At 44.9% G+C, this 243793-nt stretch overlaps 3 protein-coding genes across 5 annotated transcripts in view; 1 reads left to right on the plus strand and 2 right to left on the minus strand.

Annotated features, from left to right (window-relative positions):
- Positions 1 to 42315, minus strand: part of cux2b (cut-like homeobox 2b) — a 328835-nt gene extending 286520 nt beyond the window's left edge. The window contains exon 1 of one of the 2 annotated variants that reach the window (XM_085961568.1): positions 42148 to 42315. In XM_085961568.1, coding sequence (XP_085817694.1) covers positions 42148 to 42210 — 63 coding nt within the window. In that variant the 5' untranslated portion in view covers positions 42211 to 42315. The remainder of the gene's footprint in view (positions 1 to 42147) is intronic. The other variant, XM_085961567.1, reaches the window with a different exon arrangement.
- LOC147104327 (myosin regulatory light chain 2, ventricular/cardiac muscle isoform) lies at positions 41481 to 98824 on the plus strand. 2 transcript variants are annotated; one of them, XM_085961570.1, is made up of 7 exons: positions 41481 to 41564; positions 85730 to 85819; positions 90157 to 90232; positions 90312 to 90416; positions 97082 to 97160; positions 97736 to 97784; positions 98639 to 98824. In XM_085961570.1, the coding sequence occupies exons 2-7, from the start codon at positions 85784 to 85786 to the stop codon at positions 98741 to 98743; spliced, it is 450 nt and encodes a 149-aa protein (XP_085817696.1). In that variant the 5' UTR covers positions 41481 to 41564; positions 85730 to 85783; the 3' UTR covers positions 98744 to 98824. The 2 variants fall into 2 exon arrangements, with proteins under 2 accessions (XP_085817696.1, XP_085817695.1); XM_085961569.1 differs by lacking the exon at positions 41481 to 41564 and adding an exon at positions 82724 to 82794.
- Positions 98825 to 125767: 26943 nt separating this feature from the next.
- Positions 125768 to 242229, minus strand: LOC147104328 (coiled-coil domain-containing protein 63-like). The gene is made up of 11 exons (XM_085961571.1): positions 242133 to 242229; positions 236068 to 236232; positions 217798 to 217987; positions 216067 to 216189; positions 204774 to 204955; positions 201945 to 202102; positions 199775 to 199998; positions 190628 to 190702; positions 167373 to 167565; positions 126062 to 126292; positions 125768 to 125967 (listed from the first exon to the last, which is right to left on the minus strand). Exons 2-11 carry the CDS (start codon positions 236220 to 236222, stop codon positions 125891 to 125893), a joined length of 1608 nt encoding a protein of 535 aa, XP_085817697.1. The 5' UTR covers positions 236223 to 236232; positions 242133 to 242229; the 3' UTR covers positions 125768 to 125890.
- Between the last annotated feature and the right edge of the window lie 1564 nt (positions 242230 to 243793).

Raw genomic sequence — 243793 nt, forward strand, 5'->3', positions numbered from 1 at the left:
GAAGTTCAGATCCACTCTAGGGCCTTTGGCAAAGTGGGGGGACTTAAGGTGAAATCCTTCCCCTGAATTGTGAATGGGTGGCATGGCTTCAGGCACTATTAGGCTGGTCGGGAAGGATCTGGGTGAGGGAATTGCGTATCCTTGTTAGTTTAAAATTCCTCTGCTCAGTATTTAACTAATTTAATTTAAACTGGCTAATGACTTAATTCAAATAACGAATACAGAAATTTGACACAAATGTACTAAAGCTAGCACAAAGAGGAATTTCAAACCTTAGTGAATAGACAGTTCTTACAGCCGAATCAGTTGCGGGGGCTGGGGGGGGAGATCAGCAGTTCCTCATTTAGAGTGGACAGGAGTTCTGAGGTTGTCAAATTGTATGGCCAAATCCCAGAGACTCCCAGAGTTTGTCAGAAGGGAGAGAGAGAGAGAGAGGTTTAGCGAGTTCTTTTGAGATCATGGGGTCTCTTATTAGCAGTACTCCAGGGAGGGAAGCGATGTTCTTAAGTACAGTGCCTGTTTAGCTAGAGGCATTACACAATTCTATCACTGATCACTTTGTTAACATTGCCTGGCACCAAAGTACTGGAATAGATTAATGGGCAGCGTAAAGTAGGAGGTCAATTAATCGGGCCTAGGCTGAGAGGTACTGCCCATGGGTGTCCCAGGAGGCAATTCAGTGGTTTCACCTAAAAGCGATGTTTTTGATTCCCCTTGTAATTAAGGCCCAGTTCGGCTGGACTTTCAGACATTTCCAGAACATATGGAATTAGTGTCACATTTCTCTGCAAACACTCTCCTTCCCCCCCCCCGCACTTCTGTGCAGTACTAAGAGATTCCAACAGTGGAGCCACGTTGAGATCTGGTATATGTGATGCAGGATTTTCCATTTTTTATTCATCTACATGCTGCCCCTCGGGGACATCATCCAAAAGCACGTCAGCTTTCACATGTACGCTGATGCCACCCAGCTCGATCTTACCACCATCGCTCCCAACCCCTCAACTGTCTCCAATTTGTCACGCTGCTTGTCCGACATCCAGTCCTCGATGAGCAGAAATTTCTTCCAACTAAATATTGGGAAGAATACAATCAAAGCTATTTTTTTTGGTCCTCACCGCAAACTCGGTTCTCTAGTCACCAAATCCATCCCTCTCCCTGAGCTGAACCAGACTGTTTGCAACCATGGCATCCTATCTGACCATGAGATGAGCTTCTGACCGCATATCTGCTCCATCACCAAGGTTGACTCCGCCCTGTCTCAACTCATCCGCTGCTGAAACCCTCATCCATGCCTTTGTTACCTCTAGACTTGACTATTCCATCACACTCCTGGCCGGCCTTCCGTCTTCCACCCTCCGTAAACTTGAGCTCATCCAAAACTCCGCTGCCTGTATCCTAACTCGAACCAAGTCCCGTTCACCCATCACCCCTGTGCTCGCTTTTACCTACATTGGCTCCCAGTCCGGCAACGCCTCGATTTAAAAATTCTCATCTTTGTTTTCAAATCCCTCCCTATCTCTGTAACCTCCTCCAGCTCTACAAAGCCTCGGAGATCTCTGTGCTCCTCCAATTCTGACCTCTTGCACATCCCCGATTTTAATCACTCCACCACTGGCAGCCGTGCTTTCAGCTGTCTAGGCCCTAAGCTCTGGAATTCCCTCCCTAAGCCTCTCTGCCTCCCTCTCCTCCAGACACTCCTTAAAACCTACCTTGTCACCTGTCTTAATATCTCCTTATGTGGCTCAGTGTCAAATTTTGTTTAATAACGCTCCTGTGAAGCACCGTGGGATGTTTTACTACATTAAAGGCGTGGTATAAATACAAGTTGGTTTTTATCCCTCCTTGGCCTCCTCAACCTCGGTTGTCTGTCACGGTCAACCACATTATCCTCCTCCAGTGCCTCTCCTCCGCTGTAGACCTCAGCAGGGCTGCTCTCGGCTGATTTCACTCTTAACTATCCAATCGTAGTGAGAGCAACTTCAGCAATGGCTTCTCTTCCTGCCCCCGCACCGTTATCTCTGGGGTCTCTAAAAAGGATCTGTCCTTGGCCTTCTCCTGTTCCTCATCTACAGGCTGCCCCTTGGTGACATCATCCGCAGACACGGGGTCAGCTTCCACATGTATGCCGACATCACAGTTTGACCTTTCCACCACCTCTCTCTGTCTTTGTGTTATCAGTCTGCTTGTCCAAAATACACAATCTTCGATGAGCCACAATTTCTTCCAGTTAAACACTGGGAAGACTGAAGCCATCATCTTTAGACCCCATCACTAACTCCAAACCAGTGCAATCAATTCCATCCCTTCCCTGCACTGCACCCACCCCACCCCCCACCCACTGTCTCGGGTTGAACAAGACCTTTTACAACCTCAGCATCCTATTCAACCCTGAGCTATGTTTCCAACCCCATATCCTCTCCATCACACAAACTGCCCACTTCCACCTTCCCAACATTGCCCACCTCCGCCCCTACCTCAGTCCATCTGCCACTGAAACCCTCATTCATAGCTCTGTCAGCTCCAGACTTGGCTATTCCAATGATCTCCTGGCCAGCCTCAAATTCTCCACCCTCCACAAACTTCAGCTCATCCAAAACTCCACTGCCCGTATCCTACCTCGCACCCTCCCACTTGCCTATCATTCCTGTCTTCACTGACCTACAGTGGATCTAGGCCCACACAGCACCTCAAGTTCAAAATTCTCATCCTCGGGCTCAAATCCCTTCATGGCCTCGCCCTTCCCTATCTCTAACCTCCCAACACCTTCCCCTCACCAAATTCTCTGTTCCTCGGACTGGTCTCGTGCATTGTCCCTCCTTTTGCCCCATCATCGGTAGCTGTGCCTTCAGCCGCTCAGGCCCCACACTGTAGAATTCCCTCCCTAAACCCCTCCAACCTCTTCCACTTTCTCCTCCTTAAAACCAACCTATTGGTCACCCCTGCTAATATCTCTTTATTTGGCTCAGCGTCCATTTGTAGATTTCCTCTGTGAAGCACGTTGGGATGTTTTTCTACATTAAAAGGTGCTATATAAATGCAAGTTGTTGATGATTAATATTGTCTCCTAGTATTCACCCAATATCCCTTAGGTTTATCTCCTCTGATTCTTTTATGTGAACTCCCATGACATTGCACACAGGTAGCCTGGGTCTGGTGCAAGACTGTGATGTTCAGCTGCTAAAATGGAGCAGTGTTTTAACCGACCAGTTCCTTCAAGTTCAATGCTTGCACACTTGCTGGGGAAGGTGATCTAAATAGGTATACTGTGACATAAGAAAACTACTAGGCACTTGGTCTAAGCGTTAAACAAAGCTTTAATCAACTGTTTTACAACATGGAGGTCTAGTTGTGTCCCTCACTAGCTCCTGTTGAGAAAGTCCTGCACAAGCTGGGCCCGTGCCCGAGTATTTATACTCTCCCTGGACAGCGCCACCCGTAGGCCGCTCAGTATTATTTCATGTCTTTCTTTCATGAATGACTGATTCATGTCATACTGTGAGGTCAATTAGGAGCCAACAGTTGGGGAAAGTTCCTGCAGATTATGGCTGCTTGCAAACCCTGACATCTGCCCTTGAGGAGAGGCCAGATTGTCAAATTCAGAAAAATCAGCAGGAAGTCATTCACTTTCTTTTAATACCCTGGAGCCTTTGAAGTGTGACATCTGATGTTAGACAGATGCGCGCTAATATAAGACAATTTATATGTGACAGGAGGTACTAGCAGCCATCTCCCTCCCTGCCGGGGTCTGCTGCAGTGATCCACATCTTCTGACTGATTGTCCAGCATTTGGGAACAGCATCAAGGCCGCTGTTACATCAACTGAGGAATCTATGACTCATGTTGACGATAGTGTGGGGGGGGGAGGGGCGGAGACATGAGGAGAAGACATGGCTGCTCCATAGGACGAGATAGTAAATGAACTTAGTAGGATTTTGAGCAACAAAGGCATCCCTCCTGTCAGCAGGCAAGACCATAGCTCCGTAGGTCATCAAGCTGCATCTGATGTGGAGAGTGGCAATGGATAGCATGTGCCACATTCCTGTTCCATTCCTACCAATCTTTGGTTTACCAGCTTATGCATTCCAGCATGGAGAAGACCTACAGCCAGGCTATTTTAAAGATAACCCCACCACCCACGCCTGTGTATTACATGTGAAACACTTAAATGACAGACAGGGCTACATAAGGAAGCAGTCAAAATAATTTACAGTCAGGTTTTAGAGGTGCAAACTATTCATATACAGAACGCAAGCCATCAGTGGTTACGAAGGTATTGCAGACTGTTTCCATATGTCACTAACTCTGACATGCCGCGCTCATTTAATGCATAATTTAACAAAATCTAGGCCGACACTCCAGTGCAGTACTGAGGGAGTGCTGCACTGTCAGAGGTGCTATCTATCAGATGAGATGTTAAACCGAGGCCCCGTCTGTGCTCTCAGGTGGACGTAATAGATTCCGTAGCACTGTTTCGAAGAAGAGCAGGGGAGTTCACCCCGGTGTCCTGTCCAATCTTGATCCCTTAACCAACACCACTCAAACAGATTATCTGGTCATTATCTCATTGCTGTGCTCAAATTGACTGCTGTGATTCTTACATTGTAACAATGACTACACCTCAAAAGTACTTCATTGGCTGTAAAGCGCTTTGGGACATCCGCGGTCGTGAAAGGCACGATATAAATGCAAGTCTTTCTTTCTTTATCATTGAGTTTATTAACCCATCTAGAGTAAAGTGGTCCATGTATAAAAAAAATTGAAGCAAATCGATTCTCATACATGACGTACCCAATGTTCATACAGCAATTTGCGCCTATGGTTTTCTTACACAGTAAAACTTGTACAACTAAAGTAAAAGTCCAGCCTGGGTTTGCAACTCTCTCTTATTGATGAGTAAGATGTTCTGCTGATTAAAAATTGATCCTCCTCAAATTCTAATCAACAGAATAGGATTCATTCATATGTTATCAAGTCAGCAGCTGACAGTGAAAACCAAACCTGTTATTAACCCCTGAACCCCACTGACCTTGGTCAGGAAGACGAGAAAACTGTAAATTATTCAGCAGTCCAAGCACAATATCACTAGTCTGATGGATTTATGCTGGGCCCGGAGCACAGTGGGTTACAGCCAATATCACGATCCTACGTGTCTCCAGAGGAAAAGGGGTTCACGACATCCCGACAGTCTGCACTGTGACTCGGAATATGTTAGTGTCTGCTCTCATTAAGCTACAGAATCACGTATTCCATTTACTGGCAGGAATTTAATTCAAAGCTAGTGTTTGTTTTAAGGCAAAATCTCCCTGTTTATTTAAAAAAAAAATCATTCTAGCACCAACATCAGTAGCATTTCCTCTCGATATTAGCGAGTTTAACTGCCCTTTCAATTTGGCTTGTGTAAAATGTTGCTGGCAGTTACTGTCAGTAAATGAAAGTCACACAAAAATACGAGCACAATAAAATTAAAGATGCAAGAATTGGAATGTCCATAGAGAAGCGATTAAACACCCTTCCGTTCTGCTATTTTGAAATGGATGCACTAATGGAATTTAAAACTGCCTTCAAACCGTTCACAGTTAGCACTTCAATAGTTTTTACCAACTGCAAGACCACTGCCTACAGAGCACGAGCAACAAAACAAAGTGCCATAAATCTGTCCCAATCTTTTACACGACAGGAATGCAGCTGACTGCAGAGAGAGAAAGAAAATATCTGCAAAGTCCTGGAAAGGAAGAATATTTCAAAGGCGTGGAAATGAATGGGGTAGGAAACACAAGTCAAAAGAATGCTTAGATCAGTAGCACAATCATGGGCAAGGGTAGCCCAGCACAAGCCCATCCCATCAGGGCAGCAGGAGGCAGAAAAAGGGCAACAAAAAAAAACACAAATTAGCCAGAGCATATACAAGCACGGCGTGCAGGTGGCTATCCGGACACATCCTGTGGCAAGTGGTTTGGTTTAGTGACAGATTTTTAAAAGTTTTTAAAGCCTGCTAAGTTTGCCGCAGAAACAAAGCAAATCAGTATCTTTCACATGGATACTGCAGAGCAACAGCACATTGGGTACAGTTGCTAATTCGCTACAAAAGCACAATTGTCAGATACATGAGTAAAAGGGGCACAGTGTCAACCTGTATCGGACCTTGGTTAGACCGCACTTGGCGTACAGTGTACAGTTCTGGTCTCCATATTATAAAAAGGATATAGAGGCACTGGAGAAGGTGCAAAAAGAATTCACAAGGCTGATACCAGAACTGAGAGGTTATACCTATCAGGAATTATTGAAGAGGCCGGGGCTCTTTTCTCTAGAAAAGGGAAGACAGAGGGGCGGCCTGATGGAGGTTATGAAAGGGTTTGATAAGGTAGATATAGAGAGGATGGTTCCACTTGTGGGGGAGCGGGGGGGGGGGGGGGGGGTGGAGAATAAAACTGGAGGTCATGAATATAAGATAGTCACTAATAAATCCAATAGGGAATTCAGGAGCAACGTCTTGACCCAGAGAGTGGTGAGAATGTGGAACTCGCTACCACAAGGAGTAGTTGAGGCAAATAGCATAGAGAATGCTAGATAAACACGGGGGAGAAAGGAATAGAAGGTTATGTTGATCGGGTTAGATGAAGAAGGATGGGAGGAGGCTCCTGCGGAGCATAAACACCGGCACCGCCCAGTTCGCCCGAATAGCTCGTTTCTGTGCTGTCTGATCTATGTAATTCTATGCAACTGTCAAAATAGGGTAAAAATATACAGACAACATTTTTTTATTGCTAAAGGATAGCAAGTAGTTAATAGTTATTGGACTTGATCCGCCAGTCATGGCATTAAACCATCACCCACTGTTTTCTCCCCTTCTGTGCTCAGATGGTTCAGACTCGTGCTGGGTACAGTTCCACACACACTACACGGGAGTGCATCATGGGTGCTGTGGATCGGAATTCCAGTATTCAAGTTACGTTCAGCTTTGTAACCAGAGCCGAACGATTCAGTGCCTGCAGTTAGTCCTGACCAGAATCGCTCAGGTTACCTCATACAAAAAGCCTTTCCCCGCCACTTATGAAGTCTCTATCTGTGATCCACTTCAGCTCCACCAGCAGTCATTCATAAAGCCCAAATCCCCACAGAGCTGGACAATCTGCCCACCTCAAGAGAATCAAACGCAAAATACAATCCCAGCAGAATTCTCTTAATCAAAACAACCAATTCCATCAGACCTGCAGTAACTAACCAAGCCCCTGAAGAGCAATTAAATGCATCTCTTTGTATTTATAAAACATTCAGTGATAGATCTTGGGGGATGGAGAAGAACAGACACATACGCAGACACAATGCTCACTGTACCTTTCGAAAGGTCAAGATGGGAAAAGAATGGGGAACAATACAAGCTTTGCTCGAGATATTCCGTCCTATTTAAAATCAGACTGTCAGAACTAATCACAAAGGAACGGTGAAAATTTCCTAATGGCGTTACATTATAATGTAATCAAGCAATCACCTGGTTGCTATGAAAATTGCATATATTTAATTAAAGAAAAGAGAGTTCACAGTCACCCTGCAATTGCAGATGCAGCAGCGCCCGAGAGACCGTGGAGTGTTCTGCAGCACAGTTCAGAGGCTACTATGCGCGTTTCTAACTAAAGAAAATCCCACCAGGCCACTATAGGTTGATGACATCAGATGCCGGTCATTACCAGAGTTGGTGGTGGAAAGAGACTGCTCCTGTAACTCCATGTCCAGTTTCACCCCCCACCCCACCCGATGATAAGAGGGAGAATTAAAGAAGGATGCTAATTAGCTGCCGATTGTGGAATGAGCTGGTTAGATCATCCATTGTTCTACATAACTCGCTTCTCCATAATCTTCTTATCCCAGCGACAAAATAGAATATACAGCAGCTGTTCTGCATATTGAAAAACCAAGATATTCCAAATATTTACTCAGGATATGAAACTCCTAATACATCATTGGCTTTATTTTAAATCTAAAATGTCCCATTTGTTACGTCGGCGCCAAAAAATATAGTTCTGTCTCTAATTAAAGGCAAGTCATCAATTTAAATGTTTAATATGTAATTTGCACATACCGTACCATCACCATTTCCCAAAAGGTAAGAGCAAAAATAACAGATCAATTCTTCAATGGTCCCTCTGGTGGGATATCCTTTATCAAGTTGTGCTTTCCTTCTTAAAACCATTCATTCATTCAGTCAATTAATCTGTACCAAAATCATCGCAGAAAGATGGACTGGAACTGCAGTCATTATTCCAGTCAGCGAGTAGTTCCAAATGATCTACCCAGTGTATTTCATAGTGTGTACATATTATGCAATATGGATCCCAATCCTTATAAGGGAATACCTTACAATTGCGGATGCTAAAAAAGTAATTTCACTTGTAACAATGACATTGTTCTAAAGAAAATGCAAAGGAAAAGTTAATTTCACAGCATATATGGAAAAAGCTTGTAATTTTTGTACTTATGGGCTTTGTATAGTACAACAATGGAATAAAAGGCCTGACCTGCTGAGTTTTTCCAGCATTTTCTGTTGTTATTTCAAACTATAGCACAGGCAAAAAAAATTAACTTTTTACATTACAGATATAAATCCAGGTTTCCTCAAGTAAACACACACCATGCCAATGGTTTAAGTAATGCAATCAGATGCAACTCTGAGATAAGACACCCGCCTTCAATACACAAGTTTAAAACCAACATCAGAAACAAACCTGTTCAATCAGACTGCTGTAATGATCACCACAGGTCAGATATACACACTCTCTCTATAAAGCTCAGAGGAACACTGATAGAAGAGGCAACAATGCTCAATTCAGACTGAAACCCAACTTTCACCAAACGAACCATGTACCATAGCTCCAATTAGCCTGTAGCCCTGGACAAACTGATACATCTAGGTTGTAGAGCAAAGTGTGCTCAAGTCAGGAAGACTGTCACTGTGGCTGTTGTTGCCTCACATAGGTACTGTCAACTCTGAGGCAATGTAACAGAGACAGGCTGTTTACAGGAAACTCTCGTTTAAACGGCACCTAAATATCTGGAATTCTCAATTAACCGGCAAAATTCTCACTCCGAAAACAGCACCTCAATAACCGGCAATGTTGCCGAGTCCGAGTCTCCCCCGGTGGCCGAGTTAGTCAGTGGGGGTAGTTCTCCAAACTGCCAGTACTCAGCTTCTTGGCGCTGTCGGAAGTCGGAACACCTCAATACCCCTGCAACAGGAGCCTGACTCTCCCGCGCTGCCGGTAGTCTCTTCTGATCCGCCATTTTACAGGGGTACTGTGTGTCTCCCACGCTGCTGGTAGTCATTGCATTGCATTAGCCTCAACTGGCAGTACTGTACTTAATCAAGCATCTTCCACCATCCATTTAACACAACATTCTGCAGGTGAGTACCCAATTAATGTATCCTCGCATTTCTTGATTTTTTTATTTTTCTTTGTTTAAAAATAGCCTCGGTAGATAACCCTCTCCGTCATCTGGGATTTTTGATCAACCGGCAACACGCTGGTCCGTTGGTGCCGGATACCAAAGAGTTTCCTGTATAAGAATCTTGAAATATTTAGAAAATGACTGTCTTCCCGATAGGGTTTTGCTTTTAAAATAATCGATAAAAAAAAAAAATCTTGACTCATGAATACTGAATATACCATATGCAAATGTCAAGGTCTCCCTCCCCCTCACTCACATACACAAAATAAGGATGCTATCCCACAGTGTGAATACTTGGGTAAAGAGATCTCAAACTGAATACAATCTGAATTGAATTCAATTCCCAATATCCATTTTTGCGTGTAGATTGCGATAAGGAAGCCTGCACAAAATTGAAACACACCAGAGAACAATGACAGTGAGACTGAAATCCAACATGAACGACACCATCCAGACAGAAGCAAACACCCACTTTTCAGTGACGTTGCAGTGAGAGTGCACGCAACAAAATTAGCCAAGGTTATCAACCAATCTTTAAAAAAAAAACTTCATTTGGTTGAAACAACTACAAACTAAAATGGAGGCTATGTTTACTGATAGCAAAACATATTCCTTACAATTGTATTAATACAGTTCTTCATCACATCCCTTAGAAACATCCCATAGCACTTCACATATAATGAATTACTTTTCAAGTGCAGAACTGTTATGTATGCAAATGCACAGCCAACTTGCACACAAACAGCAAATGCTGACCACTCCAATTTAACTCTTTATACCAGTTCAGAGATAAAAATACTTTTAATGACATCTGTACAGATCACCCACAACACATAGAAACATAGAAGATTGGAGCAGGAGTAGGCCATTCGCCCCCTCGAGCCTGCTCCTCCATTTAATGCGATCATGGCTGATCATCCAAATTCAGTACCCTGTCCCTGCCTTCTCCCCATACCCCTTGATCCCTTTAGCCTTAAGAAATATATCCAACTCCTTCTTGAATATATTTAATGAAGGGCAGCACGGTGGCATAGTGGTTAGCACTGTTGCCTCACAGCGCCAGGGACCCGGGTTCGAATCTGGCCTCGGGTGACTGTCTGTGTGGAGTTTGCACATTCTCCCCGTGTTTGCGTGGGTTTTCTCCGGGTGCTCCGGTTTCCTCCCACAGTCCAAAGATGTGCGGGTTAGGTTGATTGGCTATGATAAATTGACCCTTAGTGTTAGGGGGATTAAATACGTGGGGTTACGGGGATAGAGTGGGATATGTGTTGGTGTCGGGGTTACGGGGATCGGGTGGGATATGTGTCGGTGCAGGCTCGATGGGCCGAAATGGCCTCTATCTGCACTGTGGGGTTTCTGTGTGATTCTGTGTGAATTGGCCTCAACTGCCTTCTGTGGTAGAGAATTCCACAGGTTCACCACTCTCTGGGTGAAGAAATTCCTCCTCATTTCTGTCCTAAATGGCTTACCCCTTATCTTTAGACTGTGACCCCCGGTTCTGGGCTCTCCCGCCATCGGGAACATCCTTCCTGCATCTAGTCTGTCCAGTCCTGTCAGAATTTTATAAGTTTCAATGAGATCCCCTCTCATTCTTCTAAACTCCAGCGAGTATAAGCCCAATCGACCCAATCTCTGCTCATACGTCATTCCTGCCATCCCAGGTATCAGTCTGGTGAATCTTCGCTGCACTCCCTCCATGGCAAGAACATCCTTCCTCAGATAAGGCGACCAAAACTGCACACAATACTCAAGGTGTGGTCTCACCAAGGCCCTGTACAACTGCAGCAAGACATCCTTGTTCCTGTACTCAAAGCCTCTCGCTACGAAGGCCAACATACCATTTGCCTTCTTAACCGCCTGCTGCACCTGCATGCTTACCTTCAGCGACTGGTGCACAAGGACACCCAGGTCTCGTTGCACTTCCCCTTCTCCCAATCTATTGCCATTCAGATAATAATCTGCCTTCCTGTTTTTGACACCAAAGTGGATAACCTCGCATTTATCCACGTTATATTGCATCTGCCATGCTTCTGCCCAATCACCCAACCTGTCCAAATCATCCTGGAGTTTCTCGGCATCCTCCCCACAGCACACACGCCCACCCAGCTTTGTGTCGTCTGCAAACTTGGAGATATTACATCTAGTTCCATTGTCTAGTTCATTAATATATATTGTGAATAGCTGGGGTCCAAGGACCGATCCCTGCGGTACCCCACTAGTCACTGCCTGCCACTCGGAAAAAGACCCGTTTATTCCAACTCTTTGCTTTCTGTCTGCCAACCAGTTCTCTATCCAAGTCAATATCTTGCCCCCAATCCCATGTGCCTTAACTTTACATGCTAATCTCTTATGCGGGACCTTATCGAAAGCCTTTTGAAAGTCCAAATACACCACATCCACTGGTTCTCCCTTATCTATTTTACCAGTTACATCCTCAAAAAATTCCAGTAGATTAGTCAAGCACGATTTACCTTTTGTAAATCCATGTTGACTTTGTCCGATCCTGTCACTGTTTTCCAAGTGCTCTGCTATTACATCTTTTATAATGAACTCTAGCATTTTCCCCACTACCGGTGTCAGGCTTACCGGTCTGTAATTCCCCGTTTTCTCTCTACCACCTTTTTTGAATAGTGGGGTAACATTAGCTACCCTCCAATCCATGGGTACTGTTCCAGATTCCATCGAATGTTGGAAGATGATCAGCAATGCATCTACTATTTCTAGGGCCACTTCCTTAAGTACCCTAGGATGTAGATTATCAGGCCCTGGGGATTTATCGGCCTTCAATCCCATCAATTTCCCTAACACCATTTCCCTACAAATACTGATTTCTTTCAGTTCCTCCCTTTCATCAGACCCTATGTTCCCCGACATCTCTGGGAGAACACACTGCACAACAAAGTAATAATGTCATACATGTTGTCCTATAATATATTCTAGAGTGCAGTTAAGCTGCAACCAAAGTAGACCAACATTGTAACATTAATACAAAAGCAAAATACTGCGGATACTGGAAATCTGAAATAAAAACAGAAAACGCTGGACATACTCAACAGGTCAGGCAGCATCTGTGGAGAGAGAAACAGAGTTAACGTTTCAGGTCAATGACCTTTCGTCAGAACATTGTAACATGTTTGTTCTGCTGTTGGTCAGTTTGGGATGAAATATGATGAGCATGCTGGATTTTATGGACCCAGATTGTAACCTATTTCAACGTATTTCCGTTTGATTTTATTTGGATTACAGAGCGGGAAAAAATTAACTCGCCCACAAACAGGAATCTTAAAAAAAAAACAGCTATGCACACAAATAGCAAGGTTTCAAGTACGAATGGACTGTCTTGCTCTAGAATACAATAATAGGTTATAGGAATGGATATATTATGGAATGGGCATTCTGCATAGTTTATGAACTGAGGAGCTCTAGAAACAACAGGTTACATCACAGATTGTAGTGAATCCAAAAGGGTTAAGATAAGGAGCTGCTATGGATCTGTGTTTGGATGGACTATAAACATAAAAAATGAGAGCTTGCCCATTTAGCATTGTTCCAATACAAAGTTATACCACATTTATATTAAAATGCTGCAACCAATGGCAGCCATATTAGGGAGTCTGCAGCATGGACCATCCCACTCAAAAACAGGACAATAAAAGCAAGGAGGAGGGAAGGCAGTAAAAAGACAACAAAAAGATTCCTACAAAATTTTAGCTGGAGAAATTATTCCAAAAATCAGCAAAAACATGATGAACAAAAAAGGTTCACACAAGCATGCAGACATCGCTGAAGCACATGATGAGAACACAAAAAATCTACTGGGCACACTGGCAAAGAAGAGATTCGAACAAGACAGTCTACAGTCCCCTTTGAAGTGAGTGAACCAGTTCCTGTTTCAAATTGTAGATTTGATTTCAATTTTCTTGCCCTTTCATCAAGTTGACTCACTGCTGAGTCATTATGTTAGATTCAACCCAACATTTAATACCCTATTTATAGTACCAAATAGAGGTCAGATCCATCTTTAAATCTGATCATTTGCAGTTTAAAAATGTTATAACTTGGAATTTTGATAAAGATACCCATATAGAAAAGGCAATGAACTCATCATGCAAATTTTCATCATGCATACCTCCCCATACCAGTTGCCATATCTCCCCCATTTCTTCCCTCTGTGCCATTGTTTCTGCCTTGTCTAAAGTCCTTCAGGGAAGAGAGCCTGCCACCCTTACCCAGTCTGTCCTATAAATGAGTCCAGGCCCACACTCAATGCCCTCAGGGCAACAAATGCTGCCTTGCCAGTGTCACCCACATGCCAAGACCTGCATTATACTGGTTGATATTTTCGGGAGAAAGAGTTGCCTGCAGTTAATATACAGCCTGTACTTGCACCTATTATGTCTGGTATATGCAGAGTTTATATATAGAAAGTTAAAAATAGTAAAAGAACTATCAGAACGACTGTTTAACCAATTGCTTAACCCAATTGATGCCATGTCGTAAACATGGCACCAAGTGGGCTAAAAGCAAAATAGTCCAACACCCTTGTAGTATTACACTTCTAGGAGCTGTGCTGTGATGTTACTTTCGTAAAACTACTCTACACCAAGTACAGCTGAGTTCCAAATCCACCTTAAAAACTCAGGTCTGTATGCAGCATGAGAAAGTGCATCAAGTTGCCTTCTGCTTTTCAAGACTACTGCGTTTGGGGTACACACACATCAAGACTCTAAACATGTCTACGGTTTTATGGACTATTAACTACCAGTCAACTGCTGAAGAACATGCTGTCCAAAAGTCTCCCCAGTTCCTGGAAATTGAACACAAGAGCAATACCTAACCTGCCTCTTTCTGGAAGAAGCCCAATGAGACAAAGTCCTTTATTAAAATATAATGTAAGTATTTTTACAGAAACACTTATTTATAAGGAACCCAGTTCATTTAAGATCAACTCTGTCAAGATCAAAACTAATTACGAGCATTCCGCATCCACTGTCATATTCACTATTGTGTAAAATATCACCATCTATCTATTGGCTGATCTCCATGGCGATGTACGCAGGGAGTCAAGACCTAGTCCAGTATTCTGGTCAAGCAGGTTAGGAAGCAGTGGGATAACTAGATGGGGGGAAATGTGGTAAGGGGAGGGGGGAGAGAGAGGGCGAAAGGAGGGGGGGGAAGAGAGAGGGCGAAAGGAGGGGGGAGAGAGAGGGCGAAAGGAGTGGGGAGAGAGAGGGCGAAAGGAGGGGGGGAAGAGAGAGGGTGAAAGGAGGGGGGGAGAGGGCAAAAGGAGGGGGGAGAGAGGGCAAAAGGAGGGAGGTGAGAGAGGGCAAAAGGAGGGAGGAGAGTGCGTAAGGAGGGAGAAAGAGGGAGAGGAGGAGAGTCTGGGGAATGTGGATGGAGAAGAAAATGGGGAGGGAGAAAGGAGGGGATAGTGCAGGAATGAGAGCTACAGAAGTCAATAAAGGGGTGCGTGGCACTGGGCCAGGAGGAGGAGGAAAGGGAATCCAGGGATGGGGAAAAACATGGACGGGGAAGGGTTGGGGAAGAAGAGGGATGAAAGAAAGAAAGACTTGCATTTATATAGCACCTTTCACGACCACCAGATGTCCCAAAGTACTTTACAGCCAATGAAGTACTCTTTGAAGTGTATTCACTGTTGTAATGTAGGAAACGCGGCAGCCAATTTTGCGCACAGCAAGGTCCCACAAATAGCAATGTGATAATGACCAGATAATCTGTTTTTCGATGTTCATTGAGGGATAAATATTGGCCAGGACACCGGGGACAACTCCTTCAAAATAGTGCCATGGGATCTTTTCAGTCCACCTGAGGGAACAGACGGGGTCTCAGTTTAACATCTCACCCGAAAGGTGGCACCTCCGACAGTGCAGCACTCCCTCAGCACTGCACTGGAGTGTCAGCCTAGATTCTTTGTGCTTAAGTCTCTGGAGTGGGACTTGAACCCACAACCTTCTGACTCCGAGGCGAGGCTGCTACCCACTGAGCCAGGGCTGACATGGTGTAGGAGAAAAGGCAACAATGGATGAGGAAGACCCTGGATCACGGCCATAGCTGCACTGATCCAAGGCCCAAACCCATCTCTATGGTGGTGGGGGGGGGGGGGGAAGAGCATTGTTTTCTTTGGGGAGAAGGGATGTTACAGTGGGTAAGTTTTTGTGGCTCAGGGTGGGGGATCGTGCTGATTGAGAAGCTGGAAGTGCCACGAGTTGGTTCTGAGTTCAGCTCAGTGGGGGTGGGGTTGGGGTTAGTGCTCATTGGGGGTCGACCACAGTCTCGCACAAACGTTTGAGAGTTGAATCTTGAAGAGAACTCCTTCAATAATCTACACCCGCTTGTTGGTGCGCTTGCTTGTGAATCGGTTTCCCGCTTGACAGTGCAACCGGTTCCTTGTCGCTGTAGAAGGCCATTCATTCCTTCCTTTAGGTCAGGTGTGTTGCTGAACTACTAGAGACTGCCGTGCTCCCATCCTCTCGCGCTTCCTTTATTAGTGTGTGAATACCCCCACCACCCTGCGCCGCTTCTTCCATCGGGTGCCAATATAAGTTTATTCAAAACAAATACTTCACTTATAGTCTGCTAATACTATTGAGCTTAGCTACTTTTGCGTTAATTTCGACTTTCAACTGCAGAGATGCGCTTCCATTCCATTATTTAGGTCGGTAACTGCTATCCAATATTTATTTATTTTAAAACTTGGGTGCTTCTACTTGCCATGGACGCCCGGGGCCTCTGCTTTTCCCTGAAAGGTGTAAATTGCCAATTCTTATATCTCAGTCACGGGCTGTCACAGGACATTAGGCGCAGCCCATTCCGCTCAGGTTCTATCCGCAGCACTACCTTTAGAATCTCCAGACCACTCGCCTCTGCAATATATTACTGATGCTGTACTGCATTTGGATTGTGGGGCAGATGTTTTGTTGTAGACTCGTTGTAGTGTCATTGGTAGCACACTTGCCTCTGAGTCAGAAGGTTGTGGGTTCAAGTCCCACTCCAGGGACTTGAGCACATAAAATCTAGGCTGACACTCCAGTGCAGTGCTGAGGGAGTGTGGCACTGTCAGAGGTGCAGTCTTTTGGATAAGACGTTAAACCGAGGCCCCGTCTGCTCTCTCAGGTGGACGTAAAAGATCCCATGGCACTATTTCGAAGAAGAGCAGGGGAGTTATCCCCGGTGCCTGGCCAATATTTATTCCTCAACATAACAAAAACAGATTATCTTGTCATTATCACATTGCTGTTTGTGGGACCTTGCTGTGCGCGAATTGGCTGCCGCGCTTCCCACATTACAACAGTGACTCCACTTCAAAAGTACTTCATTGGCTGTAAAGTGCTTTGGGACATCCGGTGGTCGTGAAAGGCGCTATATAAATGCAAGTCTTTCTTTCATTGCAAATACCTCCAGGTTACTCCTGCAATAGCTATTTTCAATGTTCAAGGTGTGACACTGCATGGCACACAATAGCTGCTATTTTATGGTGAGAATATTTTTCTCAGTAACTGAAATGTGTAAAGTACAAAATAAAGGTTTAAACAAAACTTTTTTAAAATTGCAAAAAAATACATATTTCACAATAACATGATGAGATTTATCCATTAATTGGTCTTATGTATCTTTTGGTGCCTTTGTTAAAGTTTTAACTTGAAGGCATCCACCTCTCCCAAATGCCTGGGCTTGGACTTGCTGCTTTTGCTAATTGCTCAGAGCTGTGACCCCGAGCTGAATTTGGATTGTGCAGTCTGAGCAGAAGCAGTACACCTAATTTTGCAAGATGAATCAGTGCTGTTCAGTCAGTCAGCTCTATTGATGTAATTTTCTTTACCTCCAAGCACTTTCTGCTCAGTAGATTTTGTTCAAATATTTTGAAAAACAAGGACAAATTTCAAAGGCTTATTTTGAGTGGTTTTTTTTAACAAGTGTGTGAGTGAGTGAGAGAAAGAGGTTTAATAAAAAAAACACACCAGTTGAATTTGAAGCAAACCATTTGTATTTTGTTGCTAGAAAAGGTCAATGCTAACCATGTACACCAAAGAGACAGAGATTCTACTGTCTAACACCTATGGGACAGATGGCGAGGGAGACAAATAGAGAGAACGGCATATTCTTTCAATTTAATCTCTTTTTTTTAAACTAAGTTGAATTTTGAAAGTAAACAATGCCCCCTTAAGGGAAACAGATAAGGATAGGAGAAGGAGGGAGAAGTGGTTAAGGGTGGCAGTCACTCTTGGAGAAGGAGGGTTCAGGGTGTGGTGAGAGACAGTGAAGGAAAGGGACAGGAAGGATACAGGGGTTGAGTGGTAGTTCAAAGGGGAAGAGGTAGGGTTAATGATAGGAAGGGGATGAAGTAGTGGGAAGGTGAAAGGGTAGGCACGAGTGATCAAGAGACGCAAACTCCACTGCAAATGCAGCCTGCAGCCATTCCTTTTCCCACCATACTACACACCATCTCCTACCAGACAGGAAAAGAAAAGAGAAGCAAGAAGAATAATTAAGAAGAGATAGACAGATGCAGAAGAGGCGAGACAGAAAGAAACAGCAGCACAAAGACATCAGAGACAGGTAAGTGAGTAACCATAGTCTTCAACTTACTGTGTGTAATGCCATGGGAGATTGACTAGTTAAGATAAAAACTGGGATCATAATTTAGAACAGAGCATTTTGGGCCATCAAGAAATGAAGGCATTGGGTTCCATTGTGTGTAGTGACTTTTGCAAGTGAAAGGTTCATCCTTCCCATACCTATCTCCAGTAATGTAAGCAGTCTGCAGTTATCTGATTGTCCTATGGTATGGGAGAAGCTTGCAAATTGTATAAAACCATCTGAATTGGACAAACTCCTTTAGCACATTGGTCATTTACCAAGTCTCAAGTCACATTTTGTGCATCAGTACAATTTGCTTCAATTGCTATCTGTCCAAAATAAGTGTGCTTACCATGATTGCAATAGTTTGACTTTCGGCATTTTAAAATGTCATGTTAATGATGCCTTTTCAGTTCTGACTAAATGCTGTAGTCAAGCCTCTACGCTGTTACCATATTTATGCCGTCAGTCGAACGTCAGAATGAAGCCACCAACTGTGTGTTCTCTGTGGTTACAAATCATGCACTCCAATCAGGGCCAGGCTTCATGCTGGAGTTTGGAAGCACTGTAATGTAATGATCTCAGTCCCAGTGTCTCAGTATCATCTGGTGGTTATGGGATCACTGGTTCCCTCTCAAGAGGGATGATTCAAGCCACAGTTCATAGTGTTCTTCTGAAATTAGGTTTTAAAAAAAATTAAACTATGCAATATTCAAGTTTACATTGGATAGGTGGATCAAGGAAAACTGGTTGAAGGAATATGGGAACAGGGTGTGTAAATATGATTATAACTATTTGCTCGTATGAGGGTAAACATGGTCTGGTTAGGCCAAATGCTCTGTAACTTCTATGTATTTCTAAATTAAACTGATAATTGGATACATGCATCTCACATTGCTTTCTTGATTAAAAATAGCAACTGGATCATAAAGAACCAAAGTTTAGTTGCTCAGCCAGTTATTAATAACTGCATATACTTTCAACCCCTCCTCCCCCCAACATTCTTTCTGCTTGACTCAAGCAGGCACCCTGCATGTCCTGCACACCACGTACACTAACCAAAGCTGTTTGAAGACTCCTTACAGAACATTTGCAACAATAAAGCCTTTTCACCAAATCAAGAATACCAAGTCCAAATTTGGAAATTTAACCCGATACCTAGTCAGACTTCTGCCTTCTACGGTTGCCTTTAACCTGTTGCGCATTAATTGATACTAATTGCAAAAGAGAAGAGGCCGAGTGTTACAGTCTTAACACTCAGCCATGCAGTAAGCAACAAAGAGAAGTTCGATCCCTGCTCTGTTCGGCTTCTGTTCTCATTAATGCCAATTGGAGCCATGCCAGGCTAAGGTCTTGGTGGCATGTAGCTAGCCCAAAGATGGAGGGATAGCGAAGAAGAGGAAAATTACATTAAAATAACAATTACATTTGTTGCTGTGTTTTGTACTAATGGGATGCTGAATGGGTTGTGATTGGGTCAGTACTTTATAGTGCAGGAGAACATAGCCCTGGAAACGCTGTGGAAAAAGTGACTGCAGGTGTGTGTCTGTGTCTGTGTGTGTGTGTGTGTGTGTGTGTGTGTGTGTGTGTGTGTACTGTGTAACTGTTCAGATAAAGCCCTGCTCTGTTGCCATAAGCATGCATAGATATAAGAAATGAAAACTTCTGACACGAGAGGCCACTGTATAAACACAAACTTACTGGTAGTTAATTGGATTGCCCACCTCTTTAAAATCTTTGCCCTATCTCATTAACATTTTTCTGCAACAACTGGACGTTGAATAATTGCACTACAATCGCACTGAACAAGTTGGAGTTGAGAGACTCCCAGCTAGGAATATGCATTGTGAAAAATGGTCACTTTGTTGAAGCTCAGCTTCAGACACCAAATTAGGCAGCCAACAACTATAATCAGGATATGTTGGCTTCCCGGCTCCTCAGCATTTACTGACACAGGTATCTACAGCATTTTACATGAAGGATTAATAATATGCTTCTATCCATACAAGCAAGGTTAGTCATCTAATGTCATCCACTCTTCCACTGCAATGTTTCCACTGCACCATGCTTTTTTTTAAACCCTACCCAACACACATTATCACATTCAATATGTTGTTTTAAAACTTGACCCTTTTAAAGCTTCCAGATGGTAAACAAAAGTAGCCTGGGCTTCACTCCAGGGTGCAGTCAGGACTGAGACAGGTACTAAACAATCAGCATCACATTTTAATACTTTTACCTGTTCTCAACTTTGCCTCTTAATCAGTGTCCCTGAGTCTAATTCTTAGAGCTTTGTGAAAATATTTATTTTAATGTGTACACGACATTGCATCCGTGAAGTTAAAGTTATGGAAATAGACATGAAAAGTTAGAGCTTTCTTCACCAGAACCATTAAGGGATAACCTCAAAGAGGTCTCAAGATTATATAAGCAATCTTGTTTCCACTTGTCGACAAGATTGTAAAGGGAAGACACAACCTTAAGATAATCACAAAAACAATTAAAGCAAGGCTAGCAAAAAATGTCTATATACAGAAAGTGTTTAAAATATGTAATGCTCTGCCACAAACAATTACTGAAGAAGAGTCCATAAGTTCTTTTATAAGGGAGCTAGACAATTGCTTGGAAACAGAAATGTTAAAGGCTATGGGAAGCAAGTAGGGGTATTGGATTAGATTAAGTGGCTCCTGTGGAGAAAAACACCAGTGCAGGCTTGATTGGCTGGATGGCCTGTTTCTGTTCTATGAATCCAGGTAAACGAATAGTTCATTTCACATTACTGCTACAGGTAACAGACAATTTCTGCATGGGATTGTGCAGTGACGTGCCTGAGGAAAAAGTTGAATCCGACTAGTTTTACTGAACTGCAAGTTTTGCGGTTGTTGCTCAGACTTGGCTTAAGGGGAATTCTGGTCCACTTAGCTTGCCTGAGGGACAGTAAAGCATAAATTTGCCCGGCAATGTCTCCTCCAGTAACCCCTTAAATCTTGACCCAGATATTGCATTGAGCATAATTGTGAGGCTAACAGCGCTCACCATTATTATGGAATAAATCGGACGCAAATTTCCGGAATCTGCACATGCGCAGTTAAACGCGGAAATCCGGAAGTTGCAATCCGAGTTACCCAGCTCCTCCACAGGCTGCGCTATAACAGTATCTCAGCAATAGACTCGGCACTGAAATCAATGTAAGGACGTGAAGTTGCAGTACTTATCCACTAAACACGGCAAAAAAAGTTAGGGCTGGTGCATTCAGGTTTAAGTGATTTTTAATGGTGTGATCAGTCATAATTACTGCCAAACAACCTCTCTGGCACTGAAAATTTAATTTTACAATTGTGAAGTCTAATTCCTTCAGAATTTAATTAGTGTTGGAGATTTTTTTTTTTAATATATATTTTTTAACTTTTTCTGTCTGTCTCTTTTATCATGCTCTCTTAATCCCATCTTTTTTTCTCACTCTATATTTTGCTTTCTGTACAAGATTTAAATCTATTTTATAATTCCTGGTTTATACTTCCTGGTTTAGACTGCATGTCTTAGTGAGGATTCTTCAATCTGATTGGTTGAAGAGCCTTGCTGTTGCTTTGCCTCCTCACACATGCCACAGATCCCCTGTAGAGGGCACCGCGCTGGCTCAGATGCCCGATGACACCAAGTCTACACTCAAAAGCCCGCAAAAAACTCTATGGGCAGCTGCAGCGTAGTGAACGGCAAGCCCCGTTCCTTCGCCGCTGACCACAAAACCTCAGGCATTTACTCAAAAGTACCACGTCATTCCGAACAAGTGTCTGTACTAAATATGTTTATGGTGTTTGTACAATTGCAAAGGAGTCATTAGCCCAGCCCCGAAAAGCAGTACTTGTCAACCCAGAATTGCAGGTTCTACAGGTGCATGTGAAACTAACCAGACCTCTCCCCCCAATAAACTTTTCAGGCAGATTAATAATTATATTGTTCTTGACAAAAAGAAAATACTGCAGATGCTGGAAATCTGAAATAAAAACAGAAAATGCTGGAGATATTCAGCAGGTCAGGCAGCATCTGTGAAGAGAGAAACAGAGTTAACGTTTCAGGTCGATGACCTTTCGTCAGAACTGGAAAAAAGCAGGAAATGGAACAGATTTTTAAGCAAGTGTTGGGGCTGGGAAAGGGGGGAGGGGATGAAAGAACAAAAGGGAAGGTCTGTGATAGGATAGAAGGCAGGAGAGGTTAAGAGACAGAGGCAGGAGAGGTTAAGAGACATTAAGATGTATTCAAGGCAAAAGGAGATGGTAATGGGACAGGTTAAGAAACAAAGGATGGCTCTAGATGAAGTGTGAATTGCGCTGGCAGAATGAAAGACAGCTGCCATGTGGGAGAGAAAAAAAAAAGACACAAACAAAAAGTGTGGATAAAAGATATATATATGATAGGGGCCGAGGTTATGATCTGAAATTGTTGAACTCTATGTTGAGTCCAGAAGGCTGTAAAGTGCCTAATCGAAAGAGGAGGGGCTGTTCCTCGAGCTTACGCTGAGCTTCGGTGGAACAATGCAAGAGGCCGAGGACGGTGAGGTCTGAGTGGGAGTGGAGCGGAGACAGGCAACCGGAAGCTCGGGGTCTCCCATACGGACTGAACGGAGGTGTTCTGCAAAGCAGTCACCCAATCTGTGTTTGGTCTCCCCATTGCTCTTGACCTTGCTTTCAAACCAGTGTTGAAAAAAAGACATTCCATCAAGTGTGAAAAAGATCAGAGGAATTTGCAGACATGAGGGGACAGTAAGCATGCCAAGGAGGTAAAGAGGAGAAATACTGCAGTAGTAACTGAGTGCGTGGACCAAAAGAATGAAACTGGGAAAGGTATAGATTGTAATTCTCTATAAAGATTTTCTAAAGTGTGAAGTGGTGTGTTATGTTCAGAGCAACTGCAACTTCAGTCTTTAAACACTTCCAACCATGTCACATTCAACATTTAATATTACAATGATAATCGGAAAATTGTTTTCACAAAGACAGAGGGGTGCTTGGTACCTTCAAGGTACAGTCATAATTAAATGGAATGTGATGTTATTCTGGTCACTGGCGATTTTAGCAATGTCCCTCTCCACAACAACAAATAGCCACTGTGGCTCATAAGAGCATTTAATGGAGTGCTTCCTTTCAAAATGCTGTTCATGTTAAATTTGAGATTGCTCAATGACTACTGGTTTCACCACTCCCTCACCTGGCCTGCCAGCCCTCCCAAAAACTAAACCATGACAGAAAAGAAATAAGGTCAAGAATGAAGAAATTAAGATTAGAGATCATCTTTCTCTTCCCTCACTTCAAAAATAAATGAAATCTTTAAATGCTGTAAATACACTGGGAGACTGTGCCCACCTCAGAGATTTCATCAGTCTAGCACAATGACACGTTAACTTAACTATTTTTCAGCTGGCTAAAGCAGGTGGGCTTCACATCCCACCATTATTAAAAGAGTTCTAAATCTATTGACTGTTGGCTCCCTTCAAGTCATGTTTTAATCACATTATGGGACAGTCACTGTAGCTTGTAACCTTGTGAGGAAAAAAGACAAAGCGAAGTAGGAGCTGTTAATTTTATTGCAGTTCCCCCATTTGGCTGTATCCAAATGATCACAAGGTTTAGTCCACAGCAGAGGCTTTCAAGTTTTGTTTCAAACTCTAGAATCCTTAAGATGAATTCCCACAATCTACCACCTAGGGGACAATTTGCAATCTTCCCGGAAAACCATATTCCAGATTGAAACAGACTGTTTGCGAGTGTTCATTTCACCATTGCAATCATGACTATTTGACCAACTGATGCATCAAAAATTCACAGGATCTATTCGAAGTATTGTGCTCACTTCTGATGACCACATTCGGAAAAAAAATACATCCAGGTACTGAAAATGATTCAAAGAAGGGCAACAAGACTGATCCCAAGAGCTATGAGAAAACTTTAGAGAATATCAAGTTTAAAATTCAGAAAGAAGGTGGTTAAGAAGGGAACTCATCAAGATACATATAAAGTATTAAATGGTACAGATGATATTAAATGGTGTAGATAATATTAATGGTATAGATAATATTAACGATATAGATAATATTAATGGTATAGATAATATTAATGGTATAGATAACCCCTCCTAATATCTCCTTCTTTGGCTCAGTGTCTATTCTTTTTTCTGATTACATCTCTGAAACACCTTGGAACGTTTTTTCTATGTTAAAGACGCTATATAAATGCAAGTTGTTGTTGTAGCAGATATCGTAAAGCCAAATATTAAGCAAGGAATTTAAATTAGTGAAAAGGTAAATTTATAAATAATGTCTTTATTAAAAGAGTAACAAATGTTTGGACAGGCTAAAGACATAAACTATAGGGTCATTCAAACTATAGTTGGATATTAAGATGAGAACGCTGTTAAAGAGATGAGCTTTGATGGGCTGAAAGATCTTTTTTCATCTTTGTTTTTTCTCATATGTTCTTGTATGTATCTTTGACAATAAAACGACAATGCTACTTATGATGACGATGATCACAGTGACTCTAAAGTAAGGGGGTCTGTACCAGCTACACAAAATAGTGAATTTGGGGCATATTCCAATCCCATCTGTCAATTTGAATCAGGTTCAGGTATGAAGTCCAATGCTCCAAGCTGCTCAACCACCCAAGGCTTCACATCTCAAACCTCAGTCATATGCAGTGCTGCAAAATACTTTTCTGCCACTGATCAAAGGTCAACATTATACAATATAAATAATTTAGATTTTTCTAACCTTATGAAAACGAAAGCTTGCTGATGCAACGCATTGCTTAGCAATACAATCAATCGAGTAATATTGGATAATTTTGTACCATTTTTCATTGCTTCTTCCATAATACACCTCTTTTCAAACAACAATCCCATGGCACATCACTTGTCAAGGTCCATAAGTATCATTATTTTTAAATGAAAAAGATACAAATGTACCAATACGAATACCGTGCTTTTGAGTATCCTCAAGTGTGAAATCCAGGCGAGAAGATTACTGATGCCATTTACCAAGCATTTTGATTGCAATTCTTTCTATACTCAAGATAGACTTACAAAGTTATTTCTTCATTAAAGCAGGTAATGATAAAAATATCAGAACTTAATATTTACCAATCCACAAAATGGATAAAAAAGACAATTAAAATGAAATTTATGGGGGGGGGGGAAACTGAATACACAAAGCATTTGGAAGACTAGAGGGGGGAACTTTGGGATCAGTATATAAAAAGAATATACAGAAACAGATTTAAAAAGACATCAGAAGTGGAAAAAGGGGCCTGGAAATGAGAATAGCTGAGAAAGCAAGTGTGACAATGAGCATCTTCCAGTGCAATAACAAATGAGTAAGTAGAAGGAAAATTAGAACTCTAGAAGATAAAAGTGGTGGTGAAGTCAAGTTGTAAAAAAAAGTAGTTAAAATACAAAATATTTTCTAGAGATATTCACTAGAGGATAACATGATGTCTGGTATAGATATCATAGAAGATTTTAAGATCAGTGTGGCAGAGCTTCTAGACAAGTTATAAAAAAATGAGGAAAACAAATATGTACCCAAAGTCAAAAAAAAGGAAGTGTGATAAAAAGCCAAGGTGGCTGACTGGTTATGTACAAAGACAAATAAGATGCAAACAGAATATATGTTTCTATAAATTAAAGACATTTAATACTCAACTAAACAGAGTTGAGTACAAGGAACAACTAAAGAAAACGAAGGCTGCTATTAGATCAGCAAAAAGGCTAATGGAAAAAAGGACCGTAGACAACTGTGGAAGTAATGGGGGAAAGCTTTTTCAGTTATGTGAAGAGTCAGAGAACTGTCAAAGACTGTACTGGGACATTGAAGAATGTTCAAGGACAGGTTACAAAGGACTCATTGGGAATGGCGGAAATATTAAATGAGTACTTTGCATCGGTCTTCACCCTTAAAAATAATGCTGAACTTTTAGAATTTAATAATGTTACTAACAAAACTAGTGATGTTGACATAGATGAACAAATTGTGTTAGGAAGAATTAAGAACTTGAAAATAGTGAGAGCAGCCAGGCCAGACACTGGGGTGAAAGGTTATCAGGGGTACCAGGGGTACGCGGGAATGTGTAGTAATCAGATCAGCCATGATCTTATTCAATGGCGGAGCAGGCTCGAGGGGCCGAGTGGCCTACTCCTGCTCCTAATTCATATGTACGTATGTATATCCACCCGAGGGTCCTCAGGGAGATGGGGCATGTGCTGTGTGATATACCTATCAATTCGTCCAATAAAAAGCGACGAGTTAGGAACGTAACTAAAGGTTTTTATTGACTAAATAACAGAGCCCACCCTCGTGGGTGATCGGGTCCAACAAGGAGGAATACCAGCCAGTCGACTACCTTTATACCTGGGCAGGTAGGTGGAGCCATGGGCGGAGTCGGAGGTGGTCAGCCCAGGTATAACAGCGCGACAAGAGGCGACCTCGTATAGTGATACAACAGTGAGAACAGTGATAACAATACAACAGTGATAACTATAGTGTAACGATAGTGAACGATAAAAGTCCGGCGGGGTGAAGTGTACTACCAGTTCTGGTATGTCAGTCTGTCCGGAGGCCTCGTAAGCCTCGCCGATCGTCGCAGCGGCAGTGCTGCATTATCCGGTGTTAATGCTGGTGTCTGCGTGGTCGGCGAAAGCTCGTGGGGTTCCGGCATGCCGTCTACCTGGGCTGGAATTGGGGGGGTGGTGGGGGGGGGTAAAGGTGGTGTCTCCGGAGTGCCCGAGGGTGCGAGGTCTCGTAAGGAGACAGTGTCCTCCCGCCCGTCTGGGTAAGCCACGTAGGCGTACTGGGGGTTGGCGTGCAGGAGGTTCACCCTCTCGACCAGGGGGTCCGTTTTATGGGCCCTCACGTGCTTTCGCAGCAAGACGGGCCCCGGAGAGGTCAGCCAGGTTGGTAGTGGTTCCCGTAGTCGACTTCCTGGGGAAAACAAACATTCGTTCATGGGGGGTGGCGTTAACGGCAGTGCAAAGTAGTGACCGGATGGAGTGCAGCGCTGTCGGGAGGACTTCCTGCCAGCGGGAGGTTGGGAGGCCCTTAGACTTTAAGGCTAAGAGGACGGCCTTCCATACCGTCGCGTTCTCTCTTTCCACCTGGCCGTTCCCTCGGGGGTTGTAGCTGGTGGTCCTACTTGCTGCAATACCTCTCGCTAGTAGGAACTGACGGAGTTCCTTGCTCATGAAGGAGGAGCCCCGGTCACTATGTATATAGTTCGGGAACCCGAACAAGGCGAAGAGGTCGTTCAGGCACTTGATGACCGTGGTACTGGTCATGTCTGGGCAGGGGAAGGCAAAAGGGAAACGGGAGTACTCATCAACGATGTTGAGGAAGTACACATTGCGGTCAGATGACGGTAGAGGCCCCTTAAAGTCGATGCTCAGGCGCTCGAAGGGGCGGGTGGCCTTGATCAGGCTTGCTCTGTCCGGCCTATAGAAGTGCGGTTTGCACTCGGCGCAGGTCTGGCAGTTCCTGGTCATGGTCCTGACCTCCTCGATGGAGTAGGTCAGGTTGCGGGCCTTAATGAAATGGTAAAGTCTGGTGACCCGGGGTGGCAGAGGTCGTTGTGGAGGGTCTGAAGTCTATCAATATGCGCGCTGGCGCATGTAATTCGTGAAAGAGCATCAGGGGGTTTGTTCAGCTTACCTGGCCGGTACAAGATATCATAATCGTAGGTGGATAGCTCGATTCTCCACCTCAAGATCTTGTCATTCTTGATTTTGCCCCTCAGCTTGTTATTAAACATGAAAGCAACCGAACGTTGGTCGGTGAGGAGGGTAAATCGTTTGCCTGCCAGGTAATGCCTCCAGCGCCGTACCGCCTCCACAATTGCCTGGGCTTCCTTCTCGACCGACGAGTGTCGGATCTCGGGGCCCTGTAGGGTCCTTGAGAAGGCGGCCACCGGCCTCCCCTCCTGGTTAAGGGTAGCGGCTAGGGCGAAGTCGGATGCATCGCTCTCCACTTGGAAGGGGATGGACTCATCCACTGCGTGCATTGTGGCCTTGGCTATGTCTCCCTTGATGAGGGAGAAGGCCGCGCACGCTTCCTCCGTGAGGGGGAAGGATGTGGACTTCATGAGGGGTCTGGCTTTGTCCGCATAATTGGGCACCCATTGGGCATAGTAGGCGAAGAGCCCCAGGGTTCTCTTAAGTGCCTTAGGGCAGTGGGGGAGGGGTAGCTCCATGAGGGGGCGCATTCTTTCGGGGTCGGGGCTGATGAGTCCGTTCTCTACTACACAGCCAAGGATGGCAAGGCGCGAGGTGTTAAACACACATTTCTCCTTATTGTAGGTGAGGTTCAGCCGTTGGGCCGTACGGAGGAATTTCTCCAGATTCACGTCATGGTCCTGCCGGTCGCGGCCGCAGATGGTGACGTTATCTAGATAGGGGAATATGGCCTGCAGTCCGTTCTGGTCAACCATCCGGTCCATCTCCCTTTGGAAGACCGAGACCCCGTTGGTGACACCGAAGGGGACCCTAAGGAAGTGGTATAGGCGCCCATTCGCCTCGAAGGCGGTGTACTGGCGGTCCTCGGGGTGGATAGGGAGTTGGTGGTAGGCCGACTTAAGGTCGATGGTCGAGAATACGCGGTATTGTGCAATCTGATTGACCATGTCAGATATGCGGGGAAGGGGGTATGCATCCAGCTGGGTGTATCTGTTTATGGTCTGGCTGTAGTCGATGACCAGGCGATTTTTATCGCCGGTCTTAACGACCACGACCTGGGCACGCCAGGGGCTGTTGCTCCCCTCGATAATGCCCTCTTTCAGGAGGCGCCGCACCTCAGAGCTAATGAAGGCTCTGTCCCCAGCGCTGTACCGCCTGCTCTTGGTAGCGACGGGTTTGCAGTCGGGGGTGAGGTTAGCGAACAGGGAAGGTGGCGGCACCTTGAGGGTGGATAGGCTGCAGGTGTTACGCGGTGGGCGGTTTAACATTCGCTGGTTGTCGACTGTGAGTGGGGGGAGGGGTCCACCGTATGCTAGGGTTACACTTTGGAGGTGGGATTGGAAGTCCAGCCCTAGTAGGACGGCAGCGCAGAGCTGGGGGAGGACGAGGAGTTTAAAATTTTTATACTCCGTACCCTTAACCGACAAGGTCACAACACAGTAGCCGCTAATGTCCGTGGCGTGGGACCTCGATGCCATCGAGATTCGGTTGCGCGTTGGCAGGACAGGGAGGGAGTAGTGGCTCACCGTGTCTGGGTGGATGAAGCTCTCCGTGCTTCCGCTGTCGAACAGGCAGGTCGTGGCGTGGCCGTTTACTTTGATGTCCATCAGCGACTTGGACAGGTGGTGTGGGCGGGCTTGATCCAGAGTGACGGAGGCTAGTGTGTAGGTAAGCGAGTCGTTGTCGTCTGCGGGCGAGGCGGTCGTCGGGTCCGGGGGCCCGGTGGCAGTCGGGCGTGGTGGGTAAAATGGCGTCTCCCACGAGGTAGGACAAAATGGCGGAGAAGATGGCTGCCCCCATAACTCACATGAGGCACTATTGGGGTCGGTTGCCTTGATCAAAGATGGCCGCCCCCATGACTCACGTGTGGGGATGCTGGCCTCAGTTGCCTTGAAAGAAGATGGCCGCCCCCACAGTTCGCATGAGGCACTGCTGGCCTCTGAAGATCCGCTCCTGCAGGCCTTAGAGAAGTGGCCTTTCTTCCTGCAGGTTGAGCAGGTAGAGTTCCTGGCTGGGCAGCGCGACCTCGGGTGCTTCTCCTGGCCGCAAAAGAAGCAGCCGGCGGCCCGATCGCGGGTGCCCGATGTCGGAGCCGGTACCGGGGGTGGCGGTCCCGGTCGGGTCCGGGACGCCGACGCTGAGGTAGGTCCCGGGGGCGGCGCTGCGAAGGGTATTGCGGTAGGGGTCGGGCCCGAGTCCCAGGGTCGCGAGCAGTACCTGGAAAACGCCTCCTGGTCCTGATGGGCCACCTCTAGGGAGAGAGCGAGGGCTTCAGCTTTGTCCAGGTCGAGGTCTTTAGCTTCAAGCAGTCTTTGCCGTGAGTAGTCGGACCGTAGGCCTTTCACAAAGGCATCGCGGATATTATCTTCCGTATTTTCAACAGCCGTCACCGCTTTAAAGTCACAGTTCCTGCCGAGTGCTCTTAGCGCCCGTAAAAATTCAGCTACAGACTCTCCTGGCTGTTGCGGGCGGGATCTTAGGAGGTGCCTGGTGTACATGTAATTTACCGGGCTCCGGTACTGCTGTTTCAGTAGGTTGATAGCGGCCTCGTATGTAGTCCTGTCCTGGATGAGTGCGTATACTCTCGGGCTCGCTTGGGCGTTCAGAACTCTTAGTTTGGATCTCTGAGGGACGCCGGATTCTTCCAGGTAGGATTCGAAGCAGTCCAGCCAGTGTTTGAAGTTGAGGGCTGAGTTTGCTGCCTGTGGGTTTAGATCCAGGTACGGTGGTTTGAGGGCTTGCAGCCAAGCCGGCTGGTGTGGCTGGCGTAGCCCGGTGTCTGAAAGCTGCTGTGGCTGTGCTTCTGGGAGGGCTTCTGGCTGGCCAGTAGTAGACATCTTTAAAATTTAGTCAATAAAATTGATATACCTATCAATTCGTCCAATAAAAAGCGACGAGTTAGGAACGTAACTAAAGGTTTTTATTGACTAAATAACAGAGCCCACCCTCGTGGGTGATCGGGTCCAACAAGGAGGAATACCAGCCAGTCGACTACCTTTATACCTGGGCAGGTAGGTGGAGCCATGGGCGGAGTCGGAGGTGGTCAGCCCAGGTATAACAGCGCGACAAGAGGCGACCTCGTATAGTGATACAACAGTGAGAACAGTGAGAACAATACAACAGTGATAACTATAGTGTAACGATAGTGAACGATAAAAGTGGTTTACCACACTGTGCAAGCCCCTAGCCTGTATTTTTAATAGCTCACTACACTCTGAAATAGTTCCTATGGACTGGAAGGCTAATGTAGTCCCCATCTTTAAAAAAGGTGATAAGACAGACCCAGGTAACTATAGGCCCATTAGTTTAACATCAGTAATATGTAAGATGCTTGAAGGAATCATTCGGGATGCAATATATGAATGCTTGGATAGAGTGGGACATATTAGGGACACCATCATGGCTTCATAAAAAGCTCATGTCTTACAAATGTAATTGTATTTTTTGAAGAAGTTACAAAGTTGGTGGATGAGGGAAGTCCAGTAGACATTGTCTACTTAGACTTCCAAAAAGCTTTTGCTAAGGCATTGCACAACAGGCTTCTCTATAAGATCGAAGCCTCTGGTATTAGTGGCAATATATTGAGCTGGATTGAGAACTGGCAGGACGTAGGCAAAAAGTAGTTATAGATGGATTTGGATCTTTTTGGAGACCGATCACCAGTGGTGTCCCACAGGGATCAGTACTGGGATCGTTGCTCTTTACTATTTTTATTAATGATCTGGATGTAGGTATTGGGGGCACAATCTGCAAATTTGCAGATGATACCAAGGTCTGTGCGAGTTAAGACTGTAGACAATGCTCATCTGCTTCAGGCAGATCTTCATGTGTTGGGGGATTGGGCTCAAGACTGGAAAATGATGTATAACTTAGATAAGTGCAATGTTCTGCACGTGGGCAGGGCAAATGCTCAACATTCAGTTTTATGACTCTTCACTGCACTGCCTTCAGTACCTGCATGTTTCCCTGGTGTCTCAATGACTAGAACACAATGCTCGAAGGTCTGGCCTGACCAGAACACTGTTTGGCCTCAGGCTTCCTAAAAAATGTTGAACAATGGAGAGGAGTGGAGTGGAGTTGAGTTTCACCTTGATCACTGCCTGGACCTCTGTTGTTTCTGGTTTCCATAAATGACTTGGATACTGAAACAGAACCTAAGACTACCAAACAAGCAGTTGACAATATACAGTAATAGGGATCATTTATGCAAACAAGCAGACAGTTGGCAGCTAAAATGTAATACTGACCATGGCATTGCACAAAGGGAGTCAAGACCTGGCGTGGCCTTCAGGTGAAGCAGAGTTTGAGGGCAGAGAATAATTGAGCAGGGCATGCAAACATAATTTAATCTCCATCTGAAGGTCTTAGAATGAGTTCTTATCTATAACTAGCTGGGGGGGCCCGGCGTTGCCAGGGCAGTTTAGAGGGCCGCGCGGTTGACGGCCGCCCGCTGCCGCTCCCCCGCTCTGTGTCTCGGGCCGAGCGGTTGTGAGGCCTGGCCCAAGTGACTCTAACTCACCTCCCGCTCCAGCGGGCCGACGCAGCTGCCCCGCTCACTGTTGAGGAAAAGCAGGGGAAAAAATGGCGGTGAGGTTGCGGGAGGCTGCAGGATTAGGTCCCGCCCGTGATGCACCATTTGGTCAACCATCAGGTCACTGAACTGTAGGATTGGTCAACCATCACGTCACTCAACGCTAATGAGCGGTAGGATTGGTCAACCGCTAATGAGCGGATTTTTGAACGTTTTTTGTATACTGTCCGAACAATTTTTGTCTGACCAAAAAATACGCCTACGACACTCCCCTGATCATCAGCTTTCTTTTGATATAACATGTGTAGGTACGCTCTATAACTTTTGAGTGTATAGCAGACAGACAGACAGACACAGACTGCTTTATATATATAAATAATAATAGATAGATAGATATATATTAAAACCTAATGTCTGCATGCATTTCCTGTTAACTTTTTTTCTATTATAAATTCCTATATACATATTCGTAATCACAAATGCCCATATAAAATTCTCTAGATTGCAGTGTCTCCACTGGTGGGACCGTATAATTCCAACACGACAGGTTTACATACAGCTTCCACTAACAATGTGGACGTAGGAACTTAGTGCACAGACATTAAGATTTTTAATATAATGTAGATAAATACAAAGGATCACATGCTAGGCCATTGCCTAGCATGTGATACTTTGTATTTATCTATAAATGACACAAGTACAAAATGAATGAAACAGAATTAGCCACACGTGAGGCAATTAAGAATCTAATAAAATGCTGTGTTAAGTAGCAGCAATAGTGGAATACGAGTCCCCTTAGACTATACATGCACTGGTTGGACAAACTGTGTTCAATTTTGGTCACCAATCACAAAAGGGATGTGCAAACATTATAAGGACAGACAGCAACAAGAATTATTCCAAGTGTAAAAGGGGGAACTATGGCATAGTCCCTGGGGCAAATCACACTTCAGTTTGAATCATGCCTCCACTCAGTCACAGACACCAGCAAATTAAAATACCGTATTTGTGTGTCTATACCAGCCACTTATGGGGATTTTCCTCCTCTCTCCTACTTCCTCTTTTTCTCCTCCTCTCCTGAAGGCATTAAATCATGTTGGTGTACATTGCCATCAGCATTCACAACTCCCTGATACCTCACAATGTGTCCATCCTTCATGCATGTGTAACTAACCCTGTCATAGAATCATAGAAAAATTACAACACAGAAGGAGGCCATTCGGTCCATCGTGTCCATGCCAGTCGGAAAAGAGCTATCCAGCCTAATCCCACCTTCCAGCACTAGGTCCGTAGCCCTGTAGGTTACGGCTCTTCAAGTGAATATCCAAGTACTTTTTAAATGTGATGAGCGTTTCTGCCTCTACCACCCTTTCAGGCAGTGAGTTCCAGATCCCCACCACCCTTTGGGTGAATTTTTTTTCCCTCATCTCCCCTTCTAATCCTTCTACCAACTACTTTAAATCTATGCCCTCTGGTTCTTGACCTCTCTGCTAAGGGAAATAGATCCTTCCTATCCACTCTATCTAGGCCCCTCATAATTTTATACATCAATTAAATCTCCCTTCAGGCTCCTCTGTGCCAAGGAAAACAACCCAGCCTATCCAATATTTCCTCATAGCTAAAGTTTTCCAGTCCTGGCAACATCCTTGTAAATCTCCTCTGCACCCTCTCCAGTGCAATCACATCCTTCTTGTAATGTTGTGGCCAGAACTGCACGCAGTCCTCAAGCTGTGGCCTAACCAGTGTTGTATACAGTTCTAGCATAACTTCCCTGCTCTTATATTCTATGCCTCAGCTAATAAAGGAAAGCATTCCATATGCCTTTTTAACTAAAATAACAACAGAAAATGCTGGTAAAACTCAGCAGCCCAGTCAACATATGTGGAGAGAAAATAGAGTCAACGTTTCGGGTGAAAACCCTTTGTCAAGACTAAAGAGGCACAGGAAATGAAATAGATTAAGAGGCCAGGCTGGGAGAGAACAAAAGAGAAGACGAGACATTAAGAGGTATTCAAAACAAGACGAGATGGTGATAGGACTAGTGGAGACAAAAGACAGCTCTAGATTAGGTGTGAAATGCGCTGGCAGAATGGGAGACAGCTGCCATGTGGGAGAGAGAAAAAAAAGGGGAGGGGGTGGAAGGCCAAAACAAATGTGTGGATAAAAAATAGAAGTAAAAATGTAATGGGGGCCGAGGTTATGATCTGAAATTGTTGAACTCGATATTCAGTCCGGAAGGCTGTAAAGTGCCTAATCGGAAGATGAGGTGCTGTTCCTCGAGTTTACGGTGCCTTTTTAACTACTTTATCGACCTGTCCTGCTACCTTTAAGGATCTGTGGACATACACTCCACGGTCCCCTCTGTTCCTCCACACCTCACAGTATCCTCCCATTTATAGTGTATTCCCTTGCCTTGTTAGCCCTCCCCCAAATGCATTACCTCACACTTTTCCGGATTGAATTCCATTAGCCACTTTTCTGCCCAACTAACCAGTTCATCGATATCTTCCTGCAGTCTAAAGTTTTCCTCCTCACTGTCTACCACACGGCCAATGTTTGCATCTGTCCACACCCAACGTTCTCTCACACACACACACACATCCTCCAGCAGGGGGACATTAGAAAAACCGAAGCAGCAGGAAAATTTCTGCTTATGCACCAATTTGGGGATCCCAAGACACATGTAGCACCCATACCACTGCCCTGGCTTAGATCAGCATACAATGGGATACTCCTGGTTTCTAACTCTCTGAACCATCAGGGGAGCTCTCTCATGATAATTCTCAACTTGGTGTCTAACTGTAAACGACTGAAGTCATGGCTTTTTATCTCTACAAATTGGGTTTGAATCCAGTCTAAGCCAGTGTTGTCCAATAGCCACAAGTCACATGTGGCTAATTGGGAGTCCAGATGTAGCGAATCGCATTTCTGATTAGTAAATAAAAAGTGAGCAATAGATAACACTGTTGAGCATGTGATCTCAATACTCATATTCACACAGCCTATGAATGTGTACTTTTAACCGTTTTGGTGCTTATGTTGGTAAAATGAAAATCAGAGTGTGCAAGTGTTTTTTGATTGTTGAGTGCTTTACTTCCTTGGTTACTAAATGGTGGTAAATGTTTGCTAATTATATACACACACGTGAAGTACCTTTACCTGTATTGTGAGTGTATGCAAGGCGTGTTCTACTAAAATTATTGCATGCGGCTAAAACTGTGTCGCCGTAGCCACTCCTGTGGCTAGTCAGCAATTTCTATTGGACAACACTGGTCTAAGTGAATGATCCAAAAGTGTCCTTTCTTAGCTGAAAGGGTCTCAAGTAACAGGAGCGGGATCAGTCTCAATTCAGCACTTAGGGGCTACAAATGCACAACACAAAACTACCCAAAATTAGGCACTAGACTGGCAGTCTTACTTACAGGTGGATAGTGTGGGAAACAGAAATGTCAGACAAATGCCATAAAAGTGGAAATTCAGTTCTTCAGGTGATGAAGTGAAGTTACACTGTTTGAGCAGTGCAAGGGAACAGTATTCTGAATCATACTGTACTTTACCTGACCTTACAAAGTGATGTGGACACTGGATAAAATGAGAAAATATTAATTCCCAGTAATAACCTCACTCACCTTCATATACTCAACATTTGCAAAAAGAGACACAAATTAACAAACAACTGAAAGGAGTAGCAGGAAACAGTTTGTTACTTTTTATTAAATGGTTTTCAGCACATGGCATAAACAGAATATACTTTTAATAAATGGCTGGAATGCAGTTTTGTTTTTAATTCTACTTGTAAGTTATTATAGGTAGGGGATGTAGCTCAGTGGTAGAGCATATGCTTTGCATATATGAGGCCCCAGGTTCAATCCCTGGCATCTATTATTTGAGGCCAATTTATTAAATATATTCAAGAAGGAGTTAGATATATTTCTTAAGGCTAAAGGGATCAAGGGATATGGGGAGAAAGCAGGGACAGGGTACCGAGTTTGGATGATCAGCCATGATCTCATTGAATGGCGGAGCAGGCTCGAGGGGCCGAATGGCCTACTCCTGCTCCTATCTTCTATGTTTCAGTCCACTTTTCTCACGAGATGAAAACAGCATCCCCTGGTAGCACAGTGCATCAATGCAAGAGAATGATATTTAGAATTAAACACGCAGCCAGTTCTCAGTCTGGCCCATGCCATCATGGGAACATGCCACGTGAAGAAAAATAAATACGGTATTGTAGTTATTCTTGGAATAAATTCCAATTATACCTCAAGTGCTATCCTTCTACCCCATCCGTCTTAAAGTTATCACATTCCAGAGTGATATAAAAGATCGCGCTATGAAGACATCACAATATTTCTTCAGAATAGTTGGCAAATCCGTCCCTAAGACAACGAGGCAATATTGTGCTTCTCTGTGCCCATCACCTCAGTCCAGCCGCCCATATAGAACATTACACATTAATATTTAGAAATCCCACCAGCAGCATATATTACTAAACTAATTCACATCAGATACATGTTTTAACATCAATACATGGGATCTACTGCTAGAATTTCAAGATGAACACAAAGACCCAGACAGCCACTCACTGGTGACTCTGTGAGTTTATCCAATGTGGAGCTCAAATTATACAGGCCAGGAAGATCCCAAGTTTGATCCCTAATCTGTACTGTTAGCTGATCTCAGCTAGGGAGGCAGTAGGGATGATAAATTTTGCCTAGGTTAGGAAAGGGGATGATGTGAAAATATATGGGGTGGGGTTCCTGCTCCTGTTTGATACCCAGTGACCATGCTGGAAGGACATGTGTGGATATCAGGTGATGACAGGATTGAGCTGCGATTCCCCCTTCACCCCCATGAAAAGCCTGCCAAGACACAATGAGAAAGTTAAGCATAAATAAGAGCCACTTGGGCTTCCCTATGAAACTTTACCCCAGCAAGGAGTCAACAACTACAGGAGAAAGGACAGGGAGAAAATAGGTGAGAAAAGAGAGAAACATTCAAGCAAAAAAAAAGGTACAAAAATTCACAGACCACCTTCTAGGTGTCAGCCTTGGCTCAGTGATACCACGCTCACCCCGGAGTCAGAAAGTTGTGGGTTCAAGTACCACTTCAGAGACCTGAGCACATGATCTAGGCTGACACTTCAGTGAAGTACTGAGGGAGTGCAGAACGGTCATGGGTGTGCCATCTTTCGGCTGAGACGTTAAACCGAAGCGCCGTCTGCCCTCTCAGGTGGACATTAAAGATCCCATGGCACTATTCGAAGAGCAGGGGAGTTCTTCCCGTGTCCTGGCCAACATTTATCCCTCAATCAACACCTAAAACAGATGATCTGGTGGTTTATTTCACTGTTGTTTGTGGAACCTGCGTTTCCTACATTACATTTCAAAAGTACTTCATTGGCTGTAAAGCCCTTTGGGACGTCCTTGAAAAAGTGCTATATAAATGCAAGTTATTTCTTTCTTTCCCCAACACCCCAACAATGCAAAACACTACAAAACCCTGACACACGCATACAATCACATTATCTTACACAACTGCACAACAGAGTCCAGTAAAGTAACTACAAACTTCTTTTTACAAGATTACTCGACATTCAACTAAACAAAAAAAAACGGCACCCATTTTAAAAACAGCTATTGTGTACACAATATACTTGATGGCAATGCGGTGAGGTGTACGCTTTTTATTACACCCTGCAGCAGGCTTAGAATTTATTACATCCAGCTTAATCATCTAATAAACACCATTATTACCCCTCATTCCCAATGTGCATATTTAGTTAACATAAATAACATTCAAGTCAAAAGACTTCTTTTGAAATGGTGTCCCTTCATTTCACAGATTAATAAATAGAAAAATATTGACATCAAATTAACAAATCCTCTGGCTGCTTTCTGTGCAAGACCATCAAATTATTTTTAGGCAGTGGAGGGGATGACCTTTGGTGGCGGGGGTGGCACACCTTTCCACTCTGGAGACCCAGTGATAGCATTAAGCACTTTCAGATCAGCTAAAGCACTTTCTGATGCAGAGTAAAGCTCCTTCAATCCTGTCCTAAACACGTGTCTTAATCACAATTTCCAGTCATTCATTGTGTGAAATGCTTTTGAGACATTTTGACTGTATTTTTTTTTTTTTTTTATAAAGAGTGCCACTGCCATAGCAATATGACATTTTTATTTCCCACATCATTCGTATGGGCTCTCTGACTGTCAGTTTAGTACCAAATAATGGGAAGTTATGGGCTGTGGTCCATGTCCACTGGAACTGGGCTGCAACTGCCGTAAGTTATTTCAGATAGAACCCTTATAAAAGTGGCCAGATCTCAGAAGTAAAGGACAATTTTCTAATGCACTGCACCACCCAACGTTGCCCTTGTTTTTTTTCTAATAAATTGACATTTTAAATTTGAAGAGGTTAATGGGTACATTCACTCCAGAATTTAGGAGTTCACCCCAAAGCAAAGTTAATTAATAAAAATACATGAAAAAGTTTGTTACTTTCAAAAGGCGATGAATCCCATTTACATGCATTAGTAGATCTGGGGTTAGGCAGGGAGGGAGGAGAACTAACCCTCTCTCTAGAGGACAGTAATCTGTCTTTTAGTAATGTTGCAATTTCTCTTGTCAAATTGATCCCATCAATCTCTTCAGGTAAAGCCATTTCTTCTCTGTACTCAACTTTGTCATCATTTATGTGGTAAACCATCAATCACTAGTAAAGGGAGTTACAGAAAAGTTGGATACAAAAAACTTTTTTTCCAATTCACATCTCTATCTTACACTTCATTTCTCACTGTCTTGCCTGATGAATAAATTTGATCTGTTTAATTAACACTGATGTGTTTTTAGTCAAATAATGTTTCTCTACTCATTAAAAAAAATACCTAAAGTATTCTCAGCTCTATTGAGCTACAAACTTTAGAAATCACAGTATATCCATAAATGCAGATCTGCTCAATGGTTAATGCCTCATCAGTGTGTGTCATTGACAATGATACTTCAGTAACCAGTTACAACAGTTATTTTAAAGCTCTACAAGTAAAATACTGAAAGCCAAAGGAACCCCCTGCGATTCAACGTGATCACCAGATGGCAATGTCTGTGTACGGGGATGGGAGACAGAGACCACCATTGTCCTGATCCATCCTATAAATCCTGGCGCAATTCAGAAAATAAACACGTCAGATACACTTCTGCTGTTCAATGCTGGCCCACGTTCGCCATACAAAATCTGTTGCCCTTCATGATTGAGTTGATTAGACAACATTTCAGGCAAAACCATCAATAATTCCAATACATCTTGGTTAACGTATTTTAAAAAAATATCTTAGGTCTGCATCAGTTGCTCAGTTGGTAAATGTACCACCAGAATAAAACAGAGTCAAGTAGATCGAGGATATTCCAGGTTGACCCCCTGGGCTGTGCAACATTGCTGAATTTAGCTAGAGCAAAAGTAGGTCCACTACAATTGGCTCAATGTCTCTTGGTTAAGGAGAGGTTAAAAAAAGAGACAGCCAGGGCTCCCAGTCCTGCTCATTATCCAGCAACTCCTGCTAGAAGACGTGTGTGTGTCTGGACACCAGGTGAAGACAGGCTCCGACCTGACTGTGGTGCCCCACATGGTCAAAATGCCTGTTGTCACTCACTTCTGGGCTGATGCATGAAGAATGAGTGAAGTACCAGTGGCTGCCTGAAAGCCATAGAACCATATCCCAGAAATGACCAGCACCTTCAGGGAAAGGCAGGAGAAAGCCGGGGGGGGGGGGAGAGGAAAGGAAAGATAAAAACCTTACAAATAAATAATTAGTAAATGATCAAAACTGACACTTATTAAAAAAAAACTGATCATCAGAAAAATGTGACCAGTAATTTAAAAGCCCTACAGAGTTGTGCATTTTGCTTTTGAATTATTTTGATGTTTTTGACTTTTGGAATCTATATTCCCCCACCAAATAAGAAATAATTCCCCGCCTTCAAAGTACGAGAAAATGCTACAGTATACCCCGGAAACCAAAACTTACTGAAATAACTTTGCTTGTGACACAACCGTGGTGAGAAAAATCTAAAAATACTTTTCTGAAAAAAGATTCTAAAATAGTTACTTGCAAATTATAAATCAATCTGTGAAAGAGACATTAAATTCTGTGATTCTCACTTCTCAAATATCCTCAGTCTCCACTTACTAATTTGACTCGCACAGATTTAGTAAGACGGGAGGGTGGGGAGGAGAGAAACCAACTGATTCGACAGCAACTGTTAACACAGATTCAAACCCATTACTCCCGAATGGATGACGGTCGGACTGATCGTGTCACTTCACCTGCTGTCTGGGTAAACAATTGTCTCCCAACTCGACAGACATATAAGCTCGGACAAATAAAAGAATTGTTGGGAGCTCGCAGGCTGGCTTTTCAGAGAGGGCAGCAGATTGGCAAGGTCACCTTCTAGCCCCAATCGAGGGGCGGCGCCATCAGATCTGGCCTGGCCAAGGCGACAGTGCTGTTCACTTCCCAGCTCAACACATCCATAACATCCCCAATAAAACAACACAGCAGCACAACAGCTGGGGACGAATCAGCCACACACACAAAAAAAAGCCATTAAACACCACACATCTACATCCAGCAGCTCAGTCCGAAAAGTCGTGGGACCATCCCATGTCCAGGGCTCCAGCTAGCCCAGGGCAATTTTCCCTCCTCCCCCCTTTCATTTCTTTGAAATGTTCTTGTCATTTCCTATGTTACAGAACATCAATCATACAGAGCGCTGGTGTCTCCGAGTGCTGGAGTCTGATTTACACATTAGGAAGCGAATACAATTACACCGCTAAGATGAACTATCCAATTCCGCAGATATTTACCAAATACCAGGAGCAGTGCAGGCAATTGCCTGTTAAGTTAACGTTCAGTGGAACCGGGACGCTCAAGATCTCAAATTAGTCGAAAGACGTTAGTTAACACGGCCGTCCTTTGTACTGTATCTCAGCAAACATATTCCAGCAAATACAAGTGTTACATTAAATACCATTAGCTGCATTAACAACAAAAATCACGAATTGCATTTTCGGGTCAATTTCCTCATCTCTCTTGGCGGTTACAGTCCAACCCGAAAAATTACTGTTTAGTAATAGTAATTTTTTTTTTTTTTTAAAGACAAAGTTATCTAATTAATCCGCCACAGAAGTTATATTAAAGCCATTGGGATGCTGCTGCTTGACCTCACTGTCTAGAAATAAAAGTCCGCTCCAACATTAGTCGCTAACGCATCACCAAATCGTAAGTATCTGGTACAGGAGGAGGGGGGGAAGTTAATAAACATTTAAAGGAATACAGTTAAAAACCGATGATCTTAAGCCAAGAGCTTACAGTCAAAATAAAACAAGGCTATGCCGAGCAAGCCAAGCGATGTGGCGAGGCTAATTTCCAGAATCCAACGTATCTCATTGAATGATCACCCTTTCCTTATTTGTTTGTTTGTTTTTTAATTATTTGGGGTTTTTTTTTAAAGAAAGCTATTTCCCGAAATATAATAAACTCACGACATCCGCTAAAACTGCATGAATCACTTGTACTTTCTGTGTGTGTGTGTGTGGTGTGTGGTAGGCAGCCTCTTGCGAAGTGGCCGGCAGGAGCGGGGACGGCGGCGGTGCGCAGCCCGAGTGCAGCACCATGTTGGCTGCGCTGCTGATCGATGATTGAACTGAACAAAGGCAGGGATCAATTTCTAATACGTATCAATCGGAAGCCGTGAATTTCCTCTCGCCAAGTGCCGCTAAAAAAGCCCGATTCGGCTCCTGGCCCGTGCGGGAGCCACTTTCACAATTCATATCGGGCGGAAAGGTGGAGGTTTGTCACTAACCTGCAGCCGCCGTAGATCAAATTTCTTCCAATATTGAAACATCGATCCCACATTGGCGGCCATCTTGGGGGGATATTGAAGCGATATTTTCTCTTTATTTTCCTTCGGCTCCACTAAATATCCGGGCTGGATTCCCGCCTCAACTGGCCACTTAAAAGAATACACAGAAAAAAAAAATGCAACTAAAAACAAAGCGAAGAACTCCGGGGCTGGAGCCACGCCGCCGATCCCGGCTCCTAGGTGATTTGTTTAAAGAAAAAGTCTTCCTGTGTTTTTTTTTTGTGTGTTGAACTTCACTTCAATTTTTCCGCCGAGCGGAGAATGCACTTGATTTTGATCAGATTATCACACCGGCAAAGTGAACAATTATCAGGGTGGGCGGGTCATGTAAAGTCTGAGCAAATTACAGCATCTTCCCCAATATTGCACAGGGGGCTACATATATATCACATTTATATTTTATATATATATATCAAATGCAATTTTCTGATAGTGAACTTTTCAATCTTAATTGCCTTGTACAGAAAATGCACGGACTGCAGAATCTCGCTTTATTAAATTATAATGATACAACTTTGGAGATTTACTTCCTTTTTATCCAGTCCTGTGTCACTTTCCCGCTGTCCTACGCGCGAGTTTGAGAATTTTTCTTCCAAACGGCCAAAGCCCCCACTATTTTTATGTAAGATTTAAATAAGTGACTGGGTTTGCACGGACCCGCATGATGTGGGCAAATTACACGAGTGGAAAATGATTTTATTGTAACGGGGGTAACTTTTATCACAACTGATCGGTGCCCAAGTAAAGGGCTGAGACAGTGAGTGGGAGCTGCGGCCCCGACCCTCAGGATCTAAAGTGCCATGTGGCTTCAGCAACTTTCAGCCTCTCTCTCTCCCCGGGGGGAAGTGACTTCCCAAGTTTTATTAAGTTTGTTTTCTGTTTTATTAACACATTTACTAAGAGACGCGACGCAGTTTTTAAAATAAAAAATCAATAGGAAAATAAAGACACATCCTGGACATGACTGATGGGTGCAATTCCCTTGGTGTCACTTTCATGCTATTGCGGCGACATGAAAGGTTGTAAATTCCAGCTACACACACACACAGCCTTCCGTTGCGCAACCGACTTTTATCTGTCGACGGTGTTCTAACATGGACCACCCACACACTCAGGCTCGCAGTATGTTGAAGAGTCAGTTTGACTGCAGTTATTTGGTTGTAAATTCACGGTGCCAGCCAAGGAGTTCCGGTTGCCTGAGCCGGATTTGGGTGCAGAGCTGCACCAGCACTGAACTGAACTGATGGGAAGCAGCGACAATGTTCGTTTTTAAGGTGTATCGACTTTTCATGCGCGGGGAACTTAACTGTTTCGTCATCATACTTTATAAATGAACAGTTTAACTTTCTTCGTAGCGATTAGTCTGTTGAATAAGTATGTGCAGGGAGGGTATCGGCACCAATGTAATGTCCCGTTTCCTCCTCCCGCCCACACAGGTATTTAAGGGAGGGTCAGGGAACGTGCTTCGCTGCAACATTTTTCAACTTATATTTGGCGTGTCCTGCTTAATTTCAGAACACTACTCGACTTTATAAGCGATACAATTTTTTTAAGGTAGCGAAAAACATTTTGATCATTTTTTCCTGAGTCTGGGCACTGGTGTCTTAACAGAGGTATTCCGGTTTCACCACTTTACACCGAGACTCCATCATGTTTTTACTTGAGTTTTTACTATCATTTTAATGAACAATTCCATCAATATTCTGTTGCTATCCTCAGTGTTACTGTACATTTTTGACCAGTTGCAGCGAACCTTATACATAAAAAAAAACTCACTCCATACAATGTTAAACATGTAAAGTAAGCAAATTAAATTCCCATCTCTTCCCCGGGCTGATACCCACTGCATTCAAATATTCTTGCTGCACAGCTCTCTTCACGTGTGCAAATACTGAAAGTGACGTGTCTGCAGTTGCAAGCGTGTAGTGGCTGATGCATTGTGACTGGTGCTTATGTTAGCAAATAAAGCCATGCCATATAATCACCCCAGTAACAGATCTGTTCCTGGTGAATCTATCAAAGTACAGTCTATCCCCACCCCCCCAAAGTGAACTCTCCCTTCAATAAAATAAGCTTTCTGTCCCTCCCCAAAAACCAGCCTAATTTTTAAGTCTATATATAAACTTAACTGTGGCTCAGTGGGTAGCAGAGTCACAAAGGTTGCGGGTTCAAGTCCCACTCCAGGGACTTGAGCACATAAATCTAGGCTGACACTCCAGTGCAGTGCTGACTGAGAGCTGCACTGTCGGAGGTGCTGTCTTTTGGATGAGATGTTAAACCGAGGCCCCGTCTGCCCTCTCAGGTGGACGTAAAAGATCCCATGGCACTATTTCAAAGAGGAGCAGGGGAGTTATCCCCGGTGTCCTGGCCAATATTTATCCCTCAACCAACATAACAAGAAAACAGATTATCTGGTCACCTTTCACATTGCTGTTTGTGGGGAAACATAGAAACATAGAAGATAGGAGCAGGAGTAGGCCATTCAATCCTTCGAGCCTGCTCCGCCATTCAATGCGATCATGGCTGATCATCCAAATTCAGTACCCTGTCCCTGTCTTCTCTCCATATCCCTTGATCCCTTTAGCCTTAAGAAATATATCTAACTCCTTCTTGAATATATTTAATGAATTGGCCTCCACTGCCTTCTGTGGTAGAGAGTTCCACAGGTTCACCACTCTCTGGGTGAAGAAATTCCTCCTCATCTCTGTCCTAAATGGCTTACCCCTTATCTTTAGACTGTGACCCCTGGTTCTGGACTCCCCGGCCATCGGGAACACCCTTCCTGCATCTAGTCTGTCTAGTCCTGTTAGAATTTTATAAGTTTCAATGAGATCCCCTCTCATTCTTCTAAACTCCAGCGAGTATAAGCCCAATCGACCCAATCTCTCCTCATACGTCATTCCTGCCATCCCAGGAATCTTCACTGCATTCCCTCCATGGCAAGAACATCCTTCCTCAGATAAGGCGACCAAAACTGCACACAATACTCAAGATGTGGTCTCACCAAGGCCCTGTACAACTGCAGCAAGACATCCTTGTTCCTGTACTCGAACCCTCTCGCTACGAAGGCCAACATACCATTTGCCTTCTTAACCGCCTGCTTGCACCTGCATGCTTACCTTCAGCGACTGGTGCACAAGGACACCCAGGTCTCGTTGCACTTCCCCTTCTCCCAATCTATTGCCGTTCAGATCTGCCTTCCTGTTTTGCCACCAAAGTGGATAACCTCGCATTTATCCACATTATACTGCATCTGCCATGCATCTGCCCAATCATCCAACCTGTCCAAATCATACTGGAGTTTCTCGGCATCCTCCTCACATCACACACGCTTGCTGTGCGCAAATTGGTTGCCACATTTCCCACATTACAACAGTGACTCCACTTCAAAAAGTACTGCATTGGCTGTAAAGCACTTTGAGACGTCCGGTGGTCGTGAAAGGCGCTATATAAATGCAAGTCTTTCTTTCTTTCTAAATCTAACCCCAGTCCTTTTTTTTAGGATTCACAGTGCATATTTTATCCAATCGGGGCCCAAATGCCACACAGGTTAGGTTCCAAAGTCAATCTCATGCACATGTACATTTCTCAGCTGGCATTTTTGCTCAGTTTCAGAATTGCCAACCACTGACTGTGCCAGCAGCAACTTACACCATTACATGCGCCTAATCACGAGGGTACAGAACAAAAATCAGCTCAACGGACGACACATTGGAAAAAAGTTCTTGGAGTAGATCTTCAACATTGAGGATTAGCCACCCATTTTAGAAACTGGTCGATTTTCATCTCCAGCGATTTCAATGGAAATAACATTTGTCTGGTTTCTATAACAGCCGGCCAATCTGTAACACCCAAAGGGGCAAGTGGAAAATCTACCCTCCTTGTTTGCTGCAGGGGGAGATGGTGATTTCATCAATCCATGCTCTCGTCCTTATAATCAAAGAACTCGAGTCAGAGAGTTAATATTGCCCACCCGAGAAATCCGGAGATAGATTTAACATTACAATTTAGGCTGTTTTAACAGCTGTGCTGACGCTTCTACATTTTCCCCTTTGTTACATTCCTTGGGGTTGAATTTCCTCTCTGGTTACACCGTTCTCCGCCCCGTTTAGCATCAGCCAAGAATTCTGCTTGTGGCAGGGTGTGGTGCGTAATATGTGCCCTAGCAACACTGGCTGTACTCTTTTGGGTACGAACAAATAAACTGTAAATTAACAAAAATACACAAAATGAAACTTAACAAATTAAATTAAAATTTGGTTGCCGGGGGTGATGATGCACTCCAGTCCCTGCGGTGTCCACCGGTCACGGAAGACCTCGAGCGTGCCGGTGGACACCGCCTGCTCCATCTCCAGCGCCACCCGGGCGCTAACGTGGCCGCGGAAGAGAGGCAGGCAGTCGGGCCGAACAACTGGCCGCTGCCTGCACCAGTTGATGGCCACTTTGGCCAGGCCCAGAAGCAGTTCCATGAGCAGGTCCCCTGACCTGCCCGCTCTCCCCCCCCACACCGGGTGACCAAAGATCAGGAGCGTGGGACTGAAGTGCAGCCAGAAATCGAGGAGCAGCCCACTTCAAACAATGGAAGAGGGGCTGCAACCTCTCACACTCCATGTAAACGTGGAACACGGACTCCTCCAGGCCACAGAAACGGCAGGTGGCCTGGGAGTCCGTGATCCTACTTAAAACCTTATTGCACGGGCCTGCTCCGTGCAACACCCTCCAGGCCAAGTCCCCAATACAACACTGGGTGTAAGGGATATTTGTGTGTCAAGTGTTGCTAAGGATTTAAATTTTAACAGGCAGCAGCGTGATCAATCATATTACCGGCATTCAACATTTTGGGGCACTTCATTAAAAATGAATGGTTGGGGAGGGACTGCAGACCCACTTTTGCTGTGACAAGAAGCCACGGCACTATTCCTCCCCAGCTCAGATGGGTGGCCCAGCTGCAAATGTTTAAGTGCCCCAGACCCTGAAAAACGAGCCACGAGCAGGCGGAGGTTTGGACTCTGCCTACTCCGCAAGTACAATTTGACAGGGAGAAAGGATGGTAACTGTCATTGCTTTCCCTTCCCCATATTTTGGATGTCCAGAGGCTTGTAGACATCACAATGGGCATTTATCACATTCCAGCATTAGTAATGGTTATAAATGCCTTTTGAAACTTCAGGTGTGGTACATGTAGCGCCAGTTAAAATTGGAAATTAGAGCCAGGAACCAAAATACATTCCATGCACAGAATGTCAGAGTCCGCTCTCATCGTGGGATACAATCTGGAAACTTGTCAAGACTTGTCATTTGTTACAGTAAGAAGTTGCTTTATTTAATTGTACTATTTGGGAGGGATAATTCAGCTCTTTTTCCCCTGAAGGGAGATAACGTTAAAACATTTTTTAGAGGGTGGGGTCCCATGAAGTTTATGAATCAAGGTATTTTGTTCTAACAAAATGCTCATCCGAATTATTATAGCATATATAAATTAACATGCTACATATCAGCACGCCACTCCAACATCTCCAGTTCCAACATTTTATTAACTCTCCCTCCTGAATTAATCAACTAATATGTGCTCATATATAATGAGCCACAAGCTGTCCCACGCTGTACTCTGTCATTAGGTACCAGTTTTACATTTAAACATAACAGCAATAGGGATTGAGATAGGGTGATATGGCCCATGAAAGTTCCTTCATACAGTACATTCTCTTTCCCATCATGGCCTGTATAATATAAACTCTGCCACTTTCACCGTTACTACTTTACTCACTACAGCTGTGCTATCATTTCTTTCTGTCAGTACAGGGCTTTTTACACATATCTTATTAACTGCTTGAGAAACATTGAAAGGTCAATATTGCAAATGTGCCATGATTGGCTTTGTTTTGTTACCATGAATGAAATGGCATGCTGAGAAATCACACAAAACTGCACATTCCCACAAGTGTGTGTGCAGGTTGTAAATTACAATTAAAACTTTGGTATTTCTCCCTTCCCCCCCCCCCCAAAAAGGAAAATGTGGCCCATTGTTACATCACTTATTACCCTCAATTGAACATTTATGTTGAGTCTCAGCGCTGGCACTGGTTGTAAAACAATGAAACAAAAAGTCTCCATGGACATCCTCACCTTGGCTACAAAAATGTGTAAAAGTAACTATTATGCTCATATGGGTTCCAAGCTTTTTTTGGTAACATCTGCGTAAACTAAATCAATTCTACAAGACATATTGCTGGTTATATCTGAAGCCCTAGGACAGCGAAATAAATTACATTTATTGGCGGCACTACAGGTCTCAAAGTCATCAGTTTAATTTGTCTGTTAAGAGCAAAGATGACAGATGTTATTTTAACAAGGAGAAATATATCTGGGTTTCTCAAGAAGTGACAATCAGTAACAAATTCTGTAAGTGAATGGAGGTAATTGCAAGGCTCACTGCACTTGTACAACATACAGTGGTTTGAATTTTGGCATATAATTTGTACCATGCTTCCAGATGTGGTGTATGGCTGCCTGTACAACATGGTCCCTATCTCAATCAGGCCATCAGTGAGAAGTGACAAGAGTTAAAGCCAAGCCATTCCTCAGAGTGAGAAAACTGTTTCCTCTTCAGAAATGTGCAAGTCAATGAGCCTACGCCTGTTTCACACAATTAGAATCTTAGCAACCAGTTTCAGAGTTGCATGTGGGAGCAGGCTGCTTGTATAGCCTCTCATCCAGGGGATGATGCTTAGGAAAGGGAGAATTTAAAAAAAAATTGCTTTTTGAATGAAGCATTTTAATTAGGCAGCCAACTTTGCACATAATCATTGGTATTACTGTATAAAATCAAATTTATGCAATAAATCTATAGGAGTGTAACCCAGATATATTTCTCCTTGTTAAAATAACAATAGTTAAAAATCTGTGATACATTGAGGAGTGAGGTCATAGCTTGTTCCAGTGTTCGAGCATGAAGGGTAGAAAAACAATGAATGGAGTAATGATTAATGAAAAGTGGGGGACATGGAGTCCCAGCACATTGGAGCTGTAGTGCACTATACTACAGAATGGTCGGGTACGGGTTTGTACCCGTGATTCTGTGCGCAGCAAGATTCATCAATGTTGTCAGGAGTAGATAACGTACAGAAACCAAGTGCTCCCAGCAAAGCGGGAGAAATTGAAGACAAGACTCGCCCCAAGACGCTTCATGCACCTTCGAACACCTGCTTTCAGAATAGTATCAGGAGGGAACAGGCCATTTGGACAGGGTTTGGTGCATGGCATAGGGAAATTTAAAGACAAGAAACAATAAAATAACTAGAGAAAATCCAGAACAAATTGCCAGGAAAGTGAGGTTATGATGTCGTTCTTAAACATAGATCAATAGGGACAGACATATTTATTTCTCTCCAGCTGTGCTGCAGTGACATCATAGGCCATTGAGTTACTGGTCTATTGCCTGTCAACATCATTAATGGTAGACTATTGCTCACTGTTGTCAATTAGTGAGCAATAAAACTATTGTCCTCACACAGCACAGTTCCTCAGCCAATCACCTGTACTATTTCAGTCCATATGACACTGAGTAAAGTCCGATAAAGTGTAGCGCATTATTTCTTCCCTGAAAATCCTCCTTTTCTATTACATCAGCTTGATATAAAAGAGTAATTCCATCACAACAAGGGCACTTATTTTAAAACAAATCTGTCATCTAGTTGCTTTCCAACTATACTGGTCCCTTTCTGATCCCAAATCATAAACTTGTTGTTCTTTATTACCAATATTAACCCCACACACACACACACCACCTCTGTATTGTTAACCAAGAAAGGGCAATAACCTAAGTCAGTCTTCAGAAAGTGAAAAAGGAAAAACAAAAATTATTTATCTATCAATATCTTATTAAAAAATCTTTTATCTGTGCACACTTGATTTCCTTTTGTCACTTTCTGTGTCAGCTTTTTCCTATTATAAATTCCAATCTCTATACTTAAGATGTGTTTTGCTCATGTAAAATTGTCACTCTGCTTGTGAAATCTGACCACCAGGTTCCTACAAATTGCTCAAAATGCTTCTGAAATGTTTTTTCATCCACCATCTTTCTCTCAATATGTGACGTCCAAAATAACAAAATACATTTTTTTTTAAATTACAAATTTCAAGTAATGTGTTTAAATTTATCCAACAACAACAACTTGTATTTAAATAGCGCCTTTAACGTAGTAAAACGTCCTGAGGCGCTGCACAGGAGTATTTTAAGACAAAAAATTTGACACCGAGCCGCATAAGGATAAATTAGGGTGGGTGAGCAAAAGCTTGGTCAAAGAGGTAGGTTTTAAGGCGCATCTTAAAGGAGGAAAGAGAGGTACAGGAAACTTTAGTTTAACCGGAGGTTAAATGTCCGGAAAGCTCTATCTACCGGCAAAATTCAGGAGCCGTTTCCTATAAGTTTTTTACTTCTCGTTGCTTTTTTTTTTCCAGTCAGGCTCTGTAAGGTCTAGCTGAAGCTGTTGCTTAGCTACAGAGATGCTTTTAAGCTGCGGCCGACTGTTTTGAAGCTGTTGCTAAGCAACAGGGTTTGTTGATTCACACGGAGCTCAAAAGCTCCGTATGTTTTAACATTAGCGCTGGTTTCTACGGCAGTTTTGATGGTACGGCACCAGCTCGGTCCCGTCAGTGCTGGATACCAGAAAGTTTCCTGTAACCATTGAATTATCCTTTGTGTCTTTTAAGTCATGTCTTCATTAAAGTTTTTACTCGGCCTCTCCCAAAAGCATGGGCTTGAAGGTAATATTTCTGGCTAGACCTATGACTCTGAGCTGAATTTGGACTGCGCAGTCGAAGCATGTGTCGTGCACCTCATTTCCCAGGATGCATCAGTACCATTCAATTAACTGTACTGAAGCAATATATTTCTTCAGCTTCTAACATTTTCTGCCCTGTATCCTTTCTTCAAATAATTTTGAAAAACAAGAAGATACATTGCAAAAGCTATACCGAGTTAAAATTACACAGTTGCCAAATGTCTGCATTCAGAGCTTTTTCCACTACTGTTTTCTCCATACGCATAGAGGCTCCTCAAACAGAGTTTCTGGTTCTTGGCCCCATAAAATTTGTAATTTGCCCCTTCTGCGCACATGTGACGTCCGCATGTAAGAACATAAGAAATAGGAGCAGGAGTAGGCCATACGGCCATTCAATAAGATCATGGCTGATCTTCTACCCCAACTCCACTTTCCCGCCCTATCCCCATATCCCTTGATTCCCTCAGTGTCCAAAAATATATCTATCTCAGTCTTCAATATATCCAATGACTGAGTATCCACAGCCATCTGGGGTAGATCATTCCAAAGGTTCACAACCCTCAGTGAAGAAATTTCTCCACATCTCAGTCCTAAATGGCTGACCCATTACCGTGAGACTATGACCCCTAGTTCTAGACTCTCCAGTCAGTGGAACAGCCTCTCAGCATCTACCTTGTCAAGCCCTCTATGAATTTTATATATTTATTACTTTTAGACCCTTGGTTCCCCACTATTTCCAGTATTTTTTTTGTCTCCTGCTGTGAAGACAGATACAAAATATTTGTTTAATGTCTGCCATTTCCTTATTCCCCATTATAATTTATCCTGTCTCTGTCTCTAAGGGACCCACATTTACTTTCACTAATCTCTTCCTTTTTACATACTTGTAGAGGCTTTTACAACCTGTTTTTATATTTCTTGCTAGTTTACACTCATATTCTATTTTCTCCATCTTTATCAATTTCTTGGTCATGCTTTGCTGATTTCTAAAACAATCCTCTGGCTTACTACTCTTTTGGCAACATTGTAAGCCTCTTCTGTTAAGCTAATACTATCCTTACTATGCAGAAGAAGCAAATTACAAACTTTTTGACATGGAAGTCAGCCAAGAACCAGAAATGCTGGTTGAAGAGTCATTCTCCGAAAGCTTGTGATTTCAAATAAAGCTGTTGGACTATAACCTGGTGTTGTGTGATCTCTTACATTTGTCCACCCCAGTCCAACTCCGGCATCTCCACACCCTGAATGGAGTGTACAGGGGTGCGTAAGTGTGGCTATGACTAAAATAATTCCTTGGGGATGTAACGTGCCCACACAACATTTTAATTTACTGTACACTAAAAGTAGAGATGAAAGGGGCGACTTTGTTTTCTCCATTTACTATCACTAGTTAAACAATTTAGATCGTGTATATAAAATATCGTGTCAGACGTCTTTCAGGTGTCCTTGTGGCGCAGGAGGTTGCTTCCTTGAAACTGGCCCTCATTGTGCCAGTTTTACAAGATTTTGAAGCAGAAATGAGAGGGCTGTTAAAGGGTGAGGGGCTCAAAGGAGAAGTAGTAAAGGGACAGGTCAAGGAGGGACCCGATGATGTCCACCACAACAGTTAGGGCGAATGATCTGATGGAGTAAATAAAAGAGGCATCCTCTGTAAGGTGGAAAGAGTTACCATTGGTGAACCAAGTTTTGGTAAGGCCCTGGATATTGATGAGGTGCTGAGTGATGTTAGCTTTATTTGTAAGGGAGCAGATATTTTGAAAAACAATTGGTAGTAGAAGATCTGGGAAGATGGTCGAAAGGAGGTACAATCGAAGAGAGAAACAGCAAAGGGATTGGATTAGTTTATTTCCAGAGAGAGAAATAGACAGGCTTTATACCAAAATAAGGGAATGAGCTGGTGTGGATGGCTGCTTTACGAGAGCCATGATGGCTGAGGCAGAGGATGCCAAGAGCAAAATTAAGAGAAGCCATCGGCCTGTCCAGGGCCATGATAGTAGAGGAGATTAGCAAAGAAATAGCAGTGAGTAGATTGCGGCATGAAGCAGTAGGGTGAAAAATAAGAAATAATTAATGACAAGGATCAAGAAAATAGGCAGTGGGACAAGAGGAGGAGAGGAGGCCAGAATGGGACAGGGGGTTGGTGGGGTGGGGGGGTGTAGGAAAACTCAGTTTTGGGGCAGCAGCCACAGTAGCTGTTTGTTACCTATGTAAACAAAGTGCTTTATGCACGAGTGTGCAAGTCTGCACTAAAGTACATCATGGATGCGGAACAAGATCCAACGCCTGTTGGTGATCAAAAGAATCCAAAACCAGTGGTTGTTGAGGAAATCCAGCTTGGAGATGGAGAGAGGGCGTGGTGATGAGTCCAAGCTAGCAAGCGATGTGAGGAGAGTCCATGGCCCGATGGAGAGCAAAGAAATTCCAGGGTCTGGTGGCCCCGGGAAACAGTACCTTGTCCATAACAGCTGCCAGTACTGTGCAGATAGGTGTGACATGAAGACCACATGAAGCTTTCCTTGCTCAGGGCATCAGTTGACTATCTCACCTTTCATCATCATCCTGTGCGTTGAATGGACCAGGGAGTTCTAGAGGTAGATAAATGAAAAGAACAGAAAGTAATCCTATGCCTGTTCTCAATGACCCAATTGCAACCAGAAAGTCAGCACGAAGGAGCAATATATTACACGTACCATCTCATTCTGTGCTCTAACCATTTTTTACTGTATATACTAATATGCCATGGTAGAGTATGTTACTAATTAAACTAATTTAAGTTTACCAGAAATAGATGGCATGCTGGAGATTTTTTTTATATTGAGTAACTAAGGTGACCAGCCAAGGCCCATAGTTAATGCAGAACACGGTCTTGAAAGGAATAAAGGAGAAGATGAGGTAAATCCAGAAGTAGATAATAGATGATACCAACCTGGGATTTTAAAAGTCTGAACATTGTAGGAGGAAGAAAAGATTACATTAGGCGAAGAGTTCCACAGTTTTGAGGTCCTGGGAAAAATTATTTAAAGATATGTGAAGAATTTTAAGTTCAGTTTTAGGGAGGAGGAAGAGCACGTGGACAGTGCAACACACTGGAGCACTCATATGATGCCACAAAGTGTTAAGACGGAGGCTCGATCCCTTCTTCTTTGTAGAATTGCTGATCTCAGCCAAGCTGCTGCAGGGAATGGAAACCAATCACCTCCACACAGAGGGTAAGAAAGGAGACTCACCACTGGGATGCCAACACAAACCACCTGGCATCTAGTTTGGAGCAATGTTGACAGAAGTCTGGGTGTAGGATGCCCATCTTCTGTAGTGCAGGTCATCCATGGCCTGCGATACCTCCCCTAAAAAGAAAAAATGTTTCGCAGAAATGACAAACAACATGAATGAGGATAGTTACACAGATGATTGACTACAATAGATATGGAAATTTTACAAAGCAAAACATCAGTGATTACAGTGAAATACCCAGTACATTCACAGGACATCACAGCATTGAACTTACACAGTAATTCTAGAAACACAACAGAAACAAGAAATGACAGCATTGAACATGAGTGATGGCAAGAATAAAAATATATAGTGTATTTAGTCTTAGGATGTGAAATGCACCGTGGACTGCGCAGTCATCCACTGTAACCAGGCAGTCGACAATTACAAGAAGCCAGCCAGAAACCAATAACAGAAGAGGAATCTACATGATAACTCTACATGAAATAAGACAATGGAAAGATATTTCACATGGTGAATAAATACAATACTTGCAAAGCTTTTCCCTCTACTCAGAACAAAGGGCAGTGCAGATATGCGCCTAGCATTCTCACAGGAATATTCACAGACACGACAGGCATTTCAAACAAACAGACTACCCCATTGTTACTGACAATGTATCTGGCAGAGCTAAAAGTTACACAGAAAATGAAGTGAGAAATAATTAGCTCAAGGCAGGAAAAAGGAAACAAAATAGAGCAACTGATGAATTAACTGAAAATATCAATTACAAATTGCTTGTGATTTAAGATAGCTTGGCTATTGCTAGTTCTCCATACAATTTGTCAAACAACACAGCTCCACTCTTCAGGGAGCATGGGAGCAACAGAGCAATGTTATCCAAAATGGAAACATAACTGAAGAAGCCCAAGAAAGGTATATGGTGGCAAATAATGGCAGAAGCAATTCCCGAGATATATGATAATTCAAACCAATGCTATACAGAAGCAAAAGACACAGTCATCACAGAACTAATATCAAAACATCCAAACACCAATAGCTGATGATGATATTCTGCTGCACAAATAGTGCATATATCGGGACACCAAACTAGACTCAGCAACACACACAAACACATCAGGCATCATCCCCACTTCAGGAAACCAAGCTACAACCAAGTGCACCTCTAATGAAAACCAATTCTACCAATAAGAGTACTTACAATCTTCTGTTTTAATCATTTCTACAGTTACAAGATTAATAAATAAATTGAACTTGAGTCCTGGAGTTATACAAACTACTGTAACCAAACAAATCAAGGTAAAAGACTCACTTCCTGGACTCACAACATCACAGGTTAATTACAGATGAAGGTGGCCATTCAGCTCATCATAATTAATCCATTCAGAAAGATCCCACCATCCGCTTTGTGTAGCATTCAATTATTGGTAAATGATTCCACAGTCTTTATATTCAAGAAGGAGTTAGATATATTTCTTAAGGCTAAAGGGATCAAGGGATGTGGGGAGAAAGCAGGGACAGGGTACTGAATTTGAATGATCAGCCATGATCTCATTGAATGGCGGAGCAGGCTCACGGGGCCAAATGGCCTACTCCTGCTCCTATCTTCTATGTTTCTATGTTTACTTCCACTACTCTTTACTGAAGTTTATTCCACATGTTGATCACTCTCGGTGCGAAAAAGAATTTCTTGGTATCAGTCCTAAAATTATCTTATTATTTTGAATCTATGTCCTCTAGTTCTCTTCCTACAGTTTAATTTGAAGTAATATTCTGGGTTATCGATTTCTATACCCTTAACAATCTTATATACTTCTATATGATCACTTCTTAGATGCTTCATGGCTGAAAAGCCCAAGTTTCTCCAGTCTTTCCTCATAATTCAGAGGCAAGTGATACTAGGCATCAGCTCTGAGGCTCTTCTCTGCACTACCTGCAGTGCTTGAATGCCACACTTGTTTCTTGGAAACCAGAAGTGGATGTAGTATTAAAATGCAGTCTGACCAGAGCACTAAAAAGTTTGATCACTCCCTCCCCTGCCACTATTCTACCACTTTGTAGTTCAACATTCTATTGGCTTTGTTGATTGTTGCTTTGCATTAGCTGGACATGTTTAGACTTGGGTCTGCTCGATCTCTTTCTGCTTCATCCCGCGTTATTTCAACACCATTCATGGAGTACATGCCATCCATTTTTCCTTTTTAGCACTTTAGAGTTGTCTGCCTCTGTTCTGCCCACTTACATATCTTGTCCAACTCATTCTGTAATTTCTGAGCAGCCTCTTCCAATTTCGCTGCCCCTCCTAGTTTTGTATTATCTGCGACTCTGACCACTTTTCACTGAGTTTCTGAATCCAGGTTATTTATGTAAATTAGAAACTGTCATGCTCCCAACACCAAACTCTGAAGCCCCCCACTCAGTACTTCCCCCCCTCCCCACTCTGACATAATTCCTCTAATGAGTCATTTCCTACTCTTCAGATAGTTTTTTTTTATCCATTCCCAACGTTTACTCTGATCCCCACAACTTTGGGTTTATTAATAGCCTTTCATGTGAAACTTTATCAAAAGCCATTTTGAAGTCAAGGTACACTATGTCATAGGGCTCAGAACCTTTCTGCAGGATGTATGAGGTGGGGTGGGGGAGGAGAAATTGGAGGACAGATTGTAAACATAGCACGAAGTGCCCCTCCGATTGCACTTTTTAGAAAAATAATGAACATCTTCTTTTAGACGCTCTCTCCCTCAATTGCCAAAAACCTAATCATGCTTTAATTATCGCGGATTGATTTGTCGAATGCTCTCCTCACCCCTCCTCTACCTTTCATGAACTCCAGTTAATCAGAAGTCTGTTAAAAGAAAAAGAAAGACTTGCATTTTTATAGCTCCTTTCACATCCTCCGGATGTCCCAAAGTGCTTTACAGCCAATGAAGTATAGTCACTGTTGTAATGTAGGAAACGCGCCAGCCAATTTGCATACATCAAGCTCCCACAAACAGCAATGTGATAATGACCAGATAATCTGTTTTTGTTATGTTGGTTGAGGGATAAATATTGGCCAGGACACCAGGGATAACTCCCTGCTCCTCTTCGAAATAGTGCCATGGGATCTTTTACGTCCACCTGAGAGAGCAGACAGGGCCTCAGTTTAACGTCTCATCTGAAAGACGGCACCTCTAACAGTGCAGCGCTCCCTCAGCACTGCAGTGTCAGCCTAGCTTTATGTGCTCAAGCTGCTGGAGTGGGACTTGAACCCACAACCTTCTGACAGAGGCAAGTGTGCTTTCCAACTGAGCCACAGCTGACACAATTAAGTCCTACATTCCCATCGCTCTTGTTCTTACAAAGCTCCACTGGCCCCCATACCCCAGCATATCAAGGATCTTATCCTGGTTTTCAAATCCCTCCATTGTCTCGCTCCACCGTACCACAGTAATCTTCTCCAGCTGTATGCATCAGGCAGCAGATCCTGCTCCTCTGACTCCAAATTACTTCTCATCCCCCATTCCCTCTGTTCCTCTATCAGGAGGCAATCTTTCTGCCACTACACTCTGCTCTTTGCAACTCTCTCCCAAAATCAAAATCTTCCCGTCAGTCTCTCTTTTTTCAAAAGTCTCCTTGAAACATATCACTTTGACTATGTTTTCCGTCCATCCCCTATTAATCCCTTCCTGTCCCTTGTAGGGTCTGCCTCCCTCGCTTGTTAAAGGTATTCGTCTACATGAGGGAGGTAAATAAGTTGTTCTATGATTTTGATGGAAATAGTGACAAAGGCAATCTCCTTGCTATGCTAAGATGTCACTAACAAATAGTGACCAAAGGAAATCTCCCCAAAGGGAAATTGCATATGCAAAGCTACTTCCTATGACAACATATTAGTGCTCCAAGGCACTATGCCATTGCGTGACGCCTGATATTTTTAAGGTTAATGAAGTATCTACAAAAGTAGGTTTGTGGTATACATTGTAAGATGTTAAAAACATGCCACACAAAAGAAACACAGCACCCCATGGTGTACCGTGAAGTTTGGGGATTATCTCAATTACAGGAAAGATGTGGATGTTTTATTCATACCTATGAGTTATGTGATCTCCCCCAATGAATCCAAGGATTTCACTTTTTTTTCTCTGGGCCACTCTATAGCTTTGTAATATTCATAACCAATCAGCCTTTGATGTTCTTCCTACTTCATCAAAAGCAGAGATAAATATAAAGGAGAAGTATTATTAATTACTTGCACTCACCAGTTTGAGTCAGCTTCACACACACTGCTCTGCTTGGAGTTAAAAAAAAATAAAGCAGTGAGGGCAAAGATTTAATGAGGGTTTTTTTATACATTAGATTTTGTAAACGTTACCTCATTGAAATGAGGCAGTAGTAAGTGAATCTACCAGTCACAGCTCCTTCCTCGCACTCCTCACGTTCCAGCAAACAGCTAAATTCTTCAACTGATTCCGAGCACCATGAAGGATTGTTTCCGTTAATACAAGTTGAAGGCTGGGAATATATGCTTAAGGCAACATCCACTCCTTTTAATAATTTAATGGCACAATGCTACCTCAAATAAAACTGACAGCAGTTTCCCGTGACAGATTCTAAATTATTTCGTCTTTTTTTTCCCCCTGTTGCTTTATTGTGTTTTCCTCCCTTTCTATCCTGAAAGGGCGACGGTTTGAATCCACAGGAGCCCTCGGGTACCTCATCCAGCTGATCAGTCTTTATGTGCACGTCAAGTGTTGGCAAATTATTCAAGCATAGAGGTCAAAGTCGAGCTTAATCATATCCTCGCCTAACATTCATCACCAAACTTTTGGGGGCCCACTGGATAGTGGTCAAGATAAGAATCCTAACTGATTGTTCCCTCTTTAGCTCAGGGCCAATTGCGATTCCCTCTTTAGCTCAGGGCCAATTGCGATTCTCTCTTTAGCTGAGGGCCAATTGCGATTCTCTCTTTAGCTCAGGGCCAATTGCGGTGCCTTTACAATTAAGCTGATCAAGACCAGCAAAGTCAACATAGAAAGGGGACCAAAACTAGCATCTTCTTGGTGTTTATGACCCAGTGCATTTACCAACATGGCCATCGAGCTTGCTGCTTTATTTTTGTAATTTCTTTTACTCCTCAGTTTTTTTGCTTTGATTGAGAGGGAACAGTCCAGCCTTTGGGCATCTCTGCAGTTTAATTCCATGGCACTTCCCAGTTATCCTACCAGGAAGCACGCCCGAACTGGGCAACTTCCTCCCTCTCAACTAAGGACTGGAAGAAACAACCTTCTAGGAGAAGTGTCAATGTTATTGCAATTCCAATCCAAGGCTCCAAGCCAAGAACCAGTACTTGTTGTATGATGTCGTAACTACTGGATTATCTTACAATTCCTGACTAAAACGAAGAGAAAAATTCTGAGCACAAATCTACAAATCCCAATATTAGACATCATTTCGGTCTTTCTTTGTAGCTATTTCACAATCACAAATTTTCCTCCAGCTGAAAAAATGTGTCGCTCCAGGGCGAGGTTACATGTTTCTCTTGACAGCTGCCAAAGCAACTCTGACCACCCAGTGGGAGTTACTATTCAAGTGGGGCTTTCAAATCAGAATACCTTATTTTCACCTGGTGGCCCATCTCTTTTTTTAAAGCCTCAAAAAACAGCTTTATGGTCAACAATATAAATACAATAATAAATTTTTACAGGTAAATCAATAATGTTTACAGTACAAACTGCCACTATTTAATAAACCAAGAAAAGAAAGAACCCGTATACGCCAGTCCTACTGGCATCGCTCAATCATTCGGTCATTCATTCCTCCGTTGGTTCGTTTGTTCCATTGTCTGGTGGCCCATCTTGCTAATCTTGAGAGCTGAGAAACTAAGGCCAATTTGGATGAATAGATTTGAGTGACAGGCAATGCTGGAACACAAACCATAACCCTCTAGGCGGGAGGTAGACAATGTGTCGGTGTTCCACTGGTCCAGCTGATGGTATGTATTTCCTAAGTAATGGGCAATCACAAAAAAACAGGGCGCCGAGAACTCGGTTTTGAACTTTGACCAACATATAAATCGTAGCACTGGTTTCCATTACATAACAGCTGCTTGCTGGCTACAGATTTTTCCAGGAGCCACATTTACAGATTGCGCACTGCCCATCAGTCAGAACATTCTCTTTCATTGACAGTTTATTACATTAATCGGTCCCGCCACTCAGCAAAGGATCAAGTAGAAATGCAACAGCCTCGGGGCAGCGCAATACAAAATTCAGCAGGGAAAGAAAGAAGAAAAAACAAAAGAAGAAAACATTACCACAGAAATACATTGGAAAAATCAGTACGGCAATTATAAATCCAAACCACAGAGCACAACACACATTGGTAATTTAGACATACAAGGAGAATTTACATTGACATGTTTTTGCAATATGTCAATTATTATGGAGAAGCTTTTGCTGTTCTTTTAATAAGGATATTGTAATAATAAGGATACTCCAACCTTCAAATTAATTAAACTTTGACCACTTACAAAAACTGTTGCATGCAAAAAAACCTCTCAGCGTTCCTTTTAGTCATAATCCTGTGTAAGGACAACAGTCTTGGCAATTGCCCGTCACACTCCAGAAAGGTGGGTTACAAGGACTTTTTTTTTAACATAAAACAGAGGCACTCCTGAATATAGTTGTTGAATTTAAACGTATCTGCTCCTTCCTGCACAGCAGTCAAGCACAAAACTCCAGCATGGCTGCAAAGAATCATTATAAAATGTCAAATTACACAATTGCATGAGCAGAACATTCAAGACAGCTCGGGATGGAGAAAGTCACGGTGTAGGGGCTGCAGTCTGATTATAAGCCCACACTACAACACCGAGCATTTCATTTTGGGGTAAAGGCCCATGTTATATGAATGCGGCATATTAAGATTGAAGTGGTTTTCTTTTCCAGAATTATTTTTTGTGGCATTGAGGAAAATTTGCAGAGTGAGACAAACTGTGAATTGTTTTAATAAATAGAACAATAGGGGGTGAAAATTAACTTTAGTGGGGACGCAAAACAGTCGATAGCGGATCGGCTACTCATTATGCACCCCGCCTGGTTTTCCTTTCCATGAAGTCAATGGTGAGGAAACAAACGGGGTGTACAATGGGCACCCCATCCGCTACCACCCGTTTTGTTGCCCCACCAACATTGACTTCCACCCCCCAGAGAATTTTGTTACCATTTTACAAAATTAAATTTAAACACACGGGATAGACTGCATTTGTTCAGTCAGTAAATGTAATAAAATATGGAACATTTGCCATGACTTACCACAACTAAGTATTTAGGATATGTCAATAATGGTTAGAAAAATGTACTGTAGTGTCAGCTTGGCTTAGTTGGTAACAATCTTGCCTCTGACCTAGAAGGCTATGAGCTCACATCCCACTCTAGAACCTGTGTCTATAATCTAGGCAGACACTCCAGTACAGCACTGAAGGAAAGTGTAGTCTTGCCCGGCTTTACATTAGCCAGGGCCACTCTTCCTTCCTCCTCTTCTTCTGCAGACAAAGTTTCAGGCTCGCCTTCCAGCCTTCTGGCTGCAAAGGTCCCTCTTTTCTAATGGCCAAGTTATACAGAACACGACAGACACAAACACCTGGAAGGGGTGTTTGGGGCCCTGGACAGTGGGAAGGGGGGAGGTATAAGGGCAGGTGTTGCATCTCCTGCGCTTGTACGAGAAGGTGCCGGGCAAAGGGGAAGGGGTGCTGGGGGTGATAGAGGAGTGGTCTAGAGCTGTCTTTTGTCTCTCCACTAGTCCTATCACCATCTCGTCTCATTTTGAATACCTCTTAATGTCCCTTCACTTCTCTTTTGTTCTCTCATCCCCATTTCCCAGCCCCCAAACTGGCCTTTTAATCGGTTTCATTTCCTGTGTTTTCTCTCAGTCCTGACGAAGGGTTTCGACCTGAAACGTTGACCATTTCTCTCTCCACAGATGTTGCCTGGCCTGCTGAGTTTTTCCAGCATTTTCTGTTGTTATTTCGGATTTCCATCATCCACAGTATTTTGCTATCAGACACAAACGATCGATTGAGACGTTCTCGAGGTTGTGAAGTACAATCCGCCTGATCTGTCCAGACATCAGTAGTGCTGCTTCAACATCCAATGCTCTGTTCTACAAAAATTGAGATGGAGGCATGCTATTGGCACCAGTCCAGAACTCTCATACCAATGCTGAAAAAATACAATGATGCTCCTGCCCACGTCTCCCCCATATACCCTCTCAGAATGTTTATTGTTTTCATGGCAACCAATGCCCAACTTGCACCAGATGATGCAGTGGTGCTTTAGAAACTTTAGATTGGCATAGGGAACTTGTGATCTCCCAGGATGATGGTAGCAGTTTTCATTTCCCAGCCAAGCTGGCCAAAAGTACAACTAAACTGTGCACAATGCTGAATGAGGCTATGTGGTGACAAAAATAAATTCAGCCCAATCCAGGGCTAAAGCAATGTGGAGAAACCATTTTCCATTTGTCTATTCAGTCCTGACCTTTAAATGCTCAAAGGAGGGAGGAAATACATAGGTAGCGTGGTATCACTGGTTTTGATTGGCGTAGTAAATATAAAGTAGTAAATATAAAGAGAACTTCTGATTTTTGGATTACTATAGGCAAAACATTTTGGCCCAGATTTTGTGGCGGGGATGACGGCGCATTTTCAGAATACGCTGTCATACCACCTTTGAAATCCACTGCAAGTTCATGCGCTAAACCCCGAACTTGTGGTTTGTCAACATTTCTGCTCCGCCACCGAAAACCTAATTGCTGGCGCAGAGTTGAGCTATTTGCCCACCAACTGGCCAGCAGTTACGTGCGGAAATTTTATGGCTGGTGCAAACAGGCACAGGGCCTGTTTCCACAGCGCAAGGGGATACCCAAAATGAAAAAAATGCTCTTTTTATTATTCAATGACATCCAGGAACATTAAAAGCTTTAATGAGAAGCAATCCTAGTGTACGTTAAAGCTGCAGGTTTTTTAAAAATAACATTTACATTTCATAACTTTCTGCACAGTGCACAGTATTTGTTTAGAAGTGGGAATTATGAGCAATGAATTGGATTCCCACAATAAAAGCTAAATCTGTAATGAATTTTAAAGGCTGCAGTAATGAAGTACTGTAGTAATTTAAATAAAAGAAAGACAATCTGTTTTCTGATTGGATGACCAGGCCCATGTGATCCCAGGTACGCTTCCGCACGGGCTGCATCCCTGGGATCTGTGGGGCATTCCGCTGCCCTCCGCCTCGCAGCGTCAGAGCACAAGATTTTGTAGGAGGGCTGCCATCGGGTAGGTTAATATTCTTTTCGCAGTTCGGCGACATAGTCCGAAAGTACGCCGCTGACCGCAATTTCTGGCCCAATATGATAAGCGTTCCCCTTTTCTTTATGGGATGTTATTTTCGTATCTTCACACTCTTCCCTTGGAGAATAGTGTGAAATAGTGGAAAGATATGCAGGCTGATTTACAGTCTGACTGGTGATGAAGAGAGAGTTCTTTCAACATCTTTATACTAGCCGACAGTGTGATTAGTCCTATATGACGGTAGAGTTTTAGGGGCTCCGACAGCCCTTATTATGAGGGTGGGGTGGGGGGGGGGTGTCCACCCACACACAACGGACATGAGAATCCTGCTGGATGTCAACGCAGAATTCAGAGCCGGAACTCGCCGGGACTATCTTGAGCAGGGTTTAAACCCTGCCTCTTCTGACTCCTCAACAACAAACAACTTGCATTTATATAGTGCCTTTAACATAGTAAAACGTCCCAAAGAGCTTAGAGGCAGGAATGCTACCACTAAGCCAAAGGCTCACATCCCAACTTTATGGGATACAATTGACATATTGAAAATGTTTGTGATCTCTAGTACTTATTAATTATGTTCAGTTTTTTGATCTCACTAGTCTGTAGATAGACTCATTGTTCCATCGCTTCTTCAGAAAAAACAAGCCTAGAATTGCCATTGCTCAGCTATGGAGATCGAGTAAAGGAAAGCAGGAGGTTAAGAAAAATACAGACAACCAGCTTTGATCTTTGCATTCTCCTCGGGTTACTTTTGTGACCAGTTGTCTGAGAATGGAATCCGACTCATTTTTAAGCACGACTACATTTCAGGGCAAAGGGAGGTCTTGGGTTAATCGCATCCTCAAATTTGGGATGAAGGGTCTTCAGAACAACTGACTAAAGTGGAACTTGCCATATTTCCTTATTTGGTCAAAGGCTGTTATCCAGTTAACTAGAAATACAAACTGACAGGAAGTCTGCAGGCACTGGATGTGTGATATGTACATGGGAGGACTTTGAACAGTTTCCCAGTGCCATCCTTGAATAAATAATGTCCCACCTACAGGGGATATCTGAATTGTTCTGCAAAAGTGTCTCAGTGTGGTAAATAGTGGATCAGCTTAATAATATAACCACTTAATCAGCACCTCCACCACCTTAAACATTCAGTCCCTCCACCACCGGTGTACTGTGGCTGCAGCGTGCACCATCTACAAGATGCACTGCAGCAACTCGCCAAGACTTCTTCGACAGTACCTCCCAAACCCGCGACCTCTTCCACCTAGAAGAACAAGGGCAGCAGGCACATGGGAACAACATCACCTCCAAATTCCCCTCCAAGTCACACACCATCCTGACTTGGAAATATAGCGCTGATCCTTCATCGTCGCTGGGTCGAAATCCTGGAACTTCCTCCCTAACAGCACTGTGGGAGTACCTTCACCACACGGACTGCAGTGGTTCAAGAAGGCGGCTCACCACCACCTTCTCAAGGACCAGGGATGGGCAATAAATGCTGGCCTTGCCAACAACGCCCACATCCTATGAATGAATAAATATTTTTTTTTAAATACCAGACGTTAAGTGCAGTTTGTTTGACAGTATTTTTGTAGTGGATTTTTAAAAATTCATTCCTAAATATAGCAAAATGGCCCTATTATGTTATATCATCTCCTCTAACTTATAATGCTGGGAGATATTGGTGTGAACTATAATTGACTGGATGTTCACTTATTTGAATGGAGTATGATTGATAATAATGCTAATTGGGTTAATGCAGGGTAAAAGCTGCAAACTAATAAAATATTTCTACCAAAGAAAGTGCGATTAAAGAGTCAAATATTTTATGTCTAACACTATAAACCCAACCATGCTTTTCCAGCCTATAGTTGAAAATTTTGTTCAAAGCACCATCTAGTGGTGAAGTAATGTTTTTAATATGTTTCCACAAAGACAACAAAAACCACATTTTGAGAAAATATGTAAATACTGAATGCTAAGCAATTATGCAATAAAAATATAAAACTGATTTTCTCCTCTTGAAAATATTGGCTCAGTTCAGTGTGGTTCAGTTGCATGGGTGCCGACTGCTATTTGATGCATATACTAAATAGACATTCTTCACGTGCGAGCCTAGTACGTGAGCATCAGCAGGCTATTCAACCGTGGGGTGGGGCGGGGGAAAGAGAAGGAACCACGTGACATCCTCGGTTCCAAGGGACTGCCTAAGAGAGACATCCTGGTCCTGTCTGTATCCAACTGACACACATAAGTACTTTCGAGCAGGAGTCACTGTACAGGGGTCAAAGGCAAGAGTCCTGGATGTGTTTTCCTCCTCTTTAACCCAAGCCAATTGCAGCAGCAGTTCAGATCACCTAATTAGTCACAGACCAGGATTTGAAACCATGGCCTACTTGGTCCTAGGGCTCTGTAAAGCTTGGTCTGATAAAGCTCACTATTAGACCAGGTGATGCCTTTATCCATTTGGCTATTGGGAAAGCTAATCATGATGCTTGCTGGTACTGGGGAGAGACCAATCATGTTATTTAATGTCATTTGCAGCAATTGCACACAATGATGGTTGGATGGACATTCAACGCTTCCAGAATGGACCAATTGAAATTATTTTCCAAAAATAGCAACAATCTCCCCTTAAGCAGAGTTGATTATTCCCCAGACGCTCACTGAGGAGATCTACAAAAAACAGGAAAAAAATCTACCCCAGCCGAGCTCTCTGGCATCCTCCTACCAATCATCAGTAAAGTGATGGAAGGAGTCATCAACAGCGCCATAAAGTGACTCCGACTCAGTGATAATCTACTCAACGATACTCAGTTCAGGTTCCTCCAGAACCATTTGGCTCCAGACCTCATCACAGTCTTGATCCAGACATGAAAGCAAGAGCTAAATTCTAGAGAAGTGAGAGTAGCTACCCTCGACATCAAGACATCATTCAACTGAGTATAATCTCTCAAAGCCGCTCCACAATCTACAAAGCTCATCAGGAGTGTGAGGGAATACGCAACACTCACCTGGATGGGTCCAGCTGCAATAGCACTCAAGAAGCTTGATACCATCCAGGACAGAGTCGTTTGCATGAAAGTCATCCCTGCTATTGAACTCAATATCCATCCCCTCCATCACTAGCTCACTGTGGCTACAGTATATACAACTTAAAGGCTGCACTGCAGCAACTCACCAAGATTACATCAACAGCACTTTTATCTCCCACCAGACATGGTGGACAATTAAGCAACTGACAGGAGGAGGCGGCTCCATAAATATTCCCATCCTCAACGATGGCGGAGCTCAGAACCTGAGTGCAAAAGACAAGGCTGGACCGTCTTCAGCCAGAACTGCTGAGCAGATGACCCTACTCGGCCTCCTCCTGAGGTCCCCACCAATGTTCCCTCTAATTTTTTTTTGGCTTGCACGGCCCCCTTAAAGGGCTGCGTGGGCCATTCAAAATTCCGGTTTTTCTATTCAAAAGCCAAATCACCGGCTGCGCGGGTCCTGCAGAGAGCCGTGCGGCTGCGTGGCTAATGGGGAACATTGGTCCCCACAATTACAGGTGCCGGTCTTCAGCCAATTCGATTCACTTCACGTGACCTCAAGAAATGGTTGAGTGCACTGGACACAGCAAAGGGTGCGGGCCCTGACAACATCCCAGCTGTAGTACTGTGCACCAGAATCAGCTGTGCCCCTGGCTAAGTTGTTCCAGTACAGCTATAACACTGGCATCTACCCAACAAGTGGAAAAGTGCTCAACTATGTCCTGTCTACAAAAAGCAGAACCAACCAGTCTACTCCCAATCATAAGCAGTGATGGAACAAGTCATCAATACTGCTATTAAGCGGCACTTATTTACCAATAACCTGCTCACCGATGCTCAGTTTGAGTTCCGGCAGGACCACTTGCCTCCAGACCTCATTTGAGCCTTGGTCCAAATAGGAGCACCAAGGAGCCCTAGTAAAACTGAAGTCAATGGGGAACAAGGGGAAAACTCTTCAGTAACTGGAGTGATAGCTGGCACAAAGGAAGATGGTTGTGGTTGTTGGAGGTAAATTATTTCAACCCCAGAGCATCGCTGCAGGAGTTCCTCAGTGCAGCACCCTAGGCCAAACTGTTTTCATCTGATTCATCAATGACCTTCCCTCCATCATGAGGTTAGAAGTCGGGCTGTTCACTGATGATTGCACAGTGTTCAGCTACGTTCTCAATTTATCAGATAATAAAATAGTCCATGCCCACATTCAGAAAGACCTGGGCAACATTCAGGCTTGCGCCGATAAGTGGAAAATACCATTCACAGCAGACAAGTGTCAGGCAATGACCATCTGCAACAAAGGAGAATCTACCGACCTCTCCGTGACATTACCATCACTGGCTCCCTCACCATTAACGTTCTGGGGGTCTAAACTAAACATGGTTATGAGAGCAGGTCAGAGGCTGGGTATTTTGTATTATAAGTGGCTTAGCTCCTGACTCCTCAAAGCCTGTCCACCACCTACAAGGCACAACTCAGGGGTGTGATAGAATACTCTCCATTTGCCTGCAAAGGGTGCAGGTGCAACAACATTCAAGAAGCTGGACACCACTCAAGACAAAGCAGTCCGTTTGATCGGCACCTCATCCACTAGCCTAAACAGCCACTCCCTCCACCACCGATGTACCATGTCTGCAGTGTGTACCATCTACAGGATCGCCAAGGCTTCTTTATCAACACCTGACAAACCTGCGACCGTCACCACCTAGAAATACAAGAGCAGCATGGGAACACCACCATCACCAAGTTCCCCATCAAGTGACACGCCATCTTGACTTGGACATATATTGCCATTCCTTCATCATTACTAGGTCAAAATCCTGTAACTCCCTAACAAACAGCATTGTGAGAGCACATTCACCACACGGACTGCAGTGGTACAAGAAGAAGGCACATCACCACCTTCTCAAGGGCCACTAGGGATGGGCAATAAATGTTGGCCTTGCCAATGACACCTACACCCCGAGAATGAGTGTAAGTAAAATGCTGCCTGACGTAGGCAAACTAAAGGTGAGGAGGGAAATTTAAAATGAGGCAGTCAAAAAGTAAAATAATCAAGTGTAATTGGTCTTGGGTGTTCTTCAGGGCCTTGTCAAAGTGGCCATTCTTCAAGCATCAGTCCAGACAGTGACCGTCAGCGGGTTATTTGTCATAGGACATAAGAACATAGGAATTGCTAGATGCAAAAAGAGCAAGATTCAACTAGTTTGACTTATACCATCCTGATAGTTGCATGATACAATGATAATGGAGTTGTTGACTAATCATAGCAACGAATCTCAACAATTAGTCTACAACAGACCCAGAGATGAAACAAGGAAAACCTCAGTTATGGAGAGCTTTGGGAACCAAAGGTCCAAAGTCACCTTGTTCCTCCCAAGCATGCTACACTTACCACATGTCATGTCTCAAATTACTCACATACTGTATCCACAAAGTGTTATCGGTTGTCCATGGGGGATAGCACAGCTGAGCCTGATTCTGTATTCATCTGAGGTCCAAACTCTCACTTTTCACTTTTGGTCACTGGAACTCTCCTCCCCAGCTTTGGGTACTGAGGCCAAATGCAGAGCCCCTACCACCACCATGATCTGAGATTAACTGACTCAGCACAGACAGTGGAATGAAATTGGAGCTTTCCTGGCCTGTATGGTTTAGCTACTCACTGTTCACATTGCCTTAACTAACTGAGCATCAGACGAGCCTGTAGTTCTTTACAGTTGTCTAATTGCACTGTTATTTTCCCTATCCCAATTTTACCTTATCTTCTCTCTTTTCTTTTGAAAGTCTCCAACCTATTTGACATTGCTCAGCTGCAGGAGAGGACAGGACACAGTTAATGATACCTAGACACAGCGTGGAGTTACATTTTCTCTGATGTTCCCTTTCTCCCTCCCTCCAGAGAAGCATGTTGCCTCCTTTCAGTGCCTCCCCAGTAACCTTCTTCGGATCAGTCGCTCACTGTGTGTATAATAAAGGGTCAGCCCCTCATTACACCACTCCCGCTGTACAACCAGGTCACCTTTGATAACATACATCATTAAAAACACATTAAAAAGCCATTAATGAATAATAGATCAGTATATTTTTGAAAGCTGAAAAAGTTACTCAGTAATCAAATGGTTAATTTAAGGCAAAATGACAGTGAGCCGTTTGAAAGGTCAGTCTCTGAAGATGAGGTGTCCTTTACAGACAAAGCAAATCCCACACCACAGTTGTTGTTGCAATCCAGTAACAGTGCCAACAGAAACTTTATTTGGATCAGGTATTTCATTGTCAGTGATCTAAAAGTCTATAGGGGAACGAGCAGTGATGCAAATGTCTGCAGGATAAAACAGGAGCTGGTAACAGTAGAACCACATCAATGCGCCTTAAATTTCTTTGAATCAGTGCCAGGAGCATGTAGTCTGTGCTCAAGTGCTTTATCTATTTTGGTGGCCCCCTGTTTGAGCAGATGGTTTAAGATTTATAGCAACATCTGCATGTGAATTCCAATGTGCGTGCCCAAGGTTACTTTGTAAGTGACCATCAGAGCCTGTTGTTAATTATGGAAATGTTAATTATGGAAATGTGCCATTCTACTCATAGATGATCCCAAAGAAGCATAAACACAGGGAAAACTTACTTGGAGTAAAACTGAATTAGGAAACGAATTTCTTTAGTGATGCAGATCACCTTATCTCACGTCAATTTTTTTTAAAGAAAGGAACTTATTTATTTTATCCATTCACCTTGTGCTCTCCCTGCTTTCAGTATTGTTATTCACCAACAGTGGACAAATAGCCTGTTGCTAATTCCCTGCCTGCGCTAGTCTATTACTGTGATGGTGCCAAAAGATAGGAGGTGTGTGAAAATCACCAGGGACGGGAGGTGCATGAATGTGCCCTGGGATTGGGGGGAGGGTTGTGATGGTGCCCTGGAATGGGAAATCTCTTGAGTGTGTCCCCAGGATAAATGCCCCTCTGATTTTCCACCCTTTTCTGTGATCTCTGCTTAAACTTTCCCCAAAGTAGCATAGTTAAATGTAATAAGTTACCTTGTGGATTTGAACCAGTGTCTTACTACCCTCGAGCACAACCTGTTAAAACTCCAGGGCTCTTGGATATGGTGCCATTCCCAATCAGATCATATTTATTTCACAAGCATTAATATGATAATCAATCAGTAGAAATATTATATGGTGAATTCACTAATATTCACAAACTGATGGCCTTTGTGCACATCAGAATGGAGAATGCTAGTGGACACTTACCTCAGCTGATTTGGTGAGGACTCTTTGCCCTCACTTGGTTTCGTGGCAGATGTGGAGGAGTCCATTACCAACATCTGTGTAGTCACACGTGACAGCTTCTCATTTCATAAATCCACCATGAAGCACCTGATAGTTCCTGGGAGATCTGTAGTGCACCCCAGTGCCAGAGGTCCTAAGGCCAGTCAGATTATCACTCGAAGACTCAGACTACTGCTACAGAGGCCTTGGGCTGCATTCTACTTTAACATGTTGGGGAATCGTATCAGGAGACCAGTTAGTAAGGGTTTCACTACCCTTGTAGCTACTCAGTAAACATGCTGAGTGAGTGCCCAGCAACAGGGGCATGGCATGTGTAGAAACACATAAGGCTTCTGTCTCTTGCGTAATGCCACCCTTCCAATGACAGAAGATGCAGCAGAAAGGAATGGGATGGGTGACAATTTAGTTAGTGCAGAGGCCATGTTGGGATGGTGCTTTTGGCCTCTGCATGGTGCAGATGTAGGGAGGACCATTCATGCATTGGAGAATTGGGGCACTTAGGTGAAGGTTTTGTCTCTGAGGACCAAAGGTAAGGCACTAGCTGACAGCAAAGTTGGTTCCATAGGAATCTCTTTGGGATTGTTGTCTTCATCTTATTCAATTCCTGGCTGCAAGAGGTTATCTTCCCTCTCCACTGTTATGAATTTTTGGATGGCAAAGTTGTGCAGCACGCACAACGATGATCTTAAGAGACCTTGGTGGCACAGTATTGAAAGACACCCCCAGATTTGTCCAGGAATCTGAAACACTGCTTCAAGATGCAAGATGATTATTGTCTGTTCCTTGATGGCGGCTGCATGGATCTCCTTATATCTCCACTTTGTTGCTGATCAGAGCTGTCTCAGAGATGTCATTAACCAGTGCTCAAGAGGGTAGCCTTGAGACAACCTTATATTCTTGTTTGTGGCTCAAGTAATCCTGTCACTGTGGACTTGCTTTAAATTAAAGTGACATGACTGTTGATTGGCAAATAGGCATTCACTTGCATGATCCTCTGTTGATGGTCACAGAAGACTTGCACTTTGATGGAGTAGAAGTCCTTGCAGATCATGAGCAATTGTGCGCAGGGACCTGCAGGGCCACATGGCCACCATCAACGACATCCTAGACTTCAGGGAATCCTGCAAAAAATTTAGTGCCCTCCCATTCTGCTGCAGGTTGTCCATAGGATTACATTAAATGCCCTGGTGAATAACATATCTGTCACCTATTTGATACATTTGTTAACTGCAGATTGACTAATATTGCTGATGTCCCCTGTGAGATCCTAGTGTCAGCCTTGGCTCAGTGATAGCACTCTCGCCTCTGAGTCTGAAAATCGTGGATTCAAGTCCCACTCCAGAGACTCGTAGGTGGTCGTAAACAATCCCATGGCACTACTTGAAGAAGGGTTCTCCCCAGAGTCCTGACAATATTTATCTCTCAACCAACATCGCTAAAACAGATTATCTGGTCATTATCTCATTGCTGCTTGACTGCAAAGCATTTTAAGACATACTGAGATCATGAAAGGCACTTCATAATTGCAAGATTTTCTTGGTGATCTTGACAACCATTGACAGTGTCACTCATGTGATAGAGCTCAGTTTCCACGAGACAATATAACTCTGTCACTGCTACTCAAGTGAAGTGTAAACTGTGAAGACAGTTTCCCTCAGATCACAACATAATAATGGACGAGGAAGTCCATTTAGTCCATTTGATGCATCCATCCAGAGAGATCCTAATGCCTCCGCCATTGTAGCATAATTTAATAAATGATTCCAGCTTTTGCCTCCACTACTCTATCTGTAAATTTATTCCACACGCTTTCCATATCTTTGTGGGAAAAATATTTTCCTGAAATCTGTCCTAAAAGTACCCTTCTCTCATTTGAACCCATGTCCCCTAATTCTACTCTCGCAGTTTAGTTTAAAATAATATTCCAGGTTACCTTTTCTCAAACTTTATACATCTCTAAGATCATCTCTCAGTTGCTTCCTTTCCAAGTATCTCCAGATTTTCTCATAACTCACTCTCCTGACTTTGAGGAGCAGCCTCATGGCTCTTTAGTGCAGTCTCCAGCAGTTGAATGTCTCTCTTGTTTCTTGGCGACTACAACTGGAGACCCTATTCAAGGTGCGCTCTGATTAGAGCACGATAAAGTTTGATTATATGCCAAGGTATATGTGCCTCTGCCTGCAGATATGGATCCATGGGGATGGTGGGTCTGGGCAGTCCACTTCAGGTATAGTATTACATGCCTGGCATCATTCTTTTCCTCCTCATCTTTCTCCAAAAAAAACCCCACAGAATCAAAGGGATTCTTATTGGAGTGCCCATATTACAAATTATAATTGCAGCAGCTAAAAATAAATCCACTAAAGTTCTTGGCCCAAAACAACCTGGCAAAAAAAAAGTGCTGTTGAAATAATTTGAAGCAAAAATTCTCACTAAATTTGCAGGCTCAGATTACAGCAATTTAAGATCACTGGTCTCTCTTAAAATGTTGTCTTCCTGTAGCATTTTCCCCACTACCTTCACATCGGTAGTGGGGAAAATGCTAGAATCTATTATAAAAGATGTAATAGCAGAGCACTTGGTAAGCAGTGACAGGATCGGACAAAGTCAACATGGATTTACAAAAGGTAAATCATGCTTGACTAATCTACTGGAATTTTTTGAGGATGTAACTGGTAAAATAGATAAGGGAGAACCAGTGGATGTGGTGTATTTGGACTTTCAGAAGGCTTTCGATAAGGTCCCACATAAGAGATTAGTGTGCAAAATTAAGGCACATGGGATTGGGGGCAAGGTATTGACTTGGATAGAGAACTGGTTGGCGGACAGAAAGCAAAGAGTTGGAATAAACGGGTCGTTTTCCGAGTGGCAGGTAGTGACTAGTGGGGTACCGCAAGTATCGGTCCTAGGACCCCAGCTGTTCGCAATATATATTAATGATCTGGACGAGGGAATTGAATGTAATATCTCCAAATTTGCAGATGACACAAAGCTGGGTGGGAGGGTAAGCTGTGAGGAGGATGTCGTGAAACTCCAGTACGACTTGGACAGATTGGATGATTGGGCAGAAACATGGCAAATGCACTATAATGTGGATAAATGTGAGGTTATCCACTTTGGTGGCAAAAACAGGAAGGCAGATTATTATTTGAATGGCAATAGATTGGGAGAAGGGGAAGTGCAAAGAGACCTGGGTGTTCTTGTGCACCAGTCGCTGAAGGTAAGTATGCAGGTGCAGCAGGCGGTTAAGAAGGCAAATGGTATGTTGGCCTTCGTAGCAAGAGGGTTCGAGTACAGGAACAAGGATGTCTTGCTACAGTTGTACAGGGCCTTGGTGAGACCGCACCTTGAGTACTGTGTGCAGTTTTGGTCGCCTTACCTGAGGAAGGACGTTCTTGCCATGGAAGGAGTGCAGCGAAGATTCACCAGGCTGATACCTGGGATGGCAGGAATGACGTATGAGGAGAGATTGTGTCGATTGGGCTTATACTCACTGGAGTTTAGAAGATTGAGAGGGGATCTCATCGAAACTTATAAAATTCTGTCAGGCCTGGACAGACTAGATGCAGGAAGGATGTTTATGATGGCCGGGGAGTCCAGAACCAGGGGTCATAGTCTAAGAATAAGGGGTAAGCCATTTAGGACTGAAATGAGGAGGAATTTCTTCACCCAGAGAGTGGTGAAGCTGTGGAATTCTCTGCCACAGAGGGCGGTGGAGGCCAGTTCATTAAATATATTCAAGAAAGAGTTGGATATATTTCTTAAGGCTAAAGGGATCAAGGGATATGGGGAGAAGGCAGGGACAGGGTACTGAATTTGGATGATCAGCCATGATCTCATTGAATGGCGGAGCAGGCTCGAAGGGCCGAATGGCCTACTCCTGCTCCTATCTTCTATGTTTCTATGTTTCTATGTCAGCACAGACTGGCCCTCCTTGCGACGGCCACATTGGAGAGAATCATGAGAAATTGTGTGCTGGTTCGCATATCATTATAAATTCATTTAAATATTATAATGAGGCTTTTGCCTGTTTTTGGTGAGAACTTCATCTGACATTACCTTCCCCTCCCTGGAAAGCACCTGCGCAGTGCATTGTGTGTGGAGACTCAGCAATTGGATAATATACCCTTATATGACCTGTATTATATCATATGCATATTGTATTATAATAGATTACTATTGACTTATCATTGCAAAACTTTTCCGAGTGGCAGGCAGTGACTAGTGGGGTACCGCAGGGATCGGTCCTTGGACCCCAGCTATTCACAATATATATTAATGATCTAGACAAGGGAACTAGATGTAATATCTCCAAGTTTACAGATGACACAAAGCTGGGTGGGTGTGTGTGCTCTGAGGAGGCTGCCGAGAAACTCCAGGATGATTTGGACAGGTTGGGTGATTCGGCAGAAGCATGGCAGATGCAATATAACGTGGATAAATGCGAGGTTATCCACTTTGGTGTCAAAAACAGGAAGGCAGATTATTATCTGAATGGCAATAGATTGGGAGAAGGGGAAGTGCAACGAGACCTGGGTGTCCTTGTGCACCAGTCGCTGAAGGTAAGCATGCAGGTGCAGCAGGCCGTTAAAAAGCAAATGGTATGTTGGCCTTCGTAGCGAGAGGGTTTGAGTACAGGAACAAGGATGTCTTGCTGCAGTTGTACAGGGCCTTGGTGAGACCACATCTTGAGTATTGTGTGCAGTTTTGGTCACCTTATCTGAGGAAGGATGTTCTTGCCATGGAGGGAGTTCAGCGAAGATTCACCAGGCCGATGCCTGGGATGGCAGGAATGACGTATGAGGAGAGATTGGATCGATTGGGCTTATAGTCGCTGGAGTTTAGAAGAATGAGAGGGGATCTCATTGAAACTTATAAAATTCTGGCAGGACTGGACAGACTAGATGCAGGAAGGATGTTCCCGATGGTCAGGGAGTCCAGAACCAGGGGTCACAGTCTAAGGATAAGGGGTAAGCCATTTAGGACAGAAATGAGGAGGAATTTCTTCACCCAGAGAGTGGTGAACCTGTGGAATTCTCTACCACAGAAAGCAGTAGAGGCCAATTCATTAAATATATTCAAGAAGGAGTTGGATATATTTCTTAAGGCTAAGGCTTAAGGCTAAAGGCCCTAAATGTCCTGGGACTAGGGACAGGGTCACTGGCAAAGTGCTTGGAAGCTAAGCAGAGCCAGGCCTGGTTAGTACCTGGAGGGGTGACCATCAGGGAAGACCAGGTGCAGAAGGTCACGGAAGGAGCCCTGAGGAGGGGCAGTTGGTGAGAAGGTCACGGAAGGAGCCATGGGAGGAGCGGCTGGTGAGCAGGCCCGGGCGGTGGGCTGAAGATTGTCGGACAGGAGGAATGGCGGAAATGGAATGGCGGCGCGCATCGACGCAGCGGCTTTGCTTCTTCCAGTCATGGGAGCTTGCAAGATCACATTTCGTTGTTCATGTACTTGTGCAATGACAATAAAAGTTGAATTATAATTATAGAAAGCAGGGACAGGGTACTGAATTTGGATGATCAGCCATGATTGCATTGAATGGCGGAGCAGGCTCGAGGGGCCGAATGGCCTACTCCTGCTCCTATCTTCTATATTTCTATGTAACTGGTTTAAAGTTTAAAACAGTAAAATGCACAAATTTTTTTAATGAATAGACGTGTAATTATGGTTTGAACATTAACTATTAATTTTATGGGAGATTCAGGAGATACTAATTAGATTTACTTAAGTGGAATGCCTGAAAGCTACAGTAATAGAATAGTCATCAGTCCCCAATGAGTACTATGTCTTGGATCTTGTAATAATGATTAAGGAAACTTGGTACAAAGACATCACATTTTGTACTTAACCGCAAAATGTCACAACTTCAAGACTAAAAGGAACACATGAATATTCAAACAGGAGCAGCCCCTTCAGCTTACAGAGTCTGCTCCATCATTTTGTTAGCCATGGCGGATCTATATTTTTAACCCAAGTTCCCTGCTCTTTCTCCATTGGCCTTACTTTCCAAGACCACCAAGCACAAAGCTTGTGTATGGGCAACCAGTCAGTCATCTGCCTCCTGGACCCTGACATTTTCGGTTTGTTGGTTAATGTTGCTGCAGGAGCTTTGCTGCTCCCTGTGTCCCAGTAGGAAGGCTCCAGCTGAATGGCATTAGCTGTAATAATTAGAGACTGTGTTCTTTTATAAAACTAGCAAATATCCCATGGTACTGTTCAGAGTAAGTCAGAAGGTGTACTGTTTTATATGGACAGGAACATTATACCATGTAAAATACAATGGCCCTGAAATTCCAAGGGTGCCTTGCTCCTTCAGAAGTGAGGCAAGGCAGTATTTTCTGCTGCTGTGAGGTCACTGACCCCACCGTAAATTGCAGGGTCAAATATTTAGCATTGGGAAAGGTGTATAGGCAGTCTAAATCCAGGCAGTCTAAATCCAGCCTGCATTGCAACAGAAATGCCCGGGAGAATATAAACAGGAGAGGCAGGAGCTTAGCCCCAAATGGCATTTAAATTGGTACAATAGCAGAATACAAAGTCCACTGCTGCTGCTTAAAGGGGCAATGACAGCACAGGAAGAAACCAACAACCTGGGTGAGAAGGTTGGCAGCAGGGGCCAGAAGAAGAGCAACCAACATCGGGGACTCCAACCTGGCCGTCTTCCAAAAGGAGATAAAGAGTAACAGGGAGATGCTTTCTGGGGTCGGGGCTGAAGATATGTCAAGCATGTGATACACACCCTGTGGAGGGTGGTGCTGGTGGCAGTGAGTTTCGTTCATTCTTGAGATGTGGGTGTTAATGGCAAGGTTATTGCCCATTCCTGAGTTTCCCCGAGAAGGTGGTGATACAACTGAATGGCTTGCTAGGCCACTTCAGAGGGCGGTTAACAGTCAACTGCATTGGTGTGGGACTAAAGTCACATATAGGCCAGATCAGGTAAGGACTGTAGATTTCCTTCCTTAAACAGCATTAGTGAACCAGTTCCGTTTTTACGACAATCAGACAATTACTGATACCAGTTTTTTATTTCCAGATTTATTTATTTTTTTGAACTGAATTTAAATTCTCAAACTGCCATGGCTGGATTTGAAATCACATTTCCTGGATTATTAGTGCAGCCTCTCTGGATTACTAGTCCAGTAACATAACCAATACACTACCACACCTCAGTCGCTAGGGCAGAAGGTAGCCTTGTAGACATTAGTGAACGAGTTGGGTTTTTATGACAATTTAAAATTGGGAGATTGCAACAGTCAATTTTCTGTGGCAGATCCTGTAATCCGATACCTGAGCAGACAGGTCACAGTACTCCAGGGCACTTTTGATGATTGACCACCCAAGCACTTTCGGGACCCAGAAAAGTAGCCCTGCCATTCAAGGCGGAGATTCTTCAAACTAGGCTCCAGGTCACCCTGCAGACTAACACTTTAACAGCTAAGTTGTTCTTAGCAGGATAAGCAGCAAGAGACATGCAAGTGCTCTTTGCTGGTAATTTGAATGTTTTTATCCAGTTAAGTTCAATAGTACTCCTATGTACCGGGTGCTCCTAAACCTGGGTTCTTACTAACTCATCCCCACCTTTGGGTTTAAATAGATAGTGTGTATTGCTACAGGGAGAGAGTGTACACTCTGTATTAGGTCATTAGAATAGCAATTTATGTGGATCTCTCAATAGTTTGATTTGAAAGAAAAGACTTACATTCCTAACAAACAGACCCCAGTCTGTCAAATTAGGTAACCACACCTCCCCCCCCCGACCCTGAACACGGGGGCTCCCACAGGGATGTGTGCTGAGCCCCCTCCTCTACTCCCTCTTCACCCACGACTGTGTGGCTGTTCATGGTTCCAACACCATCATCAAGTTTGCGGATGATACCACGGTAGTAGGCCAGATCACCAACAACGATGAGTCAGCCTACAGGGAGGAGGTCCAGCATCTCGTGAAGTGGTGCGCCGATAACAACCTGGCCCTTAACATCAAGAAAACCAAAGAAATCATTGTGGACTTCAGGAAGTCTAAAGGCGGAAGTCACACCCCCATCCACATCAATGGGGCTGTGGTGGAAAGGGTGGACAGCTTTAAGTTTCTCGGAGTCCACATCACGGAAGACCTCTCCTGGTCCCTCAACACCTCCTCTCTGGTGAAGAAGGCCCAGCAGCGCCTATATTTCCTAAGGAGGCTGAAGGGATGTAACCTGTCACCCCTGATCCTCTCTAACTTTTACCGCTGCACAATAGAGAGCATCCTGACAAACTGTATCACAGTATGGTATGGCAGCTGTAGCTACTATGACCGGAAAGCCCTGCAGCGGGTAGTCAAAACTGCCCAACGCATTACCGGCACCCGGCTACCGACCATAGAGCACATATACCAGAAACGCTGTTTACAGAGGTCACGGTCCATCATCAAAGACCCTACCCACCCCAGCCACAGTCTGTTCACCCTCCTGCCATCTGGGAGATGCTACAGATGCATTCGCACCCGTACGACCAGATTTAGGAACAGCTTCTTTCCCAGGGCTGTCATCCTACTGAACTCCACAAATAAACTCTAAAGCCTGCACATCTGCCAATGCACTTTATTATGGTTATGTTTATGTTAATATATTACAAGCCAAATGTATGTTGAATGTTTAAATGTCTTAATCTAAATGTACACTCTCGGGAGCTGCAAGCCTACATTTCGTTGTACTGCACTTGTGCACTAACAATGACAATAAAAGTTGATTTGATTTTTTGATTTATAGCGCCTTTCATGACCACCGGACGTCTCAAAGCGCTTTACAGCCAATTAAGTACTTTTGGAGTGTAGTCACTGTTGTAATGTGGGTAATTTGGAGACTTAAGTATGGTGATGGGTTTCCATGTACAGGTAACTCTTTATTATCCGGCACCAACGGGACCAGAGTGGTGCCGGTTTATCAAAAAGTCCGGATTACAGAGAGATATAGTTAAAAGGTACGAGAGCTCCGTACACAGCAACAAATCCAGGCTTCCCTGTTGCATAGCAACATGTGGAGGAACTCCGGCCACAGACCAAGCGTCCCTGTTGCTTAGCAACAAGTGCACGAACCCCAGTTACACAGCCACAGATCCGGGAACTGCCACTAATATGAAGTCAAACTTACCTGAACCTACTCCTGAATTTTGCCGGTTAACAGAGAGTTTCCTTCTGCTAAGGTTTCTCGTCCACTGCTCACAAAGGCATCTCTGGTGTACAGCACCTTTGCCCCCTCCCTTCATGATCTACATGCTACCATTTGGTCAAATTATCCAGAAGCGTTGGATCAGCTTGCACATGTACACTGATGACAGCCAGCTCTAACTTTCTGTTTGCTACATTGTCACACTCTCAAACTGATTGTTTGATATCAAGACCGGAATTAACCAAAATGTCCTCCGCTGAATGGCAGTAAAACTGAAGCCTTTTCTCTTTGGCTCCCTCGGCATCTCGTCTCTCGATACCTTTCACCTCCCCAGCTGCCATCTCAAGCTGAGTCACGAGGTGTGGAACTTTGGCATCTTGCTCAAGCCCGGGATCAACTTTTTCCTTCACAAACTGCTTTCTTCCACCTTGACAGCATCACCTGCCTCCACTCCTATCACTCTCATTCTGTTGTCAAAATCCTAGTCCATGCTTTCATCACTTCAAGACTTGACTTCTCTAATGCCCTCCTATCTGGCCGTCTTATATCAAAGCCCCACAAGCTTCAACTCACCCAAAACACACCACCTGCATCTCCCCCTGTACTGAGTCCCAAATTCCCATCACCCCCCTCCTTTCCAAGCTTCACTGATTCCCTGTGCCATAGTTTGCCAATTTCAAAATTCTCATTCTTGTTTACATATTACTCTGTGGGCTCACTCCACCCTATCTGCACAGGCACCTTCTGCCCCTCTGACACTAGACTTCTCTTCCTCCCTCAGTCTCTCTGCTCCACCACTGGCAGCCAAATGTTCAGCCCTCTAAATCGATCTCTCCTAATTGCCTGCCTAGTCACCTCTCCTCCGCTTTCAGAAACCTCCTCCAAACCATCTATGACTGTGCCTTCAGTTCCCATCCTGATCTCGACATTTTTTCCCCCATGCTCAGTGTTCAACATATTCTTTTCTTCCTTATTGTAAAGTGCTCGGAGATGTTTGTCCTACATGCCAAGAGCACTATATAAATGCAAGTTGCTGTTGCCAAGGTGCCACTCGACAGATTACCTGATGTGTGTCCTGTAATTCCACTGGTCGTATTGTCCTGCTGGCTCCTTGGATATCAGGTCCCCTAATATCAGACTGCTAACAGTATTGATCTTAGTAACACTCCCAAAGCAAGCACACAAACATTAATAATTCCAATAAAAATTAACCACATTCATTCGCATATTGAGTCTGTGTTTGGGACAAGTGATCCCAGCCATGGGGCAGGTCAATGAGCCCCTTCTTTTGCACAAACAACCAAGTTTAATGTTCGCATTGACCATCATTTTCCAACCTGTGTTGATGGTGGGCAAGATTCCCCATTGCTGACATTGGAATAATTGATAAATTAACCTTTAGCTCTAATGTTAAATGCACATCGGAAAGAGGGAATACAGTATTCACCTTCAAATTCATCTTGAGGGTTACTGTTAGAGGGTAAAATTTACAGTAAAAAGTGTGCAAAATCATCATGGGGAAAGCTTTCTCTGTTCATTTTTAATTGGCCATATCTTAAACATAGTAGGAAGATTTTCTCAGACAACTTATGTAGGGAAATCAGAAACCCATTCTTTTCGGATGATCTTTGGATTCCACGAGTAACACTGAAAATCGTTCCGCTAAAGTTTACTATATCACTGATACAAAGTGGACAGACGAGATATTCCCCTTGTATTGTTCGAATGCAACTTAAGAGTCAGACTCATATTAACTAAAAGCAAATGGACTTTCTCTTTTAATTCAAAAGCAAAATACAGTAAACTCTTTCGTATCCGGCACCTACGGGACCGGGATGGTGCTGGTTGATGAAAATTCCCGGATAACAGAGAGGTAGGCAATTTTTAACACAAAAAAATTAAAACCACAGACTAACTCAGCCACCGCGGGAAACTTGGACTTGGAAAAACGAAAAATGGATGGATTCGGCAAGATTACCGGTTATCTATTTTGCCGGTTATTAAAGAATTCCGGATGATTAAGTGCCGTTTAAACAAGAGTTTACTGTACTGCGGATGCTGGAAATCTGAAATAAAAACAGAAAATGCTGGAAATACTCAGCAGATCAGGCAGCATCTGTGGAGAGAGAAACAGAGTTAACGTTTCAGGTTTGTGACCCTTCTTCAGAACGGTCTGATGAAGGGTCATCGACCTGAAACGTTAACTCTGTTTCTCTCTCCACAAGATGCTGCCTGACTTGCTGAGTATTTCCAGCATTTTCTATTTTTATTTCTCTTTTAATTACTCTCCATGTCACACTGTCAGGGAGACAGTAAACATGACCTTTGTCATTTAAATCTCTTACGAAAAACACTGATGCATTTTGATGATAGGCTTAGAGTAGCAGACCTGGGATCTTGGAGCTTCTGAGAAATTCCAATGCTTTGCATTCTTGCATTGTTCTCTTTTAATTTAGCAAGTGCACATGTCGCCCAGCTTCATAGCACAAGACAAAGAGTAAGCCAAGGACTAAGGTCAAAATCTTAAAAGTAGAATCAGCTCTGACGCACAACATTTCTTTAACCTTGAGTGCATACACACACATTGTACCAGCTTGACACCAAATAGTTTCAAAAATGGTAGGGGTGGTGTTTGGAGGAGCAGATTACGAATTAATGCCCAAAGTAGGAATACATTTATTTTTATACTTTACATGTGTATATATTGCACAGTGTGCATTGTCTGGAGCATTGTGTTCCTCCTAAAAGCCACACCACACAGGCTGCAGCAATGGTAAGCATATGTGTTTATGCCATATTGTTTTACACTGGAGGTCCACTATGTAGCCTCCTATCACAGTGCAAGGGATGAGCAAAGATTGAGTTAAACAAAGTAACAGCTTTAGGTGATTTTTATATTGCATTTCCAGCAAGCTGCTCTAATTCTGCAGTTTGCTGAAAGTAAATGTTTTATCTAGAAGCACGATTATGAGGGGAAGTTAACTAGGAACATGCCAGTATGTTAATAGTTCAGGCTGGAAGGGGGTTTCTTTATCCAAAATATAAAAAGATTGAAGTTTCCATGATGGCTCTGGAGTTAAGTTAATAATTGAGCCATAAAGACCCAGGTTTGATTCCCAGTCTATTCTGAACTAATTGCTCTAAGCTAGGATGGTGGCAGCATTCCTCCAATTGGCTGTAGCATCCCGAGGTTAGCAAGGGGAAACCCAGTCCTGGTGCCTTGATCCTTGCTGGAAGTATGTGTGTGTTTGGACAGGCTTGCGCTGGCATTCGCTGTCGAAGCTTACATAATCAAAAGTCCTGGTGCCTCCAGAATTGTACCTCAGCAAGTAATCAGCCTTTTCAGGAAATGAAGGGAGAAATTGGCAGGAAAGAAAGGGAGGAAAATATGAGTGAGAATCCATGCTGTTTTTATGGGAATTTGCAACAGGATTTACAGGATTCTACATACTAAACTGTAAAACTTATGTAGTTTTCCATTTCTTAAAGGATTTAATAAGCTCCTATTAAACAGATGATAAATCCTGTAAGATTTTGTGGAGAGCTATAAAATATAAAGACCTGCCTCTGTAGAAGGCTATAACAGTATAATGAGGTTGCTGTTTATTTTACTCTCTGTTACATGTAAATTCCCAGATAGATAAAGTACTGAATTCACTTCTATGTGATGGGTCAAGAGGAACGATGTGATGGTATAACTGTTATCTATTCACGTGTCAGCCATGGCTCAATGGCAGCACGCTCACCTCTGAGTAAGAAGGTCGTGGATTCAAGCCTTGCAAGAGTCTTGAGCACATAATCTAGGCTAATACTCCAGTGCAGTACTGAAGGGCTGCTGCCCTGTCAGATGGATGAGATGTTAAACTGAGGTCCCATCTGAACCGCTCAGATGGATGTAAAAATTCCTATGGCACTATTCCAAGAGCAAGGGAGTTCTCCTGGTATCCTAACCGACAATTATCCCTCAGCCATCACCACCCAAACAGATCATCTGGTCATTTATCTCATTTCTGTTTACGGAGCCTTGCTGTATGCAAATTGGCTGCTGCATTTCCCTACATTACAACAGCGACTGTGAAGCAATTTGGGGTGTCCAGAGATCGTGAAAGGTAGTAGATAAATGCAAGTTTTTTTCTTTTTATGTTATAAAACAACACATTACCATGGAAAGAAAAACATCATTTGTTTTGTATTTTGATTTCTTTATGGCTAGATAAAGCTTATGATTTGGTGGAAATATACAATAATGGAACCAGTGATACTGTGTGAGTTTTTTCAGGGTTTTATTCAGGTCATTAGAAAAAAATTGTTTCTTATTCATTCAGCTGAAATGATCCATTAGAAGTAAAACAACTGCCACCCTGTTGGGTATTATATTTATGTTGCACCACTTCAAGCTGTTTGCCCTATGGCAGCCACTGCGGTGTCTGGATTTGTTCCCATCTTGTATGAAATCCTCACTGGAATGTTTTTAAAAGGCAATAACTATTTGCCATCTTATTCATTCTTTAGACCCTAGCGGTAATTTTATTGGTCACCAGACTGGTAATAAACACTAGGAAAAAAAATCACAAGTAATTCACACAAACAAAATAATGTTTAATAAGCAGCAGTGTGAAGTTCAGCTAAAGACGTTGATGCCTGGAGTTTATAATGAGGCAGCAATCCAACTGAAGGGTTCAGATTGCACTGTCATAGATTGCAAGCACAAACCCTGAGGAATTAGGAACATTATGTAACCCGGAGATTGAATTTAAACCTATATCCATTCACTGGAATTTCCATGGCATATTTAAACAGCTCTGTAAAAAATAAATCTAGAAAGTCATTAAGATGTTAGTAGGGATTTTCCAGTACCTCTGAATATGTGGGACTTCCACCCACCATGAAGATGTCTCCTCGACCCCAGCTGAATCTCTGCCTGTGGGCTCATTTACATAGAGGAGATGGGCTCCCTGGCCTCCATTGGAGAGCCATGCTGAAATTGGAATAGTAATTACAACAGCAGCCACCAAAAAATGTTATAAAGGACCAGTCATAATTCTTCTGCTGCTCCATGGGTCTGTATATGGCCTTGCTCCGAGAATGATTCCGTATGGTCCTCTGCTGGAAAAACGATGACACCCCCATCCACCAACTTTAGATTGCTGGATGCCGAGAGGGGGGCGGTGGGGGAAGCACATGTTAACTCGCTGGGCCTCCTATTTCGAAAGTGGGTGGAGACAGGGATGTGGTAGAGAGTGTGTTCCCAAGCAATTGTTTGTTCCCATCAGCTGCAGATCTGACAAAAATAATAAACGGTGGAGGGGGACCAGAAAATCCAGGCGTTGAATTTTCTTTTCAGAATGTTTTTGATTGTTGGTCTGCTTGTTAGATGTGACATTTTCCATTGTCAATAAGACAATAAAACAGCGCTACATGACATAGGACATATATAACACCGTCAGTGTTACTTGTGCTTGATGACTTCTATAGTTACCCTCTTGCTTCTTACTCAGAATATATATTATCAATAGGATCTGCAGGTATACTGGATTTATGAAGCAGGGGCTGAAGGTACATTGAATGATAGAATAGGATCCGCTATCTCAACAGTATAAGACAATAAGGGCTTACATGTCAAGACTGTCATAGCTATCCATGCAATATTGTACATCAATATCTGTCCTTCAAACCCACACTGATCAGGATGGTTCATTGTTTTTTAGGCTCCCAAGAAGGCAAAGAAGAAGATAGAGGGAGCAAACTCCAATGTGTTCTCTATGTTTGATCAGCCACAGATTCAGGAATTCAAGGAGGTAAGTTTGCTGAAGTTTATGTCCACAGGGAAATATCCTTTCAAAGTGTCTCTGCTGCATGCATAGCATTCCATGTACACATCAAAAAGGCTAGTCAGCATGGGGGACGAAAGTTCATTGACCTGAAACGTTAACCCTACCTTCCTCTCTGCACAGATGCTGCCTGACCTTCTGTGTTTTTCCAGCATTTTCAGTTTTTATTTCAGATTTCCAGCAGCAACAATATTTTGCTTTTAGTTTTACATCAGATGCTTTATGAATCCACTAAAGTAAGCAGCTTCTCCGAAATTCCCTTGTATAGGATGTTAAGCAAATAGTTTGAGAGACCACAAAAGTCTCAAGTTTGATCCCTGGTCTATACTAAGTTAGCTGATGTCAACTGGGGAGCAATAATGGTGCCATAATTGGGCTTTGTAGTCCATTGTTAAGAAGATTACTTGCTTTTGACCATTATACAATGAATCCTACTGAAAAGCACAAGTGTGAATGTCCGGTAAGCATAAGAGGGGTACAGCCATGATCTATAACCTGTGACATTTTTTTTGTGAATCCATCACCAAAACCGCCTATTTTCACCCCCATAATATCACCTGTCTCCACCCCTGCCTCAGCTCATCTGCTGCGGAAACCCTCATCCATGCCTTTGTTAACTCTAGATTTGACCATTCCATTGCTCTCCTGGCTGGCCAGCTATCTTCCACCCTCCATAAACTTGAGCTAATCCAAAGCTCTGCGGCCTGTATCCTAACTCGCACCAAGTCGCGTTCACCCATCCTCCCACCATGGCCTCTCCCCTCACTATCTCTGTAGCCTCCTCCAGTCCTACAGCCCTCAGAGATCTCTGTGCCACTCCAAGTCTTGCCTCTTGAGAATCCCTGATTTTAATCACTCCATCATTGGCGGCCGTGCCTTTAGCTACCGAGGCCCTAAGTTCTGGAATTCCCTCCCTAAACCTCTCCATCTCTCTACCACTCTCTCCCCTCCTTCAAGATGCTCCTTAAAATTTACCTCTTTACCAAGCTTTTGGTCACCTGTCCTTATGTGGCTCTGTGTCATTTTGTTTGATAATGTTCCTGTGAAGCGCCTTGGGACGTTTTACTATGTTAAAGGCACTATATAAATGCAAGGTGTTGTTGTTGACTCTCCAATGAAGAATGGTCACTTGGTTGAGGTGCTCGAGGACATGCATTATCAATGGAACCATTCCCCAACGTGAGTCAGCATTGGGGGAAAAAAAGTGATGCTTTGCTTCTTCCAAAAGAGAAAGATCTACAATAAATGTATCACATTTCATACAGTTTAATTTGTGGAGCCATTGTAGCATTTGACATTCATTGTTTATGTCTACTAAAGAACTGGAGCTTAGATATTACAGTTGGCAATATTAGCGGAAAGAGGCTTAACACGGTTGCACGATATTCTTTGGTGCATGATTTTAACTTGAGATGTTTTCATTTTAAATGGCTTAGCATCTCAACAAAGGAATGTCATATACATTTGTTCAGGGTTTGTCTGCCAATATAGCCAACTGTAACTTTTAGGTTTAGCATTCTCACTCTGATTGCAATATGACTATCACCCTCGTTGCTCAATCACACATGAACATTAATTTGACCAAAGACTGTGCAATTAAGGAATCTCACATGTGAAAAGCTGTTTTTCCACAGAGGTCATTGTGTAGGGTAATCCATGTGTATTTGAGCACTGTGGGAGAGCACTGCGAAGAGCTGTCAGTGCCAACAGGTCTGCACCTGTAACCATCAGTAACACTCATGACTTACTTTGCTGAAGTCTCAGGGCAGTCTTGTCAACGTAAACTAATGACCTCTGTAGTTAACCCTTTCAATCCTACTGTCTTACACATGATACATATCAGTGCAGACGTAAAAGCAGAGTTTTAACAAATTAGTTTCTTGTAATTCTGAGGTCCAATTATGGAGCCTAGATCAAATTTGCAAAATAACTATATGGGCTGAGGAGAAAGATCTTCTCAGTGACTTTCTTTGTATGGGTGTCCAAACCTAGGTTTTTCAGGGGAGACAGACACCATCTTACCGTGGAGGTTACACACATTACAACTTACTTCTTTTACCATTTCTTCTGCACTCTATCTATTGAAACAGCCAATATTTGGTCATAGATATTGTTCCAACTAAGTAAATACAAATCAGAAGAAACAAAGAATAAAACCTGGGAACAGGAGACTGGTAATATTTGATTTGAGGCAATGGGGAATATTTACTCTGTTGCTTATTTGAAGAATGGGCGACGTGTTCTTTATACAGGTGTATACAATTTCATTATAAATAGCAAGCAGTGAAAATCTTCCCTGATATCTTTCTATTTCTCACACAACTCAGTGAATTCTGTGGCAAAGAAAAAAACAACTAATAATTTGCCCCTAAATAATATGTTAGCTCTGCACTAATTTTTACAAAACTAAAGATCAATATTTTGAGAGTAAAGAACTATTACTGATGCAGAGAAATGTCTCCTGCGGTGCCAGTGAAGTTTATCGATTTTATGTTGAATTTTATAAAATTATCGTTGCAAGCTTTTTTGAATTATTTTTACATTTTGTTTAGTGATTATTGATTTTATTATCCTAACTTTTAATTTGCACTGTTGTTGTTTCTTATTATTTGTAATTGTTATTTAAAAAATTTATACCGTCTCTCATGTCTATAAGGTGAGTGCCCAGATGGAGTCAGGCAGGAGGGGTGGGGGAAGGGGGGAATTAAAGGTCAGGGCGTTAATCTACCCATGCTGTCCCAGTGGCCATTAGAGAGCAGGATAGGTTAGTGGCACTCATATTTACAGTCACCCCCCCGCCCTCCCCCACCTGTGACCCTCAACTCCATGCAATTCTGGGTCTCCTTTCGTGGCCTGGCTGTGAGATGGTATCAGAGCTCGGACTAAAAGCAGTTTCCTCGCCACTTCTTGTTCTACCACTAGAGAATGGAAGGGACTGCTAGCAGAAGACAGGGATAAACCAGCAACCATACAGTTTGCAAAAGAGCTCAATGCTACTGTGTGCTTTTGTTCCTGTGGGGAAAGCCTAGTTAAGAGTTGGATAAGTACATGGTGATAGAGGGGTATGAGACGTATCATGGAATATGGTATTTTCTAGACACTGCAACCAGCCAGATGGACTGCAATGGTCTTTCTGGTCCTCTACATTCTTACATTTCAATAAAAATACCTGACTTCTATTCAGCAACAGCATTATTGAAACCAGGAGCTTACCATGTGGAGCCAATGAAATCTGAGCAGCACAGAAGGAGGCCGTTCAGCCCATTATTTATGTGCTAGCTCTTTGCTAGAGCAATCTAAAACTAGCCCTATGGCCCCACTATCTACCCATGTCCCAGTATCTTCCTCTCTTGCAAATATTTATTTAATTTTCCTTTAAAAGATGCAATGGTGACTGTCTCAACCACTCCCTGTAGAAAAGCAACCCATAGTCCAACAACCCTCTGCATTAAAAATTTTCTCCTAATCTCTTTCCTCACTCTTAGTGACAATCTTATATTGATGATTCTTTGTCAAGACTCCCCAGCCAGAGCCAATAATCTTTCCCTATTCACTCTATCAAAACCCTTATTAATTTTTTAAAAATTCTTATTTCTCCCCTTTGCCTTCTCTTCTCCAGTGGAAATATCCCAGTAACTCGAATCTTTCCTCATAATAGTTTTCCATCCCTGGCATCATCCTGGTAAATCTATGCTGTATGCTCTCTATGGTTTTCATGTTCTTTCTAAAATGGGCTGCCCATGGTTGCAAGCAGTACTCTAACTGTGGCCTAACCAATGTTTTGTTTAAATGTATCACTTCTTTACTCTTGTACTCTGCCCCTATTTATAAAACCCAAAATGCTGTTGGTATTTTTATGGCTTTATCTAACTGCACTCACATTTTCAGGGAATGATGTATTTGAACCCTGAGGCCTCGCTGTTCATCTGTACCTTTCAGCATTTTTTCCATTGAGTGTTTATTCCCATCCTTTGCCTTTCCTCTTGAAATGGTGGGGGTGGGTGGGATTGCACATGTAGATCTATGTCCTATCACACCGTGGTGCAGAGTGTTGTGGTATTCCTGAGTGGCCCATGAACAAGACACTGCTTGAGACTATGGCCTTCAACAAAGAGTTAATAATTAACACTGGCATAGGTAAAAACAAGGAGTACATCATCTGCTTGGTCTGTGAGACAGGGAATGATGTATGGCGTAGGGCACTGATGCACTATATTAAATATGTGTTGCTGTTAAACCTGAAACATAAGTTATAATCAAAGATACCAGTTTTTAATACTGTATTGATTTTGCCTTGATGCCAGGCTTTCACAATAATGGATCAGAACAGGGATGGATTCATTGATAAGGAGGACCTTAGGGACACATTCGCCGCTCTGGGTTAGTTTTACTATTACAAACTGATTTCTACTGCTGAGGTCAAGAGACTGTTATTAATGGTTAGTAATCTATTCTGCAGGCCGCCTAAATGTAAAAAATGAAGAACTGGAAGAAATGATTAAAGAGTCTGCCGGACCAATTAACTTTACAGTTTTTCTTACCATGTTTGGTGAAAAGCTTAAGGGTAAGTGAAATAAGTGATATTAATGAATAGCTTACAAAAGAAAGCCATAGATTATTAGAAACATTGTAACTACACAAGGGAAAAAACTTAGTAACGTGCCAACATTGCTGTTGATCTGCAACAAAAGATTGTGTGCTGCAGGTAGATTCTGAGAACTAGAATAATTAATTCACAAAAGAAATTGTAAACATGGATTAAGATTTCTGTAGATGCCTTCAATTTGTAATATTTCAATCTCACGTTGTTTTCTCGCTCCTACTAGAGCTGAATTTAAATGGAAACATGTGATTATTCAAAAAATGCAACCTTACAAGAAATATGGGAATGCAGAATGACGATATTCCATGTACTGAACAATGAAAATAAGTTCAGAACATTTTGCACATTAGGACAATAGGGTAAAAGTTACAATAGCAAAATACTGCGGATGCTGGAAATCCGAAATAACAACAGAAAATGCTGGAAAACCTCAGCAGGCCAGGCAACATCTGTGGAGAGAGAAACAGAGTCAATGTTTCAGGTCGAAACCCTTCATCAGGACTGAGAAAAAACACAGGAAATGAAACAGATTAAAAGGCCAGTTTGGGGCTGGGAAATGGGGATGAAAGCGGGGAATTATGCCTGACATCGGTAGTGGGGAAAATGCTAGAGTCCATTATAAAAGATGCAATAGCAGAGCACTTGGAAAACAGTGACAGGATCGGACAAAGTCAACATGGATTTACAAAAGGTAAATCATGCTTGACTAATCTACTGGAATTTTTTGAGGATGTAACTGGTAAAATAGATAAGGGAGGACCAGTGGATGTGGTGTATTTGGACTTTCAGAAGGCTTTCGATAAGGTCCCACATAAGAGATTAGCGTGCAAAATTAAGGCACATGGGATTGGGGGCAAGGTATTAACTTGGATAGAGAACTGGTTGGCGGACAGAAAGCAAAGAGTTGGAATAAACGGGTCGTTTTCCGAGTGGCAGGCAGTGACTAGTGGGGTACCGCAAGGATCGGTCCTAGGACCCCAGCTGTTCACAATATATATTAATGATCTGGACGAGGGAATTGGATGTAATATCTCCAAATTTGCAGACGACACAAAGCTGGGTGGGAGGGTAAGCTGTGAGGAGGATGTCGTGAAACTCCAGTACGATTTGGACAGGTTGGGTGATTGGGCAGAAACATGGCAAATGCACTATAATGTGGATAAATGTGAGGTTATCCACTTTGGTGGCAAAAACAGGAAGGCAGATTATTATTTGAATGGCAATAGATTGAGAGAAGGGGAAGTGCAAAGAGACCTGGGTATTATTGTGCACCAGTTGCTGAAGGTAAGCATGCAGGTGCAGCAGGCGGTTAAGAAGGCAAATGGTGTGTTGGCCTTCGTAGCAAGAAGGTTCGAGTACAGGAACAAGGATGTCTTGCTACAGTTGTACAGGCCCTTGATGAGACCGCACCTTGAGTATTGTGTGCAGTTTTGGTCACCTTACCTGAGGAAGGATGTTCTTGCCATGGAGGGAGTGCAGCGAAGATTCACCAGGCTGATACCTGGGATGGCAGGAATGACGTATGAGGAGAGATTGTGTCGATTGGGCTTATACTCACTGGAGTTTAGAAGATTGAGAGGGGATCTCATCGAAACCTATAAAATTCTGGCAGGTCTGGACAGGCTAGATGCAGGAAGGATGTTTCTGATGGCCGGGGAGTCCAGAACCAGGGGTCATAGTCTAAGGATAAGTGGTAAGCCATTTAGGACTGAAATGAGGAGGAATTTCTTCACCCAGAAAGTGGTGAACCTGTGGAATTCTCTGCCACAGAGGGCGGTGGAGGCTAGTTCATTAAATATATTCAAGAAAGAGTTGGATATATTTCTTGAGGCTAAAGGGATCAAGGAATATGGGGAGAAGGCAGGGACAGGGTACTGAATTTGGATGATCAGCCATGATCTCATTGAATGGCGGAGCAGGCTCGAGGGCCGAATGGCCTACTCCTGCTCCTATCTTCTATGAATCTATAAGAAGTGAAGAGACATTAAGAGGTATTCAAAATGAGACGAGATGGTGATAGGACTAGTGGAGACAAAAGACGGCTCTAGATGAGGTGTGAAATGCGCTGGCAGAATGAGAGACAGCTGCCATGTGGGAGAGAAAAAAGGGGGAAGGGCACAAAACAAAGGTGTGGATAAAAAATATATATAAAAATGTAATAGGGGCCGAGGTTATGATCTGAAATTGTTGAACTCGATATTGAGTCCGGAAGGCTGTAAAGTGCCTAATCGGAAGATGAGGTGCTGTTCCTCGAGCTTATGCTGAGCTTCAGTGGAACAATGCAAGAGCCCGAGTACGGTGAGGTCCGAGTGGGAATGGGGCAGTGAATTAAAATGACAGGCGACTGGAAGCTCGGGGTCACCCTTACGGACTGAACAGAGGGTAAAAGTTACTGTTGATTAAATTGGGCCAGAATTTGCGGTCTGAGAGTACACAGTCATACCGCCTTTAAATGGACAGCAAGTTTGGGATTTCTGCATGTGCTTGCGCTAAATCCCAAACTTGCGATCCGTCACGTTCCGACTTGACAGATGATCAGGCACAGGGCCTGTTTGCACAGCATAAGGGGATACTCGTCAATAAAAAAAATCTTCGTCTGATGCGTTTTTGTTTATACTTTACTGTATTGGAATTTAAAAATAAATAACTGCAACGGCGTATGTTGGGATGCAGATAACATCGCAATGACGATTTTAATTTTTAAGAGTACAATTCTGTCACCATTGTAAACAAGAGATGTCCGCGTCTCCTGAGGTGAAAGTAATGATCCCTAAAAATAAGCGCTTAATTTCGGTTGACCTGAATTACCTAGTCAATCACAACATTTAATGTTCTGAAGCATAGCCCCAAGTGGAACAGCAATTAATACTGCTGCCATCTGAAATACTCTGATAGATATGGATTTATAGTCCATATCTATAGTCATGCTCTTTTCCGATTCATTTGCTGTAATAGGTTGCTTTTTTATTTAATTAGACGACATCCAGGAATGTATAAAGTTGTAGAACCTGAGTGTCTCATTTGGGACGGCACCCAGAGAAAATGTGGAATATTTGCACAAATATTAATTGACACAATCATCTAATAACTTATAGTGGATGTTGTTATTTTGTCTCCAATTTGTGTTTCTTTAAAAGAAATGGGAATGTAGCAGATGTTAATTTAACTAAATTTCACCCTGATTCTCCTGGGTGCCATTAAACTACTGCAAAGAATTATAATTCTGATAAAAGATCGATTTCATTTCTCCAAATAACATGTTGCTTCTGTTTCCTGATTGGAGTGCCGGCCCACGTGATCCCAGATACGCTTACGCACACGGTGCGCCGCTGGGATCCGTGGGCCACTACACTGCGCACTACTCTGCAGCTTCCGACTGCAACTTTTCATTTGGGGCCTCGCAACAGGTAAGTGCGCACTCGGTTCGATGCCGGCGGCGTAATCCTTAAATACGCCACAAAATCTGGGCCATTAGCAGACAACTTCCTGCTTGCCCATCGCGCCTGTCCTCGCTGACCTACGTAGGTTCCCAGTTACCAAATGTCTCAAATTTAAAATTCTCATCCTTGCGCTTAAGTCCCTCTATGGCCTCACCCTTCCCTCTCTCTTTAACCGAACTCCTGTGCTACAATTCACCAGACCTCTCCATTCCTCAGACTCTGGCCCCTTGTGCAGCCCCCGTCCTTTCCCCCACCTTTAGCAGTTGTGCCTTTAGCTGCATAGGCCCCAAACTCTGGAATTCCCACCCTCAGTTCTTCTGCATGTCCACCACCCTCTCCTTCATAAGTTCCTCCTTAAAACACACGACTTTGACTAAAGCTTTTGGTCACCCTTCTTACTATCTCCTTCTCTGACTTGGTGTCCATTTTTTCCCTTACATCTCTGTGAAATGGATAACTAGCTGGCTTCAGGACAGAAAGCAGAGAGTAGGGGTAAAGGGTAGCTTTTCAGAGTGGCAGAAGGTGGGAAGTGGTGTTCCACAAGGACCAGTGCTGGGACCACTGTTGTTCACAATTTATATTAACGATTTAGGCTTTGGAATCAAAAACACAATTTCTAAATTTGCGGACGACACCAAATTGGGGGGGAATAGTCAATACTGAGGAGGACTGCAATAAATTACAGGAAGACATTAATAAACTTGCAGAATGAGCATATAATTGCCAAATGAAATTCAACACAGATAAATGTGAGATATTACATTTTGGTAAGAAAAATAGGGAGGTCACATATTACTTGGAAAATATGAATCTAAATGGGGTAGAGGGGCAAAGGGATCTCAGAGTACAAATACACAAATCACTAAAAGTAGCGACACAGGTTAACAATGCCATAAAAAAGCAAACCAAGCACTAGGGTTTATTTCTAGAGGGATAGAATTGAAAAGTAGTGAAGTTATGCTAAACTTGTATCGAACCTTGGTGAGACCACACTTGGAGTACTGTGTACAGTTCTGGTCGCCAAATTATAAAAAGGATATAGAGGCACTGGAGAGGGTGCAGAGAAGATTTACAAGGATGATACCTGAAATGTGAGGGTATACATATCAGGAAAGGATGAACAGGCTGGGTCACTTTTCGCTTGAAAAAAGGCTGAGGGGTGACCTAATTGAGGTCTTTAAAATCATTAAAGGTTTTGATAGAGTGAATACAGAGCGAGTGTTTCCACTTGTGGGGAAGAGCATAACTAGAGGCCATCAATATAAGATAGTCACCAAGAAATCAAATAGGGAATTCAGAAGAAACGTCTTTACCCAGAGAGTGGTGAGAATGTGGAACTCGCTACCACAGGGAGTGGTTGAGGCAAGTAGTATAGATGCATTTAAGGGGAGGCTAGATAAGCACATGAGAAGGGAAAGGGAATAGAGGGTTATGCTGATAGAGTTAGATGAGGAAAGACGGGAGGAGGCTCGAGTGGAGCATAAACGTCGACATGGACTGGTTGGGCCAAATGGCCTGTTTCTGTGCCCTATATCCTATGTAATCCTATGAAATGCTTTGGAACATTTTCTGAAACTTCTCTGTCCAATATTAGAACAAGGACGTTAACCCATTTAAAATAAAGAGGTTAACACAGACAGAGAAATATCTCACAAATTCATTAAACATTTGTCCACTATTATCACCAACAGTAGTTTCTACCCTCATATATTTAAGCATTATGATTGGATAAGGAATTCTGGATAATGAGAAGTGATCCAAGGCAGTTCTGTGATTTGCTAGTTAATCTTTGCTAGTTGCTTTAAAATTCTATGCTTGGGTCAGAATTTTGTTTCTCTCTGTTTTCTTCCTCTCCTGTAAGTATGGATTCCTTGCTGGGAGACAGTTTTATGGGTGCCCTCCACCTTGCCGAGATGGCCATTCTTCATTTAGAGCTCAGGGAGAGGGGGCAGGTAATTTGAGTGCCCACATAAGTATGCTTTTACCAGCAGTCACTGAATAGCAATAAGGAGCCTAACCTAGGGGTGCTTAGGCCAACTCAATGTCCTCCATTATTGCCTTGGTTAAGATTAGCTAAGGGAGCACAGGCAGGGGATTGAATTTGGGACTTCTTCATCTGTATGGTTCAGTTATTCACTGCCTTAACTAGCTCAGTGATCAGGAGAGGCCTCTATGTCAGAAAAGATCAGATGATCTGGAGTCAACTGTATCAATTTCAATCTACACTTTTAGGATTCAGTGTTGCATCCAGTTGAGATTTGCGGGTTAAAAAATCTCTTGAAAAACAGCTTTAATCCAAGGTTAACCTAGTTGATTCACTAGTGTGCTGTGTTTTTTCTAATCCACAATTTCTAAGACAATTAGCTCCCAATCTTAATGAGCTATGAGGAGAAACGAAACGTCAGAGCAATTCTTGTGCATTGCTTTCACTGATTGGTTAAAGAATAACATTGGGATACATCCTGTGAAAAAACTCCTGTGACTGGCCATCACTAGTTTAATGTCCCACATTTAGCCCCAGTTTGTAACAGCTTAATTTATTCTTTCCTTTCTCTTCCACTTTTCTCCCACACCACCTTCGCCTGTGACCTATTCTGGGTTACGATTCCATTAAACCAGTGGCCCACAAGCATCACATCCACGTGGCCATTCTCCATCTGTGAGTCTAAATGGTGAGTGCCTGCAGGCTATTCAATCATTAGGCTGAGCTGAGCCCTATCCAATCCTCATTTGCACTATACACAAGAATTTCCAATCAAGTGATCGGGAACAAGTTGATTTTGCCGCTCCCTACACTGAGGAGACTGAAGCCAATTTCCACTGCCACCCTGGTTGATATTGGCTAACCCAGGCTAGGCCAGGGAACTTAAATTTGGTTCAAAACAAACATTGAAAACTGAACACAGTCTAAAATTGACTTAACCTAAAACAAAGCAAAGAAATAGCGGTGGAACATTTACTGTGCATTTCCCAGTGACTGATTAATGAAAAGGCTGGGAGCACCTTGCTGCCCTCTCAATCAAGGGATGGTGCGGAGAAGGGATTAACTGGCAAAGTAACTTTCAAAATGAGATTAAGATATTTTTTAACTGCAACTCATTTTTAATGTTACAACTTAATTGCAATACTGTAACCTTATGTTGCAAGATCTAAATAAATACATTGTCCTTTTATACAACTTCACAGGTACAGATCCAGAAGAGTCAATCTTAAATGCATTCAAAATATTTGATCCCGAAGGCAAGGGTGTTTTAAGAAAGGATTAGTAAGTATATATTCTTCTTCTTCTTCTTAGGCAGTCCCTCGGAACCGAGGATGACTTGCTTCCACATTAAAAATGAGTTCGCAGGTGACTGATGAGTCCAATACAGTCTCTGTCACAGGTGGGGCAGACGGTGGTTGAAGGGGTGGGTGGGTGGGGTGCTTGAGTTGACGTGCGCTCCTTGCGCTTGGCTTCCGCTTGCTCCCGGCGAAGAGACTCAAGGTGTTTGGTGCCTTCCCGGACGCTTCTCCTCCACTTTGTGCGGTCTTGGGCCAGGGATTCCCAGGTGTCAGTGGGGATGTTACACCTTTTCAAGGAGGCTTTGAGGGTGTCCTTGAAGCGTTTCCTCTGCCCACCTGGAGCTCTCTTGCCGTGCCGGAGCTCCGAGTAGAGCGCTTGTTTTGGGAGTCTCATGTCTCATATCGGGCATGCGGACAATGTGACCCGTCCATCGGAGCTGATCGAGCTTATATATTAGCTAATTCATGGCTCTGCTATTTGTGCCTGGTACATAAACATATTTAATAATCTCAATTATTTATTTATTTGAACAATTAATTTTTTTCCCATTTTTACAGTATAGAGGAAATATTGATGACCCAGGCTGAACGATTTACCAAGGAAGAGGTAGGTTCATCAAAACAGTGGATTATCTTAAAAGAGAAAAATTGTAGATTTATACATAAGAGTTGCAATATTGGCTTTTCCTTAACATATAAGCAATTAAGATGAATTTGTCACCAGAAATTGGTCATTTTTGAGCTAGCCTTATTTCTTTTTAAACTTTATTTCCGTTCCGGTCATGCTTCTTTATTAGGTTTTGATCTCTCTTACTCCATGATCACCTTTTGTCACTCTCGTGTGATATTCAAATCTGAAGAGCAGATCTGTAGATCTCCGCAATCTCCAAGACGATGCTGCTCTATAGATGCGATAGCGAAATACTGCGGATGCTGGAAATCCAAAATAACAACAGAACAGTCAATTCAAGTCACCAATGACCATTTGTGGACTAGCCATTTCAACTCTGGCCAGCTGCTAGAATGCCAATTTTTATTCCCCAGTTCAGAGGTCACAAATCTAGTGGGGAAAGGGTTATTGATTCATTAAAATACAGCTTGTTATTTCGAATAGGGGTCTTTGCTGAGTTTCTCTCCCATAGCCATTGAGGTATAAGTGTGAGCACATTAATCTATTTACTAAATACCCTCTTCCCCCAATTAGTTCATCTTGCCTTTGATACTATTTGCCAGAAGTATCCTTGATGCAGATGCCAGGAGCTGCATGACAGTACATGTCCTTGCTCTCCTATGCCACTTTCAAAAATAATGTGACTGAGCTACTTCAAAAATAACAGCTGCAAAAAAAAAACTTCCAAAAGGAATATTGTCACTTTAATGTGACAAAATATCTCTAGCAGAAACTCTAAAAGGTTGGTCTCCAAATTTCATTAACACGTCATGTGTGAAATATCTTTCCAGATTGAGCAGATGTTCACAGCTTTCCCTCCAGATGTGGCTGGTAACCTGGACTACAAGAACCTGGTACATATCATCACTCACGGAGAAGAGAAAGACCAGGAGTAAACAATTTTTTTTCCTACCTTCACATTCATCTGCACCTTCCTTGTTTTCTTCCCTCTTTGAATAAATGGCAACTTTGTTATTTTTCATGTCTTTTTGGTGTTTTTTCTAATCCACAAATATATTTTCTTTTAAAATTCAGAAAATAAAAGGAATTGAGTACTATTTTTAAACTTAATGGGAGAAAAAATGGGAGAAAAATTAGTATCTCCTGTTAGTGCCAGCAGATGATGCTAACGGGCACTAGAGCATTATTGCCAGGGCGAGGCGAATCCAACGCTGCACGCCAAATCCCGCCCCCACAGCGCCGCTGCTAACAGTTAATGCCGGAAGCCTCAACGCCAGGTGAATCATGACGTCAGTGAGTGTGCAACGCTCTCTGGCCGCCCGATCTGTGAAACTGATTGTCACCACCTACCTTAGTGCCTGGAGTAAACAGCGACAGGGAGAGCTGGCATGAAACAGCAGGAAGCTGGCTCCAGGGATGTTATTTGAAGGGATCATCAGTAATGAGTCGCAGCTGTAGTTTAGTGGAGTTTCAGTGCTTTCTTGTCAGTTTCACATAATGCAAGTCTCATTCCGTAAGTTCAAGGGTATTTAGTATCAGGAGTGTTGTGACAACTAAAAAGTAGAGTCATAGAGCCATAACGGCACAGAAGGAGGCCATTCGGTCCATCAAGTCTGTGCCGGCTCTCTGTAGAGCAATCCAGTCAGTCCCATTCCCCCGCTCTATCCCCGTAGCCCTGCAAGTTTATTTCCGTCAAGTGCCTATCCAGTCTCCCCTTGAAAACATTGAGTGTCTCTGCTTCCACCACTTCCGTCAGCTGCAAGTTCCAGGTCTTCACCACTCACTGCGTAAAAAAGTTTTCCCTCACATCCCCCCTGTATCTCTTGCCCAAAACCTTAAATCTGTGTCCCCAAGTCCTTGTACCATCAACTAGTGGGAACAGCCTTTCTCTGTCTAGCCTATCCAAACCCGACATAATCTTGTACACCTGTATCAAATCACCCCTCAACCTCCTTTGCTCTAATGAAAACAAATCCAACTTCTCCAACCTGTCCTTGTAGCTAAGATCCCCCATCCCCGGAACCATTCTGATAAATCTCCTCTGCACCCTCTCAAGGGCCTTCACATCCTTCCTAATGTGTGGTGACCAGAACTGGATGCAATGGCCTAACCAGCGCTTTATAAAGGTTCAGCATAACTTCTCTACTTTTGTACTCAATACCTCTATTTATGAAGCCTAAGATCCCATATGCTTTGCTAACCACTCTCTCAATATGTCCTGGCACCTTCAGGGACCTATGCACATTAACTCCCAGGTCCCTCTGTCCCTGCACACTCTTTAAAACTGTGCCATTAAGTGTATATTGCCTCTCCCTGTTACTTCTGCCAAAATGCATCACCCCACACTTCTCTGTATTAAATTCCATCTGCCACTTGTATGCCCATTATGCAGTCCTGATGCAGTTGATTGGTAACATCCTCTCTGTTTGCCACACCCCCAAGTTTGGTGTCATCGGCAAATTTTGAAATTCTACTTTGTATTCCAATACCAAGATCATTTATATATATCATAAAAGCAGTGGCCCCAGCACTGAACCTTGGGGAACACCACTGTTCTACCATCTCCCAGTCAGAAAAACAGCCATTTACCACAACTCACTGTTTTCTGTCCTTAAGCCAATTCCTTATCCAAGCTGCCACTGACCCACCTATTCCATGAGCCTCAATTTTGTTAACCCGCCTTCTATGTGATACTTTGTCAAATGCCTTCCTAAAATCCATGTAGACAACATCCATTGCATTCCTTTCATCGATTCTCCCTGTTACTTCATCGAAAAATTCAATTAGATTAGTCAAACATGATCTGCCTTTTACAAATCCATGTTGGCTCTCCTTAATTAGCTTAAACCTCTCCAAGTGCCTGTTAATTCTTTCCTTGATTATTGTTTCTAAAACTTTACCCACTACTGATGTTAAACTGACCGGCCTGTAGTTACTAGGATTGGCCTTACACCCTTTCTTGAACAATGGTGTCACATTTGCCACTTTCCAATCCTCAGGCACCTCCCCCGTATCTACGGAAGATTGGAGAATTATGGCAAATCCTTCCGCTATCTCCTCCCACAATTCTCTTAGCAATCTGGGATGTAAGCCATCTGGACCAGGTGACTTATTCACTCCAAGTATACCCAGCCTTTCTAGTACATCCTGTCGATCAATTTTCACCCCTTCCATTGCTTCTACCTTTTACATAGAAACATAGAAACATAGAAGATAGGAGCAGGAGTAGGCCATTCGGCCCTTCAAGCCTGCTCCGCCATTCAACGAGATCATGGCTGATCATCCAAACCCTAGCACTCGGTCCCTACACTGACTGCTACTGTTATTTTGTTAGCACCCTTCTTCTTAGGCAGTCCCTCGGAACCGAGGATGACTTGCTTCCACATTAAAAATGAGTTCTCAGGTGACTGATGAGTCCAATGCGGGACCTACAGTTTCTGTCACAGGTGGGGCAGACGGTGGTTGAAGGGGCGGGTGGGTGAGGTGCTTGGGTTGACGTGCGCTCCTTGTGCTGCCTGCGCTTGGCTTCCCCTTGCACCCGGCGAAGAGACTCGAGGTGTTCGGTGCCTTCCCGGATGCTTCTCCTCCACTTTGTGCGGTCTTGGGCCAGGGATTCCCAGGTGTCAGTGGGGATGTTATACCTTTTCAAGGAGGCTTTGAGGGTGTCCTTGAAGCGTTTCCTCTGCCCACCTGGGGCTCTCTTGCTGTGCCGGAGCTCCGAGTAGAGCGCTTGTTTTGGGAGTCTCGTATCGGGCATGCGGACAATGTGACCCATCCATCGGAGCTGATCGAGTGTGGTCAAAGCTTCGATGCTGGGGATGTTGGCCTGAGCAAGAACACTGACATTGGTGCGCCTATCCTGCCAATGGATTTGCCTCCTTAGTAAACACTGATACAAAGTACTCATTGAGTATTCTAGCCTTGCCCTGCACCTCTAAGCATAGAACACCTTCTTTGTCGTTAATAGGCCCCACCCCGCCTCTAACTACCTGCTTACTGTTTACATGGCGGTCTTCAGCCAATTCAATTCACTCCACGTGATATCAAGAAACGGCTGAGCGCACTGGATACAGCAAAGGCTATGGGCCCCGACAACATTCCGGCTATCGTGCTGAAGACTTGTGCTCCAGAACTAGCCGTGCCTCTAGCCAAGCTGTTCCAGTACAGCTACAACACTGGCATTTATCTGACAATGTGGAAAACTGCCCAGGTATGTCCTGTCCACAAAAAGCAGGACAAATCCAACTCGGCCAATTACTGTCCCATCAGTCTACTCTCAATCATCAGCAAAGTGATGGAAGGTGTCATCGACAGCGCTATCAAGTGGCACTTACTCACCAATAACCTGCTCACTGATGCCCAGTTTGGGTTCCGCCAAGATCACTCAGCTCCTGACCTCATTACAGCCTTGGTCCAAACATGGACAAAGGAGCTGAATTCCAGAGGTGAGGCGAGAGTGACTGCCCTTGACATCAAGGCAGCGTTTGACCAAGTCTGGCATCAAGGAGCCCTAGTAAAACTGAAGTCAATGGGAATCAGGGGGAAAACATTCCACTGGCTGGAGTCATACCTAGTACAAAGGAAGATGGTTGTGGTTGTTGAAGGTCAATCATCACAGCCCCAGGACATCGCTGCAGGTGTTCCTCAGGGCAATGTCCTAGGCCCAACCATCTTCAGCTGCTTCATCAATGACCTTCCCTCCAACATAAGGTCAGAAATGGGGATGTTCGCTGATGGCTGCACAGTGTTCAGCGCCATTCACAACTCCTCAGATAATGAAGCAGTCCATGCCCGCATGCAATAAGACCTGGACGACGTTCAGGCTTGGGCTGATAAGTGGCAGGTAACATTCGCGCCACAGAAGTGCCAGGCAATGACTATCTCCAACAAACGAGAGTCTAACCACCTCCCCTTGACATTCAATGGCATTACCATCGCCGAATCCCTCACTATCATCATCCTGGGGGTCACCATTAACCAGAAACTTAACTGGACCAGCCACATAAATACTGTGGCAACAAGAGCAGGTCAGAGGCTAGGTATTCTGTGGTGAGTGTCTCACCTCCTGACCCAGCAAAGCCTTTCCACCATCTACAAGGCACAAGTAAGGAGTGTGATAGAATACTCTCCACTTGCCTGGATGACTGCAGCTCCAAAAACACTCAAGAAGCTCAACACCATCCAGGACAAATCAGCCCGCTTGATTGGCACCCCATCCACCACCTTAAACATTCACTCCCTCCACCACCTGCGTACCGTGGCTGCAGTGTGTACCATCTACAAGATGCACTGCAGCAACTCGCCAAGGCTTCTTCGGCAGCACCTCCCAAACCCACGACCTCTTCCACCTAGAAGGACAAGGGCAAGCAGGCACATGGGAACACCACCACCTCCAAGTTCCCCTCCAAGTCACACACCATCCTGACTTAGAAGTATATCGTCGATTCTTCATCGTCGCTGGGTCAAAATCCTGGAACTCCCGACCTAACAGCAGTGTGGGAGTACCATAACCACACGGCTGCAGCGGTTCAAGAAGGCGGCTCATCACCACCTTCTCAAGGGCAACTAGGGATGGGCAATAAATGCTGGCCTTGCCAGCGACGCCCAGATCCCATAAACAAATTAAAAAAAAAAGATTTTTGGGTTCCCTTTTATGTTAACCGCCATTCTATTCTCATATTCTCTCTTTGCCAATCTTATTTTCATCTTCACTTCCCCTCTCAACTTATTGGGGGGAATTTTCCCATCCCTGGGGAGGCGGGTGTGGAGGTGGGACTGCCAGGAAAATGGCAGAAACTGGGAGCGGGTACCGACCCCACTCCCAACCCGCCTCCGTGCCTGTTAACAGGTAGTTAGCCCTATTCCAGTTTAGATGTTCCACTCTAGATTGTTCCTTGCTCCTCTTCATTGCTAATCTAAATCTTATGATACAATGATCACTAGTACCCAAGTGTTCTCCCACAGACACTTGGTCGAACTGGCCCACCTCATTCCCCAGTACCAGATCTGGCAATGCCTCTTTCCTAGTTGGGCCAAGAACATATTGGTCAAGGAAATTCTCCTGAACACATTTCAGAAATTCCTCTCCCTCCTTTCCCTTTACCCTAGCATTATCCCAATCAATATTTGGGTAATTAAAGTCCCCCAATATCACCACTCTATAGCTCTTGCATATCTCTGCGATTTCCCTGCAGATTTGCTCCTCTACCTCCCTCTCACTATTTGGAGGCCTATAGAATACCCCCAATAGCGTGATCATACCCTTGTTGCTCCTCAACTCTAACCAAATGGATTCTGTCCTTGTCCCCTCAAGAACATCCTCCCTTTCCAACACTACAATGTCTTCCTTAATCAGCACTGCCACCCCAGCTCCCTTTTTTTCTTCCCTATCTTTTCTGAACACCTTGTACCCTTTGAATATTAAGTGCCTAGTCCTCACTGTTTTTAAGCCACATTTCCGTTATTGCCACAACATCATATTGCCACATGGCTAATTGTGCTTATAGCTCACCAACCTTATTCACCACACTTTGTGCGTTTACGTACATGCATTCTAAAGCCATTTTTGAATTTTTCATAGTCTTTCTTAGTCCGCTCATATCTAATATGGTACTACTTGTGTACCATATTAGAACTAACTAGTGGGGGGGAGGTTCCTAGAGAGCAAATAATAAAAATGACAACAGAGAAGGTCATAGACTTAGGTAGCAGTGGGGAAATTAAAAACCAGAGTGTGTCAGGAAGGGGCAGAAGGTATGGAGTAAAAGGTAAAGTAATAAAAAGGGCAAAAGCAGGAACTAAGTGTCACAAAACATATTTGAAAGTTCTCTATCTGAATGCACGTAGCATTCGTAACAAAATAGACGAGTTAATGGCACAAATAACTACATATGGGTATGATCTTGTGGCCATTACAGAAACATGGCTGCAAGGTGACAATGCCTGGGAATTAAACATACCAGGTTATTTAACGATCAGGAAGGACAGGCAGGAAGGAAGGGGAGGTGGGGTGGCTATGTTAATAAAGGAAGGAATCACGGTAATACAGAGAAATGATATTGGGTCAAAAGATCAGGATAATGAAACAGTTTGGGTGGAGATAAGGAATAATAAGGGGAAAAAAACACTAGTGGGCGTAGTCTATAGGCCTCCGAACAGTTGCAACTCGGTTGGACGGAGTATCAATCAGGAAATAGTTGAGGCTTGTAATAAGGGAACATCTATAATTATGGGGGATTTTAACTATCATATTAATTGGACAAATCAAATTGGGCAGGGCTGCCTTGAGGATGAGTTCATTGAGTGTATTAGGGTTTCTTGAGCAGTATGTAACTGAACCGACCAGGGGGCAAGCAACCTTAGATCTGGTCCTGTGTAACGAGACAGGATTAATTAAGAATGTCCTAGTAAAGGATCCCCTTGGAATGAGTGACCATAACATGGTTGAATTCCATATTCAATTAGAGGGTGAGAAGGTTGGATCTCAAACAAGCGTGCTAAGCTTGAATAAAGGAGACTATGAAGGTATGAGAGCGGAATTGAGTAGAGTGGATTGGGAAAATAGATTTAAAGGGTAAGACGATACATGATCAGTGGTGTACATTTAAGGAGTTATTTTACAACTTCCAAAAAATATATATTCCACTGAAAAGAAAAGGGTGTAAAAGAAAAGACAGCCATCCGTGGCTAAGTAAAGAAATTAAGGATAGTATTCGACTAAAAACAAGGACATATAAGGTAGCCAAATCTAGTGGGAGGATGGAGGATTGGGAAAACTTTAAAAGACAGCAAAAAATAACAAAAAGATTGATTAAGAAAGGGAAGATAGATTATGAAAGTAAATTAGCAAAAAATATAAAAACAGATAGTAAGAGTTTTTATAGTTATATAAAAAGAAAAAGGGTGGCTAAAGTAAATGTTGGTCCCTTAGAGGATGAGACCGGGAAATTAATGGTGGGAAATATGGAGATGGCAAAAACACTGAATGAGTATTTTGTATCAGTCTTTACAGTAGAGGACACTAAGAATATCCCAACACTGGACAAACAGGGGGCTATAGGGGGGGAGAAGCTAAACACGATCAAAATCACTAAGGAAGTGGTACTCGGTAAAATAATGGGACTCAAGGCGAATAAATCACCTGGACCTGATGGCTTACATCCTAGGGTCTTGAGGGAAGTGGCGGTAGGGATTGTGGATGCATTAGTAATAATTTTCCAAAACTCCCTGGACTCAGCAAAGGTCCCGGCAGACTGGAAAACTGTAACACCCTTATTTAAAAAGGGCAGTAGACAGAAGGCTGGTAACTATAGACCGGTTAGCCTAACATCTGTGGTAGGTAAAATGTTGGAGTCCATTATTAAGGAGACAGTAACAGGACATTTGGATAATCATAATTTAATAGGACAAAGTCAGCATGGTTTTATGAAGGGGAAGTCATGTTTGACAAATTTGCTGGAGTTCTTTGAGGAAGTAACATATAGGGTGGATAAAGGGGAACCAATGGACGTAGTGTATTTAGACTTCCAAAAGGCATTTGACAAGGTGCCACACAAAAGATTATTGCTTAAGATAAAAAATCACGGGATTGGGGTAATATTCTGGCATGGATAGAGGATTGGCTATCTAACAGAAGGCAGAGAGTTGGGATAAATGGTTCATTCTCAGACTGGCAATCAGTAACTAGTGGTGTTCCGCAGGGGTCAGTGCTGGGTCCCCAGCTCTTTACAATCTATATTAACGATTTGGAGGAGGGGACCGAGTGTAACATATCAAAGTTTGCAGATGATACTAAGATGGGAGGGAAAGTAGTGAGTGAGGAGGACATAAAAAACCTGCAAGGGGACATAGACAGGCTAAGTAAATGGGCAGAGATTTGGCAGATGGAATACAATACTGGAAAGTGTGAGGTTATGCACTTTGACAGGAAAAATCGTAGAGCAAGTTATTATCTTAATGGCAAGAAACTGGATAGTACTGAAGTACAAAGGGATCTGGGGGTCCTGGTGCACGAAACTCAAAAGGTTAGTATGCAGGTGCAGCAAGTGATTAAGGCCAATGGAATGTTGACTTTCATTGCTAGGGGGATAGAATATAAAAATAGGGAGGTATTGCTTCAGTTGTACAAGGTATTGGTGAGACCGCACCTGGAATACTGCATACAGTTTTGGTGTCCATACTTAAGAAAAGACATACTTGCTCTCGAGTCAGTACAAAGAAGGTTCACTCGGTTAATCCCGGGGATGAGGGGATGGACATATGAGGAGAGGTTGAGTAGATTGGGACTCTACTCATTGGAGTTCAGAAGAATGAGAGGCGATCTTATTGAAACATATAAGATTGTGAAGGGGTTGGATCGGGTGGATGCGGGGAGGATGTTCTCGATGATGGGTGAAACTAGAACTAGGGGGCATAGTCTTAGAATAAGGGGCTGCTCTTTCAAAACTGAGATGAGGAGGAACTACTTCACTCAGAGGGTGGTAGGTCCATGGAATATGCTGCCCCAAAAAGCTGTAGAAGCTACATCATTACATAAATTTAAAACAGAAATAGACAGTTTCCTAGAAGTAAAGGGAATTAAGGGTTACGGGGAGCGGGCAGGAATTTGGACATGAGTCTAGGTTCGGATCGGTCATGGCCCTGTGGGTAGCAGAGCGGGCCCAGGGGCCGTGTAGCCTGATCCTGCTCCTAATTCGTGTGTCTAATTCTGTTAGATTCAGGAGATATTTCTGTGATAGTAGATTGGCGGTTAGAATCAGATCAGCCATGGTCTTATTGAATGGCGGAGCAGGCTCGAGGGGCCGATTGGCCTACTCTTGCTCCTATTTCTTATGTTCTTATGCACTTCCGCCTCTAGTACTACTTTCTTCTCTAGTACTATCCAACACACTCTCTCTTTTATGCACCTTATTCCTCTTTTCTACTCCTATATGCTGGTGCCCATCCTCCTGCCAAGTTAGTTTAAACCCTCCCCAACAGCACTAGCAAACCTCCCCACGAGAATATTGGTCCCGGCTCTGTTGAGGTGTAACCATTCGGCTTGTACGGGTCCCACCTTCCCCAGAAATGGTCCCAATGCCTCAGGAATCTAAAGCCCTCCCTCCTACACCATGTCTCCAGCCACGCATTCATCTGTTCTATTCTCCCATTCCTGTACTCACTAGCACGTGGCACCGGGAGTAATCTGGAGATTACTACCTTTGAGGTTGTCATGAATCTCATCATTCATGAAGAAATAACTCATGAAGTAACACTGGGCGGCCAGCTGGTGGCACCGTCCAAGGAGTATAAATACTTGGGTGTGGGCCCAACTTGCTCAGGATGTTTCTGTAACCAGGAACTAGTGATGTACAGGAAACCTTTTTTTATCCGGCACCGACGGGACCGACGTGGTGCCAGTTCATCAAAAATTCCGGATAACCGAAAGCTATAGTAAAAGATACGGAAAGCTGACAGCTCCGTATAAAGCAACAAACCCTGTTGCTTAGCAACAAGTGCAGAACAATGGCCACAAGTTGCAAGCGTCTCTGTAGCTTAGCAACAGCTGCAGCCACACCCTTGCACAGCAACAGATGGAGGAAGGCAAGTAGAATATGAAGTAAAACTTACCTGAACCTACTCCTGAATTTTGCCGGTTAACCGAGATTTCCGGTTATTTAGGTGCTGGTAAATCGAAAGTTTCCTGTAACTAGAAATCTCATGGTTTTGAAACAGTTGATTAAAGCCTTGTTTTATACTCAAACCAAGTGCTCAGTAGTCTTTTTACATCAGAGGTCCTGCTTTTTAATCTCTCTCCTAGCTCCCTAAACTCTGCCTGCAGGACCTCATCCCTCTTTCTGCCTATGTCGCTGGTACCGAGATGGACAACGACCTCTGGCTGTTCACCCTCCCTCCTCAGACTGTCCTGCAGCCACTCAGTGACATCCTTGACCCTGGCACCAGGGAGGCAACATACCATCCTGGAGTCACATCTGCGGCCGCAGAAACGCCTGTCTGCTCCCCAACTATCGAATCCCCTACCACTATTGCTCTTCCACTCTTTTCCCTCCCTCCTGTGCAGCTGAGCCACCCATGGTGCCATGGACTTGTCTCTGGCTGCACTCCCCAGAGGAACCATCGCCCCCACCAGTACTCAGAACAGAATACTGGTTGGAGAGCGAGATGCACTCCAGGGACTCCTGCACTACCTGCCTGGTGGTCACCCATTCCCTCTCTGCCTGCATACTCTTAAGCTGCGGGGTGACCACCTCTAGAAACGTACTATCCACGTAACTCTCAGCCTCGCGGGTGCACCACAGTTACTCCAGCTGCCGCTCAAGCTCTGAAACACGGATCTCGAGCTGCTGTAGCTGATGACACTTCCTGCGCATGTGATTGTCCAGGCTATGCAAAGCATCCAGGTCTTCCCACATGGCAAAGGATGTGCACTCCACGGGACTGCCATGCCTCTATTTAATAGACTAAGAACTAACATAGCAGAAATAAACTTAAAATTACAAAAATAACACTCACCAGCTACTCACCGATCAGCTACTTCCTTTGTGCCGATGTCACTTTTCCTACTCTGACATCACTCTTTCGAATTCTGCCTCTGTTGAGCCGCTGCCTCTCTCGCTCTGCCCTTGCTCTGGTCTCGCCCAGGTCAGCTGGCTCCTCTTCCTCTCGCGCTTTACAGCGCCGTTCCTCTCGCCGCTCTTCTCGCGCTTTACAGTGCCGTTCCTCTCGCTGGCCTCTTGCTGCTGCTCTCGCGCTCTTTACAGTGCCGCTGCTCCCGCTCCTCTCGCTGGCCTCTAGCTACATTTATGCTTAAGAAAAATCAAACTGCTACATTTGATTACATTAATGGGGGCTGTACTGGCAGTCAACCTCACCCTCCAGGATTTACGGTGGAGGGAGCGGAGGCAGCGAGAAAGACTGGATCATGTGCCCAGAGGGAGGAGAGCCATCAGGGCTCTCAACTCTGCCACCTCCTGCAACCAGACTTCCAGCCTCAGATCAGGGCGACCACAGCTCTCTCAGTGGCAGTCAAGGTCACCATCACCCTCATTTTCTTCGCCACCAGATCCTTCCAGTCTGCAATAGGAGATATAGCTAACATCTCGCAGTTCTCTGTCCATTGCTGCATCCGGGAGGTCACAGAGGCTCTCTACAGTAGGAGAAGGGACTACATTTCCTTCCCCATCACCAGTGAGAAGCAGGACAAGCGCACATGTGGCTTTGCCAGGATAGCGGGGTTCCCCATAGTGCAGGGCGCCATTGGCTGCATCCACGTGGCTTTGCAGGCACTGCATAACAATCCCGAGATCTTCCATAGCCGCAAAGTCTACCACTCAATGTGCAGTTGGTGTGCAACCACAGACAGCGAATCCTCAATGTGAATGCAGCAGCCATGATGCCTTCATCCTGCGCCAGACTGGTGTGCCAGCACTCTTCCAGCCACCACGTCAAGCTCGCGGCTGGCTGCTCGGAGACAAGGGCTATCCGTTCTCCACCTGACTCATGACCCCCTCCGCAACCCCAACACTCCTGCCCATGACCCATATAACGAGAGCCATGCTGCCACCAGGAACATCATCGAGCTGACCATCAGGGTGCTCAAGCAACAGATCTGCTGCCTTGACCACTCAGGAGGAGCCCTCCAGTACTCGACTGAGCGGGTGTCCCATTTTGTGGTGGTCTGCTGCATGCTCCACAACTTGGCCGTCATGAGGGCCCCACCTTTGCCACCAGGGATTGCGGGACCACCTCAGGAGGAGGAAGTGGGAGAGAAGGAGGAGGAGGAGGAGGAGGAAGAGGAAGATGAGCAGGACGAGGAGGAGGAGGAGGAGGAACAGGAGCGAGGGAGGATGCAGCCACTCAATTGGCCTTCCAGAATTACAGTCCGTGACCACCTCATCAGACTGCGTTTCGAATGAATTAAACCCCAGATTCCCCGTTGCTCACCACATTCCCATCATTCCATCCCTGTCGCAGGCCATGTCACAGCGCAAAGCTGAAATGCGACACACCACAAAATAATCCAAACTGAATTAATAAATTCATCAAAAATCAGTGAACACATATTTACAACAAAAATATTAACTATTCACCCTTGTGCAATCCCTTAGTGCCTCTTGTTACTAAGCCTTTGACTACTCTAGTGCTGCTATGAAGTGTTGGCCCAGTGGCTGCAGCATGGCTGGTGGAAGGCTGCTGAGTGTCCATGCCGGAGAGTTCAAATGGCCTTGCAGGACGCCCTCGACCAGCTCTGGGCCTGGAAAGCCCAGCTGTGGACTGCACCACCTCAGCATGGGCGGCAGCAGTCTGGGATGGCTGGATGACAGGCAGCGACAAGGGCAATGGCGGAGTGCCAGTGGTGGGAGCAGGAATGCTGTCATCCTGAGAGAGGACAGAAGGTTCCTGCTCCACTGACCCACTGCCACTCCCCCGGGGCAGCACCTCAGCATCCCTAGCAATCTGTTGGAGCACAGACTGCTGGCCTGCTGCGACACCGTGAAAGCCCCGGTTGACGGTGGTAGACCCAGCCACAATGACAGCAGTCAGAGCTTACGTGGCATCAAGCTGAGACTGCATGAGAGCAGTCTGAGATTGGATGCCTCCAAGCATAGACTGCATTACAGCACTAAGACGTTGTGTCGCTTTGGCTTGTGCTGCAATGGGAGCTGCCAGATCACCCATCACACGGAGCATCAGATCTGGGTCGCCACGGTCTCTCTGGGAGTCTACCATTCTTTGCAGACTGCAAATGATGGGCTCCATGGTGCGCGCAGAGCCTTGTGCAATGTTGGAGACGAACTCCTCCACACTCCTTATCATTGCTGAGAGGCTCTCGGGCACCCTTGCCATTACACCTATCATCTCCATGTGCATGCCCATCACCCTTCTTCTTAAGGCCTCTCCATCGAGGTCCTCATCTGAGTCCTGTGCAGCAGAACTTGCGCGCGAACTCGCCTTCCGGGTTGCTGGCCCCCGAGCTTCCCTTTCCCCCTGGCCTTGCTGCAGCCCACTCGTCCCCGGTGCCTCACCCTGTGGAGATCCCACTACTATACTAGCCTCTAAAGAACATGTTGTGCCAGTATCTGAGCTGGTGCCTGCGGGTGAGACATGTAGATATGCGGTGTGTTCTTCCTCCTCCTCTTCTCCCGCCTCACTCTCTACGGTGCCCTCAGGGACAGGATGCTCAGATGCTTGCTCATTATCTGAAAGCATAAAGGCACAAGAGTCGAGTTAAGGTAAGGGGAGGAGGGCAGGAAGGGAGAAATGTGTGCATACAGCATGATTAGCTGGAAAGTGCGAAACGCTTGTGGGGTGAGGAGCAAGTGGGATGTAAGAAGAAGGAGTAGGGATGAATATACCATTATTGTCCCCAAAGGGGTCAACGTTGTCAGTGGCCACGTTGCCCACCACCCGGCGCTCAATAATCTGCAGCACTCTATTTTCCAGCACAGACAGTGGTTGGGTGTCGGCTTGTCCCCCACCTGTGCACTCCTGCTACCTCCTGTTGTGAGCCAACTTGGCCTGCAAAAGAAAGTGTGAGTGTGGAGCAATGTGTTTGGAAGATGTGCCTGCCATAGTTGAATAGCTGTCATTGTGTGCAAGGTGTGAGATGTGGGTGTGAGCATTGGTAGGTAGAGATTGTTGGTGGGGGAGTGCTGGGGATGTGGTGCTTTGGGCAGTGTGTGAAGATTGTCGTACAGATGGTGGTATGTAGCAATTGTTGAAGCATTCACTTACCCTGACCACCCGAGTGAGGTTGTGAAATTTCTTCCTGCACTGTGTGTGGGTCCTGGGGATCACAGTGCTGCCCGAGACCTGCTGCACTACCTCCCTCCACATGGTGCGGAAGACTTGCGGCAAGGGTCTCCTGCCAATTGCCGGGTAGAGCACCGCCCTCCGTCTCTCCACAGCCAACACCAACGCCTCCAATGTTTGATCGCTGAATCTGCGGGTTCTCTCCTTGGGGCGTGGATCTGCCATGAGTACAGCTGCTTCAGTCCTCCGGCTCCTTCTCCTTAACCGGCTGCTGCTTGCTGAGACAGCTGCACAACCAGTAATGCTGAGAATGAGGTGCTGTAGCATCAATGAACCTCCTCTTTAAGAACTGGAAAAAACCTGTGGCAATCATGACTTGCAATTAGACTGCACCTGATATTGGTCCACCCTTTGAGTGTACTCTTTTTGTGGACCCTAAACAATAAACTGTAACTAAACTTAATACATTAAAGGAAACTTAACAACTTAAATTAAAATTTGATTGGCCGGGGTGATGATGCATTCCAGTCCCCGCGGTGCCCACCGGTTGCGGAAGCACCCTTTGAGTGTAACGTCAATGAGCTTGGGCTTAAAGACTTGAATTAACGTTCCAATCACTTCTTTGAACAGTGAGCATGAATTTTGCGTGCAGTCTAAAGCATTAGCGCCTGGCGCTAATTCTCCAACTTTTCTAATTTTACCGCCCATTCCTGGTCTATAATTAATTTCTAGCCCAATAAGCCTGGTAAAAAGTGAAAATGGTAATTAAAGAAAATGGTCATAGTTCATCAGATCAAGCGCGCAGAAATTGGGCTGGATTTTGTCAATGGGAAGCTTTTGGAGGCGTGACTGCTGCTTGCCAGCTTTCAATCCCGCCTCCATCAGCTTCTGGCTAACTAGCAGGATTTTCCCCTGATTGACCCTGTTGAGCCCGCCCAGTGGGCTCAGCAGGCCAATTAAGGGGATGTGACCGACAGAGCACATCAACGTATGACGTGCCATCTGTCAAGATTTTTTGAAAGAAGAAATGTCAGCGTTTGACAGCTCTGTGAAGCTGTCAAACACTGACATTCTGTGTAGTTTGATGAGTCCTTGTGTTCAGGACTCATCAAACCTTTCAACTTTGCAGAAATCACCTGGCTGTTGGTTCGGAGGATCCAACAGCCAGTCTGTGAAATCTACAATGGAGATGTCGGGGACTCTGGCTCCACAGCGGCTGAAGGCTGTAGGCAGAAACAAAGGTAAGTGAACATTTTCTAACACTTTACACTCACCTTACATACTTACCACTTCACACTTGCACCCATCACTCACCTCTACATTGCACTTTCAGACCCCTCCGACCCCCACAGACCTCCTTCTCGTCTCCTACACCCTGGCGGGGTTCCCCGAGGTCGGGAAGCTTGCACTTTGGAGCTAAAAATGGGACTAATCCTATTTTCTGCCCGTTAACTACCTGTTAACAGGCAGTTAATAGGATTTAATCCCTTTCCCGCCTCGAGGAGGTGGGAGCCAGGGCAGGACGGCTTCCCGCCTCCTGGCAAGAGGGCACGGAAGCAGGCTTGCCACCTGCCCCCAAATTCTGCAAATTTACTGGTAGTCCCGCCTCCATACCCGCCTCCTCGGGGCTGACAAAATCCAGCCCAAAGTGTTTGCATTATCTCTGAGGTGGAATGAAGTAAAACTAGTAATTCCTCATCCTCTTTGTATCATGTCATCAACTGAACAAAATCTTGGCTAAAATATGTTGCCATTATCTGGAATTTTGTAACTAACTTCTCCAACATATTTGATCAAGTTTTACAGAAACTTTGTGAGACAAACTCTAAACAGTCAACCTTTACCTTCAGGTTGATGAGTATTCAATGTTCTTTTGTTACTTCTATGTGTGTAGCTTGTGTGTGACGGTTGTATGTTTGTGTAATCAGACACTGGAGAAACAAACCATCTTGGAACTGAGTATTCATGAACACTGCAATAATTAGTAAAAGTGCAAGAGGAAATAAAGAAAACTCATATTTGTAATGTATTTGCAATACTTTTCTTTTCAAATATGTAGGAAATAAATGCGGTTTGCTGACAAAGTTTTTTCAATTTATAATTTATACCTCCCTCTTTTGTCTACACCTTCCAACATTTCAAAGATCAGAGGGAGTTAAAATTGTGATTTCAGTAAGATTAGTCAGTCCTTAAGTGAGCTATTGCCATTCTTTATATTACAGGCTTCCAAAATATAGTTTTCTATATATTATGTTTTAAATGGGATTATGGATTACAGTACAAAATTGCTACAAAGTCTCCCTCTTTTGGAGAGAAGTGAAACTTGCTTTTACTAATACGTCTAAAATTCAACGTATTTACACTTGGTGTCCATCTTTTTAATTCAAAAAGAAAGATTCTGCTGACTGAGGTTAGTAACCTGTTTTAGTTTCAAAGAAAATCCTATGTAATGTATGAGAAAATGTGCCTGAAATGTAATCCAATGGCGGAGGTAACTCAGTGACCCTTTGAGCACCATGCCCCTTTTCTCCCTTCAATGACAATCTATGTTTTCCAACCCAGATATTCCTGAAGAATCTTCTTTTTTTTAAAATGATAAGTGGATCTCTCATGAATGTATCCCCAGAAAGTCAAAGTGAATTTCCCTTGAGCGCATTAGTGATACTTGTTATGTAAAGGAAATAGCCATATTCCAAGAGATACACCATCCCATGAACAGAATTCTGACTTTATTAAAACATGATATACTGGGTTTAAAAATCTAAAAGCCTCAACGACACAGGCTGTAAACAGAATACAGGCTTTTGAGATAAGATGAGTTGTTGATATACGCTGTAAACACCATACAAGCTTTTGAAATGGGAATTGGTTATTGACAATGAAACAATGGCCCTATTGAAGAAGCAAAGGGTTGCTTCCAGAAAGTCTGCAGTTTGGGAGAAACACAATATCATTACCCAGCTTAAATTGTTATAAACTAACACTTCAAACAGAAACTCAGAACATTAAAAAACCAAGTGCCTTTGATAAATATGACATCAAATGAAACAGGAGACACGATTATATGTATAACCAACTGAGGTAAATAAGAAATGCATAGAACACCCTAGTTGAAGTGTTTTTAATTCACATGTTGTAAAAGGTACAAACAGAAGACTTTGTAAATATTACATCAATAGATGCACCAAGTAATCACATTGCGTTTGTGTTGAAAATCGAAGTTAGGAGACACAACGTCTGCTTATAACCAGCTGAGGTGATTTAAGAATTGAATGGAAGAACTTCGTAAGAATGGCATAAAATAAATACATCTGTTATAACCGTTTTTTATGATAAGCTTTGAACACCTAAAGGTAGAGACAGAAGTCTGCAAGTTAACAGCTGAATTGACCGTAAGAATAGAAAAAAAAGTCAACAGAGAAATGACTAGAGATAATTAGCTTACATCAGCAGAAAACTTCAAAGGATATACCACTGCAAAAAGGGTATAAAAAATAGAACTTTCAAATAGAAAGTCAGAAGTCGCTGAAAGGGGCAAAGCAATTCTCTCACTCTTCAGAGGCAGGCTCTGTAAGTTTTTAACTCTGAGTCTCGGGGATCAAAAGGTACTTTTATTTGATTTTGGTGGATATTACATAGAAACTAGGAGCAGGAGTAGGCCGTTCGGCCCCTCGAGCCTGCTCCGCCATTCAATGAGATCATGGCTGATCATCCAAACCCTAGCACCCAGTCCCTACACCAACAGCCATCCCACCCAAGCCCTATCCCCGTAACCCCGTAACCCCACGTATTTAATCCCCCCTAACACTAAGGGCCAATTTTTTTATCATGGCCAATCAACCTAACCCGCACATCTTTGGACTGTGGGAGGAAACCGGAGCACCCGGATTAGAAATAAGTAAGAAATGTAAAAATGTAACGAAGTTAAGATTTGAGAATAAGGATCTCTGAGAATAAGAATTGTAAGCTATTTGTTTTTGAACTGTTAATGTTGCGACTGAAATCACCAGCTGTTAACTACATTTCGGTTCTTTAATAAATCTATATATTTTTAGAATTGTCTCACAGAGTACTTCTGTATCAAACTCGCGAACTCAATCTCTGTACACTCTTTGGTGAGGAGTTACAGAATTCTGGGGAGTATTCCGGACCCTCATAATATCCAGAAGGTTACAGTCTAGTTAAACTTATTAAAAGTGCCACCTGGAGGGTGGTAACATCCTCAAGTTGTTCCTTTCCTTTAGGGAGAGATAGTCTGAACCTTTAGACCCAATTAAGCGTCTTATAGGATTCGGCTATCTCTAACTTTAGTTGAAGGTGAACGTCTGGGGAATACGCCTGATCCGGGGTAGCCCGAAAAGGGCTAGGACTAGTAATTATCCCTTCAGTTAGATTATCCAATTTGTTGATATTAGCTTATTTCTAGTCTTTCAAATAATCAGGATCGACTGAAAACCAATATGGTGGGAATAATGGCCCGTAATTTCCGATAGGAGGCTTCCTGCGTGTGGATGTCTCCTATCAGAAAAAAATCTACGCACTTACCCGAGGGCTCCCGAGGTCCATACACTTCCGATCCAGGGCCTCTCCACAGTCGAAATGCGTAGTGTCCACGTAACCCAGGGGCGCAGGCGGTTCGCAAGCGTCCCTGGGATCACGTGGGCCAGGCGAGCCAATAGGAGAAGGGAATCTCCCTTCATACTTTTGACAGATAGACCTGTCAAAAGTATGAATGGAAATCACCCCAAAAACACATCAAAACATTAAAAATACAACAAAAAAACCATCACTTTTTTAAAATGAGTTAAAATTACATTAAATAAAATATTTTAAACAAAAATTTAATTTTTTGAAAAAAATTAAAGCTTTTTTAGGGGGCTAAAAATAAACTTACCTTTTTTAAAAGTATTTTTAAACTATAAATGAGTGAATTTTTTTTTAAACATTTAAAAAACTTTTATGCTGGTAAAAGCAGGCCTTACGCTTTTACCAGGCGTAAGAGTTTTTAAGTGTTTTCAGCGGATGGAGGTTCTGCAGAAAGCGGAACTCTCCACCCGCAGAAGCCCTTCTCCAGGGCAGGCGTGCGATCTGTCAAGAGGATTCTTTGCATGCCGGAAACCGGCATTTCCAATGTCCCTACAGGTGTGTACACAGCGTGTACTCACCCATAGGCATCAGAAAATATGGGCCATTGCGTTTAATCAGAGTTTAAGACGGAATGTAACACACTAGTTATACAGCAAAAACATACGACCGTGACAAGCAGCTGGCACCGGACCCCTTCACCGTCTCTGAGAAAAAGCTCTCTAGGTCTTTCTTTTATTCTCTTTTTAGGAGTGGGCCTAAAGTACAATATGGACAGGGCTATCTGACTTGTAAGGGTTCTTCCTAAACCAAGGTGCCCAATGGCACATCCAGTTCTTTGTCTCAACTTCGAGATGAAGATCCTCCCTCCAGGAGGGGTCTTCACAATCATTACACACGCTTTACTGTTTATACGTTTTGAAGGCCTACCCATCGGAATTTCTCCGATCTCCCCTGTCCCTATCCTCCCAAGTTCAGAGTCAGACATGCCATTCTCGGCCACCATATGTTTGTAACTGCTTGTTATCAGTTATTTATGTTCATGCTGTTCTTGCAACTATTGTACCATGGAACGAATCATTAAATTCCCAAAGATATCTTCTATTCTATGTCATTATACTTAATTAACTTATGCATTTTAAAGCAGCTTGGTTAAACAAAGTCAAAATCCTAACTTAGCATTATAATATGGTTATTAGCAATAATGGAAGAAACATAGGCATTGGGCCTCGGTTGGCCAAATCAAAGACACAGTCAACAACCTTTCTAGCGCACACACAGCAGACAGCGAGTCTGGAAACAAGATCACCACCATGGTGCAGAATGGTATAACATCTGCAGGGAACCAAAACATAAGCAAATTCTAAGCATCTATCCAGTTATTCCAATATACTAGTCTGAAGAGACTTTTTGTCTCAAGTTCTAATACAATTATTTAAGCACAGTATTATTCGCATAACCCCATATATTTTGGATACCCTAATTTTTAACATACTGTAGGTATGGGGTTCTGTAGCTTCTGGAGGTTATGAAGCTCCATCTAGTAGTACAAGTGTGCAGCTCTGGTCACAGAATGGTGACACACATAAGGACTGTACATCATACATGGCAAACTTAAAACATTATGGCCTAGAAATTCAGTTGCTTGCGCCAGCCGGTAGCGCCTTAGGAGGAGGAGATGTTGGGCACTAGGCGGCTAGCGGCCGGGCGCAGCGCGATCTGCGCCTCTCCCCAACTTCACTAGAGATTTAGCGTCGGCGCAAAGTCTTTGCGCGCGCTCAGCTGCGCGCGCAGATCCTGACGTCATTTCATCGTGCAACGCCCTTTGTGCGCCCCAAACCGGAACTTCAGTGGCGCCGCCCTTCTTTGCGCCTGGCGCCCCCAGCGACTGGTAGAGGGGAACGGTTCCCAGTCGCTGCGGGGTGCGGGGGGCGCTATTTAAAGGGGACTCCTCCTGCATTATAAGTGACAGCCATTTTGTGCCAATCCTTCTGTGTGAGAGACAAAGGCAGAGAGCTTTCTGCTTTGACTCAGCGCTCGCACAGGTACTTCTGGATTCAGGCCAGAGCTTTGCACTTGGATTTCACTTTCAGTGCCATAGCCTTGCGTCGCCACATATACTGTAATGGGGGCTACAATGGGTGGAAACGTTGGCTTACTGCATTGCATTCAAAGGGATCAGAGACGCCGTGAGAGAGTGCCAGTCCTGGCCAGACGGAGAAGGGCCAACAGGTGTCGGCACAGGAGGCCTTACCGCCAGCAGTTCTCATATCTGAACATGTCTGAGGAGCAGTGTGTTCGGAGGCTGCGATTCAGAAGGGAGGTGGTCACTGAGATCTGCCACCTGCTTCGCAGAGACCTGCAGCCACAGCTGAGGAGCAGGACGTCTCTGTCGGTGGCAGTGAAGGTGACGGTGGCTCTCAAGTTCTATGCCACCAGCTCCTTCCAATCCGCTACTGGGGACATTGCCAACATCTCCCAGTTCGCGGTACATTGCTGCATCCGACAGGTGAACAATGCCCTTTTCAGAAGGAGACGTCAGTACATCTCCTTCCCCATGACCCTGGACAAGCAGCAAGAGCGGAGAATGGGATTTGGAAGAATAGCGGGCTTCCCCATGGTCCAGGGCGTAGAACTGATGAACCAGCATTGGTCAGGCCTTGCTTCAGGGCTGCAGTGCACAGGGCACGGCAGCCAGACAAGTCCACCCTCCCCCTTTAAGAGCTGACCGGCGCCAGAGTGTCTGCCGTCAATCAGCAACTCACCGCACCTGCGCTGCGCTGCGCCCGCCCTCGGGGGTATCGTCCCGGACCGCCGGCTTAGCGCCTAATGATAGTCGTGCATCGCCTGTTTTAGCGCAGCAGCAACCTCTTGGGGCGATGTGACTGAATATCGGCGAAGGTGGCGCGAACTTGCGCCAGGCGCAAACTTTAGCGGCCGCCCGACTGTAGCGCCCCGAACGTGGCTATACTGAATTTCTAGGCCTATAGATCTAAAAGTGGAAATGGTGGTAAATTATTAGTGGTTTCCTGGATAGTTCAGGAAATTTGGAGAATATACTTTTGCCATTAGATCCTCACATTGGTTCCCTTTCACTGAACTTGCTCCATCAGCTGATAAAGTAGGCCAGTCTGGGCATTAAGCAATATTGCATGCCATAACTGAGTAACAAATGGTTCATTTATATACAGGTGGGATTGGCTTATGACGTCCGAGATACAACATCCCACTCTGTAATGCACTTTACTTAGTGCCATTTTAAAAGGACAGTTTCAGAGATAATATTGAGTTATTTTGGGAGGGGATACAACTTTAATGCACAAAAAGCCTATATTCAATTCTTTGAACGTTTTCTATTCTTTAGCACAACATTTAGCACTGCGCAATGTACCTACGATTGAGATGACTCTAGATATTGGGTGCAAATATAGATTCCACGTTTATCAAAAGTAATTGTTTCGATGTGCACGTGTGTGCAAACTTGATGCAGCCACTTTAACCAATCAGACACATAAACATTTCACATTTTTTTGTAGGATTCCTCTTAAAGGAGCCCTCCAGGTTCCACATCCATTACATACAGCCATATAGCAGGACAATTTAATTCTTACTGCTAGCTGCTGACGTTAACCTTTAAATATAATTTATATGTAATTGCAATGCTGCTCTTTCATGGGGATTGGAAAGCATTCTGAAACAGCGTTTGTCTATGAAACATCGATAATTGCTTTACTCTTGTTTCTATGTAGAACTTTAACCTTTAGATAATTGTATGTGTGCATTCATATTTAACTCTTTATGGATATTGTTGCATCTCAGAGAATAAGGAATCAGTTGAGAGTCCAATACTAAATTAAGAGCTTAGTAACACAAATGTGCAGAAAAAGGGTGTTATGTTGCTACTGCGCACTGGGACTCTAACATGCAGCATCATGCAATGGGGACACACCATTGACAGCCTTCTATAGCTGCTCTTCAAAGTCCCATCCCTCTGACAGTCCCTGGCCTGGCGATCTCAACCACACCAAGCTAAAGCTGCGGCATCTCTTTTCCACATGTACTGTTCATACTTTGAGTTTATGTACAGTATTTATTGGACACCTTTTCAGAGCTATAGAGCAGTATTTTCCTCCCTTCTTCCAGTCTGTTAAACTTCAGAATCTCTGTCTAGGCAGGTTCCACCAGAAACTTTGTGAAGGCACGAGCCTTGTTACATCATTAATCCACCAGTTTGTGGCTTTTCAAGGGGTGTCTGAAGAAGGAATGCAGTGCTATGTTTGATATCCTAGGAGCAAGCCATCTAGTCAACTTGTTTCTTCAAATAATGTTGGACTGCCACAAAATGAAGCCATCATGGCTACTACCAGGGTACCGCACATCTAACTGCATTATTCTGTAACTGTGGCCTGACACAAACTGTGCATTAATGGAATGAAAGCCATTCTTATTTGTATATACCATTGAGTTCTTGTTAGGGACCCCGATGGTCGTATGTATGCCATCAAAAGAAGCCCTGTACTTTTGGGAAGCTTGTCACCTGGTAAACGTCTTGTGTGCTTTGAACTGTTGCCTCCTTTCCATGAGAAAAGCGATGTAAGTGTTTCTCCAGGCAAAGAGGCTTCTGTCACTTGTTTTATGTGCCAGAGGACTGAAGACTTGTGGCAAATGTCACCAGTGGTGGCCTGGAAGGGTCCTGTTATGTATGCTGAGACTCCCAAAACGCCCTCAAAGCCTCCTTGAAAAAGTGCAACATCCCCACTGACACCTGGGAATCCCTGGCCCAAGACCGCACAAAGTGGAGGAGAAGCATCCGCGAACACCCCGAGTCTCTTCACCGGGAGCAAGCGGAAGCCAAGCGCAAACAGCGGAAGGAACGCACGTCAACCCAAGCAGCCCACCCACCCGCCGTCTGCCCCACCTGTGACAGAGACTGAAGGTCCCGCATTGGACTCATCAGTCACCCGAGAACACATTTTAATGTGGAAGCAAGTCATCCTCGGTTGGTTCCGAGGGACTGCCTAAGAAGAAGAAGAAGCTACTGAAGCAGCAGCTGGCAGCAACTTTGCTGTGGGAAAACGCTGGTACAAAAGTGCAGCAACAAACATCAACAGCAAATAATGTGCCAAATATGCTTTTCAAGCGCATCTTTAAGAAGCAAACTTCTAAAGGGCAAGAAATCCCAGCCGCACCCACTTTAAACAAGCAAACAGCGCCGAGTGAATAGGTGAAAAATAATCATTGATTTTAGCAAGAGAGCATTTGCATACAATGGACGTGTCAGTCTAGGATAGGATTACAATTTATGACCCTTTGAGTTGGAAAGCCTAATTATTACTTTTATTATAATTCAAATTGTCTCCTTCATTCTCTCAGCACATTGTATTTATATATCAATCCACGAGAAAGCTCAGTACAAAACTTTACTATATCATTATAGGTCTCGGTCAACATTACTCTATAATTAGCCGCCATTCAAAAGGTGTACGAGAGTTTACTACCTCCTGTGGAGAAGGCTTGCACGTCCTCCTGATGACCTGGCTGAGCCTTTCGTTCATATTGTAGCACATCATGGGCATAAACCCATGTCATAGTACTCCATGACAAAATGTGATTGGTACATCCACGTACTATGGCACTGGACTTTCAGCTGTGAGTTCAGTGTATTGCCTCCCAGGTACCAATGGGGAATTTTCAAATATCAGGGATTTGTGTTGCTAATGGACAATGAAGGGGAAGAGTAGCGGAAAGTGAGTTTCCTCAAAATTAGTTTAATGAATGGAGGGGGGGGAATTTATACTACATACAAACTTTTGAAATCTCTAATCAAACTCTCGTGTGTCCTTCAGGTTGCTTGTGCATTTACAGTTTGGAAAGAGGAAATAGATTCATTACATAAAACCGAGATAAAAGTATTATTAGGCATCATGGAGACTGTTAAGTGGGCAAATAGGTACATTTCTCCTTAACTGCAATAGCCAACATCTTTTGGCTTTCTAGTCATCCATTAGTTTATTTTCATTCCTCTAGTTTAACAGATAGACAGATTTTTGAACAATGAGGGAGTGAAGGATTATGGGGAGCGGGCAGGGAAATGGAGCTGAGCCCAAGATCAGATCAGCCATGATCTCATTAAATGGCGGAGCAGGCTCGAGGGGCCAAATGGCCGACTCCTGCTCCTATTTCTTATGTTCTTAACAGTAATTTAGTTCCTCCAACACCCCATCGAAAAAAATCAGATGGCCTGTTTCACCCTCAAACACCTCCAACCCGGCGAATGCACAAAGCACGGGGAAATAATGGGATGACAATCAATTAAGAAACCTGACACTGTATGCTGAGCCATACAGATTGTGAATGTCCCAAAAGTGCAACTGTTTATACATTTTATATAAATCTCAAAACTTGCCTGAAATAAAAGTTTTGAGAATTCAATCTCCAGTTTCTTCAAAATCTTTTGGATGAAGCAAATTACTGTTAAATCCTCACAGGTGCTTACTACAGCCTGCAACTCCTGTTGATGCACAGATTTCTGCGCTGGGGAAATTCTGCCAACTCTCCATGCTTAAAAGACACAGCTGTGATTAAAACTCTCCAACTGTTGTAAGGGAAAAATACCAAAGTCTAGGCTTTGAGAGAAGTGGAAGTTTTGAAGTAAAAGCTTTACTGAAGGTATTAAAAGATCATTGGATGGATAAATTTAATCGGATTATTGTGAAATAGAATTTTTTAAATTCTGCCTAATACCTGATTTTTGAATATTAGCAATTTCAGTTACTGAGAAAAAATGTAGATGAAATGTTTTTCAAAAAGTGTTTTGAGTGATTCGTGGGACAATATAATACAGTGCCATCTAGTGGCAGGACCGGTAATAACTATAGGTAAGTCGAGACTTTTTAACATTGGAAATTTTTTACAGAGCAGGTTTCAATAGAGTATGCTCCTAATACAAGATTTTCAATAAGAGATATTATGGGAGTGTTCGCACTATTGTCAGGTTCACATTATGTGATTATGTCCACTTTATGTGAAAATTGTAATTGTGTCCTTAATTATTATATGTTTGTTTAGCTTTGTATTGAATATTAATTGTGACCTTTTTAAAAAGTCCAGAATCCAGAGGGAAGATGCTCCAGGTTGATACGTGGAATGCATGTAGAAGTACTGAGGAAGAGGGTGTGTTGTGGTTTTAGTAGTGTTGGGAAGGTAATCTCAGGAGGGGGTGGGGGGATAGAAGTAACTGGCGAGGATTTTCTTTTAGATATTGGAATAGTGGGAATCGGGTTTCAGGTTCTCAAACCACTGGGAGTGCGGTATTGGGTGCTGGAATGTGGTACCAGTAATAGATGCTGGGGTGTGGAGTGGTGAGGTGTTCTTTGGAGGGATGTTGAAGGATTGAGCAAGGTTTTCCGGGTGTGGGGAATACTCGGAGGGAAACCTGGGGTGTGGGAATACTGTGAGGGATTTGCAGCGTGCCATTGAGAAAAGCACAATAGCCATATTCACAGTCATGAGCTGGGAAACAATTTAAAATGCTTTAAAGCAGGTAGTGCACTCTTAGTAAATTAAAGCGAACACTTTTATGAATATCGTGCCGGTTCCCGGGTCACATCAGGAATGCAGCAACATTGTCAAGAATACGTCAGCACTGAGGAGTGGAGGAATGTCACTGGGAGGTGCTTGGGGTGGGCGAGGCGAGGGGCGAGGAACAGTGGCAGGTAACGGGGCAGGAGTGACGGAAGCCACAGTTTGTTTGGACAGTTAGAAGTGAATGCGGCAGGAGGGAGGAAAGGGTCGCTCAGGACAGGAGGGTCTGGGTGCAGAAGTGGGAGTAAAAGAAAGTGACCGCTGTAAATCTTCATTAATTCCCCAGCCGCCCTGAGAATGCTTAAAATGAAAAGAAAGGGCTTCCCCAGCTCTGAGCTGTTTGCAATTTAAACAACGGAGGCTTCCACAGCTCCGTCACGGAGAAGCCCCTTCGAGCATCTCACTCCAGCACTTCAAAAGTGTATCCCCTGCCACAACCTGGAACTGGCACAGGAAGTGCTTCAACAACTTAACGCCAGTTCCTGGTCATGGAAGGTGCGTGGCTTTTGGCCTGTGGGGTGCGGGAAGCAAAAGGGGTCTGGAGGACCAGAGGAAGGGACTTTAAAAAAAATTTGTTTATGGGATGTGGGCGTCGCTGGCAAGGTCAGCATTTATTGCCCATCCCTAATTGCCCCTGAGAAGGTGGTGATGAGCCGCTAGCCGGATTCGTTGGGTTAAGTTTGATTTGAGAGAGTGGGGACTGGCAATATGGGGCTTGGGGGGGAGGGGGAAAGGACCATGCCATGAAACAGGGGAGGTGGGGGGGGGGTGTTTGGGGAAATGGGAAAGGCCACAGCCATTTAAATGTCTTAATCTAAATGTACACTCTCGGGAGCCACAAGCCTACATTTCGTTGTACTGCACTTGTGCACTAACAATGACAATAAAGTTGATTATGATTATTATTATAACTGACAGGTGACACCTGTCATGAAGGTGGATCTGGAAGGACATATTGGAAAGTGAGTTGGAAAGTTTGGAAGAATAACAAAGGCGTGGCAGAATAACAATGAAAAACACTTGTATAAATAACTGACTAGTTTCATTAACTTGGAAAACGTTTATTTATGGGGTTTTTTGGTCATTGATTTTCAGAGAGGATGAGACATGATATCCCTGTTGAATTTTCTGGGAAGGTTTTGTGCATTCTACGCCATTGCTACTTACTTTGTCCCTTCCAATTCATGCAAAACCAGTTGACGCAATTGATAATAATTCATGGGAAATAAAAGTTCAGCATCTGTGCGGGGGGGGAAAGATGAACCAGATTTTAGTACACGGCACTAAATCACAACAAATAGAACCTCTGATACTGTTAACTAGTCCGTACTTACCAGATTCTTTCACCATCTCAGCTTCAGTCTCATCGTCTATTATTGGTAGAACGATTCTTATGGGTTTCATGAACCTGATCAGTTCTGTACCAGCTAACAGAATATTCACTGTTGGAATACTTGATGCACTACTTGCAGGACTTAGTGGAGGAGTTTCCTTTTGCAATTCTGCTATTTGGAGCATCAGCATGTGGATCTGTACCAGGTCAATTGTTTTTCTTTCTATTATGCCTGTAAAATAACCAAAGTGTGAGTTTCAATGGATAACCAGCATTACAGCACCAATGTGTACACTGATAATTCATTTAAGATTATTTTATACTTGTCATATATGTGGAACCTGAAATTGGAATGATTTCACTTAACTCCATGGTAGCACTCCAGGATTTGACGTTTCACTGTAGAACTGTGTTGCATTGTTGGAGGTGCCGACCATCTGTTCAGCTGTTCCTGCCTCCCCCCACCATTTACTTTGCCCAACAAGCCTACCCATGCCCCTCCCCAGCTCTAAACCTTCGTCTTTCTCTCGTTCCCCTCCTATCCCCTCTCCAAGCTCACCTTGTCCATGAGACCGACCTCCTGCTCCCTTGACGCAATCCCACTAAACTGCTGACCACTCAGCTTCCCTTCCTAGCCCCCATGCTAGCTAATATTTATAAATGATTCCCTCCTCAGGTACTGTCCCCTTTCCTTTCAAAAGTGCCATCATTGCCACAGTCCTCAAAAATACCACCGTGGACCCCTCTGTTCTTGCAAACTTCAACCTCCCTTAGCTCTCAAGAGGCCTTGAACATGTTATCACCTCTCAAATCGTGCCCATCCTTCCTGCTTAAATCTTTTCAACCAAGATTTGGACCCTGTCACAGAACTGAAACGGCTCCAATGAAAGTCATGAATGACATCCTGTCCACCACTCTCTCAGCCCCTCCCACTGCCTCTGTGCTGTCAAACTGATTGTCTGACAATTTCCTCCAATTAAACATTGGGAAGACCAAAGCCATCATCTTCAGCCCTGCCACAAACTCTGTACCCTTAGCACTGATTTCATCTCATAGAAACATAGAAGATAGGAGTAGGCCATTCGGCCCCTCGAGCCTGCTCCGCCATTCAATGAGATCATGGCTGATCATCCAAATTCAGTACCCTGTCCCTGCCTTCTCCCCATATCCCTTGATCCCTTTAGCCTTAAGAAATATATCCAACTCCTTCGAATATATTTAATGAACTGGCCTCCACCGCCCTCTGTGGCAGAGAATTCCACAGGTTCACCACTCTCTGGGTGAAGAAATTCCTCCTCATCTCAGTCCTAAATGGCTTACGCCTTATCCTTAGATTATGACCCCTAGTTCTGGACTCCCCGGCCATCGGGAACATCCTTCCTGCATCTAGTCTTTCCAGGCCTGACAGAATTTTATAGGTTTCGATGAGATCCCCTCTCAATCTTCTAAACTCCAGTGAGTATAAGCCCAACCGACACAATCTCTCCTCATACGTCATTCCTGCCATCCCAGGTATCAGCCTGGTGAATCTTTGCTGCACTCCTTCCATGGCAAAAACATCCTTCCTCAGATAAGGCGACCAAAACTGCACACAATACTCAAGGTGCGGTCTCACCAAGGCCCTGTACAACTGCAGCAAGACATCCTTGTTCCTGTACTCGAATCCTCTCGCTACGAAGGCCAACATACCATTTGCCTTCTTAACCGCCTGCTGCACCTGCATGCTTACCTTCAGCGACTGGTGCACAAGAACACCCAGGTCTCTTTGCACTTCCCCTTCTCCCAATCTATTGCCATTCAAATAATAATCTGCCTTCCTGTTTTTGCCACCAAAGTGGATAACCTCACATTTATCCACATTATAGTGCATTTGCCATGTTTCTGCCCAATCACCCAACCTGTCCAAATCGTACTGGAGTTTCATGACATCCTCCTCACAGCACACCCTCCCACCCAGCTTTGTGTCGTCTGCAAATTTGGAGATATTACATCCAATTCCCTCGTCCAGATCATTAATATATATTGTGAACAGCTGGGGTCCTAGGACCGATCCCTGTGGTACCCCACTAGTCACTGCCTGCCTCTCGGAAAATGACCCATTTATTCCAACTCTTTGCTTTCTATCTGCCAACCAGTTCTCTATCCAAGTCAATACCTTGCCCCCAATCCCATGTGCCTTAATTTTGCACGCTAATCTCTTATGCGGGACCTTATCGAAAGCCTTTTGAAAGTCCAAATACACCACATCCACTGGTTCTCCCTTATCTATTTTACCAGTTACATCCTCAAAAAATTCCAGTAGATTAGTCAAGCACGACTTACCTTTTGTAAATCCATGTTGACTTTGTCCGATCCTGTCACTGCTTTCCAGGTGCTCTGCTATTACATCTTTTATAATGGACTCTAGCATTTTCCCCACCACCGATGTCAGGCTTACCGGTCTATAATTCCCTGCTTCTTCTCTACCACCTTTTTTGAATAGTGGGGTAACATTAGCTACCCTCCAATCCATGGGTACTGTTCCAGAGTCTATGGAGTTCTGGGAGATGACCAGCAATGCATCTACTATCTCCAGGGCCACTTCCTTAAGTACCCTAGGATGTAGATTATCAGGCCCTGGGGGTTTATCGGCCTTCAATCCAGTCAACTTCCCCAACACCATTTCCTTACAAATACTGATTTCTTTCAGTTCCTCCCTCTCATTAGTCCCTATGTTCCCCGACATCTCTGGGAGCTTATTTGTGTCCTCCTTTGTGAAGACAGAACCAAAATATGTATTTAATTGGTCTGCCATTTCTTTGTTCCCCATTATAAATTCCCCTGATTCTGACTGTAAGGAACCTACGCTTGACTTCACCAATCTTTTTCTCTTCACATATCTATAAAAGCTTTTACAGTCAGTTTTTATGTTCCCTGCCAGCTTACTTTCATAATCTATTTTCCCCCTCTTAATTAATCCCTTGGTCCTCCTTTGCTGAATCCTAAACTGCTCCCAATCCTCAGGTTTACTGCTTTTTTTGGCCAATTTATATGTCCTCTCTTTGGATCTTGTGTTATCCCTAATTTCCCTTGTTAGCCACGGTTGAGTCACCTTTTTGATTTATTTTTATGCCAGACTGGGATAAACAAATTCTATAGTTCACCCATGCGATCTTTGAATGTTTGCCATTGCCCATCCACCGTCAACCCTTTGAGTGACATTACCCAATCAATCCTACCCAACTCGCGTCTCATACCATCATAGTTCCCTTTATTTAAATTCAGGACCTTAGTCTCTGAGTCAACTACTTCACTCTCTATCTTAATGAAGAATTTTATCATATTATGATCGCTCTGACCCAAGGGGCCTCACACAACAAGATTGCTAATTAATCCTTTCTCATTGCATAATACCCAGTCTAAGATGGCCTGATCCCTAGTTGGTTCCTCGACATATTGGTCCAGAAAACCATCCCGTATACACTCCAGGAATTCCTCCTCCACAGTATTGTTACTAATTTGGTTAGCCCAATCTATATGTAGATTAAAGTCACCCATGATGACTGCTGTGCCCTTATTGCACGCTTCTCTAATTTCCCTTTTAATGCCACCCCCAACCTCTGCATTACTGTTTGGGGGTCTATACACCACTCCCACTAACGTTTTCTGCCCCTTGGTATTTCTCAGTTCTACCCATACAGATTCCACATCATCAGAGCCAGTATCTTTCCTTACAATTGTGTTAATCCCTTTTTTAACCAGCAATGCTACCCCACCTCCTTTTCCTTTTTGCCTATCTTTCCTGAATATTGAATACCCCTGTATGTTGAGTTCCCAGCCTTGGTCACCCTGGAGCCATGTTTCCATAATTCCAATCATATCATATTCATTTACCTCTATTTGCGCTGCTAATTCGTCCACCTTATTACGAATGCTCCTCGCGTTAAGACACAAAGCCTTCAGGCTTGTTTTTTTAATGCTCTTAGACCTTTTAGAATTATTTACTGTGGCCATATTTGATTTAAACCCTTGATTTCTCTGACTGCCACCTTTGTTTTTCTCCTTCCTGTCTTTTGCTTCTATCCCTGTTTCCCTTTCCTCTGTCTCCCTGCTCAGGTTCCCAACCCCCTGCCATTTTAGTTTAAACTCTCCCCCAGAGCTCTAGCAAACACTCCCCCAAGGACATCGGTCCCGGTCCTGCCCAGGTGCAGACCGTCCCGTTTGTACTGGTCCCACCTCCCCCAGAACCAGTTCCAATGTCCCAGGAATTTGAATCCCTCCCCCTTGCACCATTCATCTAGCCACGTATTCATATGAAATATCCTTCTATTTCTACTCTGACTAGCACGTGGCACTGGTAGCAATCCTGAGATTACTACGTTTGAGGTCCTATTTTTAAATTTACCTCCTACCTCCCTATATTCAGCTTTTAGGACCTCATCCCATTTCGTACCTATATCGTTGGTACCTATATACACCATGACACCTGGCTGTTCCCCCGTCGGCCACTGTCTCAGGTTGAACCAGACTATTCACAACCTCATCGTTCTATTCATCCCTGAGCTGACCTTCCAATCCGATGTCCTCTCCATCACAAAACCGCCTACTTCCATCTCCATAATATTGCCCACCTCTGCCCATCTGTTGCTGAGACCCACATCCCTACCTTTGTCATCTCCAGACTTAACTATTTTAATGCGCTCTTGGCTGGCCAACTATCTCCATGCTCTGTAAACTTCAGTTCACCCAAAACTCTGCTGTTCGTATCCTATCCCACACCAAATCCTGCTCGCTCATCGGTCCAGTCCTTGCTGATCTACATTGGCTTCCAGTCCCTCAACACCTGACATTTAAAAGTCTCAATCTCGTGTTTAAATCCCTTCATGGCCTTGCCCTATCTGTGTAACCTCCTCCAACCCTACAATGTCCGTCCTCCCTTTTCCAACCATTGGCTCCCTTCTGACACCATTGGTGGCTGTGCTTTTAGTCATCTAGGCCTCATACTCTGGAATTGCCTCCCTAAACCTCTCAACTCCCTATCCTTCTTAAAATCCACATCTTTGACCAAGCTTTTGGTCACCCTTCCTAATATCTCCTTTGGCTAAGCACCCATTTTTGCACGATGATTACACATCTGTGAAATGCTGTGGGACATTTTTCTATGTTAAAGGTGCTATATAACTGCAAGTTGCTGTTACTGTTTTTCGGCTGAGATGTTAAAATGAGGTCCTTTTTCCTTGTTCAGGTGAATATAAAAGATCCAATGGCACGTTTCTGAAGAAGACCAGGGAATTCATCTGATGTCATGGCCAATATTTATTCCTCAACCAACACCTCCAGAACAGATTAACTGGTCACTCATCTCATTGCTATTTAAGTGACCCTGCTGTGTGCAAATTGGCTGCTGCGTTTGCATGCTAAACAGCGACTACACTTCAAAAGTAATCCATTGGTTGGAGACACTTTCGGATGTCCTATGAAGATTGCTAGTTCAATGCAGCTCTTTCTTTCTTTTCTGACTGATTGGCCCAGAAATTCAGGTCTCCCCGGGTGAGTACGCACGGGGTACTCACGCGTGGGCCCGATGGAAGTGCCGGTTTCCTGCATGCACGGGAAACCGGCACTTCCATTCCTCTGAACGAAGGGGTTCAGAGGTCGAACGCGTGCACAGAAGGCCTGCTTTTTACAAGGTAAGTGGTGAATTAATTAAAATTAAAAGATTTTTCCACAGGTTTATTATTTTTAAATACTTTAAAGCAAGGTAAGTTTATTTTTAGCCCCGTTAGAAAATAAAATTATTTTTTTCAAAAATTTATATTGTTTAAAATTGTTATTTCATGTAATTTATAGTTTATTTAAAAAATGTGATTTTTAAAAATTTATTTGAAGATTTAGTGCTATTTTGGGCCGTAGTATTTCTAAGTCTTGGCAGCACTTCCTGTCAGACTTATGAATGGAGCATTCCCTGCTCCGATTGGCTCCCCATAGCCCATGTGATCCCAGGGGATGCTTCGAACTAACTGCGCCCCTGGGATAGGCAAGCACTGTGCGCCGGCAGCTGGACCAGGCCCCGGATCGGAATTCCACGCGGGCCCACAGCACAACGGCCGGCGCGCTAGGTAAGTGCAGATCGGGGGCTTACACCCGCGGGAAGCCTCCGACCCGAATTTCTGGGCCATTATTTTGAATATGATTTAAGACTGTAATCGTAATTTCTAATTCAATTGCTTGTGTATTTTCTGTCTAACTTTTGGTTTCCAAAGTAAGAGAGAGCTTGTTTGTTTCATTCTTAGCAACATCAATAATTATAAAAACAATTTAATTTTGAAAAGCAACAAGAGAAAGACAAAGCATTTTACAAGAACAACGTAAAAAAAAAGTTGTAAATCCTGTAACATTTTTACGTGCTTATAGTTTTCATTATTGTGCCATTTACAGAGTTATTATCCAGATATTATAGAGCTAATTTCCCAACTTGGCACTCCCAGCAGGGTAGAGGTACGTCAGGAGTGCCAGTAATGACTTTCCTGTCATGTGCCTGATTTTCTGAAGAGTGCTCCTGGTGTGTGATGCTCCCTGCTGGGAGGGGAAAAAATTGCAAAATTAACTCCTCAGCATGGATAAAATATGCTTCTAGGCTTGCAGTGAAGCTCAGTTTTTCCTGGCACAACTGCGGAGAAGAGAGATTTGCAATAGCTAAGTAGCACCACCCCCAGGATTTCAGTGGTATCGTAGGTCGTGGATAAATGCTCATTTCTGGGGTCAATTCCCTGATGTTTTGTGTTCGGGGAGTGGCCCCTCGCACCCAGCAGGCAAGCGGTGCAGAATTGGGCAGACACACCTGAGCACAGGCGACACTACATTACCGATTCCATGGCAGAAAATGTTTGACAATTTTTTTCAGGCCAAACTGCAAGAGTATGCAAGACTTGTTATAGCCCGAAAAGTATTTAAATTAATGCTAATAAGTCCCATGAGACATTCCCCACTGTTTCTTGCTGGTCCACTCTTTGTGCCCTACTCACCTATTTCAAACATGTGCTTCTGGGTTTCCCTGATGTTTACTACAGCACATCATTTCTTAAAGTGGGGACTGACTTTTTTTGAGACTTCAGATTTTGCTTTCCCCCCCCCGCCGCCTTCTGCTGCTGACCTTTTGCAACACAGTACCCCTTTTGCACAGACCTCCAGCATTACTGCTGCCCCCAGCCCCAACTGCACTGCTCAGCATAGGCATTCCTGTGGACCTGCCAGCGAGTGTATTGGGTTTAGGAGAGGAACAGCAGTCCAAGCAGAAGGAAGAATGGCAGGTGTGCTTGCACCTCAATAGTCTGGCACCCAATTAGTCAACACCTTCACCGAAGCATACGAGAGCATAGGCCTTACACTAAACATCCGTAAGACAAAGGTCCTCTACCAACCTGCCCCCTCCACACAGTACTGCCCACTGATTATCAAAATCCACGAAAAGGCCTTGGACAACCTCGACCACTTTCCATACCTCGGGAGCCTATTGTCAACAAGGGCAGATGTCGATGACGAAGTCCAACACCGCCTTCAGTGTGCCAGTGCAGCCTTCGGTCGCCTGAGGAAGAGAGTGTTTGAAGACCAGGACCTCAAACCCGGCACTAAGCTCGTGGTCTACAGAGCAGCTGTGATACCCGCCCTGCTGTATGCCTCAGGGACATGGACCATGTACAGCAGGCACCTCAAAGCACTAGAGAGGTACCACCAACGCTGCCTCCGCAAGATCCTGCAAATCCATTGGCACCAACGTCAATGTTCTCGCTCAGGCCAACATCCCCAGCATCGAAGCTTTGAGCACGCTTGATCAGCTCCGATGGATGGGTCACATTGTCCGCATGCCCGATACGAGACTCCCAAAACAAGCGCTCTACTCGGAGCTCCGGCACAGCAAGAGAGCCCCAGGTGGGCAGAGGAAACGCTTCAAGGACACCCTCAAAGCCTCCTTGAAAAAGTGTAACATCCCCACTGACACCTGGGAATCCCTGGCCCAAGACCGCACAAAGTGGAGGAGAAGCATCCGGGAAGGCACCAAACACCTCAAGTCTCTTCGCCGGGAGCAAGCAGAAGCCAAGCGCAGGCAACGCAAGGAGCGCACGTCAACCCAAGCACCCCACCCACCCGCCCCTTCAACCACCGTCTGCCCCACCTGTGACAGAGACTGTAGGTTCCGCATTGGACTCATCAGTCACCTGCAAACTCATTTTTAATGTGGAAGCAAGTCATCCTCGGTTCCGAGGGACTGCCTAAGAGAGAGAGTCTGGCACCCACTTAGGCACAGGAACTATATTCTCCAACCCAGGCTGAACTACCTACCCATGTTTGAAGAGACCCACCTTTGCTGTCTCTGCTTCACCAGGGCAGCTGTGACTAAGTTATGCCATCGACTGGAGCCTGATGTGGAAACAAAATCTAGCACAGAGACATGTTGCCTGTTGTGATGAAAGTTACCACAACATTTATGCCACCAAACTTTTCAAGTCGCCACTAGTGACATTCGTCACATTCGTCAGACTGCAGTCCACCAATGCCTCGTTTGTCGGAGGAATACTTTTGACACAAGAGGGAAAAGCACTTTTACCAGGTAGCAGGCTTCCCCAAAGTGTAGGGCCTCACTGATGGCACACATGTTCCCATCGAGGCCACAAACCATTAACCTTGTGGCAGAAATGAATCGGTAGGGCCTTCATTCCATCAACATACAAGTGATGTCCGGTGAATGCGTGATACCCTAACCATGATGTCTTCATCTCGTACATGGTGTCAGCATTATGAGCAGGCAAACAGGACAGGTGGTGAAGTAAGATATTAAAATTGGGCATAACAGGGCAGGACAACCAGGATTCAATTGCAACACCAATGTACAAGGTGGAGGTAATGGGTTAATTCATACTCTGAGTTAAACGATATAGTGGTCATATATTGCATTTGCCCAGCTAAGTTTTAAAAACATGATTAGGTGACTTCAACTGCTGAGAGATTAAGCTGCAGAGCAACTCGTGGAAAGATTAGAGAGGATGTCTGGTCAGCCAGGCGAGGCGGCACATATACAAGATAACACAGGAAGAAGTCGTTTGTTATAAATTACAACAGGGTTGCATTCCTCAAAGTATGGTGGGACTAATTAGGATGTGTTTGCTTTGCAGGAGTAACCCGAGACGAGGCCAAAGTCTGTGCTTTGCACGCCTTAATGAGGACTGTTATCTTAAGGAAACATGTAACAAGCAACACCACCTGGCTACGGGCAATTAAAATGAGGCCCATAGTCACAGGACGTGATGGGACCAATTGATAACTGGAATGTGGGATTTGAGGGCGGCAGGAAGAAGAAATGTCACGGTTTTATAATTGCAATTTAGCTATAACTCTGTATATGCTGATAAGCTTACCTCTGCCCCTAGGGCAGGGCCTTAATTTTTGTATAACTGTGGACGTTGCCAGGATATCGGTGGAGTTGGATTCAGACAGCGATCTGAAAGGTTCTCCCCAGGCCTGAATAAACCATTTTGACTTCAATTATTGGGTCTGTCTTTCTTTCAACAAGCCGGTGACATCGACCTTGTATATCACTTGGTCCGCACTTTGGGGGCTTACATCAATTGGCGACGAGGATGGGATACGCGATCTGAACAAGACTCTCGGACAACGATAACCTAAGACGGGTGAGTATGTTTTAATTACCACCTGTAAAATTAGAGGTTAATCGCTGGCGAGATGTCAAGTAAGAATCGACGTACAAAAGAACTATAAAAGGAAAGACACCTTTAATTGAAGGCGGTTAAAAAGTAAACTGACAGGGGCGGAAAGTCCCCTAACCCGGGAGGCGGGAAATCCTTTTAGCCAAAAGTGGGCAAAACCGACAGGGGCGGAAAGTCCCCTAACCCGGGAGGCGGGAAATCCTTTTAGCCGAGAGTGGGCAAAACCGACAGGGGCGGAAAGTCCCCTAACCCGGGAGGCGGGAAATCCTTTTAGCCGAGAGGCAGCAAAACCGACAGGGGCGGAAAGTCCCCTAACCCGGGAGGCGGGAAATCCTTTTAGTCAAGAGTGGGCAAAACCGACGGGCGGAAAGTCCCCTAACCCGGGAGGCGGGAAATCCTTTTAGCCGAGAGGCGGCAAAACCGACAGGGGTGGGAAGTCCCCTAACCCGGGAAGCGGGAAATCCTTTTAGCCGAGAGGCGGCGAAACCTCAGCAAATGAATGAATGGGTACACCATAGCGAGTGAATGAAATAAAACCCTACAGTCACAAAGAGGTTAAAACTCAAAACCTCGGGACTAAAGGGTTGGTGTGTGTGTGGAACGAAACAGAGTGATTGACAGGAAGCAAAGAAGGAAATCTGAGAAGAGATATATAAAGTGAGACAAGTGAATTTAGAATCATGAAAAAAAGGAGATGGAAAGGAGGATTCCCCATTGTGGGGGGACCTGGATTCTATAACCCGATTCCTGGTAGATAAAAGATAAAAAAGACTGTGCAGAGAGCCAAAAGGCTTAGTGGGGGAGGGAGAAACCAAAGATAAAGAGGGAATGGTAATCTGAGCTTGGTACCAGAAACAATGTAAGGAATCGAAACAGAAGGGAGAGATAAAGAAGGAAAAAGATCTAATTTGCAGGCAAACCAATTTGAAAACCCAGCAAAGGAAAAAAAGAAACAAACAGGCATTTGGAAAGTTAGGGAAAGCTGCTGAGTCCGATTTAAAAAGGAAGAAAAAGATAAACTTAAAGCTTTACCAACATGGAAGTTATTAGCATCTGTACCGAGACAAGTAAAACACAAGATTTGCTGAGTGAAAGGAACCTTAAAAGTATGCTGGAATTTCAGGCTGTATAAACTTGTGTGTTAAAGTGTGAATGTTTTCCTGACTAGGAATGTTTAAGAGGTTACAATATTCCTTTGTCTGAAAATCTGTCCTTTAAAAAAAAAAGAAATGTCTGCTGTGTGTGTGTTTTAGCTCCACCCACTTCTCTGTGTTAAGAAAAAGCATTTAACCCTTTTGTCTTGTCTTGGATTTTGGAAGTTTTAAGAATGTGCGAATAAGATTGTGCCCTCAGAATGGAAAAAAACCTATTACAATCTAAGTTAAGCTGGAGTGTAAAAACTGAGAAGAGTAACAAAAAGTTTGTTTAACAAATGATTAAGCTTCAGTCTAAGATTTAATCATGGAGTTATGAGGTAAATTAACTTGTTAAAACCAGACTTTCATTGTGGCCACAGTGAAATTCTGGTTGGTGTAAATTGGTGTAGTCCGAATTGAAGTAATCTACCTAGGATACATAGTAACACAAGGGGAGAGACAAATGCCCGAAGACAGAAAGGTGGGTTAATAAAGAACAGTACCTTGAGAGCCAGGTGATAAGTAATCAGAATCAGTGTGACGTGTGGCCATTGAAGGAAGCAGATCAGAGACTTAGGGCTGCTCGATCGGGAGTTTGTGATTCTGTAATACGGAGGATTTAAGGAAATTGTCCAGTAATATGAATAAGTTGGGGCTAGGAGGGGATCCTTTTAAAAGCTATAGCAGACATAGAGCAGGGTGCATATGAGACTCCGGCAGCATATGCCAACAGACTGTGGCCCACATGGGAGGGGCACTAGGACCAAGAGGACAGCTAGCGGAGCTGCATGCAATCACTGGCTGCGTGCTTTGATTTATCAGTCCTGTACTTACAAGCAGCTATGGTCAGATTTTGATCCAGAAGATGAGGTAAATACAAAGGCTAAAGTTGTGAGGAAAATGACCCTGCGCTTTGAGGTGCACCATACAGATAAAAGGAATATCGGGGTAATTAATAAGCCAAAGGGCATGGTTTGTGAAATGAAAAGGGGAAGCCCTCAGAGATGGCAGCAGGAAGAGACCGCGCCAGAGAGGGGAGGGGGTCAGGCAGGTACTAGGGCTATTTAATTATTGCCGGAACTTTATCCCAGAATATGCAGAAATGGCCCAGCCTATACAGGATTTGATCAAAGGAGGAAACCATCCTAGGAGCTGGTGGACCATGAAACAGCTTTTGTAAAGTGAAACAAGCCCTGAGGTTAGCCAAAGGAAAAAGTGTAAACATATACAGATAGTCGGTATGCCTTTGGGGTGGTGTCTGATTACATGGTAGCCTGGAGTAGGCGAGGATATATGACACCAGGAGGAGGACCCATAAGACACGAGAATATAATCAAGGAATTAGTAGGAACCTCTCTCCTACCTGAAGAGTGCGCAATAATAAATTAAAGCACACAAGAGGATTACTGACCAACACCACCAGGACAATGCATGGGCAGACGAGGCAGCTAAGCGAGCAGCTGAGAAAGGGAATCTGACCAATGAAGCCCAAGTGTTCATGTTTAGTTAAAGTGTGAAACCACAACTCAGGAATGTTTTTTTTAGGTTACGTGAAGTGACGCAATAATGTTTTGCTCCACCTTCAAAAGCCTGCAAAGGAGTTAACCCTTTCCACTGACAGCTGTTTAAGTTCACCAAGCAACAACTTCAGTATTACTGAAAAGAATTTAAAGATATTGGACATTATTAAATTTAAGTTTCTTAATGTTAAGTTAATATTTCCCCACAGTGATAGAAGGAAAATTATGATTTGATAAATGGAAGTTATCTTATAAACTAATTGCAGCACTGTCTCAAATGGCTGGAAGACTGCTTGGGAGGCTGTCCTGTTACCCAAAGATAAATCTAGACAGATAGTTAGAGACATGAGACCAAAGACCAACAGATTATATAGGATCTAGAACAGGATACACAGGACGACCAGAAGGAGGTCCCAGCAATAGGTAGCAAGGTGATGGCAGAAATAATACCAGCCAAACCAGGGCTAGCACCCAGATGGTCAGGACGTTATGAAGTATTAATGAACAGTGACACATGCGCTTGTATAGATGGGTCCCGAACGGGTAAAGGAAGGTGGAAGCACTGGACTCAGTTAAAAATATATAACAAAGACAACGAGGAAGCCAGAGATGGTGCCTTTTCGAGCAGAGTGAGGAGTATACCAGAAGATATAAAGAATGGGAAGGGGAGTTACTACATATATCAGTGATAGGGCTGTGTATGATGATAATGTTATATGCCATAGTTTGCATCTTCAGGTATGTCTGGAGACAGAGCCACAGACCAAGAAATGAACCAGATGTACAGCATTTTGAACTGATAAAACGGATAAGAATAGAATAATTCTAACTGGCTGGTGACGACCAGCCCCCTTTTTGTAATTACAGGAACACTGGACGTCCGGAATGAGGTGGAGCATCCTCGCCTTGATCCTAGGGATGAACATAAGTATTGCCGTTGTCATAGAGTCATAGAGTTTTACAGCACAGAAAGAGGCCCTTCGGCCCATCGTGTCTGCGCCGCCCATCCATCCCTGTCCAGTCTAATCCCATTTTCCAGCATTTGGTCCATAGCCTTGTATGCAATGGCATTTCAAGTGCTCATCCAAATGCTTCTTGAATGTTGTGAGGGTTCCTGCCTCTACCACCCTTTCAGGCATTGAGTTCCACATTCCAACCACCCTCTGGGTGAAAAAGTTCCTCCTCAAATCCCCTCTAAATCTCCTGCCCCTTACCCTGAATCTATGCCCCCTTGTTATTGACCCCCCCACTAAGGGGAAAAGTTCCTCTTTATCTACCCTATCTATGCCCCTCATCATTTTGTACACCTCAATCAGGTCCCCCCTCAGCCTTCTCTGCTCCAAGGAAAACAACCCCAGCCTGTCCAGCCTCTCTTCATAGCTGAGGCGCTCCATCCCAGGTAACATCCTGGTGAATCTTCTCTGCACCCTCTCCAAAGCAATCACATCCTTCCTATAGTGAGGTGACCAGAACTGCACACAGTACTCCAGCTGTGGCCTCACCAGCGTTTTGTACAGCTCCATCATAACCTCCCTGCTCTTATATTCTATGCCTCGGCTAATGAAGGCAAGTATCCCATATGCCTTTTTAACCACCTTATCTACCTGCTCCGCTGCCTTCAGGGATCTATGCACATGTACACCAAGGTCCCTCTGACCCTCTGTACTTCCTAGGGTCCTACCACTCATTGTGTATTCCCTTGCCTTATTTGTCTGTCCAAAATGCATCACCTTGCACTTTTCAGGGTTAAATTCCATTTGCCACTTTTCCGCCCATCTGACCAACCCGTTTATATCATCCTGTAGCCGGAGGCTTTCCTCCTCGCAATTTACCACCCCACCAATTTTCGTGTCATCTGTGAACTTACTGATCATACCTTTTACATTCTCATCCAAATCATTTATGTAGATCACAAACAACAAGGGACCCAGCACCGATCCCTGAGGTACCCCACTGGACACAGGCTTCCAGTCACAAAAGCAACCTTCAACCATCACCCTCTGCCTCCTGCCACTCAGCCAGTTTAGGATCCAACGCGCCAAGGCACCCTGGATCCCATGGGCTCTTACCTTCTTAACCAGTCTCCTATGCGGGACTTTGTCAAAAGCTTTACTGAAGTCCATGTAAACCACATCCACAGCATTTCCCTCATCCACCCCACTAGTCACCCCCTCGAAAAATTCGATCAGATTTGTCAGACATGATTTACCCTTGACAAAGCCATGCTGACTATCCCCGATTAATCCTTGCCTCTCCAAGTGGAGATTAATTTTGTCCCTCAGAATTTTTTCCAATAATTTCCCCACCACAGATGTTAGACTCACTGGCCTGTAATTCCCTGGTTTATCCCTGCTACCCTTCTTGAATAATGGTACTACGTTAGCTGTTCTCCAGTCCTCTGGTACATCCCCTGTGGCCAGAGAGGTTCTGAAAATTAGTGTCAGAGCCCCTGCAATCTCCTCCTTTGCCTCCCACAGCAGCCTGGGATACATCTCGTCCGGGCCTGGGGATTTATCCACTTTTTGGCCTGCTAAAACCGCTAGCACCTCCTCCCTCTCGATGCTAATATGTTCAAGTATGTCACAGTCCCCTTGCCCGATTTCTATGTCTGCATCGTCTTTCTCCATAGTGAACACAGATGCAAAAAATTCATTTAAAACCACGCCTACATCCTCTGGCTCTACACACAGATTGCCACTTTGGTCCCTAATGGGCCCTACCCTTTCCCTGGTTATCCTCTTGCCCTTAATATACTTATAAAACATCTTAGGATTTTCCTTTATTTTGCTCGCCAGTGTTATTTCATGGCCCCTCCTCGCCCTCCTAATTTCTTTTTTAAGTATGCCCCTGCACTTTTTATACTCCTCCAGGGCTTCCTCCGTCTTTAGTCTTTTGTAACTGCCAAAAGCCCCCCTTTTATTTCTAATGCATTTTTGTATATCCCTTGTCATCCAAGGTTCCCTTTGCTTGTTGGTCCCACCCTTGACCTTTACAGGAACATGTTGGCGTTGTACTCTCTCAATTTCCCTTCTGAAAGTCTCCCATTGTTTTGATGTGGATTTTCCTATAAGCAGCTGCTCCCAGTCCACTTTGGCCAGATCCTGCCTTATCATATTAAAATCGGCCTTCCCCCAATTTAGAACCCTTATTTCCGGGCCGTCTTTGTCTTTTTCCATGACCACCTTAAATCTCACCGAATTATGGTCACTGTCGCCAAAATGCTCCCCTACTGACACTTCCGACACTTGTCGAGGGGGATTAGTAATAAGGAAAACACAGGATGAGGTGTATTTTAGTGTGGCACGTAGAGTTATTAAGCTTGCCATTAATATAAGTACTTTTGAGATGCCCGCAATGTGTAATAATCATATAAAACAAATATGGAACTCCCTGTGGGTAAAACAATTAGAGGGTCCACAGGGAAAATCTATCTTACAAAGACGTAAGAAACGAGGAGTATTGGAAATGGCCGGAGCAGGGTATGCGGCCGGGTTAGCAACAATTAATAGCTTGGACATAGAAGGAGTAAACAAAGGAGTAGAAGAACTACGAGCAAAAATAGAGAAGTTACTAAAACAAGCTACCGGAAATAGCCAGCAATTGACATTGGCAGGGAAACAAACAATAATGCAATTGTTGGGGGTGGAAGAGATAGTAGCCCCCCATGCAGAAACAATCAATACAATTATTGATCGACTTGACAATGCTTCTCGCCTAACCCATAAGGAACTAGTATGTGCATGTATGGCTCATGGCTATTGTCGAATGCTCAGCATAACATGAGGCAAATAAATAATGGACAGATCCCTGATTGGATTACTAATGAGGATCTGGAACCTTGGATAGACACAAATAAAAGCCTATGCAAGGGGCGTAAAATGGGACAAGTATACTGGGCAGGCAATTGTCTGACCCCATGGACTAAGATGATTGGCTTTGTACTGGCCATCCCACAACTCCCAGAAGAGGGACAGGCCCTATACGACGTGATTAATATAGGAGAGGTACAAAGGGAGAGTTGGGTTAAATATCATGATGTCCCTACCCAGGCACTTTGGGAAAGGGATGAAGATAATAAACAGAAGAATGGAACCTTAAGGGGGGTGGTAATGGACGGGTGCCACCACAAGGGAAGGACATGGGTGTGCACACACCCCCCCACCGAGGGAGACACATCCGAGTGCGGATTTACAAAAATCACCAATTGCACCCTCGAGGTACACCCAAGGGGGATACACCGGACAAGGGTAGCACCAAGGAACAACAGGACATTTTGTGTCACCACAATCGAACAGAAATATGAATATCAAGATATGACTTGTTCCATTCCCCAACCAAACCTTTGTGTTGGTCTAAAGATACCTACACAGATAGGAAAACCTGGTCACTTGATAATATGGGACTTAATAAAAAGGTTGACACTTATGTCATACCAGAGCCCAAGGCAATTCCTAAGTTAGAGGAAGAGGAAGCTTGGAAGAAATTACGGCAGGAAACGAAGGAAATTTTAAATTATATTATAAAATAGAAGAAGACTTAAAGAAACAACAAAAAGACATTAGTACAACATTAGAGGAAACTCACCCACCTCCTCCTATTTTGATAATTGGGGATCAGGATGGTCGGGGACGTTGGGCGCCTCAGTGATACAAGGCATAATGATATTCCTCATGATTGTTATTACGATATATTGTGTATTTTTGCTGCTCCAGTGCCTCTGCACCAGAATGAGTAAAGCCGAAATTGGTGCCGTGAAAGAAGTCAAACCTAAGGAGAGGCAGGTAGAGAAGTTAAGTATGGAAAACTCCCCCGCCTCTCCAAGGCAAATGGTGTAAGACGTGATAGGAAGCCCTGAAATTCCAAGGGATTAATTGGGCATGGTAATTAATGACCGGGCCGGCCAACCGTAAGATGGGGGTGGCAGAAGGAGGGTGGTGAATGAGGATTGGTGAGTGATGACAGTCTCGAATTGGCACGTCACACACCCAACGCGGGAATGAGGGACAAGCTTGAGCGGAAAGCCTAAACCATTAATGCAGGGTCTGAGGGGCCCCGGGAATGGTTACACCGGAAGGAATGCAGAAAGGAAAGACCACCATAAAGGAAAGTCCATCATAAAGGAAAGACCACCATACCACGTGGGGGGAAGTCGGCCTCCAAATTGATAGGATATATACACATGTATAACCTAGACTGGTAGAAGGCCAGGGAGTGCACGCTCTGGCAGACACCAGGAAGTGGAAATACATGTTGACCTATACTGGAACAATTGTCCAAAAGGTCAAAAGGGGGGACTGAAGTAAGATATTAAAATTGGGCATAACAGGGCAGGACAACCAGGATTCAATTGTAACACCAATGTACAAGGTGGAGGTAATGGGTTAATTCATACTCTGAGTTAAATGATACAGAGGTCTGTATATTGCATTTACCCAGCTAAGTTTTAAAAACATGATTAGGTGACTTCAACTGCTGAGAGATTAAACTGCAGAGCAACTCGTGGAAAGATTAGAGAGGATGTCTGGTCAGCCAGGCAAGGCGGCACATATACAAAATAACACAGGAAGAAGTCGTTTGTTATAAATTACAACAGGGTTGCATTCCTCAAAGTATGGTGGGACTAATTAGGATGTGCTTGCTTTGCAGGAGTAACCCGAGATGAGGCCAAAGTCTGTGCTTTGCACGCCTTAACGAGGACTGTTATCTTAAGGAATCATGTAATGAGCAACACCACCTGGCTACGGACAATTAGATGGTTGTAAAGCAATTAAAATGAGGCCCATAGTCACAGGGTGTGATGGGACCAATTGATAACTGGAATGTGGGATTTGGGGGCGGCAGGAAGAAGAAATGTCACGGTTTTATAATTGCAATTTAGCTATAACTCTGTATATGCTGATAAGCTTACCCCCGCCCCTAGGGCAGGGCCTTAATTTTTGTATAACTGTGGACGTTGCCAGGATATCGGTGGAGTTGGATTCAGACAGCGATCTGAAAGGTTCTCCCCAGGCCTGAATAAACTGTTTTGACTTCAATTATTGGGTCTGTCTTTCTTTCAACAAGCCGGTGACGTCGACCTTGTATATCACTTGGTCCGCACTTTGGGGGCTTACATCAGGTGGTCCAAGCCCCAGCCCTCTCTTCCTCTTGTTGCTGCTCATTTGATGCCACCTACATTTGCTCCTCCACACAGGTACGCCTTTTTAAGTCTCTCTCTGTCCAGTTTCTTTGAGGTGAATGTTTCTATGATGGTGCTTGTACGATGATGGGTGCTCATATGATGGGCCAGCTTCCTGCTCATCCCTGGTGGCAACTCAATCATTTTGGGAGCCCCCTATGTGTTAGCAATGAGGTATGTGGTAAATGGCTGTGCACACAGTAACAAGGTCAATACAGTGCCATGCTGCTGATGGGCAGAAGCACCAACATACAATTCACTGAGTGAGTGTAATGGAAGAAGAAAGTTGAAGAGTACACTTAACTTTTTTGGGCTGCCACAAAGCCACCAAGTTCTCCCCTGTGCTCTCAATCTATGCCCTTCACCCCAATAATTTGGAGGGCTTGTTCCTCATGTTCAGTGAGGCAGCACAGCTCATTATAGGCCTGCCATCAGTGGAGGTTCTCTCTCGATGGTTGTGGACAGCCTTCTCCTTTTAAAAACAAACTACACAGATGCTTTTAGCAACAGCATATAACATGAAGGACACCCGAATTACCAGTCAGAACTCCATCTAGTGTGCAAGGATGCGTACAGAGCATGCAAATATTTTGAGAGGCTGTGTGATTCGGTGACAAAACATGGAACAGTTATGTGAGGCAATGGCGGCCTTTCCATTCTGCAGCCACCAATTTGAAGTTTCAGCTTTACCGTCATAATGGGGCGGGGGCGGGCGGTGTCCGGGGGAGGGGGTGGTGTCCGGGGGCGGTGTCCAGGGGCGGGGGCAGTGTCCGGGGGAGGCGGCGGGGGTGGCGGGGACGGTGTCCGGGGGAGGGGGCGGTGTCCGGGGGTGGTGGTCAGATGCAAGGCTTACTTTCCAGGCTGCATTGCTGAGATACCATCATACTATAGGTTCAGCACTTGTGTGCAAAATGCAATCATTACTTTCCTTTGAATGGGCACACTTTAGTCAACCCAATATTGGCAATCTTCCTAAGTCCAAATAACTTCTTTCTCAGTTGCTCCCATGACTTATGAACACAGGAAGCTGCATTTACATGCCTGGCTACTTCTGCCATAGTTCCCCCTCAGCCCCCAAAACGTATACTTTCTGTGATGGAAGTAGTTTTTCTCGCTGCTCCAGACATCATCTTTGCCCCATTCAAAATTAAACTGCACAATTTTAAGTGCAGCAGCCCTTTAAGAGGTGCTGTATTCTTCAATCCCCACCACCCCTGTTGTCATAGCGCTTCCTGTGCACCTGAGAAATACACAGTAAGTGCGGGGAAATTATTTAAACCAAATCCGGCAGGGTAAGGAGGTTTCACCAGCTGAGTGGAGCGTGCAGAAGCATCTGCAGCGCCCCCCTCTGCTGCTCCCCTCTCTGGGGTGCAACTACAGGTCCGTGACCAGCAGACTGCTGGTGGCTGGTGCTCCTCATCTGAGGTCCAATCTAAGGCAGCATGTGCGATGTGATAGAAGAAACCTCCAAAGTGTAGCAAGTCAACACTCAACAAATGTACAGGAAACTCTTTTTTATCCGGCACCGACGGGACCGGCGTGGTGCCGGTTTATCAAAAAGTCCGGATTACAGAGAGGTATATTTAAAAGGTATGAGAGCACCGTACACAGCAACAAATCCAGGCTTCCCTGTTGCTTAACAACAGGTGCAGGAACTCCGGTCACAGACCAAGCGTCCCTGTTGCTTAGCAACAAGTGCAGGAACCCCGGTTACACAGCCACAGATCCAGGAACGGCCACTAATATGAAGTAAAACTTACCTGAACCTACTCCTGAATTTTGCCGGTTAACAGAGATTTCCGGTTATATTTAGGTGCCGGTAAATCGAGAGTTTCCTGTACTGTGAACACCCTTTCCTACCAGCAGATAAGAAAACAGCTGTGAATACTGAGTATTTATTGCCATAAATCCATGAGATTGATTGACCACCCCCCCCTCAATTGCCACTGTGTACTCGCCTTGCTTTCACTGGCGAGTTTCAGGAAGCCCAGGAAACCCATGGACCTGCCGTTAAACTCAAAAGTGAGTTGAAATATTACTCTAATTGAGCGATTTAACATATGTTAATTGGCAACCCGCCTCTCTTGCACGCAGCCTAACACGCTTGATTTAAATGCGGAAGTTGGCGGGTTGGAGCCAGCTTCCCGACACGCTGTCAATTTCCCTGGTTTTTACCCCCACCCGCACCCAAAACCACCTGCTTCACCAAGTTAAAATTCCCCCCACTATATATATTGGAAATGTTATGGTCACAGATTTACTTTAATTTAAGTTTAAAATTGACTTCCTTTCACCAAGAGCTTGCCCAGTGTATCAGAACATTAATTAAGAAAGAAGAGTCTGTTTGTATTTAAATTGCAAGTGTTTTAGCAAGAGTCAATTTGCATCTATAAACTTATATTTATTTTAAAAACATCAATATATAACAAAGATTTTATGTATTTACAAGAAGCAGTTACTTAATTGACTGAACAGCAAATTTTATCTTGTTCAGTGGATCCCTTGGGCTGATGTACGGAGGTTGCCAGAAATCCAAAATCCATAAATAGCAGGGGTTTTTTAAAGATTTTGCTGGGGGCTTCACCACTGGTTCAGAGTAAAAAGCACCAATTTTGGGTCAATGCACAGCCCAGCAGGTGGTCTGTGCGCTGAGATTAGCACCCAGCAGATCTCATTAAGTGCTGACCCAGAGGAATTTCCAGGATTATATTAAGAGTAGTAAGCATCCAGTGCATATTGGACCTGGCATTGGGAACTTGATTGAGGGATGGAGAAGGGAGGGGGGAGTGCGAACAGCATGCCGACAGCCTTTAAACAGTTGCGGACAAGTGCAAATGGGAAATTTTAAAGCTGTGCCCAACCTAAAGGTAAGTAAGTGGCTGCATACGAGGGCAAAAATGTTGTTCGACTTCAAAAATATTTTTAATGATTATTTCAGCCTTTCCCAATGCTTTGGGGTAGGAAAGCTGCAGCTGAATCCATGCCAAACAGCAGGTTGGATTATCATGCCACAAGAACATACACTCTGTTTCCTGCCTCCAGGCTCGCTAGCTGCTGAAATGGAAGTGTTTGTGAGGAGGATTGTCCTGTGCCATGCCAGGGTACCCATTTTATAAGATATCAATACAGCCTTCCTGGAAGGAGGCAGAGGCAGAAAAATTGATGCTGCTGGTGACCTTGACTGCCACTGACCGCAGTTGTCTTTGCAGCGGATGTTACAGCTCTGCATCTGGGTCCCCAGTAACCCGGAGCCAGTGATGGCAGTTCCAGGTAGGGTTGGTGGCATTATGGCAGGTACAGCCAGGCTAGCTGTTGCCCTCCCTGGCATTCTTTCATTTAGTACCATGTAAAGCATGAATCATAGAATCATAGAAATCTACAGCACAGAAGGAGGCCATTCAGCCCTTGGTGCCCGCGCCGGTCGAAAGAGCTATTCAGCCTAATCCCACTTTCCAGCTCTTTGTCCGTAGCCTTGCAGTTTACGGCACTTCAAGTGCATATCCAAGTACTTTTTAAATGTGATGACCATCTTGAAAAAACCTAATCCGCTCTGTCATCTCCATCAATGTAGCCCCAAAACAGCGGCGGCAACAGAAATAATGCCGCAGGAAAATTAACGCTGGAGCACTCAAAGACCCCGCTAAGAAAGCCCTATTCAGCCTGCGCCTCAAAAACAACCTGACGACTCCCAGCGATGCAGAGACACAGAGTGCCCACAGCGTTTGGTCTGCACTCAAGGCCTCCATAATCAGCACCTGTGAAGAGACGCTCGGTCACTCGACCAGGAAACACTAAGACTGGTTCGGTGCGAATGACCAGGAGATCCAGGAGCTAATAAGCCATAAGCGCAAGGCATTTCTGATCTGGAGACAGCAACAGAACTCGAGAGCAAGAAAGCAGCTCTACAGAAGCCTAAAGGCTGGGGTCCAACAAAAAGCTCGCGGCCTAAAGAACAGATGGTGGGCGGAGAAAGTGCAGGAGATTCAGCAGCTAGCCGACAACCATGACGTGCGTGGATTCTTTAGCGCAGTCAAAACCATCTACGGCCCAAGCACCCAAGGCCCTTCCCCACTGCGGGCCAAGAACGGAGAGGTACTCATCAAAGACAGAGAGGCAGTCAGTGCCCGCTGGTAGGAGCACTTCGAAGATCTCCTCAACCACGACTCTGTCTTCGACACGAGTGTCCTCAACTCCATTCCACAACATGCTACCCGCCACCATCTCAGCACAACCCCAGCCCGGCATGAGGTTAAAAAGGCCATCCGACAACTGAAGAACAAGAAGGCCTCAGGAACAGATGGAATCCCCGCCGAGGCACTAAAGCATGGCGGAGAAGTACTACTGGCGCGAATTCATGAACTCATTTCTCTTATCTGGAAGGAGGAGAGCATGCCAGGGGATCTCAGAGACGCCGTAATTGTGACCATCTTCAAGAAAGGTGACAAGTCCGATTGCAGTAATTACAGAGGAGTTTCCCTGCTATCTGCCACAGGGAAAGTCATCGCAAGAATCCTCCTCAATTGCCTTCTCCCAGTGGCCGAAGAGCTCCTCCCAGAGTCGCAATGTGGATTCCGCCCACTAAGGGGCACAATGGACATGATCTTAACCGCACGTCAATTACAAGAGAAATGCAGGGAACAGCACCAACCACTGTACATGGCCTTCTTTGATCTCACAAAGGCCTTCAACACTGTCAACCGTGAGGGATTATGGAGTGTCCTCCTCAAATTCGGCTGCCCTCAAAAGTTTGTCACTATCCTCCGCCTGCTTCACGACGACATGCAAGCCGTGATCCTGACCAACGGTTCCACTACAGACCCAATTCACGTACGAACCGGGGTCAAGCAAGGCTGTGTCATCGCACCAACGCTCTTCTCGATCTTCCTTGCTGCAATGCTCCATCTCACCCTCAGTAAGCTCCCCACTGGAGTGGAGCTAATTTACAGAACAAACGGGAAACTGTTCAACCTCCGTCGCCTCCAGTCCATATCCAAGGTCATCCCATCCTCTGTCTTCGAATTACAGTATGCAGACAATGCTTGCATCTGCGCTCACTCATAGGTCGAACTCCAAACCATCGTCAACACCTTCACCGAAGCATACGAGAGCATGGGCCTTACACTAAACATCCGTAAGACAAAGGTCCTCTACCAACCTGCCCCTGATACACAGTGCTGCCCCCGATTATCAAAATCCACAACAAGGCCTTGGACAACGTGGACCACTTTCCATACCTCGGGAGCCTACTGTCAACAAGGGCAGACGTCGACGACGAAGTCTAACACCGCCTTCAGTGTGCCAGTGCAGCCTTTGGTCGCCTGAGGAAGAGAGTGTTTGAAGACCAGGACCTCAAACCCGGCACTAAGCTCATGGTCTACAGGGCAGCAGTGACACCGCCCTGCTGTATGCCTCAGAGACATGGGTCATGTACAGCAGTCACCTCAAAGCACCGGAGAGGTACCACCAACGCTGCCTCCGCAAGACCCTGCAAATCCATTGGCAGGATAGGCGCACCAATGTCAGTGTTCTTGCTCAGGCCAACATCCCCAGCATCGAAGCTTTGACCACGCTCAATCAGCTCTGATGGACGGGTCACATTGTCCGCATGCCTGATACGACTCCCAAAACAAGCCCTCTACTCGGAGCTCCAGCACGGCAAGAGAGCCCCAGGTGGGCAGAGGAAACGCTTCAAGGACACCCTCAAAGCCTCCTTGAAAAAGTGTAACATCCCCACCGACACCTGGGAATCCCTGGTCCAAGACCGCACAAAGTGGAGGAGAAGCATCCGGGAAGGCGCCGAACACTTCGAGTCTCTTTGCCGGGAGCAACAGCAGGCAGTGCAAGGAGCGCACGTCAACCCAAGCACCCCACCCACCCGTCCCTTCAACCACCATCTGCCCACCTGTGACAGAGACTGTAGGTCCTGCATTGGACTAATCAGTCACCTGCAAACTCATTTTTAATGTGGAAGCAAGTCATCCTCGGTTCCGAGGGACTGCCTAAGAAGAAGAAGAAATGTGATGAGGGTTTCTGCCTCTGCCACCCTTTCAGGCAGTGAGTTCCAAACCCCCACCCTCTGGGTGAAAACAGTTCTCCTCAAATCCCCTCTAATCCTTCTACCAATTACTTTAAATCTATGCCCTCTGGTTATTGACGTCTCTGCTAAGGGAAATAGGTGCTTCCTATCCACTCTATCTAGGCCCTTCATAATTTTACACACCTCAATTAAGTCTCCCCTCAGCTTCCTCTGTTCCAAAGAAAATACTGTATTAAAGGTGCTTTCAAAATATGTCCAGCATTAAAGTTAGTCAGGGCTTGCTACATCTCAAGGGTGCCATCAATGATGCCCTGGATTTTACGAAATCCTGTCATTTGGAAAAAGTACCTCAAAAGCCCATGGGGAAAGTATTGTAGTTGCTTGCTCTGGCAAAAAAGACTTCAGTCACCTGGTTGATACATCAGTGTACTGCAGATTGACCGATATGGCTGATGTTCCTTGTGCCAGCCTCAAGCATACAAGTTTAGGGCTGAAATGACCTTGATACCCAGTGGCAGTGCCATGCCTGTAACGGGGAAGTTTGGCTGCAGTCAAATTGCAGCATGCAGCACAACTCTGTCACAGCCTCTCTGGTGAATCTTAACCTGTGGTGATAGAGGGGTGAAATTAGTCTTGGACGTTGGCACAAAATGGGTGATAGTGATTTAGCAGCCCGTTTTATACCGCGCCCGATTTTCTTTTCCGTTGAGGTCAATGGTCAGGCGCAGTGTAAAATGGACTGCCGATTCGCCACAAGCTCTTTTTCACGCAACTGGTGAAGACCAACTTCACCTCCCTGTATTTTTCCACAGAACAAGAGGATTTTATTTTCTCGACTAACGTAGCATATTGCTTCAGAAAGAAAGCAACATAAGTAGCACAGTACCAGTATTATACAACTAAATAAACTTGAACATAATAGAATGCTTGATGACTCACGCTTATCTCAGTGAGTAAGATGAACCAGTTTTCTAGCGCGCAATTTGTGACATTTTGGTTTGATTTTGGAAAGTTTCAATCGCAAATCAGTCTCTCTATTCAAGCGGCTTCAATAACTTGTTTTTTGATGTAAATAAATGAAGAAAATCCCCCTTCACAAAGATACGTTGAGGCAAAGTGGACAAGTATTTCAACAGCTCTTTTGGACAACTCGGGGAACTCGTTTAGAATTGAGAGCCAGAACTGATCAAGAGGCATGACTTTAAAATTGTCTCTCAAAATGGCGTCACCAGCACTGTTGATAAAATTCTCTTTTAGAGTTACGGCAATCTTGACCTTGTCTACAAAAGTCCTCTGAAATTGGATTTCGAACCCAGCTGAAATCCTGCAATTCATTTGCTCAGTTTCCAGGAAAATATTTGCTGAATTTTGTGCAAAGCTGAGACAAATGCTCTAGAATTACATCTTTAACTTCTAGGGCTGACATTTTGCAGGTCCATAATAGCAGAAAACGATGTCGGGAATGTAGTTACATTGGGCTGGATTTTGATACTGGGGCAGGCTGGGGTCGTGTAATCCACATTTCGTGTTAGCCACCCGATTCTAAATCGATGTGGGAGAATGATGCCATTTTAACTTAATTGGCCAATTGAGTTCCAACGTGTGGGAACCCATGGCCAATGAGTTTTTCCAGTCTGAAAGTCGCCTCCAATGACGTCATCACTGCTGCTGCATTTAAGGTCTGTAACAAGCCTTGCTTCTTCTGCAGACTGCCAAGCTTTTGCCCTTGCATGTTAGAGACACCTGCAGGAAGAATGGCCAGCCAGAGACCTAGGTCTGCACCCCACTTTGATGACGTTGCCCTGCAGGCTTTAGTAGAGGGAGCAAGAGCAAATAAAGAGGTGCTCTTCCCTTCTTCAGGGAGGAAGAAGCCTCCCCAGCAAACCAAGGCTGTGTGGATCCAGGTGGCAGAGGAGGTCAACTCTTTGTCAATAACCCGCAGAACCTGGCTTCAGTGCAGGAAGAGGTTTTATGACCTTCTGCGCACTGGAAAGGTGAGTATGAATTTCCCATCACCCTCAATCTGATCCCCATTGCCTCTCCTCACCAGCACTCAGCTTTAGCAATCTCTTCCTCCACATCCCACTTGACACTGACATCCATGCACCCTTACCCACTCCCTCTCTTTCTATGGTCACATTCACCTAACTATTCGACTATGCAGCCCTCACACTCCCTATCACTGTGATGCAATTACAACTTACAACACACAGGGAGGGCCCTTGGTCTTGCCACCTCACTCCAACTTTGTCTCCTTCGAAGCATCTATGCTATGGATTCTTTGCATTCACTCCTTCATTCTCACTCAAACTCCACTTGTCTCCCTCATTGCAGGAAAAGAGAGCTCACAATAAGAGGGAAAGAGCGAGGACAGGAGGAGGGCCACCCTCAGTAGCCCACCTCACCCACTGGGAGGATGCGGTCCTGGAAATCGTGGGAGTGGAAGAAGATTCCCAAGTGGGGGACGGACAGACAGGCGCATCACAGCAAGCTGGTGACAGAATAGTTTTCCATCCCTCTCAATGACATTGCATGAGTCGCTGATAATGATTCTGAAGCTCTAACAGATGGGCTTATGATCATCTGCAATATGCAATGTGCATGTAACTTTGGCCTCACATCTCTGACTCTTTCCTTTACTCCCCCACAGGACCATCACAAGCACCCGTCCCCACTATCCAGGAGGAGGAGCATGAGCCTCAAGACTCCTCAGAGGAAGCTGCAACCTCTGAGGGCGCAGCGTCAGCAGAATTCACCACACCCATCACCAGCGCAGACACTCACACCTCGGAGGGAACATCGCGAGATAGAGTAGTGTTGTCACCTGGTGTATCACAGCTCGCAAGTGAGCATCAGCAGATTGTGGAGACAGGGACAGCAGTGGAGGGTCCTAGTCGGAGGGCGCAGGAATCTGCCAGCTCAGCTCAGCTGCATGTCGACCCTCTGCCTCTGGGTCCATCCATAAGATCAGCGGTGCTGGAACTCCAGGAACAGATGCAGGAGTCTCTAGCAGGTTTTGTCTGCAGGGTCGCTGCGAGTGTGGAGCGAATGGAGGAGTCCATTGCGAACATGAGCAGAGCCTTTGTGGAGTCATTGGCGCATGAATGCATCACCATGGAAAGGATGGCAACCTCCATGGAAGTGATAAGTCACCAGAGTGCAGAAAACATGGTGAGTGTTCTGAATAGAATGACATCTCTGGAGGAGCGATGGTCATCTATTGAACAGAGAAACCAGACCTTCATGGAAGTCCTTCTGAGTAGGACTGCCAGTGCAGATACGGGTCCCCATGCCCCCCCTGATGTGCAGCAAGGTGCTATCACGCCACTTGCAAGTGCTGAGGGGGACCTGACCCATGAGAGAGAAGTTGGTGGCAGACATCAAGGAAGTGGGGGCTCCTCTCCAAGCACTCACACTTCCATGCCACTGCAGAGCCCTCGGTCAGAGCCCCACCAGATTCCACACCCAACTGAGATCGGCGTCTCAACCCCTGCACAGCTGCAGGAGCAGCAGACTGTTGGCGAGCCCTCACAGGTTCGCAACCCCAGAGGATGCCCGCCAAAGGTGTCGAGACAGGAGCAGCAAGAAAGTGAGCAAGGGGCCTCCACATCTGCTGAAGCCACAGGGGAAGCACCACATAGGAGCACGCGTAAGAGAAAGATACTGCACAAATAGGCACATGTGGCTGGAGTTGTAGCTCTCCTCATTTTCGTTGGATGGGCTCCTCAACAGCATCATTAGCCACGTCTTCAGGGGATAGCCCTTGTCTCCAAGTAGCCATCCGTTAAGTTGGTCTGGCGGACTGAATAGCGGAGGCACACAAGACTGGCACAGTATAAAGGAGTCATGGCAACTGCCAGGGTACTTAGCACAAACATGCAAAATTTCCTTCTTGTGGTCACACACCAGCTGAACGTTAAGGGAGTGGAAGCCCTTGCGGTTGACAAAAATACCTGGATTGTGATGGGGTGCATTAAGGGCCACGTGTGTGCAGTCAACGATGCCCTGCACCCTTGGAAAGCCTGCCAGATTAACTAATCCAACCGCACGCACTGTGACACTTGCTTGATCCTTGGTGAAATGGATGTGATTGTGCGCGACGGCAAAGAGGGCATCGGTTACCTGCGTGATGCAAGTGTGTGCGGCCGCCTGGGAGATGCTGCTGATGTCTGCAGCTGAACCCTGGAATGAGCCTGAGGCAAAAAAGTTGAGTGCGGTGGTGACTTTGATGGCCACTGGTAAGGGTTGTCCACCTGGTGCTCTGGGCTCCAGGTCTTGTTGCAGCATTGCGCAGATGTCACCCACTACCTCTCGCGAAAGTCAGAGCCGTCTTTGGCACTGCTGCTCAGACATGTTGAGGTAGCTGACCCTGTGTCTGTAGACCCTGTTTGGGGGGTATCTCCTGCACCGACGGGCTTCCATGCGCTGGCCCCTTCTGCCTGTGCAGCTTCAGGTGGGTGAGCAGCAGCTTGGCGCTCCTGTTGTTGCTGCTGCTGCTGTTGGTGCTGCTGTTGTTCCTGGTTCTGCTGGTGCCGCAGCTGGTCTTCGTCCTCATCTGATGTCCAGAAGGGAAGGAAATGGTTCTGGTATATGCCTCAGTTGAGGAAGTGCTCAGTGAAGGTGGCGAGAGGGGTTTCCCAGGAGGTCACACTGGAGATGGGTGTCAGGCTCCAAACTTCCACAGCTGTGGTTATGCCTTCTAAAAGTTCCCCCAGACCTGAGACAACAAAGTCCTGCCACCTGCAAGTGATGGCTGATCAAATCTCCTATTTAATGGTTGAGCTGCAGCTTACAGTCAGCAATTCAATTGTGCTACCGCCAGGTTTCACCATCGTGTTTCAGAACAGGCATGCTTCACGTGGGAAAAGGGTTAAAATCACAAAGGCCTATCAAAATGGCATTATACAGGCAATTTAGTGCTTGTTAAGGGCCTTAACGGCCTATCCTGCCTCTTGGAGGCGGGACGGAGACGGGACCAGTAAACACTGACGTAAGAAAACTACTAGGCACTTGGTCAGAGTATTAAACAAGGCTTTAATCGACTGTTTCACAATATGGAAGTCTAGTTATCCTTCACTAGTTCCTGTTTACAAAATGTCCCTGAGCAAGCCGGGCCCATGCCCGAGTATTTATACTCTCCCTGGACAGCGCCACCAGCAGGCCGCCCAGTATATTTCATAAGTCCTTTCTACATGAATGGCATGATTTATGTCATTCTTCCCGCCTGAAAGATTGGAAGTCCGGCGGCTTCTTTCTACCGAACTAGTCGGACTAACAATAGACGCAGCTGTTTGGATCTCCGTCGGTGGCTGGAAGGCACGTCTCCTTGGACCATGTTTTGGTCCCTGGGTCGCTTAGTTCGTACCAGCAGGCTGGTAGAGTCCGTGTCGCCTTGATCGACCTGAGGGGGACTGGGGAGATCGTGGCTCCAGGTGCGAGCCCCCACAGGCACAGAGCTGGCTTCACCCTGCCCAGTAGTCGGTGACTGACCGGTGTCCTGGCTTCGGATGGCCATCCCGCGGGAAGCGCTCTGTTCCCCAGGTTGATCCAGCGGAATAGCTGGCAGATCCCTTGACGTCCCAGGTAGGGCATCATCCTCAGAGGAGCGCAGGGTATCGGCGTCATTGATACGGCTCCCACCATCGATTGGGTCCGTGGGACCGGTTGGGCAGGGAGCCAGATCCCGGAGTGACACTGCGGATTCCCGGCCATCAGGGTACCGCACGTATGCGTACGTGGGATTGACATCCGTCAGTTCCACTTCGTCGACGAGGGGATCACTCTTAGAGGATCGGACGAATCTTCGGAGCAGCACAGGGCCAGGAGCTGCCAACCATGATGGTAGGGACGTTCCATGAGTGGAGCGACGCTGGAACCCGAAGAATCGTTCGTGAGGAGTAGCATTGGTGGATGTAGAAAGAAGAGACCTGATGGAATGCAATGTGTCAGGGAGCATAGTTTCCCACTGCTGGTCTGATAGGTTGTGTGACCTCAGTGCAAGACGAACAGCGTTCCAAATGATAGCTTTGTATCTCTCAACCTGTCCGTTTCCAATAGGATGATACGGTGTCGTTCTACTTGTGGCGATTCCCCGTTGGGAAAGATAACTTTTGAGTTCGCTTGACATGAAGGAGGGACCCCGATCAGAGTGGATGAAATTGGCTGTAGCGCAAAGGGAAAAGACCTGATCGAGGCATTTGATCACTGCGGAAGTAAGCATATTGGGACAGGGGAAAGCAAAGGGAAAGCGTGAATATTCGTCCACCATAGTAAGCAAGTAGGTGTTTCACGTTGAGGAAGGCAGTGGCCCTTTAAAGTCAATGCTGAGTCGCTGCATAGGCTGCATAGCGTGTATGAGCGAGCCATCCGACGGACGGAAGACTTGCGGTTTTAATTCCGCGCAAATTCTACAAGTGGAGCATGTTTTTCTCGCGTCTTCCGTAGAAAAAGGGAGATTTTTAGATCGCACAAAGAGTAACATACAGGTAACGCCAGGATGGCATAAGTCAGTATGAAGATCCGCAAGAGTCGAAGTTGACATGGAAGAGCAGAATGCACGCTGAGGGTATCTGGGGCCACATTCTCTTTGCCGGGTCAATAATGTATGGTATAGCCAAAGGCGGCCAATTCCATCCTCCAGAGCTGTATTTTGTTATTCTTGATCTTAGTGCGTTTCTGGTTATCCAGCATAAAGGCCACAGAGCGCTGATTGGTTATAAGCGTGAAATGGCGACGAGCGAGAAAATGATTCCATTTACGTACCACTTTGATGATGGCCATAGCCTCCTTCTCGACAGGAGGATAATGGAGCTCGCTTCCCTGCAAAGTTCTGGACAGAAATGCAACGGGTCGACCACCTTGATTCAAGGTAGCCGAGATCGCCACATCCGATGCATCGCACGCGACCACGAAAGGGAGATTTTCATCGATGGAACGAAGCGTGGCTTTTTCCAGTTGTCGCTTGAGGAGGTTGAAAGCTGAAATAGCCGTTGCCTTCAACGGAAATGACTTCACGTGAAGCAGGGGCTGGATCTTGTCGGAAAAGTGGGGTATCCACTTTGCATAATAGGCGAGATTCATAGGAGGAGGGAGCTCCTGAAACGGACGAAGTCGCTCCGGATCTGGTTTGATGACATCATTGCCCACCCAGTAGCCAAGGATGTTGACTGATGGTACTGATTTCACAGATTTGGGCTCATTTAAGGTTAAGTTGCGACGACGGAGAACGTCAAGAAATTTCTGGAGGTTGGCATCGTGCTCCTTCTGGTCATGACTAGCAATGGTGATATTAACCAGATATGGAAAAGTGTCCGTTAAGTTCTCCTATTTGACTAGGTTATCCATTGCCCGTTGGAAGACGGCCACCCCATTGGTGACCCCAGATGGAAGGAGACGAAACTGGTAAAGTCAACCATTGGTCTCAAAGGTCGTATACTTTTTGTCAGAGTTCTTTAACGGCATTTGATGGTATGTGCTCTTTAAGTCAAAAGTTGAAAATACCTTGTAGTTGGCAAGGTTATTGACCATGTCATCGATGCGTGGTAGTGGGTAGGCATCCAGGTCGGTATACTGGTTAATAGTTTGCGAGTAATCGATGCAAAGACGTTTTTTGTGTTGCTTCATAGGATTTTTAACAATGACAACCTGAGCCTGCCAGGAAGATGAACATGGCTCAATGATACCATCAGCTAGAAGGCGAGAGATCTCTGCCTTGATAAAGGATAGATCATCTTGGCTGAAACGTCGTGATTTAGTGACTATGGGCTTACATCGGGGGGAAAGATTGGCAAACAAGGAGGGCTCGTCGAGTGAAGCCACCGAAAGCGCACAAAACGGTACTTTGGAAATAGTAAGCTCCAGTTTTGACCCTCCAAACTCAAAAGTGAGTCTTTTGTGTTGTTTCTGGAGTCCATTATAAAACATGTAATAGCAGAGCACTTGGAAAACAGTGACAGGATCGGACAAAGTCAACATGGATTTACAAAAGGTAAATTGTGCTTGACTAATCTATTGGAATTTTTTGAGGATGTAACTGGTAAAATAGATAAGGGAGAACCAGTGGATGTGGTGTATTTGGACTTTCAGAAGGCTTTCGATAAGGTCCCGCATAAGAGATTAGCGCGTAAAGTTAAGGCACATGGGATTGGGGGCAAGGTACTGACTTGGATAGAGAACTGATTGGCAGACAGAAAGCAGAGAGTTGGAATAAATGGGTCTTTTTCCAAGTGGCAGGCAGTGACTAGTGGGGTACCGCTGGGATCGGTTCTTGGGCCCCAGCTATTCACAATATATATTAATGATCTAGACAAGGGAACTAGATGTAATATCTCCAAGTTTGCAGACGACACAAAGCTGGGTGGGCGTGTGTGCTGTGAGGAAGATGCCGAGAAACTCCAGTATGATTTGGACAGGTTGGGTGATTGGGCAGAAGCATGGCAGATGCAATATAATGTGGATACATGCGAGGTTATCCACTTTGGTGTCAAAAACAGGAAGGCAGATTCTTATCTGAATGGCAATAGATTGGGAGAAGGGGAAGTGCAACGAGACCTGGGTCTCCTTGTGCACCAGTCGCTGAAGGTAAGCATGCAGGTGCACCAGGCGGTTAAGAAGGCAAATGGTATGTTGGCCTTCGTAGTGAGAGGGTTCGAGTACAGGAACAAGGATGTCTTGCTGCAGTTGTACAGGGCCTTGGTGAGACCACATCTTGAGTATTGTGTGCAGTTTTGGTCACCTTATCTGAGGAAGGATGTTCTTGCCATGGAGGGAGTGCAGCGAAGATTCACCAGGCTGATACCTGGGATGGCAGAAATGACGTATGAGGAGAGATTGGGTTGATTGGGCTTATAGTCGCTGGAGTTTAGAAGAATGAGAGGGGATCTCATTGAAACTTATAAAATTCTAACAGGACTAGGCAGGCTAGATGCAGGAAGGATGTTCCCGATGGCCGGGGAGTCCAGAACCAGGGGTCACAGTCTAAGGATAAGGGGATAAGCCATTTAGGACAGAGATGAGGAGGAATTTCTTCACCCAGAGAGTGGTGAACCTGTGGAATTCTCTACCACAGAAGGCAGTAGAGGCCAATTCATTAAATATATTCAAGAAGGAGTTAGATATATTTCTTAAGGCTAAAGAGATCAAGGGATATGGAGAGAAGTCAGGGACAGGGTACTGAATTTGGATGATCAGCCATGATCTCATTGAATGGCGGAGCAGGCTCGAGGGGCCGAATGGCCTACTCCTGCTCCTATCTTCTATGTTTCTATGTAAACCCTGTCCCAGGAGCACATCATTGCCTAGGTTTTTGAGCACCCCGAGCCGGGTGGAGGAATAAGTGCGGCCGTTGAGAATAAGGTCGACAAGACAAAAGCCGGAAGAGTTGGTGGTCAGTGTCGTCAGAGCCATTGCAATTTCCCTGTCCGAGGGTTAAATACGCAGTTTTAACTTACTGACAGCCTGCTCACTGATGAAGCTGTCAGAGCTGCATGAGTCGATTAGTGCACTCAAAATGTGTCCATTTACCGAAACCTTCGTGACCGCATGGGACAGGCTTTGGGGAAAAACAGCTGTGATGGGAGGAGGAGCAGTTTTACCCTTGACAGTTGTAACCTTAGTAGTGGCTCTTGGGGGAGGAGCAGTTTTATAGATAGCAGCTGCAAAACTAACAGGGGCTCTTGACCAGTATACCTTAGAAAAGTGACCTTTCTTACTAACAGAGGCTCTTGACTGACATACCTTAGAAAAGTGACCTTTCTTACTGCAATGACTGCAGGTTGCATTACGAGCAGGACAAAATTTCCTATAGTGGAATGCACCTCCACAGAAGAAACACTTCCTTCCAGATTGCCAAGATGCCGCTAGGGCAGGGTCGTCATCAGTGAGGGCTTCTAGGGTAGGGTCATCATCGGCTAGGATAGAGTAGTCATTGTAGTGTATGTACCTTTAAGAGGAACTATGTTTTTGAAGCCCCTGTATACTGTACTACCAGTAGTAACCACTCGGGTATATAAGCCTGTATAGCGTCTTGTGTAGTTAGTTCACCTCCAGACTTTGTTCAGTAAACACTTGTTAAATCAACTCCTGTATTCCGTGTCTCCATTAACACATGGATCTAACAGTGGCGACGAGTTAGAAACGAACTTACCTGCAATTCGGCAGCACCTCAAGGAGATCGATTCCTCAGATGAAGGTCAAAGCCAGAGGCAAGAAAAAAGAAAGGGAAGCTGTGATTTCACCAGCTAAACGGGCTGGTGGCAGGTAGTGCACTGATCCTTCCTGGGCTGCGGCGGGCTAGAGCTCGATCGGGTGGCTCTGCAACAGGGCCGGGCAGCGAGTCGGGAAGTAGAAGCAAGGAGAGAGAGAGGGTGGAGCACTCAGGGCGTGGCCGGTGCTGCAAAGCAGGTCGGCGTTCAGACCGAGCAGAGGGAGGGGAAAGTCCCAGAGGGTCTGCTCCACGACGGGAACGGTTCTCCAAGTAACGGAGAAACTATTGAAGCGATATATTTAAAAAAAATATAGAAATACCGCAAAAAGCTGCAGGTCGCAACGGGAACCACGGAGAACAGCGTTGGCAGCAGCGGCAGCGGCAGGAAAGCGCGGGAGGCGCCATCTTAACTCGGCGGGGAAGAAAGAAAAGCGCGGGAGGCGCCATTTTAGATTTTCAAGATGCCGAAGACTGGCACTATTACTGCTTTCGATAGTGATATAGAAGATTGGACCACATATGTGGAAAGAGTGGAGGTATATTGCAAGGCGAATGAAGTAGCGGATGATAAAAAGGCATCGGTACTTCTAAATCTGATGGGCGCAAGGACATATGGGCTGTTACGAAACTTGATCACTCCAGCCAAACCGATGGACAAGAATTTTAAGGAGATTGTTGATACCTTACAGGAGCACTTAAACCCAACACCGCTGCTGATAGCAGAACGATTCAAATTCTTCAGGAGGAATCAGCACAAGAATGAAAGTAACGCTGATTACCTCACCGAATTACGAAAGCTGTCAAAGCACTGCCAATTCGGGGCAGGACTGGCAGATTCTCTACGAGACAAATTCGTCTGCGGTCTCTTAAGCGAAGGAACACAGAAAAGACTACTTTCTGAGAAAGATTTGACACTGGACAAGGCTTTCAGTGTGGCTGTATCATACGAAGCAGCAGCAAGAGGAGCTGCAGAGATACAGCAAAAGCCACAAGACTTCGGCACCCATGAAATGACACGGGGTTTCGAGAGATGTTATCGCTGCGGCAGATCCACCCATGACCAGAAGGACTGCTGGTTCAAGGACAAAGCATGCAGGCAATGCAGAAAGATGGGACACATTGCACGTGTATGCAGATCTGGAAAGAAATCCACTGACAGTAAAAAGGTCAATAAGGAAAAGTACAGAAAGGTACAAATGATGACAGACATTAGCTCCGAAGACCAGAAGAGCGATAGCGACTCCGGAAACAAGAGACTAAGCTGTCTCAAATTACATAATGTAATTACCAAAGAAGATTACCAGACCATTTGGGTTACCCTCATGATAGCAGGGTCCCCAGTTAAAATGGAGCTAGATACAGGATCAGCTCTGACCGTCATGAGTTGATGGGATTACAAGCGGCTATTTCCGCATATACCTTTGAAAGACACATCCATTATCTTGAAGACATATGCGGGGCAGAAAGTATACCCCAGAGGGAAAATAAGGGTGCCTGTTGTATACAACGGCAAGGAAATACAGAAGTTGTATTTATACGTTCTGCAAGATGGTGGTCCACCATTGTTGGGACGTGAATGGATCAGAAAGATACGTTTAGACTGGCACTCCATTCAGGCACTGACGGTGACCAGTAAGAAAAAAAACGATGATGACGTCATACCTGGACGATTAAAAGAAATCTTGGCTAACGCCAAAGAAGTGTTTCAACAGGAACTACGAACCCTGAAAGGCGCCACTGCCTCAATAAAAGTGGAAGATGCGGCAATTCCCAAGTTTTTTAAGGCAAGGCCGGTGCCATACGCAATTCGTCCAGCCGTCGAGGCAGAGCTGGAGAATTTGGAAAAAGCAGGCGTGTTATCCAAGGTAGATTGGAGCGAGTGGGCAACACCCATCGTCCCAGTCATGAAGAAAGCGTTGAATAATGATAAATCTGAAGAATCTGTGGGGACTTCAAGGTGACGGTAAACCCGGTTCTTCACACGGTACAGTATCCTCTTCCGAGGATAGAAGATATTTTCGCCTCACTATCCAGAGGGAAACGTTTCACCAAAATTGACTTAGCACAGGCATATCTACAGATGGAGGTTGAGGAGGCCTCTAAAAAGTATCTCACGATAAACACACACAAAGGCCTGTACCAGTACAATCGACTGGTTTTCGGAGTGGCATCAGCTCCGGCTATCTGGCAAAGAGCTATGGAGCAAGTCCTGCAAGGGATTCCGGGGACTCAATGCTACCTAGACGACATCCTTGTAACAGGAGAAAACGACAACGAGCACCTTGCCAACTTGGAGCAGGTGCTCACAAGGGCCTACGAGCAAATCGCCCCAAGTGCGAATTTTTCCAGAAACAAATATCATATTGTGGCCATGTCATTAACGAAGAAGGGTTGCATAAGTCACCTGAAAAAATTGAAGCGGTCGTAAAGGCCCCAGCGCCTGAAAATGTCTCACAATTAAGGTCGTTCCTGGGATTAGTAAATTACTATCATAAATTTTTACCGAACTTGTCGACGGTTCTGCACCCTCTTAACGCACTGCTACAAACGGGAGTAGTTTGGAAATGGAGCGAAGACTGTAAACGTGCCTTCCATAAATGCAAAGGCTTGATCACGTCCAGGGAAGTGTTGGCTCATTACAACCCATCACTGCCAATCAGACTGGCGTGCGATGCATCCCCTTACGGCGTGGGAGCGGTATTATCGCATAGATTCCCTGATGGCTCGGAGCGGCCGATAGCTTTTGCGTCACGCTCATTGAGCTCAGCTGAGCATAACTATGCCCAGATCGACAGGGAGGCACTCAGCCTGGTGTGGGGGGTGAAGAAATTCAACCATTACCTACACGGACAAAAATTTACCTTGTTGACTGACCATCAACCCCTCGTCTCCATATTCAACCCTAAAAAGGGCGTTCCCATTATGACAGCACAAAGGCTACAGAGGTGGTCCCTTTTCCTAGGGGCACACCAATATGACATAGAATACAAAGGAACAAAACAGCATGGGAATGCTGACGGGTTATCGCGCCTACCATTGCCAACGGTGGAAGAGGCGCCTACAGTGGACCCAGTGGAGATGTTCCACTCAACCATAGTGGAATGTTTACCGGTGACAAGTTCTACCATTGAAAAGGAAACGCGAAATGACCCGACTCTCTCACGAGTCTACGATTTAACGGTGAAGGGATGGCCAGCACATGGCGAACCACTGTTGCCAGCATTCTCGCAAAGAAGAGAACAGCTGTCAGTGTGCCGAGGAACCTTGATGTGTGGATCCAGAGTGGTGATTCCACCCAAACTCAAGGATAGAGTGCTAGAGGAACTTCACGAGGGGCATCTGGGTGGAGTGAAAATGAAGAACTTAGCCAGAGCGTTTGTGTGGTGGCCAGGTATCGATGGAGACATCGAAGAAATGACCAAGAGCTGTCTAGGATGCCAGAAGGTCCAAAACGCCCCACCACAAGCCCCTCTACATCCATGGGAGTGGCCCTCATCTCCATGGCAAAGGGTACATATCAACTTTGCTGGTCCATTTATGGACTCAATGTTCTTAATCGCGGTGGATGCACACTCCAAGTGGCCGGAGGTAATAAAGATGTCCTCCACCACCACGGAAAAAACCATCACAGTATTAAGGACCATATTCGCCAGGAATGGGCTGCCTGAACAGATCTGTTCTGATAATGGGCCGCAATTTGTATCTGAAGAATTCAGGAAATTCTTAAAAAACAATGGGGTTAAGCACTACACGTCCGCCCCATACCATCCCGCCACCAATGGATTGGCTGAAAGGTTTGTCCAGACCTTCAAGAAGGCCATAAAGGGCATGGGTAGTGAAGACATAAATCTACAACATAAGGTAGATAACTTCTTGTTTGCGTACAGGAATGCAACACATGTGGTTACAAACCAAACCCCCGCCATGATGTTTTTCAATAGAAGCCTAAGATGCCGGCTGGATTTGGTCAAGCCAAACGTCAGAAGGGACGTAGAAAACCGGCAATTTCAAAGCATGAATGAAAGGTCAACTAGAACCTTCCAGATAGGTCAACCAGTTTTGGCCCGGGACTACCGTACCGAGAAATGGCAGCCTGGAACTATTTGCACACGACTAGGACCGCTGATGTATACCGTGGACATTGGAGAAAGCATAATAAGGCGCCATGCTGACCAGATCATAGAGTCATCTGAAAAAGGACAACCTACACCACAACTCTATACGCCTAGTGGTGAAGCAGAGATACCCATAGTATCTACCTCCGATCCGGTGATACTGGAACCAGATGAACCCGACACTGGCATTGAAGCCGAATCGACCTTGCCAAAAGAACCTACTACACCACCGAGGCGTTATCCGGACCGAGTCAGGACGCCTCCAGAGAGACTGAATTTGTAATTGATTAACTTCAGCAAATGTGTATATTATTGTTCTTGTAAAAATGTTATTTAATGATTACTTAAAATGTTATGTACTATTTATCTAAAAGGGGAGGAATTGTAGTGTATGTACCTTTAAGAGGAACTATGTTTTTGAAGCCCCTGTATACTGTAGTACCAGTAGTAACCACTCGGGTAGATAAGCCTGTATCGTGTCTTGTGTAGTTAGTTCACCTCCAGACTTTGTTCAGTAAACACTTGTTAAATCAACTCCTGTATTCTGTGTCTCCATTAACACACGGATCTAACAGTCATCAGTGAGGGCTTCCGCCCGAGGCCCATTGGAGGAGTCACCAAAAGTGATAGCAGCAGTCCGTGCACGCGGTAAAAGATAGGCATCTGCATATTTTTTTGCTAAGTCCAGAGAACATGCCTGGTCATAGGCAGCTTGTAATTTGAGGGTTTTATTCTCCAACAGACGCTGGCGTATGAAAGGAGATGCAATTCCGTTAATAAAGGAATCATGAATTAACTCCTCCTGGTACTGCTCAGCTGAGACAGCTTTGAGATTACAATCCTTGCTGAGCCTGCGAAGCTTTTGAAGGAATTCTTCAAGTGATACCCCGGGTTGTTGTCAAGTTGTGGCCAGTAGATGCCGAGCAAAAATTTCGTTTGGGGTTTTAACATATAGTCGCTGTAATATTAGGATAGCGGAGTCATAGTCTACACAGTCTTCGATATATTCAAACACATGAGGTGATACATAATTGGCAAATATCTCTAATTTATCAGGAACATTCTCACCACACACCCTGAGGAAGTTGCTGAAGGTACGATACCAGTGTTTGCATACCTTAGCCATTGTAGGTGAATTCAGGTCCAGGTCAAGACGGGCGGGTCGGAGTAGTTTATCCATGATGGATTGATTACTACCTCTGGTTCCCTTCTACCGTTTGAGTCGTAGCTGTCTGTTCCCAAAACCACTCAGAGCATGGAGCAGCAAACAGTCGATTAAATTGACATAAGAAAACTACTAGGCACTTGGTCAGAGTATTAAACAAGGCTTTAATCGACTGTTTCACAACATGGAGGTCTAGTTATCCTTCACTAGTTCCTGTGTACAAAATGTCCCTGAGCAAGCTGGGTCCGTGCCTGAGTATTTATACTCTCCCTGGACAGCGTCACCAGCAGGCCGCTCAGTATATTTCATAAATCCTTTCTACATGAATGGCACGATTTATGCCAGACACGATTTCATGAAAATTGCTTGGAGGCGGGATGGAAGCGGGGTTGGGCCCGCCCGCCAGTTTTTGCAATTTTAACCCCCCCACACGCCTCCAATCCCGCCTCAACGGCCCAATGAAATTCGAGCCCATTGTCTTGCAGCATATAGCGACTCCATAGCAAAAAGTTTTTTTGGCAAAGCTCTGTACTTTTTCTTGGATGCTGAAAATGTTACGTTTCTTACCTTGCAAAGAAAGTTTAAGATCATTGAGCCCGTCAAATATGTCAGCCAAATAGCCCAGTAAAACTTGGAAGTGCTGGTCACTGAAATGATGGTGATGTGGCGATTCAAAGTCAATCAAAAACGTGCGGCCCTCCTTCCTGAGTTAGCAGATTCCTGCCAAAACTTTACCACAAGAAAGCCCTCCAACTTCTTTGATTACCTTCATCTGTCCTTTCAGTTGAAAGAGCTCCTGTTTGAAAAAGTCTTGTGGTTTAAGTTTGAGGGTGGGATGTTTAATTTCTAGAATTGGAAGCGGGTCCAATCAGAGCTGCTTCTAGTGCATAGTAACCGATTACTGTGCACCAGAAGCATCTCTGATTAGTCCAACTTCTGTTTCTAGTAATCAGCGGGAATTCAAACATCTCGGTATGCTGGGATCGCCCTATGAGAAGCTGTATCGGTGTACACATTAAGACAATTTTGCTCAGTTTCTTTAAAATTTCAAGAAATTCAGACTTTTGATATACTTCCTCTGGCTATGTGAGGTTGCATCGGACACTCTCCTCCTCGGCCAGCCTATCCTCCTCGCGTCCCCCCCACCAATATCATTGGCACAGCCCCCCCAGTTTGGGAACCTCTGTTCTCGATCGACCAGTCGAATCTTTATTTCCTGTTTCTGATTAATAGCAGTAAGGTTGTATTGCACTCACCTAAGTATTCCAGTGCATTGTAATTCAAGATGCCTTCGTTACCAGACAATTTCTGCTGGATTGGTGTTAGGTCGCAATGTATTTTCTTGCAAAGGGACTCTATGTTGGATTTTAGTTCATCGAGTGTTTTACTAACATGTGTTTGCATCATTTCATATTTATTAGCCTGTTGGGTTGTATCTTCCAGAGCTTCCTGTAGACAACAACAGACAACTTATATTTCTATTCTATAACTTGTCGAAGTTAGTCAATAATAAGCCAAAATGAAATCAACTATTATATTATCTTGCTAACAGATAAAATAGTGATTTTAGAAAATCATATATAAAATACACTTTTGGTTATCGGCAACAGAATTCAAATGTACTTTTAGGTATCTACGTTCATACAGTTACATAAAAAAAGAGATTCACAGAATTCTTCTTAAATAACTTAGATTTTTTAAATAGATTTCTTCCCAGGGTCCATAACATCTTCTTCAGTGAAGAGAACGACCTGGTATAGAAATTGCTGTGGTCATTGTGAAATGGGTCCTTGAGATAATCAGGAAGGGGCACCCTTTCCAAACACTTTCTCTTCTCTTATTCTCAAGGGTGACCTGGCTGAAACTAGCAAAGCTCTCCTGCCAGGAGAAGCCCAGAGCAATAATATAAGATATTAGATTTAACATTTTCATCCTATTAATGTAAGCACTATAGGCTAAAGATTTGGTTGCATAGCGCCGCGCCAGATGCCATATTGGTGAGGGCGGTCAGGCGGTCATCAGGTGTGTGCGCTGCTGGAAGTATGGTACGTAGGCAGATTGTGACATCAATCAGCGCTCAACGCTGATTTGACGCCAGCGCTGCCATTTTCGTCGTCATTGCTGGAACTAATGCCCGGTGTTAACCTCACACAGCTGAACACGCGTTCAACAGCAGGTAGGTCTCCCCACCAGCGCTATTTAAAGAGATCATCACCAACTTTCAGGTAACTTGCTTTTTGATTTCTGCTGGCTCTGTGTAAGTTTGTGGAAGCGTTTGCAGCTTTCTAGAGTTGTTTAAAGTTGGTGAGGTGACAGGGAGTGGGTGCTGCAAGTGGAGAAGGCCTTGCTTCTGACTTCAAGGGTTCTGGTCAGACCACTTGCTCCCAGTCATGGGTGCTCTAGTTGTCATCCCCCTTGGCCTGCAGCATGACAGGGAGATGGAGCAGAGGCAGCAAAGAAAAGGACACGCTGCTCACAGAGGGAGGAGGCAGAGGGGGAGAAGGGCTCTCAGCAGGAGGCCTTACCCACCTAGGGTCTTCCGAGAGCAATTCTCTTAGCTCAATGGAGGTGTTCCGCAAAGCTGTCGCCCAATCTGTGTTTGGTCTCCCCAATGTAGAGGAGACCGCATCGTGAGCAACGAATACAGTATACTAAATTGCAAGGAGTACAAGTAAATCGCTGATATAAAAACAGAAAATGCTGGAGATACTCAGCAGCTCAGGCAGCATCTGTGAAGAGAGAAACAGAGTTAATGTTTCAGGCCGATGACATTCTAGTTCTGACGAAAGGTCATCGACCTGAAACGTTAACTCTGTTTCTCTCTTCACAGATGCTGCCTGACTTGCTGAGTATCTCCAGCATTTTCTATTTTTATTTCAGATTTCCAGCATCTGCAGTATTTTCTTTTTGTACAAGTAAATCGCTGTTTCACCTCTTTTTTTCGGTACATCGATGACTGTATCGGTGCTGTTTCCTGCTCTCGCCCTGAACTAGATAAGTTCATTCACTTTACTTCCAATTTCCACCCTTCCCTCACCTTCATATGGTCCATCTGCGACACTCCTCTTCCCTTCCTTGACTTCTCTGTCTCCATTTCTGGCGATCGGTTATTGACAAACATCCACTACAAGCCCATCTAAGAAGAAGGGTGACTGCTTTGTGGAACACCTCCGTTCAGTCCGTAAGGGTGACCCTGAGCTTCCGGTCGCCTGTCACTTTAATTCTCCGCTTCACTCCCACTCTGATCTCTCTGTCCTCGGCCTCTTACAATTGTTCCAATGAAGCTCAACGTAAGCTCGGGGAACAGCACCTCATCTTTCAATGAGGCACTTTACAGCCGTCTGGACTCAACATTGAGTTTAACAATTTCAAACTATAACCCCTGCCCCCATTTTTCATGCTGTATGATTTTGCCATTCCCATTTGCAACATTTTATCTTTCCTGCCTCTTAACATTAACTCTGTTTCTCTCTCCACGGATGCTGCCTGGCCTGCTGAGTGATTCCAGCGTTTTCTGTTGTTATTTCAGATTTCCAGCATCCGCAGTATTTTGCTATTGCTTTTATTCTGTGCCAGTCTGCTGTTCCCTCAGTCTTTGAGCCACCAAGACAAATCAGAGAGTGGCTACTGGGTGTCACGGGCTATCCCTTGAACACCTGGCTCATGACTCCGCTCCACAACCCAATCACACGTGGCCAGCATTCATACAACGAGAGCCACACTGCCACACAAAACATCATAGAGCAGACCATTGGGGTGCTAAAGCAATGGTTCCGCTGCCTGAACCACTCTGGAGGAGCCCTACAGTGCTCAACAGAGCATGTGTCCTGATTTGTGGTGGTCTGCTGTATCCTCCACAACCTGGCCATCATGAGGGCACAGCCCTTGCCACCAGGGATCTGGTCACCAGCTCAGGAGCAGGAGCAGGACCAGGAGGAGGAGGAAGAGGACAAAGTGGAAGAGGAAGAAGTGGAAGAGGAGGATGAGGAAGCAGAAGGAAGATTGAAACCCAGACAGCCTCTTTCTGGCCAGGATATCCAGGATTGAATTATCTGCCTGTGGTACTAGTGAACACAACATTAGTCCCACACCATACCTTCCCTCTGTTACTGACCATCACAGCGTCCTCTTGGCCACAATGCCGAAATAAAAGCCACCACAAAGCAAACATTCCAGTCCAACTTTATACATCTATCCAATATTACAGGTGCAACAAAAATCAACTAATCACCCTTGTGCATTCCCTTAGTGACTGTCTTGCATGTGCCTTTGCTTATCCTAGGGCTCCTACGCAGTGCTACCCCAGTGGTTGCAGCATGGCTGGTGGAAAGCTGCTGACTTTCCATGGGTGACACTGCAGATGGCCTTGCAGGGTGACCTCGAGGAGCTCTGGGCCTAGTAGAAACATAGAAACATAGAAGATAGGAGCAGGAGTAGGCCATTCGGCCCTTCGAGTCTGCTCCGCCATTCAATGAGATCATGGCTGATCATCCAAATTCAGTACCCTGTCCCTGCCTTCTCCCCATATCCCTTGATCCCTTTAGCCTCAAGAAATATATCCAACTCTTTCTTGAATATATTTAATGAACTGGCCTCCACCACCCTCTGTGGCAGAGAATTCCACAGGTTCACCACTCTCTGGGTGAAGAAGTTCCTCCTCATTTCAGTCCTAAATGGCTTACCCCTTATCCTTAGACTATGACCCCTGGTTCTGGACTCCCCGGCCATCTGAAACATCCTTCCCGCATCTAGTCTGTCCAGACCGGACAGAATTTTATAGGTTTCGATGAGATCCCCTCTCAATCTTCTAAACTCCATTGAGTATAAGCCCAATCGACACAATCTCTCCTCATACGTCATTCCTGCCATCCCAGGTATCAGCCTGGTGAATCTTCGCTGCACTCCCTCCATGGCAAGAACGTCCTTCCTCAGGTAAGGTGACCAAAACTGCACACAATACTCAAGGTGCGGTCTCACCAAGGCCCTGTACAACTGTAGCAAGACATCCTTGTTCCTGTACTCGAACCCTCTTGCTGTGAAGGCCAACATACCATTTGCCTTCTTAACCGCCTGCTGCACCTGCATGCTTACCTTCAGCAGCTGGTGCACAATAACACCCAAGTCTCTTTGCACTTCCCCTTCTCCCAATCTATTGCCATTCAAGTAATAATCTGCCTTCCTGTTTTTGCCACCAAAGTGGATAACCTCACATTTATCCACATTATATTGCATTTGCCATGTTTCTGCCCAATCACCCAACCTGTCCAAATCGTACTGGAGTTTCACGACATCCTCCTCACAGCTTACCCTCCCACCCAGCTTTGTGTCGTCTGCAAATTTGGAGATATTACATCCAATTCCCTTGTCCAGATCATTAATATATATTGTGAACAGCTGGGGTCCTAGGACCGATCCTTGCGGTACCCCACTAGTCACTACCTGCCACTCGGAAAACGACCCGTTTATTCCAACTCTTTGCTTTCTGTCCGCCAACCAGTTCTCTATCCAAGTCAATACCTTGCCCCCAATCCCATGTGCCTTAATTTTGCATGCTAATCTCTTATGTGGGACCTTATCGAAAGCCTTCTGAAAGTCCAAATACACCACATCCACTAGTTCTCCCTTATCTATTTTACCAGTTACATCCTCAAAAAATTCCAGTAGATTAGTCAAGCAGGATTTACCTTTTGTAAATCCATGTTGACTTTGTCTGATCCTGTCACTGCTTTCCAAGTGCTCTGCTAATACATCTTTTATAATAGACTCCAGCATTTTCACCACTACCGATGTCAGGCTTATAATTCCCCGCTTTTTCTCTACCACCTTTTTTGAATAGTGGGGTAACATTAGCTACCCTCCAATCAATGGGTACCGTTCCAGAGTCTATCGAGTTCTGGAAGATGACCAGCAATGCATCTACTATCTCTAGGGCCACTTCCTTAAGTACCCTGGGATGTAGACCATCAGGCCCTGGGGATTTATCGGCCTTCAGTCCCATCAATTTTCCTAACACCATTTCCCTACAAATACTGATTTTTTTCAGTTCCTCCCTTTCATCAGACCCTATGTTCCCCGACATCTCTGGGAGGTTATTTGTGTCCTCCTTTGTGAAGACAGAACCAAAGTATGTATTTAGTTGGTCTGCCATTTCCTTGTTTCCCATTATAAATTCCCCTGATTCTGACTGTAAGGGACCTACGCTTGACTTCACCAATCTTTTTCTCTTCACATATCTATAAAAGCTTTTACAGTCAGTTTTTATGTTCCCTGCTAGCTTACTCTCATATTCTATTTTCCCTTTCTTAATTAATCCCTTTGTCCTCCTTTGTTGACTCCTAAACTGCTCCCAATCCTCAGGATTATTGCTTTTTCTGGCCAATTTATATGTCCTCTCCTTGGATCTTATGCTATCCCTAATTTCCCTTGTTAGCCACGGTTGAGTCACCTTTTTTGTTTTATTTTTATGCCAAACTGGGATGAACAAATTCTGTAGCTCATCCATTCGGTCTTTGAATGTTTGCCATTGCCTATCCACTGTCAACCCTTTGAGTGCCATTCCCCAATCAATCCTACCCAACTCGCTCCTCAGACCATCATAGTTTCCTTTATTTAAATTGAGGACACTTGTCTCTGAGCCAACTACTTCATTCTCCATCCTAATGAAGAATTCGATCATATTATGATCGCTCCGACCCAAGGGGCCTCGTACAACAAGATTGCTAATTAATCCTTTCTCGTTACATAATACCCAGTCTAAGATGGCCTGATCTCTGGTTGGTTCCTCGACATATTGGTCCAGGAAACCATCCCGTAAACACTCCAGGAATTCCTCCTCCACAGTATTGTTACTAATTTGGTTGGCCCAATCTATATGTAGATTAAAGTCACCCATGATGACTGCTGTGCCCTTATTGCACGCTTCTTTAATTTCCCTTTTAATGCCATCCCCAACCTCCGCCTTACTGTTTGGAGGTCTGTATACCACTCCCACTAATGTTTTTTTCCCCTTAGTATTTCTCAATTCTACCCATACAGATTCCACGTCATCAGAGCTAATATCCTTCATCACAATTGTATTAATCCCTTCTTTAACCAGTAATGCTACCCCACCTCCCTTTCCTTTTTGCCTATCTTTCCTGAATATCGAATACCCCTGGATGTTGAGTTCCCAGTCTTGGCCATCCTTGAGCCACGTTTCCGTAATCCCAACCAAATCATATCCGTTTACCTCTATTTGCGCAGCCAATTCATCCACCTTATTACAAATGCTCCTCGCATTAAGACAGAAAGCCTTCAGGCTTGTTTTTTTAACGCTCTTAGACCTATTAGAATTATTATTTACTGTGGCCACGTTTGATTTAAACCGTTGATTTCTCTGACTGCCACTTTTGTTTTTCTCCTTCCTATCTTTTGCTTTTATCCCTGTTTTCCTTTCCTCTGCCTCCATGCTCAGGTTCCCAACCCCCTGCCATTTTAGTTTAAACCCCCCCGAACAGCACTAGCAAACACTCCCCCTAGGACATCGGTCCCGGCCCTGCCCAGGTACAAACCGTCCCGTTTGTACTGGTCCCACCTCTCCCAGAACCGGTTCCAATGTCCAAGGAATTTGAATCCCTCCTCCTTGCACCATTCCTCTAGCCATGTATTCATTTGAAATATCCTCCTATTTCTACTCTGACTAGCACGTGGCACTGGTACCAATCCTGAGATTACTACCTTTGAGGTCCTATTTTTAAATTTACCTCCTAACTCCCTATATTCTGCTTTTAGGACCTCATCCCGTTTTTTACCTATATCGTTGGTGCCTATGTGCACCACGACAACTGGCTGTTCACCCTCCCCCTCCAAAATGTTCTGCAGCCGCTCCGAGACGTCCTTGACCCTTGCACCAGGGAGGCAACACACCATCCTGGAGTCTCGATTGCGGCTGCAAAAACACCTATCTATTCTCCTTACAATTGAGTCCCCTATCACTATAGCTCTTCCACTCTTTTTCCTCCCAGCCTGTGCAGCAGAGCCACCCATGGTGCCAGGAAGTTGGCTGCTGCTGCCTTCCCCTGATGAGTCATCCCCCCCAACAGTATTCAAAGTGGTATATCTGTTGGAGAGGGGGATGGCCGCAGGGGATTGCTGCCCTACCTGCCTGTGCCTCTTACTCTGCCTGCTGGTCACGCATTCCCTTCCTGCCTGTACACCCTTTACCTGCGGTGTGACCAACTCGCTATATGTGATATTCACGACGTCCTCAGCATCGCAAATGCTCCAAAATGAATCCATCCGCAGCTCCAGTGCCGCAATGCGGTCTGTCAGTAGCTGCAGCTGGACACACTTCGTACTGTACTGCCTCAGCGTGGGCGGCAGCAGTCTGGGCTGGCTGACTGACAGGCAACAGCAAAGGCACTGGCGGAGTGGCAGTGGTGGGTGTACAAATGCTGTCATTCTGAGAGAAAGCAGCAGGGTCGACCTCCACGGATCCATTTCCACTCCCCCGGGACAGTGCCTCAGCAATCCTAGTAATCTGCTGGAGTACAGACTGCTGGAATGCTGTGATACCATGCAATCCCCTTTCAACACTGGTAAACCCATCCATGATGGCAGTAGCCTGTGCTTGCGTGGCAGCAAGCTGAGCTTGCATGACTTCAGTCTGAGCTTCCATTGCAGCACCCAGACGTTGGGCGGCTTCTGCTTGTGCTGCAATGGAAGCTGAGACTTCGACCATCAGATGTGGCATGATGGTTGGGTCCACAAGTGCGTTAATGGATCTGCCCATATCTTCCATGCTGGAAAGGATGGGCTGCAAGCTCTGCCCAAAGCCCTGTGCAAGGCTGAAGCTGGACTCCTCCATGCTCCTTGACATTGCATTCAGGCTTTCTGGTGGGCCTGTCAATGCACCAAGCATTTCATTGTGCCTACCTATCAGCGTTGTTCTGTAGGCCGCCCTTTCAAAGTCTTCATTTAAGTCCTATGCAGCAGAACTCGTGTGTGACCTCGCCCTCTGGGAAGCTGGCACCTACGCTACCCTTTCCACCTGCCCTTGCTGCAACCCACTCATGGCCAGTGTCTCACCATGTGCAGATCCTGCATCTAACCTATCCTCTAAAATACGCAGCATGTCAGTATCTGAGCTGATGGCTGGGAATGTGAAATCAAGTGATGGTATTTCTTCTGCTTCTTCACTCTCCTCTCCCTCTTCTTGCTGAACAATTGGCTGGATTTCTTGGGTGTCTGAAATGAGAAAGGAACAAGGGTAGGGTTGTGGTGAGGGAATGGTGGGGGGGGTGGAAGCAAGTGATGCATGCTTACACCATTTGCAGATTGTAAATCAGAAGAGATTGTGGGATGAAGGGGATGGGGGATGTGAGAAGGAGGATAATGTATGAGGATACCGGCATCTTGTATACTTTAAGCCCCGCCACTGACCATGAGCTCAGCCATGCCCCAGCCAAGAATGGCCAGCACCATCTTCTCTATGGGGGTGAGGTCATGCAGGCGAGCCTGTCCCCCTCTGGTTAAGTTCTGCTGGCGCCGGTTATGCGCCACCTTTTCCTGCAAGGAAAGGGAAATGTGGTGTAATGTTTTTGGGTGATGTGCCTGTCATGGTTGAATAGCTGACAGTGTGTTCAACCTGTGAGATGTGGGTGTGAGGCTTGCTGCAGTGGTAAGTGTGTGTGAGTGAGTGAGGTGAAGCTATGAATGTGAAGTGTGAGTTGTGTTTGGTAGAGATTGTTGGTAGGTGAGTGATGGAGGTCTGGTGCATTGAGCATCGTGTGGGGCTAGTGGTGCACATGGTGGAATATGGCATTTGAAGATTAATTCACTCGTGTGAGGTCATTAAACTTCTTTGTGCACTGAGTCCAGGTCCTCAGGGCTACACTGCTGGCATTTATCACAATTACTATCTGCACTCTGGTCTGTTACCTGGAGGGCCCCCTGGAAAGAGGACCTCTCTCCTGGCATTGACCTCCTGGACCAAGGCCTCCAGTGCTGCATCAGAGAACCCAGGTGCATGCTCTCTCCCCTGTTGTGCCATCATTAGAATTTACTTTTCCACTGCCTTCCCAGCCACTTCAATCACTTGTTGTCGGCAGAAGGCATCTCCCCTTTAAGAGGAGCAGACTGCCTTTAAGCAGTGCAGGCTAGCTTTAATTGGAGCTAGCCTCACATGAATTTGGGCCCTTGCTGAGCGTTCAGCCACTCAGCATCATGTTCAGCGCTGGACTGAATGCTACAATCATGCTAATCAGCAGGCAGCACGAAGTTTGCATGCCGCTTGCAATCCCCCAAACGGGCCCGGGTTGATTGCGCATTGCGATCCCTGCGCCTGTTTTCGGGCCTTATCCAATTTCTAGACCTATGTGTCTTGCAATTATAATAACCAAGGTGAGACAAGTTAAATTTTGGGGCTGTACCCAATGAAGTAATTACAGATACAGTCCCCATTATAGCAGGCACGTTTGTGTGAATGCTATTTATCCACTACTAGCTGGAGTGCCCGGCGGTGCCGAGGCTTTTTTGAGGGCATGTTGTTGTTGGAAGAGAGAGAGAAAGCGACTGGGGGGAAGAGAGAGAGCGACTGGGGGGGAGAGAGAGAGCGACTGGGGGGGAGAGAGAGAGCGACTGGGGGGAAGAGAGAGAGCGACTGGGGGGAAGAGAGAGAGCGGCTGGGGGGAAGAGAGAGAGCGGCTGGGGGGAAGAGAGAGAGCGGCTGGGGGGAAGAGAGAGCGGCTGGGGGGAAGAGAGAGAGCGGCTGGGGGGAGGAGAGAGAGCGACTGGGGGAAGAGAGAAAGCGACTGGGGGGAAGAGAGAGAGCGACTGGGGGGAAGAGAGAGAGCGACTGGGGGGAAGAGAGAGAGCGACTGGGGGGAAGAGAGAGAGCGACTGGGGGAAAGAGAGAGAGAGAGAGACGGGGGGGGAGAGAGAGAGCAACTGGGGGGAAGAGAGAGAGCGACCGGGAGGAAGAGAGAGAGCGACCGGGGGGAAGAGAGAGAGAGACACGGGGGGAAGAGAGAGAGCGACTGGGGGGAAGAGAGAGAGCGACTGGGGGGAAGAGAGAGAGCGACTGGGGGGAAGAGAGAGAGCGACTGGGGGGAAGAGAGAGCGGCTGGGGGGAAGAGAGAGAGCGACTGGGGGGAAAGAGAGAGCGACTGGGGGGAAGAGAGAGAGCGACTGGGGGGAAGAGAGAGAGCGACTGGGGGGAAGAGAGAGAGCGACTGGGGGGAAGAGAGAGAGCGACTGGGGGGAAGAGAGAGCGACTGGGGCGAAGAGAGAGAGCGACTGGGGGGAGGAGAGAGAGAGAGACTGGGGGGAGAAGAGAGAGAGAGAGAGACTGGGGGGAGAGAGAGAGAGAGAGAGAGGCTGGGGGGAGAGAGAGAGAGACTGGGGGAGAGAGAGAGAGAGAGACACTGGGAGGAAAAGAGAGAGAGAGAGACTGGGGGAGAGAGAGAGAGACTGGGGAGAGAGAGAGAGAGAGACTGGGGAGAGAGAGAGAGAGACTGGGGGGAGAGAGAGAGAGACTGGGGGAGAGAGAGAGAGAGAGACTGGGGGAGAGAGAGAGAGAGACTGGGGAGAGAGAGAGAGAGGCTGGGGGGGAGAGAGAGAGACTGGGGGGAGAGAGAGAGGGGGGAGAGAGAGAGAGGGGGGAGAGAGAGAGAGAGAGGGGGGAGAGAGAGAGGGGGGGAGAGAGAGAGGGGGAGGGAGGGGGCAGAGAGAGAGGGGGAGGGAGGTGGCAGAGAGAGAGGTGGAGCGAGGGGAGGGGGAAGGGGGGGAGGGAGGGGAGAGGGGAAGGGGGGGAGGGAGGGAGGGGGCAGAGAGAGGGGGAGAGAGAGAGGGGGAGAGAGAGAGGGGGAGAGAGGGTGAGGGAGGGGGCGGGGAGAGAGGGGGAGGGAGGGGGCAGGGAGAGAGAGGGAGGGAGGGGGCAGAGAGAGAGGGGGCAGGGAGAGAGGGGGGAGAGAGGGGGAGGGAGGGGGATAAAGAGAGGGGGAGGGAGGGGGGAGAGAGAGAGGGGGAGGGAGGGGGGAGAGAGAGAGGGGGAGGGAGGGGGGAGAGAGAGAGGGGGAGAGAGAGAGGGGGGAGAGAGAGAGGGTGAGGCAGGGGGAGAGAGAGGGGGAGAGGGGAGGGGGGAGAGGGGGTGGGGGGAGAGGGGAGAGGGGGGAGGGGGGAGAGGGAGGGGGGAGAGGGGACGGGGAGAGGGGAGGGGGGAGGAGAGAGAGACAGAGGGAAGGAGAGAGAGAGGGTGAGTGGCCCGCGGCCGCAAATGGAGCCAAGCCCCGGGAACGGGCGTGAGCCGGCTTGAGGCTGTGAGAGAGGGCTGGGCCCGGTTGCCGGGGTAACCCTTCCCCCCCTCCCGAGCCCCACCCCCCGCCCGAGCCGGCTTCAAGACCGCCGAGTCGCTCGCGCTCCGGGCCGACGTTGGCGCGCGCGCTGACTCCTGCCCTGCCCGCCTTTACTAAGATGGCGGCGATGGCTACGCTCGCCTCAGTCCCGAGCCGCCAGCCTTTAGAAAGATGGCGGCGATCGCGGGCCGCTTGTTGAGCGGGACGGGAGGTGCGTAGCTCGGGCGTGGCTGGGCAACAGAGGCCCAGGCTTCGAGGCCTGCCTGCAAAAACGGTGAAAGGTAGGAAAATTATAGAGGTTAGAGAAAAGATTTACAAATTAATTAACTTTTTTTAAAAACAATTTGTGTTTTAAAAGCAACTTTTTTTTTGCTGGAAATCTAGATTTGAAAAGAAACACGCAGAAATTGGGAAAAAGAAATGAAGAGTTTGGAATCAAGATGGCGGCCACTCACCTCAACTCAGAAGCAGTAGGCCCGCCCACACACGCACCGATTGGTCAACCGTCAGGTCACTGAACTGTAGGATTGGTCAATCGTCACGTCACTCGACTCTAGGATGGCCCGCCCGCTCACGCAATAAACCCGCCCCCGTGACGCAGCAATTGGTCGGCCGTCGGGTCGCTCGACTGTACGATTGGTCAACCTTCACGTCACTCGATGCTAATGAGCGGATAATGAGCGGAATTTTGAACGTTTTGTGGATACCGTCGGCACAATTTTTGCCCGACCAAAAAGTAAATACACCTATGAGAGTCCCCTAATGATAAGCTTTCTTTTGATATAACATATGTGTAGGTACGCTCTATAACTTTTGATTGTATAGCCGGACAGACAGAGAGACAGACAGAGAGACAGACAGAGAGACAGAGAGACAGACAGAGAGACATACTTATTTATATATATAGATACTAGCTGGAGTGCCCGGCGGTGCCGAGGCTTTTTCGAGGGCATGTTGTTGTTGGAAGAGAGAGAGCGACTGGGGGGGAAGAGAGAGAGCGACTGGGGGAGAAGAGAGAGAGCGACTGGGGGGAAGAGAGAGAGCGACTCGGGGGGAAGAGAGAGAGCGAATGGGGGGGGAAGAGAGAGAGCGACTGGGGGGGAAGAGAGAGAGCGACTGGGGGGGAAGAGAGAGAGCGACTGGGGGGGAAGAGAGAGAGCGACTGGGGGGGAAGAGAGAGCGCGACTGGGGGAAGAGAGAGGGGGAAAGGGGGGAAGGGGGGAAGGGGGAGGGGGGGAAGGGGAAGGGGGAAGGGGAGGGGAAGGGGGGAAGGGGAGGGGGGAAGGGGAAGGGGGGAAGGGGAACGGGGGGAGAGAGAGCGCGACTGGGGGGAGGGAGGGGAGGGGGAGGGGGAGGGGCAGGGGAGGGGAGGGGGAGGAGAGGGGGAAGGGGGGGAGGGGGAGGGGGGAGGGAGAGAGGAGGGGAGGGGGAGAGGGGAGGGGTGGGAGAGGGGGGGAGGGGGGAGAGGGTGGGGGGCTCTCCCCTCTGCCGGCGATGGCGCCGCTGAGCTCCGTGCCGCCCCACGCACTGACATGCCGAGCACAGCGCCCCGATCAGCCTGAGCCCCGCCCTCCCGAGGCCGGGCCAGGCGGCTTGAGACGGCCGATTGCGGCTGGCCGGGCCCAGTTGCCTTGGTAACCCTCCTCCCCTCTCCGCCTCCCGATCTCCGGGACCGGGCCTGAGCGGCTTGAGACGGCCGATTGCGGCTGGCGAGCCCGGTTGCGGGAGTAACCCTCTCCGCTCCCCCTCCCCTCCCGAGCCCCGCCCCCCCATACCTGTTCGCTTCCCTCTGGCCGCGCTCTGTGTGGAGGTGCGCGTGCGCCGTGCAGCGCGAGCGAGGAGCTTGCAGTGAGCCCAGCCAGCCTTTACCAAGATGGCTGGCCGCTGGTTCAGAATTGGGCCCAGCGGGATGGCCGGTGCGTAGCTCGGGCGTGGCTGGGCAACAGACGCCCAGGCTTCGAGGCCTGCCTGGAAAAACGGTGAAAGGTAGGAAAATTATAGAGGTTAGAAGAAAGATTTACAAGTGAATTAACTTTTTAAAAAACAATTTGGCCTAGAAATTCAGTGGCCTGCGCCACCAGTTTGCGCCCAAAGAGGGCTTTTGCGCCTCTGGCCACAACCACCGCGATATTTAGCGGGGGTGCTAATGGCGGCGTTAGCCTGTAGCGCTGCGCCGCCACCGATGATGTCATCGGTGTGCGCAGCGCCCCGCTATCGCCCCGCTGGCCATATTTGGTCGCGCCCGCCTCCTCCGCGCCGGCCGCAAACAGCGACCGGTACACAGGGGCCTACCTGTGGCGGTAGTGGGGCGAGTTAAGGTGGAGGTGCGGCCGGCCGCTTTTTCGGCGGCCGCCTGCCCGCACCTCCGTCCCCGGCCTCCTAACTGTGGTGTATGTAACCTGTTCCACCGTAAGAGAACTTAAGCCTGTTCCACCTTAAGAGATGTACTACTTTCTCTGGCTGCTGTATACGTAATACCGGTGGTGACCACCGGTATATAAGCACTGTGTAGTAATATTGTATTTTAGTATAGTCCTGACCTCCAACCAGTAAAGACCTGTTGAACTTTAATCTTGTAGTCTGTGTTAGTAATTACAACTAGAACACACAGACTTAACAGTGGCGACGAGTCCGATTCTTACCCTACGGCAGTTTATATCCACGGCGGCTTCGTCCACAGAACGGACGTCGAAGAGAGGCTTCCACCCTCATCACCCTGCTGGAAGACACGGCGCGCGGCAGACATCGAGAAACCAGAGTGCAGAAGACATCCTGAACTCGAAGCCTCCATCAGCGGCTGTCAGCTATCTTCTTTCTTCCTCGGTGGTGGGTAAGCCGGGCAGCGACGCGACCAGAAAGTCGGCCGCGTTGGCTGTACAGACGGGGAGGGAAGACGGAGGAATAAGGGCGGTGAGATCGATCGCAACCGGAGATAAGGGCCGGGCCGCATTCGGACCGAAAGGCGCAGCGCGGGGACATCGATCGCGGCTGGTGATAAGGGCCGGGCCGCATTCAGGCTAAAAAGGCGCAGCGTCTGGGGCAACTGAAGGCGCGAGAGCCGCGGTGAAGCGGAGACAGCGTCGGGGGACGGGTAAAGACCGCCAAGCGTGGGAAAACCACCATTTTGTAGGCGGAGGACGAAGACAAGAGCGGGAAGCCGCCATCTTGGATAAAAATAAAAATAAATTAAATTGCAACGATGCCTAAACATGGGAACATTAATACCTTTGATAGCGACATCGAAGATTGGGCCATGTATGTAGAACGCATACAAAATTATTGTAAAGCAAATAAAATTCCAGATGAAGAGAAAGCACTAACATTATTAAACTTAATGGGTGCGAAGACATACGGGCAATTGAAACACCTTTTATCACCAGATGAACCGGCGGATAAGACGTTCGAGGAGATTGTTACTGTCCTGAAAAATCATCTAAACCCCACGCCGCTGATGCTAGCGGAACGATTTAAATTTTACAGCAGAAGGCAGCTGAAGGATGAAAGCAATGCTGAATATTTAATGGAATTGCGTAAGCTAGCAAAGTACTGTCAGTTTGGAACGAGACTGACAGAGGCGCTACAAGATAAATTTGTGTGTGGTTTATTAAAAGAAGATACACAAAAGTGACTGCTCGAGGAGAATGAGCTGACGCTTGAGAAAGCGGTCACTATGGCAGCAGCACACGAAGCCGCAGCGAGAGGCACAGCAGTAATGCAGCTACGGTCACCGGAACTCAGTACAAATAAATTGGGTTTGAGTACTGTAAAATGTTATCGTTGTGGAAAGACAACGCACGATCAGAACCAGTGTTGGTTTAAAAACCAAGAATGCAGAACGTGTGGCAGGCTTGGCCACATAGCTAAAGTATGCCGGTCAGGAAAGAAGACCAGCAACAAAAAGTCACCGCAAGGAAAATACATAAAGGTACACAAGGTGACAAAGAACAGTTCGACCGAACAGAAGTCAGATTCAGACGCTAGCAGTAATGAACTGGGTAGCTTAAGAGTACACAACGTTGGTAAGGATGCAGATCTCCAGACAATTTGGGTCACCCTTCAGATAGCAGGAGTCCAAGTAAAGATGGAATTGAACACTGGATCGGCATTGACGGTCATGAATAAGAAAGATTACAAAAGGTTATTCCAACATATTCCCTTACGGGATACGGAGATTATATTGAAAACATACACGGGGCAAAGAGTGTACCCCATCGGAAAGATAGAGGTAAAAGTGGTCCACAAGGGCGAAGAAAGCCAAGTAATGGACTTATATGTGCTACCTGAAGGAGGTCCACCACTACTGGGACGGGAGTGGATTAGGAAAATGAATATGGACTGGCACTCCTTGAAGGCACTAACGGTAGATTCCGGGGAAATAGATGTCAAACCTAAACGATTGTCCAAAATATTGGATGATGCTAAAGAGGTGTTCCAGCAGGGACTGGGAACACTGAGAGGAATTACGGCAAACATCAAGATTGATGAACATGCACACCCAAAATTTTTTAAAGCCAGACCGGTACCCTATGCAATACGACCTACTGTAGAAGCGGAACTGGAAGCGCTAGAATGTTCAGGTGTACTGTCTAAGGTAGATTGGAGTGAGTGGGCTACGCCCATTGTTCCCGTTATGAAACGTCCTTCGAGCAACAAGCCAGGAGAACCAGGGAAGGTTCGCATCTGTGGAGATTTCAAAATCACTGTTAATCCGGTGCTTCACACGGTGCAGTATCCGCTTCCGCGGATTGAGGATATTTTTGCTTCGTTGTCTGGCGGGAAACACTTCACCAAGATAGACCTGGCGCAGGCGTACTTGCAGATGGAGGTTGAAGAAGAGTCACGCCAATACCTCACGATCAACACGCATCGAGGTTTGTACCGGTACAATAGGCTGGTTTTTGGAGTGGCATCGGCTCCAGCAATTTGGCAGAGGGCCATGGAGCAGGTATTACAGGGAATTCCAGGCACACAATGTTACCTGGACGATATTCTGATTACAGGTGATGGTGATGAAGAACACCTCGCAAACTTAGAACTGGTGCTCAACAGACTGAAAGAGTATGGACTTAGAGTTAATCGGCAGAAATGTGAGTTCTTCCAGAAGCGGATCTCGTACTGTGGTCATGTCATTGACCGGGAGGGGCTTCATAAGTCTCCTGACAAGATAGAGGCAGTTGTAAAGGCTCCCGCTCCGGATAATGTCTCTCAGTTGAGGTCGTTTCTAGGATTGATTAACTATTACCATAAATTTCTACCAAATCTATCCACGGTACTGCACCCGCTAAACGCTCTTTTACAGAAGGGGGTACCATGGGAATGGAGCGAAAACTGTAAGAAGGCATTTCGCAAAAGCAAAGAATTGATCACCTCAGAGGAAGTGTTGGCTCACTTCAACCCGACACTGCCTATTCGGTTGGCTTGTGATGCTTCTCCATATGGTATTGGGGCAGTACTCTCACACAAGTTGCCAAATGGCACGGAAAGGCCAGTCGCGTTTGCATCCAGATCATTGACCTCCGCTGAGCGCAACTATGCGCAGATCGATAGGGAGGCTCTCAGCCTTGTATGGGGAGTGAAGAAGTTTAATCATTACCTGCAGGGCCAAAAATTCACACTTCTGACAGACCATCAGCCATTGGTATCCATTTTTAACCCTAAGAAGGGTGTTTCAGTGATGACAGCACAGCGTCTCCAGAGATGGTCCCTTTTCCTAGGGGCACATCAATATCAAATAGAATTCAAAGGTACGAAGCAGCATGGCAATGCTGATGGGCTGTCGCGCCTGCCACTACCTGAAGAAGAAGAAACGACGAAAGTTGAACCTGTAGAGTTATTTCATTCAACCATCATCGAGTGTTTACCAGTCACCAATGCAAGTATTGAAAGAGAAACCAGGAACGACCCGACACTGTCCAGAGTCTACGAGGTGACAGTGAAAGGATGGCCAACACGTGGTGATCCTCTGTTACCGGCATTCTCGGCAAGGCGAGACCAGCTGTCCGTCTGCCATGGTACTTTGATGTACGGGACAAGAGTGATTATTCCTCCCAAGTTAAGGGAAAGAGTTCTAAAAGAACTGCATGAAGGTCATCTGGGGGGAGTTAAGATGAAAAGTCTTGCTAGGGCTTATGTATGGTGGCCGGGTATTGACCAACAGATAGAGGAGTTGACGAAAAGCTGCGCTGGGTGCCAAAAAGTGCAAAATGCACCTCCGATCGCAACGCTACACCCATGGGAATGGCCTTCAGCCCCATGGCAACGCGTACATATTGACTTTGCTGGTCCATTCATGGACTCCATGTTCCTAATTGCGGTGGACGCACATTCCAAATGGCCAGAAGTGATCAAGATGAATACCACTACTTCAGAAAAGACAATTGCGGTGTTAAGAACAATATTCGCAAGGAACGGATTGCCAGAACAGATCTGTTCGGACAACGGACCACAGTTCGTGTCGGAAGAATTCCAAAAATTCTTAAAGAAGAATGGGGTGAAACATTATACCTCTACCCCATATCATCCGGCGACAAACGGGTTGGCCGAGAGATTTGTCCAAACATTCAAAAAGGCAATAAAGGCCATGAACGATGATCAGATTCCGCTACAGCACAAGGTGGACAATTTCCTAATGGCATATCGAAACGCCGCTCATGCAGTGACTAACCAAAGTCCTGCCATGATGTTTTATAACAGGAGGTTGCGGTCCAGGTTGGACTTGTTAAAACCAAATGTGCGGAGGGAAGTGGAAAACAAACAGTTCCGGCATATTAATAACAAGACCACTCAAAGTTTCGACGTAGGACAACCAGTGTTGGCAAGGGGCTATGGAAACGAAAAATGGCAGTCCGGAACAATTCGGGCCAGACAAGGACCTTTAATGTACACAGTAGATATTGGTAACAATGTGATAAGGCGTCATGCGGATCAACTGGTAGAATCGAGAGCAAGGGTCGAACCCATGGTTGCGACAGAGACAACTGTGGAAGACGTTAATGAACCTGAAGCATCTACCGCGGCAGGGAATGTACCTGAGGATGATAACACCCAATGCATGGGAGACCAACTAGAGGAGTCACCTCAGCAACAGGAATCAGAGACCACTGAAAGGCGTTATCCAAACCGAATCAGAAGGCCTCCTGAGAGACTGAACCTTTGAACTGTTTATACCTGAAGTTATATATGTTATTATGTTATGTTAAATGGGGATATGACTGTTAAGCTAAAAAGGGAGGATTGTGGTGTATGTAACCTGTTCCACCTTAAGAGAACTTAAGCCTGTTCCACCTTAAGAGATGTACTACTTTCTCTGGCTGCTGTATACGTAATACCGGTGGTGACCACCGGTATATAAGCACTGTGTAGTAATATTGTATTTTAGTATAGTCCTGACCTCCAACCAGTAAAGACCTGTTGAACTTTAATCTTGTAGTCTGTGTTAGTAATTACAACTAGAACACACAGACTTAACACTAACCCCCGCACCCCCCCCCCCCCGCGGCATTGCCGGCTGTTTCCCGAGAGCCCGGCACTTTTCCTTGGTGCCGGGCTCATTTGCCGGCACTCGCGAGCGGGGATCGCGCTGTTGCAGGCACCTCCCCCTTAACAGTGGGAGGAAGGCCTGCAGTACCGCAGCCTGCCGTGCCGCAGCGGGTGGCGCTGCGGCACTTTGCGCACCGATATTCAGTTTCAGCGCCCCAAGCGGGGCGCCGAAACCCTTGTTTAGCGGCCGGCTTCCACTTGGGGCGCTGAAACTGAATATCCCGATGGCGCAAGTGGCTCCGCGCGCAGTGGTAATTCCGGCGCCCAGGTGAGCTGGGCGCCCCAAACTGAATTTTTAGCCCTTTGTGTTTTAAAAGCAACTTTTTTTTTGGTGGAAATGTAGATTTGAAAAGAAACACGCAGAAAGCGGGAAAAAGAAATGAAAAGTTTGGAATCAAGATGGCGGCGACTCACCTCGGTTCAGAACGATAATGCCCGCCCACACACGCACCGATTGGTCGACCGTCAGGTCACCGAAGCGTAGGATTGGTCAATTGTCCCGTCACTCAACTTTAGGAGGGCCCGCCCGCACGCGCCAGGAACCTGCCCCCGCCACGCAGCGATTGGTCGACCGTCGGGTCGCTCGACCGTACGATTGGTCGACCTCGACGTCACTCAATGCTAATGAGCAGATAATGAGTGGAATTTTGAACGTTTTTTGGATACCGCGGGTGCAATTTTTGTCCAGCTGAAACGTAAATACGCTTATGACCGTTCTGGAATCGTAAGCTTTCTTTTGATGTAACGCACGTGTAGGTACGCTCTATAACTTTAGAGTGTATAGCCGGACAGACACACCGAAGGACAGACAGACAGATCGACAGACAGACAGACAGATCTATCCGTTTATAGATAGACTAGCTGGGGGGAGCCCGGCTTTGCCAGGGCTGTTTTGGGCTGGGTGGTTTAAATCGAGAGCAAGGCTTTGGGGCCTCTCTGTGTTCCTCTGTGAATCTGCTGCCGGGCAACATTTTAAATCGAGTCCCAGGCTTTTGGGCCCTGTGTGTGTCCCTCTCTCAATGTGCTGCTGGGCAACATTTCTACCTTTTAATACCTTGAAAGATGAAAGTGAAAGTGCTTATAAAACGTTTTTTGGTAAATCTTTTAAAAATAACATAAGAGATACTAACTTTTTCGAAGGTGGATGTGCAGAGTAGTTTGAGCTGGTAGTGAAACAATGGCTGCCTGATGCCTGAGATGAAAACGATTAGTCCCGCCCACACACACACACCGATTGGCCAACCATCAGGGGACCGTACTGTAGGATTGGTCAATCGTGACGGCACAGGATTGGTCGAACCTTGACGTCAGTCAATCAATGCTAAGTAGCAGATAATGAGTTTAATTGTTAAGGTTTTTTGCATAAGGCGCAAACAATTTTCGTCCGACCGAAAAGTAAATATGCTTACGAGCGTCCCGGAAGCGTAAGCTTTCTTCGGAGGTAACGCGCGCGTAGGTACGCCGTATAACTTTCGAGCGCATAGCCGGACAGACACACACCCGAGGACAGACAGATAGACAGACAGACAGATCGATCCGTTTATATATATAGATAGATGTGATAGTAATGTCATAGTTCTATTTCAGTAACCAACCAAAATGTTCTTTCTGTGTAGCACCAATCTGATCTGCAGCTTTATTTAAACTGCAGTCAGTTTACAAACTATAACCCAACACCACTTATTTTATTTTTTTCTCTCTCCCATGTCTTTCATTCTGCCAGGGCCATTTACACCATCTGGAGCCATCTTTTGTTTCTTAACTTGTCCCATTACCATCTCCTTTTGCCTTGCACCATCTCTTAATCTCTCTTAATCTCTCTTAATCTCTCCTGCCTTCCATCCTATCACAGACCTTCCCTTTTGTTCTTTCCTCCCCTCCCCGCTTTCCCTGCCCCAACACTTGCTTAAAATCTGTTATATCTCCAGCTTTTTCCAGTTCTGACAAAGGGTCATCGACCTGAAATGTTAACTCTGTTTCTCTCTCCACAGATGCTGCCTGACCTGCTGAGTATTTCCAGCATTTTCTGTTTTTATACCACTTAGAGAGGATTCGAAGTTCTTAAATACACAAAAGATAATTGAACATTAACGAGGTGTTATTTACTTGTTTACTTATTTACTTACTTATGTTTGTTCTTGCATCCGGTGCACTTTAACGAGGTGCGAACTAGTGAGTAAGCATAGCTGATTCTATCTCAAATAAACGGAGCACTTAAGACACTATTACCGGCGACTTTGATATTGACATTAGTGCAAATGGATAATGGTTATCGCTCTTTGGCTGACATAAGCAACTGCCCATTTTAAATATGGACGTTTTAAGTGGTGGGGACATTAATTGTAAAATGGCAAATAATACACACACATTTGCATATCATTTTTATCTACAGCCACATGAACATACTGCCCCTTTAAGCTGCTGCAGACCTTTAAGACCTGGAGCAGCACACAAATTCCCATCCTCTTAAGCCCAGGTGTTACGCTTGCAACTTGGGTGCACTATGGATATATATCATGCTGAACCTAGAAACATAGCGGGTTCAGCACATGTTGTCTCAGGTGAATGCAGTGGGATTCGTTGAGATTGATAGATTTTTGTTAGGTAAGAGTATTAAAGGATATGGAGCCAAGGCAACTAAATGGAGTTATGATACAGATCAGTCATGATCCAATTGAATGGCGGAACATGATCGAGGGGTTGAATGGTTAACTCGTGTTCCTATGCTCTCGGAATGTGGACAAATCTGGCAAGGCACACGCTTCTGCCATCTCTATTTGACCTGAGAAAGTGGTGGTGGGCCTTCTTCTTGAAATGCTGCAGACCTTGTGCCGATTGTGCTACCACGATGGTGCCAGGTAGGGTGTTCCAGTATATTGATCCAATGATAAAGGAATAGTGATATATGTCCATGGCAGGAGGGGTGTGACTTGGAGGGGAACTTGGGGGTGATGGTCTCCACATGGCACCTCTGCTCTTGTCCTTCTCGGTTGCAGGGTGGAAGGTGCTTTTGAAATAACCTTGGTGAGTTTCTGCATTGCATTCTGTAGCTCATACATACTGCAGCCATAGTGTGCCAGTGATGGAGGCGTGTCAGTGATGGAAGGGTGACTATTGAATCCAAAGGCGGGGCGCTGTCCTGTGTGGTGTTGAGCTTCTTGAGTATTGCTGCAGCTGCACAAATCCAGGCGAGTGGTGAATATTCTGTCACACTCCTGACTTGAACCTTGTAGACTGAGGAGCGACTTTGTGGGTCAGGAGGTGAGCCACTCATCACAGAGTACCCAACCTGGGCCCTTCTCTTGTAGCCACGGTATTGCTATGGCTGGTCCACTTTACATTCTGGTCAATAGTGACCCCCAAGTTGTTGATGGTGGAGGACTCAGTGATGGTGGTGCCATTGAAGATCACGGGGAGATGGCTTGGTTTGCACTTTTTCCAGATGGTCATTACCTGGCACCTATGTGGTACGAATGCTACCTGCCACTTGGCAGCTAAATCTGGATGCTGCCCAAGAGTTGCTCTAGGCTTGGAAAGGAAAAAGTGTAACCCCACCCCCCGTGAGAAGAAAATATAAGCATGGGGCACTTTACCACCATCCCTCTCCCCATTTATTGAGAACAAACAGACAGGAAAAGGGAAAGGCACCTAATCCAATACTCTAACTATGTCAGGTCTCTCACCCAGCTGAGAGTTTGCTGGCTTCCCCACTATTTCCCCCCTCTCCTGCACCTCTCCTTGTCTACCCCTTCCTTCTCCATGTCTACATCCCCCTTCCCTCTCCCGTCTCCTTCCTTCTATCCACCTATCCCATCCTCACCCTTCCCTCTCACCTCCTTCCTCCCTCCCTTGGATGTTAAACCGAGTTGTTTGCCTGTTCAAGTGAATGTAAAAGATCCCATGTCACTTTTCAAAGAATAGCTTCCTCAAACAAAACCAACAAAAAAAAATGATCTGGTCATTCATTTCATTGCTGCTTTTGGGATTATGTCATGCAAATTAACTGCTGCATTTGCATTAATAACAGTGACCGCAATACAAAAAGTAATTATCAAAGTGCTTTGAAATGTTTCTCAATAACATGATAAGATGCTAAATAAATGCAAGTCTTTGTTTCTTTCTCATCGAGATTATCACTATAATTTACCCCTTCAAAAATATTTTTAAAAAACAGAAAATGCTGGAAATACTCAGCAGGTCAGGTAGCATCTGTGGAGAGAGAAACAACTCGGTTGCCTGACCTGCTGAGTATTTCCAGCATTTTCTGTTTTTATTTCAGATTTCCAGCATCTGCAGTATTCTGCTTTTGTTTACAAAAAATATGTTCTTTGATAACAGTGCTGAAATTTTAATTCACTGTTCCTTATGCCCTGTCTATCTCTGTACCATTTCACAAATGTTATGCCTTCTTCATTCCTCATACTGCATACCTGCAATCTGTTCATCACAGAATACTCAACTGCTAGGCTGTGTGCTAGGTGTTCAGTTAGATGGAGAGAGAGAGAGAGAGAGAGGGACTGAGGCAATCAATGTGGCTAAAATGGAAAGAGTGTGACGAGAAAGACACAGATGAAGATATTGTAGTCTGAACCAATTAAAACCAACTGTTCTTTCTACATTATAAGATAGAACAATTATACCTCTGTTTCCTTTATACGACCATGCAAGTCTTCCTCACTTTGGCTGCGTTGGTTTTCGAATTGTATTATTTCATCCTGCACATTTAAAAAATGCAATATTTTAAGTTTATCAAAATTATTGAATATTAAAGTCCTAAATCCCATTGTTGGTAGCTTGTATGGCACAAAATATTCGAGGTGCAGAAATCAAGACAGGTACTATACACACAAAAGAAACCGTCTGTACTTTAGATTTCTCATACTAAACTTTGTTTCATTAAATTCAGGTGGATGATCAGAAAGATGGAGTTTGTCATTCAGATAATCAACGTTCGACTGTATTCAGCACAGACCGAGAATCAAACCTGAGGCCTACTGTACTCTGTATAGCCTTGTATCGAACCATCTGCTGTTTTTGCCTGCTAAGCCATTAGAGAGGTTAGCAAATTAATTTTAAAACAATGGTTAATAGAAGATGCTCAAGATTGGGGCATGGTGCAATGCTAGTGTTTACACCAGAGGTGCTGCTCCAGGAACAATGGTTATTTTCAGTGCAGGTAGCATATCTGACCATGAAAGAGAATTCAAAAGGCTAATTAGCCAACAAGCTTCACAATTAACACAGCTAAATAATACATGATTTTAATTCAGATTTCCTGCAAAAAATAAATTAGACTAACTACAGTGGAACTGAGCATGTAATGTAGGCTGGCACTTCAATGCAATACTGAGGGATTACTGCATTTTCAGAGGTGCTATCTTTTGGACAAGATGTTAAACTGAGGCCCTGTCCATCTGCTGAAGTAGACATAAAAGATCCCATGGAAACTTTGAGGATGAACCAGGAGTTCTCTTGGTATCATGGCCAACCTTCCTCCCTCAGCCTCCATTATCTGGTCATTCATTTGTTGTTTGTGGAACTATGTTATATGAAAATTTGCCTACATAACAGTGACTACAATGCAAATGTAATCCATTGTTTGTAACGTACTTCGGGACATCCTGAGGAAGTGATGAGGCATTACACAAATACAAGTTCTTCCTTTGTAACTTCAAAAACTACATTGGTTGGAAGCCTAAATTATACGGTTGTACTTCACCTAGCAGTTCTTTTTGTAAACTACCAAGTTCCGCCTGAAATGAAAAATAAACTGAAAGAAGATATTGGGGGTGAAATTGGTCTTTGCCAGTAGCACAAAACAGGCTCATACTGAATCATCTGCCCGTTTTACATGGCGCTTGACTTGTGCGTGGTAAAACAGGCTGCCGATTCACTGCGAACCTGTTCCATGCTACTGGTGAAGTCCAATTTCACTCCCACTAAGTTGCTTGTTTTTTTTTATCTCCATCCTCAATTTTAGGTTTCTCAGCTCCATTTCCTGGGTAAGTGGGCAAGGTACATACCCAGCTTCCAGGCCTCTACCATTGCAGCTCTAACTGGCCACTGAGACCGTGATAGCAGTGAAGTAAGATATTAAAAAATTGGGTATAACAGGGCAAGACAACCAGGATTCAATTGCAACACCAATGTATGAGGTGGAGGGAATGGGTTAATTCATACTCTGAGTTGAACAATAGAGGTCTGTATATTGCATTTACCCAGCTAAGTTTTAAACATGATTAAGTGACTTCAAATGCTGAGAGGTTAAAACTATAGAACAACTCATGGGAAGATTGAGGAGGATATGTGGTTGGTCAAGCGGGGCGACACATATGCACCTAAGAATTTGTTTATTGTAATTCACAACAGAGTTCCATTCTTCAAAATATAGTGGAGCTAATTAGAATGTGTTTGCTTTGCAGAGATGACCCGAAGCGAGACCGAAAGTCTGTGTTTTGCACGCCTTAACAAGAACTGGTATCTTAAGAAAACACTTAACAAGCTAAACCATCTGACTACGGGCAAATGGATGGTTGTAAAGTAATTAAGATGAGGCCCATGGTCACAAGAGGTGATGGGACCAACTGATAACGAAATGTGGGGATTGGGGCCGGCAAGAAGATGAACTGTCATGGTTTTATAATTACAATTTAGCTATAACTCTGTATATGCTGATAAGCTTATCCCCGCCCTTAGGGCAGGGCCTTAATTTTTGTATAACTGTGTGGGCTTTGAGAGGCTCATTGGAGTTTGAGTCTTGTGTAGGGACACAAGAAATTTCTCCCCAGGCCTGAATAAACCGTTTTGACTTCAATTATTGGGTCTGTCTTTCTTGCAACAAACCGGTGACGTCGACCTTGTATATCACTTGGTCCGCACTTTGGGGGCTTACATCAATTGGCGACGAGGATGGGATACGCGATCTGAACAAGACTCTCGGACAACGATAACCTAAGACGGGTGAGTATGTTTTAATTACCACCTGTAAAATTAGAGGTTAATCGCTGGCGAGACGTCAAGTAAGAATCGACGTATAAAAGAACTATAAAAAGAAAGACACCTTTAATTGAAGGCAGTTAAAAAGTAAACTGCAGTTAGGGGCAGGGTGTTCCCTAAAGCCGTGAGGTGGCGAAACCTCAGTTAGGGACAGGGCGTTCCCTAAAGCCGTGAGGTGGCGAAACCTCAGTTAGGGGCAGGGCATTCCCTAAAGCCCTGAGGCGGCGAAACCTCAGTTAGGGGCAGGGCGTTCCCTAAAACCAAGAGGCGGCGAAACCTCAACAAGCGAATGAATGGGTGCACCACAGCAAGTGAATGAAATAAAACCCCATCAGTCACAAAGTGGTTAAAACTCAAAACCTCAGGACTAAAGGGTTGGTGTGTGTGTGGAACGAAACAGGGTGATTGACAGGAAGTAAAGAAAGAAATCTGAGAAGAGATATATAAAGTGAGACGAGTAAATTTAGAATCATGGAAAAAAAGGAGGATTCCCCACTGGGGGGGGGTACCTGGATTCTATAACCCGATTCCTGGTAGATAAAAAATAAAAAAGACAGTGCAGAGAGCCAAAGGGCTTAGTGGGGGAGGGAGAAACCAAAGATAAAGAGGGAATGGTAATCTGAGCTTGGTACCAGAAACAATGTAAGGAATCGAAACAGAAGGGAGAGATAAGGAAGGGAAAAGATCTAATTTGCAGGTGAACCAATTTGAAAACCCAGCAAAGGAAAAAACAAACAAACAGGGATTTGGAAAACTAGGAAAAGCTGTCGAGTCACCGATTTAAAAAGGAAAAAAAAAGATAAACTTAAAGCTTTACCAACATGGAAGTTATTAGCATCTGTACCGAGACAAGTAAAACACAAGATTTGCTGAGTGAAAGGAACCTTAAAAGTATGCTGGAATTTCAGGCTGTATAAACTTGTGTGTTAAAGTGTGAATGTTTTCCTGACTAGGAATGTTTAAGAGGTTACAATATTCCTTTGTCTCAAAGTCTGTCCTTTAAAAAAAAATGTCTGCTGTGTGTGTGTTTTAGCTCCACCCACTTCTCTGTGTTAAAGAAAAAGCATTTAACCCTTTTGTCTTGTCTTGGATTTTGGAAGTTATAAGAATGTGTGAATAAGATTGTGCCCTCAGAATGAAAAAAACCCTACTACAATTTAAGTTAAGCTGGAGTGTAAAAACTGAGAAGAGCAACAAAAAGTTTGTTTAACAAAAGATTAAGTTTCATTCTAAGATCTAACCTTGGAGTTATGAGGTAAATTAACTTGTTAAAACCGGACTTTCATTGTGGCCACAGTGAAATTCTGGTTGATGTAAATTGGTGTAGTCCGAATTGAATAAGATAACTCCACTCCGCAAGAATATCCGATAGTGGCAGGTCCCTCTACAATATTTAATTGACTATGGTACTGGGAGCCCTATAGAATGCGGGACTAGAGTTAAACCCTAGAAAGATACAGGTAGGGAAGGATGAAGTAATATACCAAGAATACATAGGAACACAGGGGGAGAGACAAATGCCCGAAGACAGAAAGGTGGGTTAATAAAGAACAGTACCTTGAGAGCCAGGTGATAAGTAATCAGAATCAGTGTGACGCATGGCCATTGAAGGAAGCAGATTAAAGACTTAGGGCTGCTCGATCGGGGGGTTGTGATTCTGTGTAATACAGAGGATTTAAGGAAATTGTCCAGTAATATGAATAAGTTGGGGCTAGGAAGGGATCCTTTTAAAAAGCTATAGCAGATGTAGAGCAAATGAGTCTCCGGCAGCATATGCTGACAGAATGTGGCCCACATGGGAGGAGCATTAGGACCCAGAGGACAGCTAGCTGAGGTGCACGCAATCACTGGCTGTGTGCTTTGATTTATCAGTCCAGTACTTACAAGCACCTATGGTCAGATTTTGATCCAGAAGATAGGGTAAATACAAAGGCTAAAGTTGTGAGGAAAATGACCCTGCACTTTGAGGTGCGCCATACAGATAAAAGGAATATCGGGGTACTGAATAAGCCAAAGGGCAAGGTTTGTGAAATGAAAGGGGGAAACTATCCCAGGAACTGGTGGACCATGAAATAGCTTTTGTAAAGTGAAACAAGCCCTGAGGTTAGCCAAAGGAAAAAGTGTAAACATATATAGACAGTTGGAATGCCTTGGGGTGGTGTCTGATTACATGGTAGCCTGGAGTAGGCGAGGATATATGACACCAGGAGAAGGACCCATAAGACATGAGAATATAATCAAGGAATTAGTAGGAACCTCTCTCCTACCCAAAGAGTGCGCAATAGTAAATTAAAGCACAATAGAGGATTACTGACCGACACCAAAAGGGCAATGCATGGGCAGACAAGGCAGCTAAACGAGCAGCTGAGAAAGGGAATCTGACCAATGAAGCCCAAGTGTTCATGTTTAGTTCAAGTGTGAAACCACAATTCAGGAATGTTTTTTTAGGTTACGTGAAGTGACGCAATAATGTTTTGCTCCACCTTCAAAAGCCTGCAAAGGAGTTAACCCTTTCCACTGACAGCTGTTTGAGTTCACCAAGCAACAACTTCAGTATTACTGAATAGAATTTAAAGATATTGGACATTATTAAATTTAAGTTTCTTAATGTTAAGTTAATACTTCCCCACAGTAATGGAAGGAGAATTATGATTTGATAAATGGAAGTCATCTTATAAACTAATTGCAGCACTGTCTCAAATGGCCAGAAGACTGCTTGGGAGGCTGTCCTGTTACCCAAAGATAAATCTAGACAGATAGTTAGAGACATGAGGCCAAAGACCAACAGATTATACAGGATCTAGAACAGGATACACAGGACGACCAGAAGGAGGTCCCAGCTGTAGGTAGCAAGGTGATGGCAGAAATAATACCAGCCAAACCAGGGCTAGCACCCAGATGGTCAGGACCTCATGCAGTATTAATGAACAGTGACACATGCGTTTGTATAGATGAGTCCGGAACGGGTAAAGGAAGGTGGAAGCACTGGACTCAGTTAAAAATATATAACAAAGACAATGAGTAAGCCAGAGATGGTGTCTTTTCGAACAGAGTGAGGAGTATACTAGAAGATATAAAGAATGGGAAGGGGAGTTACTACATATATCAATGATAGGGCTGTGCATGATGATAATGTTATATGCCATAGTTTGCATCTTCAGGTATGTCTGGGGACAGAGCCACAGAACAAGAAATGAACCAGATGTACAGCATTTTGAACTGATAAAACGGATAAGAGCAGAATAATTCTAACTGGCTGGTGACGACCAGCCCCCTTTTTGTAATTACAGGAACACTGGGCATTCGGAATGAGGTGGAGCGTCCTTGCCTTGATCCTAGGGATGAACATAAGTTTTGCCATTGTCGAGGGGGAATTAGTAATAAGGAAAACACAGGATGAGGTGTATTTTAGTGTGGCATGTAGAGTTATTAAGCTTGCCATTAATAGTACTTTTGAGATGCAAACAAATATGGAACTCCCTGTGGGTAAAACAATTAGAGGGTCCACAGGGAAAATTTATCTTACAAAGACGTAAGAAATGAGGAGTATTGGAAATGGCCGGAGCAGGGTATGCGGCCAGGTTAGCAACAGTTAATAGCTTGGACATAGAAGGAGTAAACGAAGGAGTAGAAGAATTACACGCAAAAATAGGGAAGTTACTAAAACAAGCCACCAGAAATAGCCAGCAATTGACACTGGCAGGGAAACAAACAATAATGCAATTGTTGGGGGTGGAAGAGATAGTAGCCCCCCATGCAGAAACAATCAATACAATCATTGATCGACTTAATAATGCTTCTCGCCAAACCCATAAGGAACTAATATGTGCCAAGTATGGCTCATGGCTATTGCCGAATGCTCAGCATAACATGAGGCAAATAAATAATGGACAGATCCCTGATTGGATTACTAATGAGGATCTGGAACCTTGGATTGACACAAATAAAAGCCTATGCAAGGGGCGTAAAATGGGACAAGTATACCGGGCAGGCAATTGTCTGACCCCATGGACTAAGATGATTGGCTTTGTACTGGCCATCCCACAACACCCAGAAGAGGGACAGCCCCTGTACGACGTGATTAATATAGGAGAGGTACAAAGGGAAAGTTGGGTTAAATATCATGATGTCCCTACCAAGGCACTTTGGGAAAGGGATGAAGATAATAACCAGAAGAATGGAACCTTAAGGGGGGTGGTAATGGACAGGTGCCACCACAAGGGAAGGACATGGCTGTGCACAGCTCCCCCCCCCCCCCCCCCCACCGAGGAAGACACATCCGAGTGCGGATTTACGAAAATTACCAATTGCACCCTCGAGGTACACCCAAGGGGGATACACCGAACAAGGGTAGCACCAAGGAACAACGGGACATTTTGTGTCACCACAATCGAACAGAAATATGAATATCAAGATATGACTTGTACCATTCCACAACCAAACCGTTGTTTGGTCTAAAGATACCTACACAGATAGGAAAACCTGGTCACTTGATAATATGGGACTTAATAAAAAGGTTGAAACTTATGTCATACCAGAGCCCAAGACAATTCCTCAGTTAGAGGAAGAGGAAGCTTGGAAGAAATTACGGCAGGAAACGAGGGAAATTTTAAAGTATTATCATAAAATAGAAGAAGACTTAAAGAAACAACAAAAAGACATTAGTACAATATTAGAGGAGACTCACCCACTTCCTCCTATTTTGATAATTGGGGATCAGGATGGACGGGGACATTGGGCGCCTCAGTGATACAAGGCATAATGATATTCCTCATGGTTGTTATTATGATATATTGTGTATTTTTACTGCTCCAGTGCCTCTGTACCAGAATGAGTAAAGCCAAAATTGGTGCAGTGAAAGAAGTCGGGCCTGAGGAGAGGCAGGTAGCGAAGTTAAGTGTGGAAAACTCCCCCGCCTCTCCAAGGCAAATGTTGTAAGATGTGATAGGAAGCCCTGAAATTACAAGGAATTAATTGGGCATGGTAATTAAGGACCGGGCCGGCTAACCGTAAGACGGAGGTGGCAGATGGAGGGTGGCAGAAGGAGGGTGGTGAATGAGGATTGGTGAGTGATGACAGTCTCGAATTGGCACGTCACGCACCCAACATGGGAATGAGGGACAGGCCTGAGCGGAAAGCCTAAACCAATAGTGCAGGGTCTAAGGGGCCTGGGAAAGACCACCCTAACGGAAAGACCACCCTAAAGGAAAGCCCACCGTAAAGGAAATACCACCATACCGCGTGGAGGGGGAAAGTCGGCCTCCAAATTGATAGGATATATGCACATGTATAACCTAGACTGGTAGAAGGCCAGGGAGTGCACGCTCTGGCAGACACCAGGAAATGGAAATACATGTTGACCTGTTTTGGAACAATTGTCCAAAAGGGGGGACTGAAGTAAGATATTAAAAAATTGGGTATAACAGGGTAAGACAACCAGGATTCAATTGCAACACCAATGTACGAGGTGGAGGGAATGGGTTAATTCATACTCTGAATTGAACAATAGAGGTCTGTATATTGCATTTACCCAGCTAAGGTTTAAACATAATTAAGTGACTTCAAATGCTGAGAGATTAAAACTATAGAACAACTCATGGGAAGATTGAGGAGGATATGTGGTTGGTCAAGCGGGGCGACACATATGCACCTAAGAATTTGTTTATTGTAATTCACAACAGGGTTCCATTCTTCAAAATATAGTGGGGCTAATTAGAATGTGTTTGCTTTGCAGAGATGACCCGAAGCGAGATCGAAAGTCTGTGTTTTGCACGCCTTAACAAGGACTGGTATCTTAAGAAAACACTTAACAAGCCAAACCATCTGACTACGGGCAAATGGATGGTTGTAAAGTAATTAAGATGAGGCCCATGGTCACAAGAGGTGATGGGACCAACTGATAACGAAATGTGGGGATTGGGGCCGGCAAGAAGATGAACTGTCACAGTTTTATCATTACAATTTAGCTATAACTCTGTATATGCTGATAAGCTTATCCCCGCCCTTAGGGCAGGGCCTTAATTTTTGTATAACTGTGTGGACTTTGAGAGGCTCGTTGGAGTTTGAGTCTTGTGTAGGGACACAAGAAATTTCTCCCCAGGCCTGAATAACCCGTTTTGACTTCAATTATTGGGTCTGTCTTTCTTGCAACAAACCGGTGACGTTGACCTTGTATATCACTTGGTCCGCACTTTGGGGGCTTACATCAGCAGTATGGGGGCGGGGCAGAGCTGTTGAGAGGGGTTTTCCCTTTCTGCGAGACATGGTTGCACTCAACTTGGTGCTACCCTCTGGCACTTGTAGGCATGAGCCAAGATCCTACTACTCCATGGCACAACATATTGAGGTAGATTTTCAACTTGCGACCAGGGGTAAAACTGGCGCAATGGAAATGAAAATCAGCTGGTTTCTCTGACAGACGACTGATGCGCAATGCCCAGTTTTACACCCACAAATTATGAGACAATTTGAAAAAACTATCTCATTGGAACTGTAATACACTGTACTCCCTTGTGCATGCTATTAGATTCAGAAGAATATTTGTCTGTGGTATACGTTAGTATTAAATACTGATGCTTTGCCAGGCTCGCCTTCTGACCACCCCAAAATTCCACAGCACTTGTCAGACTTTTTGCTGTATAAATAATCCATTGAAGATGTAACCCACTGACTCTATACCACGTGTGACTGCAATATTGTTGCAGAACAAAAATGTAAAAACATTCCAAAAAGAACCTTAATACTGCATGCTGTAGCAATGAAGGAATGTTACACAACAATACTTTACAGACCTTAATATTCTGGATCTTCTCTTGCTTATGTTCCAGTTGAATATTAATTTCATTGATAAAATTAAACAGTGCATAGTTCTTCTCCTCTGTGGCAATAAACTCAGTACCTAGACTGTAAAGGTTGTCTCTTCCTGTCAGATTTTTTAGATGTTTATGTACTTCTTCATAAACGTCATATTCAATTTCTAGTGCAGTTTTCTTAACAACTTTATCCTTAGAATGATCTAGGAATGCCATAAAAAATATTTTTTTAAAGATCTTATTAGATTTTCTATTTATGAGGTCATTTACAAACATCCATTTGCACAAATATGAATTTTCATTTCTGAATAAATTACTATTTTTGTTTCAATTTTTTTTGCAATTATTTTGCGATCATCAAGAGGATTGATGTCTGTGGTTGGGGAATTAAAGACTTCCATTTTTGGTACTTAGTGTCAGTGTCTAGCACTCCCACGTCACTGTAATAGCACAGTCTGGTGCAGAATGAAGCTGCTTTTACTTTGCCTCATTGATATAACCCTCAGGCTTCTAGCAAGTGCCAAGGAAATGAAAGGCTGACAAACTATGGTGCTGAAACAAAAATAGATGTTGCAGCAATAAAGCTACTCAAATATGAGCAGTAGCTTTACTATTGTAACTACTTGATCAGCTGTGCCATTGTTCACAGACAAAAAATGTAAAGAAGTGTCTCTCTTCCTGCAAGTGTATCCACACAGGATGTGTAAACAGTTTTACAAAGTAGCTCAACTCATTTTTTTTAGCATGGTGTTAATCCTTTGTTGCTACGACCAAAAATAAGAGTTAAATACATATTATTTGGTAGAAGCTAAAATCCCAACATTATCCGCTATAAAAAAAAACAATGTGTACACACACTGGACCACTTTGCAGTTTAATTGTGGAAGCCGTTGGACTCAATATTCACCCCTCCATCACTGGTACACCTCCATCAATCGCATATTATGGCTGCAATATGTACGATCTACAGGATGCACTGCAGAAACTCACCAAGGTTTCTTCGACAGTGCCTCCTTCCCCTGCAACCTCTACAACCGAGAAGGACAAGATCAGTGACATCAGGTGGAAACCATCTCCACCAAGTTCCCCTCCAATTCACACCCCATCCTAACATAGACATATATCACTTTTCCTTTATCACTGAGTCAATAACCTGGAATTCTCTACATAACACCATTGTGGTAGCACAATTGGCACAAGGAGTGCAGCATTTCAAGAAGAAGGCCCACCACCACTTTCTCAGGTCAAATAGGAATGGCAGAAGTGTGTGCCTTGCCAGATTTGTCCACATCCCGAGAACAAATTTAATAAAAACTTAGACTAATATTTCTGGTTGGAAGACCTGCTCAAGTGCTTGAGGTACCAGGTCTACCTCATCTTATTTCAGCAAATAAAACACTTAACTTTTCAAATTTGCTAAAGATATAGGCCTAAAAATTCAGTTGCTTTGTGCCTCCCTCTTAGGGCGCTAACGGGGCGCAAAGCAACTAGCGCCTGGGCGCGGCGCCGCCAACGCCTCCTGCAAAATTCAGCGGGAGGTTAGCGGCAGTGGTAACCGTTAGTGCCGCCAGCGATGACGTCATCACCATGCACAGCACCCCGCTCGCGCCCCGGCTGCGATCTTTGGTAGCGCCGTCAGACGCTATGTCTGACGGGGTCAGTGGGGCCTACCTGCAGCCGGGGTGGCACAAATTAAAGGGGAGGTGCCGAGCGGCCATCACCTGCCCTCTCTGCCGTCCCCGGCCTCCTCTGCAGCCCTCCCACGGAGTGCCGACTGCGTTCTGTGAGCCCGGCACTTCTTTTGAGTGCCGGGTTCTTTTGCCGGCACTCCGATCCCTGGTGGCCCAGCTGGGCCCCGGGTCGCGCTGCGCTAGGCCCCTCCTCTTTAAGAAGGGGAGGAAGGCCTGCAGTACCGCGGTGCGACGTGCCGCAGAGCGTGGCGCTGTGGCACATAGCGCCGCAATATTCACTCACAGCGTCCCAAGAGGGAGGCGGGGCACTTCCAGTAGCACCCCACTTCCCTCTTGGGGCACTACCGGTGAATTTTGGCCACGGGGGTGCTAACTTTTTCGGGGCACTAAAAGTAGCGCCCCAGTGAAGTTAGCGCCCCAAAGGGGGCGCGACTCAATTTTTCCCCCCTACAGTATACCTTCTCTCGTGAGCTGTCGAAATTTAATCAGCATAAAGTCTTTAAGTTTTGCCTCATGGTCAATGATACGCATTAGTTCCTTTATCTCCGTGTTATATAACATGATGTCTTTTGCACTTCGTTCCTTTACAGAATGTATCCTAGTTTCTGCCTCCATCCTAGGAATGAGAAAACATTCTTTTTTTTGGAACATCTAAAACATTACAGACATTATGCAGATTACAAGCAGAGCTTTTATGAATCACTAGCTGGGGGGGCCCGGCGTTGCCAAGGCTTTTTTGTAAAATGGCAGTTTACAGGGCCGCGCGGTTGACAGCCGGCCGCTGCCGCTCCCCCGCTCTGTGTCTCGGGCCGAGCGGTTGTCAGGCCCGGCCCGAGTGACCCCAACTCACCTCCCACTCCGGCGGGCCGCCCCAGCTGCCCCGCTCGCTGTTGAGTAAAAGCAGTGAAAAAAATGGCGGCTACGTTTCGGGAGGCTGCAGGATTAGGTCCCGCCCACACACGGAATGAAACGCCCCCCGTGATGCACCGATTGGTCAACCATCACGTCACTCAACGCTAGTGAGCGGTAGGATTGGTCAACCGCTAATGAGCGGATTTTTGAACGTTTTTTGTATACTGTCCGAACAATTTTTGTCTGACCAAAAAGTAAATACACCTATGAGACTCCCCTAATCATAAGCTTTCTTTTGCTATAACATATGTGTAGGTACGCTCTATAACTTTTGAGTGTATAGCGGACAGACAGACATACAGGCAGACAGACATACAGACAGACATACAGACGGACGGATCCTTTTATATATATAGATTACGCACAGTCACAATTTTGAGGGGCACCGATATCATAATGGTTTTCACTACATGTTCAATCCCTTTATGCACAGGATACTGACTGAGAACATCTGTCCCGTGGATGGGCAGTATTGGGCAGTCATGTCAGGAGAGAGTCGGACAGCCCTTCTCATGCAGAAGTCGCTGAATTTTTTTCCTTCTAAAAATAAGGCACAAGCTTCTTAAATACAAGGCAAGACCTTTTTTTAAGGTTCCCCAGCAGCAACAGCACCAATTCTATGGGTTCTTTCTTTTCTTGGTTTATTAAATAGTGGCAGTTTGTACTGTAAACATTATTGATTTACCTGTAAAAATTTATTATTGTATTTATATTGTTGACCATAAAGCTGTTTTTGAGGCTTTTTTTTATTGTGGTCAATGAATGTAATGGATTTACTATGTAATTGATGAGTTGTATAAGTAATGTTGTACTTGAATGTTAAAATGAAAAAAAAAGGGACAACAGATAATACCAAGCAAAAACAAAGAGTCACTAGATTGCCAATAGGACTGGCGAAAAATTGTTTTTCACTATGGGTACCTGTACTGTTAATATTATTGATTTATCTGTAAAATTTACCACTGCATTTATACTGTTAAACCCTAAAGCTGTTTTTAAGGCTTTTGTTTTATTGCGGCGAATGAATGTAATGGATTTATTATGTAATTGATGAGTTGTAACAAGTACTACCATATTTAAATTAATATGTTTGACTCAAAAAAAAGCAGCACCAATTCTAAATTGAAACGGTGGCAATGCAACCTAGTCCCAGGCGTCTGCCGCTGCTACTCTTACACCAGTCATCAGGTATGCAGAAGAGCAATCTGAATAAATAGGCTCTGTTGCTCCCTTCCTGCGTGGAATCACATTGTCACCACCTTTCTCAAACAGTCCCGTTCAGGAGAGGAATTACCAGCTGCGTCTACTACTGGTTCTTTAAAAAAAAACATTCAGGCTCCCCCCAGTGGCTTAGACAGAAATGCAATGCCTGGTATCCAACTGAGCCACACAAACCAGAGATGCCCCAGATCTGTACTAGGTTAGCTGAACTCAGCAGATCAGTGATAGGAGTCCTACAATTGGCTTCAGTGCGCTTGGGCAAGAAGAGGTGAAATTCCCTCTCCTGAACACTATCCAGTGACGGGAAAGAAGCTAGAAAGCAGGTATGTAAATATGAGCGAGGGACAGAATCAAGCTCTGCAGTAACCCCACCCCCACCATTGTCAAAACTTCGGCCCATTCTGACTGCAGGCTGGTACATGACAAATGGTCACTTGGACAAGGTACAAAGCCACACTCCAGTGTGAGTCAGCGCCTTCGGGAGATGAGAGGAGAAAATTGGAGGGAGGAAGAAAATTATATTCAGTGTTCTTCACTAATGAGAGAGATTGATGAATATTAATTAAATGTGCTTTTTAAATTATAAAACAAAGCTAGGGAGAAGATTCCTTAAGATTGAGAAGCCAAGAAGTAGGGATTACTTTTAAACTGCTTCAGTTTGAAAAGAACGTTTTAATTAGAATGTTGGTAATGCAAAGGCCTCGACAATCAAGAGCTTTAGCCTTGACCGAGGCCAAAACAACAAGAGATAGTAAAATGTTCGTATCAGCAGTAGCTCCTTTTAAATAATAGTCTGGTGTCCTTTTCTATTTATCATTTTGTCACTGTTAATGAACAACTGGTATTGTTTCTATGTTTGAATTTTCATCTTGTGAAGTGCTTTGCTGACTGAAAATGCTGTCGAGCCAGGAGTTGAGCCTAGTTAAACATTATTCCGCCTGTCACCATTTGCCAAATCTGACATTCCAGCATCGAACCAGCTGTGAAAACCTTTGCATTGACACTTGAAAGAGTGAATAGCACTTCAGTTTTGCATGACTGAAACAGCTATTTAAAAACCCATGCAGTTGCACAAAATTCAGCATGCCAATTTCAAACAAAAGGCTAAAGTTTCACTTGCTTTGTAATCTGGTATTGGTTAGATCAGTACTCACCGTTGGTCGTAAGCTTGCACAGATTCCTCAACAATTTCTTTCATTATCTTTTTTTGTTCTTGTATTTTCGTACTGAGCTTGTTGTAGAGTTTTGTATAAATTTCTTTATTAACTCTCAGGCTATTGATTTCCTCACGAAGCTTGCAATTTTCAGTCAGAATTGTGTTAAACTTTACGGTTGACTAAAAAAAGTGCAAAGTTTAAGGCAGGAATAGTAAGGCATTTTCTGAAATGGTAATGGCAATGGGGTCATTTGATTTATATAAAGCAAAAGTTTGACACTGATTGGAATTTTATGATTATTCCTTGATTAAATTTTTGCACACTTTTATATAATTTAACAACAGTGCAGTTCTACCAAATAATACTTGAACTGGTTAGTGTTTGTCAAAATATGGGAGCAATGGCCTTTTCTCATTCCATGTTTATGTATACTGTAACCTATAAATGTAATTTTGTACAGCTCTGTTCTGGGTGTGGAGCTTCAACAGAGTGGAGCACGAGTCAGAGATTGGGTTATAACACAATAACAACAATAACTTGCATTTACAGAGTGCCTTTAATGTAAAAGAAAGTCCCAAGGCACTGTGCAGAGGGCATTTTTTCTTTTTCAAATGGGCGCCGAGCCACAGTGGGGGAGCTGACTGAACATTTGTCAAAAAGGGGGTTTTGAGAATGCTTTTCAGAGCGCAGAGCAAAGTAGAGAGGCAACAGAAAATGCTGGAAAAACTCAGCAGGCCAGGCCAACATCCGTGGAGAGAGAAACAGAGTCAATGTTTCGGGTTGAAATCCTTCTACAGAACTGAGAAAAAAAGGCAGGAAATGAAACAGATTAAAAGGCAGTTTGGGGGCTGGGAAATGGGGGAGGGGATGAAAGAAGAGACATTAAGAGATATTCAAGGTGAGACGAGATGGTAATAGGACAGGTAAAGAAACAATGGCTCTAGATGAAGTGTGAAATGCGCTGGCAGAGTGAGAGACAGCTGCCGTGTGGGAGAGAGAGAAAAAAGGAAAAGGCACAAACCAAAAGTGTGGATAAAAAATATAAAAATGTAATAGGGGCCGAGGTTATGATCTGAAATTGTTGAACTCGATATTGAGTCCGGAAGGCTGTAAAGTGCCTAATCGGAAGATGAGGTGCTGTTCCTCGAGCTTACACTGAGCTTCAGTGGAACGGCCTCTTGCAAGAAGTACAAGTAAATCGCTGTTTCACCTGGAAGGGGTGTTTGGGGCCCTGGACAGTGGGAAGGGGGGAAGTATATGGGCAGGCGTTGCATCTCCTGCGCTTGCACGGGAAGGTGCCGGGTGAAGGGGAAGGGGCCGGGTGAAGGGGAAGGGGTGCTGGGGGTGATAGAGGAGTGGACTAGGGTGTCTCGGAGGGAGCGGTCCCTACAGAATGCTGAAAGGGGAGGGGAGGGGAAGATGCGTTTGGTGGTGGGATCACATTGGAGGTGGCAGAAATGGCGGCGGATGATCCGTTGAATGTGGGGGCTGGTGGGGTGAAAGGTGAGGACAAGGGGAACCCTATCGTGGTTCCGGGAGGGAGGGGCAGGGGCTATCGAAGTAGAGAGGCAGATGGGTTTAGGAAAGGAGTTCTAAAGAGTTGGGCCGAGGCCACTGACGGTTTTTCCACCAATGGTGGGGCAAAGTGGGGAGGGGTGCACAAAAGATCCAAGTTGGAGGACTAAATGGTACAAGAGAGAACAAAAGGCTGCAGGAACTTCTAAAGTCAGGGTGCGGTCAGAATGGGAAAGGATTTGGGATGAGGATTTAAAATTCAATATGCTGGGGGACAGGAGGCCAAGGATGGGCAGTGAGGACAAGTGATGGGTGAGCACAACTTAGGTGGGATAGGATATGGGCTAGAGTTTATGAATGGTGCAGGACCAATGGCTGGTAAGGAGGATATTGACAAATTAAAACGTAAGCATGGATAAGAGTTTTGACAGCAGTTACAATGAGATGGGAGAAGAGGCAGGTGATGCAGGTGGAAGTATGCAGTCTTGGTGATGATTAGGAGGTGAAGTTTGAAACTCAACTCTCGGTTGAAGAGGATATGTCATGATTTCACCAAGATTCTTTCAACTGCATCGAACGGCTCGGGAAGGGAGTAAAATCAGCGGCAAGTGAGTGGAGTTTGTGACGGGAGCTGAAAATGGAGAACTCCCTGCTCTTCTTCGAACAGAGTCACGGAATCTTTAAAGAGCCTCGGTTTACCATTTCATCTAAAAGATGGCACCTCTGACAGTGCGGCACTGCCTCAGTACTACATTATGTGTTCAAGTCCTGGAGTGTGATTTGAACCCACAATCTTCTGACTCAGAGTTGAGAGTGCTACCAACTAAATCCAGTTAACGCCTTTGTATATGAAACAACTGTACACAACAAAATGAATTAACACAGAATAAACTACTGCTCTGCAAATATATTCATAGAATCATAGAAAGTTACAGCAAGGCAGGAGGCCATTTCGGCCCATCGTGTCCGCGCCGGCCAACAAAGAGCTATCCAACCTAATCCCACTTCCCAGCTCTTGGTCCGTAGCCCTGCAGGTTAGAGCATCCCAAGTGCACATACAAGTACTTTTTAAATGTGGTTAGGGTTCCTGCCTCTACCACCCTTTCAGGTAGTGAGTTCCAGACCCCCACAACCCTCTGGGTGAAGACATTTCCCCTCAAATCCCCTCTAAACCTTCCATCAATATTGTATTGATCTTACGGACCTGAAACCTAGACAAGGCAGGAAATTTGAAGAAATGTAGAAATATTTTTTATTTTTTGCTTCTGCAACCTGCGCTCTCCTCCGGTGAGATTCCATGCCCTGCCAAATTACCTCTTATATGTAAAGATGCCTAATGAGGACAACGCAATTCCTCAGCTAGCAAAGGCTAGTTCAGTAAATTCTAATTCACAGCTTTTGCTGCCAATGAGCACCACTGTTACTAGCTGAGGAATTGATCAACACAGGAGCAATGGTTTTACAATCAAGACCAGAAAACCAAAGCTGTTCCTAGTTGTACCACACTGTAATATCAACCTCCACTATCATTAGTGGGCCGAAGTGGCTGCACCCATTTCCTATATCAGCCTCATTAAGGGCCCAGGTTTAATGCAAACATCTTCATATGAATGCCAAGCAATGTGCGCCAGGTTTACTCTTTTTTTGTGTGCCTATTTAGAATGGGAACAAGTGCAGCTCCACGGTCACAGCAACTCTTAAATAACCTTTGGTAAGGTTTTTTTTGTAATGTTGGCGCTACCTATTTAGTGCAAAAAGAAATTGTTAGACTTTTTTCCATATTCTGAATTTTTTTATTTATTTATGTGTATATATTTGGAATATAGGCAGCAATTTCTTCTCATTCCTTAAGGCAAGTTTGTTTGAAAAGAACCTCAATTTCATGGTAGAGGTGGCATCTTAAAGTCAGCAGGTCCCAGACCATTCTGCAGACCTTGGCAGAAACCAAGGACAATCTGCTACAGGTCAACAGGATAGAGTTTTATCTTTTCTAGCAAAGGTACCTGCAGAAAATGTGCACTACCAGCGTCCTCAACTGTTCTGCCTCTGGCTCAGTGCCAGTTTGTATCGCACTAAAAGGTACAGTGCTGTCCACATTGCATTAAAATGGTGATTGACACCTTGGTCAGCACAGCCAGCACTTTTATATCTTTTCCCACTGAACACTATAACACATGTGTCCAATGTCATCACACTGCGACATTTCCCAAAGTACTCACTGACTGTCCAGCCTGAAGCTCTTGGAAATATGAGAGGGTGGCAATTCTTCATCGTACATTGCATCTGGACTATGTGCCCCGCTGAGGTATGAATCATGCAATGATAAAGCTGTAAGGTTGTCTGAATAGGTAGTAAATGTGGACAGGCTTCACTTGTTGCCAAGTACCTAATGTTGTTGGTTCATCCGACCTTGCCAGATTCCTTAAAGTGGGCCATCTATTCTCGTATCTGTTTCTAGGTACTGCAGGTCATCATTCAGTCTGGCTAACACCTCCAGCCAGGCACTGCTGTCCTCTAGGGACGGTATCTGGAATGCCAATCAGGGCAATTCTACTTCCATCCGCCTCATGCACCAGCACTTTAACTTCATCCAACAGGGAGGAGGAGTATGAAATATTAGATGAAATAAACATAGTGAGAGAGGAAGTATTAAGGGGTTTAGCAGCTTTAAAAGTGAACAAATCCCTAGGCCCAGATGAAATGTATCCCAGGCTGTTAAGCGAAGCAAAAGAGGAAATAGCAGAGGCCCTGACCATCATTTTCCAATCCTCTCTGGCTTCAGGTGTGGTGCCGGAGGACTGCTAATGTGGTACCCTTGTTTAAAAAGGGAGGAAAGGATAGACCGAGTAATTACAGTCCAGTCAGCCTAACCTCGGTGGTGGGAAAATTATTGGAAAGAATTCTGAAGGACAGGATAAATCTTCATTTAGAAAGACACAGATTAATCAAGGATAGTCAGCACGGATTTGTTAAGGGAAGGTCGTGTCTGACAAACTTGATTGAATTTTTTGAGGAGGTAACAAGGAGGGTAGATGAGGGTAGTGCATTTGATGTAGTGTATATGGACTTTAGCAAGGCTTTTGATAAGGTTCCACATGGCAGACTGGTCACGAAGTTAAAAGCCCATGGGATCCAGGGCAAAGTGTCAAGTTGGATTCAAAACTGGCTCGGAGGCAGGAAGCAGAGGGTAATGGTTGATGGGTGTTTTTGTGACTGGAAGGCTGTTTCCAGTGGGGTTCTGCAGGGCTCAGTACTAGGTCCCTTGCTTTTTGTGATATATATCAATGATCTAGACTTGAATATAGGGGGTATGATTAAGAAGTTTGCAGATGATACTAAAATCAGCTGTGTGGTTTGTAGTGTCCGCGCCTTAATAATACACGGACTGCAGGAGAACAATAAAACAGGTATTTACTGAACGGAGGGTAACTTAAGACTGAAGTACAGAAGCCTGCTATGGCTTTATATACAGGGGTGGTCACTGCCGGTACTGCAGTATAGAATCAGTTCTTCTCTTAAAGGTACATACACAACAATTCCTCCCCTTTTAGATAAACAGTACATAACATTCATTTAACAACTAAATAATAACTAGTTACAATTACAATTTTCTCTGTACTATATACATCAACTGAAATAATCATTTATAAGTTCAGTCTTTGAGGAGGCTTCCTGATCCTGACTGGATAACGCCTTTCTCGAGTATCCTGTTCATGCGGCGGAGTTGATTCTGGCTCATTGTCATTGGTTGGTTCGTCAGCTTCCAACACCACTGCTTCTGAGGTAGACGCAATCTGTACTTCGAGTTGATTACCAGGTGCACCTGCTCGTGGTATGGGTTTGGCTTGTTCCTGTGACTCTAGAATCTGGTCAGCATGGCGTCTCACGATGCTCTCTCCAACGTCCACTGTGTACATTAGTGGTCCCTGCTGTGTGCATATCGTTCCTGGCTACCATTTTTCTGTTCGGTAGTCGCGGGCCAAGACTGGTTGCCCTATCTTGAAGCTCCTGGTTGGCTTCTCATTTATGTGCTGGAATTGCTTATCCTCAACATCTCATCTTATGTTTGGTTTGAGCAAATCCAGGCGACATCTTAGCCTTCGGTTGAAGAACATTATGGCTGGAGTTTGGTTGGTGACTGCATGTGTCGCATTCCGGTAAGCAAATAAGAAATTATCCACCTTGTGTTGTAGTGGTATGTCGTCATTATGCATTGCCTTTATTGCCTTTTTAAAGGTGTGAACAAACCTCTCAGCCAATCCATTGGTGGCTGGATGATATGGGGCAGATGTGTAATATTTCACCCCATTATTCCTCAGAAACCTCCGGAAATCCTCGGACACAAACTGTGGCCCATTGTCAGAGCAAATCTGTTCTGGCAAGCCATTCCCGGCGAAGATGGTCCGTAGGACTGCAATAGTTTTCTCTGTGGTGGTGGAGGACATTTTGATGACCTCTGGCCATTTTGAATGGGCGTCCACAGCGATTAGGAACATTGAGTCCATAAATGGACCAGCAAAATCAATGTGTACCCGTTGCCATGGAGATGAGGGCCACTCCCATGGATGTAGCGGGGCCTGTGGTGGAGCGTTTTGGACCTTCTGGAATCCTGTGCATCTCTTGGTCATATCCTCGATTTCTTTATCGATTCCCAGCCACCACACAAACGCCCTGGCTAGGCTCTTCATTTTTACCCCTCCCAGATGACCCTCATGAAGCTCATTGAGCACTCTATCTCTCAACTTGGGTGGAATTACCACTCGGGATCCACACATCAAGGTCCCCCAGCACACTGACAGCTGTTCTCTCCTTGGCGAGAATGCTGGCCAGTGAGTCGCCATGTGCTGGCCATCCCTTCACCGTCAAATCATAGACCCGAGAGAGTGTCGGGTCATTTCGGGTTTCCTTCTCTATACTTGAGTTTGTAACAGGTAGACATTCGACTATGGTCGCATGGAATATCTCAACAGGGTCCACTGCAGGTGCTTCCTCTACCGTAGGCAACGGTAGGCGCGACAGCCCATCAGCGTTTCCATGCTGTTTCGTACCCTTGTACTCTATGTCGTACTGATGTGCCCCTAGAAAAAGTGACCATCTTTGCAGCCGTTGCGCCGTCATCACCGGAACGCCCTTCTTTGGGTTAAAAATGGAGACCAGGGGCTGATGATCAGTCATTAGGGTGAATTTCTGCCCGTGCAGATAGTGATTGAACTTCTTCACCCCCCACACCAGGCTGAGGGCCTCCCTGTCAATCTGGGCGTAGTTACGCTCGGCTGAGGTTAACGAGCGCGACGCAAAGGCTATTGGCCTCTCTGAACCGTCAAGGAATTTGTGTGACAGCACCGCTCCGATGCCGTAGGGAGACGCATCACATGCTAACCGAATCGGTAGTGTTGGATTGTAGTGGGCCAATACTTCTTTTGAAGTGATTAGGCATTTACATTTCTGAAAGGCACGCTTACACTCATCACTCCATTTCCATGTTACTCCAGTTTGCAGTAGGGCGTTCAGTGGGTGCAGAATTGTAGATAAATTCGGCAAGAACTTATGGTAGTAGTTCACCAACCCGAGGAACGACCTCAGTTGCGACACATTTTCCGGTGCTGGAGCCTTGACTACAGCCTCAATCTTGTCCGGCGACTTATGCAACCCTTCCTCATCAATCATGTGGCCACAATACGAGATTTGTCTCCTGAAGAACTCGCATTTTGGGGCGGTTGGCTCGTAGCCCATATTCCTGTAATCTCATGAGCACCTGCTCCAGGTTGGCAAGGTGTTCACTGTCATTTTCGCCCATAACCAGGACGTCGTCCAAATAACACCGGGTCCCCGGGATCCCTTGCAGGACTTGTTCCATCGCCCTCTGCCAAATAGCCGGGGCTGATGCTACCCCGAATACCAGTCGATTGTACTGGTAAAGGCCTTTGTGAGTGTTTATCGTGAGGTATTTCCTAGATGCTTCTTCCACCTCCATTTGTAGATATGCTTGGGCCAGATCAATCTTCGTAAAGCGTTTCCCTCCAGATAGTGAGGCGAAAATATCTTCTATCCGTGGAAGTGGATATTGTACTGTGTGCAGGACTGGGTTCACAGTTACCTTGAAGTCCCCACAGATGTGAACCTTCTTCGGTTCCCCAGGCGTGCTGCTCAATGATTTCTTCATTACAGGAACGATGGGTGTGGCCCACTCGCTCCAGTCCACCTTGGACAGCACACCCGAACGCTCCAGACTCTCCAGCTCTGCTTCAATGGCTGGGCGGATCGCGTAAGGTACCGGTCTGGCCTTAAAACATTTTGGGTTTGCGTTATCTTCGATTTTTATCATTGCTGTTACTCCTTTTAGAGTCCCAAGTCCTTGTTGGAACACCTCTTTCGCGTCAGTTAGAATTTTTGACAGTCGTCCAGGTGTGACGTCATCATCCTTTTTATCAGTCACAGTTAGCGCCTGAATGGAATGCCAATCCAATTGTATTTTTCGGATCCATTCACGTCCCAATAGTGGTGGTCCTCCATCCGGTGGTATATATAGATACAGTTTCTGTGTTTCCTTGCCGTTGTATTCAACTGGCACCCTTATTTTTCCTCTGGGGTAGACTTTTTGCCCCGTGTATGTCTTCAATACAATGGACGTGTCCTTCAAGGGTATGTGTGAGAATAGCCGCTCATAGTCTCGTCGATTCATGACTGTTAGGGCTGATCCTGTGTCCAATTCCATCTTTACTGGGGACCCTGCTATCATGAGGGTGACCCAAATGGTTCGGTGATCCTCCTTTGCGATCACGTTGTGTAACTTTAGACAACTTAGTCTCCTGCTCCCGGAGTCCTTATCACTCTCCTGATCTTCCGAACTACTGTCTGTCAATTTCTTTACTTTCTTGTACTTGTCCTTAGTAGTTCTTGTAGTGTTGGTTTTCTTTCCCGACCTGCAGACTCTTGCTATGTGTCCCATTTTCCCACATTGCCTGCATACTTTGTCCTTAAACCAGCAGTCCTTCTGATCATGGGTTGTTCTGCCGCAGCGATAGCACTTCTGCTCCATACGCCATTTCGTTAGCGCTGTATTCCTGTGGTTTCTGTTGTATTTCTGCAGCTCCCCGTGCTGCTGCTTCGTAGGATACTGCCACGCTGAAAGCCTGTTCTAGCATCAGGTCCTTTTCCGAAAGTAGTCGTTTCTGGGTTCCTTCACTCTGGAGCCCGCAGACAAACTTATCCCGTAAGGTGTCTGCCAGTCCTGCTCCGAACTGGCAGTGCTTCGATAACTTGCGTAGTTCCGTAAGATAGTCAGCATTGCTCTCATCTTTGTGCTGGTTTCTTTTATGGAACTTGAATCTTTCTGCTATCAGCAGCGGTGTAGGGTTTAGGTGTTCCTGTAAGATATTAACAATCTCTTCAAAACTTTTCTCCATTGGTTTAGCTGGGGTAATTAAATTCCGCAATAGGCCGTACGTTCTCGCGCCCATCAAATTGAATAATACCGACGCCTTCTTTCCATCGGCCACCTCATTTGCCGTGCAGTACACTTCAATTCTTTCCACATACGTGGTCCAGTCTTCTACCTCGTTGTCGAAAGCATTGATACTGCCACTTTTCGGCATCTTGGGTGATTTAAAATGGCGCCTCCCGTGCTTTTTCTTTTTCACCAATGGATTAAAATGGCGCCTCCCGCGCTTTTCCTTCTTCCCCAATGGAATAAAATGGCGCCTCCCGTGCTTTTCCTTCTCCTTGTTTTATTTTCGCTACGCTGCCCGGTTCTTGAGCACCGACCGTGCCCTGTGCGCTCCACCCTCTCTCTCTCTCTTTTCCTCCCGACGACGCTGCACGGCCCCTTTGCAGAGCCGCTCGATCGAGCTCAAGCCCGCCGCAGTCCGGAAGAGTCAGCGCACTACCTGCTACCAGCACGATTTGCTGGAACACCTTGACTGGGGAGCCAAGCCCAGCTCTCCACAGCCTCTCCTGCAACTCTCCGAACTCCGAGGGATCCTTGGGCGGTTGCCCGCGGTCGACGCCCGTTGCTCTGACTTCAACCTCCAAGAAGCTTCTTCTCAGGGAAAGATCCCCGTGAGGTGATGCAGTACTGCAGGTGAGTTCAAACCTGTTTGTCGCCACTGTAGTGTCCGTGCCTTAATAATACACGGACTGCAGGAGAACAATAAGTACAGAAGCCTGCTATGGCTTTATATACAGGGGTGGTCACTGCCGGTACTGCAGTATAGAATCAGTTATTCTCTTAAAGGTACATACACAACATGGTTGATACTGAAGAAGGAAGCTGTAGACTGCAGGAAGATATCAATAAATTGGTCAGGTGGGCAGAACAGTGGCAAATGGAATTCAATCTGGAGAAGTGTGAGGTAATGCATTTGGGGAGGGCTAACAAGGAAAGGGAATACACATTAAACGGTAGGACACCGAGTAGTGTAGAGGAACAAAGGGACCTTGGAGTGCATGTCCACAGATCTCTGAAGGTAGCAGGCCAGGTAGATAAGGTGGTTAAGAAGGCATACGGAATGCTTGCCTTTATTAGCCGTGTCATAGAATACAAGAGCAGGGGAGTTATACTTCAACTGTATAAAACACTAGTTAGGCCTCAGCTAGAGTACTGCATGCAGTTCTGGTCACCACATTACAGGAAAGATGTGATTGCACTAGAGAGGGTGCAGAGGAGATTTACAAGGATGTTGCCGGGAGTAGAGAATCTTAGCTATGAGGAAAGACTGGATAGGCTGGATTTGTTTTCCTTGGAATTGAGGAGGCTGAGGGGAGGCCTTATTGAGGTGTATAAAATTATGAGGGGCCTAGATAAAGTGGATAGAAAGGACCTATTTCCCTCAGCAGAGGGGTCAAAAACCAGGGGGCACAGATTTAAAGTGATTGGTGGAAGGTTTAGAGGTGATTTGAGGGGAAATTTCTTCACCCAGAGGGTTGTGGGGGTCTGGAACTCACTGCCTGAAAGGGTGGTAGAGACAGAAACCCTAACCACATTTAAAAAGTACTTGGATGTGCACTTGGGATGCTGTAACCTGCAGGGCTACGGACCAAGAGCTGGGAAGTGGGATTAGGCTGGATAGCTCTTTGTTGGCCGGCATGGACACGATGGGCCGAAATGACCTCCTTCCGTGCTGTAACTTTCTATGATTCTATCAGAGGATCAGAGCCTACAGCACTCTACCACTTGCCCGTCAACTCCATTTTGTGCCCAACATTGGATTTGCTCTCCCCTATCTTTATGCTTGCCAGTTCCCCCACCACCCAACCCCCGCCACCGTCCCCCATCGCCCGCCCCACTCCTAACCCTACACAGCCTTTGTAAAAGCTGAAAAATATTTTAAAACTATTTTCAGCCTTTCTAAATGCTGGAGGAAGTTTTGTTGTAATAATCAAACTTATTTTGAATACACAGTCCTAACTGATTTAGACTAGTGTATTTCCATGTTATGCAAAGTGCCAGAATGACCTGGAAAGTTACCAGCAGCTTCTCAAGAGCTGCTGCCAACAATCAGCACGTCCGGAAGCTCAGTAAAGAGACACTTTCATTCGACTATTGGTCCAATTTGATTCATCCTTGTGAAAATTGTACCACAGAAACAAGACAGTACTGGTAGCAAATCTAATCTTCATCACATGCACTATTTGACATTTTGATATGTGTCAGGACAAAATAAAAGTGAATTGCTTGGGTTGTTGGTAACCAAACTTTTGTTACCATGATTTCTATATACATTAAAATGGCATTAAAAACAACTTTATTCATTACAACTAATCTACATTAACTTACCAAGTTCAGTTGATTCTCTAAAGTCTGTATTTGTTTTTGCAAATGTCTGCGTCGATGGTGAACACTCCTCAGTCCTCCAATAGACATCTTTTGCTTATTAATTTTATCTTCTTGGTCTCTTATCTGTACAATAAAGGTATCTGATGTGCAATTGCTTTTAAGTATTTACAAGTCTTTCATGTGTTAATGAATTATGTAGCTGGCAGCAACATTTTTCTGCAGAATAAGAGTATTTTGGGCTGATATACATATAAAGGATGGCAAATCAAGCAATTCCTTTCATTATGAGAGACAATACTTTGATAAGATCAGGGAATGAAATGCAGCATACAAACATATTTCAGCTCATTAAAATGAGAATAAAAGTCAGCTGAATGGCACAATGGTGTAGTGCATTCGAATGGTGAGACACAGATTTGACCACCCATACTGTGAGCTCCTAATTTCATCTTTGCTACTATTGTGAGGCATTAAGCAATGTCTAGACACTTTCTCACAGGGGAAAGAGAACATTGCATCTCCAAGCACTGCTTCCAAAGCAGCATAAGAAGAGACGAGTAGCAAGCTGCTGCCCTGCATCGTGACTGTAGGACATATGTGGTCCAACAGGAACAGAGAAGAAAACAGAAGGACAAGCTTGCTGTTCATCACCACCCCCCACTTTAAAAAATAAAAGAGAGATCTTCAAAAAGGCATTACTTTATTTGTAATTTTAGACTAAGGAACGGGGTGGTTTGAAATTCCCAATCGCAACCATGCAACTACAGGGGGGGCGAGTGGTGGGCGGGGGGCAGGATCTGGAAGAAGCAGTCACCCCAAGCTACTTCAGTCACCCCCAAGCTCATCTCAGAGAGACACGATTGGAGGCCTGAGAGTAGGCTTCCTTAAAGAAAATGCTTCTTTTAACCCAATCATTTCAATTATGGAAATAATATTTGTGCTGATACTGACTGACTGCAATGGTTTCTGTAGTTTTCCAATAAAAAAAACTAATCACTAATCCATCTCCAACAACCAATTTGCATTAGGTGCTAACAGATAGTGAACTGCTTAGGGCTAGATTTTTTCTGCCCATTCATAGTCAATAGGTAAAAAATCTGGATCATATGTTGTTTCGCAATAATGGAACAAAAATCTTCCCTGTCCTATTTCTCCTCAATGTGGTGGCCTGACTGAGACTGAAAACTCAGCAGAACCTGGAAACAAACATTGCTTTAATCAATTTTTTTAATGAAAAATGTTGGCAGTACACAACAAGAGGATAGAGTTCCTCTCTGCATTACATGTAACAAAATTGTCCTCCACTTATAAAGAAGAGATTTAAGATTTCATTACACATAGTAGAGGATATCCTCTCACCAGGTTGTTCAGCATCTGAAAGAGAAATTCATGTTTCAAATGGGACCATTTATCAGAATCCTCACATGTTCTTAAGAATGGTCCCATCTGAAGTGTACATCTATTTTCGCCTTCAGATGCTGCCTGACCTGCTATGCACTTCCAACATTTTCTGTTACTATTTCAGATTTCCAGCAATTTTTTAACGTCCGTCCTATCAATCCATGGCACCGTGCAATGCTCCAATGCAATACACAACCACGTAAAGAAAACCTGAAAATCAATTCTGTTTCACCCTTTGGTTGATCCACTGCTTTGATTCAAATTTTTACATTTCAAAACCTCCAAATACTATTTCATTAATGTAGGACATTCTAGATTCTAGGAACATACCTGAGCATCAAGTTTAGCAATCAGACTCTTTTCCTGCTCAGCAAGGCAGTCATACTCCTCTTTGCTTTGCATCAACATCTTTATCTGTGTAGAATCGTTAATATCCTTCTGTACATTCTGAGGAGCTGTGACAAGGGCCATGTTTGTGGCTAGATTTTCATGTTCGCGCTGCAATAGATTTAGTTCTCGCCTGTAAAAGAAATGAAGTTCCAAAGGCACTTTAGAAGCATGAACCCCATCTTCCTACCCAGGACCCATGCAGCACCTACTCTTTTTGTGTGGCTTTTCCAGACCTGCTGCAACATGTTAGATGTGGCTCCTATCATTATAGCCAGAGCACATGCTCTCTCTTTCTGTTTTGTCTAGTGAGAGAAAGGAAACCAATGCTTTTAAAAGCTATGACTGTACAACTTGCACCCATACAGCAAGTGAACAGTATTCCAATTGAGTATTTTTGCTCAAAATTGCAACATTCAGTTTGAAAATTCAAAGTGGCCACAAACAATGAGGGGGGGGGTGTGCCAAATCTATCGTCCTGCCGACATACATCTTTCAGGCTTGATATTGTTAAACAGGGGCATTTAGGTGGAGCTGGGAGAAATTATATTGCAGGGGAAATGCCCTAAAATGTGTCTAAAATGGAGTTTCAGCTCCAAATCTGACCACAGAAAATGAAGTTCAGCTTTTGAACTGAATGCTAGGAAAAGAGTTTTAGCTAACACAAGCTAAACTAATTCAAACCATCACCCAGGCTTTTGGCCATGGAACTTCCCAGGTAATTTGGCCATAAAATCTTCAAAGCAAAAGGCCATAAAGCAATGAAAGCTATAAAAGGTCCTAAGAAATTATCCCAGAAAGGACCGTGTTTATACGACAGACATCTTGGACCAGCATGAGGCCCAATTATCCCTAGCTCAGGCCTCCAGTGGGGCAGCTAATGGAACATCAATATGTCACTTCTCCTCACCTGCGTGAAACAAACTCTTGAGAAATGCAAGATAAATGGGAAAGGGTCCTAAAATGGTCTTGCTGGAGGAACAGCCGTGCCCCAGTGACTCAGTGACTGTCACAGGAGTCCACATTTGTCAAGGTTGAATGGCGGAAGAGTGGTGGCGAGACCTTCTGGCCTGGGCATCATCCGGATTGGTTATTTGAATGTAGGGAGACCTCTCTTTGAAAACAAGATATAAAAATAGAGGACTCTGCACTCCTCAGGTCAATCAGCAATAGCAATTAGTATTTGTAGCAATCGTAGACAGTCTGTAGTATGTCTCTCTTTGTCTTTGTAGAAGTAGCAGTTAGTTTACTTATGTTTTCCTTGTTTTGTAAGTACCTTTCCCTAACGGATGCAGAAAGGTGCCTTTCCAGGTACAGAGTATTAGGACAGGGAGTAAAATACCAAATCAGCTCGTGAGACTGCATTAGCCAGTTGCAGGTAGAGAAAAGTGCAACAACTTTATAAGTGTCTGGGATCAGACAAAGGCGAGTCTGACTTATAAGCTTAGAACCAATGAATGTTTCTTTACAAATATGCCATATCTGTACCGTACTTCAATTCTCCACATGCATCATGAAGTTAATTGAATTTTAAAAAGCCTTCACTGTGGTTTGGAGAGAGTTTCAGCCAAGCTCAGTTCCTAGCAGTAGCCTGTTCAAACACTGCTCTTCAGAATTGTTGCAGCAGTTGTCTGGAAATGATTGTGTTGCAGCCAATGTTCTTACATAGCGATACAAAATTGGTTCTGTAACCTGGCACTGCCAGTGAGGAGACATGCCCACAGGAACCAAGATTGGATAATCAGGGCTACAGTTTTGCAGCCGTATCTCCTACCTTGGACTCTTGGGGAATCAAGGGATAGGGAAATGGGGTGGGAAAGTGGAGTTGAGATTGAAGATCAGCCATGATCTTATTGAATGGCGGAGCAGGCTTGAGGGGCCGTATGGCCTAATCCTGTTCCTAATTCTTATGTTCTATACTACCTGCCAACGTGGTTGATGTGCCAAATAACTGCCTGAATCCATGAGGTTAAAGCTTAAAACTAAAGGCTTTTATTAAGTAAGAACATGGCATCAAGTTAACACAGTCATCACTGACCCAGCCCTTAGTAGAACATTCCAGAAGAGGGGCGGGGCTCGGGAGGAGCATTAGTGGTTACACCGGTGGAACATTCCAGACATTAACAAGTACAACAACAACAATACAAATGCCAGAACACAGAGTTATTTCATCACATTCACCCCCTGCTATAGATTCAGTCTGTCAGAAGGTCTGATAATCCTCTGGGAACGACGTAACTCTTGCTGAGGCTCCTCCCGGAGTACTAGCTCCAGTTCATTCGAATTCCCAGAATCATCAGTATTTTCCACACTGAGGGTTTGTGTCTCTGAAGGTCCAATACCACGATTGAAAACTCTACTCTCAGAGTCGAACTCTTTTCGAGCTCCAGCAGGTGCAAGATCTTTAATAGAGACCGTATCCTCTCACCCATCCGGATATTGAATATACGCATACTGGGGATTAGCATGGAGGAGTTGTACTTCCTCCACCAGTGGATCAGTCTTGTGGCCTCTCACATGTCTGCGCAACAACACAGCGCCCGTGGTCGTCAACCATGTGGGTAACATTACTCCATTAGTAACTTTTCTTGGAAAACTAAACATCCTTTCATGAGGGGTGGCATTCGTCGCTGTACACAAAAGAGACCTTATGGAATGCAGCACGTCTGGCAGGACATCCTGCCAGCAAGAGGTCAGCAGGCCTCGCGACTTCAGAGACAGACAGACAGCCTTCCACACTGTCGCATTTTCTTTCTCGACCTGCCCATTACCACGAGGGTTATAGCTGGTAGTTCTACTCGTTGCAATCCCTTTCGATAGCAAAAACTGTCGCAATTCTTCGCTCATAAAGGAAGAACCCCTATCACTATGTATATAGTTAGGCATGCCAAACAAGGAAAACAGTTGGCAGAGGCATTTAATTACAACAGCACTAGTCACATCCGGACAGGGGATAACAAAAGGGAACCGAGAGTACTCGTCTATAATATTAAGAAAATAGACATTACGGTCGCTTGATGGAAGGGGACCTTTAAAATCGAGACTCAAACGCTCAAATGGTCGAGTTGCTTTAATAAGATGAGCTGGCTCGGACAGCTTATAGAAGCGGGGTTTGCATTCAGCACAAACACGACAGGTTCTGGTCATTGTCCGGACCTCCTCAATAGAGTAGGGTAGATTGTGGGACTTAATGAAGTGGTTCATTCTGGTAACCCCAGGGTGGCAGAGTGCGTCGTGGAGACTTTGAAGCTTATCTATACCTAGACTAGCACATACTCCTCATGACAAAGCATCCGATGGCTCATTAAATACTCCAGGCCTGTACTGAATATCATAATCATATGTTGACAGTTCTATTCGCCATCTTAAAATCTTATCATTTTTGATCTTGCCTCTCTGCTTAGTGTTGAACATAAAGGCCACGGACCGCTGGTCAGTAATGAGCGTAAAACGTTGGCCAGCGAGATAATGTCTCCAATACCTGACTGCTTCGATAATCGCCTGTGCCTCCTTTTCCACTGAAGAATGTCGAACTTCTGGTCCTTGCAATGTACGAGAGAAGAAAGCTACTGGTCTACCAGCTTGGTTAAGAGTTGCTGCCAACGCAAAATCAGATGCATCACTTTCCACTTGAAAAGGGATCTTCTCATCCACGGCACATACCACTGCCTTCTCAATGTCCCGTTTGATATTAAGGAAAGCCTCCTGAGCTTCCGCCGATAGCGGAAAAGACGTCGACTTAATAAGAGGTCGGACTTTCTCTGAGTAGTTAGCCACCCACTGGGCATAGTACGAGAAGAATCCCAGACACCTTCTTAAAGCTTTTACAGTGTGAGGTAAAGGTAATTCCTTAAGTGGGCGTAATCTTTCAGGATCTGGCCTGATTACCCCATTCTCCACAACGCAACCAAGAATACACAAACATGTAGTATTGAAGGTACACTTGTTTTCGTTGTAGGTCAGGTTTAACCTCTTTGCAGTCTCTAGGAACTTCGCGAGATTTTGATCATGCTCCCGTTGGTCGCGCCCACAGATAGTAACATTGTCCAGGTACGGGAATGTTGCTTCCAACACGTATTCATCCACCATATGATCCACCTCCCGTTGGAAGATGGATACCCCATTCGTCACTCCAAAGGGCACCCTAAGGAATTGGTACAGGCGCCCATTAGCTTCGAAGGCCGTATAAGGTCGGTCTTCTATTTTAATGGGGAGTTGATGGTAGGCAGACTTTAAATCAATGGTGGAGAACACGCGGTACTGAGCTATCTGGTTCACCATCTCAGAAATACGAGGGAAAGGATAGGCGTCTAATTGGGTATACAAGTTTATAGTCTGGCTATAATCAACCACAAGTCTTTTCTTTTCATTAGTTTTAACCACCACCACCTGGGCATGCCACGGGCTATTACTGTGTTCGATGATTCCCTCCCGTTGAAGCCTTTCCACTTCCTCTTTTATAAATGTTTTATCTTCTGAACTACACCGTCGACTCTTAGTCGCTATAGGTCTACAATTAGGAGCAAGGTTCGCGAACAAAGAAAGCGGACTTACTTTTAAAGTAGAAAGGCCGCAGACTGTGAGTAGAGGCTGAGATCCACCATACTTAAGGGTAACGCTCTCATGCTGACACTGGAAGTCCAAGCCTAAAATTAATTTCACACACAACTGAGGTAATATGAGGAGTTTAAAGTCCTTATACTCCGTATCCTTAACGGCCAATGTGACTTTACAATATCCAGTTACCTCCGAAGTAAGGGACTTGGACGCCATCACAATTTCACTTCGAGTAGGATACACCTTCAATGAACAGGAGTTAACAAGGTTGGGGTGTATAAAACTTTCAGTACTGCCAGTCTATCAAACACCCAGTGGGATGACCATTAATCTTGATGTCCATCATAGATTTCGACAAGGAACACGGTATGGTCTGGTTAACCGTAGCCGAGGCTAGAGTAAAACGATGGGCGGCAGCAGAGAAGACATCGGGTACAGGATTACCCTTACACACTTTACTAAAATGTCCCCGTTTCTTATATTTAAAACAGGTAGCCTCTCTGGCTGGGCATCTTTGCCTGGGGTGTTTAGATCGGCCACAAAAATAACACTTAGACCCATGGGGTACAGCCGCAACAATAGGATTAAGTGGAGACTCCATTGGTGTTATGGATGCCTCCATACTCGGAACACACGAGGCTGAGAGAGACGCATGGGCTGATGCATACACTTCTAAATTCTTCTGGGCTACATCTAACGATCGAGCAATAGCGACGACCGTTTTTAAAACTAATGAGTCGTTCTCGAGGAGTCTCTGTCTAATATAATTAGATCGGAGGCCAGATATGAAAGAATCACGGATGGCTTCTTCCTGATACACTATGGCAGAGACAGCCTTGTAGTTGCAATCCTTAGCCAAAGCCTTAAGGTCCTGCAGGAAATCGTCCAGAGATTCCTCGGGTAATTGCCTGCGAGTAAACAAAAGATACCTGGCGTATACTTTGTTAACTGACTTAAGGTACTGGGCCTTAAGGGCTGCGAGGGCCTCTTCATATGTAGTAATATCTTCAATTATCGAGTAAGTTTGATGACTTACCAAGTTGGTTAGAAGACCCAACTTGTTAACCGTCGAATCGACCGATGCGATGAAGTGTTCAAAACATCGAAGCCAATGCGTAAATTTCTTCGACGCGTCTGCTGAATGGGGATCGATATCCAGACGCTCTGGTTTCAAAAATCGATCCATCTTCCAAAAGTTGTTACTTAATAAAATTGATGTGCCAAATAACTGCCTGAATCCATGAGGTTAAAGCTTAAAACTAAAGGCTTTTATTAAGTAAGAACATGGCATCAAGTTAACACAGTCATCACCGACCCAGCCCTTGGTAGAACATTCCAGAAGAGGGGCGGGGCTAGGGAGGAGCATTAGTGGTTACACCAGTGGAACATTCCAGACATTAACAAGTACAACAACAACAACAACAATACAAATGCCAGAACACAGAGTTATTTCATCACAGTGGTTTACCTGTTTCCGTGCTGAAAGCACAAGACTGTGGAATCACCTTAACAGGTTCCTTCTTTTATATGATTAGCAACTGACACAATTAGTAATATAAAAATTTGATTGGGTCATCGCACCTTTTTATTTCCAATTCTAGTAAAATTACCGGCAAGTCTTCACCAGGGCAATTATGGCACTTTAATACTTAATATAACAACAAACTTGTATGTATTATTAGATTCAAATGATTAGTGACATCACCATAACTTCAGTGATACCATAACTAAGCTTAAAAACATTTCTTTAATTTTTTTTCATAAGCACGCTAAAGAGACGGAGATAAGCGTCGGAATTTTCCCTACCTGGGCGGGTCCAGTGCGGGCTCTATCTCGTTGCACAAAATGACTTTACATCAATAGGGCCTATTGAGCGCACCCTGCGAGTTACCCGGCCCAATGAAATGGTGTGGATCTGCTGACGTCATCCATGACCCGGTTTCAGCCGGGATATTTAAAGGGGCCATGGCCACATTACATTTGAAGGTTAATCTAAAATAGTTCAGTCAGTGCACTACAGCATTGGAGTGCTGCAAACACTTTGGAAATGACTGAACAGAGGCAGAGGGCTGCACCCAAGTTCTCCTATGACTCCCTCCATATGTTTGTGGAGGGAGTCAGAGCTCACAGGGAGGTCCTCTTCCCTTCCAATGGGTGAAAGAGATCTCCCCCAGGAGGCCGAAACAGCCTGGTTGGAGATTGCAGAGGAGGTCAACAGCAGGGATGTGGTCAGGAGGACCTGGGTGCAGTGCCGCAAACGTTTCAATGATTTCATTAGATCAGGAAAGGTGAGTGCAAAGCCACACTTAACTTCATTCTGTTCTGCCTCTCATCACATCCCCATCACTCTGCCTTCCCAACCCTACTCCTGCACATCCTTACTCACACCAGCATACCTTGCACCTCCACCCATCCCTCGCTCTCTCTACATTATCACATCCCCATCTGACTAACCACCCCTCACACTCACCCTCATCCTAGTGCAATCATACCAACTAACAACACACAAGGAGGCTCTTGGCTTTGGCACCCCACTCCATCATAGTCTCCCTCTAAAGATCTAACCCAGCCATTCCTTACACTCATTCCATCACTCTCACTCAACCTTCCCTTCTTTCCCTCCTTGCAGGAAAAGAGAGCCCAAAATAACAGGGAGAGGGAGAGAGCTGGCGGTAGCCCGCCATCATTTGCAAACTTTACAACAGCGGAGGAGGCTGCTTCAGAAATATCTGGAGTCGCTGAGCAGTTGGAGGTGGGAGATGGAGAGAGGGGGACATCTCAGCAACCTGGTGACAAAATTACATATCATGCAGCTACATGGCATACATCAGTCACTCATATGGGGACTGATGTCAGCAACCATTGAATGGTCATCATATGAATAATAGTATCTGTACCCATTCTTCATATGGCATGACTAACTCATCTCTTTACTCTCCCACAGGTCCATCAAGAGCTCCCCCGCTCCCCACCCCCACTGTCTAGAAGGAAGAGGAAGACGACTCCTCAGAGGAGCCTCCAGCCTCTGAGGGTGCAGTGTCACCAGACATAAGCTCACCCAGCACCAACGCAGATACACACACCTGGGAGGGTCCCACGCGACATAGGGTAGTGTTGTCACCTGGTGTCTCACAACTCACAAGTGGGCATGAGCAGATGGTGGAGACAGGGTCAGCAGTGGCGAGTCCTCGCCAGAGGGTGCAGGACGCTCCTAGCTCTGCTCAGCTGCATGCAGATGCTGCGCCTCTGGGGCCATCTAGAAAGAGGGTGATCCTGGAGATGCAGGAAGAAGTGCAGGGGGCTCTGACAGGTTTTGCGAGTGCAATGTCCGACATTGGTCTCTGTGGCTCCATTGCACGGAGTACAGACGAAGTGTATGTGGACTACACCTTGGCTGGAATTTTTCAGGGTCCATGCGGGTGCGATAGGAGGTGGGTCGGGTGGGAAAGTAGAAATTTCTTGCCGTCATCCCGCCCCCCCCCCCCCACGCACCTTTCCCTCGGGCCGTCTGTCAATGTGGCAGCGACCCGACCGGCAGATGCGGGCGACCCAATTTAAAGAAATATTAACTTGTTGTCAGACCCTTAAGAGTCTTTTTAACCTTACCTTTGCAATTTAACTGGATGCCCATGGGACTCACGCTGCTCAGGGACCACGTCTGTCAACCTGAGGTGGGAGTTGAGTGGCCATTCATCCAGCTGATTAGTTGACAGCATCAAATGTAGTATAAAAGCTCCCACCTCACATGCTGATCACTTTCCTCAGACAGAAGCTGCATTCCCAGCACAGATTGAGCTTTCTGCAGGCTGCAAGTCTTTCCAGCAAAGTCTCCATCAAGTGTCACCTCATTGGAAGAACCTCTCTCACCACTGACAGATTGCTTCTGTCATCTGTACTTCACCTGCCATCGATTCCATCAGCATGGGTGCCGTTAATACTGTCTCACCTTGATCCTCAGAATCTGACCATGATGAGCCCCAACACCAGCAGTACCAGGCACACCAGCAGCGCCAACAACACCAACCTTCTCCGCAATCACCTGATGTTGCACAGGACAGAGGGCATCAGCACTCGAGCACATTGCTGCCCGGGAGGCCAGCAATAGCCTCATCATGGCCAGATTTGCTTAACTTTCCACTGTACACCCATATGGCTGCCACATGATACACCAGGTTGTCACCACCCCACACCAACACCATAAAGCATCCCTACAATGACCAAGTCATTCATTTCATACGCACCACCATTGCTGAAGGTATTGTTATGTCTCACCATTCACTGCAACTCACTAAGCCACTTCCAAAAATACACCTAAATCTGTCCAAGACCGGAAAGTGTGGTAAAAAAAGATTTTTATGTTTAACAGCCCATTAACGGAAGCTTTATATAAACATTGGATAAAACACCCAAGTGGCTACCTTTGTGAATCTACTTTCATGTCATCTTTCTCTTCTGCGTGCTTCTACGAGGTGCTACCCCTGCGGCTTCAGCAGAGGTAGAGGCAGCCTGCTCACTTCCCTGCTGCCAAGGAGCTGGAGAGCACCTTGCTGCACATCAGTGGGGCCATGAGGTCCCACGTCTATGCTGATATCCCTCCTAGAGAGGTCTATGAGCCTCTGCCATCTATTCTCCATAGAGACCATGTGCTCCTGTGAGTGGCGCATTCGCTGCTCCATGTAGGTGACCATCTTATCCATGGAGGAGCTTACAGTCGCCATCGCCTGCGACACGGTGGTGCTCATGTTGGATATGGACTCCTGCATTCTCTGAACATTTGCAGACATCGCGCTCACAAAACCTGTCAGAGCCCCCAGCACTTCTTCCTGCACCTCCTGGATTACTTCTTTCTGGATGGCCCGAGGCTCAGTGTCTGCATGCAGCTGAGCACCCTGCACCCTCCGGCGAGGAGTCTCCACTGCTGTCCCTGTCTCCAACAACTGCTCTTGCTCACTTGTGAGTTGTGAGACACCAGGTGACAACACTACTCTATGTCGCGTGGGACCCACCGAGGTGTGTGTATCTGCGCTGGTGCTGGGTGCGCTTATGTCTGGTGACGCTGCGCCCTCAGAGGCTGGAGGCCCCTCTGAAGAGTCATCTTCCTCTTCCTCCTGGACAGTGGTGGGGAGCGAATGAGCTCTTGATGGACCTGTGGGAGAGTAGAGATGAATTAGATATGCCATATGAAGAATGGGTACAGATAACATTATGCACATGGTGATCATTCAATGGCTGCTGACATCAGTCCCCATATGAGTGACTGATGTATGCCATGTAGCTGTATGATATGTAATTCTGTCACCAGGTTGCTGAGATGTCCCCCTCTCTCTGTCTCCCACCTCCAGCTGCTCGGCGACTCCAGGTATTTCTAAAGCAGCCTCCTTTGCTGTTTGCAAATGATGGAGGGCCACCGACGGTTCTCTCCCTCTCCCTCTTATTTTGGGCTCTCTTTTCCTGCAAGGAGGGAGAGAAGAGAAGGTTGAGTGAGAGTGATGGAATGAGTGTAAGGATTGGATGGGTTAGATCTTTAGAGGGTGACTATGATGGAGTGGGGTGCCAAAGCCAAGTGGCCTCCTTGTGTGTTGTTAGTTGGTATGATTGCACTAGGATGAGGGTGAGTGTGAGGGGTGTTAGTCAGATGTAGAGAGAGAGAGATGGATGGATGTGCAAGGTATGTTGGTGTAAGGATGTGCAGGAGTAGGGTTGGGAAGGTAGAGTGATGGGGATGTGATGAGAGGCACAGCAGGATGAAGTTGAATGTGGCTTTGTACTCACCTTTCCTGATCTAATGAGATCATTGAAACGTTTGCGGCACTGCACCCAGGTCCTCCTGACCACATCCCTGCTGTTGACCTCCTCTGCAATCTCCAACCAGGCTGTTTCGGTCTCCTGGAGAGGTCTCTTCTGCCCATTGGAAGGAAAGAGGACCTCCCTGCGAGCTCTGACTCCCCCACAAGCATATGGAGGGTGTCATCGGAGAACCTGGGTGCAGCCCTCTGCCTCTGTGCAGTCATTTCCAAAGTGTTTGCAGCACTCCAATGCTGTAGTGCACTGACCGCACTATTTTAGATTAACCTCCAAATGTAATGTGGCCATGGCCCCTTTAAATATCCCGGCTGAAAACGGGTAATGGATGACGTCAGCAGACCCGCACCATTTCATTGGGCCAGGTAATGCGCAGGGCGGGCTTCATAGGCCTTATTGATGTAAAGTCGTTTTGTGCAGCGAGATGGAGCCAGCAACAGAGTCACGATGTACCACGGCCACCGCCCACCGCCCACACCAGGCCTGCCCAGGTAGAGAAAACTCTGGCCCAAAAGTTTATTTCAGAGAACACGAGGATCAACTTTCTGTTTGGTAAGTCGGGACTAGCCAGCGTGGAACATTACATTATGGGCTGGGAACTCGAGCAGGGCTTTTTCTTGGTCCCTGCCTGATTCATGCCGAGAACAATCTCTGCTGGAACTTTATTAAGGCACAAATATTATGCAAAAATTAGAAAGTACCCCGTGTCAGGATTTCCCATTTTTCTTGCCTGGAATGCATTGTAGGCTGTGCTAGCCTGTACAAAATGGACGCTAATGGGAAGGCACTTTGAAGGACTGATTTCTACCATGTGTTGGGCGCTTTTCTTGGTGCCGTTTTGCTTTCTGGTTTAATACTTTCTGCATTTCTTTTGCTGCCTATTTGGTGTGTTGTTTTCTACATAGTTTGAACTATCTTCTCCGTATCTGAATTTTTGAGAGCTGGAATTTTGGCTGCTGCATTAAAATTCAGAGCATGGAAATTCCTGTTGCAACTATTTTGTTGCATTAACAAACTGATGCATTTATCTATGAATCATTAAGAAGTAGTGACATGAATCAGTCATTCATGAAAGAAAGACTTATGAAATAATACTGAGCGGCCTACGGGTGGCGCTGTCCAGGGAGAGTATAAATACTCGGGCACGGGCCCAGCTTGCGCAGGACATTCTTAACAGGAACTAGTGAAGGACACAACTAGACCTCCATGTTGTAAAACAGTTGATTAAAGCTTTGTTTAACGCTTAGACCAAGTGCCTAGTAGTTTTCTTACGTCAAGTAGCAAATGCGAAAGAAAATTTTAAAAAACTATTCCATTCTTTGTCCTCAGACAAACAGTAAATGTTTCAATACAACCTCCTCAAGTCAATTCAGGGAAATAATATGACACTGACCTCAGCTCCAAAAATACAGGTCATCCAGAAATAGTTTTTACACAACTTGTTCTCAGGTGAATTCATAGACTTATAGGGGGAGAAATTCATTATAGCCTCGTTTGGGGCATTAACTTTTAAAAGTTGAAAGAATTAGCACCAGGCGCTAATGTTTCTCAACTTTAAAAAAATTCGGTTTTGCACTCCAGGAAGTGACGCGCTAAATCAAGCGCTCCACTTCATTCCTGGAGCGCAACAGGCAGCAGGCAGGGCGGGGCGGGGCGGTAGTGGTGCAGCGCTGCCGTGTTGGATGGCTCCTTCCCTCCCTGAAATGGAAGGGCCATCGCTGCAAGCTATGCGAGCAAAAAACTTACCTGGTCCCCGACGGCAGCCGCAATCCGGCCTGATCAGCCCGATGCACTGCAGCAGTGTGCCGGGCTGATCGAGCGCTGGGAAAAAAAGGGAAAAAAAACAGAAAACGAGCATTTGATTATTTTTTTCCTACCTGAGCCACCTCGCCTTTGTGTATCGCCCCCGAAGCGCCCGGCCTCCTGATGAACACCTACTGCAGCTGCCGGTGTTGTCGCCCGGCAAAGCTGCAGGGGGCGAAACCGAAGTTCGAGTCCTGGACGCTACCGGGGCGATGACGTCACGATCTCCGGGCGAAGGGGATCGGGGCGCAACGCCATACCACTGTCACCGCAAACCTCCCGCCGAATTTAGCAGGAGGCGATATTCTCGCCGTACCCAGTGGTTAGCGCCCCATTATTGCCAACCGGAGGCAATATCGGGAGGCGCAAAGGTACCCAATTTCTCCCCCATAGAATGTTACTGCACAGAAATAGGCCTTTGGGTCCATCAAGTCTGTGTTTTTCTCTAAATGTTACCTAATCTAATCCCACTCTCCTGCTCCCACCCTTTAGTATTCCTGTTTTTCAAGAGGAATGATCTAATTCCCTGTTAAAAGAGTTTATGAACTATGCTTGTGACCACTCAGTGTAAAAAAGCTTTTTTTCTAAGCCCCCCCGCTTTAATTTTTTTGTGATTATCTTAAATTTGTGTTCTCTCATTGCAATCTCACCGACTAGCGGATCAATCAATTGCTATTACCCTATTATTACCCTTCATAATCTTGAAGACCTCTATCAAGTCACCCTTTAACCTTCACAGTCGAATGAAAACAGCCCTTCCTTCTCCAGTTAGCTCTTCAAAACTATAACCGCTCATCCCTGGTAAAATGGTATGCTGCACCATTTCTGCTGCTTTTATACTCTTCCTATAACAGGGTGTCAAAACTGTATACGTTAGTCGAAATGCAGGCTAACTAAGGTCTTTTGTATAAGTTTAACAATGCATCGTTGCTTTTCTATTCTATGCCTCTAGATACAAAACTAAGGAATTTTTTTGCCCTTTTTTATGTCCTTATCAACTTGTGCTACCACTTATTTAATAACATGTATGCACACCAAGGTCCCTTTACTCTACTGCTCAAGTTAATGTAAATTTCTTTTCCTTATTCTTACTTCCAAAATGTACTACCTCACATTTTTCTACATTGCCAGCAACCTGCCCATTCTATTAGCTTATCTATGACCTCCTGCATTCTTTCACAACTCGCCATACGCCTCAATATGGTGTCACCAGCAAATTTGATAGTTTTCGCTCAATTCCCAATTCCAGATCATTTATGTATATAGTAAATAAGATTCAGCCCCATGCAGACCTCTCTGGAACTCATTTCTTTCCAATCCAAAAAAAAATCCTCTTCTCCCCAACCTTTGCTTTCTGCCCTCCCATCATCTCTCTGTCCCTGTGGCCACATTCCCCTTAATTCCATGCCCCATAATTCTTTTTGAAAATTCATATAAACCACATCCGCTGCATTTCCTTTATCGGTCGGCATCTACTATTTCTTTAAAAAATTCTGGAAGGTTGGTCAAGCATGACCTTGCTTTTTAGAAATCTATGTTGACTGCCTGATCAAATCATGGTTAGCAACTTCATTCTGCATTATTAACTCTAGGAGCTTATCAACAACTGAAGTAAGACTAGCTGACCTATAATTTCCTTGCTTATCCCTGTCTCCTTTTTTGAAGAGGGATCTCACAGTTGCCACCCTCCAGTCCTCTGGCACAATTTCTTTTCCAGAGGATTTTAGAATTTAAAGTCAGAGTCACCACTATTTCTTCCCTGGCTTCTCTCAAGATGTAAACTATTAAGTCCTGGTGATTTGTCTATCTTAACTTTGACTAGTGTGGCATTTCTATTTTCCACACCAGTCATAACACAGTCCTCCCTAAAAAAAGAATGCCAAAATTATGGAATTTTGTACTGGGGACTCACACCTACAATGGTTGTGGATTGAGACTCCTCAACCTCTTCCTTTGCACTCAAAGAGGAAAGACTCCCCTCCCTTCATTCTGAGCTAGATCCCCAACTTGTCACCAAAGGTGAAAAGCTGCTGTTATTTTGTCTACCTTGCCTGCAGAGATCCAGGAAAATGGCACTGGAACGAGACTTGTGACTTCTGTGTGCCCTTCCTTCTCTCTTGGTTACATTAACTGGTACCATGCATTGCCCCAGTCAAGTCCAGCTGGAAGCTCATTGCAAAAAGGGATGAAATCCAGTTCCGAGTTAACAATTAAGTGGACGCCCAGCAGCAGCTCACAATACCCACAAAAAACATGGGACTCTGATGCAAATCGATCTCTAGAATCAGTCTGCTTTATATTATAGTCAAACTACAGAGTATTGCATGTCTGTAATTATTGGCAGTAATATATATCTGAGCTCTGCCCTTCAATTAAAAATAGGAGGGGACACCTATGATTGCTTTATTTCAGTTCATTGTAACAGTTAAAGCGATAACATATTTTCTTGTAAAAGATAATGTTCTAGGTTAATTATGTTCTGGTCATAAAAAGTAGTTTCATAATACAGAACTAGAAAACAATGAGACAAGTTTAGCAGCAGTTCTATAAATAACTTTTATTTTCACATTGACTTTAATACCTTGACCCTTTGAGTCGTACATGGTAAAAGATTTTATAGTGTTATAAACTCTTTTTTGATCTTTAAATAGGCCATGATAAAACAAGAACATTGGTGCATAAATATGCTGTGCCAGAGAATGGTAAAGTAATGATTCATGGAAAGTTACTAGTCTTGGATGGGCTGTCAAGAGGGTACCCCCAAGTTGTCCAAAAAAGAGAACGGGAGTATCAAAGTATATGTTGTCCTGGGTTGAGATGAGGAGGAATTTCTTCACCCAGAGAGTGGTGAACCTGTGGAATTCTCTGCCACACAGGGCAGTTGAGGCCAATTCATTAAATATATTCAAGAAGGAGTTGGATATATTTCTTGAGGCTGAAGGGATCAAGGGATATGGGGAGAAAGCAGGGACAGGGGACTGAATTTGGATGATCAGCCATGATCTCATTAAATGGCGGAGCGGGCTCGAGGGGCCAAATGGCCTACTCCTGCTCCTATCTTCTATGTTTCTATGGTAATTCCCCATACAACAGGAAAGTGTTTTAAGCTTGTGGGTAAACTCACTCTTTCATCCCTTAATAAGTACATTTTGGCATACAATAGGGCTTTACTCTCACCTGGTCCATGCTGGAGTGCTTGATACTAAAAATAGATGCCAAAAGTGGAAAAAGTGCCATTTTCCAACAGTAACAGCTCTAGGTGCCCCAAATTGATGAACTCAAATATTCATCAAAAATATTAAAGTTCTTGCTAAAAAAAAATCAGCAGGAGAAATATGTACCCATTCTACCCCCTTCCCCATGTAAGTACTATCACACTTTGGAAAAGGGGTTTAAGGGAGTGCACACAACATTACTAGCTACAATGCACTCCTATCCCATCTGACGGAGGACATTCTTCTCACAAGACATGATGAAGAATTACTAAAATAGAAAGAGAAAGAGAAAGATGTAATATAATTTAGGTTTCCACAAGTGAAGGGAGCATAATTTTTGAGCAACAAAATTGTGAGTGAGTTCTGGTCAGCCTCATGTGTGGACTTGTGAATCATATTACACAGAAAATTACAGTGTTTGGTTTCCAGCACTTTCATTTTTTTAAAGGTTTTTTTTATTGATTTATAATTCTTTTAGCTATATTGTTTTTTGTTCCATACCAAGCATTAGGTTTTAGATTTATCTTCCCACTCTTCTTACTCTAGATATTTTGACTTCCATAATTGGACTACTCTCATAAGTGAGTTCTTGGCTCCTTACAGCCTCGAGAGTATCTTCACTGGTCCCAATATCTAGGTAAAGTTTGATAATGTGCCCATAATAATGAACAGAAAACTATCCTTTTGCCGGAGTTATCGGATCTGTCCTGTGCCTCTCCAGGATCTTCCTCACATTTCCGAGAAGCAGCATAGTATCACAACTAGAAGATCTTGTTTTAGGCCTTAACTGCCAAACAGATTTATTGAACAAGCAAATAAATAAGAATAATATAATGTACCTATTTACAGTAGATGTTAGACTGTGCTAATCCTGGAAACAAGAACAAATAATATAAATGGTTTGAAACCTCTATACAGTACTAGCCTGTGCATTTTATAATTAAGCTTTTGTGCGCTCAGTTATTCTTTACTTTTTATATTTTTACCAACTGTGGGGGCTAAATGGCCTGACTTGATCTCTACAATGTTCCCGACTGACTCTAACTTGAACAGTTCAAACTAATTAAATAACTCTGAAATGATTATTGGGGCTTCATGGATTTGAATAACTGCCAACTATGTTCAAGAGGAGCTGCACACAGTTATACACATAACTGAACAAATGGCACAATTGTTCATGTTTGAATTGTATGATTCGGCTATCTGCTCAGGGACCAAAGCAACTCATAAGGCTTGATTTTTACTGAGCCGTGGAGTCGGGCTTGGAGGCGTGCGGGGGGTTAAAATCCCAAAATCAGGGGTCCCGACCCCTTCCCGCACCCAAACCCGCCTCTATGCCAGATTCAGAGGAGGCGGGTAGCCGCCCCGCACTGGGACCCGCCTACCCGAGGCGGGAAGGGATTAGTGCCAATTAACTGCCTGTTAACAGGTAGTTAACAGGCAGTTTTTAGCCTAATCCCTATTTTTGATGTTGAAGTGTGGGATTCCCGACGGCTCCAAACCACGCCAAGTTAGAGGAGTCGGGCCGTCGGGTTGATGGACTTGGAGGGGTCGAGATGTCGGTGTTCAGGTGAGTGATGTGTGCATGAGTGCAAAGGTAAGTGTGTTTGGTGTGTCTAAAGTGATTCAATAAGTTTTACATACCTTCTTTTACCTTTTCAGCCTTCCTTCCTTTAGGTTCCGGGAGTCCCTCATCTCACCGGCACAGAAAGCAGAATGGCTGCAAACTGTCAAAAGTGACAGCCTGCAGATTTCTCTGCAGGAGAGATTTCTAACTGAGTCTGTGGAGAAGGACTCAGGTTGGAAGTAAGACTGTCAATGTTCGACAGCTTCAAACAGCTGTGAAAAACTGATATTTCATCTGTCAAAACGTCTTGACAAATGAAATTTCAGTCTGTAACGTCACCTGTTGCTGGGTGGCCCTTAATTGGCCTGCTGAGCCCGCTGGGCGGGCTCAACAAGGTCAATCAAGTTAAAATCGCATGGATTGGCCGCATCTCGATGGAGGCGGGACTACAACCCCGAAAGTTGTAGTCCCGCCTCCTGAGTTAAATTCCCCCCATAGTCCTTGCCGCGTTACATCAAGTTAGGCTGGGGGCATGATTCTGAATGCAGCTGGTTTTTGTATTGTCTTTATGTATTGTGACTGAATTGAAGAAAACACAACCAAGCCAAAAGTAGTTAAAACATGATTTATTTTTGTCACGCCTAGTACCATTCCTCCACTGAGAGAGCAAGCAAAAAATTTGATTCCTAGCCTCTACCAGTACTGCTCTAGACACAAGAACATGTAAATAGCCTCGTCACAAATTTTCCCCTCGTTTCCTCTCTCGTCTCTGCTTGCCTTCTTCCCAGTATGGGATTGGAAACTCTTTGGGGTGGAGCGAGGGTGTGGGGAAGAATCTGGTCACATCACGTGGTGACACAGAACCTCAGTGGAGTAACACTATGCTGTTAGGCATTAGGGTGTCACTCTTGAATGTGATGGTATACTGGAAGTATAGAACTAGTATTTTTATTTCTCTTGTTCTGACACCACACAAGTTGTTCGTTGCCATACTTTCAAGAATGACCATGTTTCCTAGATGTGAACTGGTAAAAATGTATATCAAAGTAGTCAGCTGGCCACACTTGTCATGTGAACCTGTTACCGAGGAACTCTGAAGTTGCAGTGTTATCAGAGTGTAGGAGCCCCGTTAACATCACATGTAGAAAATAATTCTGGCAACATCTTATTGAAACAATAGCATTTTACCAGTGCTAACTTTAAATGTTGGTAATCTCACTTTCAGAAAATCATGGCTTTCCTCTTGCATGAAGCTGCAGAAGAACTTACAGTTGACGTGTGATGGTACGCTCAGACTCTTCATGGTAAGCCCTTTGATCACCCTGCAGGTTGCGTAATTGATGCAGAAGTTTCAGTTTGACCGCTGCTGCCATTGATTCTGTTTCTGTGTCGCTGTCTAACAGCGCGCTCTGAGAAGTTAGCATCTTGTCTCTCCTGTTAAAATACAAAAGCAAAGTTATCCCTTAGGCAACTTTTAAGCTAGATTTCCTTTCTCCAGGCCCAATAAGCTACCCAGTAATCCCGCCCCTTCGCGATATGGCTGCTTCCCTCCGATACTATCGGGCACCCCCCGCCCCCGCGGACCATCATCGCCCTTACCCCCACGATCGGAACCCACCCGACGATCGGACCCGACCGCCCCCAAACCACCACCGCTGCCCCACGATCTCCCCCGAGCTCTCAGGCCAGCTCGGCTGCAGCCTTGTGTTGTCGGATTTCCCGCCCGGCAGGCCTCTAGCCAGTCAATCAGACTGGCTGTGAACGGGAGACCTACAGAAAAAATGTTAAAGATATCCTGCAGTTAAAACTGTAGGACGTTCGGGAAACCCGTACTTCTGGGACTTCCGACAGCCAGAACACGCCTTCAAGCTAAAATCCGGGCCATCATTTTGGACAACTCTACTATTTTCATTGAATTTGAAGACCACATTGCAAAAATTACAGCCTTGCAAAAAGTTGTTAGGAACGGAATGTGTATACATACATGTCTATAAATTAAACACCTCAGTTACATTTGAGGGCTATAATGAGTGTTATGATTCCAGCTTTCTCTCAACACTTTTAACTGTGTTCACAGCAAAAAGGTTATTTCTATAAACAGACCTGTCTTCTATGTACTGAAACCTGCACCTTTGTACATTCTGTGGATGGACAGTGTGACACATGACTAACAATTATCCTTTAGGTATGGTATATTGCATTGGAGACCTCATGAAATGCCCACCATGTTCTCCTGTCTGCTCTGATGGTAAATATCACACTGCTCGACTGTCACATTCAGGTTAAAATTAGCAGACAAATTATTTATAAGGAATGAATTACACAGAAGCAGAAAGACATGGCAAGATACTGATGGTACAACTACTTTGAAAACAATAACAACAGGATCAGTCCACAAGATGTTCATGTACATATTTCTTACACAATCCGATCATTTTCAAGACTTCTGAATGAAACAATCTTTTTTAGACTTCCCAATGTGACGGTTATATGTGGCTGGTGCAAAAATTCTGCCCAACACACAGAACCCAGCCAGACTGAACTAAAGTTGAGCAGGTAGCTCAGTGCCTTTATGCCAAAAGAAGCCTTGCATGTCAGAGGTTTAATGCTGAGACATTAAAATCTAAATTGTATGATGTTGGTGTTTTATCAGAATGATTATTAGCAGGTTTGGGACAGATGGAAATGAAAAATAGAAATAACAGAAAATGCTGGTAACACTCACTTTTGCTGAAGGGAGCTGGTTTCTGCTAATTTACACATTGTGAGCAAGCACTGAGTGGGATTACTGCCTCAGATTTTAACTTCAAAACAACAAGTTGTGTGGTGCTGCAGGTACCAGAGGTCTGCAGCAGCATGAAGGTCAAAGGAAATGTTGTCCTTGTGGCTGCTGTTTCTGTCTGCAGCAAAATGGCCTCCTTACACCCTGCTGCACCAAAGAACTTGTAAGATTCATCTATCTAAGCTAAATGAAAGTTGTTGGCTGCCCCTTTAGAGATCCTTTGATCGCAAGGTTCAACCTAACAACGACTAACTCCCAGTTCCTATGGACATCCCTTATCTGCATCTGCCCAGCATTAGGACTAGAAAATGATATGGAAGGTGTTATGATGTCACTTCCACGTCATGAAAATGCTTCCGCCTGTATAAGGTGAGCCTTGGCAATGCAAGTGACAGAGACCAGCATAATTAGTCTCCATCCCTTATTCCTGTCCCTAATTCCCCAGTACCTGGTGCACACAGGTCATTAGGGACAGGAAGATCAGCTCTAATTGATCTTGTCTATTTCCCTGAATTTGTGGGCTCACATACATTAGCATGTCAAACAAATACTGCCCAGCCACCTCGCAAACTTTGACTGAATTAGCTTCTGTGCACAGGCAGTGGCACTAACAAAGAAGGTTTACCACCTCTCAATGGAGCCATGGATATATATGGTTATTTTTTTGCAAAAGCCACTCCTCAATACAGGGACAAAGGGTACCATTTTCCACATACAGCATCATTATTTCTGGAGACCCGTAGGCATCTATCATTGGCTCCTTCTCTTCCTCATCTACATGCTGCCCCTTAGTATTAACACCTGCTGACATGAATCGATTTCCATATGTATTCTGATGATACCCAACACTACTTCTCCTCTTTCTGGCCTCCCATCCTCCATAAACTCTTAACTTGTGCAAGATTCAGCCTTCCATATCTTGTCCTGCACTGTCGTACTCACTCATCACCCATTTCCTCGTTAACCTCCACTATCGCCCAACGTGTTAAATTTTAAATTGCATCTTCAAATCCTTGTTAGATCTTGCCTCACCCTATCTACTCCTGCCTTACATCCCCTCCTGCACTATTTGGTCTTCCAATGATGGCCTTCTGTGCAACTTCCTGCCTTCGCTCTACTATTAGTAGCAGCGCCTTCAGTCAGTTTGGCTCTACTCTCTGGAACTCCCTTCATAAACCACTCCAACTCTCTTGTTCTCTCGTCACTTGTAAAAACCTCCTCAAAACCCATCGTTTCAACCCAGACTTTAGTCACTTCTCCTAATCTTCTCCCCCACTGCTTGGTGTTCATTCTTTTATATCCCTCCCTCTGTAAAGCATATATTCGACATTGAATCCACTATTTAAATGCATGTTCATGTTAGTATTACACTGGGTAGTGCCTTTACCCACAGTGGAGTTATCTCTTTTAGGTGAATAGCTTTCTTGTTTTTTGAACTGGCCATTTGCTCTGAATACATGAAGGCTTAGTCAGCCAACCTATTGAACTAAGAAAGCAGAATAAAGTTAATTGTATCTAAGCCTTTATTTAGTAACTTGGATGGACACATTACAACATCAAGACCAGAGGTTTTGTGTGTCCCCCTATCTGGCTACTGTCTCAGGTGAAACCAAATTGTTCACAACCTCTGCACCCTGTTTGACCACAAGCTAAGCTACTAATCCGGTATTTTCTCCAACATAAAGACCACTTACTTCTACCTCCACTCCCTACCTCAGGCCATCTACCAGTGAAACCTTTATACGTGCCTTTGTCACCTCGAGACTTGATTATTCCAATGGCCTCCTGGTCTGCCTTTCATCCTCCACTTTCCATAAACTTCATCTCATCCAAAACTCTGCTGCCTGTTTCATATCCTGCCACATGTCCCACTCGCCCAACACCCCTGTTCTTGCTTGTTTACATTATCCCCTAGCCCCCCGCAATGCCTCAAATTTAAAATTGTTTCTCTTGCATTTAAATCCCTCCCTGGCCTTGTCGTTTCCTATCTCTATGAGCTCCTCAAACCCTACAACTCCCCTCCCCCTCGCCCCAAACACTCCATTCCTGACTCCAGTCTTGTGCATCTCTCCCTCCCTTCCCCCACCATTGGCAGTCATTCTTTCAGTCACCTACAGCCGACTCTCTGGAATTCCTTTCCTGAATCCCTTTACCTCTCCAGCTTCCTCAGCTACTTTAAAATGCTCTTTAAAAACCACCTCTGAACAGGTTTTTTGTTACCCTCCTAACCTCTCCATTGGTGCAGCTGCCCTTTTTCTTATGCCTTTTTGATGTGTTTTAGGATGTTTTCTACACAGACAGTGCTATAAATATGCATGCAAGTTATTGTGTGTGTTTTCACTGTTGACAATATCCATCCCAGTCGTAGGATTTTAAAACATGCTAATAATTGATGTTTCTGCAATACCTTACCAACATCACATATATAACGATATCCATTGGTGTCATCTTAAAAGGTATTCTGAGTCATGCATTAAACAGTATGGTTGCCAGGACTTCAACAAAAGCAGTTTTTTTTGATGGATCATTGGTAAGCTGGTATCATCAGCTAATGTGCACATAAGACAGGCATATGCTGGATGCGTCATCTGTCTGTATTTTTACGCCGCTAGTGGCACAGAAGATGAGAGCAGCGGTTAATTTTACTGATGCATAAATTCCTGGTTATGGCACTCTTCAGATCCATTTAGAATACATTGCACACGGCAGATACTTAACTGGATATATTGCCACAAAACTGGCAGTTCTGAATGGTCCACAAATGTCACCCTGGGGGAATATTCCTTACCCTTAGGTTAATTAAGCCTCCTGAGAAATAATTATCCTCTAAACATTCAGAAGCAAATGCTGCTCTCTCAATTGTCAGCAGATTTTAAAGACACTAATATTTGGTTTAATATTTTTAAAAAGGGGCATTGAATCTGCTCTCACATTCAGTTTGTTTGTATCTATCAACTATGAACAATTTCAGTATTTGCAGATGACACCAAATTGGGGTTACAGTTAATACTGAGGAAGAGCATGACAAAATACAAGACTTTAATAAACTTGCAGAATGGGCGCGTAAGTTTCAAATGAATTTCAATATTGATAAGTGATGTGATGCATTTTCATAGGAGGAATAAGGAAGCCACATACTCCTTGGAAAATAAGAATCTAAATGGGGTAGAGGAACAAAGGGATCTAGGGGTACACATTCGCAAATTATTAAAAGTAGCAACGCAAGTTACCAAGGCCATAAAAATGTAAGCAAAGCACTGGGGTTCATTTCTCAAGGAATAGAATAAAAAAAAACAGGATAGTTATGTTGTACTTGTATAGAACCTTGGTTAGACCACACATGGAATCTCCATATTACAAAAAGGATGTGGAGACACTGAAGAAGGTACAAAAAAGATTTACAAGGATGATACCAGAACTGAGAGGTTATAACTATCAAGAAAGACTGAACAGGCTGGGGTTCTTTTCTTTAGAAAAAAAGAAGGCTGAGGGGTGACCCAATAGAGGTTTTTAAAATTCTGAGGGGGTTTGATAGGGTAGACTTGGAGAAGATGTTTCCACTTGTGGGGGAGTCCAAAACTAGGGGTGGGAGGAGGCTTGTGTGGAGCATAAACACCGGCATGGTCCAGTTGGGCCAAATGGCCTGTTTCTGTGCTGTAATTTCTATGTAATGATAAGAAAGAACATAAGAAATATGAGCAGAAGCCTGCTCCGCCATTCAATAAGATCATAGCTGATCTTCTACCTCATCTCCACTTTCCTGCACTATCCCCATATCCCTTGATTCCCTTAATATTCAAAAATCTATTGATCTCTGTCATGAATATACTCAACGACTGAGCCGCCACAGCCCTCTGGGGTAGAGAATTACAGAGAATGATACTGCCTACATTTGAATAACCTGGTGCCATTCATTGGGCTCACACTGTAGAACCACCACTTGGGTGAGGTACTGGTGGCTGATTGACACCATTGGAACCATACACCAGTGAGATTCAGCGCCTTCAGACAAGGTGAGGAGCAAAGAATTAACTATACGCGAGCGCAAAACATGCTGGTCTTCCAGTTGTCCACGACCGAGTGTTGCAGACTGGCACATTCCAAGGTCCAGGAGTACGTGCTGAGGAACGCACTAAAGGTTGGTGCCGCCGCTGCAAAGACACGATGGGGCAGGGCCACAGTTTAAGGCCCTCCTGCCATTGTACACTGAGGGGCTGGAACCAGTGTAAAACCCCCCTTGGGCGGTATGTATCAAATTGTGATTGTACTGTCATGTATTTGAACACATTTTTATGAATAAAGTATATTTTTGAAAAAAAAACTATACGTGAGCACCAGAAGAGCCATATCCGGCGCGGTGGCATGATAATGTTTTTACAAGGCAGCATTTTATGTTATTTACGTCTTCGTCTCATGGATTCACGAAAACTGTACTTTTATTGACCCTTCAATCACCTTTAACGGTGAAGTCGACATATCTTCCAATAAAACATATTTTAAGTAGTCCTAAACATAAAATTGTAAATGTTCATATCACACTGCAAAGACTTACTTGAATACTATTAAAATAGGAGAGAAATAAAGTTGAGCGAAGAGCTCAACAAAAGCGCGAACTTGAAGCTGCTTCTCAAAGTTTGATGTTGCTGAAGTCTAGCGTTGCCATGGTTACTGGGTCATTGTGACGGGACAATCAGCGTCCTCCATTCCCATGGCAACCAAGGCTTGGAGAACCAGGGCGCGAGAAAACGCGCTCCAGATCCGAGACCTGGACCTCGAATTAGAGAATGGAAAGCTCGTGGGATGCCGACTTTCCTTTTCGATGATGAATCTGTACAGCATTTTCTTCAAATTTAAATAATGACGAGTGTCACCGATGCATCGGTGTGTTTAGGCATTATGCACAGGATAACACTATTGGACGTTGCCAAATGGGGCAAAATCGAACTCAAAATCTGACATTATCCAACTCGACAGCTGAAAAAGAAGAATTCTGGCTAGGAATATCTTACCCCATATTCATATTTTTTTTTAACAATTCCATCTTCCCAGAGAAAACAATCATTAATTAATATAGATACAATTGTAGAACACAGTTAACAGTAATAGTGACTCAACAGCTAACTCAAAACTAGAGTTTTCTTCATAATTAATTTCCATAATCCTAGGGAAAACATAAAAGTTGGATTTGAAACACCTGGACATAGCATTCTCACCTGTTACACACAGTAGTTGTGTGTGAGCGGGTGAAAATAATGAAAGGAAAGGGGGAAAGTCAAATCACTTCTGCACTTTATATATTGTGGTTTTATCAGTTTAAAATAGCGGTGCTCATCGGTATTGTGACAGAAACAAGAATTGGTACAGCAGCTGGCAATTAACATTTCAATCCTAGGGCTTTAACAAGATGATGCCGGGTTTAGCAAAGAATATCTTCATACTGATTCTATTTCTGTCAAGACAGATATCCCTTTCAGAATACAGTATTTAAAAAGGAATGCTTCATTTGTCCGATCTGTATCATATTTGAAAAATGTGTATTAATTTCTGTTTGCAACATGTTTATATGAATCCAACCTCCCAAAGGAGGGATTAGTCTACACATTGTGGAGAAGTCCAAGTTCAGATTAGTACCAATAATGATTACCCAAACCAGCATATTATCTGAAATTGATATGTCAATAGCCACATTAACCAGTGTTGAAATAAGTGATTTTGAGATGAGAATTCAATCTGTTTTCAAGTAGATCACAAAGCTGCTGCCAAGAACACATAATTTTTGCCAGAGGAAATCTGTCCTCTGAGAATCTGCTGCAGACAACTCCCAGAGCATCACTACAGGTTTTTTTTAATCATCTGCGATCAGTTCAACACTTGCATTCTTTCTGAAGTAAAGGCTTCAATCATTGTACCAAAAGTTGCATCAAAATAACCTCAATGAATTCCACCTCTCTGCATTTCCCTCCAGATTGTCTTCTCACTCAGGAACTAGGCCGTTGCCATCACAACCTTAATGTGGACGAGTGCATTGACAGCTTGATTTTGACTGAGACTTGTCTCATCGGTGGTGACACCTTGCCCTTTGTTGAAGCTTTCCCATCTGGCTATACTTTTCATTACCTGTCCTGCCCAAACAGCCACGGTGATGTTGTGCGCATCAACCCCTCTTCCAAAAAACCACCGTTGATCTCTCTGATTTTCCAAACTACCGCCACA

Source organism: Somniosus microcephalus, chromosome 19 (genome assembly GCF_052327205.1).
Source record: "Somniosus microcephalus isolate GS21.2 chromosome 19, FLI_Smic_1.0, whole genome shotgun sequence".
Classification (NCBI taxonomy): domain Eukaryota; kingdom Metazoa; phylum Chordata; class Chondrichthyes; order Squaliformes; family Somniosidae; genus Somniosus; species Somniosus microcephalus.

Coding starts and splice junctions, on each gene's coding strand:
- LOC147104327 (XM_085961569.1), top strand. Junction 90,233..90,311: donor GGACACATTCGCCGCTCTGG/GTTAGTTTTACT, acceptor TCTATTCTGCAG/GCCGCCTAAATGTAAAAAAT. Junction 90,417..97,081: donor GTTTGGTGAAAAGCTTAAGG/GTAAGTGAAATA, acceptor ACAACTTCACAG/GTACAGATCCAGAAGAGTCA.
- LOC147104328 (XM_085961571.1), bottom strand. CDS start 236,222: ATGCTAACTTCTCAGAGCGCGCTGTTAGACAGCGACACAGAAACAGAA. Junction 216,190..217,797: donor TTGCTAAACTTGATGCTCAG/GTATGTTCCTAG, acceptor TTTATTGTACAG/ATAAGAGACCAAGAAGATAA. Junction 126,293..167,372: donor CAATGCACTGGAATACTTAG/GTGAGTGCAATA, acceptor GTTATTTTACAG/GCATAATAGAAAGAAAAACA.